The following is a 230,483-nucleotide window of genomic DNA, read 5'->3' as shown; positions in this document are numbered from 1 at the left end:
GCAAACTATTATAATTTATAGTAGCAATATATATACATATTAGCTGTTTTTTTTACATCTATAGACGTTTACGCTTAAACTTTATATGGACTGCTAAGCGTCAAACTTTAAATTCACCTCTGAAATTGCTGCGCATAAAATTTGTACTACTAATGCTGTGTGCGAGTTGACCTAAATTTCTACCTAAATAGAGAAAAAACCTAAATCACTGGAAAATGTCGGTAAGGCAGTGCAAAATAAAAATTTAGAATTTTATGAGCATACTTTTCAACCTAAATTCAAATGTCAAATTTCAAAAACAAAAATATTGATTTTTTAACATTGTATATGCAAATATGTAAATGGCTCTTGTTCATTCAATTTAAGTAAATCATAGATCATAGAGCGATGATCCCTGCTGCGATTAAGGCCCGAGCGGTTGTACGTGATGGTGACCTCAAATTTATTCAAGCTGATGTTGGCGACACAAGAATGGAATCCTTCTCAAATATGGATCACATTCTGAACATATTTGGCAACCAAGTTGACTAATTGGCCTAAAGAAGTTATTGGAGGAGTACCAACATCACAGTATTGAATTCGAAATTGTGGAAAAGGTCATTGTGCATGTGCTCCCATATATCCCGAAATAACACGCGTCAACATTACCAAATTTCCCGTATTGTTATTATTTTCTTAGCAGAAATAAACAATTTAGGTTTTCAAATCGACTCGCACAGTTTTGACAGCTTTTTCCTAAATTATTGCAGTGCTGTAAAATTCCAGTGGAATATAGTTGAGGTACCCAAAATTTAGGCGAACTCCCACCCACCCTAAATTTCAATAAGCATTATACTCCGATGTAACCGACATATGTGCCTATGTTTCACCTCTACACTAATTCTATGTATCATCTCTTAAAATGGTGCGTGCCCACTATTCATCGCAACTGATTCAGCTATATGTTATACATTATACCAGAGGTTTGTGTCCCCGATTTTAGGTACACCTTGATCTGTGGCTAGTTATTTAACCACTGTCGCTAGATGGGTCTCCTGTGCATTATCTAAGCGAGGATAAGCGTTTTTTTACGCGCAAACGTAAACGTATACGCTTGTAAAAAAAACACGGCTATTATGGTATAAAATATATAGTCAGACAGGGACAATTTCAGTTACCCCATATGAATCCGGTTCATTCCAGTCTGATGGTCCCGTCAAAACTACCTGTTCTCCAAAAATTTTTAAACTAAACAGTGTCAGCTAACGTAAAAGAAATAGAAGACCAATAGTGGGAGGCTTGTCGAAGCTCTCTTGCAGAATCTTTTCGCAGTACCTGCAATAATCCTTTGCAGAATATTTTTCCAGTATACGTGGGTGTCTTGAGATACTACCGCCACTGTAGATTAGTTCACCACAAATCACCTAACCAGATTGCGCATTTACGAGTTCAAAATTGCTTCGTTCTGCGCATCTACGCCATAGTTGACTCTTGCACGAATAAGAAAAAGAGCAAGAAAAAAAAGAGCAAATATAAAACGACGAAATTTGTGCAAGTGAAAATTTTGACATACACGGCTCAAAAACATTGCGCAATATTCATTTTTAAAGTAGCGCAACAAATGAAACATGTATTTTAATTGTATAAAAAAGGCACTAATTGTATAAAAAATCACTATTTTCCACAGTGCTGGTAATTCACGTGCACAGAAGCGTTTATTTTCCATTGTATTTATAAAATATATATTTTAATTGCAAGCCCAGCTCAACTCATTGCAGCACTGCGCAATATTCATTTTTCAACTAGCGCAACAAATGAAACATGTGTTCTAATTGTATAAAAAATTATTATTTATTATTGAATTTATGTGAATTCCTGTTACAAGCTAGAGATGGTCCTTGCGCCTTCGGTATTAACATTTTTAAGCAATAATTACTGATGTTATATTATCAGGAACCACAGGTAAACTGTGTAAGATTCACCACACACGAAGAAAAAAGCATGTCCAATATTTGCAGACATGTGTAAATATCAAAATCGTTTTGATTTTAGCGCAGTTCTCTGCGCAAATCGCGCAACCAGTGCACGCACCGGGCAAATCCTTGTGCAAATTGGTAATTGGCACAAGGATACTTGAGCCGTGTAATTGGGGTATAAAGGAAAATGAGCAATTCATACGTCATAAAAAACAGTTTAGACTCCATTACTGATACTTAGCATAGACTTGACTTGGCGTAAACTTCGCAACTTAGCCAGAATTATACTCCACTTAGCGCATACAATCTGGCATCATAATCAATAAATGTCAATTTGTATGACAAAATGTCAAAATGAAATGGAAACAAGCAAATGGCATCTCAAAATACAAACGTCACTTAGAACTTACATAAGCTGTATTTCTTTGCTAGCTATTACAATTAAAACACTAGCTAGCTTACCGAATTGCATGGAAAGCAACATTAAAAAGTAATCGAGTTGAGTTGGCTAAGCGGTTTCAACTGAAACCGCTTAGGTAATTGTCGAACTGATTGATAGTGTTGTATAGTGATACATATTCAAAAATAGGGCACTACTGTGAACGAGCGAATGAAATGAACATACGAATGTGCAGATAAACAAAAATAACAGCGTAGCGACAGGGTGACATACATTCAAACAAACACACGCATTTCATGTATTTTGTTTTTGTAATTCTCTGGTTGAGTATCAAAAACATACTGCACTAGAAGTAGAAATGTCATAGCAGCTAAAAAAAGTAACATTTAGCTGATAAACTTTCACCATCTGTATGGTTTTGCCATAATGAAACTGTTTAGCTAGTTGAAGCGTTTTTTCAAGCTCGTTTGGAAAAAAAAAACAACTATAGAAAATAAAAATTCAACAGACTTCTAAGTCAAGTTAAGTGTTGTTAAGTTTTGAGTAATCAGTAACATGCAATGTCATTTAACAGAACTGTAAGTGACAGTTCTCAAGTCAAGTCAAGCCTATGCTAAGTATAAGTAATGGAGCCTTTTATCTAATGTTTACATGCGCATTGCGCAATCTTCTAGAGTGATTTGTGGTAAATATATGTATATATGATAAGCCAAAATAAAAATAAGAACACTGACCAGGATTTATAAAAAATCATTGTACTGTTTTGGGTGACACCGGCCGGTCTTGCATTGAGGAAAGAACATAGCATTTGCTTTTTTGGCATTTTCGAGAGGCAACATCTGGCAACGCCGCTAATGTTATCATTTGATTGTGTGCAAGCACCTGGTTATTGCCACCACTATTACAATTTTCGGCACTGAATGTTTACGATTTAGATTTATCCTGGCAGGTATTTATTCAACAAATAGATGGTAAGTCATGCCAAAGGCGAAAAAATCACGAAGAAATGAAACCAGTGATGACGAAAGTCAATCAGAGAAGAACGACAAATTCATTCATGATTCTGAGTCTGTATCTAGGGGCCGCAAGCACAAAAAAATAAAAAATAAGGCATCGAAGCATACAAGCAAAAAAAATCGATCCACAAGGGATTCGTCCCAAGACGACTCCAATAGCAGTGGCACTACATCAACTTCTGCAAGTGACTCATCAGAGTCAGAAAATGAAAGGCATCACGTATCACAACGGCATGAAAAGCGTAGGTCAAAAAAATCTCAACATAAAAGGCAGTCAGATGAACATGGCAGACGCCACCGAAAGCAAAGTCGGGAGCGTAAAGATTCAAGTAGCGGTGATGGACCGAATGTATCCAAATGGGACAGTCCCGAGCGAAGAACGCGACATCATAGCAGGAGCAGAAGTCGTCAACGGCATAAGCACGCTAAAGAACATGATAAAAGTGAAGAGCGAGACATAGAACCAACGCGTGGTGAGCGTCATGAACGTGGAAATAGAGCACGTAATAATTACACGGACCGTAATAACTGGCAGGACAGACGAGATAATCGTGATCGTCATTTTGATAATAGAAATCGCGCTAACGAGCGATGGAATCGTGATAGAGGGAACGATCGCTACAATGAACGCAGAGAGTAAATTCATTTTAATATATCAACGTTATTTATTGCAGTAATTAATTTCATTTTAGGCACAGCCGCAGCCCCCGCCAAATGGGCAACCAAGGTAATAGTGAGAGTTTTAAGCGCGAACCAAGAGAACATAATAGATCACCAAACAGACGTGCGAATCGTTTGAATCGGAGGGGCTCACGTAATGACGATCGAAAAAACTATGAGTGGGGTGGTAAAGGTAGCTGTGACAAACAAGATGCGCATGAAACAAAAGGGGAACCCGTTGAAAAAGAAAAACCGAATTTTGGTTTGAGTGGAGCTTTATTAGAAGATACAAATAAAGTGAATGGTGTTATCATAAAATATTCCGAGCCGCCAGAGGCGCGAAAACCAAAACGACGTTGGCGTTTATATCCATTTAAAGGTGAAACAGCACTACCAACATTGCATATACATAGACAAAGCTGCTTTTTGGTTGGACGTGATCGTAAAGTAGCTGATTTAGCTGTAGATCATCCCAGTTGTTCCAAACAACATGCCGCATTACAATATCGTCTAGTATCTTTCGATCGTGAAGATGGCACACAAGGTAAACGTGTACGCTTATACCTAATCGATTTAGAATCGGCTAATGGAACATTCTTGAATAATAAGAAAATTGAAGCACGTAAATATTATGAACTTATTGAGAAAGATGTTATTAAATTTGGATTTAGTACACGTGAGTACGTACTGCTGCATGAGAATAGTAAAGAAGATCAAGAAGATGATGATGTTATTATTAAACCCGAAGCTGAAGATATACCAGATGGACCGAATCCTTAAATGAAGTTGCTCCATTAACGAAGTGCATACGTAAATACAAGATAATGAGAGTAAAAATATTCATTTGCGTACAATTTTCAAGTGGTCAATCTATTTTTAAGTATTGGTTATTATTATTTAGTTACAATCCGCACTATTGTCTATTGTAGGTATCCCAATCGGAACATCAAAAAAACTGTAAGGAAATATATATGTTTCGAACGAAAACTAATTTTAATAGTTTTTGTTTTGATGGCGATAAGAAAATTTTAAGCACTTCTTAGAAAGATGGTTAGCACTATGGACATATTCACTCTATGCGAGGTCTTTATTGATCGGCCAATTCAACCTAATCTAGAAAGATGCTTGACATACATTTGTTTGGCGACCACCAAATGCTCTCAATGCACTCTGTGCTGAAAATTCGGTCTAATTTTTTCTAAACCGAATCACAATTGTGAAAAGAAGATAGATAAGGTTTATTAGAGGAAGCGTAGTTGCAAAAACTAGAGAGACCTTTAGATTTTCTACGTTTATTTTACATAAAAAAATTACGACTGATAATTTAAAAAAAGTCGACAAAAGTCTCCAACAAATTCCATAACGGTTTGATAAGTCCCCAGTGGATTAGGGGGCTTACCGCGGCAGGTATGCCTGTCGTAAGACGCGACTATAATACCCCAAAATCTTGGGTGTGACGTTTGCTCAGGATCTACATTTTGGTGAGCATGCAGCCGCAATTGTACCGGAAATTCAGAGCCGTAATAAAATCCTCAAATCTCTTGCTGGCAGTACTTGGGGAAAAGATAAAGAAAAGCTCATTACCACTTACAAAGCAATTGGCCAGCCGATTACATGCTACGCGTCCCCGATATGGTCGCCAAGCCTAAAGACTATTCACTACAAGCCTACCAAAATACTGCCCTCAGAACCGCCACGGGTTGTCTTCTTATGTACCCAGAACACGATCTACATAATGAGGCGAGAATACTCCCAATTAGAGAGAGAAATGAAATGCTAACCAAACAGTTCCTGTTGAATAGCCAGAATAAGGTAACGTTTTACAAGACGGCGCACCACCTAATTTTTATCAAAAATTATCAAAAGAAATCAAAAACTTTATTTCTGTCGAAAGTTATTCCCAAAAAACCGTAAAATAACCTCGAGAGTGACCGAAATATGGGGCTCGATCCATAGTTTTGTTCAGGCATGCTTAACGAACGAAACGATATCATTTCGTTACGATAATCAACGTTAATAAACGAAACGAAGTCATTTCGTTTCGTTTATTAACGTTAAGAACGCCAAATTAACGTTAATTTGACGATCTTAACGTTAATAAACGAAACGAAGTGACTTCGTTTCGTTTATTAACGTTGCTTATCGTAACGAAATGATATCGTTTCGTTCGTTAAGCATGCCTGGTTTTGTTGCATAGAACTCCTTTCTGCGTTGGCGGCCTTCGGCCGCGCTTATAAAAAATTACCTTGGGTGGGTCCGACACCGGTTTGGGGATCAAAACTAAGTGTGCGCAGAACACCTTTCTGCATTAGTGTGTGTGTGTGTACAACAAATCTGGCAAAAAACAACAACCACATGAAAATTTTAACCGATTTTTTCTTTAAATTATATTTTCATCATATCTGTCAGGAATTCCATTCCAATGTACTTTGCTATCGATTGACACAGGCCTATCGTTGTAAATCTACCAGAAAATTTGTTTCGTACGTGGCAACCCTGTTCTATTGCTGTCAATTTTGGATAATTTTCCGACATTGTGTTTTCCGATTCGAGCAAGCGCCTGAGATTTGCTAATTAATTTTGCATTTTAAAGTGGAATAAATCCCTTGCCCAATTGTAGTTCAAGCTGAAAGTAACTAAAAAGTGGAGATAAGGAAAGTACCAAATCCACTTCCTTAAGGTTAATTCGTTATATTTTCATAAATTAAGCTTTCGGATTTACAGTTTTTCGATAACTTCCTATGTGGCGACTTTAGGTAATCCGTAATACACAACTCATTTTAGGACAGAAAAATTCATAAAAATGCCGAAAAAACAAAAATTGAATGGTTTTATGTTGTTCACTATGGAATGGAAGAATAAACAGAAGAAAAGCTATAGTTTGTCTGAGGCTACAGAAGAAACTGGGAAGTTATGGGGAGTAAGTGCTAATGTACACATGCATACATACACACCTGTGTAGTATATGTTTGTGAAGAGAAAGCGCCAAATTCATTTCATTTATTAACGTTAAAATAATTTGTTAGTCAATGACGGCGGAAGAACGTGAACCTTACAATGACCGCGCCAAATCAGTGAGAAATTTGCCAGGCAGTGGTCCCAGCAAACAACCAGTCAAATTAGCCTGCACAGGTAAACCCATTGAACAAGTTGAAAGGGAGCAACAAAATGCTGAACAGCGTGAACGTCAAATGAAGCGCGACGTGGAGACTGTTGTGCGTAACAGTGTGAAGAATGACCGTATGGATATAAAACTTTTTTTCTAAACCTTTCAATATACACGTAATATTATTAATTTCAATTTATAGAATTGGAAACTCAGTCGTACTTCTTTATAATGGCAAATTATTTTATGAAAACGCCAAAGCAGAGCTATTTGCCCGCTGAGATTTCAGTTGCTGAATACTCATTGAAGGATGGCGTCTTCCGAAAATATCATAGTTTTATTAATCCAGGTAATTAATGATAAATCCAGTTATGAGCCCTAGTAATTATAATTTTGGAGTTGCATTGAGACACTACGTCGGGTGTCAACCGATACTCTAAAAACTAAAAATTGAGCGGTACGTAGCATTGTTAAAACAACAACTACAACCAGGTCCTATTTACACCGATGCGCTTCCCAAGGCAGTCGGTTCTATGTACCGGAGCGACTCGGGATTTTTCCCGACCAAGGACTGTCATTTCAGTGTGACCCCATTTAATTTGTTTCGTCCCTCCCACAAATTGTCATCCTCCCAGCAGCTCCTTGCAGCAGGACTGCTACATATTCTCTTACTCCGGGAAGGTATCGAACCCAATCCGGGTCCGTCTCCTGACCCCGGTCCTGAGAAATGGTTTTGCTGCATTTGCCAGAAAAGAATCTTTTTAGGACGGTCATACTCTGTTCAGTGTGTCTCGTGCAAGGGATGGTTGCATCGGACAGGTTGGTCTGGGCTTGATCCCAAAACCCGACGTCCACGTAACTTTTATAAATCTTTTGTGGCTCCTTGCTGCTCACGCCCAAGGGCGTCCCGTAGTCTACGCCTAAGCGTATTCCCACTACCTTCCTGCAGCTTCGCTGCTCAGCAAGCCACAACAAGTACCCGCTGCTGCTCGCGCCCCACGGCGCCAACAACTCAAACAGCTGATACCATTCATAACTACTACCTTCGTAGTAGAGCTGGTAGCAATGCTGAGCATCAGCCCCTGCCCCCGTCTTCTTCTCCCCCCCCCCCCCCCCCCCCCCTCTTTTCTGGCAGCAATCGTGCAGGTCAGGGAAACAGACACTTAGTCCCTGCCTCCGTTTGCACCGTCTGCCAGCAGAGAATATATAGGTTTGCGACATCCGCTCAATGCAGCTCCTGCCTTGGCTGGTGCCACTTTCCTAGATGTTCTGGTCTCCGTGACGGCAACCCCTCGACGGGTTTCATCGCGCCATGTTGCCAGGTCGCAAACCCAAATCATCCGGGTACCCCAATGCTTGCCCAAGGGCGCCCAGTCCCAAGGCCACAACAGCAATTGCGTCCTGGCCTTCCACAACCTAGGCGTAGTCACCCCTCACTTACCCCTAGAGTGGCGGCGTCACCCCTCATGCACTTCAGAATTCTGCAGTTCAACTGTAATGGACTAACTGGGAAGATTACGGAGATAGTCGATGTCATGAAGCGGCACAACATCCGCATTGCTGCGATTCAAGAGACTAAACTCACAGCAAGATCTGCATTGCAGACCTGCTCTGGTTATAATGTCCACAGTAAAGACCGCGAGAGCGGAAATGGAGGCGGCCTCGCGTTTATTATACACCACTCTGTGCAATATCATATATTTGATCCTAGCATCGACCGCAGTGACAATGTCTTAGAACGTCAAGGCCTATCTGTCCGGTCAGGCGATGCAAATCTAGAAATCATCAACATCTACATCCCTCCTGTCACCTGTTGCCCCAGTGGATACCACCCTAATATCGAGGCCTTACTCACTGGCAACAATCGCATTATCTTAGGCGATTTCAATGCCCATCACGACCTATGGCATTCAAACTTGCGGGCGGACAGTAGGGGTGAGATGTTGGCGGATCAAATAGACGAAACGACGTTCTGCACAATAAACGGAGACGCCCCCACACGTATGGTAGGAAGCTGTCATAGCTCGCCAGATATCTCAATCGTGAGCGCAGAACTCGTAAACTGCGTCAACTGGCAGCCGATGGTAACATTGCCCATTACCTGCCCATACTTATTTCGTTCGAGCGTACCGCCGACTTCATCGTCACCGAAAAACGCACTTTCATAAACTTCAAAAAAGGAAAGTGGGAAGAATATAAATCTGCAACAGACAGCAGCTTTGCTGCCCTCCCTATCCCGACTGATGCCCGCCAAGGGGAGCGTGCCTTCCGTAAAGTCATTGAATCCGCCTCGGCACATTTCATTCCCGCCGGGAGAATTCCCGAAATCCGGCCCCACTTCCCGGCGGAGGCCGCGAGCTTAGCGAGGGAACGCGACCTTATAAGACAGCTTGATCCAGGCGACCCCCAAATAAGGGATATAAACCAACGCATCAGATTGCTTGTGGACGAACACAAGCGGGCGAAATGGGAAGAGCACCTAAGAGGTTGTAACCTCTCTACCGGTGTAAGTAAACTTTGGTCCACCGTAAAGTCCCTATCGAATCCGACTAAGCACAAAGACAAAGTTTCCATCGCCTTTGGCGATAAGGTGCTGTCGGATGCGAAAAAATGCGCGAGCGCTTTCTGCCGACAATATATAATGCATCCTATGGTCGACAAAGATAGACGGAGAGCCAATAGACGCGCACATAAACACAAACTCAGCGCGTCACCAATTACCATCACCGCTAGAGAGGTTGAGGACGCCATTGGTCTCGCTAAACCATCCAAAGCAGTGGGCCCAGACGGCATAGCCATGCCGATGCTTAAAAACCTAGGGAAAGAGGGTTTCAAATATTTAGCGCATGTCTTCAACCTGTCTCTTTCCGCCTTTGTCATACCCGAGAAATGGAAAATGGCCAAGGTGGTCCCGCTACTAAAGCCTGGGAAACCAGTTAACGTAGGTGAGTCATATCGTCCGATATCTCTCCTATCGCCAGTGGCAAAGACGCTTGAAGCCATTTTGCTCCCTTATTTCCAAGCACATTTGCAGCTAGCCCCTCAACAGCATGGCTTCAGAAAACTCCATAGCACTACCTCCGCGCTAAATGTCATTAGCACCCAGATAAATTGCGGTTTGAATCAATATCCCCACCATAGAACAGTACTCGTAGCGTTAGACCTATCAAAAGCTTTTGATACGGTCAACCATGGCTCGTTACTGCAAGACCTGGAAGGGTCTACCCTTCCCCCATGTCTTAAAAGGTGGACCGCAAATTATCTGGGTGGTCGGCAGGCATCGGTGCAATTCAGAAACCAAACATCAAAACAAAGGAGAATTAAACAAGGGGTGCCACAGGGTGGTGTCCTATCCCCGCTTTTGTTTAATTTCTACATATCTAAGCTACCTTCACCACCGGAAGGAGTCACAATCGTTTCCTACGCCGATGACTGCACAATAATGGCCACAGGCCCAGGCCCAAAGATCGATGAGCTATGCAATAAAATAAACGGCTATCTCCCTGATCTCTCCAGTTTTTTCGCCTCGCGAAACCTGTAATTGTTACCGACTAAATCTTCCGCGACCTTATTTACAACATGGACACCCCAAATGTCGACCATATTGAACATCCACGTCGATGGCACTACGCTACCGACTGTCCTACACCCCAAAATCTTGGGTGTGACGTTTGATCAGGATCTACATTTTGGTGCGCACGCAACCGCAATTGTTCCAAGAATTCAGAGCCGTAATAAAATCCTCAAATCCCTTGCTGGCAGTACCTGGGGAAAAGATAAAGAAACGCTCTTGACCACATACAAAGCAATTAGCCAGCCGATTACGTGCTACGCGTCACCCATATGGTCGCCAAGCCTAAAAACCACCCACTGGAAGAAACTACAGGCCTGCCAAAATACTGCTTCAGAATCGCCACGGGCTGTCTTCTTATGTCCCCAGAACACCATCTGCATAATGAGGCGAGAATACTCCCCATCAGGGAGCGAAATGAGATGCTGACCAAACAGTTTCTGTTGAATACCCAGAAACCTGGGCATCCCAACAGACATCTGATTGACGAACCAGCACCGCCTAGGGGCCTAAGGAGTCATCTCCGTAAGCATTTTGAGGAAATACGGCACCTGAGAACCCAGCCGTATGAAGCGGAAAAACACAAGCAGGCCCTTGGTGAACTCCATAGACAGGCGTCGGACCTTTATGTCGGGAATTGCCCGGTGAATCCAGTACTTGAAGAAAAATATCCAGAACTCGCAGAAGAGGAACGCATACTCCCCAGGGAAACGCGTGTCACTCTTGCTCAACTTCGTTCTGGATACTGTAACAGGTTAAACTCTTACCTATCCAGAATCAACCCCGACATACAAAATGTATGCCCTGCTTGCAATGTGTCCCCACATGACACCAACCATCTCTTTAATTGTAATGTGGAACCAACGCCTCTAACACCCCTTTCCTTATGGTCCACCCCTGTTGAAACGGCAAGTTTCCTTGGACTCCCGTTAGAGGATATTGATGACAATTTGTGATCGGTCGCGGCTATTAGGTGGGGCGAGCATTGCTACAACAACAACAACAACAAAGAGGGGTTAAATGTCTAGCGCATGTTTTAAACCTATCTTTGTCGACCTTCGTCATACCCGAATAATGGAAAATGGCCAGGGTGGTACTGGCGCGCCTTGTTGGACGGCCATAACCGTTTAAACTGCTAAGCGCCAATTAAGTAAGTAATTATGTAAGGTACCGCTACTAAAGCATGGGAAGCCAGCCAACATAGGATCATTTTATCTTCCGAAATCTCCTATCGGCAGTAGCAAAGCTACTTGAAGCCATTCTGCTTCCATATTTCACTGCAAACTTGCATCTACCAATCATAAGCATGGCTTTCGACTACATAGCACTACCACCGCGCTAAACGCCATCAGCACGCAGACAAATTGCGGATTGAATGAAAAATGCCACCCCAGTCAACCACGGCATGTTATTGCAAAACTTGGAAAGGTCCTTCTTGCAAATCTCAAAATATGGACCGCAAATTATCTGTCTGGTCGACAGGCATCGGTGCAATTCAGAACCTTAACATCGAAACCCAGAAGAGGTAAACAAGCGTTGTGTACCAAAGGGTGGTGTCCTGCCCCCGCTTATTTATCCTGTACATATCGGAGCTCCCTTCGGCGCCAGAAGGAGTCAGCATTGTATCATACGCCGATGACTGCACGATTATGACTACAGGTCCCAGCCCATCCATCGATGAGCTATGTAATAAAATGACTGCTCTCCAGTTTTTTCGCCTCGCGAAACTTAGCAATATCACCGACCAAATCATCGGCGACCTTAGTTACAAGAAGGACATGGCAAATGTCGACCATATGCGACATCCACGTCATCTACACATTGGGACGAGAGAAATGAAATGCTGAACAAATCGCTTCTGTTGAATACCCGGTAACCTGGACATCCCAACAGACATCTGATTAAAGAGGCCCCACTTCCCAGGGGCTTAAGAAGTCATCTCCGCAAGCATTTTGAGGAGATATGGCACCTGACAACACAGCGATGTGTAGAAGAAAACAAGTTCTTACTGATATCCCCATTTTTAAAGATAAATATACCGAACTAGCAGAAGAGGAAAGCATTCTCCCGAGCGTCACTCCAGCTAAACTTCAATCGGGATTCTGTAACAGGTTAAACTCTTACCTATCCAGAATCGACCCCGACATACATAATGATGTCCTGGTTGCAACCTGTTCCCACATTACACCAACCATCTTTTTAATTGCAATGTGGAATCAAGGCCTCTAGTACCTCTCCATCCCTGTAGAAACGGCAAGGATATTGATGATAATTTGTGAGTGGTCGCAACTATTGGATGGGGCTAAGCACTGCTATAACAACAACCAGGTCCTCGTACGATTCTTGAGCCGATAGCCATTACAAGTAAAAAAAAATTTTCCGCATTGCGGTGTTTAGTAAATTTTACGAATATTTATTTTGCCCATAAAACATCTCGTATACTCTACAAGCTCGGTATGAGAATGTAGCTCCCGAAAAATTTAAGAAAGAGCAGCAATGAGTAGAGCTTTATCCTAAAAAGGCTGCTATTTCATCTGTCAAGTTTTTGTTGTAAAAGTTGCCTACCTTCAAATTTTTAACAACTTTACTAATTTTTTTCCATTTGCCTTTTTCTGCAAAGGTCATAGTACGTACGGACGGGAGCATGATGCAAATGAACACTCTGAGAAAACACATAAACTACCACCGCCACCCAATGCTAAAGGAGAAACTAATTTAGGTTTAATTTATAATCACATACTGGATTTTACGCGCGATCCAAATACCGGAGAATATCCACCAGTGTATACACATTACGATACTATTCCAATTGTTGAGTCTGTGTTGGATTATTTGAAAACGGAATGCGGAAATAATATTGAATTGAAGGTGTCATCGATACAATACCTATTCTATATACTCAAGGAAGCCACTTGTGAAATGGGAGAAGTGGAAAAGCCTACATCTCATTACATAACTGATGCATATTTTGAACGAGATTTCTTTGAATATCAAACGGGCATTGCCTGTACTGTAAGTTCATGTATACTATTTTCTAGATGCAATTTCCCAAAAATGTTTTTTTTTTCTTTTATACTTTTTAGTATCATGAAGAAATTGATAAAAGCAAATATTGTACACAATCCTGTGTAACACGCTGGGGCTTTATGTTCTCTGATTATATGTGTCGTGATATTGCTATTGATTTGATACCTGGACGTCATGTACCAGAATCAACTAATTTGGCAGCTATTATAAATCCAGCACCGAGCACTTATGGCGGCGATACTGAATCACATATTTCTGTTAATAGCGAAAGCACATACGCAACTAAGCCAATCTCTGAAAATAAGCTGTATTATGATAATCAAAAAACATATTTATCAGCACGCTCAAATACTACGGCAGGATCTTTAACTAATTATAATAACGCAGATGATTTTCCAAAACTTAGTAGTAGTGCTGCATCGCGTAAAAAACCGACACCACTATATGATTCACGTGTACCACCAAAGACAACGCGTTTGAATACCGGTTATGATAGGACAATGGATGAGGATGATGGTGGTGACTCTGACTTGAATCCTTGGTCATTCCGTTCACGTAACGTGCCACGCGAACCTGATACTTCATTTTTTGATATAAATTATACACGTGAAGAAAGATCTGATCGAGATTCGTCGGTTGTTGGTTATGGAAGAGGGCGACCACGTATGAATCAATCAATTGGTAGCAATACAACAGCTGGTTCGGGGCGTGGTAATCTCTTGCGCCATATGGACTAAGTAAAAAAATATTCATGGGAAGACAAATATGTATTACAAATTAAAAATTACAAGTTTTATGCCATTAATAGGTGTATATAAATATGCAGAGCAAATAATACTTCTTAAATAATTTTACGAAATGCAAACAAATTGTTGGCTAAGTTACTTCTACTTAACATTTTTCTTGAAAATTTTCTTCAACGAATTTTCGAAAAGTAAACAAAAGTTTGTACAAAATTCGAAGCTGCTACGCAATGTTAAGTATGTGTAACTCAGGCTTTAGTGGTAATTGAATTTTTTTCTTTTTTTCGAATATAAAAATCTATTTCCATTTGAAGCCAGTTGAATAATAATGTAAAGTGTGTACTTTGTCGTACTGTTTACCTTTAAAGCCTATGATAAATAATTTTTTTCAAAAACCAACTCCCTTGAGAGTTTGTAAATTCAATATTTTCGAGGATCAAAGTTTTATTATAAAAATCCCTTCTTAATAATTTTTTGGAGATTTTTATATATCTTTTAATAGAAGAAGATTCTGTACAAATTATATTCCTGTATTTATAAGCAATGGAAGTGGGTAGGTTTTCGTTGAAATGGGAAGGGATAGGTGGATGAATACTTGATCTACCTTGGTTGTTGTTGTTGCTGTTGTAGCGATAAGAATACTACCCGAAGGCCTTGGGGAGTTTTATGTTGTTGTTGTAGTGATAAGATTGCTCCCCGAAGGCTTTGGGGAGTGTTATCGATGTGATGGACCTTTGCCGGATACAGATCCTGAACGCTCCGGTAACAGCACCATTAAGGCCTAGCCCCACCATTCCGGGAACGATTTATGTGGCCACATTAAACCTTCAGTCCATCCCTGCCAGAGCCCCGTCTGTTAATGAAACACGATTCGCCGCGGATAGGTGAGGTTGTCAACTGGGTTTGGAAAAGCTATATATTGCGCTGGCAACCTGAAGGCCGCCTTTTACGACAGGCGCAGCTACCGCAGGTATATTCTGACCCCCTAACACGCTGGGAGTGATATCGATATTGTTGGCTCTTTTCCGGATGCAGATCCGGTACGTTCCGGTAATGAAGCTCCATTAAGACACCAGCCCGACCATCTCGGGAACGATCTAGTATGACCACATGGACCCTTCAAGGCCATAGCGCTCTCCCACCCCCTAGATCCGTGAGGAACTTGGGGTCGCCAGGTCCTCGGCTGTTAAAGTAACAGGATTCGCCACGGGTAGGTGAGGTTGACATTTGGGTTGGAGAAGCTATATTTTGCGCTAGCAACACCTTGAAATGGTTGCCCTACACAATCCCTTGAATCAATTTGATATTTTAGTCGCCTCTTGCGACAGGCATACTTGGCGCGGGTATATTCCAAGCCCCCTGACCCGCTGGGGGATCTACCATGGAGCTGTTGTTGTTGTATCGATAAGTATACTCCCCGAAGGCCTTGGGGATAAAGCCACCGAAGGTTTTTGGAGAGTGTTATTGATGTTATAGATAGATATAGATCCGGTATGTTCCGGTACCAAGCACCATTAAGGTACTGGCCCGACCATTTCGGGAACGATTTAAAAGGAGACCACATTGAACCATCTATCTGCTGATTTTGAGGCGGAGGAGTGACGTACGTGCGGTTTTTTGATTCTGGATGTTATATCGGCCTGTTTCCTTTCCATTTACTTGAGGGGGATTGCTCCATCGTACTCGCAAGGTTCTCCTTCTAGTAATAGGAAAATCTTTCCAAACCTCCTCGCCGGGTTTTTTCAACATCGGCATGGAAATTCTGTCTGGGCTAATAGACTAGGAGAGCATGACTTATTTGATGGCTTCAGTAACATCTATGGTAATCGGTAATAATTGATCGCGCTGTGGGAAAGTGAGAAAAATAATTTGACTTCCAAAGTGCGAAAGCACTCAGCCAAAACGAATATTGAATTTTCCTTTTTAGTATTTAAATGTAGCGAAAGTTGAAAATTGCCAAATTTTGTATGTCAGACACTATCGCCGCTCGATCTGCTGTTTTCTATTAAATTACATGCATTCTACTCATCTGTAATCGGACGATACTGCATCAAATGTGTCGGAACTATAAGCTGCTTGCTATCGACTTTCGATAAATATTACACTTATTGCCGATTTGTCACCACTTATCTGTTAATATTGAATTTGTATTTTGACGGTTGTGCTTTTCTTAATTTTAGTTTACTACTCAAAGTGCGTGGAAAAGTGCAGATACAAAATTTTCTTGAATTAAATAAATTTCTTGTGTGTGTTGTTGTAAGTTTTTGCATTCGTGCTGCCATCATTATCTGCTTATTCAGAAGTTGCTCTCCAGCGTTCACTTGTGATTGTTGTTTTAGTTAATGGCGGATTAAAAGTCACATTAAAATATAATGTAAGTACATATTTCATTTTCACGGTCTTAAATGTGAGTTAAACAAGTACATATGTATAGCGATAGCAAAGTAATAAAGAAGAGCAACAACGGGGTGCATCGTCCTGTTAGAGTATCTTATGGCGAGTACTTTACCAATAAAGTCAACAATTTTACGCTTCAATGCACCCAGGTGAATAAATGGTACAGCAGATTGTTAGACAGATGAGGGTGTATGGAAGTGCATGCCGGCAGGCTGAGGAGCTAAATGAAATTTATTACAAACTAAACTGAGACGCGAAGCTTCAGTTAGCAAAGAGAAAAGGAAAATTTCGATAACTTATAGATGAGTGATTGACTAAAGATGGCGAAAACGGCTCTTAGAGCTTTACTTATATGTAACATTAACAGCTGAAGTCTAGAACAGGGTTCGACTGCTAATACGCATCGGGAGAGGTGTCAGAAGATGCGTATTGACCTCGACAATAATCCGAAGGCGGAACAGAAAAATTGTATCTCTGTCCCGAGATATTTTCAGTTAAAGTTGGCAATTTTCATGGGGTTGTAATGTTGTTATGCACTGAAAAAAGTTTTGTATACACGTTTGCCCGTTTGATACCACTCCCAATATTTTTGGACGCGTATTAGCAGTCGACCCTTCTGGACTTTTAACCAGTTCTGAGACAATTCCCTATTCTGCAAGCTGCCTCGAGTCACCAGTCTAACAAAACCAGTCACTAATTTTTGAGCTGGGGCGGGGCAGATTTCCCATATATGTTTTTCCCTTTGATAATACGTAATTATGAATAAATTTTAGAGATGGTGACTTTTTTCCTACTCCTAGAACCATCTCTAGGGCGTCATCTAATGGAAGCACAAAATAAAAGGAAACCGTAAAAAATTTACAGCTAAAGCTTTAGTTACCCACGAACGTACGTACAAAAAACGTGTGAGCTGACACGACCTATCATGAATGTGCAATGTAAACGAAAACTCACCGACATTCAACGCACGTACGTACGTAGCCCGGAACGAAGATATCAAAACAATTTTGATTTTTTCCGTAAGAAAGTGTCAGCTGATCGCTCTCTCACTAGACAGAGTTGCCTAGTAAACTTTTGTGCGCTAATTTTTGACCGTTTGCAGTTTTATGCAAAAACAATTAAAGTTTGAAAAATTGTGAAAATAATTCGAAATAATAATTATATAATCTATTTGTACTTATTTAATATTAATTCCAGCCTTTTACAACACCAAAAATTAAAATAGAAAAAGTTGATGTTTCCATAAGCATGCCTTCAAACAGGTCAATGGCAACAATTTTTTCTTTGACATTATGGGCGTAAATTTCGCTCAAATGTGTGTACGTACGGCATACGTATACGTACGTTATACACGTCGGTGGGTAACTACGACTTAATAGTCTAACTCCTAAGGATGAGATAAAAAAGGAAAAAAACTCAACAAAATTCACCAAAAAGACAACTTACTCATACATTGAACAAATCATATAACACTGCATTTATGCAAATTAACGTATGGAAAGGCCCAAAGTGCGTAGGTTCGAATCTCAGTGGCGGCACATTGAATTCGATTTTTTGTTTTTTAATTTTTTCTTTGTTGGTTTTAAATTCAAGAAATGAAACAATCTTTACAGCTTTTTTGGCAAATAATTTGCTGAAATTTTCATGTTTTGTGATCTGCGAAGGCCTTTTGTGAGCCTGGAGACTCGAGACAGCTTACAGGCCAGCAAATTGTCTCCAAACTGATTTTCACCCCCAATAATCTCTTATAAAGACTAGAGACGGCTTAATGAATTCAACTGATAGTAAAAGAAAGGAAATAGATATCGCAAAAGCCGGTTATTGAGATGAATATTTGAATTTAAAGATACGAAACTGCGAAATAAATTTATTTTAACTAAAAAAAGTTTATAACAAACGTTAACTTTCAAGAGATAGCGATAATTTTTAGTCGCAAGCAAGTTAAAAATCACATTTCATTATAGGCCATTATGGCGTTTTCGTGCGAGCTCCTCGACTTCGATAATTATCTTTCAAATTCCAATAACTTCTATAGGACTGCGTAGAAATCACAAAATTATATGGAAATTATCGCATTTCGGAAGCCTTGTAGAATAAATAACTACTATTGATAAAATATATAAATACAACTTTATCCTTTAAACTTAATTACCAACAACAAACTGAAAATATCACTAGCCTACAAATCAAACCAAACATTATCAACGATATTCACAAGAACAAAAAGCCCTATTGAAAAACTACAGCAAAGCAATGTAATCTACGAAATAACATGCAAAGGCAATGAAAACGAAGACTGCAACAAAATATACATCGGTCAGACGAAACGGGCGTTACAAGTTCGACCATTGTAAATTTTACCAAGTAGCGCAACTAACAGCTGATCGGTGAAAATTCGCACATTCACACGAACAGTTCTCGACTCAATTTCAAAACAAAACTTTAGATTATTTAATTCAAATTTTAAAGTGAGATAATCCTTACAAATTTATGTATACAGAATATATATGGCGTTTTTGTTGTTATTAAAACAATAGTTTTATTTATATTAAAGCCTTTATCATTTTTTTTTTTTAACTTTGAAAAATCTCCGAACACCATTCCTTCATTATATGACATTCGACTGCCTAGTCCACTGCCTTCCACTCTATTCGCAACATAACCTCTACTTAAGCTGCCAAACTATATAGTAAACAATGAGTTCGACTAACCGAACATACAACTGATATAAAGAAAAAGAAGCAAAGCACAGCATTATCACAGCACACAACAGAAAACGACCATACAGCTGATTTAGCGAATATACGGATACTTGATAAAAACAAACAAGGAAAAAACAGACTAACATTGGAAAGCTTAAGAATTTTACAAAATAGAGACAAAACAATAAATAAAAAGGAAGATACCGATGACGTCGCCGCTGCCTACACTTTATGTCTATAGTCAAATTTATTAGTTTAGTATGACAAGGATACCACTAAAGAATGGTACAAATAATATTTTTTAGAATAATTTAATATTTAAAACAATATAAATATTTAAGTGTGATAAATGTTTTATTAGGGTGTTACGTGTTTATTTGTGATTTGTGATATTTATCATGTATTCATGTGTATATAAAAATGTGATGTAATATTAGTTTTCATTTCGGTTTTTACCACATGCTTTAATGTTTTTGTTGTTTTTCCTAAATAAACAGATATCCCCCTGAAGAAGCTAGAGAGACTAGCGAAACGTCGGGTAGAAAGATGAAATAAAGTTTTTATTTTGCATCTAAAATACATTGGTCAAAAAAGCCTAACCAAAATTTAATTCTATAAATAAATTGACCGGAAAAAGTCATTATTACTTAATTAATCACTTTTGCAAATAAAAACTACTTATTAACTATAAGTTTAAAATGCATAAATTGTCTAATAAATAATAGGTACATACACACAAATTACATATATAGATGTTAAAATTCAAACAGTTACAAAATATAAAAATTAAATAACAAAAAAATCCGTTTTGTATAATTTTCATCTCGGTTTCATAGTTTACTATGTAAACACGATTATATATTTACGCGTGTGCAACATTTTTGTTTAAACTCTTAAATTCTTAGTAATAACGATGTTTAAAATTTACTTTTAGTAATGGGTGTCAAATTACCAAATCGTAAAAAATTAAATAAAACATTTATTTGTACAATTAAATTTTTTTTACTTGCAAGAACATGCATTCCTAGACATTGCGAACATTTCTTTGCACACGAAAAGGCCACTCGGACCACTCGACACTAGTTAAGGGTTAAGTAATAAGAGCACAATGGATGTATTTTATAGAAAAAAACTACATTACTATGTAAGGTATGCATTTAAAAAAAGCAAAAATTTTTGCTTACAATGTTAGATTTATTTTTATTTTCACCGCCGGTATACAGTGAGGAAACAGAGAATCACTTTGCTTTGGCTGGCGTAAGAGCACGCTTATCTTAAGATGGATTCATCGTTTTTGTCCGACACATATCTTGTTTACATTTTACTCCTATTTTACTTCTATTTTCCAAATCTTCTCAGAAAGAATGGGCATTGGAACTTTTTAAAACGCCCTCTTTCGTAAGTCGATTGAAGAATGTATAATCTTTGAACTTGTTAAAAAAAACGTCTTGTGTGAGTTGAAAACTTATTGACTTTGAAATACGGCGTTTTCGCAACAAATTCTGAGTAAGAGCGTTCCTTAAGCAAGGATATCGGCATCTGTTTCGAAAACGCCATATCTTAGAAAACGTTTGAATTAAGCCCTATTTCAGAATTTGTTTCAAAAAAGCCCCATTTGGGAATTCGGTTGTAGAATGCCCTATCTCAGAGTTTATTTCATAAACACTCCTAATGTCAAAATGTATGAAATTTTAAACAAAATCTGAGATAGGGCGTTACTTTTGTGAGATAGGGGGTTTTCGAAACAGCAGCCGAGGTAGGGTGATTATCTACTCAGCAGTCGATATGTAATATGATAGGATTATCTTTTTAATTCGAATTTACTGAAAAGCTTAGTATTTTTAATTTTACCAATAATTTTGTTTTTTGTACAAATTCCAGTTATGTGAAACTATTTTTCAGCGTTTTTATTTTTCGTTCCACGCCAATTGCGTTTTAGAGAACGAGTCCGCCAAGCGAACGCTTCACAGGGCGAAGCTCGTTGTTCAACGCGATTGCATTTCGGTTATAATTTGTATTGTTCGCGCGTTCTATCTCGTTTCTTTATTTGCAAGCGCACTATGCTTGGCGCTGCTTTTGTGTTTCTCGTGCGCCGACAATGCAATGTCACTCTCTTCGGACTGCCTTACGGAATCTGACGCTTCTACATCTGCTACTGCAGTAGTGGGTGCTGTCGCATGTGTCGTCGTATGCTTTAAAGACTTGCTAGCAGTTGCTGTGGTAACGCCATTATTCACGCTGCCACGGCTTAAGCTTGAATGCGTTCTGGTACCAACGTTTGTACTGCTGCTGGTAGACGTCGTTGTTGTCGTCGACGATCTCAATGGCTTTTGACTTTTGACCGTCTTGTAACGCGCCAAAACTTCCGCAGATGTTTGCTTAAAGGTTAATGTCATTTGTCGATGTACATATTCCATAAGTTCGGGTATATCATCTTTTGTTAGATTTGTTGTGCTAATTGGCGGTAATGTGGTTATGATTATATTACCCGCATTTAGGATTTTCATTTTATCATTAAGAAAACTACAATACGAACTGAAAACTACTGGTAATATGGGTATTTGCTCATCTATGGCCATGTGAAAGGCGCCTTTTTTGAAGCGATGAATTTCGCCAGTGTTGCGCCGAGTACCCTCTGGGAATATCCACAATTTGACTTTTTCGGCCTTGACACGTGTATTTACTTCGTTCAGTATGTTGCGCGCCTTTTCGCCGCGTACGCGATCGATGAAAATGAGACCGGCAAGCCAGGCTGCCAAGCCGAACGGCCAAGCGTAGAAGAGTTCTCGTTTAGCTACCACAGTACATTTGTTCATAACATGCCAGATTTCGAACATGCCTAAAGAGTGAATTTAGATAAATGAATTTAGTCGTGTACCAAAAACTGCGTGTAGCAACAATATCTTATAGCGCGTCTTACCCAGTATATCCAATGAACTCTGATGATTCGCTACAATTATGCATGCTTGATCCTTTTCGAGATGTTCTTTGCCGCGTAGCTCCCATCGTAGACCGATCAAGGTAGATATGCGATGGCAAAAAGTACTAGCCCATCTATGAAGAAGAAAGCGATATCAGATATTAGAAAATCAAATACTTTAGTAATATCTAGGGCTTAATTACATATGTATGTAAATATACTCGAGAGAACTTTCTTTTTGAAAAAATTGTGTGTTTTGACAGCTCTCAAATCGCATTTCCTTTCGAATCGAGCTACAGGAATAAAGCCCCTGTGGAACCTAGAGTATAGGTAATAATAATACGCAGAAGAACCTAGAGCGTTAATTTTCTTGCTGTAACGGCAAATCACTCAACTAAGATTTTTGGGACTGTAACTTAAAGAAATCCAGCTATAACATACGGTGTGATCGAAATATGGACTGAGTAACGTGCTACTCGATAAATGATATAACAATATGATGGCTTTCATCACCCAAAAATTGTCCTACTTTCTTTTATGTTAGGGTGACATTGTTATCTCCATACACCCCGAAGGCTTGAGGGTCAAACAAATTGTTTGTGCAGTAACTGGGCTAGCACCACAAGGTGCTGGTATCGGGGAGTGCCAAATTCGTATCCCACAAAGAACTGTCCACATCAACAAATTTTAACACTCCTCTAGAACTCCGATTAGTTTTTCGCCGTTACAAAAACAACTTTGAAACTTGTCTTCGTGATGACTATTTGACCATCTCTCAACTGATCCCATTTCGCACAACTGGTTGTAGTGCATGTTTATCGATAACTGATACTTATGAGAATCGTTTAAGAAATCTTTTCGTACTCGACACAGAATGCGGTATGAAATGAAGATTTCCAGGAGCTTTATTTTTTTGGGAATGGTTCGTAATTTTACTGTAAAGATAATGCTCAATTTTGAAACACACAATAAGCATCAATCAAATGTAAAAACAGTGCAGAAAAATTGGGAAAAAGGTTTAATGATTACCTTCGTACTAGTCGGATGCAGAGCGGTACAGTTGGTAGCCACACGTACCAATAGCGCTGAAGTGTGAACTATATGTATTTAAATCAAAGGTTTCGACTATTTCAATACTACATACAAGTGAACCAGTCAAGGAGCGTTCAGAAGGCTTGCAAGGGAATTAAAAGTGTGTGTTAAAACCTTTGTAAGTGGACAGAGTTACAACTAGTACCCTCGCCTAATATGATAGTTCTGGGATAGTTTGGAACTACTACGATTCGCTGCAGGGTAGAAAGCCAATAATGTTAAGCAATGAAAGCTTTTCTGATTCAAATACATCGGGGGATTACTACACAAAAGTTAAGCCCGCTATTTGAAATTTAAATTTTTAATGTGCCATACAACCCATTGAGTGTTTAACAGTTTAACGACAACTTTGTTTTTGATTTTTTTTTTTACCGTAAATTTTTATGGGGATCAGGATCACTGTCCATTGGAACGCGAGGATTTTCAAATGCTTCCTCATTGTTCACACTACACATAAATATCTACCATATGAAATTTGAATAATTAACCACTTACTAGCTAGTACATTAAATAATTTTTACTTACAGTAAATTTCGCACATCGAAGGGTCGCAGCAGAAAAGCCGGTATCAATATAATTGAATTGAACGAAACAATACCATAATAGATAAAAAACTTGAAGTAATACCGAAAATTAGGACTATTCTCGTAGATTAATGGAAATGGCAGCATCAGCAGCATAACCAAAACAAACAATTCAATGTAAGTGGCCATTGTGGAATTGTTAGTGCGATGGCCAAGTAAAAAATTAAAATTTGCGCACGCACTACTGGTGCTTGAGAAAATTTTCTGCTAGATGATGGGTTGATGCGGCGGAAATTAAGTAAATATACAATTTGGTAGTTTCAAATTATTATTGTTTGTAAGCTCCTATCACTGCCGCTTGGAGTTATTATGTACGATATATGTTTGTGCTTACAGCAAATTTTTACTTAAGAAGTTTCAACTTGTGCTTAGTTTTGTTTTTATTTTGTGCTAACATTTTACTTTTATTTATAATTTGTTTATTTAATGTTTGTGCAGTTTGTTTTAACTGATTCGATTTTCATATTTCATCGTATTTCATCATATTTTAAATAAGTTACACTTTTTTAAATAATTTGTGCGCACTACATTTTTAAAACCACATCGATATATTGTGAAATTGTGTGCAAACAAAGCATTCACACTACCACACTTATTTTGCTGTGATTTTTCTTTAATGATTTGCGCCACATTTAATTTGTTGCCTTTATTTTCACTATGTGTAACGCAATTGTATTTTCATTTCCAATTTTGCATTCTTATTTGTTTATTATTGTCCTTTGCTGCATTTAGTGTATAAAATCGATTTTAATGCAACTCCCTTAGAATTGGTTGTTACATGAAAATGCATTTGTTGCCGCAATTTGTTTGCGCTTCAGTGTTTTCTTTGACAACCTGTCGGTGGAGTGGGAAAATTGTAGAAGGTGTGTAAATTATCTTTCATTTCATTTCTTTTTATTTTGTTTCATTTTTTTTTAAATTATTATTGGCCTTTAATCTTTAAATTTATTAAATAATTTTATAAGCTCGAGGCCTTATCCAAACAAAACACAGTGTTATACTTTATATTTGTATTTTCAATATTTCGACTTCAGTCTGAAATCATCATCAGGACTTTAAAACAAAAACAATAATTATAACATTTTCAAAAAATCCAGCATAAAACAAATACCACTTACACAACTGAGTACGTGTGAAAATGAAGAATGTTGTAGACAAATAATCATACAAAAATATGAACAATATTTTAAAGCACCGTAAATGTAAACAACATTTTTGCAAAAACAAAAGTACATCGAGTGGCTAAAAGTACGACATACAAGCATACATCAGGCATGCTTAACCAACGAACCTATATCATTTCGTTACGATAATTAACGTTAATAAACGAAACAAAGTCATTTCGTTTCGTTTATTAACGTTAAGGACGTCAAATTAACGAAATGATTTTGCTTCGTTTTCTGCCACATCAAAACGAAATCAAATCGTTTATGTTGATTCATTAATTTCAAACTATGCTGGCAAAGCTGATTGATGGCGGAGTAATTAAAGGTGAAAGCATTAGCCAAGTTGATTACAACTTTTCTCACGAATTTTGACAGTACGAACATTTCTCAGAGTATTTTTGACATTACCACCAACGAATTACACAAACAAATTACATGGAGTTTGTGTGTGTATGTCCGCTCGCTGTTGCCACCTTACGGCTTCACCGTGGCTATAGCATTGCCAGCACAATTCAAACATAAAGTATCACGTTTTTGTTAACGTTTTTAACGTTAACGAAAGCTTTTCGTTTCGGTTAAAAACGAGATAAAATTTATCTTGATAATTTCTTTATCGATAATATTTCCAAGTGTTTCAACGGAAACGGTGGAAATTTTTTGATAAACGATTAGCTTAACGTTAAGGTGCATCCCTGGCATACATATATACATATATATATCATCTCATTTCCTTATTGTTGTGGGAGAGATCTTTCTACCGTGCAATGTTGTTGCCTTAAAACTAAGTTCCGATACACATGTGCACAGTGTCTGCTTAAAAATTCATCCTAGTACTATTAGGGGTGTTCTCTATATGAAGCATTTCCAAAGTAAATCGTTTATTATAATTTCTCTCCTCATGTAAAATAGCTACATTATCGAAGTCTGGATAATGCCCCGTATCTTTACGGGCCGTCTTATTTTCCGAATAATTGTTTCTTAATATTAGATCTGTGAGCGGAAATCCTTGTCTTGAGTTTTAATTTTGTTGTCCCCACATATACCTTGTCGCATACGTGGCACCCGTCACCATTACATGGAATTCTATAAACCACGTCGGATTTCTCATGCTTTGGTATTTTATCTTTTGTACTGCTGTAGATCTATCTAAGAGTGTGATTATATGTCGATGCTATCTGGCACTTTTCCCGATTGTAAAGATTTGAGTATTTTATTCGATTCGTTACGCCCGGGACATGTACTACTGATTTATATATTTTATCTCCCGAAGTTTGTCTAGTTCTCTCATTGTTCAACCTGATCACGCAATCTCTGAGCCATTTGTTGATTAACTTTATGGGGAATTCATTATTTTTCAGAGTTTCTTTGATTATGTCGATATTTTTCTGAAAAATCTTGTCACTTATTGAGAGAGCTCTTCTTATAAAGTTACTCGCCGTATTTATAATCGTCTTATTTTCGTGTTTAGAGTTAAAGTTGATGAGTCTTCCTCATGCGGTCGGCTTTTTATACCAGTCAATAAGTAGCTTGTTATTCTTCCTTATAACAAGGGTATCCAAGAATGGTATTTGTCCATCCTTTTCTAATTCTATTGTAAATTTGATAGATTTGTTGTAGCTATTAAGATTATTAAGCATCTTTTCCACATCCTCCCTTTTAACAACCGCAAACAAGTCATCCGCTACTTAGTTAGTAATTCACCAATAAATGCCTGTTTCAACACATAATTTACTTGTTCTGAACACAAAGACCTAAACTCAAAGACATTAGGGATGATGATAAAAACAAAAAATTCGAAGACATGAACTTTATTGCTTTCAAGGAAAGGCACAATATTCTAATTTTATACTACTAGCAATAAACCAGTTCTTAGAATTTTTATATTTTATCATCATCCCTAATGTCTTTGAGTTCAGGTAGACGTACGAAAGAGTATAAAAGAAGTTGTAGTTTCGTAAACCAAATCAGTCAAAGTTTAGACAGCGAAGAGTAAAATCGTGTGTGATAGAAACAAAAATATAAATATGGCAGATGCAAGTAATTTGGACGTTGCTGAAACGGTTGTACGCCGTAGTAGACGTTACCAGCAAATGACTGCGGATGAAAGGCGTGCAGTTGATAATAGATTTGCTGATTTTATGGATGAAGAAATTGATATTGCTGCAATTGATAATTATGAAGCTGAGGATGATGAAGATCGCACATACCAACCTGCTGAAGAGTCAGATGCCGAAACTGAAGGATACGTCGAGCTAAATGAAGATACTGATGACGACGATGATGAAGAGGAAGAAAATGTGGACAGGAAACGAATGAAAGTTACTATATTGGGTAAAGATGGCACCCAATGGAGTAAAAAAGCACCACCAACATCACGCACTCGTAATCATAACGTGGTCGACTTCACAAGAAAAAAACCAGGACCAACAGGAAATATACACGACCCCTATACAATAATGCGTTCAATCATTACACAGGAAATAATACACTTAGTGCTACGTTAAACAAATCGTAAAGGCAGGGAGGTTACAGCTGCATGGAATTTGGCGAATCGCACGAAGAAAAAGGAGTGGAAGCCAGTGACAGTGAAGGAGTTTGACGCCTTTGTAGCTATTCTTTTGTATGCTGGACTCACAATATCAAACCATGAACCAGCTATGGAATTATGGGGCGCGACGCGTTGCCCAATATACAAAGCTGCGTTGTCGTACGATCGCTTCATGTGTATTGAGCAATTTATTCGATTCGACAATGGAAATACTCGACAACAGCGAGTCATCAACAGCAAAACTGCGGCTATTGACGATATTTGGCAAATGTTGCAACATAACTTGGCAGAAGCTTACACTCCTCATGAAGCACTAACAGTTGATGAGCAGTTGTTCCCTTACAGAGGCCGCACCCGCTTCACACAATATATTCCGTCAAAGCCAGCTAAGTATGGTTTGAAAGTATGGTGGTTATGCGACTCACAGAGTTATTATCCTGTGAAAGAAATGATATATTCTGAAAAATTGCTAAACCAACAACGGGAGATAAACCAAGGGCAGAACGTAGTGCAGGATCTTGTGGAAAAATATTTAGATGCTGGCCGTACTATATACGCGGATAATTTCTTTACCACTCTTGACTTGGCACGTATTTTGATGAGGAGGAAGACCGCATATGTTGGTACAGTGCGCTACAATAAAACATTCATTCCACAGGAGTTCAAGAAGAACCCGAAGCGCACCATCAATAGTACATTATTTGGGTTCAACGAAGGGGATATAGCGTTATGCTCATACGTGCCGAAAAAAAATAAAGTGGTGAACGTTCTCTCCACAATGCACTACACCTGCCGCGTTGACGAGCAAACCGAGAATCGGAAGCCCTATGCCATATTAGATTACAACGCCAACAAATGCGGCGTTGATACCATGGATCAAATGCTAGGCACTTACAGCTGCAAAAGAGCAACGCAACAATGGCCGTTGGCCATGTTTTATAATATGCTGGACGTCGCTGCATTGGCTGCTTTTACGATTTACAACGAAATGAAGCCTATAAACAGAGTGACAGACGGCGGTCGTTCTTGTTACTGCTAATTGAAAAAATTATTTTTGTATGTAGAATTTAGTTATAAACAATAAAAAAAATCAAAAAAAAATTTTTTATATGAAAAAAACATGATTTACAAAAAAAGGTCCGTAGGAACCTTTTCACACGGCCGTGAAGTTCAGAACTGTCACTCATCGGAGGGTTAAGTATGTTTACTAAATATTTGCATAAATTGTAGGAGAAATTATGGACAAACAAATCGGTCGGAGAGGCACCCCTTCCTTATAGATTTTTGACAAACCGTATATTCGTGGTGGGTTTGCACTTTTACAGACGAGATGATTCTTTTCCTTTAAATCGATTATATTCAGATTGAACATTTTTTGGACTAACTCGTTATTCTTTTCTTGTAGTTTGCTAGTAGGATCATTATTTTATTTCATGCATGACGATTTGCATTCGTTATTCATTCTTGCATTTGTTATTTGGTTTCCAATTTTCGTGCCAAATTTCCAAAATTCTTTCTAGAACCTGAGAACCTCATTTGAAGGTAATTCGCTGTAAATGATGTCGTGAATTACGCTAAAATTTATGACTTATTAAATGTTAATCGGAAGTTTATCGACATCATACTTGAATGCCAAGCAATACAAACTAAAACCAGGTTTACATATAATGATATTATTTTCGTTTTCATACTCAACGTTGAACTGGCAACTAAAGTTTCCCTTATAAAATTTCGTTTTCGATAATCTGCAAGTTTGAATAAATTCTACATAGTCTATGTTTACATATGCCTTAATCTACAATAAATCGACAAAATTTAATCTACGAGTTTACATATGTTCCATCCCTGGGAACTAGATTATTTTCTGTAAAATTTTCCCGTTTTTTATTTTTATTTTAAGCTTCCAATTAGAGACTACACTCTAGAGGTGGAACTTTTTCTATGAAAAGAAATCCGCATCTCTAAACTTTGTTCATAATTACCGATTATATGGGAAATCTAGTTATATAATTAAAGATTAGGAGTTAAGTACGAAAATTGAGATAATCTCGTTATATGTAAACTAGGTATAAAACCGATACTGTTTTCGTTACATATCTATATAGTCACTTTTATATCGCTCTAGAAATATGAAGTAAAGGGGAAAACTTTGGGCCCCTTTGCAGAACGCTGTAGCTTGGAAATATTTTAATACGAAATATCAGCATAGAAAAGGTTTTTAATAAGTTTCTCGAGCTCCCGAAATTATTTTGGTGGAAGAAACAGGGATCGAAGTATGCAAATCAAGGGAATATAGACCGTAGGTTTGCTCAGAACATACACGTTTGCCAATTGCTTGCTCAAAGGAGGTCTTTATAAACCGACACCGCAATTTCTAGATAAATTGGCTACAGGTCCACATTTTATATTTTTTTAGTTATTGTATAATTCAAGCGTTGCGCTTTAGGAGGGAATTGTTAAACAATTTTTCAGGGAGAACATTACCCTGTAGCTCTCCAGGTTAGCCACTAGTTATGAGAGTGTTTGTGCCCGTTGTACCAGTGGTCATCTTCGGGCAGCCCCGCCTATACACATTCTGTGCCGTTTTAGCATTGGAGGTACACTTTTTCTCAACATGCCTTAAGAAATATTCACTGGGAGCATGATAATGGGCTATGCTAGAAAAACAGGATTTTTCGTGTATTTTTTTTCGGTCTAGGGGTCAAGCTGGCATAAAGATATGAGTCATTAACCAATGCATGAGTCATTATCCACTATTTTTCAATAAAATTGCATGTTTTAATGCAGAGCCGGCCACACAAATACTAAAAGAATTGCATAAGTGTGTGTAAAAATTGAGTGACAACTCCCCCACAGTGTGCTAAAAGAAAATGTGGACTGTGAAGTTCGAAATTAAAAAGGACTCTGGTTATTTGATTTCAAGCTAATCCTAACAATATTTACTTATATTCATATAACTAAGAACTCGGAGGTCGAGCTAGTCAGATAAAACTTTTTTATAAAAGAAGGTATGGTGTTTCTTCAATGCAAAATTTACTTAAAAAAATCACTTTTTCATTAAGAAAGAACTATAAACCAAAGTAAATGTAAAGATAGAAATATATATTTTCAAAAGTTATTCAATAAAAAAAAATGTATAAAAATTAATAAAACTAAGTAGAACGTATAAAAAGTTACTTATATTAAATTGTCAATATTTATTAATAATTAATTAATTATTATATTTCAATTGTCAATATTAATATGTATGTTCAAATGAACTTAATAATACTAACTAAAACCTATTAAAGGTCACTTTAACATTGCAGCATATTGTTTTTATTATGTGCCCAAAAAGTAGCATGGACTTTTCCTTTTGCATTCACTGTTGATTTTAGTGAGTGACAAGCGAAAGCAAACGATCGTGATCGCACATCGTTAGTGTCTGTGTGAAAATACGAACTCAAATTGCACAATGTGCAACTTTTGGCCGGCTCTGATATTATTATTGTCTCAGATGACCATTGCGTTTTCATCCTAAAGGAAACTCCCATCCGGAAAAGCCACAATTTCGCCTTAAACAGTAACGGTATGGCAACGCTTCTGGCAAAACAACAAACATTATGAAACTTCAAAAATCACCAAATACGTCAAAAAATTTTGAGTGGAACTACCTTCTTTTTTGTGTCATGGTATTTCTTTGATATTACATTTCCATATTAAAACAAAAATACAGAACATTGCCAATGACATGACAACGTGTGGAAATTTTTTAAAATTCTCCACAGGTCACACAATGCTTAGTATTTTGGAGACTTCTAGAATCGAATGACAAGATAATTTAAATGAAAAGGAAAACAAAATAAGAAATTGATAAACAAAATAAGCAATTACACTGTGCAACAGCCGGCTGGATATTGGACCAAACCCACTTTTTTGTAGAGATCGAGGCTTATGTAGACAAAGTACTGTGTCCGTTTTTCGAAGTTAGCCTCCTCAAAATAGATATCGGCTTTCGAAGTTCGAAATTCTACATTTCAAAATTTTATTTGTTCTTTGTTAACGAGTTCAGCAAATTAAACAAGTAAAAATGTGGGCCGCCTTTTTCTTTTATTTGAAAGGCTGAATTCTTTTTTTGAAAAATTACAGTGCGAGCAATTCCAGTGCAGACTTGAAAATAGTAACCACTATCATGGGACTATCTGACTTTTCACCTCGTATAACAGTGTTATACTAAATTTCTCAAAAAAGAATTAAACCCTTCAAATAAGGGAAAAGAGCGGACCACGACCACATTTTTACTTTTTTAATTTGCTGAACGGGTTAACAAAAAAATAATAAAATTTCGAAATGTAGAATTCCGAACTTCGAAAGCCGATATCTATTTTTTGGAGGCTAACTTCGAAAAACGGAGATAGTACTTTTTATTCCTAAGCCTCAACCTCCTCAAAAAAGTTGGTTTGGTCCAATACCCAGAAAAAAAGTTGATTTTGTCGCATAGTGTTATCGTCAATGAAAGTTCTGAACCAAAGCAGAAATGACCAGCAAGATTTTGGGTGGTACTGAAAGGGAGTACATACATATATATATATATACATACATATATTATGCCTGCTACATGTTTGTACAACTGTTAGTTTATAGAACATTGTTGACATGTATGGAAAAGGGGATATAATCGTAAGGGAAGGGAAAATTTAATTGTAACACCAATGTCTACCGCCAAATAGGAGGTTGCGCACATGCTACACATGGGTACAGCCCGCACTCGATAAAAGCAACCTGCTAATAAATTGCCAATTACGGCAAAAACTGAGTTAAACCTAGGCCCGTATTACTCTTTACGATCCGTGATTAAAACTAATTTTTTAAATCACAATAGCTCTGAAATGTTCATTCGAATTGATGACATATGTAAACTAGCGACAAATAGTACCCGTTAGATCTATAATTTTTGGTAATATTTAGAAATAAGTTGACTGTTGCCATAGTTATTGTATGAGTGGCAATGTTTTTCAGTCACTGATCGTAAAACGTAATAGGCGTTCTAGTTTACATATAACGAGATTATTCCCATTTTCGTACTGAACTCCTAATCGGTATATAAATAACAAGATTTCTTATACGACATAGACCATTTTTAGACTAAGAACCATCTTTAGAGTTTCATCTTCAAATGGAAGCACGAGATAAAAAAGAAACGTTAAAATATTACAGCTAATCATTTAAATTCTAGGGATGGGACATGTGAACGCCTAGATTAACTATCGTGGATTTATTGTAGATTAATGCATGTGTAAACGTGGTCTTAGTTTATCGAGGGCATACTGTATGTTGAGTTGTATATGTATGTAAACGCATGTTAAGTTCATAGCCACAACAAATACAAATTAGGTACACAATTAATTTGTGCCGCTTTTCAACTGTCGTAAGTAAGAACTTTAACTAAGTACGAAAATATTTAAATTTATTTTTTTTAATTTACTAGCGCTATTTATTGATTATGTACATTTCTTTTTTATTTGTTAAACTTTAAGCCGATTTACGTGCAATTATTTTGAATTTTTATAGATAAGCAGCATCCGCAATTTGTATCGATTTTTCACATAACACAATAGGTACACGTAAAAATATCATTGAATTTCCAACAATTGGTGTATACATTAACATTTAACACTAATTAAGAGCATACGATATATTTCGCAGTTCTAATTGAATTGTTATTTTTTAAATGTTTATTACTTTTTAATAATACTGAGTGTCTAATTACTACGAAGTTACAGCTGTTAAAAACCAACCTCTATTTTCGTTTGTTTTCACTCAACTGTTTTGGGCATTGTGAATGATAACTAAGTGTGTTATCTTATCTGTCAACTGCCTGACAGGATGTTCAATATGGCTACTTTTTAGAGTTTTGACAGGGTGTTCAATATGGCGGCGCCTATCTTCAGCGGGTGATAGAAAGAGATACAGAATGAGACAGCGATAGTCAATTACAAATCAGGTGATCCAATCACTTTGGAATTTTGACGTCTATGCAGAAGATATCACACTTTGTTATCATTCACAATGGTTTTGGGCACTAATGCGTGCCGCAATACATAATTAAATGGCATTTTATCAGAGAGCGCAGAATATACAAGGAGTCGTTGAATTGAGAGAATTTAGGAAAATGTAGGTTTGTAACCCTGTAAAAATTATACCGTTTCCTGTCAATTCGATAACTATATATGACTTAACCGGATATTCCGATTGTAAATGAGTTTCTTATCGGGTGTTCTTGTTTGCAACCTTCACACAAACTCCAACAAACTCCATCGCAAAAAATATCTAAAACAGTATCAAGTGCACAGAAAAGTATGCGACAGATATGGCGACAAGGAATAACAGCCTAAAGGGCCCATTACTGATACTTAGACTTGGCGTAAACTTGGCAACTTAAGGGCCCATTACTGATACTTAGCATAGATTGACTTGACTTGGCGTAAACTGGGGAACTTAGACACGATTATACTCCACTTAGCGCATACAATTTGGCATCAAAATCAATAAATGTCAATTTGTATGACAAAATGTCAAAGTGAAAGAGAAACAAACAAATGGCATCTCAAAATGCAAACGTCACTTCGAACTTACATAGAAAATCAAAATTCAACAGACTTCTAAGTCAAGTTAAGTGTTGCTAAGTTTTGAGTAATCAGTAACTTGCAATGTTGATTTAACATAACTGTAAGTCAAGTCTATGCTAAGTATCAGCAGATATTTTTTTTTACTCTTATTTTTACGTAGGATTTAGACGGTCAATCCTTGCTTTTCTGCGCACTTCATACTTTTTAGATTTTTGGCGATGCAGTTTTAGCGTTAGCGAATGTTGGAATTTGGGGGCTGATGACCGATTCTTTTGTGACCCGAAAAAAATAAAATAAAAATAAAACATGGAGGTGAAATTTCCTTAGGTAGTTGCTATTTTCTCATGTGAATTGACATTTCGTGGTCAAAAGGGAAGGTAAAAGCATTGACAACCCATTTTGATGGAAATGACGCTTCAACGCTGTACCTCAACGAGAAATTAATTAGTTTTACTATGTTGTAATAGATCTTTTGATAAAAAATCTGCTTTGGGAAGTTTTTCAATAAAATCTCTAAAAAATCTGGATAGATGCCGACATGTGATTACCCTGGAACTAAGTTTGCCAGATTTTTTCCACAAAGTTCCGTACCTTCGGCATTTCCAAAGCCCAAAATCAGTAGATTTCAGTACAATTTTGTTAAACGCAAAAAATCACAAGAAAAACTGCAAAAATGTGAAGACCTAGTTTACATATAACGAGATTATCTTCACCCCTAATCGGTAATTAAATAACTAGATTACCCATACACATTTTTCGCATCGATAATCGGTAATTATTAAAAAATTTTAAAGGAAAGAGAAACGTGACAATTTGACAGCTAATAATCTAGTTCCTAGCCATGTAACATATGTGAACGGCTAGATTAACTATTGTGGATTTATTGTAGATTAGTGCTTGTGTAAACGTGATATAGGGCCGAGTTTTCCTACCATTTGGTGGTGTGCCGCTTTTCAATTTTTTCCTAAAAATCGACTAAGACAGGTGATTGTGTGAAGAGGCTTTTTCATGACAGAAATACACTCGAAGGGCGTTGCTAAACCACTGTCGCGAGGCGACCACGTTTTTAAAAATTTCTAGAATATTTTGACATTACTTGACCTGCCCAGTGACACTACACCACGACTGCCGTTCACAATTGAATGCAGATTTTTTTATTTTTTTTTTTAATATTTTATTAAATTTATTTTTTCAAATACAAGACAATTTCCATACAAGTTTTTATGGTTTATTTTTTTTTTGTGAACATTTAAATAATTTTTTTTGCAATGATGTTGTTTATTGTTAAGGACATAAGTGTCACGTTTTCATATTGTAGTTAAATTTTTGTTTGTTCCAGACATTTACAAAACTACACGAATTCTAGTTACAATTAAGAAATATTTATTTTTTATGTTTCTTGATGATAAATTTATATTTGTGTGGTTGGTTCCTTTTATGTATAATCAGCGTGATAAAGAAAGCTACGCATTTGTTTTTATTAATGTATACGCCTAGACAGATGTTATGTCAATCTGAATTAACTAGTTGATGTGGATTGATTTGAAATTTAATGGTATTATTAGTACTGTCATCCAATTTTGGGTCAGCAGCAAAACTTTATCTGCCTTTTTTTTTTAGCTTTTTTGATTAATTCAGTGCCTCATTTTTTATTAAAACATTATTTGTTTTTTCGGTTTTTTGACTAACTTATTAGCGGATCAGGGTTGAATTTGAATCGGATGAAACGCTGAGTTAATTAGGATTAGCTTGTCTGTCTCCTTCTATGTAATGTGTACATTATTGGTTATGGTTTTATTTTATGATTTTACTATTTTTTCTATATACCTAGTTGGTCTTGTTACATCTTAGTGGAAAATATTTTTTTTAAGCAAATTGTAACTAAACATGTAGCTCCCCTGCAGGGAACGTAGCTACCTACTAGTGAATTATGTCTAAAGTAGAGCTTACGATTTCTGGAACATGTTCGAGAAGAGATTTCTTGCGAGTCTCGCCTTCTCGCGAGATTCTCGAATCTCGAATTACTCGTAAGGCTCGTGAGACTCGAATATCGAATTACTCGTAATTCTCGCGAGCTTCTCGACATTCAACTTAATCGATTCTTTGTTGTTTTATATAGAGCTTACTATTTCTTCTGGAGCACAAGCCAAAATGTCCGCAAAACCACAAGTAAAACACCCCTAAATGTATAGAATATTGCCAATGCAGCGAGCTTCGAGAATCTTGCGAGAAGCTGTGTTCTTGATGTCTCGTTGAAGAATAAAAAATAGCGAACAAAATTATATGTATAATAAATATGTTTTGAGTTAAATGTCATTGAAGGAATATAATCAACAAAAAAGTCAGAAATAAAAAAAAAACAACTGTATAAATACTGTCCATACAGTGATTAAGTAAGAATGTTGAGAAGCTCGCAAGTTTTACGAGGACTTCGAGACACGGGAATCTCGCGAGAAGTCGAGTTCTCTATATTTTTCGAAATGGTTCACAGTTAACATAGGTTGGCCAGTTATTTTGAAGCAATTTTTTTTTGTGTTTTACATTTTAAGCAGCTTTATTGTTTACTTGTATTGTAGTTTTATGAGTTTGCTTCGTTGCCTCCTGCAAATTATTTTAATTGAAATATGTTTTTCGGTTCTAGCTACCCTATTTCTTATTTTGTGTGCAATATTTTTCACATCTCTGTCAAATAAAACGCAATTTAGGCCGCATTTATATGGAATTCTTGTCACGTTGCTTCGCTTTAACGCTTTGATAGCGCAATAATGGGCGATACGCAATGAAGTGTTTCATATAGATGCGTTCGACGCAATCTCATGCATGCCAGTAACATCGCCACAATCACGCAAAATGTTGCGTTTGTAAATATATAGAAACATTAGACTTGGCAATTGAAGTTTATTTCGTCTCGCCCATTCACATACAAAATTTCGCAAAGCACTTTTATAAACATTCTCACTATACAAGAGAAATACTTGAAAACATATTTTGTGTCCTATTCACTTGTTAAATTGCAGTTTTTAACTGTAAAAAATGTTGGAAAAGTACTAGCAAGTGGGAAAAATAATTTCACTTGCGAAGTGTGAATGCGCCCTTAGCCAAAGCAAATGTCTAATTCTTCTTCTTATGCTTTGCTTGCAACAAAAGTTGGAAGTGGTCTACTTTTTCAAATCAGATGCTGCCAGTGTCGCTTAATCTCCTTAAAAATACGTGCAATCTGCTTATAATACATAAGATTGTGTTAAACGTATCTAAATGAAAAACTGCTTATTTGACGGGGCTTTAAAGCCCCGCTATAATGCAGCTATAATTTCGAAAATATCATTGTTTTTTTCTTAAAAAAAAGCATGTGGGGATTGTGGTTCTAGTTAAAAATTATACTATTATTTATTTTTTCTATTATGGAAGTGCTAATAGGAATATAAATTACGAATATAAACGTTTATGCAGTGTTAGTCATAATAAAATATTGTTCCACATTAAAAAATCTTAGATTTGATTTGAATAATTATCCATTAGGTGTTTCGTTTTTGGCAAATTTTTTTTTAATAAAAAATAAATACAGCTTCAAGACATATTTTGTTGGATTTAACGTTTAAATAATAAATTTTTTTTTGTTTTATTTTATTTCAGTATTTTTCTTATTTTATAATCTGTTATTTAATTATTATTTTGGTATTTAGATTTTTTTGTAAATTCTTTCTTTAGTACATACATATGTATGTACTTAAGTAAAAGAGTTTGAGGTAGTTAATTTATTTCATTCTTAATAATTCTATTAAGTCTTAGCTTGATACCTTGAAGTTAGAAACATTTATTTCCTTTACTTTTAATTATTATTTTTTAATTGGTTGGTTTTTTTTACGTTTTTCTTTTTCAAGAATTTTTTTTGTTTTTTTTTTTTGTTGAAAATTATGATCTAAGCCGTAAATGTTTCGTATAAATGTATCTAAATTTTATTCATTCTTTTCACGCTTTATTGTATATAAACATCTATATGTATGGGTTAAACGTTTTTGTGATTTGGCTGCAATTTTATTGTTTTATCTATCACTAAAATTAAATGGATTGGTTATATAAATTATATCGGAACGATTTTCCGGTATCGCATGTCAATTTCAATTTGATATACATACACAAAAAAGCATTATCGATAACAGTATTCAAGTGCTGTTGTCGGTTGAGAATAATTTCACATCCACCTTAACAATCGCTCTTGTTTACAGGGTGGTTGTTTGAGGGGTTAAATGGTCGAAAATAAGCAGTGTCACATTTTTTAATATACTTACTTTTCGAATTTACAGAAATAAACGAATATAATTTTTTGTATTAGTTTTTTATTTTTAGTTTTTATTCCAATATTCGATGCTCAAAACTGCACATGCGTGGCAAAGTCTCACTGTCACTACGAATCCAATACCGAAACTGTGTTTGTCGGTCCATTAATATCACATGTTTTACTGGTATTTTTCCACATTCCATCCATTACATATCTTAGTTGCCGCTGATTTTAGCTCTTTTCTTTACGAAAACATCAACCAGCGGTGCAGTGACACCATCGTCCCCAAAAAGGGTTTGGACATTCCAGGTGTAGGCAAAAAAATATTTGCAAAAGTCGTCATCAGACTTATTACTCAACATAAATGTTTGCTAAATGCATCAACTAACCGTTAAGAGCGTTTTCAAACTAAAATGCATAATTTGAGAAATTCTCTACCACTACTCAAACATAATCGGGACGAAGTGAAATCCATAAAGAGAATATAAATAATAAAGTAAGTGACAGTTGAGTAAGTAAAAACAGAAATCTCGCGAAATAAACTTTTTAAATATAGCAAAAATCGCGAAATATTTAAGTCAATTTACGAGAACTTTGTAACGCCAGCGGTACTATGGGTCTTGCCATCGGTACTTTGGGCCTTGCATTTAAAACTCAGGGAAGCGTTCATGTTATTATTTTTAAACTACCGCGGGAGGTTGTGCGAAACAACGCTTTACAAATATTCCGTACCGGTTGCATGAATACTGAAATGGAAAAGAGCATTCTGTCGTTTCAGAATAAATAAGCAAATACACTCATGGCCGCGTCAAAATAAATTTTCTCATGTTCATGAGTATTAATGTAGAAGCGAACATCGTTACAATCACACAAGTTGTTGCGTTTGTAAATATGAACAGAACTTCAGACTTAGCAGTTGAAGCTAATTTCTGCTTGCACCTTTTACATAAAAAATTACGCGAATCACTGCTTTAAACATTCTCACACAAGAAAAATACTTGCTTACATATTTTATTTCCTATTTGTTAAAAGGCAATTTTTAATTGTGAAAAATATTAGAAAAGTACCAACGAGTGGAAAAAATAATTGCACTTGCAAAGTCTGAAAGCGCTCATACAAATACTCATCTGTCAGCGCACAATGCTGTATAAAAAATCTTATGTGACGGGCCTAAAAGTATATGTTTGTGTTACGGCGCTTATCAAGCTAATACATATTTGCAGTGGTTCTGCATGCAGCGCCAGACATAAATGTGTGCAACACAGCTGCGCAGATAAATTTTAGTTAGTAGTAATTATTTAACTCAATAGTATATAGAACAAAGTGCTGATAGTTTAAAAATAAAATATGAAACTAAAAATAGCTAAAAAGTTTATAAAAAATAATACTTGCCTGGGCGCGCACAAAAAGAAAAAACTAAACCAAAAAAAGAAATAAAAAACACATAAATTTTCGTTTTTTTCTTATATTTTTTAGCCACAAAAAATATATAAGATTTTTATACAAAAGAAATCTTTGAATTTTGCAGTTTTTAGTGTTTTACGATTTTTTTGTAATTTTTTTTGCTTTTAAACAGCATAACTAAAATAGTGTAAGTTTAGTTCTCTTCGTTTCTTTAAATATTATAATCATCATAAAAAATAATATATTAATAATAATCATAATATATTAATTTTTTGCGTATTTATATTTTACTTTCCCGCTACTTCTTGAATTTAATACAATTTACAACTAATTTAATAAGTTTTTTTTTTTATTAAAATTGTACGCTGCTCTTAATTACCTAGCGCGCGCAACGTACGATAACTAATTAAATTTTAGCACAAGAAAATAAATCTGATATAAAAACGATTTTAAAACTTTTTTTTAATTTATTTACTTTACGGTAATACATTTTAGAGTCTCGCAAATAAAGAAAATTAAAATGCAAGTTGCGAAAAAAAGAACAGTTTAATAAATTCTACAGTTTAATATTTTTTTTTGTGAAAAAGTAGTTTTTTTTCCTATAAAATGCAAGTAGATTTTTATGTGCAAAAAAAAAACACACGTATTAACATTTTTTCCTTTAAAATAATAAGTATATATGTAAATATGTAAATAAAAAGTAGCGCAAATTTTTTTACTTGTTTATTATTTAAAAAGAAATTAACATAATATTATTAATTTGTATAAATTTAATATATATGTATGTATACGTATAATTAATGTACCGCATTGCAAACGCCTACGCACATCTACTAACGGTCTAAATTAAAAACTACTATCACACAGAGAAACCGTTAGTCGACATTACGTTACGTTACAATACGACAGTGGAGTTGTATAAAGAAACCAACAAAACCAAATTTAAACAAGGCACACATGCCAAGTTAACGCACGTTTTTTTATGCAACGTAGTACCTACGCAACAAACGTAACATTTACACGCACGCGGTATTCACGCGGCGTTAAAACGCATAAACCAGCGAACATGAAGTTGCTACGAAGAAAAACGAAAGTGCATATTTTATTGTATATTTGTTACAAAACTTTGGTTTAGACTTTCTTAGCTCCACTTTAACCCCCCAATGCCTATTTTATTTTGCTATTCGTATTGTTATTACATATTTCATAGTATTTTAATGCTTGATTATATAGTTACATAGTTTTTTTTCTTGTTTTGCTTAATTTTTTATTTGCTAAACGTTTTGAATATATGTATGTAAAGAATTTTTTTTCGTAATTGTTATATAGTATGTGTATAGTATATTGTATATGTATGTATATTGTATTTTTGTAGAATTTCAATATTTTATTTTTAGTTGCGTAAATTGTTTGTAAATGCAAAATACGTTGTTTTATTTATAAAATTATAAAGTTCATGTTTTTTTAATTAAACATTATAAAAAAGTAGTGTCGTAATCGTAGTCAAAATTAAGCAGAAATTAAAATTTAGTTTCAGCTTTTTTTGCCAGATGAACCATTGAGAAAATTGACATTTCTTTAACTAAATTTAAGTAACTTCTCAATTACGATTATGAACATGTCAATTAAATTTTGTGAATATTCAGAATATATCAGAATTATAATATTTCAAATCAAAGTTATTTACGAAAGTGGTAAAAGCAAATAAACAGCTGCTTACAATTTTTTTATTGTTAAATGTCAACTAAACTATGCAGCTGTTAACTGTCAAACTAAACAGCTGCTTGCTACTAGTTAAATCGTAATGGCCAGTAATAAACTTGTTAATAAAATTGTATTTTCTAAAATGTACCCTCTTTTTTTTTGAAACCCACATTTGTATGAAAGAAAAGTTACAATTTTAAAAATCCTATAAGTACGTAGTCACTTCAATATTCTTTTCAATAACTATTGTGTGTACCTGATTATCCGAGAAAACATATAGAAAAGTCTCAGTTGGTTTTGATTTCACCACATTTTGTAAACTTTTGTAGTTGAAGATTTGCGATTTTAAAGCTGAACTTCATAGCTAGCCATTCGGATGTTTCAGCCATGTACTTCATCTTGTTTTTCAGCTGTCATTTACTAAGCTGAAAAGCGACGGTCATGGAATTGTAGCTTTAAAGCGCTGCGTCAAGTGATTGCAGTGAAATATCTTTTAATTATGGGCGCGTCCCAAAGGAATTTCTCATGAATCATGAGTTTTGATGCAAAAGCGAACATCGTCACAATCGCGTTTGTAAAAGAACGCCAGACTTGGCAGTTGAAACTTATTTCGGCATGCCCATTCACAAAAAAATTTCGCGAATCACTGTTATAAACATTTTCACTATAAAAACAAAATACTTGTTAACATATTTTGTCTCCTAATCATTTGTTGAAATGCAGTTTTTAAATGTGCAAAATGTTACAAAAGTACCAACGAGTGCGAAAAATAACTAAACTTGCCAAGTCTGAAAGCACTAATAGCCAAAACACATGTCAAATTCTTCATCTTATGCTTTGCTTGCAACAATAGTTGAAAGTTGACTACTTTTTCATGTCAGATGGCGTTGCTGATTTGTTATTTTTCGCTCTCCATGTAAATACTCATTCGTCAGCGCACGCATTTATGTGACGTGGCTTTAACACAGGTGTACAGCTTAGTCAAAGTCGCATAGACGTCGAAGTCTGTAAGGACGCTCATGGAACTGTAGCTTTAGCGCCTTGTCTAAAGTGATTGTAGTTTACTATGGTGAAATATCTATTGATTGTGATAAAAAATGCAAGTACAATTTTTGTCATCTCTAGTTTAAACTACATATACTGGCCAATTTGAATACTCATTGTTCTGCTGCTATTTGTTGAGCCTTTTTTCGTATATTTTTTTCATTTTAAGAATTTTAAAGTGATTTCTCGTTCAAAATAAGAAAAATTTATGTATATGTTTGGTTTATTATAAATCTATTTAGTATATATGTGTAAATTACATGTAACCATAGTTGTATATATGTATAGTAGCGTTGACAATTTACAGATTGTTACCAAAAAAGTAGTATATTTCCCTTGATTTTCTATAAAATGTTTGTAAACTTTTTTTATTATTATGTTAGGGGGACTCATGAAAGCATATAAACTTATAACGTGTAAAATTATATCCATTTACACACGCTGTTATATGAACGCACCTAGAAATGCTCTTGATAAACTTGATTGTTTATCAGCTGTATTATTGCCAAACAAACATTTTTTGATTGTTATACAAATTAAAAAATACCAAGATTAAGTTAAAAATCAAAACTAAAACGCCTTTACTTGCTGATGTTGGAGATTTTTGATGAAAATGCCGTCTGTAATGTCTGCAAGGTTGCATTCCTTTGAGTTTACCGCGTTTACACAATGAAATGTGCGCGTAAATTTATACAAATTGTGTAAATGATTTTTCATACAAAATTTGACAGCTCGTGCGTAAACCAGATAAATTTATACGTTTACACACTTTATAAGGCATTTATACGGTTACATGAGTCCCCCTGTTATAATAGAAAGTAAATAAAAACATACAAAATAAAGAAGAATTTTATTTTTTTAACATATATATATATAAATATATATATTGTTTATGCGTGTATCTATATAAGCAGTAGTTGTATATTGATTTCTGTTTTTTTTTTTGTATAAATTATGCATTTTATTTTTGCGTTCATACATATTGAATTATGCAATTTTTTATTTATATTAAAAATTATAATTAAATATGCGTTAGTTTATATTTACGTTTGTTGTTTATTATACTACAGCTGTGTATTGTTTTGTTGTTCTATTTGATACGAAATTTCATGCAAAATATTATGTACGTTAATTAAATAAAATGTAGTTCAGTCTCCAGGCAATCAACGTTATAACATTTTACACAAAATTTCGTATATTTTCATGGTAACTGTTTTTTACATACATTTTTTACAAAAAAAAAAAAAAAAATAAGATAAAATAGCAGAAGTTTTGTAAAATATTTTCATAAGTATATGTATGTTGTTTTGTTAGTATTTTGTTTATGCTGTTTTAGCGCCAGTTTTTGTATTTATTAATAGTTTTCTTCTGCAATTTTTATTTGCTATTTTACCCATGTTCACTGTAAATTTTTTGTTTGTGTTTAACCTAATAACTTTGAAATTTTTCATTAATTTTGTTTGTAATTTTTTTTTCCAAAATTGTAAATACTATGCAGTATTTGCTTAAGTTGTAAGTTTACATATACTTACTTATGGTTTTAAATTATGCTTCATTTATCATTATTAGTATGGTTGTTGTAAGCATTCCAACTAATTCCAGTTTATTATTTTTAAAACATCATTTTTTTTGTAGTTTTCTTATGCGGGAATTATTTATTGCTTAGAAGCTAAAACATTAAAATTTAATTTTTTTGTTTCAAAATATTCACGAATTTTTTTGAAATTTTTGTTTGTCTAAATTTTATTTCATTACTTGCTTTTCTTGTTAGTTGTTTGCTTTTTTATTGACATTTAATATTTACTACTTTTCACAAACGTTATTAGCAAATTAAGCATATTTTTTGTGATTTACTTTCAAACAAAATTTAATTTTTATTTTATTGTGGTTGCAATTTAACTGTTTTGGGAATTTTCCATCGTATCGATTTTATTTTTATTTGCTTTTGACGCTTATAGTGCTTTATTTTTTGTGTATTTTACTATTTTTAATTATATATTATTAAAATTAAATTTGAAGTAAGTTCTTGATCTTCAGCAGTGTGTAAAATAAAAGTTATATTATTTTTTATTTATTTGTTTGCCAAATATTACACTCAAACTGCATGAATTCACAGCTGAGCTGTGTGTTTTTAAGCTTGGTATTCCGCTGTTAAGAATAGCCGTAAGTATATATGATGAAGTCATATTTTTCTACTACGTTTTTAGTTTACTTTATTTTAAATTATATAAAGCGTTTCTGATTTCATCAAAACATACCATGCTTCCTGGCCTCCAAGCTCTTGCGCATTTACTTGAGAACTGGATACTAAGCTTTAATTACTTCTTTATTTGCATTTCATATTTATATATTTCATTTATAATGCTTTTACGTTTGCGTTCATTTTACTTATTTTTTATTGTTCACCTTTAGTGTTGCTTCTACAAGCAACACTGGTGCTTGTTTGAACCCCGTGTCGTCGTGGAATTGCAGTTTTTGTCAATTTTGGATCATTATTTATGGTGCAGTAACTATAACTGTTTTAGGTCCACTTGCGGAGCGGCAAGTTTTTTTTTTAGAGTTAACTTCAAAAATTTGTGAAAAATGTATGAGTTTAATCCCTCATGTTAGGTTAACTCTTTAAAAATTTAACTTGCCGTTCTGCAAGTGTGCCTTAGTTTCTACGCTTGTTATCATTGCGAGTTTGAATTTAGGTCTGTTTGAAAAAATTTTTTTTTGTGCCTTTTTTTAATTCTTTCTGCTGTTTTTGCTTGTCAAATTTTTTGTAGGTTGTTTTTTGTTTTTTTTTTTTAGCGTATGCGCTTGTATCGTAAGACTGTGATATTTAAGTATTTACTTTTTTGGAAATTTAGCTAATAATTTTTCGAATATACCGTGTTGTTTTACTTAATTGCAGTTGCATTTATTTCATTTCATCTGCTAAGCGGCTGATTTTATAGAAAATGTTTTAGTATTTTTTCTACTTGAAGTGTGACTCATTTCTGCATTTGCTTTTTAAAATTTTTATTACTTTTTTGTTTTAAATTGTTTTCACTTTAACTCAAATGTAACAAAAGTGTATACTTTTTTCAAATTCACTAAAAATTATTTTTTCTAATGATTTTATATTTTCTTAAAGAAGCAATTAAAAATCGTTTGTATTTTTTTGAACAATAACATTTTTTGTACTCATTTTTGTACGTTTTGATTGAAAATTCCTAAACATTTGTTTAAAGTATATGAGTACGTTTAATCTTTTTTTAAAATGGCAATTTCACTTTAAAAATTAACATCGAAATTTGACACTTTGCACAAGTCATCAGCAAATCAGCTGTTTGCACGATTTAACACTGTGGTCCCTGCTTTATGTTTATTAGTGATGCATTTGAATTTTACCGAAACGTATATCGTATGTATATCGAATTCGGCATTGTTATGCTGTTGTGGATAATTTCTCATTTTGCAATTGTCTGGAAAGGCTTTGTTTGGAATTTTTACTGTGAATATGTCAAATGCATTTCATGAAGCTTATTTATGTATGGAAATTATGACTTTATTTATTTAAAAATTTTAAGTAAAAAAGTAGTTTATAGAAAAAAGTATTCAATAACTTGTGTGTATACCGCTTCTGTGTTGATTTTAGTGCATTTGTTATTGTTCCTAAAACACATTTTATTTTGTAGAAAAACGATATAAATATAGCCTCTAAATACTAATAAATAAATATTTATCTTTTATCCTCAATATGCCGGCCAGGCTTACGCTTTAAGCTTTCTTACAGTATTTTTTTTTTATTTGATAATTACTTTTTAGTTAGTGCGCTTCACGCATTCACATAACCTTATTTTTTGGTAATAGTATCCATTAGACGACTTTTTTTTTTTTGAAAAAATTTAAATTTTTTCTTTAATTCCAAAGTATCTTTGTAAATATGTACGTAAAACAATTTTTTTTTTTTCAAATCTCATTTGAATTTTATTTGTAAATTTTGTTTGTATTTTTTTATAACTTTTATGAAATTGTAAGATTTGGACAAAATTAGTTTGGACATTTGTATTTAGCGCTTCATTTTGAGGCTTTTGTATTTCAATTTTTGTGGGGTTACGCTGTAGTTCCATGCAAAGAACGATGAGATTAGTAAGTTAACACTTAACCAAGTCTGTCTGTTCAAATGCGAATACTGTCGAAAATTGGCTAAGCTTCCCTTATATTAGTTGTTTTCGAGCCCGATTTTTTAGCGTTTCATCGGAATTACAAAGCAAAGTGATGGTTAAAAGTCGACAAATCAAGCGATTACAATTTAAGTGCTGCATTTCCAGAAGCTTTGAAGCGAAGTAGACGTTTCCTGCTGCTTGCCTATACAAGTATATCGAAAGTGTGAGCGTTTATTCAATTGTCATCCAAGTATTGATTGACCTTGTGAATCAAGTAATGTAAATACAGCCAAAGCAATCATTATATTTACTACTTTAGTTACATTGCACTACAGAGTAACCCGTTTGTTGGTGTTTGTCGCTTTCCATTGAACAGGTGGCTCAACTCATTGCATTTGCATGCTAAACTGTTTTCAGGATCCATATAACCGTTCATTGGAACACGACAGTTGACACTATCGTGATGAGTATGCGTGGGCGCTGCAGTTGATCACAAATCACACTCGAAGATTGCGCATTGCGCATGTAAACATTAGTGCAGCTGTTTTTTATGAGCAATTCATACGTCATTTTTCTTTAGCTCTTGTTTTTTTTTCTCTTTCTTTCATTCACCCAAGCAGTCAATTGTGACGTAGAAGCGCAGAACGAAGCAATTTTGAACTCGTGAATACGCAATATTCTGTGTGTGATTTGTGGCAGTTGATAGCACTACAATCGATTCATCATAGAGATGTGTTGTTTAGAGTGCGTTTGCAGCACACGCTTTCAATGTAATTTATTATATTCTGTTTTCGATTTTTGTTTACTGTTTATTGGTTTTCTTACATGTAAGCTGCATGTACATAGTTTTTTGTTTAAATTTTTGTTCACTGCCCACGTTTTTGCTCTGCTGGTTTTCCCTATTGAAATCTTTCGTTAAATATTCTGTTAATAATTTTCGCTTTCTTAACATATATAATATATTAAAGAAAATATATCCTACATAAATATATGTATGTATAAATACTACCCGTACTTTTTCCGCTTATAGACAATTTAATTTCAAAACTTACTCAAATTTCCTCAGCTCATGCATTTACTTGTTTGTTTTAGTTTTTTTGTTTGTTTTCTTAGTTTAATGAGCGAAAAAAATTAAAACAATTTCAACAAAATATTATATATATTTATCGTAAATTTTATAAATATATATATTTTTTTAAAATATATATATAAAAAGGTATGCTTACAAAATATTATATACACACATTCTACTCAATTTGAATTCCTATAAAATTGACGAATTCTCAAAATAACACTTATTTTACTGTAGTATATTTTATTGTTGTTCTTACTACTTTGTGCCTTTTTCTGTTTTTTTTTTTCACTTAGGATTCGTTTGATCACAGCGTTTATACACTCTAATGCTTGTTATCAACACGTTCCACCCATAAAGCAATACTATATTATTTAGTTAAAATAAGTGTTTATCTTTCCTCATGCAAAAAAAATCTCCCTCTAAATTCTTTAAAAATAAAAAAAATCTTTAGTATGAGAACACTAAATATTTTTGGTATATTCGATTTTTTGCTTTTAAATTAAATTTGAATTATGTAGTTCAGAAGCGGATAAACGGTTTATTATATGTGACCTGGTGTATGAAAATGTGGCTTATAACTCAAAAAAGAAATTGCGAGAAACAGCTGTTAAAGATACACAATGCATTTCTTCAGTTTCTTAGTAGTAGTAATTTTTTTTTGAGTCATAAGCCACCTTTTTCATAGACCGGGTCACATATATTGTGTATAATATATGTGGAACGGGCGACGATGAGATAATCTAGGCAAAAATAGAACATTTGTAGGTAAAATTCGACAAATCATATTTATTGCAATTTGTTTTTTTTTGCCTGATAGTTCGAAAGTCGAATATTTTGATTGCTCAATATCGCCCTACATCAGCAAACCTTTGAAAAACGTCTTATATTTAAATTTGCTGAAAGAACACCCACCCTCAATATCTGTTTTAAAAATGCTCTACCTTAACAAGAATTCAATTTTGAGCTCAAATAGGCCGCTCTTTTACCGAGTCATGCGATTCGACTTTTTTGAAACAATATCTAAGAGTGTTCTTCAAACAAATTCTGAATGAGGCTGGTTTCTAACTAACAGCCGAGATAGGGTGATATTCCATCTAAACGTCGACACCCAGGTGAAATGAAAGTGTTGAGTATAAACAATAAGAAATTACTTTAATTGGCAATTTAGTAATCGAAAAAGAGCACTAATAATAACTTAGTCACTAACTTGTAAATCCATAAGAAATTCATAAAAATTTCAGGTTCAAAGAAAATTTACGTTTTTAACTAAACTGCCAAGGATAACCATATCTGAAACTTGACGGTATTTATAATAGAAGGACATGTTTCTAACCTCTTTTGCTCCATATGCCTTTTTCATCAATCTCTATCTCTCTTGAAACTGCCACTAGTTTTTTAAGCTAACTATATTCTTTCGCGCCATTCCACTTTTTTTTGCATTTCAGTGTATATTGTAGTTTTCGTTTCTTTCTTATAAACAAGCTTTGCTATTGTGAATATCCAGCAAGGCTTGTCACAGTTGTTTTGCGTTTGCAATTACTTTTATGTGGATTAATGTTTCTCACATGTTTTTGATAATCTGTTTTGGTCCTTATCCTGGCTTATGTCATTGCCCATGTTCCAATGAACAGTGATCCAAATCACGACAATGTGATCCACATGAATCAATTTTTTGTTGCATTTGCATGTTGAATTTTGATCGGGATCTGAATCACTGTCCTTAGGAACGTGGGGATTGTTTGTCTTTTTATTGCGCTATTTGTTGTCTGCACTATTTCTTTGTACATCCCTTTTCAAGCGTAAAACTAGACTGATATGCGCGTTTTGTTTTTCAAAAGTTTATTAAATTACTTACATAAGTCAAGTAATTATTTTTTCACAAAAATGTATTGTAGATCTGAAACTGTTTATTCGCAACATTATTATATTTGGTAATCAATGAAAACTAAGGCCGGATTAACATAGAACTTTTGCGGTGCTGTTTCGCTTCGACAGCGCCATAAATTAAGAATGGATTAACTTTCCGACTTCTTTACATTCCAAAAAACTTTGTGTAGCAAGCCCACATATGTATGTACATGTGCGGTAATGCATTGAACTTATCTGTCAGGCGTAGCAACGTTCTATGTAAATCTGGCATAACATTTTGTGTGCTCTATTTTATCGATAATTTTAGTGCGAATTTTCAGTGTTGTATATCCGGTAGTGTTTGAAAACGTATGTTATACTCCTTTTTAATTTGTATGCCAATTTTGCTTTATGTTATTATTTATGCTGTATGCTTATGTTTTTTTCTCTGCGCATCATGTGTTTTTTTTCGAAATTATTTTCCAATATTTTAAAAATTTTTCCAAATATTAATTATTATGTAGTTGTCTCTCCTTATTTGTTTTCTTAACCCAAATATTTTTTTTTGAAGTTGCATTTTTTTAAATTATTTTTCATAGTTTATTTTATAGCTTTTTGCATTTCATTTTTAATTAATTTTTTTTACTTTTATTTTGATTTATTTTTTTGTTTAATAAGAAGATAATGCACTTATATTGAGGTATTCAATTACATTCATATAATCATCGACTTTTTTTAGTTTAACATCAATATCTTTTTTGTTTTTGCTTTTACAACAACATTTTTGCAACGATACACATCTTTCTTCAATTTTACATAGCTTTTTTTTTGCTTAAACAAGTTAAATGCGCTATAATTTTTTTTGTTAAAAGAATTTTGTATCCTTATGAATTTTCTTATTTTAAAATTTCATATTATGTAAATTTTGCAATCTTTTTTAGTGAAAACCAAAATTTGTTTTGCAGTGTGTTCCCGAACTGTTGTTTTTTAACTTTATTTTATGCGTTTTGCTTAAAGATTTTTTTGTAAATTGTAAATTCAATGCAGGATTTGAAAAATTTTGAAATTCGGTTTTGCCAGAAGCTGATGTGAAATATTGCAAACGAAATTTCTACTGTTAAGGAAATTCAAAAAATAAATTACGTTAGCTATTTCCACTATGAGTTTCGGCGTCTTATTTTTGTTAAACAAATTTGCTTGCTAAGAAAAAAATAATTTTAAAGACTATTTTTATATATTTAATTCAAGTATTTCTTTTTAATTTAATATTTTTATAGACATTTTAGGAAACTATTTCGACTTAAAAAGTAGTTAATGTAATTGGGTACAAAGACTAACAATAATAGAGGCGTATTCAGCGGAATACAGACGTATACAATAATTTTATAAAAAAAATTCAAAACCGCAACACAGAAACTACTTTTTATTAATAAAAGATATTTATATTATAGAATGAAAAAATATGCTTATTAACTGCTATAGTTTATATATGTATATATATTTTTAACTGGTTTTATGTGTATGTGTGAATATATTTTATACTAAGCTATTGCTTTTATTGCTTGGTGTTTAAATTTATATATGTTTATATGTATGTATGTATGTATGCATGTAAATGAGTTCATAGAGAGAAATATTATTTTTTATTTATATAAAACTGCCTATAACGATGGAGCGCAAAAAACAGAAAGCAAAGATTTTCAAAATATTAAGAGTTTGTCAGCTAGAAATTTCAACTTTCTATTTGCAAATATTTTTAAATTTACATATTTATATGATTTTACTTTGAAATATTTTCCAATTTTTTAAAATAAAATTTCCACTTACGAAATAAATCTTTTGAAAAATATTAAAAAGGTTTATTAACTAAAAATTCCATCAATAACATAAAAAAAAAATAAAAATCATTTCTTGCATATGCTCCACGCTAGTAAACATGGCTATTAATTATTATTTATTTATAACTATTAAAAACAGATCAGCTTGGCTATTTAGTTAGTTAAGGTACTATTTAGGTTTTGATTACTATTGTTTTTGCAGTATTTGGGTTATTTTTAAGACACCATTGCAATGGCTGATACTTTTGTATTTTGTTTAGCAGAGATGCATAACTGAATTTTTTTTTTAAATAGCTGTCTTTTATTGTTTCCTAAAAAGTTTGATTTTCCGAGCGCTTATTCATTTTGGACTAATTGTATCTACATTGTATAGGCTTACAAATACGATATGTAACACACTGTCGTTTGACACTGACCGAAGTTTGAAGCCAGTGTGGAACGAGGGTTTGAATAGCCTCCACAAAAAAGGAATTAGAACAAGCATTATGATGAGGTGAGCATAGCTGTGAACGGACAGCTGATACATATCTTATTTGTAAACCTTATCACTGCTTTTTTCAGCAACATAGTATCTAGTAACTATCGATATAAGAGCTTCCATTCGCCGTGTTCTAATGGAAAGTGACCCAGATTCCAATAAAAATTCAGTACGCGAATGCGCAACAGCAAATTGATGCACATGGATTTTTGTTGAATTTGCATGTTAATTTTTATGGGATCTGAATCACAGTCCAATGGAAAGCGTTATTCTCGGCCATAAATGCTCTTTTTCCTAGTCTATCTATATTTAGCCAAAGAAAGCACTATCGATTCTTTTTGACCACTAAGGTCCGTTTTCACCACCTGCAGTTAAGTCAGATTCTACCTGGAGGATAGCAACCTATCAGATAGCTTCATTTGATATTTTCGTTTTTACCAACACAGTGTGACGAACCCCCATTTCAAATCGATAATGGCGAATATTTTTAGAACAAATCACAAAAATCTATTGTGAATACACGAAAGCAAGCCAAACAGCTGACTTTTGTTTACACTTTTTCCTTCGACTTAATTGAGACGCGAAGCTTCAGTTAGCATGGCGAATATGAAATTTTCGATAACTTCTAGAGAAGTGACTAACTGAAGATGATAAAAAACGGCCCTGAAAGCTATAAAAATCAACTTTTTTTTATTAAGACATATTTTTTAAATGCATTTTTTAAAACTATTGGTTTGTTTGGCATGCAAGTTGGCTTGATTGTTTATTTGATTGTTTGCTGCTCATTATACACTTAAATTTACTAATTGTTAGAGACATGATTCGATTATTATTTTATATTAAAAACAAACTAATTGCTTACATTTTTGATGTTTGAAAGTTTTTTTTTTCAATATGACAATATTTTGATATAAGGTACGCTATGATGCTGCAAGCTTTGTTAAACAATATTAAAAAAAAAACGTTTTTAAAGGCGCTTAATATTTTTTTATTTATTTACTATTTTCTTTATAAATTGTTATTTTTTAAATGCAAGTTTTTTGTAAGCAATTAGCGCATCAAAATACAACTTTTAAAAATATTTACTATGTTTGTCAGTATATAAAATTAATTTTAATTTGCAGGTCATCATATTAATCGAAAAGAAATATTTACTTTAAATATTAATTATTTGAAAATCTTTTATTTATTAGTTATATTTTACACCGCAATTAAAGAAAAAATATTTCAGCACCGTTTTAAGGCAAACGCAATAAAAATTTCTTATTAGACGCAAAATTTTAAAATAGAAACTTGTAATGGAACTAGTTGTTCAAGTAGTTACTTTTGGAGTAGTAGTGCAACGAATGATTAAATATTTAAGTGCTTTAAATAGATTTTGCTGTATATAGTAATGGTATTGACATTATTAGAGTGTTATTAAAAACAGTTGTTTTCGTAAGCCATGGAAGCGTGCGAACGTGCGACAGTGGTGAGTTTTAGCAAGTAATTCACCACATTACACTAGAAATTTATGTACAAAAAATAAAATTGTGTGGTCAAACAAATATTGAACTTTTTACACTTAATTAAAAATTTAAATGCTTTTTATGCAGCTAACATAGTGAAATCGTATTTTGCCCCTGCTGGTTACTGCAAAAATTCACCATTGTCGCATTCTTGCTTTTAACTTACCCGGCTAAAGTTTTTCATAGTGATACAAATTATCGTTTCACCAAAACCGTTTAAATTCAAAATGTTTTATGTATATACACATAAATATTTCATTTTTAAACATGTAAATTAATATTAAACTGTTTTGTTGTTGTATTAGTATATTTTATTTACATTTTGCCATACAATATTTGCAACGTCTAAGAGGTGACTAAGACCGTGCTCAATTTTTTTTTTTTTTTTTTTTTTTATAAAACCAATATAATATGCGTAGGATTTGACGTTAAATCGCACGAAAAATCAAAAACAAAAACAGTGAGGCTATGCAAAGCTATAGAGATCGCAAAAAGTTATTGGTTGTTGGTATGTATGGTGAATTAATTATGCGTACTCCCCATAGTAGCATGCAATCTCACTGATATTCACTGCAAAGCGAGCACACAATGAAAAAGCGCCAGCAAGTTTCTATCAAGCAATAGGCCTGATTACATTGATCGCGGCGGCTACAAACCACAGCCATAAAAAAGCAAAACTCGACAACAACCGCAGCCAAGCATTGGTTACTAGATTACTTTGAACGCGGCAGCCACAGTTATAAGTTATAGCAAAAGTTAGAAAAAAATATTAATTATGTCAAAAAAAATGCACGAATAATGCTTTTAACTTATATTATCTGTTACTTCTATTTTAGTTTTAATTGGCAACATAAAAAGCACGCGACTCTCTGTCGCTTGGCAAAACTAGAATTAGGTTTAATCTGGCGGCAACGGTATTCGTGATTGATTGTCGTGCGCCAAAAATAACGACACTCATAAGATGTGTAAAAATAATTTGACAGTTGTCGCTTTGTAGCCGCCATCGTGTATGTAATCAGACCTTATGTTGCCCTGAGCAATTCACCAATTCAAAACTTGTTTTCCGTGGTGAGTAACTTTAAATGCTCTGGCAATGCGTTTTGCAATCTTGCTGAAATTTCAAAATTTTCCACGCTCTTTTTTATCCATATATTATACATATTTTTGCTCATGTAAGATGTGGTGAATTACTTATATATTTTAAATTTATTGATACTCGTTACAGGTTTATTTAAACATCTTTTTATTGCATACAGTATTTTCAACAAACATGGCTATTTCCATATTATTATTCATAAACTTCGATTTGAAATGTATGTAGTTTAGTGGCAAACATTCACATCATATTTTTAGGCCATATTTTCCTATTTGTTATTTTAGTTTAATTTTGTCGATGTTTTTATTTATTGATTTTTCTTTAATTTCGTAATTTTTATTGAGTTATTTTGAAACCGTTTAATCATTGTTTTACAATTTGCCTTCGTTTTGGTGAACTTCATATTTTTATTTATTTTTTTTACTGGTGTTATGTTTAACGATCACACGAAATGAAAAGTTTCCCACAATAAACGCTCGAGAAAAATTTCGTTATTCAAGTAGTATCCACCTCTCAAGAAAGCTCATACGGTTTCTGCTACCTTTATATAAAGATTTTTTTAGCAAACGTGCACAAAGGAGCCCTGGTTTTGCCAAGAAATTGGTGTGTGGCTCATTCCCCATGTTCCAATAAACAATGATCCAAATCGCGATAAGAATTTAACATGCAAATGCAACAATAGCCGTGTTTTTTTACACGTAAACGTCTATACGCTTAAACTTTATATGGACTGCTAATCGTCAAACTTTAAATACACCTCTGAAATTGCTGCGCATAAAATGTGTACTACTTAAGCTGGAGACATTGGTGCTTTATCGGTAACCGTATCGGTAACCTTATAACAGCTGATTCGACCAACCTTATGAGAATCAATGCAATCGATTATTGGTGCCGCTAAGGTCGTAACCGTATCGTAGCCAACAAATTGGGTTTTGGTTCACCGTCGTAACGATAAACAGCTGATTACGTTAGGGATACGGATACAGCGATACGACATACGGCACCAATGACTCCAGCTTAAATTTCAATACGCATTATACTCAGATGTAACTGAAATATGTGTTTTTGTTTCACCCTCTACACTAATTCTATGTATTCTATGTGTGTCCACAATTCATCGCAACTGATTTAGCTATATGTTATACCCTAGGCCATCAGAGGGTTGTGTCTCCGCTTTTCGGTACACCCTGTGGCTGTAGCTAGTTATTTAACCACTGTCGCTAGATGGGTCTCTAAGCATTATCCAAGCGAGGATTAGCGTTTTTTTCACGCGCAAACGTAAGCGTATACGCGTGCATAAAAAACACGGCTAATAATGTGATTCATATCAATTTGTTACTGCATATGCATGTTTACTTTTATCGGGATCTGGATCACTGTCTATTGGAACGTGATAACAGTGACTGAGTTCATGAGTTTTTTGAATGGAATTTGCTTTTCTGCTTTTTTCTCTTGTGTATTCTCTTAAACTTAAGTGCATTTCCAAAAGCAATATGTTTCTTTACAAGTATTTTTTTCTAAAGCATTGCTGTATTTGACTTTCGTCTCTTGCAGGGAAGTGACGACGCCGATGCTTAGAGAAAATAGTGTTGAAAGAAACGACGCTTCATAGAGAAAAAGGAGTTAAAGGAAATGTCAAAATTACTTGGCTGCTACTAATTTTGACAATAAATTTAGACGAAATTTTCTTGAGCGGGGAATTGTGGAGAATTTGTTTACAAAACAAGAAAACGGTTAGAAAGTTGTTTAGACTGATAACACGTGTGTTTACCAATGCTAGCGGATATCTACTTCCAAAAACGAAAATGATATCTTTTTTTCTTGAATTATGAACCGTTTTCTATAAATCTGGCCAAGCTGTAAATACGATAATTTCTGAGCGTATATATTTTGATTAATATTGTATGTATGTATATCGAAAATTCCTACGATTAAATACATTTTGTATATCTTTTATGAAAACTAAATTTGGTTGTTTCCATATTTTTGCTTTTGTTACTTTTCCGATAAATTTCATTTGTCGTTAGATTTATCGTTTTTTGTAATTTTAAACCTATATTGTTGGTATTTTCTAGTTTTGCTTGTCACATACCAATGATAAATTATTTCAAATCGATAAATTTATCGATCACTGTAAGTTTAGCAAATTTTCAGGAAATTAAAATTTTTTCTATTTTTTATGCATTTTTGTTTTTTCTTACAATTTTATTTAGATTTTGGAGTTTTCGCTTATTTAAAAATTTTAGTTTCAGCGATTTTTTTATTAGCTCTTAATTAGTATGTAAATATTTGCCTTTATCAAAATATGCAGTATGGATGATGCACTTTTTTGTTTGTCCTTCGTTTTGGTGGGTTACATTTTTTTGCGCAGTCACATATCTAAATTTTTATGTATTTATGCTAACATATGTATGTATGCAGATTTCAACCTGACACAATCTAATTTTGATTAGTATGTTTCTTCAATTTTTTTTTTTTGATTTTTTATTGCAAAATCTCAAAATTTTTATTTTTCGAAAAATAAAATTTTTCAAGCATTTTTTCGCTTAAAATATTTGTATATATTTTTGCCGGCTCGAGGTCAATTAAAAAATAAACACAAGTTTTCTTTAACAAACTCCACGCCTAAGCAAGAGGACGTGTAAATTAATATTTTGCAGTTTATATCCCTGAGGACGGTTACCGCGGAGTAACCGAAATATATCGGATTTTTAAAGAAAACTTGTGTTTATTTTTTAATTGACCTCGAGCCGGCAAAAATATATATTAAATATGAAAGGTCGCCAAACAATTTACTCTTAAAATATTTTGTTTCACACGTACGCCTGTTTTAATTTGTTATTTAGCAAACAAAATTTTCCCATTTTTTTTTCTTGTAGTATTTTTTTCTTTTTACTAGTTGAAGTTTGTTGTTCGGCAAATGTAAAATTTTTTTTTCAATTTTATAACGGAATTATTCGGAATACGCTGTTTTTAGCTGTTTGTACAGATTTTTGTTTGCAAGTCTGTTTCAAATTTTTTGAATTTTCATTAACCAAAAATTTTTCAGTAAGCTAATCATTTTCTGAATTTTTAATTTTTGGATACATATTTGTGTGCGTAAAAAATAAATTTATTTTTTTTTGCATTTTCCGATTTGTTATTTCTTTTGCTCGAAAACTTTGATTTCAGTTTTTTTTTTTGTAGTGTACTTAGTAAGTTTTATTCTGAAACAAATGAGTGAGTTTTTGATTTTTGTTTTTTCATGTCTGTACGTAAAATTTTAGTTTGTTTGTTGGGCCAGGATTGCAATTTTTTTTTGTGTAACCTCTCGCTGTTTTGGTTTTTTACTTATATACTGTGCTTTAATTTCTGCTTTTCTCTAATTTGTTTTGATTAACTGTTTTGGTTTTATACTTTTTTTTGTTTTGATGTATGTTGTGAATTAATTTGCAAAAAAACATTCGTGTTTTACTTTTGTTTTTGTTAGATTTTTTTGCGCATTTTTGATTCTTATACTTGATTTTTTCAGTAGAATAATTGTGAGCCCAAAATTTTATTTTCAATGAAGATTTATGTTTTTCCGTGTAATATGTGTGTAATCTTATTTTAGGTTGTTTCTGCCAGTGTAATTTGTAATTTTTTTCCGTAAACTACAAAAACTGAGTTTTTATGCATTTCATGAGTTTTTTTTTTCAAAAATTTTAGTTTTTAATATTTGGGTGTTTTTCTTTTAAGGGTAATATTTTGTTTTTCTGCTTGGTTAAAATTAAATTTTTGTCGGTGTAATTTTCTTTTAAGGGTTTTATTTTGTATTTCTGCTTGTTTCAATATTTTTTTTCAGTGTAATTTGTGTGTGCCCAATTTGAAATTTTTGCTGCTTCGGTGTTTAGTTCGCTGCTGCTCGAAAAGTTGGGTTATAATTTTGTTGCTCACAAGTTTTGGTACCTAAATTTTTGCAGTGTATTTTGTTTTTGTAATAGTAATGACAAAACGTGTTTTGTCATTACTGTTTTGCATCAAATTTTTTTTATTTTGCGCCCCAAAAGTTTTATTTTGAAAAGTTAGATTTTGTGTTCCTCTTTAACCTCATTCTTTATATTTTGTGTATTTTGTTGTTATTTCTTCTTTTTTTCTTTTATGTATTTTGTTGTTCTTTCTTATAATAATTTACTTCTCTTTACAAATTTCTTTGTTGTTGTTGCTGCTATTTTTGTTGTTGTAAATAATGCGTATATCTTCTAAATGCTTTTAAAATTTTCTTTCCTTTAATTTTTAGTAGAAAAAAAAATATTTTTATAATATTTTAAATAGTTTTTTCGCAAAAATCCTCATTATCTTCATTTTAATCCTCATTCCCTTCATTGTTATACTCATATTTTTCATTTCCCTTGAAGAAAATTATGAATATTATTATTTTTTTTTTCAAAAAAGAAATATTTTTAATAATTATGTTTATAGTATATTAGAAAACCTAAATACATCATACACATTTCTCTGCATTTAATTTAAAAAAATAATAATAAAAAATAAAATATGTAATAATAAAAAAATGCTTCAACAAAACAAATTGAAACGCTTATATTTTTATTTTTTTTTTCAACTTTGCTTACTGACTTGACGCAGATGGCTGCTGCTGTTGTTGCTGCGGCGGCAGTTGTTGTTGTTGCTGCTGATGTTGTTGTTGCTGTTGTTGTGTCATCGGCTGCTGCTGCTGCAATTGCTGAGTCCCACTGCCAGCGGCGCCAGCAGCTGCTGCAGCGGCGGCGGCGGCGGACTGTTCTTTGGCAGCTTTTTGCTTTTTGGTCACCGGTGGCGGATTCGTCGACATCATCATAGCACGTATGCGACGTTGAGCAGACTATGTTGATGCAGTATTGTGCGAGAGAATGAGATAGAAACCACCAGTAAAAAATATGCAATAAATACAAAAAACAAAAACAAACAAAATGGATAGCTCGTACTGTTTTTACATTCAATTAAGTCGAAACTTATGCTTGATTTTCATTAGGTCAAAGTGACTGACATCAAAAGCTGCCTAAAGCTGACCCGCTGGCCAGTTGGAGCCCAAAGTGTCCATTATGTCACATTACTGACTCGAAGCATAGTGTACCTATACAAGTGTGTCAGCTAAGCGATAAACATCAAAACTACAAACAGCCTCGCTCATCTGATGCAAATCTCAGGTCTAGAGTTGCATTTTTGGTACGCAAAAGTACTTCAAGCTGAGTTGCATTTGATAGTTTAATAAAACTTTGTAGTATTTACAGATGAAATAGTTGAATATATTTCCGCGGAAATAAGAATACTGGAAGATTTGTAGCCTGCAACAATGCGGAAACATACGGAAAGCAAAATTTATTTAAATTAGAGTCAAAATATAAAGCGCCACACGTGTAACATGGAATAATTTCACTTCTAAGGCTGTTTACACAAATGCATAAGGGAAAAAATTAAATAAACGCTTTGGTCGCTTCAAAGCAAAGATAACGTACGGCGTTTCATTGTTTTTCGTCTGGCGTTGTCAAAGCGTAGGCACGCAACCAAAGCATTTATGTAAATTTTTCGATACTTCGCCCGACAGATGAATTAATGAATGCAACATAACCAAAGTGTTTGTGTAAATCCGCCTTAATTTTTGTAGCTGTAAAAATCTCCTGCAAATAAAATGTTGCTGTAAGTGCAAACAAATCAAACTCCTATATGACACTACTTTATTTTATATGTATTTTTCTTGTATTTTCTCTTATATTTTTTGTCGAGGGAGCCAATAAGGTTTCAGTACTGGTGTAAGTGTGTGAACTATATTTAAAAAACTAACGAAATACAAGAAAAATACAACGTAGTTCATTAAAAACAAAGAAGCCAGTTTGTATTTCAATAGGGTTTTTTTGACATTAGGCTCTTTTTTCTTTATTTTTTCTGACAAATGAAAATTTTGTTTTTAGTTTCAAAATTTTGTGCATAAAACACAACTAAATTCAAATAAGTGCAAATAAGTTTTCAATAAGTGTACATTTTTCAGTTCTTCATAGTTAAGGAATTGACCTCCAGATTCTTGTGTTACACAAATAATAATAATTTGAAAAACTACGTTTTCTCTGCTTTTTACACTTAAAGGAGTAACCCTCCGTATGACTACATAAACCCTGTTTCAATCTTTTGCGTCTCTGCACAGAACTCTAATTGACCGTTTTCAACCGAAACAACAATGGCAACCCAGATGTTCCCGTTATGCTCATTTAAGCGAGTGCCTGTCCGAAAGAAGTCAACACACTTGTACTTATACACTATGACTCGAAGTCGATAAAGCAGTGCCTGGTCAAAACTCACGCTAAAAGTTCGTGTTCATTTATTTCATAACGGGCAGCAAACGCATTTGACGTTGCATGACAGTCCGTTTTCATTGATATTGCCAAGTTTGTGGTCGAATTCAACCTGGAAACCAAGCATTAGTTACGAAACATTTTTCCGTCTGCCAAACGAACACAACTATTGTTTGGGCCATTGAAATATATTCAGTTCCGGTTTAAATTTGCCAAGTCTGTTATTCGATAGTTCTCTAAAAAAAATGCACTTCCCCCACTCACCTGCACGCTATAGAATTGACCGATAATATGCACAGGGGTCTCCTCATCGCCACCCGATGCTGGCGCCGCCGCATGTTCTGGCAGCTTAATAACACTGCCGGTGACGTGTTGTAAATCACGCACATTTTGTCCGCCCTTACCAATAATTCGACCCACCTGTAAATAAACAAAAAGGGAGCGCTGCTTAGTGATTTCTCGCCAAACACTATTTTTTCACGATTGAACTTACCTGCGAACTGGCCACCATTATTTCGACTGTTAGTCGTACATCTTCGGTTCCGCACATAAAACCCTCTTCACGCATCTTTTCGAAAATCATATACTGCGCTTTCCATTGTCCTTCAGGCGTACCCACAATTGTCACTTTACGTTCGGTTTGCTGTTCGGCCGGCTTATCATTATCGATTGGTGCTATCTTGAGCGAGGCATTCGAGAAACGCATTATACTGCGTATATGTGAGCCTTTGGTGCCGATAATTGCACCCACCGCATTATTCGGTATGTAGAGGTATGTGGTCTCTTGCATATCGTTGGGGAAGACGGGTGGCACCACCTGAGCCGGTGTCTTGGACATCGGGTAGCCCGGGCATGATTGATATGGCATTCTAGGATTGAAGACCATACCATTGCCGGGTGTTGACATCATGGCCATCGGATGTAGACCGGGGAACATGAGACTTTGTGGTGCCATTGCTTGCAAATCGTTCTCATAACTTTGGCGCAATTTAGAGCTTATCTGCGCTTCAGCGCGTGACATATTATCGATTTGGCCCTTTACGGTTATGATACGTTCCAAATTAAAGCTGCTAATGTCATTGATCGAGCTAACGGTGATTTTGGTATCTGTTTCTTGCATGATGCGTTTGATGGTGTTGCCATTTTTGCCAATTATGCGGCCGATTAAGTTGTTATGAGCGAGAATTTTTAAGCAAATGTCACTGCGGGTGGAGGAAATGAAGAAAGACTAATGAAGTAGAGATCTTTGTAGGGATAAAGATAAACATGTATAGGTAGGGATTCATGCAGGATTGAAGAGTAGAGTGGTTGAGGTGTAGATATAGGGATAGAGAGGAATAATGATAGGGATAGGGTTGGGCATAGGGATAGGGATAGGGTTAGGGATAGAGACAGGAATAGGGTAGGGATAGAGAAAGGGATAGGTATTGGGATAATGTTAGGGACAGGGGTGGGGATAGGTTAGGGTTGGGAATTGGGATAGCGATAGGGATAGGGTACAAATTGGGATAGGTATATGTATGCCAATCGGCAGTTCACTACGCACAATCTTCTACTCACCCTTTATTCGTTGAAATGGCCTCCTGTTGCATTACCTCCAAAATCCTTTTGCATGCATTCGTACAATTCTCGGGATTACCATAAATAGTGATTGCCTTCTCTAACGAACCGACATTCTCTTTTCGATGTACATCGACACGGGCGCGACTCTGTTGTGTTATCGTACGTATGGTGCTACCTTGACGGCCAATTATGGCACCAACCATTTCACTTTGCACAAGAATGCGCAATGGGAAATCAGCTTGACGTCCTGGACCTGGCATACCGGGATATGGATTGCGTTGATTACGATTGGTGCGACGTTGATTTTTATCCAATGGTTCGGCGTGCAATTTGTTGCCCTCGAATTCGACACCGTTTAATCCGCCAGCAGCTCTATAAGTAGATGAAGAATGTGGGTAAGGTTAGAAAGATGTTTGTTGTTTAAATCGTAAGATTTTTTATAACTTAAAACTTAATAAAAGATTTTATAAAAATATTCATTTATTAGTACAAGACGCTAACATAGAACAAGGGATCATTAAAACTTATCTGTAACGAAATGTAGTAGCCTGCTTTCATGAGGGGAAGGTCTAGAAATATCTTTCAAATTGTGTCCCAACAATATTCTGGGCAGAGCCGTAAGAGTGACTTTTCAGTAAATGGTAAGGCGCACGGATATCAAAAATTTATAAAAGAGAGATAGAGATTACATTTTCGATTTATGCATCTCTTTATTCTTCCCAAGCCATTAATCCATCCTTTAGATGTTAAATTCGTTTCCCGATATAATATAATTGAATTCATCTATAAAATATCCCAATAAGACGGTTATTATTTAAAACCATAAAAATATCGTCCCTTCATCCAATTGATCATTAAATATTGCCCCTATTCGCTTTTATTCATCGTTCAGTTCATCTACATACATTTATTCATCCGCAACTTCTATATTTTCGCTCATTCATTCACAAGTTCATTTAAAAGTGGCATCAGGCATTTACTGAGCGCTGCGAGCCTCACCCTTTCAGTCGTCCACCCTTTCGTAATTTTTTTTGGGATTTTCATTCATCACATCATCTATATATTCATCCATTCATCTATTCATCGATCGGTTCATCTACAAACATTTATTCAACCGCTATTTTTATATTTTCGCTTATTCATTCACAAGTTCATTTAAAATTGGTATCAGGCATTTACTGAGTGAGCGCTGCGAGCCTCACCGTTTCAGTCGTCCATCCTTTCATCTTTGTTTTGAGATTTTTATTCACCACATCATCTACATATTCATCCATTCATCTATTCGTTCCTTATTCATCCACTCATTCGGGACTCCCTTACAAATAGAACCCACAGATCTAAGAACGCTTGGTTTAGTAAATAACTTTGGTTTCTGAAGATCTTTCGAAATTATTCGTGTTATCGATTCTTGAAACAACTTCATTCATTAAAAAGTTATTCCTTAATTCCACGAAATTCTCAACTTATGCTCGAGGACGAAGAATCTCTTTAGGTACTGAGACAACTCAGCAGAAAAGTTCATGACAGAGGTGTATAAAAAAAGCTCATACATCGAAGAGACAAAAGATAAAGTTGACTACAGCCAAAGGCGACTAAGAAGAGAGTTGATACAGCGACTTGGACTCTATAAGATAAGTCAAGGATTTCAGTATGTTTGTTCCAAGATGGGATCGAATTTAAGTCATTTTATATCCGCAGGGAAAACTTGTTTTCTAAGTCTTTGGGTGACATTTTGAAAGTGGTTAAGTTATATTCAGTAAAAACAACTGACTTCAGCTATTCGATACTCATATTTTGAACTCGATATGGGAATCATTTGTAAAAGAAAGTTTTCAAAATCTTCGGACTTTTACTGGAAATCTTAAAACATTACTAAGAACAAGAACTTGAGTAATAGTGTCGTAAGTAAAGCGAGGGAAAAGCGGGGGATACAGCTTAATAAGAAAGAGAGAGCTTCTGATCTTTCAGAGTTGAGATAACACCTTCTGAATTCCAAGTCCCTTAAAACAAAAATAGTAAATAGTAAATAAAAATGAAAAAATAAAATTAACAAATTACAACAAAACAAAAAAATAAATGAAATGTAAATAAAAAAGCGAAAAAAAATGTAATACCTTTGAGCCTGATCGAGATTATCGAATGTTATATGTACAGTCTGAGTATTGGGGTCCTTACTAGAGACAGCCTCACACTGTTTGACGATGCCGTACGGCTTCAATAGAGGTTCGATGTCTTCGAAACGTGTTTGAAGCGGTATGCCGCTAATAAGAATTTTCGATGTTGAAATGCTGTGAACAAAGAAGAAATAGAAAATAACAAAATAGAAGTAGCAAAAAACAAGAATGAAAACAAAGACACAAAACAACAACAAGAACGCATAAGTGAACTGAAGCGTGCGTATGGGAGTATTGAATGTCGAATAGGCGGTGAGAAGAAATAAGAGAGGGAGAGAGAAAAACGTATCTAAACGAGTACTTAAGTGAGAGAGTGAGCAGTAAAGTGAAAGAGCGTGCCGCCTACGTATGGTGAAAGTCGCTAAGTCTAAAACGCGATTACGCTAAAAAAAAAAAAAACAATAAATAAAATGTGTCTCAATTTATGCAGTGATATAGCCGACATCGTATAAAATATGGCGTGCTTCTTGTATTATTTTTAAAGATTTTTTAGTGAAAGTGTTTTAACGTGAGCGACTTATAGAATCAGCGAACAATAACGCTAAGTTAAGGATATGTATGAAAGCTGTTTATGCGTTGTGTTGAGTATGCGCGCGCCTAAAAGTATACTATGTTAGCGCTACAAAGCTTTTTTTCTACTTTGGCTGTTGAGGGGCTCAAAAGAGTTCTTAATTAAGTACCTAATGCAACTCATGCAGAAGTGGCTGCATTTTGAAAGCTACGCGCTTATATTAAACATAAATTCCGCATCGTTAACTAAGCATAGTTTCGAAGCATACTCTAAGGCGCAAAAAAGTACAAATCAATGAAAAGGTCTCATTTTACATATAAAACCATATAAACAAAGCATAATATAATAACTAAACGTAGTAATAGACATTAAATGCAAATTAAACATACTCTCACACACAAGTACACATGTACACTCATTAACCCCCACAACACCCATGTTGCCTTATAAGGCAGACATACCTCATCATGATTGTATCCAGATTTTCACAACTATTACTTGATGGCAGAGGACTTCTTGCTGCTTTCATGTTGGACATAGAAAATGATATGAATTTTCTCGCTTGCTTTTTCAAAATTTTCGCTAATTATTGTTTTTATTGGTTGGTGTATTGCTGTACTATTTACGTAACCAAATGTAGCACGCGGTAAAATTCCGCCAAAAATTTAATGAGGCTCGTAAAGTTTTTGTTATTGTAGACGAAAAGTTTCCACAAAAAATATGCAAAAGCAACAACAACTTTTCCTTCACACACCACACAAAAATACGCACTGCAAATTTTGCTCTTCTAGCATACTCACGCACGCCGGCACGCGTCAACAAATTTAGATGATGTCGGACGTGTGTTAAAATGGTAAATTGGCGCTTGCGTCATACAATGTTCGTTCGATTTGGGTGTTCGCAGAAAATTTTGTTCCGTTTTTGTTACTGCGCACGATTTGTTGAAAATTTTGTACGGCCAAATATATTTGTTGATTAATTTTCGAATACGAAATACGAAAAATCAAAACGTTGAATTTGTGACAAAAACGAAACGAGAAAAACTAAACTATTGCAAAAATCCACAGAAATTTATGACTGAAAACTGATTTGATTTTGAAAACAACAAACAGTTCAAAGAAAATTGAATTTAATTTCTATGTAAAATTTTTTAACAGAAAATGCTCTACAAATCGATGCACATTGCGATTGGAGATTTTGGATATTGTGAAAGTTGTGAAAATTTGTGCAAATGCGCAAGCGCGAAAGAATTTAAAACACTGTGGATTAGTAAACACTTACTAACTAAAGTAAGTTCGTTGTTTTAATAAATATCAAACAATTACACGCAGCCACATCCGTAATACTTGAAAAGACGGGTACCCGTGCGTATACGTAACATTTTTTTGTTATTTGCTATACAAAACATAGGAGCTACCTGGAGAAAACACTGTGAAAGGATTAATGATCTTCCAACAGCGGTGCGACTCCAAAAAGTCCCGGAAATAGTCTAGAACAGGGGTAGACTGCTAATACGCGTCCAAAAATGACGGGAGAGGTGTCAAACGACGCGTCTTAACATCAGTATTAATAATCCGAAGGCGGAAAATGAAAATTTCAAGTCGTTTAAAAGATATTAACGAATAACCGAAAAATTACCCCGGATCCCTCCGAAACCGGCGGTGGAATTCATAGTATTTTTGCGCAGAACGCCTTTCTGCGTTGGTGGCCTTCGGCCGCGCTTATAAGAAATTACCCTGGCCGGTCCACCAATGGGGTGGGATCAAAATTAAATGCATGCAAAATCCCTTTGTACGCAAAATTTATTTCAGTGCACAACAACATTACAACAACCACATGAAAATTGCTTTAACTGCAAATATCTCCGGACAGAGATAAATTCTAAACGTGCAAATGTGGGTTGGTTCCATGGCTGTGTTCTCAGGTGCTGTACTTCCTCATAATACGTACGGAGATGACCTCTTAAGCTACTGGGAGGTGTGGCCTCTTCAATCAGATGTCTGTTGGGATGCCAAGGTTTGTTCAGCATTGCATTTCTTTCCTTAATGGGGAGTACTCTCGCCTCATTGTGTAGGTGGTGTTCTGGGGACATTAGAAGACAGCCCGTATCGGTTCTGAGGGTAGTGTTTTGGCAGTGCTACAAGAGTGTAACCGTCCTAAAAAGTTTCTTTTCCTGCAAACGCAGCAAAACCAGTTCTCTGTACCGGGATCAGGTACAGGCCCCGGATTGTGTTCAATACCTTCCCGGAGCAGGAGAATATGGTGCAGTCCCGCTGCAAGGATTTGCTGGAAGGAGGACAATTTGTGTTACACTGAAATAACAGCTCTTGGTTGGGAAAAATCCCCAGTCGCTCCGGTACATAGAAACGGCTGCCTTGCGCAGCGAATAATAAAACCCTTCCATAAAGATCTCTACAAACTTGGTCTGAATTTTCTTTGCTTCACTTGACTTAGAGCCAAATTTAATAACGTCTTTCGAGTTTCGAGATTGGCAATCGCTTCACTGACACAGGCACCCAATGTCAGCTGGAAATTGGACACGGTTTTTTTTTTAAACTGTGCTCTAATGTGTTGCGCCAAACTCAAATGACAATTGCGCGAAACTGAATCGAACAAAATAAAAAAAGGCAAATTAGAAATAAATATAAGATATTTTTGAAAACCCATGAGCTTGATGAGGGCCATGAGTAGCTTCATATGGCGCTCCCAAACAAAATAAAAAAAAAACTGAAAATTAAGCGGCTTTGCCATCACGTAAAACTCCTTTTTCCCCGACATCGCAAAGATGAATGAGCGACCGTAACCCAAAGGAACAAAACACCGCCGCAAATTTCTTGGAAATCAGTTATTTTATTATTCAGCCTTTTTAGACTCTTTTGGGATGCGCTTATTTTTATTATTTCATTTTGGCGCTTTTTTAATTAAGAATGTTGCGCGCACATACACTCATAAGCCAAGCACACAGGCGCAACCATAATTTGTTGGTAGCCGTGAGCTGAGGCGCAAAGCACAGTGGGACAGTACGAGAAAGCTTTGCTAAAAATTAATTATGTCGATACAGCTAACAGCTAGGTATGTACATATCGTCGCACGCTAGCCAGAAGCATGAATGTGCAATTTTTCCGATTTTGTGTTAGAGGCCTCTTTGGATTACCCTTCAGATTCTCTAGGTTCTACTTAAATCTAGAGCTTCCTACGCACATGGAAACCCCTATAATTTGCAATGCCATTTTCACGAATGTAAAATTGAATCACACAAAGTTGAGCCAGAAAAATGAATGTGGCACATTGTATGACGCATTCGTTGATATGGCTAAACAATTTTTACAATTTTTGAAAAAAATAAGAACAGCACATATTCGTATGTTCCATCGTTCGGGTATACGTGCCTGGTATTCTTCAACAAAATTACACCGATGAAGAATTTTTAATAGCTTAATATCATAAAAAAAAAGTTGTTTAAATGAAGGCAAACCGGTTTATTCGAAGCCGTTGCCTCTTCCCGAATCAAAAATAAAATACTTGGATAAATTGTGTGAAAAACTGGTTATACCAAATTAATATCACTCTTCTTATAAAAATCTTGAGGGCAACGCTTTTCCCGAACCCAACATTTCTACTAGTTCTATGTTTGCAATAATATCTTAAATAAAAACACATTAGTGTATATGAAATTGAATGGAATGTGTAACTTTTCCATTTACACACATACTTTCGATAAGTCAAAGCCGCGGATGTTTTCCCAAGTACTGTGATCCTCCGAATACCAGTCCGCCAACGGAATTGGCCTAGCAAGTCTTGGCTTGGCCCTAACGTTGTTTAAAAAAGAATTTGTAGTGATTTTTTTACGTCTTTTTAGGTTAAGGGCAAACCATGACCAGTTGGGCCAATTCTTATAGCTTATTCGGATTCAGCGCATCAAAATGCATAGAAAGCATGAGGAGATTAACTTGATTCTTTTAATTCTGTTGTATAGATGTGTTAAAAAAAATATATCAGCTTTTTAAATTTTTGTTGTGCCAGAAAAATGAATATGCTAAATCTCGGAGAATAGAAGGGATTAGAGCAGAACAATTATCTCAGTTGAGTATAATATATAAATACATTTTTACACTAGAAACTAATTCTTCTAATTTTGAGAGAGCAATAAACTTTGAAACTCGATTTCCCAACATTTTCATTTTGGCACATTCATGTTTCTGGCAACGGGCGACGATATATCAAAATCTTTGTTAAGTTGGTGACAAATTGCGTTAAAAAATCTAAATTGGTTATCAAAAAATTTGAGATGCTTAAAGCGAATTAGCAAATAATTTTAATTTTTAAAAAACTGCAATGAATTCTTCAAAAATTTTCAAAAAGAAGCATCATAAGTATTTAACTTTTTTTTACAGGAAAGACTAGTGAACCCGGCAGACTTTACTGCATTCAAGAAGCAAGCTCCGCTTCCACTCTTCTCTCCCTATACAATTTTCGTCTACTTTATTCTCCATTCTTCTTCTAATTTTTGTGCATCCCTTATTTCTCCCACTCCCATTCCAACTCTCACTCCCACTTCCACTCCAACTCTCACTCCCACCCCAACTCCAACTCTCAATTCTACTCCCACTGTTACTCCCAATCCCACACCAACTCCCAATCTCACGGCAAGTCCACCCATACATGGAATCTTTTAAATAATTGCGGAGAAAAAGCGAATTTAAACCCTTCATAATAGGGGGCACGGCACCGCCGACTTTTTCTAAAAAAATTTTCTAAACCATTCTAGAGCCATAACGAAAGGTTGAAAAACTAGTTATTATTTAAAAAAAAATTTAAGAAAAACTAATGAATTTTATAACTGAAACTCTACAAACAAAACTCAAATACGTTTTCGAAAATTTTGAATTTTTTATTTGGAGTTCTATGCATTTTTTTAATATGCAGTTTTGTAGCCCGACCAAGTAATAGATCTCTCAAAATTCTCATTGATTTTTGAAAACTTTTTTTCGGAGTGTTTTAAATTTGTGCAACAAAGTATACAATTTTTTTTTATATGAACGAAAATAAGAATAAAATTTGATAAATTTTCCACTGCTATTTCTCTGTACGCTGCTATACATATGAACATGAGCGCATTTTTGTAGATTTGTCTGATTTTGAAGAGAAATTTCTGAAAATAACCCATGGTGCAACGTGTCGCACGACCAACGCGCAGCAGCTTTAATTGCCAAAATGTGATTTTCCTTCTTGTTTTTACTTTAATGCTCAGCATCGCTACTGCTTTCTCGATTGCTTGATTTTATGCTTAGCAAAATTTGCTTGGAATTTTTTTTTGTAATTTATCGTTTTGGTTTCTGTGTTTTTGCAAAAAATTTAGCACAAAACTTTAAAAGTCCAGTTTATTATTTTAACGCTCTTTTTCTCAACCTATGACAAATTTCTCTTTTTTGTTGTTGCTTAGTTTTGCTCTCTTTTAGTCTGTTTTTTTTTATAGATGCTGCATTCCACAGCCAACATCACCAACTTTGACTGTGAACCGAGTCCATTCACATTGCGGCTGAACTTTCCTCTACACAAACGTAGATGTTGCAACTAGTTGTTGCGCTGCTTGGCCTAAATGTTGTTGCTATTGTTTTTTTTAGTTCTATATGTTAACTCTTCCTGTTATATTTTTTTTTACGCTTGTTGTTGTCTAGTCTGGGAATGTTGCTGTCGTATCAATGCTTCAAACACATGCAATTTGTTGTTGTGACATTGGCATGCAGCCAGTACTAACCAGTTACCCCATCCTCCCGCCTACGGAGTAGCACACACAACTAGTCAACAAACCAACCAGCCAAACAACCAGCACCCAGTCCGACCTCTCTTCTTTAAAGAACAGCTATACCAGTGTCCGGTTAGTCAGTTGGCCAAAGCAACCAGTCGACATTCCTGAGCGCTTGGATTCTTTTGTGCAAAACAAGTAATACAACAAAAAATGTTGGTGGGTATTTATGTGTCTGGTTGTATGCATCCGCGCATCCAGTTACATTTTGCCATAACGCCACAGAAGTACTATGCTATCGCACAAGCCAAGAAAGAAAAACAAAAACAAAGAAATTCCAAAGGAATGCGCTTTTAGCCACCACAGCCTTGCACCGTGCAACACTATTATGCAACTCCCAATGCAGCGGTCACCAAACGTCTCCTTCACTGCGCTCGCGCGATCACTTGCCTATCCAATATAGCCGCCAATCAATCGGCCAAGTCATGGGAAGCAATCAACATTCTTTAACTTGTCATTTTGTTTGTTTCTATTTCTTTTTTGTATGATATGGGGGTTCGTGTTGTTGTTTTGTTGCTTTTCTATTTGATTGCATATTTTTACTGTTGTTGTTGCTATTCAACGCATTCTACAGCCCACTGTGATTCAGTTGCACGACGTTTACGAAATGGTTTGTTGTTGTGGGGCATTTTTGCATAAGCTTGAACTGCACTCGGCGCTACGAACACACATACATTTGTAACTTGTGCTCTCAGAGTGAATATTAATGATGCCAGATTTCTACATTATGTGAAATTGTAGTGGTTTCTTAGAGCCTCCTGCGATTTACAACCAGATTGACTGAATTTTTGTATGTGTGCGTGTCGGGTATTTGACGCTTGCCCCGCGACTATCAAATAAAAAGCCATCAATCAACATTTGCATTGAGAAACCGTAGCGTTCGGACGTGAATATGTCGTCATCGGATGATGACTTTTTTTACTTGCAACTACAGCAGTTTTATTAAATAATAAAAAAATTAATAAGAATTTTATTAAATAATAATAAAAGCTTTACATTCCATAAAGCTGGTAAACATTTATAATTTTCAATAAATTTTAATATGAATTGCTGTTCTTCCGCGCACTTGTTCATTTTGAATGTCGACACAAACTAAATACAACACTGCTGTTTTGTCAATCACACCCCGCGACTGTCAAATAAGCAAGCGTCAAATGAAAAAATCAAAAATTTTTGATTTTCATCAACGTGTAGCCGACAACAAATACGTGTGTCACGAAGCCACCAGACTGCACTAACACACACAAAATTCAGTCAATCTGGTTGTAAATCGCAGGAGGCTCTTACATCGAAGCCGGTCTCACACAGTTCAAATTAAGGACTTTCGCGTACCGGATGGTTTTTAATTTCTGCGAATCAATAAGCAAGGTTTCCTCAGTCACAGGATCGCAGAAAGAAAGAGAACTATACTTACGTCGAAAATAAATAAACTTAAGAACGAAAAAATGAAGAAGCTTAAAATAACAACAAACGATAACTGGTTCGTAAATAAAACAACGATTGATTTCCCTAACGAAGTTAAATGGATATTGTCACTTGGTAAAAAATTCACAGTACCAACAACAAAATCAAATTTTTCACCTATACACATCATAGCTGAAATTGAACAAATTATACAAACATTAGAAAACGAAAAGGATAAGGAAATTGCGCGTAACAAAGTGAGCAATAGAATTCTTCAATTTAAGCGTAACATTAAGCATAATGAAGACCAAAAATTTATATTAGCGGCATTTTATAAGGCGAAAGCGTTCGTCGGCAAATACAAGAACGAAATTGTTTTAACAGAGGCAGACAAGGGAAAGAAAACAGTAGCAATGTATAAAACTGAGTATATAGAGAAAATGAGTAAGCTAATCGAAGACAAAAGCACTTATAAAGCAACAAGAACTGACCCTACAAATACTTTACAAAAGAAAAACAACAGAATAGTGGACGAGCTTTACAAAAACAAACATATCAATTATAGAGAGAAATAACAACTCACTTGCTCTGCGGCTTTGGCACCTAGAATATATGGATTGCCAAAAATACATAAGCCTGAAATGCCTTTACGTCCTATTGTTTCTTCAGTTATGGTCCCCTGCTACAAATTGTCAAATTACGTTGGAGATATTCTACAAGCTTTAATATCGGAAAAATACAATGTTAAGAATTCGTTCAACCTAAAAGATAGATTAGCCAATATAAGGTTATGTGATGATGAAGTTCTAGTGTCCTTTGATGTCGTTTCATTGTTCACTAACATACAAACAATGTTAGCCTCGAAAATAATTCTAGGAAAATGGAACCAAATAAAAGAAAAAACCAATATTCCAAACCCGAAATTCCAGGAGATACTAGATTTCTGCCTTAAAGATAATAACTATTTTATGTTTGATAATAAGCTTTATACGCAAACGTTTGGAATGCCTATGGGCAATCCAATTTCACCTACAATAGCTGACATTGTTATGGATAACTTACTTGACAATGCTATTTTGGAACTTAAGAAACGATTTGATATAGACATAAAATTTATATGTAAATATGTAGACGATCTCTTGGCGATAATTAAACGTAACGACGCGAACATTATTCTAGATGTTCTGAATAAATATCACAAAAAACTGCAATTTACAATGGAAATAGAATCCAACTCCAAAATACCCTTTCTTGATGTCTGCATCCACAGGGAGAAACACAACCTTTTTCTTGACTGGTATTCAAAACCTACCTCTTCAGGACGCCTAATAAACTACTTTTCCTCGCAGCCGACCAAATATAAGATTAATACAGCAAAAAATTTCATACATAAAATTTTGACCTTAAGCCACAAAACTTTTCATAATACCAATATACAAAAAATTTATAATATTTTACGCAGCAACAATTATCCTAATAATTTAATGCGAGAGCTAATAAACCAAGAAATCATGAAATCCAGCAACCAACCTAACATAAGAACAAATTTAGAAACGAAAGCAGGGAAAAAGTTTTACAGCGTCACATACATACCCTAGCTTACCGAAAATATTGATCACAGCATAATAAAAACAACTAACACAACACTTGCCTATAAGTCAAACCGCACTTTGTCAACGATATTTACAAGAACAAAGTGTCCTGTAGATCTCCATCAACAAAACAACGTCATTTACGAAATTACTTGTAAAGGAAAACCAAACGAAGAATGCGGAAAAATATATATTGGCACAACAAAGCGTCCCTTAGGTGTTAGACTGGGCGAACATGAAACGGATATAAGAAAACAAAAGAACAGTACAGCGTTATCACAACACATAATATCAAGTGGACACTCAGCTGACTTTACTAATGCGAAGATTATTGACAGGGAACGGAAAGAAACAACAAGATATACTTTAGAAAGCCTGAGAATCATGGAAAGAAGAGAAAAGACGATTAACAAGAAAGAAGATACAGACAATATAGCATCTGCTTACATTACGTGTATAGGAAAATAGTTTTTAGTATTGACGAGATTACCATAGCGTTAAGTTGGTATTGATTTACTGTCCATAAATGTTCAATGTTTTTATGTTTTTCAAAAGTGTTGTATGTTCAAAGACAATAGTTTTAAATAATTTCAAAAGAAGAAAACCCCTCGGCAAGGTGCAATATTGTAAGTTGGTTTTTCATGTATTATTATCTGTTTTTAGTTGACTTTTCATACGGATTTATCAAACTCAATAGAATTGTATGTAATTTAACATTTTTGTATTTTGTTGTTTGTAACAGATTTAACAAATAAACACATACCCCTGATGATGCTAAAAAGTTATTAGCGAAACGTTGGGTTAGAAAAGTGGAATAATTTAATTTTATTTCGCACTTAAAAAAAAAAAACTTAGACCGGAAAAGCCTAATAATATACCTTCAGATTCAATAAGAACTGGTCGGAAATACATAATAGGTAGTGGGACTTTCTTGCTCATCAAATTTCTGGCCTAACACAATGTCGTAGCAAAGTGTTCTACCTAGCCTTCCTTGTATCCTTTTTTCGACAGGCTCAATTCCATTTTCATTGCTTCTCGCCAAACCCTTGAAACGAAACTTTCACCTCGTTTTTCAGCTGAAAAGCCAGGTAAAATTCCAAAAAGCCTGAAGCGCTCCAAAAGCTTGTTATGGGTTTCAGCCTTAAGTATGAAATACACCAATCCTTTTGCGCCTTCGTTACTTTGACCCAAACGTTATATGCAAATCCGACATTAAGGCTTTTAATGGTACCTCCTCGTGAAAATATGAGGGGGTTGGCAATTGGTTTTACTTCTAGACTGTTGATAGTGCAAATGGCAAGCAACGTATAAAACGGGCATAGTTAAAGATATTAAAGGTATTTTAACGTCATGAGATTCAGCCAAAGCTATTGAAAATTTCTGTTGAAAATTCTATGTAAGAAAAGAAGGCTTACAATACGGCCCTGCAAAAAAGAACGTGTGGTATGACAGGATGTGTTGAAAAATCGTTTCAGAATATCTTTTTTAAAGTCAATTTTAAGGGTTAAAGCGAAAAATTATAAAAAATTGGAACATCAAATTAAATAATTCGACCTCCGGTCGTATAGTACAGATTCAAATGGAATATATCTGTTATAGAGCAACAGTCCATTTATGACAGGTTTAGTTAGTGAGTTAATCCTTTCTTGAAATATTTAGGAGTAAACATTGACTCAAAACTAACTTCTAAGGAGCACTCAGGGTGGTGGCAGAGAAATTTTCTATAGTCGAGCCCTAACGCGAATAATGCCCAACATTGGGGGCCCAGGCGAAGCGACCCGTCAGCTGTTTTCCAAACCTCCCCCGACCGTGAAGTTATGCTAAACGGCGATGCCTCGGGGTGTTTGTACATGCACAAGTTTAGCCTGGTTTCATTGGGTCACTTGAGGGCAGTGCGCTGCCCCCAACCTTCAAGGAAAAAAAAATGTCAAGTTCATTGCCCTTCGTGCCACATAAGTAGGAAGTCGAAAATATAATTATTAGTGTATTTGAACGCCTTTTGTAATTCGCATTCATTCAGACGGTGGAATCTGAGAAGGACTACTAAGAATGTGCATAAATTTCATGATTTCGTCTTTCTCGGACAGACAACAAGTTCGAAAGTCCTATACAAGCGTTTTTACGAATAGATAGTATGAGATATAGAAACTGGGCTTATTCCAGCCTTTAATCAAAGCTGCTATAAGGTTTATTGATTCGACCTAACAACCCTACTCTAAACTACGTTGGATCTGCGTTAACAGTACACCTCAATTGAGCATTTCAAGAGTTATTTCATGCGCTCTGAGCTACTTAAAGCAACTAATACTTTGAACTTTGAAACACATGATTTTATTTTTCACCGACTTCAAAATTCACTACCAAATAAATTAATTTTCAGTCTGGCCACTCTTTAGCATAAAACCTTTCGGTTCTATTATCAAATCACTAACTGCCACTGCACTGATTTACTTCTCTTCAACTTTGCCACATTTGCTTAAACATATATTCTTTTAGCATTACCTGTCTCCTTACCTTACTCTCTTTACGCGCAACTTTTTTATTGGCAACTTTGCGACTTTTGTTGTTGACCGCATTCGCAGCATAAAAATAAAAAAAAAACACGTCGTCGTCAATAACATCAGCCACTGTGGTCGTGTCGCAGCAACATGAGTGTGGTGAACCTAATACCCAATGATTGACTCGGACGCATTTTTTGCTGTAACGGCGCAGAGCGTCGGCATTGTTGTTTCTGCTTTTCCTTTTTTGTTGATATTGCACTTCGAGTTGTAACAAATAGCAAAAAATAAAAGTAGCACACGCACACCAGCCTATATGGAATTTATAAATGTGCGTATGTATGTATTAGAGATATACGCCGCCGATAACTGCCGCCGCCGCCGCCGATTTTGGTCGTTTTTCGCACGCCGCCGCCCAATGTCAAAAATATCGGCGTGGCGGCGCGGCGTCCGGCGCGTTACTATATTTTCTACTCGTTTAAGACTGTTTAGGCCATTTATTGTTCATGTCGAAATTGGTCGGATATGGTCGAAAGTGGTATCAACGGATGCGCATCACTGCCAGTTATAAGAAACTAATTGCGAAATTTAACTCTTTATAACTATTCAAATGTTATTTAAAATAACAGGCGCTTTCGATGTCAGCTTATCACGGACTTTCCATCATCCAATTCAGCAAGTTATTAAAACAAAATACTAAAAGAAAAGTTATATAATAAATTCATATGCTCACTTTACATTTTTGAAAAAATTAATAATGAACAATTAATTGAAATAAAATGACCCAAGGCGAACATGTTTTTAAACTGTCCTCAAGAATAAGTGAAATCAGTGATGCAAAATCCTTTAGTAGGTTCTAGGGGCATAAACACTCCTTTGAAATTATTCTTACCTCATACTTAAGCTGAGGATGGGCTTACATTCAAACATCTGTTGTTTATTTGCGAAACTATAAAATAGCGTCTGAAATGTTAATTCTGATTTTCACACTTCATCCTTCAATACCCAAGTCTCCCGGTTTGACGTTTCCTAAAGTTGGCGGCCCTATCCAAAACTAGTCCCTTGGAGTGAATCACATTGATTATAGCCTAAAATATCACCTACACGTTACGGCTCCTTTTACAATTGTGAATACGTAGGCACATATATCTACCAGGTGAGGCTTTGTCTTCACTCAAAGTGGTGAAGCAAAAGCTTTCCCAAGACAGTGGAACTAATGACCGCGTGTGATACTACCCTAACGTAGTGGACAGTCGAACTTGTCTGAAAACTGAAGCTACGCGATCATCTATAATGAGCTCCTATATCGCAAGGCCGGAAAACAGTAGTTAACAACTTTCAACTTAAAATCCGTCGACTTTCATTCTAAATTTGATTTAACGAAGACTATTGAAATCAATGTTGTGAACACACACGTCTGCAATCTTTGGTCTACATTTTAAAAATTTTATCCGGGGTCCTTGTAAAAGTTTAATTATGTAGATGCGCCGAGGATTATACGGATTTTCACCCATGACGCAATGACACCCACTTAGACTGCTTATGATTTCGAGGGCGGCATCTTTGGCCGAATAGTCACTCCCTAACGTTTCAAAGTGTAGCTCGGCAGCATAGCGCAACAAAAGTATCCGTTGGAAAGTTTTCGGAGCTACACCTAGAGCTTCTAGGAAAGTGACGTTGACGAAGGTATGAGTTCGAAGTCGCAGTCGTATAGCTTCTGTACTGGCATATGGTGTGAGGCTCAGGAGGCGTGGTAGCGACTGGTGGTAGGGATTCCTACTGTTCGCACATCGGAAATTTTAGCTCTTAAAAACAGCCGAAAAAACTGGAGGCGCCCTGTGCCACGATACTCATAAGTATTAATAGACCATTCATAGCAACCCTAAGTCGCCTTTATGCGTGACCGCCAAGGAGCGACAAATGATTTAAAGAAATTGTGTTCGCGTCGATTATTAAGAGTTAACCCTAGGTGAAACTACGCTTTGCACGAGATATACAGGCAAAAGTGTGACTATTTTATGTATCTCTATTTCTTTTCAGCAGACGCAGCAGTACCATTTCCAAAGACCGGGGTTAGGTTCGAAGCCTCTCTGGAGCATGCGAACGAGGGACAATCCCTTCGCAAGGAGCTACTCCTGAAAATTTTAGAACGGTCTGCGAGATTTTGATGCAAAAACCCCGGATCTTTCCGAAATGGCCAACACGTTGATTTTATTAAATACATATAAACAAAAACTTTCCTAAATATTATTTTTTCAAATAGAAAAATCAAGCTTTTAAAGTAAGAACACCGGCGGAAAAGTGATCGGCGTAAACCTCTAGTATGTATGGATAATGCACAAATAATCCACAATGAAAAGAAGAGAACGCCTGCGTAGACGAATATGCCGTATGCGGCATGGCTGGACTCGTTGCGGTCGGTCGCCGGACGCTAATGCCTGCTCCACCGCATTTTTTTTTTGCTGTTGTGCGCGACGTACTTCCAGGAATTGTTTATCGAAAAAATGAATTATTTTTCGGTTACTGTTGCAATATTTGCATTTTCGTGTCGGCTTTCATACACGTAGGTATTCAGACATACAGGGTAGCACAAAAGTAGTGTTTTTATGTGATGATTGATGATGTTGCGAAATGTATTGTGTTTCAAAATATATAGAATGAGCTACCAGCTAATGTGGACTAGAAGTGATCTCAGCGCGTGATATCCACAGTGTGATTTCTGTAGGTGGGAGTCGAGGAGACGTGAGTTGTCATAAACTCAGACTTCTACGGATCGGCTACTCTTTGTTACTCTATTAACAAATCGATCACGTTAGACAAGTCTTACGAACTTTGGCACAAACAGAGTATAATTTTTTATCTGATTTGATTTGACATCTCGCCATCGATGATTCAGTCACGGGAAAAATTTTTGAATGTTGAATGCAGCGCTGAGTTCATCTTCAAAGAGATGTATGATTTCCGGCCCTCACCTGTATGGTTCCGCCAAGATTTGCCTGAAGTAATCTAGCATATGATGCTTTCAGCAGAGTTGAACCTTGCGCAGGAATATTTCACATGAATAGTAAAACATAATCAGACCAATTCTAAATACCTATTCTCGCGGATTTTTTTATGCCCGCGTAAAAATTCCTCCAATTCTTTTCTCCTAGGGAGAAGAATAATTGGGGAATAGGAATTTCGAATTTTCGAAGTCGGCTGTTTTGTCAATTGAAATTTCGTTGCGCATTTCTTATTTTGTTTAAAAAATTTAAAAGTTTAATTATTTATTGTTGCCAATTTGTTTGAAATTAAGAAATAACGTATAAACAATGCACATTACTGCATTTCATGTGTTATTCACTGAAATGAGTAATGAATTGGTGCCACAGCAACATCAACAGAGGAGCATAAGAACAAGACGGCGGGATAACACAAATCCGCCGGAGTTGCCTGCTTTCATTCTGCAAAGCAATTTTCAGGCGGCCAAGTCGAATTGAGCTCGCCTTTCGCCATATGCCAGTCTATTTAAGCCTTCTTAAAAAACCCTTGCGCAATTTCTGGATGGCTGCATCAAATATACCAAGAGCTCTTCCGTGGCTTATGATATACTTTTCGACTTAAAATAAAGAATATTGTGGTTGTTGTTGTATTAACAGTGAGAATATTGTGGTAGAATGTAAATACATATTTTAGCACAAATTTGTACAAATAAGTGTTCTTTCTTAAAAGAACCAATTTCCTTTAACTATTTTGATGCATTCCCTTTAATTTAACTAGTGAAAAAACTCCTATGAAATGGCAGAGAAATCTCCCTCTACCTCACATTCATAATACCTACTTTTCTCCCATAACCGGTTTCCGCTTTTTCGAACATTGTTCAGAATAGGAGGAGAGGGAGAAGTGAAAAAAACCACAAGGAATTTTTATTTAGAATACGAGGAATGGGAGAAAGGAGAAAACTTGCACGGAATTTTCGTTTAGAATTGGGCTGAATAAGAAGTCAATTGACTAAGATGACTGACAATTGCCTTCCACCCACTAGTTCCATGAGGAGCTTGGAGTTGGGGAACAGAATTCACCACGGCTGGGTGAGGTTGACATTTGAGTTGAATAAGCTATAAATTGCACTGGGATCACCTTCAAAGGATTGCGCTACACAACCCCTTGAATCATTTGGGTATTTTAGTCGCCTCTTACGACATGCATATCTGCCGCAGGTATATTCTAAGCCCCCTTTCATTTTCCTATTGTATGAAACTGCAAGCGTAGACAGACACCTCGCATGCATGCCTGCTTGGAAAGTGTCCTATAAAAACCACAACGACACCCGCGGATGACAGTTAGGTGGGAAAAAATTAAAAGGCTCTCCGAGCTAGAAGAGAGGAGCTTAGGTTAGGTGGAACTGGCTGGTCAATAAAGAACTCACTTAGAGTGAATATGTCCGAAGTGTTACCAGAGTTTTTTTTGACGACCAAAATGGCAAAAACCCCAATTAGGCACCAAAACCTATGTTATAGAATAACTCTGTTCGCTTGGCAAATACTTGAAGTTTTCTAGGAGTTAATTTAATTGTTGCCTCGAGATCGGGGAACTCTGCCGCCGTTGGTAGCTTGAGCCTTAACCTCGTGAGCGCAGGACATGAACACGGAACGTGCTCAACCTACAGCTGCTTTTACTGGCGAGGCCTAACTTATAGGAATGTGACGACAGGAGACAGTGTCCCGTTAATAGGCCCATTGTGAGCCTTAAGTCTTGTCTCTTTAAAGATAAGAGGAGGAATTTTATACTATTTTGTAGGATATCTTCCGAACTATTTAGATTTGTCTAAATTTGCATAGGTAGAAATTGAGGAGATATATATTTTGTGACACCTTGTATATGTCCAATTTGTGCTCATGGGTCCATTTGTTGTTGTATTTTGATACGGCTGCTGGCGCGCTTTTAGCATCAGCATACATTTTTTAAACAACAACAGAAAAAGTGAATGAAAAAAATGACGCGAAAATATTTGCACTTCTTGGTATTTTGCCAGGCGGTTAAGTCCAGTCTAGTGCTGTCCAATACAGCGCATCCGCCTTCCGCGCGCTTACACCAACTCGAACTGAGTTTGCATTTTTTAATTTCCCTTGTTTTGTTTTTTTTTTGGTTCACAAGCAAACTATATATTATTTTGCGCCATTTCAGACAATTTCATGTTAATGAGAATGGGAATTTATTTGACCTGAGCCAGCGTTTATTAAGAAATTAACTCAAACGACACCGCAGAGGTAAGTGGATAGCAACAACAACAATCACGCCGGCATTTAAGTCGGTAGTGCAGCGCGGAGCTTAAATTTGAGATTTGGTTTTCTGCATTTTTGATTGAGACGGAATGCGCATAGGAGCAACTTATTTTAGTTGTTGTTGTTTTTGGCATATGTGATTTATAAAAGTGCACAGAGTTGCAATTTTATTGTATACACATTTTTCTGTTTGTTGTTGTCTGAGTAGGCGGCGCGCCGTTGATGAGTCAACAATAATGTAGAGCAACTTCAAGAGCCCCAGAATGATTTACAAAAACAATAATGAAAAAGGTAAAGTGTTGTTGTTGTTGCGTTTTTGTTTTGCTTTAGCATGGCTTCTCCGACTTCTGAGAAATATTTAATTTTAACTTTTAGCATTAAGTGCAATGATATATTGGAAACCGTTAAAAGGTTTATTTCAGTTCTTGAATGACGTGCACATTTATGCTTTGGACAGGAAATGTGCTGATGAGGTCATAAAAAATTAAGTCATTGCAGTAATGAAAGCTTTCGAGAATGCTAAACCTTTAAAATCGATGTGGGTTGTTGTTGGTTTGCTTCAAAATTGAGTGCAGTGAGCGCAAAGTCTGTCTGATATGCTGAAATGAGCTGCATGCCGATGCTCATATACAGTCTCGGGGATAATGGGAAAACTACTACAGGAAATGTGGGGCATCCTAAGGAGAAACGCCTAACTTTGACTTAAAAACGGGGGTTTACAGGATCCTGCTCTATTTTTTTTTTGAAGCGCTTAGGGTGACTAAAATATGGGAGTCAGCAACAACAGCAAGAACAATGTCAGCTTAGATATCAAACGCAGAATCTTTCTTGTCAACAAGTACTACTTTTGACTGAGTAAGCAATTGAAAAGTAACGGCCTCGCTCAACGAACAAAAATCACGCTCTACAAGTCCCTGCACATATTTTCCCTAAAGTATCGTTTGGAACCGTGGACGGTGTCCAGAGAAGATGTGATTGAAATTGGAGTATTCTAGAGAAAATATTCAAGTGGGTGATGACCATGGTTTATTAATTATGAGCTGTATGAACTTTGTGTAAACATGAGCATAATACGTCGCATAAATGCCCAAAAACATGAGAAGCTAGTGGATGTTATGACAACGGAAGAGAGCGCACCGGTTCAGAGAGTATTCCTGTCGGTACCCGCATTTGTAAGCAGCAGAAGAGGGAGACCCCCAATGAGTTGGGAGGGACAGATAAAAGATGACTTGTCCCCAATTTGGTGCCAAGTATCGCGGATCAATGATAACTGACTTAGCTTTGCAAAGGCCAAAATCGCTTGGACGGTTAAGCCACACTTAATGATGACTACTGTTCTACATATTCCATGTAACTACGACAAAGGGTTCGTTAAAGTCTGAGTCGCATCGAGTAAGTGAAGTTTGAAGCACCTCAGCAGTGCAGCTAAACTTCCAACGTTACCGTTTGTGCAAATAGAGCCCTTTATCATATCTAATGCTTTCAGTACTAGGCCAGGACCCAACACTCCAAAATTATGTTGCGGAGTTCTAGAGTCCCTGCGGTTTGAATCTGCCATACGCTTGCCTTTTCAATGACCGTAATTATTGATTGGAAAATGCAAATGAATGTCTTTCTCTATACGGAATGACATTAACGAACATACTGTCACGGATATTAGCATCACTAAGGCGATGCTAAGGCCATGCTAAGCGGTGTTTACGTCAATAATCAAATCATGTATACACATATATAAGGCAGCCGAGAGATGTCACACACAGATGCAATTACTTATACGCCTATGTGTGTGCGAGAGACTGTAAACTACAAACTCACATACATCTGAGAGACGCTGAAAAGTAGAAAATTGTAAACAAGTAGAAACTATATGAGAACTATAAACACTCGAAATAGTTGGTAAGTTCTGGAAATAGAAGAGCCTAGATGTATGCAGCGTAAACTATAAAAGCGGCACAAGCGAGTAAAAAGTAATTCAGTTTGATTTGCGATTTCGATTAAGACGCTATCTAGCGAGCAAGAGCAGTATTATTTTGAATAGTAGAGTTTCTTTTGAGCTATCAATCAGTTTGGTTATTAAGCAAGCTATTCGTTGCAAAGTATAAGTGTTATTGTGAAGTACTTTAATAAAGGCCATTTTTCCATTATTCAATATTGGAGTTATTTATTCAACAGTTTAGCGATACGAACGTTGGCAGAAGATTGCAAATAAGGGGAATTGCAGTAAATTCGTTACAATACTTTACAGAGCCTGCTTAAGCGAATAATGCATTGCCAGTCATGATCGGAATTGACCTTCAACTAAATTCTAGAGCAAATAGCGCAATGTGCCTCTGAGATTTATCAGAGCTGCCACCACGGTAACAAGGTCATCGATCGCATAAGTGCGATCAGTGCTAGAATCGGTATAATCCGTTGTTTCCAGGAAATAGCAGCCGCTGTACCTTTCTCATATTTCTTTTTACCACGAGGGAGCTCTTGAATGTCACGTAAAGATAAATATCTATTATTAACCAAATAATTCGGTAGATCATCATTACGATATTGCATCACCGTTCTGCTTTTCTGTGATCTGGCATCATCACTTGTTTGGAACACTTGCCCCGAATTAAAGCAACGATTAGCGGCGACAGAACCAAGGGACCCCTACAAGGTTGCTGTTGTTGTAGCGATAAGGTTGCTCACCGAAAGTTTTAGGCAGTGTTATCGATGTGATGGTCCTTTGCCGGATACAGACCCGGTACGCTCCGGTAACACAGCTCCGTTAAGGTGCTAGCCCGACCATCTCGGGAACGATTTATATGGCCACATTAAACCTTCAGGCCATCACTCCCTCCCCACCCCAAGTTTCATGAGGAGCTTGGGGACGCCAGAGCCCTGTCTGTTAGTGAAACGGGATTCACCGCTCGAAGGTGAGGTGGACAATTGGGTTTGGATAAGCTATATATTGCGCTGGCAACCTGAAAAGGTTGCGCTACACAACCCCTTGAATCTGGTATTTCAGTCGCATCTTACGACAGGCATACCTTCCGCGGGTATATTCTAACCCCCTAACCCGCTGGGGGTACCCCCACTAAGTAGCTGACGTCGGTGCGATTAACATTTTCGAATTCTCTGCTTTGCTTTCATATTTAATTTTTGGTTTGCTACAAGGATTCGCGTTTTCCCGAGAGACCGAGCAGCTTGGTCTCAGTTCACCCAGTTCACTTCGTATGGCAGTTGGAAACACCGATAGAACTCTGCATGGTAAGAAGGACGATGAGTTGGAATTATTCAAATGTCACATAAACCCGTTTATCGCGAAACAGCTTGAAGTTGGATGTATAAGCACCGCTAGACAATTCGTGCAAGATGTGCTGGCGGATCGGGGAGTCTTACTGTATGACCACCGCCAAGGTATCAATAAGAAGGAGTAATGTTATTTCTTAACGGACGCCAATCAACTGTTTATTACTTGTTAAGGCAATTTTCCGTAACTGTACTTATGAGAAATAAGGGCAGCAAAAAACGAACGCAGAATCGCGCCGCTGTCGCTTCGTGTCGCGTTGCTAAATTAGTACGCATCTTAATACCCTAAAACACATACTACTTCGGCAAAGTCAATGCAAGTCGAATCCATATGTAATACGTGATTGTTTACAATATGAGCCCTATTTTTGTTGATGATCTTTTTTTTTTATTTATATCTCTTCATAACAGTGTTGCCATTGGCATAGTAAGCGTTCTTTTTTCTAAAGCTTCAACATTTTTTCTGCCCGCTTAGAAAATAATTTCAATTGAAAAGCAAAAACAAGTTAAACAACTCGCTTAATGTATTTTATTTTCCAATTGAATTTTTTTTCTAGCGAGCAGAAAAGCTTTTGAAGTTTAAGAAAAAAAAAAAACCCAGTTCGCATTTTTTTTCTTTAAAAATGGAACTTTACTATATGTACGGTCTGGTAAAGCCGAATTTACATAGAACGCTTTGCCAAAGTCTTGACTATGACTGATGAGATTTGCCTGTGGTTTAAATGCAGACTTTGCTACACAGAGTTTGTGCAACGTAAAGCGCAGCAAAACATTGAAGTATTCTTCACACATAATGAGCTCATCAGTCAAAGTCAAAGTCTGCTTCTATGGGGATACATGCTCAAAATAGAAGTTTTGCAAAAGAGAGATTTTAAATAAACTGGTTTGCATTGCACAAAACACATGCGGCGCTGCATGCGGCATCTCTGCACATCTATTTCTACCTTAGACAGTTTTTCGATGTTATTATTTAGGTGAGTTCCTTTAAGAGTCGCAAATTGCTCAGCAAAATACAAAAACTACTGCAATAAAACTATCAAATTTGGTAAAATTTTTCCACAATGGCAAAACAGCTTGAAATGCAGCTACACACAGTCATACATAAATAAACATGCAAATTGTGGTGGTGCCGAATGCAATCGAGACTGCATACACTCAAATGCTTTTAACTGTGGGCGGTGCGCAAAGTGCGTCTGCTGAGGCGGGAAGGTGGATGAAAACCCAAAAGAGGGTGAGTGTTAAATACGAGTAAAAAGTCGATAGAGGCATGTAGTTGTTATCAGAGTCTATGTTGTTGTTATTGTGCGCTACTCATTCACAAAATAATTGTGATATGTTGTTTGTACGCGCCTGTCGACGATGGCAACAACGACACCCTGCCACGAATACGTGAGAGTACAAAGTGCAAGCAGTACACACACACGCGCACACATATAATTGTCATTTGCGTATTTGTTTTGCATGCAAATTGGAGAAAATTCATCGCTGACAAGTGCCGATGCGGATGCAGCTGCATACATATTCATGTGTGAAGCTCGCTGCAGTGTGCAAGATGGTGGTGGCGATGTCGTCGAGTGCATTTCATTGCATTTTATTGTTCTCTTTATTTGCTGTCTATATGCATGGCACAATACACGCCTACCATTGACTAATAAGGGCATATGTTCATACAACAACAACATCAAAAAAATTGAAGCACGAAGATTAATGGTGCTCCAAATTCTCGTGCACCACTGGCAGCCCAAAAGGGTGGTTCAGTTGGTAAGACTGGGTGGAAGCTGCCACTGAGAAGACAATCTCGCCTATTCCCTCTAACGATCCGCTCTGATGCCACATTTTGTAACGGTGACACTAGTTCTCAATTACTTAGTTAAAGCTTTCACAGATATGGTTCTTGATAAGACTGTGTTCGACTTGTGTAAGAACTAAAGATCTGCGTTCCAGTTTGTAGAGTAAATTGAGGTGAAATGCATCCGGAAAAATGACATAGCCACTTACCTTAACAAATTCTGTATTTATCCAGTATTACATACCTCATGGACTAAAGAACTGTCTACAAAAAAACAAACTGCAACTGGCCAGCGGAGCTCTGAAGTCTGAAATCCGGTTCAGATGTGCCAAGAGAGCCATGAAGATGATAAATTTAAAAAGATTTGCTTGCCTTTGGACTGGCGGAATACATATCAAACTTCTCAGCCATGAGATCAATTGAATTTTATGCCAACCTCTGGTTCTTAACAGAACACAAATGCCTCTAAAAATCTGCCTGTAATCAATATGGAGGTGACGACAGTTAAAGATGTGACTGCTACCGCTGGCCGATGCTTGAAAGCACTTGACGCTGCTCATCGGTCACAAATCTTGGTGAATAGTAGGCCGCAGCTATTGTAATGTAGCTGCAGAATAGTAAAAGCAGTGGCAGAAGAGAAATTGTTTGAAAATATTTAGCAAAAGGCACCGGCCAAAACTGAAAACGCTTGCCAGACGGAAGTCATTTGTGATAACTGCAATGGAACTAAGATCACTATATCGCAAATGTAGCTTTTGCGCCTATAATGAGCAGCCGGAGAATTAGCAATGTGCTGCTGGAAACGAGTGCTTAGAGACGTCTCTTACTGTCTTTGCCAACGCAATCATAGAGACTATTGCGTGGATTACAATGCGAAAGAGAAGGCAATTAGCTAGAAGGCGATGGTGGTGAAAGTTAAGAAGCATTGGAACAAGGAGCTAAATAACCATAGCTACCCTAATTCATGTTGTAGTTCATATATAAACAAACCTAAGGAATCCATGCACTCGTTTCACGGAGTGAGTTGTTTAAATGCATTTAAGATTCCTAAATATGACTACCGCTATCTCATGTACGTACACACTCTTGCAGAGTGGACGGCAAATGTTGGGTGGCGTCAAGCTAGCAACTGCGACAAGGGAAGACATTTCGCGCCTACTACGAAAGTTTTGCACCAACTTGGGTGGAGCTGCAAGTCATCCTGCTACACCGAAAAAATTCGCACATTGTAACCGAGATTGTAAACCGCTTCAAGTGCGGAATCCCGATATAAGCACACAGGATTTGATCCTGCTGACAAAGAGAAAGGCAGACGACGTACTTTAACCAAGATTAGGGATACTCTCATGGGTCACGCATACCGACCAACTTCGCAAAAAAACGACACAGCTTGCTCGTAACTAAGTAAATAAAGATTGGTCTGAAGACAATCTATGTATAGTGCTCTGAGCTTACAGCGCCCAATGTTAGAGATTGCAAAGAATATTTAAGAACATAATAAGAATATTTTACCGCGTAGTGTAGAGCAGGTCAGTGTGTCCCTAGCTGTCGAGTATTTGTTTACAGTCAACGTCAACCTCGGCGTCGACTGTGCAGCTAAGACTCTCCTGGAACAAATATTGATGGAAGAGTAAAGATGTTGCATGCGCGAACTTCAGTGGAAAGCAGTGGAGCTTCACAAAATTCTAGTTGGTCACTTCCACCACACCACAAACTTTCACACAAGTTTTAACATAATTTAAGCACACAAAATACCCTGAATGTAGTTTTAGAGTGTAAAAATGTAAATTCTGAACAGATTAGCTGAATAAAAAGTGTACAAATAATTGTTAAATAAAAAATACAGACAGTGGTAGTTTAACAAATTCTGCTGTGGTAAGTGGTGAATGTGACCTACTAGAATTTTGTGAAGCTTGCTTCACAGTATTTTTCGTTCCTGCAACATCTTTACTCTTCGATCAATCTGTGCCTGGAATGCACTTTAAAGGTCAGAAACCGCAAAGAGACCAAACACACAATCACATAAAAACACGACGGTACGAGCACATAATTGTAAATGTGAGGTGTTGCACCAGTGATGGAATGTAGACACTACCGACTGGGTGGTTAAGCCGATGGCGGTACACACAGACAGTGGGAAAAACGAAGCTATATTTACGAGGATAATACTTTTACTGTCCTTCAAAGAACGTGTGCTGAGAGGTGGCGTGCACGCTTTTGTTGTAAAATACATAATTGCATTGCCGTAAGCAAGTGGCGGCTTTTCGCTGATTGATTGACAGCAGCAGCGCCTTAAATGTGTGAGAATCAAGAGATAAGCAAGCAACAAAACGACGAATATAACGGAGAATAAATGCAGTGCGCAGATAGCATGCGCATGTATATTAAAGCTAAAGAGAGAGAGAGATATATAGCTGATGGGGTAAATGTGTAAAAGTATTTAGTCGACAAAAACAAAACAAAGTGCATTGAAAAAGTGAACAACAGCAAGCGCATCAAACACTTTATTGTATGCTACTGCTGCTGTTGAATTTGCGTGACTTTTGATGCAGCAGCGCAACACCACTCGCTGCTGTTGTTGTAGTCGCATTAAAAAACAACACTCATATTGATGCTGCTGTAATAGTGTTTGTGTAGTGCTGCATGTTCGGCTTATGTTCGCTCGTCGTTTTTTCAATCGTACGAAATTTTCATTCATAAAAATTTTACACCAAAACCATACTCACACACACATACACAATATTTAGAGCAACAAAAAATGGAATCACGTTAACAACAGCAATAACAAGCGCCACAGGGAAAGCATGCATGCGAATTTGTTCCACAAAAATAACAAAGTGCACGACAGCGCATGTCAGGGCAATGTGCTGGCATTCGGGTTGCCAGCTCGTTTGTTCTCATACACATACGCAGTCGCATATGCAAAATAAGGGCAAAACTAAGCATTTTTTTCAATGCAGATACATACAAATATGAAAAAAAATAACAAAGTTGAATTTATGTATATATGTATGTTAGGGTGGGTCGGTTTGTATGGACGAAAGTTAACCGATATCGCGCCACCGATTTTTCGATAGGATTTGGGCAGAGGAAAAAAAATTCCACTACGCATAACCAAAAAAAAATTTTCGAGCCTGCCAAATTTCATTTTTTTAACTTTCTTTCGACTATGATTTTTAAGGTTTTTTTTCATGACACTAAAAAAATTTTCATATGACCCAAAAATGTCCGCTAAAAACGGTGACGATAAGAGTTAAAAAAAAAAAATTTATTTAAATGTATACCCTACATGAAAATTTTACAATCAAATGAACATTTTTTTAGTAGTTCATGAAAAAAAACCTTAAAAATCAAAGTCGAAAAAAAGTCAAAAAAATTAAATTTCGCAGGCACGAAAATTATTTTTTTGGGTATGCGTAGTGGAACTTTATTTCGTGAGCCCAAATCCTATCGAAAAATCGATGGCGCGATATCGATTAATAAATCGACCCAGTCTAATGTATGCAGTTGTAAGCTTGCATGCCCTGCAGTGTTGTGTTGTGTATTTCTACTGTTGCGCTGCTGCATGTTCTCTGCGCTTTAGATGTCGGTTGGCGCTTTTGTTTTTTTAGATACTATTTTTTTTGGGCAAATTAAAGTATACATACATACATCCATATGTTTATAACTACAATACAAAAAAACTATATGTATGCTTGCAGGTCACAGATTTGGGTGATGTAGCTAAGATTCAGGGAAGAAAATAAATAAAAAGTATGTAAAGAAATAGAAATAAATCGCAATATTACCGACAAATAGCGCAGATAGAGATTAACAAGCAGGACATTTTGCCGGAGTATGCGTTTATATGTACATATATCCTAATTTACTTATTACATTACATATTTAATAGCAACGATGTGAACAAGGCATAAAATAAGCATCAAACAGCAGTTATCGATATTCGATACAATTTGCACACACACACGCACTTGTAACTGTCAACACAATTTTCTTCTACTAAACAAAGTCGCTTAATATCTTCATCGTTGGGTGAATTCAATACAATCTTTGAGTGAATTCAATACAATATTACAATAAATTGATGTATGTAAGTACTTCTAACTTTATTATTTATATACTAGTAGATATGTATGTATGTATGTATACATATGAATATCCATATAAGTAAAAATAATAATAATAGCCGTTGCTGGATGCACGTGGTGGCAAATAAATTTGGTTCTTGTTCAAATTATTCGCAAACAATGCAAAATGCATCAACCGAAATTTGATTCTGCAATTATAACTGTGCAATATTATCCACACGTTGCACCGCACTACACTTCTAACGCCGACCTTTGAAGTCTCATATGCGGAGGAGGCGTTCAATTAAATGTACAATGCAGCGTTGGCATTTAATTTTTCTAGCATACTTCGCATCTCTACGCGATGTTGTTTGAAGTACTTCTAAGGCTCGGTTTTTCGGTGCGAGCTCAAGTGCGAGCTTCAGTTAAAATTGACTAGAGTTTAACCTTGCCACTTTGTACGATAACGTAAAATTTTGCCGCTCCTCTCAGCTTAAACGACGGAAGTGTCAGGGTTAAGCTCTAGTCAACATTAACTCCAATTTAAACTCGCACTGAAAAACCGAGCCTTATTCATATGTGTTATATTTTAGTTTGACATATTCGGTATGTTTCGCTGAAAAATATGACAGAAAGTCCGCGGAATGAAAGTTATAGACTTTGTATATGCTGCAGTTTAAGATGAGCTCAATGCAACATGGCCAAAGTGATTTAAATTAAAATTACATAATTTCTTATTCTTGTTAAAGCCCAAATTAAAGTTGACATAGTCATAACGCCATAGTCATAACCATATTTTTACTTATCCATATCAAATTGGCATCAGTTATTGGTGCCTTAACCTAAAAATCGAGAAAATTTCATAAAAATGAAGAAAGCGCAAAAAATTACAAGTATTATATTGCATTACAAAGATTACATTGATTTCCATAAGGTTGGTTCGATCAGCTGTTTTATCTGGTTATGGTTAAGTCACCATTAACTGGCCCTTAAAGCGCCCAATGTGGCCGGTTTAAACTCTTGCTAGCTTAAACTCTCATTGAAAAACCGGGCCTAATTTATCAATAGCTAAGCCATGATCATTCTTTTCATTCTTGTGTCGTTGGTTGGGCTTTGGAGCAGCTCGATATAATGCGCTTTCAGGAAATACAACTGTTGATCAGTCGTTGAGTGATAAATTTCTGAACGCACCGTTGAGTTTTTTTTTGGTCCACTCAACGGTTGGGACGCCAAATTGCTGAGCACAGTTTTTTTTCGCTATATTCACTCAACGCCTGTATGGCGGCTGTATGGCAGTTCTTTGATATTTCAAGGTGTTAATTATGAATACATATCTTTTCCCTGTAAAATTATGGTGAAGTGTGAAATATAGTTTAAGAAATCGTTTTCCTTGAAATTTAAGGATAATGTTTTCAATTGGCTCAACTCGCCGTTCATAAAACAAATTTTCTAATGGCGTTTTCTTTTCTGAAAATAATGTCACCCTGTTGGTTCTTCTCAGCTCTCTCGTAAGTTTGTGTGCTACTCTTAAGCCCCCATTACTGATACTTAGCATAGACTTGACTTGACTTGGCGTAAACTTGGCAACTTAGCCACGATTACACTCCACTTGGCGCATACAATCTGGCATCATAATCAGCGTTGAAATTTATTTTTAAATAAATGTCAATTTGTATGACAAAATGTCAAAATGAAATGGAAACAAACAAATGGCATCTCAAAATGTAAACGTCACTTAGAATTTACATAGAAAATCAAAATTCAACAGACTTCTAAGTCGAGTTAAGTGTTGCCAAGTTTTGAGTAATCAGTAACATGCAATGTTAATTTCTCAAGTCAAGTCAAGTCTATGCTAAGTATCAGTAATGGAGCCTTTATAAAATATTTGTCAGTAACAAGGAAAGAGGTACCGTTACCTACAAATCAAGCCGGTTTCAGAGTGTCAAGTGACCTAATTCAAAAGTTAGAATCTAAAAGTGCAACATGCAAACAGACTGCTGATGATTACTCTACTCGGCTCTCAAACCTGCTCTCTGAGAGCAATCTTCGACCTGACGATGTGAGCGAGCAGTGGAAGAATGTTTGTCTCATTACGTATCGCCGCTGCTGACACAATAGAGGTTTACGCCGATCACTTTATCGGCGGCGGCGGCGTAGGCTCTATTATATACCGGTGGCGGCGCGCCGGTGTACGTCGGTGTTCTTACTTTAAAAAGCTTGATTTTTCTTGTATGTAGGTTTTGTTTGTATGTAGTTAAAAAATCAACGTTTTGGCCATTTCGGAAATATACGGGTTTTTTGCCTCAAAATCTCGCAGATCGTTCAACAATTTTCAGGAGTAGCTCCTTGCGGAGGGATTGTCCCTTGTTCACTTACTCCAGAGAGGCCTCGAACCTAACCCGGTCTTTGGATTGGAGATACATAAAATGGTCACACTTTTGTAAAGCGTAGTTTCACCTGGGGTTAACTCCTAATAATCGTAGCAAACACAATTTCTTTAAATCATTTGTGGCCCCTTACAGTCACGCACAAAGGCGACTTGCGGTTGTTATTAATGGTCTATTAATACTCATGCCTCTCGTGGCACAGGGCGCCTCCAGTTTTTTCGGCTCTTTTTAGAAGCTACAATTCCCGATGTGCGAACAGTAGCAATCCCGACCACCAGTCGCTACCACGCCTCCTGACCCTCACACCATATGCCAGCACAGAAGCTGTAGGAGTGCGACTTCGAACTCATACCTTCGTCGACGTCACTTTCCTAGAAGCTCTAGGTGTAGCTCCGAAGATTTTCTAACGGATGCTTTTGTCGCGCTATGCTGCCGAGCTATACCAGAGAAACACCTTGAAACGTTAGGGTGAGACTATTCGGCCAAGGATGCCGCCCTCGAAATCATAAGCAGTCTAAGTGGATGTCATTGCGTCATGGGTGAAAATCCGTATAATCCTCGGCGCATCTACATAATTAAAATTTTACTAGCAAATTTTTAAAATGTATACCAAAGTTTGCAGACGCTTGTGTTCACAACATAGATTTCAATAGTTTTCGTTAAATCAAAACGATATTTTAGAATGAAAGTCGACCGATTTTAAGTTGAAAGATGTTAACTGCTGTTTTCCGGCCTTATGATATAAGAGCTCATTATGGATGGACTAGTTCAACTGTCCACTACGTTAGGGTAGTAGCACACGCGATCATTAGATCGACTGTCTCGGGAAAGCTTTTGCTTCACCTTTTTGAGTGTTCTTGCGAAGAAAAAAGCCTCACCTGGTAGATATATATACCTACGTATTCACATTTGTAAAAGGAGCCGTAACGTGTAGGTGATATTTAAAATTGGTTTTGATAGGCTATAATCAATGTGATTCACCGCTGCCAACTTTAGGAAATGTCAAACCGGGAGACTTGGCCATTGAAGGACGAAGTGTGAAAATCAAAATTAACATATCAGTCGCTATTGTATAGTTTCGCAAATAAACAACAGATGGTTGAATGTAAGACCAAGTGATCTTTCAAACCCTTCTCATACGTACATATATCTTCAACTTAAGTATGAGGTAAGAATCATTCCAAAGGAGTGTTTATGCGCCTAGAACCGACTAAAGAATTTTGCATCACTGATTTCGCAAATTCTTTCAACCAATCGCAATATAAAATTCTTTAAAAAATCGGCACCTTTTTTGGGTAATTTGCTTTTTTAACAACTTGTTTTCAAATTGTAAAACATGTTCGCCTTGGGCCATTATATTTGAATTCATTGTTCATTATTAATTTTTTGAAAAAAATATGCAAAGTGAGCATATAAATTTATTATATAACTTTTCTTTTAGTATTTTGTTTTAATAACTTGGTGAAGTGCGTGATGCAAAGTCCGTGTTAAGCGGACGGCTGTTTTTTTAAATAACTTTTGAACAGTTAGAAAAAGTTAAATTTCGCAATTAGTTTCTTACAACCGGCAGTGATGCGCATCCGTTGATAAATTTTCGACATGAACAATAAATGACGTAAACAGTCATATACTATTTTCACACACACGGCTTATTGAATAATAAAAGCATTTTTCTACATTAAGACGCTTATTGAGCTCAATCTTCCATACAAGATTCGAATCTATAATTATTTCATTAGTGACTAATCGAATGCCTAATGAAATTAAAAGCCCAATGCAACTCTGTCGGGAGCGTTCAGTTTCTTAGTTTTTGTTGTGTTCAGTGCTTAAAAATGTCATTTGTCAAAGTAAATGTCATTGTCTGTCATATAGCATTGTCATTTTATTCACTTGACATTTCATCCTTCATACTAATCGAGCAGCTACTTATGTGTGAAAGCAAAAAATTTACGATTTCATTAGAAGGTGAAATGAGATCATTAAGTTTCTGTGTGAAATCAGTATTAAACGAGTAGAAAATATAGTAACGCGCCGGTCGCCGCCGCCGCACCGAAATTTTTGACAATCGGCGGCGGCGGCGGCGTTTATCGGCGGCGTATATCTCTATGACACAATACTTGCAATGAACGATGAGGAATGTCGCGATGCCTCCAACAAAAAGGACGCTGCCTATAAGGCCACGCTACGTACGAAGCGATAACGCGCGTTATATTGGAGCTTTATCGTGACGCAATAAAGGAAGAGATACGACTATTTAGAAGGAATGCAAGAATGATAATGGCTACCTGTTAACTGACGCACAGTAGAAAAGTGTGCTAAATTGAAAACCGGCGCGATACCGTAATCGTCCATGACGGAAAAGACATTCCGGCACCCGACAATGGCGAAGTGAGAATAACAATCTCCCGCCTAAAGCGTAACAAGGCGCCAGATAATGACGACTTTCCACGTAGCTGTTCAAACACAGAGGCGAATGAGCGCAGGCCTCTGGATTGGAACTTAAGTTTGCTTTGCCCAATCCACAAGAAAGTCGGTTCCTCCGAGGCTTCAGGCAAGGTGAGCCCTTTTCTTTAACCTATTGCTGGAAAGATAGTTCTAGCAGCAGAACAAAACTGTGATGACGCTGCCAAATTGACGCAAAGGGCAGTTAATATACAATTATTTCACTATACCTTATTTTTACTCACCGATGATGATAATTAAACATTTTTTTATTTGTTTTTATTTTTTATGTTGTAAAAGTACTGTATTGTTTATTTTTTATATTAACTTTTCGCCACGCCTTCTGTCTTTGATATTTTTTTATTGCACACACTAAATTTTCAAATTTATGTATTTACACGATTTTTTACTTATATTTCGTTAAATGCAAATTTGAAAAAATTTTTATAGTTTGTTTTTTTATAAGTTATACTTTTGTATTATTTTTCCAGATTTTTTTAGTATTTAGCAATTTTTAAGCACTCAGACAAAGTTTTCCAAAAAAAGTATGCGCTGTTTTGGAGGAAGGGTTGCAGTTTATTTTTGTTTATACTACTTTTATTTAGTGGATACAATGTTTTTTTTTTGTTTTCTTTTTTAGTGTTTCTATTTATTATAATTTTTTATTTTCCTTACAATTTGTAAAATTGTGCTGTTTTCTAAGAAAACAGTTCTATTTGTAGTACCAATCTTTCTTTTTTCGACAGTTTTTAAGAATTCTCGATTAATTTTTATAAGTTTATTCATTTCAAAATTATTAAACGGAGATTTCCACTATTTCAACTTTTGAGGTTTAAATCCTTTTAATGTTTGTAAAAAATGTTATATAAACCTTTTGAAAATTTTTTTAAAGTTTACATTAAGGAAAATAGAACGTTTAGCTCAAAAAATTTAAATTAATTGTTTTTTTTGTAATGTAATGTAATGCAAATCATTGTCTTTCGACATTTTTGGCAATGATTAATTTTATTTAAAAATTTTTGAAAAAATATTACAACAGTATGAAAAAAAAATAGAAATTGTTAATTAAGAAAAAAAAAATGAGAACCTTAGACTTGAAATTCAATTTAATCTTTGTTTTTGCGAATTTCCACAATTCCAGTTTTGAAATTTTTTTAAGGTTTGTAAAAAAATGTAATACTGAAATTTTATTTTTCGACATATTTCAACAGTTCGTAATTTATTTATACATTTGTGGAAATTTCATTCTTCAAAAATTAAAATTTTTCAATATACTAATTAATATATAATAAAATTTTTAGGACCTTGAACTTAAAATAAGTTTGAAAATTTAACTTCTGATGCAATTTTACATAATTTTTAATTTTTCTTTCAATCTAATTTCTAAGCAGTTTAACGAATGACTTCAGCGCGAATTCCAAGAATTTCAATTCTGCGTATCTTTTCACTATTTTGCATATGCCTTGGCAACATAGAAGAGCACACATACACACACAAAGCCCAATGTTGCAACTTATTAGATGAGTAATAGTGATATGTATATATGTATGTTAACTTGTTTGCCTAACAGTTTCTCATGTTTTTGTTTTGCCTTCCCCCTATTACATTTTCTTCTACGAAGCGCAACCGACAGATGCAATAAAAATAATTAGCGGCTGGCAATTAGTTGATAACTCAAACCAACATATTACACACACAGACATATGTATAATGCACAATCATTTCAAGAATTTGCAACAACAAAATAAACAAAAAATTTATACAAATTAGTTTGTAGTGAAAAAAATAAAATTATTCCCAATTATGTTAGACGCCACTGTGCAAATCGTTGTGGAGAAAATCCATAGCAGTATAAATTAAAATGGCTATATAAGAGAGACGAAATATAAAGCAAGATCATAAAAGAGCGCATTACAATTAATAGTTTTTTAATAGCAGCGCAAACGTTTGGGTGACAGGGGCGTATGAGTAACCTCAACGACAGTGGGTGTAAAATAATTGAGCCAGCTGTTCGTATGTGAAGTATTAGAACCCAACAGAGAGAGGCGAAGCGAAATACAAATTGAGTTGATAGAGCGTGAGAGAAAACTAGTTAGTTAAAAAAAATATTTTGTTAGTAAAAGTACCACTATTTCCTACTAATACCACTACTTCCACTACCATTGCCTACTACAATTGTTAAAATGCCTCTCTGCTCCACCATCACACTATATAAGTGAGCTCCACGCAAATACAAGCGCCAGCTTCGCTTTGTGTGTCGTTGACGTCGCACTATAGGGCATTTTGTAGAAATTTGTGGAGTAAATAAAATAACTCAGTAACGAGCAGAGTAAGAATAGCTAAACAAACCGTTTAAAGCGAATGTGAGAGAAATGGGTTGGGAAATAAAACAATTAAGAGGAGTAAAGGGCCCATTACTGATACTTAGCATATACTTGACTTGACTTGAGAACTGTCACTTACAGTTCTGTTAAATGATCATTGTATGTTACTGATTACTCAAAATTTAGCAACACTTAACTTGACTTAGAAGTCTGTTGAATTTTGATTTTATATTTAATTTCTAAGTGACGTTTACATATTGAGATGTCATTTGGTTGTTTCCATTTCATTTTGACATTTTGTCTTACAAATTGACATTTATTGACTATGATGCCAGATTGTAAGCGTTAAGTGGAGTATAATCGTGGCTAAGTTGCCAAGTTTACGCCAAGTCAAGTCAAGTATATGCTAATATCAGTAATGGGCCCTTTAATATTTCTAAACGTACCTACAAAGAGAGCTGAGAGCGTCCTAAAAAGAAAGAACAAACCTTCTTGCGGGACTCAGGCACTTTACGAGTTTCGAACAGTCGTGCACAATGCCAGCAGAGCTTCGAATACAAACACAACTCTTTTTGAAGTAGTATGTGTTTATATAGATAATTTTTGAGCGTAGAATTCACACATGAGATGCTTACTGTTTGAGCTACAAGATAAAACTAATTCGCCTGCTTGTTTTACTGAATCGCTGTCGCTGCGCTCACACCACATGTACGTGAACGCCGAGTAGTTTTCCGAAGCGCTCGAGTACCCGGCTGGTTTTATTAACTAGGGGCAATGAGTTACCCACGGAAAGCGAGCTCTACAAATAAGAAACAAAAACAACTAATGGAATAGCTACTCCTTATTTTTGGAAGGGTATCGCGAGAGCCTTTACATTCCATCGGCGTACTTGAAGGCCTAAGAAATTCTTGTAGGTCTTCATGCATACTTATAAACGTGAAGTGCTTGGTGCGTAGGAAGCCTTTCTGCCATTATTGACGTTTATTGGTCTAGAGAGCAAGTTGTAGTTCTTCGAAGATCTGCAGGGCTTCTGCTCGGACGGTGAGCTCACTCTAACGTTCACTGGTTGTGCAGGTAGACTGGATATAACATTTTGGTACAGCTAGTTTTACTTCTAATAAGACCTAACGGGCTCCTGTTCGGATGGGGTATTCGCTGCGCAACTACATATGTACATACATATATGTTTGAAGAGCGCCAACCATTGATGGACGCTAAGTTATAATAAAAATGGCCAGAGCATCTCACGGCTCTGTAAATATTTTAAAACCATAAGTCACGCCTTGGCGCTTTAAAAATTTTGGAGATTCGATTGTAAAAAAGGCAAGTGAATGCGGCCAAACTTATCTTAACAAGCTGATACACTTCTCATAATTCCTGGATGTCGAAAGTGACTTCTTGCCCTATACTGCTCTCGATGGAGTAGAGGTAGGCGCTGACGTTTCCGGAAATGCTTAATAAGATCACTGTACAAAGCGGATTTACTTTTACTTTCTGTATTATCAACAATCCGCGGGTGTTATTAGGAGTTCAAGTAAATATTCTTAACCAATTAGGGATAAAATTTAAAGGTCCTGAACCGGAAATGTGCCGTTTTGGAAAACTTCTAAGCAAATAACCATCTGCCCTGGGATATAGCGTCAGAGTACTGCTTGGATGTTACATCATTATTTTTTAGGACAGGCATTTATTTCACTTAATCCGTTTTGAAAAAGAAAAGAGATTTCAGGTATTGTAATGGTTAACTGAGACAATAAAGTAAGCTATTAACATCTGTTGTTGTTGTTGTAGCGATAAGGTTGCTCCCCGAAGGCTTTGGGGAGTGTTATCGATGTGATGGTCCTTTGCCAGATATAGATCCGGTACGCTCCGGTAACACAGCACCATTAAGGTGCTAGCCCGACCATCACGGGAACGATTTATGTGGCCACATTAAACCTTCAGGCCATCCCTCCTCCCCACCCCCAAGTTCCATGAGGAGTTTGGGGTCGCCAGAGCCTCCTCTGTTAGTGAAACAGGATTCGCCGCGGATTACGACAGGCATACCTACCGCGGGTATATTCTGACCCCCTAACCCGCTGGGGGTGCTATTAACATCTCGATGATCGTAGCACTGGTAATCCTTTAGAGATTTGCAACACTTTTGGCCGGGGATTTGTATTGTGTCAAGAGAGGCAACAAAGCAAATCACACTAACTTAGAAGTCCTCTATTCTAAATACTGTGATAGGACAGCCAGTTTCAATAAAATCCATCTTGAACCGTAGTCATTGCTTGAAAAAGTGCAACTTTACGCATTTTTAATATTCTCCATCAATACCATTGTGCCACTTTTTTATGTACTGCATTCATATCGTCGCGGCCTCACCCGCAAGCTTACCACCAATCCGCGTCTTAACTATACCAAGAATGCCGCAAACAATGCGAACACGAGCGTCAGCATTGCAACTAACTAACACTATTAGCACGCCGATATAAGCAATATTAGCAAAAAGTAGGTCAGTGACTAGGTGGTGGATTGTCAATGTCTACAAATGCTGAGACAGAGTATGTAGGTGCGGCTAGACAGGTACAGATATACAGATATATGTATATATATATATATATATATATGTACAACGTGCAAGGCAGCAGTTATAGCTATGGCAGTGATGATGAGGACGAGTACGAGAAGTACGACCAAAGTCATTCACAGCGTTGTTGAATATGGAGACGCTCTCGATAGCGGTGGAGCAGCGGACGGTAGAGCCGCTGACGGTGGTGGTTAGACGACTTAATGCCCACGCGCAAATAAAATGCAAACATACATACATATATTCGTATCTACATTTATTATTGTATTAAATTTTATGCTACAAACTGTTGCATATAACACGAATAAGGGTAGCGACGATGACGGTGGATGGGGTTACATATCGAAGCTCCCTTCACCAACAGAAGGAGCCACTATCGTTTCCTACGCCGATGACTGCACAATAATGGCCACATGCCCAGACATCGATGAGCTTTGTAATAAAATAAACAGCTATCTCCTTGATCACTCCAGTTTCTTCGCCTCGCCAAACCTGAAATTGTCACCGACCAAATCATTGGCCACCTTATATACAACACGGACGCGCCAAATGTCGACCATATTGAACATCCACGTCCATGGCATTACGCTACCGACTATCTTACATTTTGGAGAGCATACAAACGCAATTGTTCCTAAAATCCAGAGTCGTAATAAAATCCTCAAATCTTTTGCCGGCAGCACTTGCGGTAAAGACAAAGAAACGCTCATTACCACTTACAAAGCAATTGGCCGGCCGATTGCATGCTACGCGTCCCCGATATTGTCGCCAAGCCTAAAGGTTATTCACTGGAAGAAAATGCCTGCCAAAATACTGCCCTGAGAACCGCTACGGCCTGTCTTCTTATGTCCGCAGAAAACCACGTACACAATGAGGCGAGAATACTCCCCATTAGGAAGAGAAATGAAATGCTGAACAAACAGTTTCTGCTGAATACCCAGAAAGCTTGGCATCCCAACAGACATCTGATTAATGAGGCTACACCTCGCAGGGGTTTAAGGGGTCATCTCCGGAAGCATTATAAGGAAATACGGCAGCTGAGAACACAAGCATGCGTCGGACCTCTATGTCAGGAATTGCCCGGCGAATCAAGTTCCTAAAAAAATACCCAAAACTTGCAGAAGAGGAACGTACTCTCCCTAGGAAACCGCGCGTCACTCTAGCAGAACTTCGATCTGGATACTGTAACAGGTTAAACTCTTACCTATCCAGAATCAACCCCGACATACAAAAAGTTATGTCCTGCTTACAATGTCTCCCCGCATGATACCAACCATCTCTTCAATTGTAATGTGGATCCAACCTCTAACGCCCCTATTACTATGGTCCACCCCTGTTGAAACTGCAAATTTCTTTGGACTACCGTTAGAGGACACTGATGACAATTTGTGATCGGTCGCACCTATTGGAAGAGGCGAATCACTGCTACAACAACAACAACAACATGGCGATTGATTGTGCGCGAAGGTAGCGCTAACGCATGAGCTTCAGCTTGTGTGTGGGCAGTCCAAACGGTCGGTGGGCGATTAGTGTGATGAGTTTGGCGTATTTTCAGTTAGCGCTTCAGTATGTGTGTTTGAAAGTGTGCATTTGGTGTGTGGGTATCGTGTAGTGGGTGCGGGAACTCGTGGAGATATGTATTTAGTGTTTTTGTTCCTTCTTTTTTACTAAAATCAGCGGTTACAGATTCCGGGAAATGGTAATTGTCTAATGCACAAGGCAGTGTTTTCATAGATTTCGGTCACGCATTTGCTAAAAGCCACCCCATAAGCTAAGTAACCATGCCAAAAGTCGGAAAGAGATAGTGAGATCAAATTTAAATTAAGCAAAGTTAATATGGGCGCTCTGAATGAGTGAAGGGATGAGATCCTGCAATACGTTAGATAGAATTTTGCGTCGCACACAGACTGTTACCGAAAGTATGTCAAGTCCTTTGCCCATTTTTGTCGTCCAAAAGCTTGTTTATGTTCTCCAGCAAAATAACGTCAGATGTCTTTGGAGCAACGCTGGATATCGGGATCTTTTAACAAGTTGAACTCTGTTGAGCTGTATGAACATCTTGAGCTGAAGGAATACTATGTTGCCGAATGGGAGAATCTTTAGCTTTAGATGTTAAAAAACAGACTACTTCTACTGCAACTCGTTTCTTTTAGGCTAGGGCGAAGTGAAAGAGATCGGAAGCCGAGGCTGTGCACGTCCCCTTTTATTCTGTAAACTCTCTCATATATCTTTAGACCTTCTAGCGACATATGTATTTCCAGTAAACGTTTTTCTTGTATGGGCACAGTAAAGGAGAACATCTTGAGATTTCGAGCAAAACGCTATAGAGGTAACTAAGTTTCGTAGTATGTCAGTTTGCAAAGTAAATTCTCTTTGGAAAGAGTTAGCGCTAGGAAGAAAAGTTTGCACTTCATGCCAGTTAGAGTTTATGTAGTCAAGGGGGAACACGATGTGTAAAAATACCACTTCACAACAACAATGCAACTGTGATTAATTTAAATATATACTTGGATTCCAGAGATTATATGAATGAACTCAACGTTTACAGGCAGCTAAAAACGTAAATAAACAACTAATAAGGAAGCAAAAAAAAAAACGTAAAATCTAAAAGAAATAGCCTAGACTGCACACGATGCAAACGGCTGATCAACAAAAAAATATACACATATTTCTGTTTCTTATTTTAATTTGTGACACTGAATGGACATACAAAATACCACTGATTATGAGTAATATTTTAAAGTGAGAAAATTACCGCATTAAAAAAGTGTAGTGCAGCAGGAGCGCGGTGTAGCTGAGGAAGTGATAGCGTGGGAAGTAGCTGTAGATTTGAGGTAGATGCATTAATGTGTATGCTGAATTCATGACGACCGCTAACTAAATGACGTTAAAATGTAATTGCCAGCGCGAAACAAGAACAACAACTTTGATTATATTCGCTGTTATAAAAATGCAAGCGGTGAGAGTGTTAGATGCTGACAATCACCATTTGCATTTCGCAAAATTCAGCAGTGGAATATTATTTGTTATTAATTAATATAAAAGATTTACTGAAACGCTTCATTCAAACACCACAAAAACCTCTAAAGACGAGTTTAAAGAAGTATGTAAAGTACATGTACATATATCTTCCAATTGTAAATTGCAAAAGAAACACATATGTAAATTAATGAGGCGCAAAAAAACGCCGGCAGCGTGCCACTGCTCTACCATGCCGGTATCAACGAAAAAAAAATTGTGGCACACTATTTCTTGAACAAGCAAATTAAGTAAATGAATAAACGCCGCTGATAAGCATTAAATATACTCGTGTACACAACGACATGCATGCTATGTACTCTCGCTAACGGTACTAAGGGTGTTGTTGACATTTTTGCGACGCTAAGCAGCGCTGCTTTAGTTGCAACATAAGTCGTTCGTCGGCGCGTTGATATGCACGTTTCCGCTGAAGTTGACATTATAGTCGCCAGTTTTTTTAAATTGATCGAAATTATGAGAGCTGATAGCTTAAATTCTCTGATAGTATTTGAAAATTTTTGTTAGTTTGTTTTCTATTTGTTTAACAACTTCGTTGTTGCAAACCATATACGGCTGCTTAACCGTTGTCCTGTCAAAATTAATTTTCTGATTGACTAACTGGCCCATAAGAACGTTACATACACTTAATGTGTTCAAAATATTATCAGAAGTTTGCAAGAACCAGCACTTTTGTTTAAACCTAAGTTCGCCCTCTTGACAAATAGTAGACGTTTACTAGAACCCACCCTAACTGTTGCTTCCAGATCTAACAGGCATATCGGCAACGTGACACACGAGCATAATATAGGCTCAACCACAACAGATGCTCCCACATATGTATGTTGTGACAGACGAAACCTCCGTTATACGGTGTCCTATAAGTACGCTCATCATAGTAAGAGTACGGAAGACCTGCCCACGATCTTACCACATTGCAGCTCCATATTTGATTCCACGCTTACTTCTTGGTTGGTTGATCATGTGTAGCTATATATGTGTACTATACCTATATGCTTTAACAGTTGTACCCTCCTTAACCGACTCATTTGCATTTTGACTACCAACTACTCCTATATAACCGGGGACGCTGTTGTAAGATTCTCCCTATATAAATCCTTTTTACTTCTTGTTTGCAGATCAAGGTTTCTACTTCCGCTTGAACAATACTACATTGATTTGGCAACGTGGGCGACATTGCATACCCAATGAGAAGGTTATTTATTTCATAATTTTTAGGATTTTTTGATACGTGGTTTTTTTCTTTGGAAAAACTAATTTCATTAATTTTATTTCATATTTTTTATTGTTAATTTTAGTAAATACGTTTTTCGTGTTTTAACCGGTTTGGTTAGATTGAACTCTCCGATTACCACACATACACTTAATGAGTTCATAGTGTTGCCAGAAGTTTGCTCAACGACCAAACTGAAAAAACCTATCAGAAACCAGTACATTTGTTATAAAATAACTCCGTCTTAGTGGCAAATACTAGAAGCTTTCTAGGACCTACGCTACTTACTGCTTCTAGATCTGATAACTGTGCCACTCCTAATTGCTGGAATGTTAGCCTAGCGTGATCGATCATTTCCTCCACCAACCCACACTTCCTATATCTCCTATCACTGACAAGGCCTAAACTAAAAGCATGTGACGTGAGAAAAGAAGTGTTCAGTTAGAATAACCATTATGTCCCAACATTCCCCTCTTTTTAATGATAAGAGTAAGTTTGTTAGTCTAAGATTGTAAGTCCTGCACATGATCTTCGACACTTTGCAGCCCTGCGCCTTGTTCTAAGCCTTTGCTGCTTGGGCGATCATATACAACTCTCGTATTTTTTTAATCTCGCTCAATCTGACTGGGACGTCTACGGTACAAGCTGCGAGGGATGCGCCCTATTTTGTTAGGACATCCGCTTTTTCCTTTCCATCTATTCATATATACATATGTAGATGCATATTCCCTTTCCCGTTTCTTTCACGGGATTTTTTACACAGTTTAAGATGTTGTGAAATGAGAAATTATTGACTTATTTGCTGCTTGGCTGTACATTTAGGCGATTGCAGTTTAAGCTCTTTTCCTCCAGTATTTCTACTGCTTTAGTCACGGCCACTACTTCCGCCTGAAAAATAAAACTACAGTGATCTGTCAGCTTGTAGTTTCTGTTTATTTCCGAATCAGCGCAGTATACTGCAGACTTTACATCTGGTATTATTTTGGAATCGGCGTACAAGGATATCGCCTCGTCAGGCATTTGAGCGCTCTTGCGCCAAACTTCCACCTCTATTGTTGCTCTAAGAAACCCATCGAAGTGCAGTCAGGAAACAAGAAAATATTGAGAAACTAAAAAAAATTATTTCTTAAAAAAAAAAAAAAAAAAACAATGCAAATAGGCACAACAGCCAAAAAAAAATTGTAAAAAGTGTAGGAAAAAAATTATTGCGAATTTAAGCAGCAAAATTTGTTATATAAATTTTTTAGGCGAAGTGCCGCTAAAAAAATCTATGTCTAATAAAAATGCAATGTAAGCAATAAAAATATTGTAATTTTTTTTTGGAATAATAAATATAAGATAACTAACTCTTTTTTATATTTTTGCAGTGAATGCTTTGTACTTTTTTTTTAATTGCAAAAAAAAAAAAAAAAATAACATTCCATCCTAACACAATTTTTGCCTAATTTTTTTTTTTAATCGCTGCCACTGTCGCTGCCTTTGCTAATGTTACGCCGCTGTTGCGGCTTAGCCAGCGTCGCTGTTCAATTGTCTGCTTCTATCACTTCCTCTTGCTACTTATTATAATTCGCTGCCACGATTTGCAATATTGTATATGCGCGCTTGTGTGTGTATGTAATTTTTTTTTTTCATTTTATTATCTTTTATCTCTTTATTTTTTCATATTCTTAGTTGCATAGCAGCGGCTTTAACTAATTCGCGCTGCCGGTATGTGCATGATAAAAAAAGGAATTTAAAAAAAATTAAATTTTTTATTATTTAATAATTTGCTTCACACGCAGGCAATATAGTTAATTTACTGCCAAAAAAAATGTACCACAAACTCCAATTTCAACACACCTTTTATGCAATATTTGTTACAGTTACAATCTGTTTCTTTTTTGTTTTTGCAATTGCAATTATCGCTGATAAAATGCTTTTTGTTTTTCGCTTCACGGCACAATTAGTACAAATTTTTTCTTCTAACAGCGCGCGGCGCAAGCTTTACAGTAATTTTCTTTTCTAAATTCGTTATTTTCACACTTGCACTTTTTATTTAAACTTGTATGCTTTTTAAAAGAAATTTTTTTTCATTATTATATGCAGCTGTTTAAGTGTTAGTTGCTGTTGTTGTTGGCAAATTGTTTTAGCTTTTAATTTTCTTTGCCTCACTCAATATTGCTTGCTGCTGTGTTTTCTTATTATTTTTTTACAACACTCTTATATTAGTATTTGAATATGCTGTTGTTGTTTTGTGTGTAGGCAATACAAATTGTCTTCTTCTTTGCTAGGTATTAAAGAAGTTTACGTTCTTCCGCGACTATCGACCGCAAAATGTGACGTACTAAACTAAACTGAAAGTCAACCGCTCGCTCGCTCGCGTCCGGCAAACGTGCACTCGCTGAGAAACGTTGGCGGTGTCGATTTGTTGTTTTAATTTTTTTCTGTGTTGGCGGCGCCAACCAAAGCGCGCGCACACATCGTCGATATCAGCCTACTGATTTGCCTGCTTGTCGCCAATATTTTTGCACACTGACGCGTCCGTAGGTGCTGTCAGCGTCAGTGCCGCACTCAATGTTTGCACCTTTTTTTATCTTCACATTCAGCCGCTACTTGCATATGAGACCGCAAAACCCTCATAGCCTCCAACAGTTACGTTATTGACTCGTCACACTTAAACAAAACAAAAAAGTCAGCTCACTTCGCACAGTGTAGCGGCGCGCACTCGTCACAGGTACTAGAAATTGTTTTGAAAAAAATAAGAAAAAAATAAAAAATGTGTGGGAAGCATAACAGCAAAAATAGGTCATTGGTCTGTGTTCTATTTAGTTGTGTAACTTTTCCGTGTTAAAGCAGCTCTGTTGTTTATTGTTTTTATTGCTTTTAAATGAAACTATTTGTTATTAACGGAAGTGAATTTTTATTTCTCAGAGCGCCAGTGGCAAAGAGTAACAATGGCAAGCTTGCCGCTAGTTTTGCATTAATAAAACTAAATGTTTATAGTTTTTGGAATTATCTTCCCTAGTCTTCTATGTATAGCAGTTTCTGACTGTGTCTCACAAAGAACGCCAGGCATTTCGTCTTCGTGTTATTTGATAGATACACCAAGGCGGTCCAAGTCGTTCTCGATCAGATTTTTCCAAAAGGGTGAAGCATCCCATTTCGTTGTTGTAGTAGCGTTGAACACTCTCCCCAAAGGTATTACAGAGTGGGATTAATGCTTTAGGTCTTCGCCGAAAATTAATCCGACACGCACCTTAAGATACCAGCCTGTCTATCTCGGGAATGATTTCACATAATCGTGTCATCCCACGCCCTCCTTTTGCAAGGAAATTTCTATTATTTCTTATTGAAGCGGCTGAGTAAGCTGCAATACGTTCTGAACAAACGTAACCGTTGAATTTTTATTCGCCGTGCTGTCGATACATAGAGGTCGCAACCTTCTCTTTAATATTCCCTGTCAGCAATGAGCATCTGGTATATTATGTAAGGTATGTGCCAGACTTATAGAGCGCCATCTTTGTTCGTAGAGAGAGGACTTCATTATTGTTGCATACTCAGCTCAAAATATAGCATGACTTAGCTGTCGTCGCTTTTGATCGCCACGCTTAAAGAAACCCTGACGTTCCAGAAGTAGAAACCAAATCAAATAAGAGTTTGTCGGCTCGGGCCAAAGTCGAGCAGCTTAGTGCTCAAAAAATACGAGTCTCTGTTAGCACACAGCTGCACTCCTTCAAATTCGCGCGTCAGTGTAGGTGCGGTGAGTTAGCCTTCGACATTGAAGGTGCATGTATTCAATTTAAAGGTGGTTCCAGACTGAAGCACCGTTTATATAGCGGTCCGTTTGCAGCTTAGACTCTGAACCTTTTCTGGGCATATGATTTCTGAATTCAGGCGTGGCCTCAAGCAGAGTATATATTTGAGTAAGCTGAATGAATTTCTCTTTATTTTTTTTTTTATGCTTTTCCAGGTGTTCGGTGGCGATTAGTTCAACCTAAGTCGAGTACAACACTAAGTCGATTTGCTATTGCCGGTCGTATGCTACCAAAATCTACAAATTAGTAGTTCCCCTTACGTTCGTATCTTGCACCGGCAGGACCTACTTAACAATAATAGCGTTTAATTTAATTTCAACCAAATTTTCAACATATTTGTTCCAACAGTTTCGTATGTATACAATTTTCAAAACTTGTACTAAGTATTTACACCACAGTGCAAGGCGCAGCAGCGACGACAAAAAAATTCGCAAATCGGGTCAGTTTCTGCTCGCTGTCGCTACCAACGACGTAAAAACAGCTGCGGTGCTGCACCATTGGACGATCGCGTACGTTGGCGCACTTGCTCACTTGCTCACTGATACAATAAAATTTCTTTAGCGCTCTCAACCGGTAGCGCTCATATTTGGTAGGTAGATTTCTCAGCGCCTACATGCTTTCATTATCTCATGGCGGAACGATACAAGGTGGCAGCATGGGACAGCTGATTATAAACTTTTTTTATTTGATTTGATACATCAACTTCCTGCGCAGTACAATTTTGACATTTGTCCATCGAATTTACAAAAACAAAGTACATGGAATTTTTATTTATGTTTGTAGGTATGTTACCATGCTGCCACCTTGTATCGTTCCGCCATGCATTATCTTTTGTCATTTGGCAATTTAATTTTGCTATTGCAATTTGTTGTTGCTATTTGCGCATTAGAATAGAGAATTTGTTTATTGAATAGTGAGATTATGAGAGTGGGAGTAAAGATCACTTGAAAAGTAAAGAGAGGCTGTAAAACTCTTGATTCAGCGTCACATATTTCTCCTACAAAATAAGGGGGAAACTCTTATACGTTACACTCTTACTAAGAACTCTTTATTTAGCTAAGGGGCGCTGCGATCGTGTCAGATTTCCCCAGCTGGGGAGTGTGCGCTGTTTGAACGTAGAGCTTACGAGGGAGTGCTTGCATTCGTGTTTTTATTTTTTTGTTATAAATGTTTATTTTTATTTTTGCAAATGTTCACACGCACAGCTGGCTGGTTAGATAGCCGGCCGGTATTTTGGATTGCATTTGCGTTGCTGTCAAGCGGATTAGCCGTGAGAAGGCGTAGAGAAGAGCTTTTTTTAGTTTTGAATTTTATTGCTTGTGTTGATTTTTTTTAGGTTATATGACAAATTTTGATGAAGCTTGAACTTTTTATGGTGCCCAGTATGTATTTGTGGGCTATTGAAATTTCGTACGATTGTTGTTGTTTGCACTTGCGTTGAATATGTTGTAATAACTAGCGCAGTTTTGATAAATTTACAAAGCTTATGGAATGTAGCACTGCCGTTGGTCATTAGGGTAGGGGTCCTAAAATATAGCCTTAGCCAGTCAGCTTAACGCTGAAACGGATACCAAGTATACCCTCATGAATTGAAGTCCACACGTCGGTGTCCTATCCCGCTGGGATGATCTCTATATTGCAAAAGTTTGCCTAGCATACAACGTGGCATCTTAGGCCAGGCCTCGCAGCATGGATTTATAAGGCGCTTATTCGATCGATCCTAACTCACGAAGCATTGGTGTATGGAAGGCAATTGAGATGAGCTAAGTGAATAACATGCTTCGTTAAGTTCATTGATTTGCCTGCCATTTTAATGTGATAAGCAACATGCCAGCAACTCTTCTAAATGTTTTCCAAAATGCTATCAAGCTGCAGGAGCTGGAACATTGGAAATAGTTTGTCATTGCCTCCAGAAAAAGGTTGTGATAGCCGGACGGTGCTTTGGAATTTGTGCTCAGCAGCAATAATACAAAGTCAGATTAGTCAGTGTGTCGTATCGATGCTATATGGGGCAGAAGCATGGACCATGACAACAGCAGATGAAGCGGCTTTGGGAGTGTTCGAGAGAAAAGTTCTTCGAAAGATTTATGGACCTATACGCGTTGGCGATGGCGAGTACCGAAGAATATATAATGATGAGCTGTACGAGCTATACGCAGACATCAACATAGTCCAGCGAATTAAAACGCAGCGGCTGCGCTGGCTAGGCCATGTTATGCGAATGAATGATGATGCTCCGGCCAAGAAAGTGTTTCTATCGGAACCCGCCTATGGAAGCAGAGGTAGAGGGCCCCCACTCCGTTGGAAGGACCAGGTGGAAAACGATTTAAACTCCCTTGGTGTGACCAATTGGCGCCGGTTGGCGGAGCGACGGAGCGACTGACGCGCCTTGTTGGACGGCCATAACCGTTTACGCGGTTAAGCGCCAATTAAGTAAGTAAGTAAGTCGTATCGACAAAATATTTCTGTAGTTTGGGTGTCAGACCTTAATGATGTATAGGAAAACGAGATGGGCAATGAGCGAGCACAGCGTTAGTCGACTTTTGATGTTGAAGTAGCGAAGGAGGCCGTTGCAGAGCTAGAACTAGTTAAGTAGGGCTTACAATATATGGCTGCAGTTCTGTAGAGCTCCTAGAAGTATATGGTATGGCTTTTGACGACATTCCGGTTCTGCGAATAGTTTGTATATAGTAATCGCTATTGCCTTCTCCCGACGTATGGTTGAATATGTTCTTGGGAAGACCGAATACTCCACAATTGTAGACCCCGACAAACTAACAATGCTAACTCTGACTTGCGGTAAACACACAGAGGGAATGTGTCCAACACTGAACTCATTTTGGTGCATTTTTTTATTGCGCGGAGTCTGCCAATTTCCATAAGCAGGTGCATAGGTAAGGGATTAGTTCTACGTTCATTGATCTTGCATGAGATCGGTCTAGTCAGCGGCTGTTGAGCTCCGAAGCCAAAATGGCTCCGATATTTTATTTCTATGGCTTGCTAGAAGTTTCGGTAACTTTATACAGAGGCAAATGGAGGCTCCTCTAAGTGGCTGTCACTTTTAATCTTAATTCCAACTCAAAACCGCCGTAGGCCCATTGAAAACCTTGGGCGCAATTTATGATCATCATGCCCTTACACAATCAGCCTAAATCACACAAGCAGCTCTCCCGCTCTTTTCCGAATGGGACTCGATATTAGTGTAGTGCCCTCTGCTGCTTTTGTCACCTACAACTTCATTTATACCGCAATCCGTTCCCGTTCTCTATTCAAGACTTTCTTGGCAAAGGTTTATATCGCACCAAGTCAGCTAAGCCGGGTTTAATGCACTGTTATGGCCACAGCAGTACAGTTAGTTACCATAATTTGAAAAATATACCATCCTGCGTTTAGTTATTTTCTCTCCCCCAGTGGCAGCAAAAATGGAAAGAAAGAAAATGACAGCTGCTTGAAAGAAATGGGAACACCTAAATTCAATTTTCGGCAATTTAGCCAAAATTCCCCTGAGTTCGCAAATTTTACATTTGGCTTTACGCAGCAGCTACCCTTTAGCGGCATTGATAAAGAAAGGAAAGGAAAAAGTAAGGGTGAAAGCATTTCGTTGATAAAAATGTAGTAACAGCAGGAAAATGTAACAGGAATTAAGGGGTCATATGCAGAATGTTGATGATGATGATGTGGCCGAAAAGGCGTAAAGCAAATAGTGGCGGACGTAATTTGAATTGTGCTTGATATCGAAAGATCGATTACTGATTATAGCGAGTGCTACCGGTTGGGTGTTGTTTTGTTGTTGTTCTTGCTGCTTATGGGTTAGGAATTCTAGTTAAAAGAGCGCGCGCATAAGTCGGCCGGAAAAAGAATTAACAGTTGCACCGGCTTAGTCGTTGGCTATTATGTGTTCTAATTTTTGTTGTTCTCTTTAGCTTATTGGGTGATTCTGTTGGCCGTACAATGGAAGTGCAACGTCTTTTTGCCGTACGCTTGTTTCGCTTTCCGCAAAGCGCGGTTAATGCACCCACCGGGCGACGACGCACAGTGGGCCCTTAGGCAGTAAAAATGTTGCTTGCGATGTCACGATTTTTATACTCAGTTGAGCAGAGCTCACAGAGTATATTAACTTTGATTGGGTAATGGTTGGTTGTACAGGTATAAAGGAATCGAGATAGATATAGACTTCCATATATCAAAATCACTAACTAAGGATCACTCCCTTTTAAAATACTCATTAACACCTTTCATTTGATACCCATATCGTACAAACCAATTCTAGAGTCAACCCTCATCCACCTTAATGGCGATATCCCTAAAAGGCGTTCACCTATAGATCTATGGTCCACTCCCTCATAAAATACTTTTTAATACCTTTCATTTGATACACATGCCATACAAACACATTCCAGGGTTACCCTCGCTTTATTTTCCTACATGGTTATTTTCACTTATGTTGTCACCATAGCTCTCAACTGAGTATGTAATGTTCGGTTACACCCGAACTTAACCTTCCTTACTTGTTTATAATCGGTTAGGTTAGTTTAGAGTTGAGAGGGCATGCATGGAAGTTTTTCTCAGTAGGTGTGGGATGGCGGCACATTCGTTCAACCAGAAAACTTCCTATATCTCTGATGAACTTAAGTAGGAGTGAAAGATGCACCTTTCCAACTTACAGAAGAACCATGTGCCAAGAAATCTGATTGGTCTTGTTTGTAGTCCTGGATACCGGCAGAGAAAGCGATCGATTGACCCCTCTTCCTTCTCATGCTGACAGCTTCTGCAGAGGAAGCTTTTGTTGGTTTTGCACCACTGTCAAAGCATTGGTGCAATAGCGCAGTGACCTGTGATGACACCCGTAAGTAACCTGCAGTTTTGTTTAGCTTAAGAATAAAGGTAGTTGCTTTGCTATCCACATATGGCTATAAGGACCTTGAGACATCACAATCATGCCGGTTGGTTTACAGCAAGTCCGTTGCCCTAATCTCATATTCTTTGATTTTCCTCAGGATATTATCCAGCGGTGGTAGTACGTAGCTGCCCGTCTTGCTTATGTCCATTTCGGAACCTTTCCTGGCCCTCTCATCTGCAAATTCATTCTCTTCAATATCGCCGTGCCCTGGGACCAAGCAATGTACCTGGGATTATTTGATTATTGTTGCGACTTTTCCATCAAAAAATTTTCAGCTGTCATAAAAAAAATTTTCATAAAATAAAAAAGATTTTAAAAGTTTTGAGAAATGTGTAGGCAATTCACAATTTTATATTTGAAACCATAGAAATAACTCAAATGTTAAAATAAATTTTCTAAATTTTTAAACATTTCGAAAAAGAAATCGAATCATGTAATTTCTTCATGATTTTGAGATTCAAGCAAAAAAATTGAATATATATTTGAATTTTTTTGAAATTGTTTCCGAAAATTTCATCAAATATCTCGGCAGTATATAAAAAAGCTCAAAGCTCATAAAAAGCAAAAACCGAGTATTGAATACGCATTAAAAAATTGTTAAAATCAAAATATTTTTAAATTCGTTTTCAGTGTTTTCAATTTTTTTTTAATTTTGTATGACACTTTTTTCTTTTCCAATTGTTTTATAAATTTCTTTAAATTTTGCTTTTAATTTTTTTATTTTTATTTGAACGCGTAGAAAATATTTAATAAATTTTTTTGTTTTTAAAAATTTTTCGCTAAATTTTTCAAGAATTTACCAAGTTTCTTTAAAAAATATGTTTTATTATTTCATAACATCAAAAACTGCATCAAAGTACAAAAGCAAATTTTATTGTTTGAGAAATTAATTTGAAAAACAGGATCAAAATTTTTTGAAAAGCTTTTTTAATTTTATATATATATTTTTTATCTAAATATTCTCCAAAACAAGTTTTTTTTAATTTTCTTAACAATATTTACTTTCGACTGCAAATTTAAAAAAAAATTTATGTTTTTGGGAAGTTTTTTTCAATAATTTTTTATATATTTTTTTAATGATTTTTTCTAATATATTTTATATATATATACAATTTTTTATTTACTTTCGAGTGCAATTTTGAAAAAGTTGTTGCTTTTGGAAAGTTTTTCCAATAATTTTTTAGATATTTTTTTAATGATTTGTTCTAATATATTTTTTTTTAATTACACCAACAACTTGTTTTATATTTTTATTTTTAATTTTCGACTGCAACTTTCTCAAAAATTGTTTCTACATATTATTTAAAAAAATTAAAAAAAGCGTGTGCAAACTTTTTAAATAATTTTTTTATATATTTTTAAAATAATTGAGCATTATTTTTTAACATTTTTTTGTAATCTCCTCTACAACTTGCTTTGTGTGCAAATTTGAAAAAAAAATTTTTTTTAAGTTTTTGGAAAATTTTTCAATAACTTTGCCATTAATTTTTTAAATAATTTTTTGAGCCTTTCATCCAATATTTTCTTACTGGTTTTAGTCTTTTTATATATTTTTTTTTACTTTCGAGACAAAATTCAAAATCAAAAATATGTTTGGAAAACTTTCAGATATTTTTTTAATTTAAATAAATTAAAATTAAATAAAGAAAAACTATTAAAAAAATGTTTTCACACATTAAAAGCAATAAAGGGCACTTATCGCTTAGTAAAATAAATGTTTGAAAATTAAATAAAATTGAAAATTCTTGCCAATATCTTTTTTCATTCCCAAGCATTTTTATTTCAACATTTTTTTTTTACCAGTTTTAGCAGTTTTAATGTTATAGAGTGCAACTTTAAATTTTTTGTTCTGAATTTGTTTTATTTTCTCCAAAATTTTTTTTTTTGGAAGTTTTTTGGAGAAACTTGCCAAAAACACACTGTGCGTCGTTGCCGTTTAATTATGTTGAGCAGCGGTCAGGTCAGTGCTTGCCAACTTGAGACAGTTGGCCGTAAACGAAGTACGTCTGTCTGTTAAACCGACCGAACCGAATTATACTGACCGGCTGATGACGCTGCGAACGCTCTATCAGAACAACCAAATCGCCACTTTAACGAGGAGGCCAATGAACTTTTCCAAAACAACAACAAAAACAAATGGTAAAAGTGAAGAAAGCACATACGCAGAAAGCAGTTCAAAAATACGTATGGGCTTTTGCCTTATATTTGTTTTTGTTGCTACTATTATTGTGGTTGTCTCTTGTTCTTCTTATTATTAGTTTACTTTGCGGGTCTCGTACATACGCGCACTCGTCTCTCCTTGGTTACAGTTGCTGTATTGACCATGGCCATTCCGTTTGTATGTTCAACTACTTTTTGGTAATTTTTGGCATTACCTGCCAGCCGGTCGTTCTGAATACAAAGTAGCTCACATGGCTCGATTTATCTTTTATTTGTATTCGCATTCCCTTTTCAAATTTGTTTACGACTTTTGCACAATGCTTCATTTGTATATAAATATTTTTTTTGCTCATTTTTCGCATTTCTCTTAACAAGTTTTAGTAAGTTTTTGGTTACCGTTTTACTACCGGCATCTGCTTTTACAATTCGTTTAAATCGGCTTTGCTGTTCTTGGACATTTGTTTGTTGTGCGCACACGCACGTGCACTTTGAATTGTAATACGTTGTTGTTGTTGGAAGGATTATACAGACAGGCTGAATGTTTGGTAGGCGATCGGCTTTTTCTCGTATTCTAATCCGCCAGCTGTATTTCTTTCGCTTGGGTAAGTCAAGAGTTTGTGCGGGACCTCATTACAAAAATCTTAACGCCAATGCGAGTTGAAGTGACACATCTAAGTGAGCTCTCATCTCACACGTTTACTGAGTTTTTAGGCTTTGAGGTGCTGAGTTCCTAACATACACTTGCAAGGAAACATCTTAGCACCTGAGTGCAAGTCCGAAGTTGCCACTACTTAAACCGATTGCGCTGTAACGGCGCTCTCATAAAGCCTTTAGACCACTTATATTCAAGGGGTTGTGTAGCGCAACTCTTTCAATGGGTTGCCAGGGCAATATATAGCTTCTCCAACCCAATTGTCAAACTCACCTACCCGTGGCGAATCCTATTTCTTTAACAGCCGAGGATCTGGCGACCCCAAGTTCCTTATGTATCTAGGGGGTGGGAGGGCGGTATGGCCTAGAAGATTTCATGTGCTCATACGAAATCGTTCCCGAGATGGTCGGGCTAGTACCTTAATGGTGCTTGTTACCGGAACGTACCGGATCTGCATCCAGCAAAGGACCATCAACATCGATAACACTCCCCAAGGCTTTCGGGGAGTATGCTTATCGCTACAACAACAACAACCTTCACTAATCTTATAAAACTCCGTACACAAAAGTACATCTTAAGGTAGTCATTTCTGAGTGATTTTGTAATTAATTTTCGTACAGTAGTAAACTTTGAAAGAGGCTGAAGTGACAAGGCTGTACGGCAGGGTTAATGGGGTCGTGCAGCGTAATTTACAGCTTCTTCAACACATTTTCCAATCTCACCAATATATTTAGCTAGCGAGGCTCTGGCAACCCCAAGGTCCTCACGATGTCACTTGATTTTTAATGACCACCATTTATCAAGTCCCAAAACCCTATCGGTTTCTTAAAAATTAAGATTTGAGCCAGGCGGATCGTCGGTTGGTTACTTTCAGTGATTTCGAAAAGCTTTCTACATTGTAGCTGTTATATGCTGCTGAGTATGGCTGTTTAATGGTAGACTCCTGCCACTTAGTGAATCAAGATGTGATATCTGGATTCATACTTCGCAAAGATCTAACTTAACCTACAAATATTCGATCCCACACATGTAAGCGCAAAGCATACTCTCATCGATACACACATCAAGATATTCGCGCGCCGAGCTGTGTTTATATTTAGCCGATTCCTGTAAACTCAGTACAGTAACTTAATGAAATCAAGTCCCGTTTAGAGAAATGCAGCTGGACGGCATAATGATAATGGCGAGTTTACCGACATGCACTACACTTACATATGCACACGTACACGTTTACTGAAGACCTTACGTCATGTATGTATGTAGGTATGTATTTAGGTCGATTTACGGCTGTGCGTGTATAAGTATTTATTTAGGACATGGGGATTTCTTGGAAATTTCTAATGAACTAACAAACAGCACACAAATTGATATACATAATTGTAAACAGTTACTCATAGTCTCAATGAGACAGTCTACTAAATAATAGCATATAACGAAGGTCAACTTAAACAAACTCCCTCTGTGTAGGACGGAATTTGCCTTTAGTCAGGAAAATCTAGACGGAAAAAGAAACACCATTCTTGAGCTGGGTTGGGCAACTGAGTTGATTGCGGCCACCAGCGGATGCTCTCAAGGTAGTGTACTTTCTCCTCTCATGTGGACCCTAATCATAGATGACATCCTTCAGTTACTGAAATCCAATGGATTTGACAATGAAGCGAATGCAGATGACTTAGTTATCTGCATCTCAGGTATGCACGAGGAAACAATATTCCATCGCAAGCAACAAGCTCTGTGTATCATAGAAAGTTGGTGTGATACCAGAGTATTGTTTATCAACCCTCACAAAACTGTCCTTGTGTCTTTTACCCGAAGAAGAAAACTATCCATGCCATCCCCGATTTTCAATGGAAGCAAAACACACAGAACCCTCACGTGGAATGCTCATCTATACGCTGCCTTAGACAAAGCAACAAGAGCTTTCATCGCCTGCACTCGACTCCATGGCAAAACATGTGACTATCTTCACAAATGGTATACAGGACATTTAATACTGTTGTGAATTCAATAGTCACTTATGGCTCCTTGGTTTGTGGAAATACCTTTCCCTATTAAAATAGAAGAAGAGGCAACATTTGCTGTACGAAGGCTTCTTCCAACTAAAGAGCGGAGACATAACAGCATATAAGAAAACTCAAAAGAAATCCAGCATTGCAACTACGTGATGCATTGGCTTCTGCGCTCAGAACCTCGGAATTTTGAGGTGTCCATTGAGAACAGAACTCTTTGGGAAACAGGGAGTCCATCTACTGACCCGACTCAGAGTTCTGATTCACAAATAGATCAAAATTCGGTGACAGAAAAACGGGCCGAGCTGCAAGAAATTAGTGCCAATGAAATGCCCCACTATTTTTCAGGTAGAAATCCGTCCAATAGAAGTTTTCGGTAGAGAAACTGTACTAAGAGGTTAATCTCGAGAAGTATCCGCGCTATGTCAGGCGGCCAGGCAGCCTTACGTACCTTGTAGTCTTACACAATTACTTGTTGTTGTTGTAGCGATAAGGAGACTCCCCGAAGGTTTTGGGGAGTGTTATCGATGTTGATGGTCCTTTGCCGGATGTTACGTTCCGGTAACAAGCACCATTAAAGTATTAGTACGACAATCACGGGAACGACTTAGTACGACCACATGAAACCTTCTAGGCCATAACGCCCTTCCACCCCTAGACCCATGAGAAACTTGGGGTCTCCAGAGACTCGGCTGTTAAAGAAACATGATTCGCCACGGTTAGGGGAGGTTGACAATTGGGTTGAAGAAGGTATAAATTGCGTTGGCAACCCCTTGAATGCGGTGCGCTGCACAATGCCTTGAATCAATTTGATATTTTAGTCCCCTCTTACGACAGGCATACCTGTAACGGGTATATTCTAAGCCCACTAACCCGCAGGGGTTTACTTCTAAGCTAGTGGATGAATGCATTGGAGTCCAAAAGGATCTAGGAGCCAAAAGCAAGGCTTTATTAGGGTGGGTTCCCAGGTATCAGGGACATGAAGGTAAGCAGGCAGACTACCTAGCCTTCTGTGGACTTACAAAGGCACACACTAGGAAAACCATAACCAGACAATACTGGATTGCATGCCCAGGGCAAAGGCAGGCCAAATTGTTTATACTCCTAGCGACGAGAATATTAACCAAGCTCATTAATGTAAGCAGAGAGCACCTAAGAACTCTCATTGCATACTATACGGGACACTGTAGTCTACGATATAACCGAAATAAGTTAAATCTATTCGATACACAAATCTGTCGCTTTTGTGAACTGGTGAATGAAACGCCGGTGAATGAAACGATATTCTCTGCGAATTTGCCACTCTGGCAAGGTAGAGATTCTACCATCTAGGTGGCGTGACTCTTAATCCCTACGTGATATGGAGTAAAAAGCCTGAAGATGGGCTTATTTTTTCAGTTTTTCTAAATTTTATTGAAAATGTTTGTTGATTTAACGATGATCAAGGATTTTGCTAAATAATATTTTTTCCTTGTCAAATTTCGTTCTCCAAAAATTTACACTGATGATGGCACAACGCCGAAACCGGTTTGTCTCTAAACCAAATTTGACAAGGGATGACTTAAAATCGTTTCAATATACATCAATTATAAGCAATCAGTGCATGAGTGTACAACAACCAAGCGTCATAAAAACTAACGAATATGAGAATTTTTGTGTATCGAAAAAAAAAACGAATAAAATGGGACCAAAAAAATTTATTTAGAATTCATAACAAGAATTCAGGCTCAAAACCATCAACAACAAAAACAACATTCCAAACTGTTTTAGGTATGTATGTTGTTGTTGCTTGCGCAAAGGTGTCCAAACAGCAGTCAAATACGCGACGTACACACACGGTGGCGGCGGCGGCGGCGCTCAAAAATTTTTAACGTAACGATAACAGCAAACGAATATTGCTTGGCGGCAAAAAAGGATCATGCTGCATAGGAATTCATACAATATGCACACATATATACATTCAAAGATATGTACTAATATGTGTATGCATGTATGGACATTCGCATTTGGGATGGGATGCTGCTGGTGGTAGCCTCCAGTACCGGCGTGTGTGTGTGAGTGCAGCAGCAAATAATTCAAGGTTAAATGTTTGTACCTTTTCAAATTGTTGTGCTGGTATTTTTAGTTTTAATATGTTTTGTTGTTGTTGTTGTATTTTTCTCGTTCATAATTCGGCAATAGAAGTTTCAAAGAAACAAAAGATCCATACTACACATACGCAAATGCTCGTAGAAATAATAAAAGCGGAGACGCATATGCGGGGAATACACTAACACTGACGTAGAGCGTAACACAAACTCAGCAGTGAAACACTCAACTGGTCAAAAGTGACTAGTTGAGAATTGGTGAGTTTTATCGATCTTGATGGTCTTTTGCGTGATACAGATCCGGTATATACAGGAAAATCGCGGTATTAAGATACTAGCCCGACCACCTTGGGAACGATTGGTATGACCACGTGAGGAACTTGGGGTCACGAGATCTTCGCCTGCTAAATAAACAGGATTCGCCACGGGTTCTATTTAAAAAAAAATATCGCTTGACAAAGCCGAATTACTGCTTCAGAAGAAGAGAGCTCTCTTCGATCTTAGCCATCTGAAATATGTCCTACATGATATCACGTTCCTTGAAAAAAAGCGGCATCGCCTTCAGAAAGCTATCAGCTGTGAGAGCAGTCATAAATGAAATTAAGCTTCAGGGCTCGTACTTTAATGTTACAAACTTCTGCCACTTCAGAATTCATGCCACCTTCGTAGTCATTCCTAGCAAAATAAGATGCAGCGCGACGGCTACTTAGTTATTTAATTGGCTTTCAACAAGGCGCGCCAGTCGCTTCTCTCTGCCAACTGGCGCCAATTGGTCACACCAAGGGAGTTTAAATCGTTTTCCACCTGGTCCTTCAAGCGGAGTGGGGACCGCCCTCTTTCTCTGCTTCCATAGGCGGGTTCCGATAGAAACACTTTCTTAGCCGAAACGTCATCTTTAATTCGCATAACATGGCCTAGCCAGCGCAGCCGCTGCGTTTTAATATGCTGGACTATGTTGATGTCTGCGTAAAGCTCGTACAGCTCATCGTTAAATCTTCTTCGGTACTTCGCGACAGTTACTGTTCCATTTATTGACTACACCACACATTTGTATACTTTTCAGGTAGGGATGAGGTGAATTGCAATATTGAGTTAAGGATTGTAGATGCCTTCAAGTTGGACGAAAGGTTGAGGCGTTTTTTGCCAAGAACTCGGCCTTATGTTTTCTTTTGCGTCTTTCAGTAGAAGATCGCCACTGCGCCGGGATACAACCTGGTTGGCGTAGCTCGTCAGCAAGGTTCTAGGCGTTTCGATACATTGCCGTTAAAAAAAAATACATTTCACAACTGTTGGCCAGTACTCTGACGACGGCCGATTTCGAAACTGTCTCCAATGTAATTACCAATAGAGTGTGTGCGGTTTTTCGAGCTTGTAGAATATGTAATCATAACTCCGTAATGTACGATGATGGTCTTGTTGATCGCTCCAGATATTTGGAGTGCAGCAGATTTAGCAGCCCTTAGTGCGGCTGGTCGGATTCCAAGTGAATGCTTCGCACTCTTTCGATAAGCTAAAGTATACTTATTCAATATTTTTGAATACCGACTATCAAAGAGATTTTAAGATAGGCGGTTCTGAGTTGTCTTGTGGCAAAAACTCTCAAAAATTTTCTTGATTTACTTCATAACCCCATGCCACCGGTGCATATGTACATTTATCGCGTTGTCGCTCATCTATCTTGGACGATATCCCTAAGCCAAAAATACTGGTAGCTTGCATTGTAAAGAGGCATGTTGGGTAGTTGATCTTGCTGGTCAGACTAGTTGTGAGCACGCTTAGATGTTATTGATGCCACTACCGGGTATACAGATACATATCCACGTACATACATACATACAAATACTATGAGTATAATGAAGGCGTGTTAGCGATTGCTGGCGATTTTATGTTTTATTACTCAGGTAGCGAGGATATCTGTCGTAGCAGTGACTTAGCTTAGATTTGTTTTGTAGAGGACTAGGAAGTAGAGGGATATACAGAATACTGTTATAAGTAAGCAGTGCTACGAAGTCATTAGGGGTATATGGAAATCTCTTGCAGGGGACACCTGCAACCTGCGTCATAAGGCATATATGGAAGCCTCTTGAAAGCAATGCATCTTTTCCAGGGCTTTATAGAAGGCATTGAAAGACGCTGTGTCCACAAAGTGAGTTCATCAAAGCTATTACCACAATGCGTTATGGAAGTGAAAGAACCAATTGCTGCTAGTTAAGGGACATTGGGAAGCAGACGATCGAAGATAAGTAAGCTGTGCTGAAGATGAAGTCGTTTAAGCATCGCTAAGTTAGGGAATGAAATCGGAAAAAGCCACTTCCTTCTCGTTTCCAAAGAATTCTCATGTGCCGCTGGTGTCTCTGGCGCCGTGTAGTTATCTGAAGTAAATACAGATCTGGTTGACATTGCTTTACGTGCGCCTATAAAATTACTCCTTATAAAAACGTCAACAGGAAAGTGATAGAATGAACAACAATGTATGAACCAACCGACCCCGTAAAAAGGTGTTCCTACAGCAGTGGTAAGTAAGCACAGGAAAGATCTCAATCCTGTCCTACCAAGAACTGTCACAGTTACAAAATTACGATGAGTTACGGACTCAAGTAATTCTCAAAACAAGAATAACTAAAATGACTATGAAAATGTTACCGACTATTCCACACTTTCGGCAAAGAAAGGGTTCAGTGAAAGAGAGGAGCTGAATTTAAAAGATCACAAGACTGCACTGTCGCATATAAGGGGCCGGTGTAGATTAAGGGTCTACGAAAGCGTATAGGAAAGGAAATCACTTTAAATTTTTGGAGAAAGAAATTCAAAATTTTGGAGCAGCATTGCTCCTGCAAGCGTCCATTGTGCGGCAGACTTCATTACTGACACGAGACCTCTACCACTCGATACCTTTGGGGACGTGACGCCACTGTCGTTAAGGTAGTGTTATATTTAAGTACTTCGAAATTGGTGTTGCTAAGTGAAGGTAGCAGATGTAGCGTTTGTAGTCAAAAAAGCAGGAGCATAACAAAATGCGTGAATTGGACGCCAAGTGTGAGTCAAAGAGCATAAGTAGAATGAAATGAGATTTGTAAGTTGACGAAGCGCAATGTGCAAAAAGAAGAAATCAAATATGAATAAAAATAACAAATATGTAGGTATTTAGGTAAGGGCAACGATGATTGAAAACAGATTTGTTGTTAAGTTAGGTTGTTGTTAACGTTGCACACAGAACACAAAGTTGGACACATTTTTTTTCGGTGTGGCGCAAACAACAAAATCATGTCCGATGAATGAATGAAAGCGATAAAGCAAGTGAAAAAGATTCATTGAATGTCACAGTAAAGGGAGGGCAGAGGAACTGCTGATTTCAATGGCTTATAGAAGATAGAATTGTTCGGAAAGGGTAACCAACGAAAATGTGTAGCTTGGAAATTGGTCTTATGGAAATTAAGCCCATGGATAATGATCTCTCAAAAACTTTTCCTATGTTTTCGTCTCTCCTGGACGTATAGTGACTGTCCGCTTGCGAACTTAGAAATTTGTCTCGGAATACTCGTTTCTTGGAAACGCTTATCTCGAAAATTGTCTCTCTTAAGCTCCCTTTTTCGGAAGCTTTTTTGATGAGAACGTGCTTTTGTCTCTCGAAAACCAGTCTTTGGAAAATTTTTCTAATGGAAAGTAATCTGTTGATTGTCGTATATCAGGAACTTGCCATTCGGAAATCTGTCTCCTGAAAACTTTGCTCGCATCACTAAAAACTCCTCTGTCAGCGAATCGCCTTCCTTAAACTCATATCTCTGAAACTTGCCTCTCGTAAACTTGCCTCTCGAAAAATAGTTCAATAAAACCTCTTTTTGGAGACCCATAACCGCGATAACTCATATCTTGGTACCTGACTCTCGGTGACAAGCCTATTAGAAGCATGTATTTTGGAAACTCTTTTCTCGAAAAATATTCTTATAGATACCCATACCCCGATACTTGTTCTGCACTATTAAGCGAACTAACGTACCATATACTAACATAGACCAATGTGAAGTCCAAGGGTAATAAATTAAGATAAGTACACAACAGTTAAATAAGGAATCTTACGAACGTCTTCACTGTTCACTTTGCTGTTGAGCCAATGGTACGCAGATAGATGCTCTTTCTCAAGAAGCTGTAAAATGGGATCTGTCTCCTTCTCAGTTCAACAGTCTTTTCATCTTCATCTTCAATACAAAGGTAAAACATACTGTCTCAAAAGTCTCTCGGTGATAAAGGCTGGTATTCGGGCGTTGAAGCCGGAAAGCCTGAAGCTTCTGTCACTTTGTAAACGCTTTTTTGTTTTGGCGATTCACTGTCTATCAAAACGAACTTTCCTTTTGTTTGTTGCTCGCTGCGTGGTTTTTCGAGTCGCGTCAGCAGTTGAAAACCTGGTGAGTGCTGACGTGTTTTTAGCTCAAAAAGCTTTTGCATTTTAATTTTGGTCAAAAAAATTTCTTTGTTTCATTTGTTTTATGTTATCGTTTCTTTTATTTATCTTCTTTTATTTCTAAAATTCCACTGAACTTTTTGCATATTTGCTGCGCTTATTTTGTTTAGCTCTGCTTTGGCAGTTATGCGCATGTGTAGAGTTTAGAGCGCAGCTTTTGGAATGCGCTTAGTTTTTTTTTAAATTTTACAAAATTATACGAATGTCTTATTTTATTATTATTAATTTTGTTAATAGCGTGTCGCATCAATTGTTGGGCGAAAAAATCAAGTCGAATTAATTTGCATTATTTAGATTAAGTAACAGCTGTTTATTTGCGTACAAAGTCAAATGACGTAATGAAAATTGAAACGAAGTCCTTAAATAGCAGTTTGTCCCTTATCCGGCTATGCAAAGATGTTATCCGCATACTTAAGATTAAAAAATTGATATCCAAATAGTTATTTACTTTTTATCCAGTGGTTCAATTCTTTATCCGTGTTGCAGCAATATCAAAACGAAACTTTAATACCTGCAACTAGCTATACTAAATTATAATCCAGCTGTGGATTGCGTTGCCTACATACAAAAAAGAAATATAATTCCAACCTAATTTAGCTCGATTTTCAAATAAAGTAGGGTCTTTAAGATACCTTATCTAACGATAAAATGGCTTACTTAACTGTAAAAAGTGTTATCCAAGAGCTTAAATTTTAATTAAACTCATATTTAGCTACTTCAATGCTTTCTAATAAGCAAAGATTTTATGCGCTGCATTATTACTTTAAACGGATCAAATAAACGTTGTGAAAAGTCTTTGATATTCATTAACTAACGGAAAAACAACTTATCTGGCTACATATAGTGTTATCCAAGCGCAAAAATGTAAACTAAATCCAAATATAGCTATATAAAAGTTTTCTAGGAATTGAATATGTTCTCTTCTGTAATTTGTCTTCATTATACAAAAAGTAATACGAGTTATATTTTTTTGTATTAAACTTAACTTGGCGGCCACCATACCGTATGCCCGGGCAAAGCAACATCAAAATTTTAGAAATAAGGTTTTTCAATTAGAAGAAAATTTTTCTAAGCGGGTTCGCCCCTCGGCACTGTGGCAAACTCTCCGGGTGAAAAGCTCACAGTGAAAACTAATCTGCCTTACACATGCCGTTCGGAGTCGGCATAAAACATGTAGGTCCCGTCCGGCCAATTTGTAAGGAAAATCAAGAGGAGCACGACGCAAATTGTAAGAGAAGCTCGGCCTTAGATCTCTTCGGAGGTTATCGCGCCTTACATTTATTAATTTTTTTTTTAACTTAAAAAACTGTTATCCGACTTAAGCGTTTTATCTGGATGCAAAATTTGTTTTTCTCATACTTTAGACGGAAAAATTTAATTGAAATTAATTGTAAAAAAGCGATTTAAACAGTTGGCTTTTATCAAATATCTTATCCGAGCATTAAAATATTTATCCGGGCTGCATATAATAATAGCCCCGAACTGAAAGCTTTATCAGAATACAGAAAATTTTGAATTGTGATATGGCATTCATAAATGTTGCTAAGAAATGTTATACGGCCAGAAAACTTTTATACGCATGTAAAAATTGTTTTTCTCATACTTTAAATGAAGTTTTGTATGAGCAACTCAAAATAAGTACAATTTTGAAAAAAAAAAAAAAAATGCAAGTACTTGGCTGCCGAGTATTCAGAAATTTATCCGGGCTGCGCATGATAAAAACACGGAAGTTCATGATTTGCACAAAGCCTTTGAATTGTTTATCCAATACTGAAAGCATTTATCCGAGCACAGAAAAATTGTAAATTGTGATAAGACATACATAAATTTTACTCAATGTTGACTATAAAAAAGATTTAGACTCTGTAGAAAGTTATTAAACTCAGCAATAAACGTAGTACTGTAAAATTAAATTAAAAAAATGCTTACAAATTTTGAAATAAGCAACTCTAGCATTTAATACGTTCCAAATATTTTAGCCGAGCTTTACATACTTCGTCTATTTTGTCCAAATTAACAGCTCAGGGCTCTACGGTTTGAAGTAAACTCCTAAATTCGGCTATCTATTGGATATGCACACTTAAAACAGCGTTTTAGAACTTGTATCCGGGTATTTAACATACGTAGACATCACGCCTATCCATCATAGTTTGACACGAGTATTAGGCATTTTAACGCATGTATAAACAAAAATTACAGCGCAAAAAAGGAAAACATTTTGATTTCGTTACCTCTAACCTACCAAATATTTTATTCTAGCTTCACAAATTTATCCGAGCTACACAAACTAACAACTTAGAGCACCACTGTTTCATATAAATTGCTTTACAGTTTATCCAGCTATGAAAACATTTATCCGGCATTTACAACTTTTATCCGCATAATTATAAAACATTATTATTGTATTGGAAGCGTTGCTTATCCATGATGTTTTGACCCGTAAAATAGCCACTTAATTGCATCATTAAATACGAACCTATTAAATAGCTGTGAAATTTCGTTAAAGGAGTGCGTACAATTAATTAAAACTAATTCAATAGCACATTTTTTCGTAAGCTTTTATGTACGGTTGAGTAGACTGGTCCTTGACATTTCATTGCAATTTAATGCATGCAACAGTTGCAATCTCAATGAATTAATTTCGAGTGCGGAAAAAAACCTTTTTTTTTTTGTGACCTTTGGTTGAATTTGTTTAACTGCAATTTAAGCATTAAAAAACATAATTTTTGCTTTGTTTGAATTATGCAGGCGCTAAAAGCGCATACAAAAACAATAACAAAGAACTGTTGCATGAATTCTGAAATTTTATGTAGCATGGTTATTAGCACTTCATCTTGCGTTTTTTTTTAATTTTTGCTATTTATTTGCCAATGTGAAGTGAGCGCATCGCAAGGTAGGCGCTTGAGTTTGTTATTGATTATTTTTTGTGGACTTAAACAATTTTTTTAGAATTTTTTTTCATGTTTTCGCTTCAACTAATTTGGCTGTCAATCAAAAGTGCAACGCACACAGCTAATTTTTTAGCATTACATAATCGATGGGAATCAGATGATGCGAACGAGCAAAGGGCGAGCGCGGAGTGTAGTGTAAAACAGAAAAACAATGCGCCCCAAAATATATTGAGGAAGGGGAAAAGAAATGAAACGTAAAAAAAATGAATGTTTTTATTGTGCTGAGAGAAATCTTTATCTGAAGTGAAGTGATAGAATAACCCTTACTAACAAGGCGACTCTAAGCAAAAAACAAGCGGTGCTAAAAAAATTTTTAAAAATTATAAAAAAAGTGAAACAACCAAGCATGCGAACAAGCGAGCTTCCTTTTTTATTCGAACTGTGCAGAAGCTAAGGAGCAATGGATAAAAAGTACCTGAATGCTATGTGACATGTGAAGCGCAACTGTAACTCATTTGCACAAAATAAACGCACAACATGACTGGTGTCAAAGTAGCAAATAGCAACAAATACAACATCTAAAACAAGCAGAAGGATAAAACTATTTGAGGCAAGGTAAGCAGCAGCAACTGAAAGCCAAAGGCATTTTTACTGAAGATGAGTTGAGCAGGAAGCTGGTTACGCAAACGCACGTGTAAAAAAAAACTAAAATATTTTAAAAAGAAAACAACAACACAATTTAAAGGACAACAGCAACAAATAAGGAACGATCTTTAGCTTTACGCTGCGCCTTAGGCAACAGAGACTTAGACGAAGACACGTTGTGGTATGCGTTAAACTTCTAAATTCATCTAAAAATTTGTGTATTGGCGGCGAGGTGAAGTGCAAGAGCGGAAAGGATATATAGTCACTACCACTGACATTGCTAATGTTGACCAAACTATGAGACACAAATTGCTAGTAAACCAAGCCGTCGAGATGTGATAAGGGGCAAGCGAAATATTATAAGAATAGGAGGAAAAAGTAGAAGAAAAAAATCGAATAAAAACCAGGGCTGAGAAAAAGTATTTTTTATACCCTTCACAAGCGTGTTATCTCTGAGACCAGTTAGCTTATCAACTTAGGGTACCGAAGGTAATTACGAAAATTTAGTAAAAAAATTGAAAAAAAAAAATTATCCGCGTTAGCCAAACTAACATTTGAGCGTATAACTATTTGATATAAGCTTTAAAATCGTTTATCCAGTCATGCATTCCTTTATCCGTGCTTTAAAAACTTTTATCCGGGCACTGTAAATGTATCTTCTATGGTATAATCGTACAAAATAAGAAGAAAAGACTATAAAACAACTGCGTAATTTAAATAAAGGCTGCAAATTAAAAAAAAAAAAAAACAAATTATTAAAAAAATTATTTTTGTATTTAATGTTCATTACATGTTTTATTAGAGTATACGAAATGTATCCGCGTTGCGAAAACGAACATCGAAGAGTACCTATGTTTGAAATAAGCTTTTAAATCGTTTATCCGTTTATGCCCTCTTTTATCCGTGCTTTGAAATTTATTATCTGGGTACTAAAAATCTTCTTCTTTATAGGGTATTAATGAAAAATATGTAGAAAAAACTATAAAAGTACCTCGGAATTTAAATAAATGCTGTGAATTTTTAAGAAAAAAAAACATAGAGAAAGACTATTCAAGAAGTTAGTTTTGTACTTTCGTTCATGTTTTATTAGCGCGCGAATGAACGGCTCAGAGTACTTTTGTTTGAAATAAGCTTTTAAATCGTTTATCCCGATTATACCTTTATTTATCCGGACTTTGAAAATTTTTATCCGGGTAATAAAAAATCGTTCTTTATAATATATTACTGAAAATTATGATGAAATATGCCTTATTCATTGAGTTTTAGCAGAAGTTTGGCAATTAAACCGCACTTAAATCTAAATTGTCTGCACGATAAATCTGACTGCTTGTGAACCCAAATAACTGCTTTCCGCGTGGACAAATTTGACAAATCCCTAATGGCTTTAATGCTATCTGCACCAGAATTTGAATCTGGGATACTCAGGATGGTACCGTTCATAACAAGGCGCCCGACGTTGGGCCTAAATGCCTGAGTATGCACGCAGACTTTTCTGTCTATAGTTCCATAAGTTCGCGGATGTATTGTAGCCTTCTACTTACTATCCTGCAACTGACAAAATGGATTGTATTGCTTAGATTGAAAGTTTAAAGTAAAGAGTTATGATCAGACTAATGAACAATAAATTTTGCGACAAATACTTTTGTGCTATAACTTTTCTACTTCTTTTCATAAAAGGTATGAAACTTTTTGTGTAGTCGAAGAACACATCTTTCTTCTCCCTTGTTTTCTTACTCCCCAATGACAATCACCATCCATTCATGCAAGCAGCTAAGCGAGCTAATGAGTGAAGTGCTTCCAGCAGAGGTGTTAGGTAGAAGAGGCGTGCGCGGTGGGATGACAGGAAGCGCCACATGAAGATACTTGCGAGTAGCGTTGAAGATCATGCTGGTAAACGAAATTTTATATCTGAGATTGTGTTAAAGTTTGCTGCTTTTAAAAGGAATGCGGATTTATTGTTGTGGTGTGTAAAAGATGTCGGTGGTGGTAAGGGAGAGAATCAGCATAGAAATGAGCAAAGATACGCAAGTTTGTTAAGTCTTTGTACGTGAGCTTGTTAGTGCATATGCGCGCCAAGTGAACTACAACAACAATAAGAACCACAAAAACACCACCAGCAAAATTTGTAGAACATATTTTGGGTATTCAAAAGATTTTTAAGGATATGTATATTTGAAAAAAAAAATAAAATAAATAAATAAATTAAAAAAAAATTAAAAAAATTGTCGCTACAACAACAACACAGCAGGATAACATGGGAAACTAGTTCACAAGCAAAACCTTACATAACAAACACTCAAGGCATACAAAAAAAACTCAAAGGAACTGCGCGCACATCTTAGATAGTAATTCAAATACTTCCCTTCGTACTTTGCCTGCTTTTTTTTTGGCCGTAAAAAATAAAACCAAGAAATTTTATATAGAATATTAAATAATTCATAAAATGTGGACACACACACGCGTGCAATATAAGCAAATGTTTTTGCGTTTTCTAATCAAGCTTGAAAATCTCTCAGGTTCAACGCCGCCAAAGCAGTGCACATTTTTTTTCTACAACTCACATTTTCCTCAAACTTCAATCAATTTTTGGTAAATCCTGTCGCCTGCTCTTATTTACACTGACATTATTTGCACATTTGTGGTTGTGACAGGGTTGTAAAAAAAATGTCGTTTGACGAAATGCCAACACAATTTATTACTTTTTTTGGTATGTTCTACTTTCTCAACCCTTCTTTGCTGATTATCTAAAGCTGCTAACATTTGATAACATTCTTCGTGAAATAAATACTTTTTGCTTTGCTCGAGGCTGTTGAGCGCATCTTTGTTTTGCTTTTTGTTGCCGTTAAAGTGTAATTGTACACTTCTTTGACATTTTTTCTATGAAAATTTATTTTTTCTTCTTCCTTAAGCAAGTCTTAAGTTTATTGTCTCGCTTTCAAGTATTTGGGAGCTTGCATTTGTCGTAGGATTATTATATATCACATTTGTGTTTAATAATAGGCAAATTTCATAGTTGTTGTGAGTATCATGAAGCATTAAATGTTATCCGTCACTTCAAATAGCCTTGCTGAATGAAAAGAGTTTTTATATTACGTATTCGAAGCATTATTATGTCATAAAACACTTTATCCGAATAATCTTTTCATCCGTATTATTAAAATTATCTTTATTTAGTAAAAGTGCTTCTGCTGAATCAAGAAAACCATTATCCGAGCCCCAAAGATTTTATACGGATACATTTTTTTATTCAAGTGCTCGATTTGAAGTAGGTCTGTATCTGAGAATCCTTTGTCTGAATGAATTTTTTAATCCAGATCAACATAACCATTTATTTCGTAAGAGGGATCTAAATAAAATAAGAAAATTTTCTCTGTTCCTCGTTGAACGAAAGAGTGCTTAAAACTAACTGGAATTACTTTCATCACATAAATCCTGTATCAGAATAGAAAGTATTATCCAAATGAATAGAATCACATTTGTTAATTAAATTTCTCGTTCTTAGGCAAGGAAAGTATTATCCAAACTTTAATCTGTATACAAATCTTGTATCCAAGTGTGCGAAATATCTTCATGATTTGAAGTATTATAGTCCTTTATTCTAAAATAATGTTTCTATACGAATGCATAAAGTTATTGGTTGGATGGTAAGATAAATTATGTATATACCAGTTTAAGTGCTTACCGATTACTGGTAATTTAAATGTATTTCACTTTAATCACTTTCACTCACCAAACTTCTTATCCAAATAAACCATCATGTTCTTATAGAGCGGAAAACTTTTTTTTCTTAAATTTTTAATTGAAAAGTAGTTTCATCTGTTTCGAAATAAAGTGGCTGTAATGAAAACTGCAGCAACAGTGCCTCTTTTAAAATACAAAATAGTTTATCATTCTTAAGACCGATAAAATTTATTTACTTTTGTAAAGCAACATTAGCCGATGTAAAACTATTTAATCCCTGATTTTCGCATTTTTTAAGTGCAAAAAACGTCCTAAAAGGTATTACGAGCACACGACTGTCTTATACGAAGCATAAAATGTATTGCCATGTATAAAAATATATTATCCGGAGTGAAAATGTTTTATCCGAATGCATAATTTGTCCGGAAAACAGCTTTTCAAATCATTATCTAAGTTTTAGGGTCCAAACAACTTTATCCGAAAGCACAGAAACTTTATCCGGTGATGAAAAAGGTACTGAAAACATATGCATGTTTATAAAGAAATGTAGTATCCGTATGCATAATTTGTGTGGCAAATGGCTTCTAAAATCACTTTGGTAGTTTTTAAGTACAGAAAACTTTATCCACATGCACAAAAACTTTATCCGGTGATGCTAACGTTACTGAAAACATACGCTTGTCTTAGAAAGATATAATATGTGTTATACACTGTGCAAATATTTTATGCGCATGCGCAGTAAGTTGAAAACCTACTTATTTCCTTCCTTACTTAAGCTGTTTATCCGAGAGCATAAGAATTTTATACGATTGCAACAAGTCTTCTACCGCTAAATTTGTGCAATTTTCATTGCAAACGCTCGAAAGTCCATCTCTATGAGACAATTCTAACTTGCTAACTGTACTTCTAATGTTTGCAGCCTCACGCCTTACACGCACGTGTTTTCTATTCTATTGTTGAAGGGGTGAATTTTTTCTTGTTTTTTTTTTTTCTTCTTTCCTTCCCAACTCATTTTTTTGTTGTTCCCTCTACAAGCGCCTCTTATTTGCTGTCTATGGCTTAAATAGTTGTTGTAAACATATTTTACTTTATAGCTTCACAGCGTCATTATGATAAATTGATGAGCTTACATTTTTATGTGTACGTGGTTTTTGCATACATGTGTGGGCATGGCTTTTGTGTATTTTGATATGCTTAATTTATTTGTGGCGGAAATTAGCTGGTATTTAGTAGAATCTGGTCTACCTTTCGCTTGCTACACGAATTTGTGTTTTTTTTTTTTGTTTAATTTAAACTCATTGTTATTTTATCCTTCGACAACCCTCATTTCTAAACAATCAACAAGAAAAAAAAAATTAAGAAAAAATGTTGCTTTGTAGTCTACATCCGTTCGTGATTCGTTATCCTGTGACTATTCACAATTTGTATAATTTCATATTTAAACAAATATTTTTTGGAAGAAATTTTTTGGTGAGAAATTTCGTTGCATTGCCGCTAATGCATCAAAATTTAATGTTTTCATTTTATCGCAACACTCAAGCACTCATCAAAAATTTAACAGAAAAAATAACAAAAGGAATACATAGCTTATCAAAAAACATACATACAAATTAAGTAAAAAAAAAAAACATTCCAAAATTTTGTTTGGTTAGTGGCAACTACTTCTAAATGTTTTTGTTGGTTAGTAAGCAACAAAATACTTTTTTCAAATTTTTTAACTACTATTTTTTAATAATAATATTTTAATAAAAAAGTGTTTCAAAAAAGTTTTGCAAATACCTTGAGGTGCCTGCACCTTCCAACGGTTGTCGATCCAAAGGCGGATCAAATATTTGTTCACGATCTTCCTTTGACAATTCCAAGTCAGCAAATTGATCCAATTCTGATGCCATTTTTTTAAATTTATTTTCTTTTTTTGCGCTCGCGTAACTTTAAAATTTCTATGCAGCTAAAATATTGATTTTTTTTGTTTTGGCGGGAAATGTTTGGAATGTTGTTTATCTTAGTGATTTTTCTTTTAAGTGCAACAATTTCTTAAGTCAACTTTTTTATAAATTATCCAAAAAATTAAAAATTTTAAACTCGAAAAAAATTATGCAAAAAATTGTGTTTAATTTTGAACTGTCAACTTGCTGCTATAATTTGGCCATATAGCAATTTTGTTTGATTTTGTAAATATTTTTGATGTTTTGTATCCAATTGTTTTAAAATTCAATGTTAAATGTCAATAATTTGCCAAAAACCTACAACGAAGAAAAAAAGCAAAAATTAAAATTAAATGTTTAATAAATAAAAAGGAGAAGTATAAAAAAATTTCATATGCAATACATAAGTTCGTTATAAAAAAATTTTCGCACTAAACAAATTCATGGCAGAGTTTAGCCCAGTAAAATCAACATTTGAACGTCAAGTTTTGACCGCGCGCGGTACGCAGGGAAAATGCAAACCTCAAGATAGCCATGAAGTCTAGCAGAATTTGTTCGTTCATTTGCCTCTTATTAACAACATAATGAAAGTTTGTTAATGCACGCTTTGTTTTTTAATTTTTCGGTAATAAATTATCTATCGAAACAGGTTGACAGCAAAACAAAGCTGATAATTAAATTTGTAAAATCTTTGGAATTCGCTCATCCTCCATTTCTTTAGAATTGATTGGGTGCCAGCGTATGCGCATTCAAGTCAGCTTACAGCTTAGAAATGACATACATACATATTTAAAATATCAAATTGATGACTGTTTTTCATTACAAATTTTTATCGAGCTGTGCTGCATAGACGTAGCATGAAACGAGGATAGGGATTATGCTTTAAAACTCATTTAATGCATTATCCGTATTATCCGTATTTTATCCGAACATTATCCGTAATACTAATATGCCATTATAAAGCTTAAAAAGAAAGACTTAATGCTTCTAATTCAGTTGAAGTATTTTTTTCGTGCAAAACTGTTGTCGGAAATAGAAAATGCAAATTATGCAATTCAAGGCATTGCAAAATGTTAGCTCTCAGTGAACTTTGTTTGCAGTTAATTTTTATCCACTAGCCATTATGTTTTTCCTATGATGAGAGATTTTTGCATAATCATACTCGAAAATCTGTTGTCAGTTTTATCCCGGCTTATTTGAAGTATGTTAAAGTAATTTTGCACGCTTTTTTAGGAGTTTTAAAGTAGCAGCCAACTTATCCATGGTTATTACTCTTATCCGCAATATAATTCTGTAAAATAAGTTTTTAATATACCGTGGTGGCTGCAAATTTAAAATATGTTCAGCAAAGAGCTAACAGTATTTCGTTGTTTCAAGGTTAGGTTAGGTTGAACTCGCCGGTCGATGAGGACCTCACAGAGACTGATTGAGTCCGTAGTGTTACAACAAGTTTGTTTTAACGACCAAACTGTAAAACCTATCAAAACCAGGACCTATGTTATAAAATAACTCCGGGGTCTTGGCAAATACTAGAAGCTTCCTAGGACTTAAGCCACTTGCTGCTTCTGGATCTGACAGCTGTATCACTCCTGATAGCTGGAGCAGGGTACGAGCACAGAACGTGCTCGATCGTTTCCTCCTCCAACCTGCACTTCCTACATCTGCTATCACTGACCAAGCCTAATTTAAAGGCATGTGACGCCAGAAGGCAGTGTCCAGTCAGAATACCCGTCATGAGTCTACAGTCCTCACTTTTTAATGATAGAAGCAACTTTGTTAGTCTAAGGTTGTAAGACCTGCACATAATCTTCGACACTTTACAGCCTCGCGCTTGAACCCACGCCTTTCCCGCTTGGTCGATCTTGTGCACCTCTCGCCTTCGCTTAATCTCGCCCAGTCTAATTGGGACGTCTACAAGCTTCAAGGGATGCACCCTTTTTAGCTAGTTCGTCCGCTTTTTCGTTCCCATCTATTCCCATATGCCCTGGAACCCAATATAGATATATGCTTCTCCCTGTCCCGATTCTCTCTGCTTACACTCTAACACGCATTTAGATGCTATGCTATGCGAGATTATTGCTTTAATTGCTGCTTAACTGTCAATACAAAAGTTAACACGGTTTCAGTTTAAGCTATTCTCTTCCAGGGTTTCTAATGCTTTGGTTACGGCTAATATTTCCGTTTGGAAAACGCTACAGTAATCCGGCAGCCTGTAGGATCTGTTTATTTCCGCATCAGCACAGTATACCGCAGACCCTACTCCTTCCACTACTTTGGAACCATCTGTGTACACATGTATCGCCTCGTCAGCCATTTGCGCACCCTTGCGCCAACCGTCCACCTCTACTGTGGCCTTAAGATCTCCCTCTAAGCGCAGATAGGTAATCAGGTAGTCTGTTCGTCTTGTGATTGATGACGCTATACTACTATTGCGGTATGGTCGGCGCTCAAGCTGCTCCTAAGCTCCGAGCCTGGTTGCAGTTTTAATGATATGTTCTCTGCTACCAGGTCTACAGGTGGAATGTGCAGAATGTCATACAGTGCAGCCGTCGGGGTTGTTTTCCGGGCTCCCGTAATGCTAAGCATCGATAGTCTGCATACCCCCTCTAATTTTTTGAGGTATGTTGTTATACTCAGTTGAGCAGAGCTCACAGAGTATATTAAGTTTGATTGGATAACGGTTGGTTGTACATATAAAGGAATCGAGATAGATATAGACTTCCATATATCAAAATAATCAGGATCGAAAAAAAATTTGATTGAGCCATGTCCGTCCGTCTGTCCGTCCGTCCGTCCGTCCGTCCGTCCGTTACCACGATAACTTGAGTAAATTTTGAGGTATCTTGATGAAATTTGGTATGTATGTTCCTGAGCACTCATCTCAGATCGCTATTTAAAATGAACGATATCGGACTATAACCACGCCCACTTTTTCGATATCGAAAATTTCGAAAAACCGAAAAAGTGCGATAATTCATTACAAAAGAGCTAAAGCGACGAAACTTGGTACATGAGTTGAACTTATGACGCAGAATAGAAAATTAGTAAAATTTTGGACAATGGGCGTGGCACCGCCCACTTTTAAAAGAAGGTAATTTAAAAGTTTTGTAATTTGGCAGTTGTTGAAGATATCATGATAAAATTTGGCAGGAACGTTACTCCTATTACTATATGTATGCTTCATAAAAATTAGCAAAATCGGAGAAGGACCACGCCCACTTTTAAAAAAAATTTTTTTAAAGTAAAATTTTAACAAAAAATTTAATATCTTTACAGTATATAAGTAAATTATGTCAACATTCAACTCCAGTAATGATATGGTGCAACAAAATACAAAAATAGAAAAAAATTTCAAAATGGGCGTGGCTCCGCCCTTTTTCATTTAATTTGTCTAGGATACTTTTAACGCCATAAGTCGAACAAAAATCAACCAATCCTTTTGAAATTTGGTAGGGGCATAGATTTTATGACGTTAACTGTTTTCTGTGAAAATGGGCGAAATCGGTTGATGCCACGCCCAGTTTTTATACACAGTCGTCCGTCTGTCCTCCGCATGGCCGTTAACACGATAACTTGAGCAAAAATCGACATATCTTTAATGAACTTAGTTCACGTGCTTACTTGAACTCACTTTATCTTGGTATGAAAAATGAACGAAATCCGACTATGACCACGCCCACTTTTCGATATCGAAAATTACGAAAAATGAAAAAATGCCATAATTCTATACCAAATACGAAAAAAGGGATGAAACATGGTAAGGTAATTGGATTGTTTTATTGACGCGAAATATAAATTTAGAAAAAAACTTTATAAAATGGTTGTGACACCTACCATATTAAGTAGAAGAAAATGAAAAAGTTCTGCAGGGCGAAATAAAAAACCCTTAAAATCTTGGCAGGTATTACATATATAAATAAATAAGCGGTATCCAACAGATGATGTTCTGGGTCACCCTGGTCCACATTTTGGTCGATATCTGGAAAACGGCTTCACACCACCCCCTTTTAAAACTCTCATTAATACCTTTAATTTGATACCCATATCGTACAAACTCATTCTAGAGTCACCCCTGGTCCACCTTTATGCCGATATCTCGAAAAGGCGTCCACCTATAGAACTAAGCCCCAACGCCCTTTTAAAATACTCATTAACACCTTTCATTTAATACCCATATCGTACAAACATATTCTAAAGTCACCCCTGGTCCACCTTTATGGCGATATCTCGAAAAGGCGAACACCTATAGAACGAAGGCCCACTCCCTTTTAAAAATACTCATTAACACCTTTCATTTGATACCCATATCGTACAAACAAAGTGTAGAGTCACCCCTGGTGCACCTTTATTGCGGTACCTCGAAAAGGCGTCCACCTATAGAACTAAGGCCCACTCCCTTTTGAAATACTCATTAACTCCTTTCGTTTGATACCCATATTGCACAAACGAATTCTAGAGTCACCCCTGGCCCACCTTTATGGCTATATCTCGAAACGGCGTCCACCTATGGAACTAAGGATTACTCCCTTTTAAAATACTCATTAACACCTTTCTTTTGATACCCATATTGTACAAACAAATTCTAGGGTCCCCCCCTGGTCCACCGTTATGGCGATATCTCGAAAATGCGACCACCACTCCCTTTTAAAACCCTCATTAATACCTTTAATTTGATACCCATATCGTTCAAACACATTCTAGAGTCACCCCTGGTCCACCTTTATGGCGATATTTCGAAACGGCATCCACCTATAGAACTAAGGCCCACTCCCTTTTAAAATACTCATTAACACCTTTCGTTTGATGCCCATATTGTACAAACAAATTCTAGGGTCACTCCTGGTCCACCTTTATGGCGATATCTCGAAACGGCGTCCACCTATGGAACTAAGGATTACTCCCTTTTAAAATACTCATTAGCACCTTTCGTTTGATACCCATATCGTACAAACACATTCTAGAGTCACCCCTCGTCCACCTTTATGGTGATATTTCGAAACGGCATCCACCTATAGAACTAAGGCCCACTCCCTTTTAAAATACTAATTAACACCTTTCGTTTGATGCCCATATTGTACAAACAAATTCTAGGGTCACTCCTCGTCCACCTTTATGGCGATATCTCGAAACGGCGTCCACCTATGGAACTAAGGATTACTCCCTTTTAAAATACTCATTAGCACCTTTCGTTTGATACCCATATCGTACAAACACATTCTAGAGTCACCCCTCGTCCACCTTTATGGTGATATTTCGAAACGGCATCCACCTATAGAACTAAGGCCCACTCCCTTTTAAAATACTAATTAACACCTTTCGTTTGATGCCCATATTGTACAAACAAATTCTAGGGTCACTCCTCGTCCACCTTTATGGCGATATCTCGAAACGGCGTCCACCTATGGAACTAAGGATTACTCCCTTTTAAAATACTCATTAGCACCTTTCGTTTGATACCCATATCGTACAAACACATTCTAGAGTCACCCCTCGTCCACCTTTATGGTGATATTTCGAAACGGCATCCACCTATAGAACTAAGGCCCACTCCCTTTTAAAATACTCATTAACACCTTTCGTTTGATGCCCATATTGTACAAACAAATTCTAGGGTCACTCCTGGTCCACCTTTATGGCGATATCTCGAAACGGCGTCCATCTATGGAACTAAGGATTACTCCCTTTTAAAATACTCATTAACACCTTTCGTTTGATACCCATATCGTACAAACACATTCTAGAGTCACCCCTCGTCCACCTTTATGGCGATATTTCGAAACGGCATCCACCTATAGAACTAAGGCCCACTTACTTTTAAAATACTCATTAACACCTTTCGTTTGATGCCCATATTGTACAAACAAATTCTAGGGTCACTCCTCGTCCACCTTTATGGCGATATCTCGAAACGGCGTCCATCTATGGAACTAAGGATTACTCCCTTTTAAAATACTCATTAACACCTTTCGTTTGATGCCCATATTGTACAAACAAATTCTAGGGTCACTCCTGGTCCACCTTTATGGCGATATTTCGAAACGGCATCCACCTATAGAACTAAGGCCCACTCCCTTTTAAAATACTCATTAACACCTTTCGTTTGATGCCCATATTGTACAAACACATTCTAGAGTCACCCCTCGTCCACCTTTATGGCGATATTTCGAAACGGCATCCACCTATAGAACTAAGGCCCACTTACTTTTAAAATACTCATTAACACCTTTCGTTTGATGCCCATATTGTACAAACAAATTCTAGGGTCACTCCTCGTCCACCTTTATGGCGATATCTCGAAACGGCGTCCATCTATGGAACTAAGGATTACTCCCTTTTAAAATACTCATTAACACCTTTCGTTTGATACCCATATCGTACAAACACATTCTAGAGTCACCCCTCGTCCACCTTTATGGCGATATTTCGAAACGGCATCCACCTATAGAACTAAGGCCCACTTACTTTTAAAATACTCATTAACACCTTTCGTTTGATGCCCATATTGTACAAACAAATTCTAGGGTCACTCCTCGTCCACCTTTATGGCGATATCTCGAAACGGCGTCCATCTATGGAACTAAGGATTACTCCCTTTTAAAATACTCATTAACACCTTTCGTTTGATACCCATATCGTACAAACACATTCTAGAGTCACCCCTCGTCCACCTTTATGGCGATATTTCGAAACGGCATCCACCTATAGAACTAAGGCCCACTTACTTTTAAAATACTCATTAACACCTTTCGTTTGATGCCCATATTGTACAAACAAATTCTAGGGTCACTCCTCGTCCACCTTTATGGCGATATCTCGAAACGGCGTCCATCTATGGAACTAAGGAGTACTCCCTTTTAAAATACTCATTAACACCTTTCGTTTGATGCCCATATTGTACAAACAAATTCTAGGGTCACTCCTGGTCCACCTTTATGGCGATATTTCGAAACGGCATCCACCTATAGAACTAAGGCCCACTCCCTTTTAAAATACTCATTAACACCTTTCGTTTGATGCCCATATTGTACAAACAAATTCTAGGGTCACTCCTGGTCCACCTTTATGGCGATATCTCGAAACGGCGTCCACCTATGGAACTAAGGATTACTCCCTTTTAAAATACTCATTAACACCTTTCTTTTGATACCCATATTGTACAAACAAATTCTAGGGTCACCCCTGGTCCACCTTTGTGGCGATATCTCGAAACGGCGTCCACCTATGGAACTAAGGATTACTCCCTTTTAAAATACTCATTAAAACCTTTCATTTGATACCCATATCGTACAAACGCATTCTAGAGTCAACCCTGATCCACCTTTATGGCTATATCCCTAAATGGCGTCCACCTATAGAACTATGGCCCACTCCCTCATAAAATACTCTTCAATGCCTTTCATTTGATACACATTCCAGGGTTTCCCTCGGTTCATTTTCCTACATGGTTATTTTCCCTTATGTTGTCACCATAGCTCTCAACTGAGTATGTAATGTTCGGTTACACCCGAACTTAACCTTCCTTACTTGTTTTTTGTGTGGATTTCCACCAAACAAGAACTCCATAGTATAGAATAGGGCTTACAATCGCTGTAAAAACCCAATGAGAAAGAGAGGGCGATAAGCCCCACGTACACCCCAGCATTCTTTTACATGCATATAGTGCCGTTGAGGCCTTCTTCAGCCTCTCCTGCACGTTGAGCTTCCATGTCAGCTTACTGTCTAGGATGATTCCTAGATATTTTGTGCAAGGCTTCTCCTGTAAGGTCACCCTCCTGACTTAGGCCTGATCCAATTTGGGACCTTGTACCTCTTTGTAAACAAGACCATATCCGTCTTCTCCGCATTGACTTTCAACCCGACATTAGATGCCCAGGTATGAATATCCCGAAGCGCCCGATCACTCAAAGAACTAATCGTTGGAAGGCACTTTCCATTTATGACATTTGCAACGTCATCTGCGTAAGCTGTAAGTTTTACGGGTCCCTCATCGAATCGCCTGAGCAGTTGGTTGATGACCAGCATCCACAGCAGAGGTGATAGCACCCCTCCCTGCGGTGTGCCCCTGTCCACTGATTTCGTGGCCTCGTACAATGCCCATTGTGATGTAATCTTCCTGCAATTTAACATGCAGCCGATCCATCTGATTAAGGCGGGATGTACTTTAATGTAACTGAGACCATCCAAAATCGCCCATTTAGAAACATTATTGAAAGCCCCGGCAATGTCCAAGAAGACTCCTAGAGCATACTCCTTATATTCCAGGGATTTCTCTATGCTAATTACCACCCTATGCGATGCGGTGTCTACCGACTTGCCTTTGGTGTACGCATGCTGTGTTGTGGAGAGCAGCTTTTCATCCACGTTGGACTTTATGTACACATCTATCAGCCTCTCAAAGGTTTTGAGCAGAAATAATGTTAAGCTAATGGGTCTATAGTTTCTGGGATACACGTGACAGATCTTGCCCGCCTTTGGTTTGTTTCAAGGATTTCAACATGAATGTTTAAACTTAATGTTATCCGCTTTATCCAAGCAGCTTTGTAGTTTGTAAGAGCAAGTTCGGAGCTAGGTTTTGAAAGTTTGGAAGCATTCTCGAGAAGAGTGAATAAGAAAATATTATCCATTTATTATGTTCAGCACATGAGATGGATAAAAAAGTTCATATGCTATTTAGAGACTTAGTGTTAGTTGAATTCCTCTTGTTGATAACAATGTGTTATCCGTTTTTTTGTGGCTGCTTTTAAATTCGGAAAGAGATAAGATGTATGAGTTATTGCACTTGTAAATAAAATATTAAAATTTTTATCCGTGACGCTTTGAGTTTGTAAAAGGCCTGGTTTAGAATTTGGATAACAGTTTTAGATCACATAGAGGTAAAAATATATGTTTAGCACAGTTAGCTAATGTAAAATTTTTTTATCATGAAGCATAATTCGTAAGAAAAGACAATTTTAAGCTTTCTTAAATATTTTTGAAGTGCGAAAACTCAATCCGAAAGCATATCATACGGCAGTGCAAAAGGTGCTACGAGCACACGATTGTCTTTTAAGACGCATAAAATATATTATCCGGAGCAAAAATATTTTATCAGAATGCGTTGTGTGGAAAATGGCTCGAATCACTTTGTAGTTTCAAATTTCGAAAAACTTTATCAGAAGGCTCAGGAACTTTATGCGTTGATGAAAAGGGTACTGAAAACGTACGCTTGTCTTACAAGGATATGTTTTATCCGATGTGAAAATATTTTATATCAGTTAGTGTGAAAACCTACTTATGGTCAATATATGTACGACTCGCATAATGATGAAGCTATTGATTGCCGTTTAAAAAGTAAGGAATTTGAAAATGAAGATCCGAATACATAAAAACAAATAAAAAATAAATGGAAAATATTTACTTGAAAAATAAATAGAGATGGGCGAAATGAGCATCTTCTGATATATACATATAATACTTTTAGATCCTCGATATCTATTGAATTTGAACAATTGAAGGAACCTTAGTTTGCGTGTTTCATCCATTAAAGTGAATCCAGTAAAGTGATCAGAACCGTTATGGTTTCGCTGATTAAGTAATTACTCGGAGTCTTACCTAACCATGAAAAAGTTTTATTGACCAATTACGAAATTCACGACAAACTTTAACTCCCATAACTAGAAATATATGAAATTGATAGGCTTTGGCTTGTGAAGCGCCCCGCCCACTTTAAGCCATATTTAAGATCGTTGTCCGGTTTATCCGAATGTTATCCATATATTATCCGGTATGATATGATGCTATCGGTGACTCAAAATAGGTATAGCGAATACTTCTAATGCAAATCAACTTGATTTTTCATTATAATGAAGTCCAGGATAAGATATTACTTATGTAGAGATTGGTCTAAGTACAAATTATTTAAAAGCTGCATTTAATTAGAAGCTGCGAGTTTAAATATGAAAAAGTTTGTCTGAAAAATTTTAGTGATGAACTTTTTCACGTTTTAATCCAGATTTCTAGGTCGGCCGTACATTTATTCATAAAATTAGGGATCCTTGCCATTAACGAAGAAAGCAATTTCGCCGAAAGGAGGATACATCGAAGTACCGCTGGCCACTTGCAATCTGCTCATGCGCAGGTGGACGTCGGGTCAGCTAAATAAGCGTTGGGCTGAAAACTGCGCATACACGGTGGCCAGAACTATCTGGTCAAGCTGACTCCAAGAGCCTTCTTTGGTCAACTAAGGCATATTTTCACGGAACCGATCGGTAGCAGTGGTTACGGTCTCATTATTTTTCCGTTCGGGTTTAAAACAATGAAATGGTTTGAAACGTTATGCTCTCAATTTCCTGATATACGGCATGGTTCTAACGAGGTGTCAGTTCTAGCTTTGAAAATAGAAGGGTTTCAAATGATTATGATCTGTGTTTTGAAAATCAAGTGTATTTGAAACATGAAAATTTTGAAATATGAAATTTTCCAAGCGGGTGGGGTTAACGTTTCAGATTTGAAAACCGAAACGGACTTAAACAGTCAAGGATGCAGTTTCGGTTTTAAAGAAATATCGTGTTTTAAGAGATAAAGTTTAAAGCTTCAGTTTCGTTCGCTCGTCGATACGGTGATAGCTTCCAAAATGGAGGCGGTTTCAAACATCTTTCGGTTTTGAAATATGCAAATTTTTTAAGTGGTTAAGGTTAAAGTTTCGTATTTGGCTGATGACACGACGGTTAGGGTTACGGTTTCGGTTTTGAATGGTAACCCTTGTCTATGGTTAAAGTTCGAAAAATGATACGGACTTGAAACGGTTAATATTACGGTTTTCGGTTTGAAAAATAAACTTTGTTTAAGAGGTATAGGTTTAGTTTCAGTTGCGTTCGTTTGTTGTTTCGGTTTCGGCCTCGAAAAATGTAACGGTTATGACTTCGATTAAGAAAATTTCAATAGTTGTTGACGGTTACAATCTGAGTTTTCAAAAGCGAGCCGATTTTAAACGGTTAGAATAACTGTTTTTAGAAAGTAAAACGAGCTTACGCTGGTAAGGTTACGATTTCGGCCTTAAGGAACGAAACGGTTTCAAGCGGTTAATTTAATTGTTTTGGTATTTTAGAATGGAACGGTTTTCATCGGTTACCGTACTGACTTCGGCTTAGGTTTTGACAAATGAAACGGCTTTAAAAGTTTTCGATTTCGGTTTGTAATAGAAAAACCGTTGCGGCTACAATTTCAATTTTGAAAAATGGAACGTACTGAAGCGGTTAATTTAGGGTTTCTGTTGCATTCCATGAAGGAAAATCAACAAACGCACAAGCTGACGTGTCAGCTTACGAGCGAGCTGGCAGGCTGATGAACTAATACTACCACTACCATTACTACGAATTTGCATAAGTATGAGTACATGTGTGTAACTTGAGTGTATTAGGAAGGCGCTAAGCTTTGAGGGCATCAATGTATGGGTGAATGCAAAGGCAATTTGAAGGACAAGGAAATACAATTGTAAAAGAATAAATGTTTTGCTTGGGCGCGTAGACACACACACACTCACATAACGCAATAAAAGCAAACAAATTGGCAATTTTATACAAAAATACGTACAGGTCGTTGCCGTGTTGCTGCTGCTGCTATTGCGGAATTACATACACACATGGATATGCTGCTCTTTCTTGTTCCCCTTGCTGCAATTTCTATACGCCTATGCTACCGTTGCTGCTGTTCTATTGTTGTTGTTGTTGCTATTTGCTTCCTTACTTTTTTGCACTGCAGTCGAAAACTTTCCGTCGTAGGCACTTTCCGTATCACACAAAACTAACAAAAAATTGTTGACCAAAAGCAAAAAAATGTTGGAAATAATATTCACTGCGCAATTTTTTCACACTTTTGATACATTTGTAAACCAATTTTTGTTGTTGTAATCCACACAATTTGTTAAAGCGTTTAATAAATTCAAATTGTCCAAAAAATTTGTGAATATTTCTTGCTACGTTGACTTGTTGTAATTTTTGTGCATCAAAAATGTCACTTGTAAATTTTTTGTAAAATTTTTTTTATTATTTTTTGTTTTTTATTTTGAGCGAAATTAAATATTTTGATTTAGTTTTTTGATTTTTGTCCAAAGTAAAAAAAATTTCTTCCAGGGGGGAAAAATGTTGAGCAAAAATAATTGAAAAGCGGCTATGTAAGTGGAAAAAAAACCGAACAAAATTATTTAAACAAAGAAGTTTGTGCAATTACGTGTGTATTTGTTTATTATCATGTTTTGTTTTGATTTTGTGTTTTTTGTTTTTTCTTTGGAACTTGTTCCGTGTCTGATTATTGGCATATGATGTCAGCCAGCTGAGTTGATTTTTTATCGTGCGCTATTTCTGCGTGTATTTGTTTTAGCTGACTAGTTTTTGTTGGCTAAGTTATATAGTTTGGGTGTTAAGCACATATGAAGTTATTGCTGCGCTTTTAGGAAAATAATTTTAATTTTTTTAAACAGAAAAATAATTTTCGAGACAATAATAATTTTTTTTATGTTTGCAAGTGCAAAATAATGTTGCTTGTTTTTTTATCTAAAAATGTTTTCTTTATTTCTTTATTAATAATATTTTGTGCTGCTTTAAAAAAATGTATATAATAAAATTTTGTTTGTTTTAATGTTATTATTATTATTTGGTTATAAAACAAATAAATTTTGAGATTATTAAATAAATTTTTTTTTACTTTTTATAACTTTAAAGTAAGCTTAATAGCTTTTGTTTAAAATAAAGGGACAATTTGTTTATTTGATAAAAAAAAATTTTTAAAAAAGTTTTTTTTAACAATTAAGTTTAATTTGTTCCGTTTAAATATACATTATTTTAACTTTTTGCTAAATTAAATTCATTTTTACAATTAAGTTTTGTGCAGTTAAAATTTATTAATTTTCTAATTTAATTTTAGATTTATTTTTTTTCTTTTCGCAATTAAATTTTTTCCATTTTATTACTTTGTGCTCTTTTTATTAATTTAAAATTTTTGTGTTTTATAATTGAACTTTGTGCCGCTTAACTTGGCCTTGCTTGAATTAGATAAAATATTTATAATATCTGTTATTTTTGTTGAAATTTTTGAAATAAAAAAAAATATTTAGTATTAGGTTTTTTATGCATTTCAACAAACTGGTTTTAGCTGCTTAACAACGCAGATTTCAGCAAAATTAAAATAGAATCAACACATAAAAAAATTTCAAAATTTAATTAATATTCTAATGCTTTTATTGTTTTTTTAACTTTTTTGTTTAACATTTTTTTTAAATATTTTTGAGTAGTTTGATTACTTGTAATTTTCTTTTTTTTAATTTCTTTTATTATTTGCTGGGTATATAACGATTTATTTTTTTCAGCTTTATTTTCATTTTTTTCAGCTTTATTTTCATTTTTTTTTTAACTTTTTGAGGATTTGGAATGTCTTTAATATCTTCTTAGCCTATTTTTCTGTAATTTTATTATTTTTTCTTCAAATTAAATACATTTTTTTTAATATTATGCACATTTATGTTAGAAAAATATATAACAATGCTATTTTTCTTAATTTTTTTATGCACCTTTAATATAGAAAAATATATAACAATGCTATTTTTCTTAATTTTTTCCTATAAAAAATAATAAAAAATTTTTTCCTATGTATTGTAGTTTTTCAGTCTGTTTCCCGTGTGTTGCATAATAAATTTACAACAAAAAAAAAATTTTTAAAACATTTATATATGTGTATAAATCACTAAGTCAATTGTCTTTTAGCTATCCACATACTTTGTCACTTTGGCAAACAATTAATCTACATATGTATGTATGTATGTATTTTTTTGCAAATTTTTTTGCAAAGCTTTTAACAATTTCTCCAAAGTTTGTGCTCTATTTTTGTTTTTTGATTTTTTCTTTTTTTTAACAACAAACAAACTAAAAATAGCGAATCGTATATATTCGCTGTCGTCGTTGCTATTCGTTTTTATAAAAAAATTAACACATACACACGCGTACGTATGAAGGCTTGACTCGACAGCGGCCGTGGGAAGTGAGGTAAGTAACAGAAATAAGAAAAAAAGTGATTAGCTGCCAATGGCTAGATGAGTTGTCCTTGTCTTTGCGGTCATTTTAAGTGACTGTCGATAGAATGATTGACTGGTTGAGTGATTGCCCGACTGACTGGTTGATTGATTGACAGATTAATTGATTAAACTACTAATTGATTGATTAATTGCGTATTTATGCGTTTATCGGTCGGGCCGATTTATAAATTAGTCTAGGTCTTGGTTTTGAGCTGATGTATTTAGTCTCGGTCGTTTGTATTTGCACTGACTTGCACATACCGGGCTAGTCGTATTTTCCGTGTTGCTTACGGTTAGGAACGTTTTCAGACACTGACTGGTAGGTCGTGTTATTTGGCTTTCAGTTGGCCAGCGCGCAGTGGTGTCGAGATCGATGAGAGCGAGAGTTTCCAAAAAATTTATTTGCCGAAAATATGCCAACAACAACAGGTAAGACCAACAACAGCAACATATAAAACATTTAAGCTTTTTAAGAAGTTGGAAGTGGTATGCGTTAATGCACTCAAGCGCTTATTCTGGCATTTGTGTGTGTGTGTATGTGAGTGCCAAAAATATTTCATTTACACTTTATTTAATAAAATTTTGCATGTAGTACATACGTATATGTGTAAGTGGGTTTGTGTGCATGTGTATGTGTGTTAGTGGCACAAATTCCAACATACAATCGCCAAAAAAAAAACGCTTTGGCTGCTCAATGGCGCTCAAAGGCGCTCACTCATACACCTTTGTACACACACACCGAAGAAGTTTAGCAGCTGCTTGTAAGTACAAAAGCGAGCACACTAAGAAAAAACAACAAAATAGAAAAAAAAGTTGCCAAATATTATTTGAGTGCAATTTTGTGCTTTGAGTTTATTAATTTTTTGCAAATTTTACACTCAACAAAAAAAAAAAATAAATAAAATGTTACTCGCTACAAAAGTATAAATGTGCTTGTGGTGCATTGAGGTATTAGCATGGAATATTTCACATTAGTTAAGTTGGTTCTCCCACCAAACAGCGTACAGAGTTTCGTAATGCTTAAGGTTCTTTGATAATCCTTCACAACTCGAGAGAGGGGATCTTGCAGAATTTAAGCTCTCCAAAGGCTTGAAGTGTAGGCTTATAGTTGTAAACTCGAAATATCAACATCGACTGTCGAAAGGGTTTAAATATGTAAAAGATTTCATACACTCAGAAGAAGCTTACTTCCTTGTGGGCACCACATCCACGGACGACATGGCGCAGCTCGAAGGGCCGAGTGTATAAAATGTATATTCAACTGGTTGCCTACATATAGGCTAGGGGTTAGAATATTCCCGAAGTAGGTATACCGGTCGGCGAGCAAAATATACTGGGAGTAGTAGGTAGGTGAAATGGCTGCGACCCTGGTCGCCCAAGTAGCTATTTAAAGCCGTTTTGATGCCATGTAACCTGGGAGTAATATCTCGAAAAGGGGCAATGCGGGCACGTGTATCGCTTGCGCGACCTTATCATGTACGATAAAAACTGTACCTGGGGAGCAGGAATAGCCAGTGATCTGATATAATATATCGCTTGATATTTGTATAAACGTCTCATCTTCTGTTCTAGAGGTCGGCGCTCTCGTGGGAGATTCACGGTACGCTGTGGTTTCATCTAACATGATTGTTTTTTTCCTTACATGCATGGGAGTTCACTTTTCGGGAAGTTGACAATAAAGCATACTTAACGTAGCAGTATCTTCTCCGTTGAAGTAGGCAATTAAGTATTCCCTTCGGAGTAATGCGGTCTATTCAGCTTTCGAAGTAAACAATACAGCGATTTCTACGGAGTAATGCGGTCTTCTTTGTTGGAAAGTTAGCAATAAAGTTTTCCATTGGTAAGGGTAAAGCAGCCTCTTTACCTATTCTAACCAAAGCGTACGTTTGCAAAGATTCTTCTGCGGAAGGTCACATTCATAAATTATGCGGTGTATTCTGGATGTAAATAGTAACATAGCATACGACTATCGTTTTGTGGATAACAGTTGAGAGTTAGAGTGGGTTTGTGCTCACTATTCTTTTTGAAATGTTTTGAAACTGCGATAGGCTATGTTGAACTGTTGCTAGCGGATCTAGCGTAAATGTGACTAATAGCTGGGGAGTTCCCATATCCTACAGCGAACGCACATTTCAATTCGATCTGAACATAGAAGCGAGAGTATCTGCCTTGCCAGTGCGAGGCATTCGCAGAGAATGTGAACCGGCGTTTCGACCTCCAGCTCACAGTATCGGATAGGTGCAATCGTAGCCTTAAGTATCTCGTTTAGTATCGAGTGAGAGTTCGTACTTCCTCTCTGCTTAGATTAATAAATTTGGCTGATACTCTCTTTGCTGGGAGTATAAACAAGTTGGCCTGTCTTTGCCCTGTATTGTATTGTGTTGCCTGAACTGCTTTGTTTCCCAATTATTTTAGCTTTCCCTGGTGTGTATCTTTGTGTGCCTACGAAAGGTCTCTGGACCATGAATGCTGCTAAAGCACGCTGCTTAGCTTATTAGGCTGCCTGTTCATTGCGTTCATTCGCTTGATGCCTGGGAACCCTTACCAACAAAATCTTGTTTTTGGTTCGCAGTTCTTGTAGGTCTTCAATGCTTTCATACATTAGCTTATGAGTAGTTGTGTAAGATTGCAGCGCACGCAAGGCTATAATCCTCGAGGATAAGTTTCTCCATAAACATTCTCTACCGTAAACTTCTATTGCATGTATTCTGCCTGAAAAATAGTGGGGTAGCATCCAATTGCTGGCGATTTCTTGAACTTCGGTCCATAGATGCCAGCTCCCGTTCTTTTGGCATCAAATTTCGATTCAGGTAACAATTCCCACGAAGGCACAACCGGCATCAACAGCGAACGTTTTCATCGCACCCGTTATGCCAATAAAAAAACAGCCTTGATTTTATTATTGCTGTGCTTTGCGTGGTCTTGGTAACGCCTAGGTATTTGTCTTCCAATTAAAATAGAATTTTGGCGCCACTTAAGGATGGTTCTGACATGGATAGTTTTCTTCTCTAGGTAAACGGCAAGGGACGGTTTTGTTAGCATTGATAGGCAATCCTTCGAAATCAGGCCTTTCTAAGATACGCAGGGCTTGTTGCATGCGACTGGATATTATTTCCTCGTGCATCCCTGTGATGCAAATTACTCAGTCAAGTGCATTCTCCTGTGTGCCAAATCCATTGGTTGTCAGTACCTAAAGGAGGTCATCTATGTTTAGGGATCAGAAGAGAGGACTGCCCCATGAGGGCATCGCCTATTGGCTGCAATTGACTTAATTGTTTGATACAATCTGACCTTACACATTTAATCAGTCGGAATCAAAATCGAAGTACAAATTAATTGCAAGGTCCGACATATTGGGTTCGAAATCGCAGCGCTTTAACATCACTATTCGACACCAAGACGAATTCAATAAGGTGTTGTTATCCCATCAGCTGATTGCTTCTTCTTGATAATTTTCCATACAAAGCCTTGTACAACAAAATGTCAGTTAATCGAAATCTATGAAAATTTTCTTTTGACTTGACATTCATCTGCACGGCGAATTGATGGAATTCGCTTTGCCACCACCTAGTATAGATTCGCCTTGAAAAAAAAAAAAAATGCGGAAATTGTTTACTTTCACCTTCATTGCGAGCGTTAACATTTTGTGAAAATGGAGTTGCTGCAGAAAAGGCGTACAATACATCCGTTTCCGTCAAATGCACGCCTAATAAGCGAATCTTTTGTCTAATACAATTTTTTTGCAACGCTCCCTTTCACACAAGCGCACACACACACACACATATATGTATGTATGCACATGTGCGTCTAGCGCTCCAAATGTTCCGCAATGACAACAATTCACGCTCTTGGCGCTTTTGCTCGAAAGCTTAAGATGCACACGCATACACACATACATATAAACGAAATAAATACAATTATTTTTGTTGCTTGCGGTCGCACGCTCTCCCTCTCTCTCACTCTCTTTGCCAATTGTTTTTGCATAGCAATTTCGCGTTTATGCCGGCCGCTAGTTTTGAGAGTTGATTACTTTGACCCCTCCATCCCCTTCCAATCAATTCAAACAACTAATGATTTCTCTATTTGTTGCTTAAATTTAATTTGTTTTTTGTTGTTTTAGTTTATTGTAGCTTTTGTCAACTCATCATAACGAGCCAATGCGAGCGTGGCGCTGCTTCTCTTCGCGTCGTCACCTACAATTTGTTTGTGGTCACACAATCGATTGCCCGCCAGCCATTTGCCTTTTTATCGTATTGACTCATCGCCTACGAGCAAAATCGTCAATAAGTAGTTCATTGCCATATTGGGTTGTGAATTTTTGTGCAATTTTTGATTTTGGAATTTTTGACTTTGCAAAATTTATTTTGTAAAACAAAAAAAAATTAAAACTTTTTTACAAAGCTTTCAAGAAGCGATCGTGCTCGATGATGTCATTTTTCTAACAGAGGTGAATGCGCTGACAAGTCCTTGAGAGTTTCAAGTGCAAATCTTTACTTTGCCAAATTCATTCATATCCGAGAAAAGTAAAAAAAATAATAGCAATCGAAATTTCAAAGTTAAGCTTAGACTAAGCAACAGTAGAGCGAAGCTTTCCTCACGAGAGGACGTGGTAGTGCAGTGCATTTCCGATCCACGGATATCTCAGCTTTCAGCATCAATCTGCTGATTTTCATTCACGATGGATGCCACAAAAAATCAAGACGATACGATCCAAAAGATTTGGCATGCTTAGATCAAATGGTCCGCACTGCAATCCTGCTAGTACCTCAGCATATCGAACTGATATTCGGCAAAACACGGCCACTCTGGGTGTCCCCTAAAAATCTATTGGGCGTTTTTTTATCGCTATCACAACAACGGTCCTACCAACGAAACTCAGCTTGTATTAAGCAAAAACGAGCTCAGTCATTGTCATTCGAAACCATAAGGAAAAGGAAGCGAGACTACAACTATGTATCTACTTTGGTACACAATGAAATCCGCGAATCAGTAGTCGAAAACACTTGAATGGGCACCAGGATTGGCGGGAACCCTTATTTATACTTAGTAGCGACTGGGTTTTTTCTGGCCGTGACTTCAATTTAGACTCTATCCGGATTTTAGTTGCGTTACCTTTATTTCCTCTTCACTTCAAAAGCACATCCCTCATCGTTTGAGCGCACTTTCCTGGCAGACGTATGTAGTAGACAAAATAATTGGGACCTTCCAATTGTTATCTCACAGTCAAATTAAAGAGAGAACTCATTGATAGGCCGCTTCAAATTATTGGTTCGGATGTTGTTGTTGTTGTTGTAGCGATAAGGACACTCCCTGAAGGCCTTGGGGAATGTTATCGATGTTGATGGTCCTTTGCCGGATGCAAATCTGGTACGTTCCGGTAACAAGCACTATATAGGTACTAGCGCTCCCCTCATCAATTCTTTGCTGTAATTGAAATAATAGTAATAAAGACTTAACGCGAACTATCTCCTAGAATATTTAAGCCGAGCTTCTCCTGCAATTCTCGTCCACAAATTGGCGGAACGGCCCATATATACTTAATGCCGACTCCGAACGGCAGCTGCAAGACATGTGAACATTCCCCGAGAAGCTTTTCATGGCAGAAATACAGCCGGAGTATTTGCCAAATCATTGCCGGGATACGATCCCGCTTAGACAAGCTTTTTCATTACCTCAACACCCCGTTGGACGCCAATTGGGAAACTCCAAGAAAATCTAATTACTTCTCCAACTGGTTCTCCTCATTTAGTTGGGGTAGGAAAGGAACCCCTGCATTGGAGCTTATGGTCTTATAATAAAAAGAAAAAGATAAGTTCAAAATAAGAACAAGTAAATGAAAAGGGAACTTGACTTACGGAAGGGTTGGACATTCTCTAGTTAGATACTTAAGATCACCAGATCATAAAGAATGAGCTGAATTTACAAAAATATAGAGTTTCAAGGCAATTCAATGGGTGTTTGTCTTCAGATCGGAGTTGTTTAGAAAAAACAGAAAATTTGTTACGTTACGAGTTAGTTTAAACTGAGTACCTCACATAGACTGAATCAGCCCAAAGTGCTGCAATTATCAAATGAAATAAGAAATTCTAACTCAATTCCTGATGGTTGAATGGCGGTGAAGTTCAATTTCGAAGTTCCCTTGTGATAATACTGACTTCAATAAGTCAATTGAAGTCCCTGAGATTTACTTCAAGGACAGATGCCCCTAAGAAGCTTTCACGCGCGTTATGGAATCAAATGAGTGGCCGCTAGTTCAAAAACTCCCTATCCCTCAATTTAGTTGAGAAGCACGATATGTAAAAATTGCATTCGAGAAACGTCCTACCTCAACATTTAATTTCTGGGTTGGTCTAGTATTTCGATTCACAACTAAAGAAGACTTTTTCAGCTTCATTTAGAGTATCATTATATCGATCTGCATGCCTCAAATTGTTCTAAGTAAGCAAAGTATTGAGGCGAAGCATTGCAGCATTTTTAGGCTGGTTATGTGTGAAAGATGTCAGAGAACTTTGTTGTTGGATTCAGGTCGAAATCTTGGTTTAGGAAAACATCGATTTCTTATGTGTTAGAACCTCTTCAACTTAAGTTAAATAAAAAATAAATGTAAGGTGCGATAACCTCCGAAGAAATTTTAGGCCGAGCTTCTCTTCCAATTTGCTTCGTCTCTTGATTTTACCTACAAATTGGCGGTAGGGGACCTACTTGTTTTATGCCGACTCGGAACGGTATCTGCAAGGCAGATGAATTTGCACTGAGAGCTTTTCATGGCAGAAATACACTCGGAGTGCTTGCCAAACACTGCCCAGGGGCGACCCCGATTAAAAAAATTTGTTACTAAAATTTTTTGATGTTGCTTTGCCCGTGGCGTAAACCCAGGATCTTCGGTGTGGATGGCGGAGCACGCTACCATCACACCACGGCGGCCGCCAACTAGATATTTAGAAGGTTTTACAAAATTGGATCTCTCCATAAAATCTACGATCTCTTCGATCACACACGACCATAGCTGAGCATTAGAGCTCCGATAGCAATTTTTAATAGTAAAGAATATTTTTGCTTTTAAAGAAGTACATTTTTAATCAAATAGCATTCTTGTAAAGGTACAATTAAAGTGGCAATCTCAGTTCATGTACAAAGAACGATCAATCGACGATTGCCACGATCAACGCGATCAGACACTCAATGAAGCAACACCAATTTCCGCACTTATCTCTCTAATGAAATCAGTCAATTGTCTGTTAATAAGCTTTTAAGCGCAAGAAAGAAACTCAAGAGGTGATGATCAGCTTGAGAAACACCCTTAAGTGGTACGTCATAGGCGAGATCCTTGAAGCGCGCACGAAACAAAAGCTTAAAGTAAAATTTATATAACGACGTGCATGAGGAGCGATAAAATCTAAAGGCTGTTGCTTGCCAGCAAAAAAATTTACATATTTTACGGTAAAATAGAAGAAACAAGTAATCTAGGAATCTAGGAATGCATAGAGAGAAGGCTTGTAAGGATGAGACCAGCTAAAGCAGACGATGTGCTGTGCAAGCAGCACAAAGGGTTGAAAAACAGCGAAAGGATTAATCAGACTTTTTCTCGCGCGATTTGTTTTCTTTGCAGCGAACTTTGAGTGAAACTTTGAGTGCTTATAAATTTTACTAATTTTTTTTCTTTTACTTATTTGTGTATGTGTGCGAGTAAGGATATGCGTTGAAAGTAATTTTTTGATGACGTCGACGCTAACGTAGCCAAAAAATTTTGTACATCTGAGCTGTGTGAGAGCGGGTGCATATTCAATAAAGAAGCTCTGAATAAGTAAGAAGAAGAACAAGAGCAAATAACGATTATTTTTCAAGGAAGTGAGCATTCACAAAGGGTGTTTCATTGAGTCGTATTTTTTCGTTCAAACTAAAAACAAAAATTATATTTTTTTTCCAGCTAAAAACTGTAATATTATTGCGAACATGTTGGTTCAAGACGGCTCACTTAGGCGAGTTCGTGTTGCTATTTAAAAGCGGTTCGGTATGGTATCGAGTGCTCTTTTGCAACTCGTTTACAATATATTACGCCTTTTTATGAGTTAAGTTCAACAAATGGTTCCATTATTCATAGAGTAAGATAGCATCGGCTACCTCGCCTATGAACCGAGTTTGCCAAGATCTTTATGACGGCATCTGGTTCTGTCTCAGCTATTAGTCTTCAACCTTTAAATTGCACATAAGTCAATTGAGGTTTTTAGTCAGTCTGATCTACCGTGATCGAGTTCGCGTTATCCAGTGTCGGCTTGAACTCAATCTCTACTCACTTCTCTTGAATCGTTGCTGACGAACGGTTATTTTTATTTACCAGCTGACAGCTGGCAATATCGTTGGTTTGCTCTGATCTGTGTGCTCGGTCGCTACTTATCTACATAAGTTGATTTGGCCCACGCTTTTGTAGTATTTCCGATTTGCTAGCACCGATTGCGTTATGATCATTGTTAGGCTTTCCTGGCTTATACAGCGCTATCACCAGTATATATGTGCTTCGTGGAATCTGTCCTCTGTTGTGGATGTGGATGTTTGTCCCTGTTATCGGTATACAAAAGTCGATACTAGCAGCACCAGCGCATTTTACAGCTTCTCCAAACCTATATTAAACCTCACCTACTCTTTACCCAGCCTTTATATTTAGCAGGCAAGTCTCTGGCGTTCCAAAGCTCCTCACCGGTTGGATGGACTAGAAGGTTCAACGTGGTTATTTTGAATCGTTTCCGAGATGGTAGAACGAGTACTTTGGTGGTGCTATTTTCCGGAATGTACCGTATCAATATCCGGCAAAGGACCATCAACATCGATAAAACTCCACAGAATGTCCGTGCCCAGCACCTCGCAAATAGTTACCTCACTGAAGGCTTACAGTTTATCCTCTTTGTCCCACTACACATGCACCGACACGAGTCTTCCAAAACTCGTAGTCCAAAATAAAAATAAATCGAAAAAATAAAAACACACAAAAGATCACCCTGCATGCAGTAGATATGACTGCTCTACATGGTATGCAATATAGCCTTCAGCGTTCTTTAGAATTGCCCAAAATTTAGTTTACTTCTTGCTCTCCAAACGTTTAACCATCGCTTGCGCATGTGTTCGTTTGGTAGTTGGGTTCCTACTATGACGTCGTCCGCGCGAAAACGTCTTCGTTATTTGCGTTCGCCTTCGCCTTGGACTTGAATTTGTTTAGCATTGTTTGCTCTTCATGTTCTTTACTGCTACGCTGCTGCTTGGAAGATTAGTTTGGTATCCTTATTCTTGGAAAGTTTCCTGTGAGCAAATGTACACACACACACACACTGACATACAAACATACATCCATACACTTTTCAAGACCTATGTAAACATGTGTTCAAGAATGTTGACTTCACGTTGTTGTTTTTGTTGTTGCAGAAGTATTGTGCCGCTTCCTGTAGCTCGGCACTTCTTCGTTTAGTTGATTAGAGTTTTTTCTCCCTCGATTTCCTTTTGTATTAGTATCTTCCGAATTTTTTTTTTTTTGTACAGAGGAATAATTTGTTGTTTGTGAAAGAAATATTTTTTGTCTTTTTTATTTCCATTTTCTAATGCTTCATAAATTTTTTTGGTAGAGTTTCGCATCGAAATACAAGGGTGTGTGATTAGGGTGGCTCTTATTGAAGAGAAGAATATGTGCAATATTTTGTGCTATTTTTGCTTTTTATTATGGGAGGAAACTTTGTACCTCTCCTTGCTAGCGAGAAGCTGGACCCCTGTTAACCAACAGGAACTGTGTCGAATATTTGAGTGAGCTTATGGTTCCTTCGAAACTTCTTGGTTGAGAAGTTCCATTGAACACTTTCCTTCTACATATCATACGGAATTGCGCTTCGGTGTCGCTTTCCAAGGGAGAGGACCGCATAGCGTGGTAGCGAGGCTGATTTCTCAACCCAGCAAGCTCCAATGCTTCAACTTTAACATTTCACTGAGGAGATACAGATCTGTTTACCTTCAGATTTTTTAGACTGCTCTTCGGAACTCTGTTAAAAGGGAGAACTCACCGAGGAGCTATATATCAATCTGCTTATAGTAGTGTCTGACTTTCTTTTATTTTGGACGGTCCTAAGCTTGACAACTCAATATTTACGTCAGTGAAGATCACTCAAATAATCTAATCATATTTTCCTCTTGCAACCAAAACAAGAAGGTAAGCCTTCTTATGGAACATGTCCTATGGGTCAAAAGCAAGGAACGAATAGCTCTCAAAAGAATATAGGAGATGCGACCAGGCGTAAGTTTTATTAGCTTTTATGTTCTACGTGCTTTGGGTATATCAAGCGGATACCTGAACAAGTAAAGGTAAGACGACATAGCCAGCGAGGCCAATTATCTTATGGTGCCGCAAATAGCAAAGACGTGCTAGTCTATGACTCATCTACGGCTAAGACATCTATCGCCTATAAATCTGGGGCGCCTGCTTCCTCAATATAACGTTTGTATACCAGATAAGTTGAGACAACCCAAAGTTCGACGAGGTCAAACAAATCATTCCTGCCGCGATTAGGCGTTACTAGAAGGTGCTGGTGGAGAAGCGTATTGTACACTTCATAGAGTATATTAGCAGCTTCGATATAACTCCAGTTGATGCTACGTTCAAAAATCGACTGGCAAATATCATCTAAGGAATCTGCAGTTGACCAAAAGTGTATGCCTCTACACTAATTCGAGAGACAGTGACAGTGACAGTCTCCCTACTATCACCTAGGCTATAGCACCCGAAGCGAAGTTGTGCAAGGGTCAATGAAAGACTGACAAAGAACTGACTGGCTATTTTCTGTAGCAGGAGAGAATATACCCTCTCTCCCCTCAAGTATGACACAGGATTAGTGGACATTGATGGCTGCCCAGCTCAGCATATGCATCAATGCAATGGCCTCTGGCAAGAAGTCTAAGATTTCATAGGCAGATAAAAGAATTGCATAGAGCCAGTGCTGCCAGCAAGGATATTTTCGCAAGGATATTACGCGCATACTGTACAGACTGTTTGTTGTATAAGATCGTGAGCCACGCGTGTGTTGGAAGGAATATTAAGGGAGACCAGCGAGTGTCTTCTTAAAAACGATGGCGAACGCTAGCAGTAAGCCATTAGATATACATTTCCTAGGAGCAGAGTTAATATTCTATAGTTAGGACCCGAAAGGAACTGGAGATTGAAAAACAACACTGCAGCTTTAAAACTCGAATAGAGCTAAACAAGGTTTGATAAAAGGTCAACACCTTCCTTGGTGAAACCACACCTTAGCTAAAAGGTATAATGTGTCTGTAGTGGGAAATTAGTCCGACAGTCGAAAAGTTTCGCTTACACAATAGTACTAGCGGCAATGAGCTGAAGTTAAAGAGCTTCATCGGGACGCCAATAATATGACTCGGGCGTCATCTCCAGACTAGGCAGCTAGATTAATTAAAGCTTCAGAATGCGCCCGCCCTTTAACAAGTTTCAGTTGGAATCATTTTCTCATCATAGATCAACTATCGTGTAAGCCATGCGCTCCTGCCCTGTGGGGGTTAGTTTAACTAACTGGTCGGCAAGGACATCACCTGAGCTCCGTAGAGTCATCCGTATCTATTAACTTTCCCTGTTGTCTTCTTATATAATCTCATTGGCGCCCAAAAAAGTATTCGTTTGTCAACAGCGTCCATCCGAATTTCAAAAATAAAAGGAAATTATAGCCGAAAGGTGTCTTGGTAGGCGTCCAAATGCATTCTAATTGCCACATTGGCCCATTTACAAAATGAAACAAAGCGCCAATTGCAACATATTTAGCCACACCCACTCGGCACAAAATTGTGTGCATTGCAAAACCACTAAAGTTAGCAGCTAAACGAAGGGTAGTTAGCTGAGCTCAAGTCGATGGAGGAAGTTAAAGCGTGAAAAATTGCTGTTGGTTGAATGTACAAAGTCGTCCATGCCACTTGTTGCCACGTAAAGTAAGCGCCGCCAAACAAATGGTGGGCAAAGCACAGAAACCGCAATGCTCAAATGAAAGGCGAGCTAATGAAATTCCAAATAAGAAACCGTTGCAACAATGTTGAAGAAACTCAGCCCTGCATCCTTTGCTAGTGTCCTCTCCCCAATGCGCTAATTAGGCAGAAATGTAATGAAAACTTGTGCAACCGTCAATGGCAGCAGGAACTAGGGGTAGTTAGTTAACTTGGAAAGGGTTTGAGCCACGTGTTCATTGTTGTTTTAAACGCAACCGACAATCGATGCAGGTATAAAGCAGTTTAGGGATATATGCAATCACTACGCTCCGTCACTATCATTTGCTGGTACTAGCCCAAATGCACCGCGAACGATTTCTTTTACGGCTCAAAGCTTTGGGGCTGCGGTTTTTGCTCGTCTACGAGATCAACGTATTTCCTTGCAAATAAAACAAATGTATTGTTGCAAACACGGATCTTCTGTTTTGCACTTCGTCAATGTTTGCTGGAGAATTTGAACCTTTTACTTTCGCTACGTAGCGTGCTTGACGAATTTGTGGTCGAACTGAAACACTAAAAAGAACAGAATTTGGTCCCAAGAAGGGCTTGGTCTTCTCTCAGACTCAGCTCGCGAAGGAGCAGAAGTGAAAGGTGCTATTTCAGTGAATCGTGTTGGGAGCACTTTTCTCTCAAACCGGCATGGAGTACCTCAAACCATTTAATGTGATTGCTTTATTTTGTATCGTAGGGAGTAACACAACCCATTTGGGCTTATCTCTATATAAGTACTTGTCTCATTTCAAGCCATTATTTTCTGAGTCTTTTAAGCATTAACCCATTCGAGATAACTCTTTACTGAATCTTATGGGGAGCACATCAGAAACTCGGGCCATTTGAAACTCGGTAGTCTTGCAAATGATTAAATCTATGTTAACGCCAAGCATCAGAAAACTCGATGTGGAATGGGAGCGGCTAGCTGTTCGATCAAGCTTGTCTCTGTAGGCATGGTCAGCTTGTTTATGCTCAGCAAGTGAGAAGTCGAAGTGATAAGATGTTTTCAGTTAGCTACCATGGCAGATAGTAGATGGTGGAAGATGCATGAAACATTTGTCTTTAGGCGAGGACCCATATTTTCATTCCTCATTCATTAGTTGGCGATTTAAGCATTCTCATAGCAAAGAAAGTGATTTCTGTTTCGTCATAACTGTCACCAATTGGGAGAGCACTAAGGAAGATCAACACTTTCTTAAGCAACTTTTCGCAAAGCATAGAAGGTCTCCATTACGGCTGTCAAATTTTGGTTTGGATAACAATATTTTCTGCCTGAATTAGCAGCCAAGACTTTGAGCTTTTATTGTACATAATCTATAATATAAAAATAAGTCGGGTTTTCCTTCCTGACGCTATAACTCCAGAACGCACGAACCGATTTCCACGGTTTTGTATTCGTTGGAAAGGTCTCGGGCTCTGTGAGGTTTATAGCAAAGAAAATTCAGGATCGATTTACAGGGTCTAGAGATATAGGCTAAAACATGGACCCGGATACCCCTAGAATGTGTGTGTATTATGGATATCAAATGAAAGCTGTTTCTGAGAGCTTTAAAGTAATTTTCATTGTGATACTGGCAAACAACTGGATAAATATGCATGCGAAGCCGAAATAAAGACATGAATTAATAATACCCACATACCTATTTACATACGTCCTATTCGATTTGCCTGCAATTTGGTATATAAATTTGCCTATATTGGTATTTACGATGCTTTTTTCCGGGAAGTGGACCAGAGACGGACTGGGACTGGGGTTAGGACTAGGAATGGGACTGAGACTGAGACCGAGACTCGGAGTGGGACTAGGGCTGAGACTCGGAATGGGACTGGAAGAAAATACATACCACCCTCTGGGACTGGCAATAATATATGAAGAAGAATAAGAAAAACTTGAGAGAAAGGAAAAGAGAGAAGGAGACTAAGAAAGAGATAGAATGAGATGAAGATGGAGATAGATGAAGCGAAAAATACTGAGGGAGGAGTGAATACAAAGATTAGGAAAAAGTGTAGAGGGGCGAGGGCAGAGTTAGACAGAAAAAGCTTATTAAAATGTATGCAGATAGACCAAATTGAGGGCAGAACAACGTCTGCCGGGTCTGCTAGTATTCTATATAATATGGCTCTAGCTGTCGCCGTTGGTATCTCAGGAAGGAACATAAATTTTCGGTATTGTATTCTTGCAAGGCCCACTACATCTTTTTTCGACAACGTCCTTGATTCCCAGCCATCCACCAAAACAGGTGTGGTGACAGACTTAAATATAAAGATTTGTGTTCTTCGGGACAGGACTTTACCCATATATTTTAGACTCTGAAATTTAGAGCCTGAGATACTGACAGATGGCTACCTCATGTCCTTTATAGCTTAATACGAGCTAAGGCTAGTCTGGCTAGAGTTCATGTTCAAAGGGATAATGCTTTTAGGGTACATTGGTGCATCTATTACAGAAAACAGGTATGTCAAATTGAGTTGAGGCCAGAGGAATGAAATCTGCATGGAAATGATACACATTGAAACTCCATTTTTTCTCCTACCTAGAGGCTAAAGCACTAAAAATCGCTTAACGCTATTCGCCTATTCAATCACGGCAGTCGCCCTAATTGAAAATGGCGCCTACAACAATGTTGCACTTATGTACTACCATTATAAAAAGGTTGTTTTGCTGCAACAGGCGTGCGCGTAGGCACATGTGCAATATGTGTCCATATGCAACATAAATACAAGCATATAAGTATGTACATTAGGGTGGCCCTAATTTCTGAGGAAGAACACATTGTATGCACCACAAGTTAAAATTTTCCTCGGAAAGGTTTGTGCCAGCTGGGGGCCTTGATAGCCATACAGCTGACACCTTGATAGCCGTACAGATTCTTACTTTCGGGATGACGTCATGGCATTATTGACTCATCTGCAGACTTTATGGATGTTTGCAGCTCAACATATTCTACCAACCACGCGAAAATGAGGACTTAAGCAAGATATCGTCCATTTTGATGTTGCTGGCCTTCTAACGCAGGCGTACGCATATTCGCATATTTGATCCTTGCTTATGCAGCGGGTACGATGCTTTAAAATTGCCAAACCTTACGTTGACTTAGAGCCTCTTACCTGTCCTCAGTGAAAGTAGCCCAGATGGATTTAAAATGCTCCGCCGACTTAACCTCTTTTAGGCAGGACGGTACAGCGAACACTTGCACTTCTGGCCCAAAATCACATACTCCACAGATGAAGAAGTGCATTAAATGGACAGAACTTGCTACCAGTTGTGCATTCGACCGTGCTCCGGTCTAAATAATTAAAAACCATTTCACAGTACGCCTTTGAATGACCAAACTAAGAATTCTTAGGTTAGGTTGAACTGGCCGGTCAATAAAGACCTCACATAGACTGAATGTGTCCATAGTGTTACCAGAATTTGTTTGACGACCAAACGGAAGAACCCCAAACAAGTACCAGTACCTATGTTATGGAATTACTCCGTCCTCTTGGCAAATAGTAGAAGTTTTCTAGGACACAGCTTAATTGCTGCCTGAGGTGTGGCAACTCTGCCACCTCTAATAGCATGAGGCTTGACCTGGCGAGCGCAAGACCCGAACACAGAACGTGCTCAAGCGTTTTTTCTGCTGCTCACACTTCCTCCACTTGCTGTTAGTGACGAGTCCTAACCTATAAGCATGTGACGCCAGAAGGCAGTGTCGAGTCAGTATGCCCATCGTGAGCCTTAAGCCTTCTCTCTTCAGACATATGAGCCACTTTGTGAGTATAATATCGTAGGCTTTGCACATAATCTTAGAAATTTTGCACCCCGCGTTTTTCCTGCTTGATGGATCATATGCAACTCCTGTCTCTTTTTGATTCTTCCCAAACAGTTTGGGACGTCTATCTTCGACTCAGCGAGTGTTGCACCCTCCTTTGCCAACTCATTGGCCTTTTCGTTATCTTCTATCCCTTTATGACCTAGTCTTACTTTGTACAAATAAATGGCGAAAATAAGGGGCACCATAATGTAGGTATATACACTCAAGCCTTTATTGAGCTGGTAATAGTGAAATGCATACAAACTTCGTATAGCTTTGATAGTCCTTTTTCAGTTTATTTTGATTGTCCACGCAGCCAAGCCTTCATCCAACGCTATAAAAAACGCAATAAAATTGCAATGGCGCCACCAAGCACAGAAAAAAAAATAGCACTCAACCAATGCAGCGATAAAAGTTAGCAAATCAAAGTGTTGAAAAAAATAATAACAACAACGAGGAGAAAAACAAATAAAATACAAACACAAAACCTTGCAACAACAAACATTGAGCTCAATATTACCTACATCATGCATGCATCTAAATGGTGGTGCACACGCAGTGCAAACAACAAGTTGCAGATTACAATAACAAAAAAAAAATAACAATTGCATTTCATTGCAAAAAATAAAACAACAAGAACAACAGCATGCATGCGCACTACTAGCGAGCTCGAGTGGTGAGTGTGCCCTATGCCAGTATGACGAGATTCTCTTAATCTTTTTTAGACGAGTAGGCTTACATGGCCATGTGCACTCAGTGCATACACCTCACAAGACACCACTCATATATTAACGTAGATGAGTAAAGTATATGAAAAGTGGGCATCTGCAATGTGCGCTTTGGTATATTTGCTCTGTATGGAAGTAGGTGGCTGCTGACCATGTCAATAGTTGATTGGTTGCAGCTTGGCTTAAGGAGTTTGGGTCAATGAAATGTCCTTCCCACATTAACGTCCGTTGCACAAAAGCATTGCAGCATTTGAAATGAGTATCAGCCATAAGCTTTTGAGAAAATTAAAAGGAAAACTAAAAGGAACCGATTCCAATAACAAGGCCACCAAACCATATTCTCTTCGACTTTGTATGAGACTTTCACTACGGAGAACTTCAATTGTTGATACCTTCGTCCCCTAAAGTAAGCTTTTTTAGACAAATAAAATCACTTTCTGTTACAAAGTGCTTGGAGCCGTATTGGATCCAGCTCTTGGACAACCTCCTAGTCAAAGAAGTTAGTCTGACCTAAATCTTAAAACATTTTATTGAGCTCCTGATTTCGTAGAAGGAGTGAACTATGGTGAACATTTCCTGACTGTCACGCACAAGAGGAAGCCTTAAGCTCGCGTATAGACGAATAAACTCACTTTCTATTACAAATGTTTGGAGCCGTATTGGGTCCAGCTCTTGGACAACCTCCTAGTCAAAGAAGTTAGTCTGACCTAAATCTTAAAACATTTTATTGAGCTCCTGATTTCCTGACTGTGACGCAATAATGGAGGCCTTAAGCTGGTGTATGGATAAAAGAAAGCCTAAAGAGTATATTGACTAACGACCTGAGTGGAATATCACCCCAACTGTGCTCTCTGTTTGAAAACGCGCTATTTCAGAACTTGATTAAGTAACGCATATCTCAGAAATCGGTCAAATATGTTTATTTATAATCCGAATTTAAAATATATTATTTTTTGCGTTTTTGAAATGAAGGCTGATACTCTACTGAACAGTGGACACCTTTTTCATTTCATACCTCTCAAAGTCAACCAGTTAAAGCAAGATACCTTATCTTACACCGCCACATACCTAAGGTGCTCTAAAAATTTAAAAGCTACCGTTCGTTCGATTCCTGCTTAGTCGTTTTATAAGTTAGGCCTCGTCAAAAACAGCAGTTGCTCATATTTCTCAAGAGAAAAGTGAAAGTCTTAGGGCTTATGATGGTAACTGAACACCGCCTTCTGGCGTCAAATTCTTATACATTAGGCTTCGTCAGTAACAGCAGATGTAGGAAGTGCGGGCTGCAGGAAGGAATGGGTTGGCACGTTCTGTATTCATGTCCCGCGCTCGCCAGGTCAGGGCTCTAGCACTTAGCGGTGGCAGAACTGCCAGATCTCGTGGCAGCGATTAAGCTAGGTCCTAGAAAACTTCTAGAATTTGCCAAGAGAACGGAGTAATTCCATAACATAAGTATTGGCACCTGATTGGTGTTCCTCGTTTGGTCGTCAAACAAATTCTGGTAACACTATGGACACATGAAGTCTATGTGAATTCTTTATTGACCAGCCAATTCAACCTAACCTAATCTGCTTAGTCGTGGTCTATTGCAAAAACATATTCTTAATCGGATTTTCCATCCTCTGGAGATTGCAGCTCTGCTATGAAAATCTATGTGCTTCCACAGCGGTTTAAATAGCTGAGAATATTGACGCAGTAGGAATACATGACGTAAGATTCGGCTAAAATCCATAGACTCGATGACCCGAGAGCAAACAAAAATCAGATTAAATGCGTCATAGGGAGGTAAATAAGTTCGACTGAGCGGCTGCGCCAATACTTAGAAGAAGCAGTTCCCTTTTAAGAAAAAAACTAGCTGAATCTAAAGTTTTTATCAGTACAAAAGTTTAGCTGAATCCGGAATTTCTGCAGTTTCTCCCATTTAAGAGGCTAAGGAAAGTGAGGTCGCTGTGGTAGTTCGAATTTTGCTCAAGGCTTGAAAAATCTGCATTCTTCTCCTTGTAGCGATAAAGATACTTCCCCGCGGTTTTGCGGAATGTTATCTATGTTGTTTTTCCACTGCTGGATATTGATCTGGTATGGAACCTTGCACTATGAAGGTGCTAGCCTGACCATCTCGGGCATGATTTGATATGTCCACGTCGTACCTTCTATGTCATTCTACCTCTTCTTTCATGAGGGTCCTGGGGTTCGCCAGGACCTCGCCTGCTAAATGTGATTGATACATTCACATTTGCAACAGGATTCGTCATACGTGAGATGGGTTTGACAATTGCTATAAATTAAAGTTGAAGCTATCATGTATGCAAAGGATCCGTAGCATGCAAGTCTCGAAGCCTATTCATTGTATGGGGGGTGGGACAATTTTGCATAGAATCTTCATCTAGTTCATATTCCTATATAGGCTCTGTCCACAATTTCAGCTCTATTAGTCTAAAGGCCCTCTAAGGTGCAGTAATAATACGAATTTCATCTTTTTCAATATTTTTATGTTTATTCTCTAAATTTATTTTCACTTAATTTCAATAACTGTCAAATTTCCACGCAAGGAGTAAAGGTCCTTTCTCACAAAGCCAAGTATGTACGTTGACAGTTATGTCCTCCACCAAAAAAGACACGTCAATCATAAGTCAAAGACAGCAATAAATGTCCGCAATATGTTTGTGCAATACTCTAACAAAAACAACAACAACGAGTGCAGTCACACCAAGCAATGACATCTGCTCGTTAAGAAAAAAATTGATGAAAGCCGAAGACGCCTGAAACCAAAAGGATGGATGGATGGATGAGTGATGCGCCAAAATATAAAAAATTTTAAAAAAAAATTTCAGATAAGAATTAATGCAAAAAAGGCCACAAATTGCCAAATCAACGCCAGCAACACGTAAGCCGCACAACAACAGCAACACACACAATAGCATTGGATAAGAGCAAACAGCACCGACAACAGCAGCAAGGATATGCCTACACATATGAATGCTTATATGCATGTTTGTACGTATGTATGTATGTGTAATAGTACGTGGCACCTTAGGCAGCTGCGAGGTCGGTCGCTTGGTTGTACGAACGAGTAATCAAGAAAACTTGGCTGACAGCAGGAATCTGCATTCATGCAATATGCGTACGCGCGCCACAATCACATTGAAAAGTTTTTGACTTGAACGCCAAAGTTAATGCAACGGATTGAGTATGAAGAAGAAGAAGTAGAAAAAAACTCAAAGGAGTTTGCAGGCAGGTAGCGAACTCCGAATTCAAAGACAAATGAAAGGATCCATTAGCAGCAACAACAACGGAAAAAAATATGAAAAACTTGCATCCGAAATCAAAAAAAGACTTTGGGGTGCAACAGCGCACTATCCTACTCAATTGACTGGGCATGGGTGCGTGCGTGTGTGTGTGTGTATGTGTCTGTGTGTAACAATAACGTAGCAGCCACTTGATGCAACCCTTTCGATTGCACGCCAACGAACGACCTTTGTCTCACAAGTTGTTGCTATATCGCTGACCGGTGCAATATAGCACAGGTGCATTTGGGGTGTGCGGTGGGTGTGTGCAAGTGCCATTTGATGAGTGTGTGTGTGCGCGAGAGAGAGCAAGTGCAAATAAGTGTGCAGAAAAATTGTAGGCATATCAGTGAGGGAGAATGAAAAATAGAGAGCGCGCATATGTGAAGGCATGCAAATATGTAATTATACCCAATGGTACCCTACCAGTAAATTTCCCACACTAAAAATGTATCTAAAACTTCTCAGAACCGAAGTCGATAAAGTGTACTATATTATATCTGAAAAGTATACCGATTTCACTCTGAAGTCATAAATATGGCTGAATCGCTATATTCCTTAAGGCGGTTGAAGATCATTGGTGGGGAGCTTCGGCAAGGAGTTTTTGTAGTATGAATGGAACTGTGTACCCTAGTCGTATGTACGGTGACGGAAACGTCATTGTTTTTAATCAAAGATTTTGGGGAATGTTGACAAACTGGACAGTCTTTTGCTGGATATAAACCCGGTACATGCCGCATTTTCAAATCCTCCAGCAGTATAAAAGTAGTTGGAGGGCATAAAAAAAATAAGGATTTGATTAACAGATAATGCTAAATGCACGGGGACCAAACAAATACGGCAAGAATTAGTTCCAGACGATGTATGATGTCAAATACTCTACGGTGAACCTCATTGAAACCAGTTCATATATGTTTATGTCGTACTGTGAAGTGGTAATATTAGCGCACCGTTTATGAGCTCTTCAAGAATGCAGATACTAGTTATCAAACCTTCTGACAGAATACCTGACTGTAGTGCCAGCAGGATTTCTACTTGGACATTATAAGGTATAGTTTAGTTTAAGTTGAAGACGGCAATTGGCATTACGCATGATATGCTATTATCCTTAGAGAGCATAATCAAGCTCCGACTCATTTGTTTCTTAGCTGTATATTGCTTGTTACACTGATCGATCAAAAGATTGTGAAGTAACCTTGGAGATATTTTTGACTTGCAGTGCGGTACAATAAATGACAGGGTTAGGTCAGGTTGAACTGGCCCGCCAATAAGACCTCAAATATACTGAATGTTTCCATAGTGTTACCAGAATTTGTTTTACGACCAAACGTAAGAACCCTAATCAGGTGCCAGGACTTTTGTTATAGAATAACTCCGTTCTCTTGGCAAATACCAGAAGTTTTTTAGTACCTGGCCTAATTGTTGCCTCGAGCTCCGGCAACTCTGCCGCCCGTAAAAGCTGGAACCTTGACTGGCAAGCGCAGGATACGAACACAGAACGCGGTCAACACTTTCTTCTTGCAGCTCGATTTTATAATTTATAAGCATGTGACGCCAGAAGGCAGTGTACAGTTATTATGCTCATCGTGAGCCTTAAGTCTCCTCTCTTCAAAGATATGAGCCACTTCGTGAGTCTAATATCGTGGGATTTGTACATGGCCTTAGAAATTTTGCAGCCCCGCGCTTCTGTCCACGCTTTTCCTGCTTGATGAATCAAATGCACCTCCTGTCTGGCCTGAGCGAAGTTTGTCCAATGCCTCTTTGCATTCTAGGACACTTCTTGATGAAGTACTGTTTGAGATTATTGTCCTAATCGCCGCCTAATTATCAATATATATGTATATTGACGCGACTGTAGCTTAAGCTTGCTTCCTCCAGAATTTCTGCTGGTCTTTCCGCCTGAAAGACGCTGCAGTAATCTGTAGGATCTACTTATTTTTGGATCGCCGTAGTAAACAGCAGACCCCACCCCTTCCGTTAATTTGGAACTATCGGTATACACGTGTATAGTATGTTCTGCAACAAATTACAAAGTTTAGTTCCGAGTTAAAATCGATCAGGCTCTTACTGTTGGGATTTGTTCCATAAGAATAGCTGGCAATTCCATAAAGACCGTATATCCTCATTTTGAATAGTGTTGTGAATTATTAAGACTTTGGTTTACCTGCTAAAGCGGAGTCTTTGCACTTCATAGGCGGTCGCGTCTGTGGTGCACTTATGCTGTTCCATCAGTCTTCTGAATTCGAGATTGAAGTCCCTAGTTCATTGATATCTGCGGCCAGTGGATCCCACCCTAACTGCCACTATCTCTACAGCAGATTCCATTCCTTTTTCGAGCCGCCGAAAGCTGCATTGAAGTTCATATAAATATGTATGCATCATAGGGTTTCTCCAAGGTTTTGTGATAAGTGAAGCTCTGATGGATAGTAGACTTATCAAATTTGGTTAAACTCACTCAAGGTTAAACTCACCACTGAGTATATAATGCGCGCTTTCTCTTCTATTAAGCCTGCCTCTTTTGTCTTTTTTGTTAGTGTTATATCTATGCGTGCAAATATGATTAAAAATGGGTATGAATGTACGGGTGTGTGTGCGTGCGAGAGTGTTCGGGTGCGTCAATGCAATATGAAGTGCAATGAGTGTGAGACTTTAACGGCTGAAATGACTGGAAGTGCAGACAGGTTGACATAGCAGTTGGGGTGGAGAGGATATAAGCATGTGTGTGGCCACCTAGGTATAGTGAGCAGGCACTCACTTTTAGCTTTGCTATACAACAGCAACAATGCAACAATACTGTGTGGCGTTGTGAAAAAGTGCACATGAGGAGGGTGTACGCCTACAACGACATTTGTTATTGTTGCTTTAGTTGTGTCTGCATGATTTTTGCGCTTCTATTGCAATTTTTGTTATGGTCGGCAAAATGATGGCTTGTTGGAATAACATGCAACATACACCCAAAGTTGTTTTAGGTTGCATGAAGATATTGATATGAGCATGCTGTATATAAAAATATGTACATATGTACATTAGGCCGTATTGAAAATGTATTTCTTACGTTCGCTATTTTTTGTATGCACATCACATCCAAACTACTGAGCCGACTCCATCAGTATAGGGTTCTGTTCCTTTAAGGGTATTTAAGCTACAGTTTGAGAAGACGTCAGCAGTGAACAATTGGAACTCTAAAGATAAAGTTGCTGCACTGTTAGTGGCATTGAAACGGCCTGTTGCTGAAATCTTGCAGACGATTCTCGAAGGAAAACAGACAAATTATGAAGCACTGTTGACCGCAGTTGAAAGACGCTATAGAAATGAGCATAAGAAGTAGACATATCATAAGGAATTGCTTAACTGCGAGTTTGATGAAACATTGAGAGATTTCGCGGCGGACATTGAAAGATTGGCTCAACTTGCGAATGCGAACTCAACTGTGGAATACCCTGAGAGAGGTAAAAGTCAAATCTTGAGAAATGGAACCCGCAATTTCGAAACAAAGCGAGCTGCATACGAAAACCCAAAACTCACATTCGCTGATTCAGGAAACAGCCTCGCTTTTGTTTATTTCAGCCAGAGTGGACGCATTGTTGGAAGCACTAAAGAGATCGCAACAGCGAAGTGACAGGGTAATCAAATGCTTCAAGTAGGGGAAGTCTGTTTACATTGCACCACATAGCGGTCTCGACCCTAGTGGTCCCAACAACATAGGTGGTCTTAAAGCAAAGTCGAGGGAGATGAGCTGGAGTGCGAAATGCCCCATTATCTTTGTATCACAAATCGGTAGAAAGTCGAGCAGTCCTACTGTCGGCGGGTATGTGGGTGGAACGGAGAGGTTATTGACTGTAGGCACGTGTGCATCTCATTCGATAATCCGATCGGATTTAGTCGAAAAAAAGATAAGAAAATTGCATGGGTGCACGATTGCGCGCAAGTCCAGGGTGGAGTTGTAATTGGGAAGGTCGTGACTCTACACAAGTCATATTGGCAGTAGACTTCTTAGTTGACCATGGCATCAAGATCGACATGCAAATATGGATTATGCGATATAAAAACAAAGATGTGCCACTCAACTTGGGCTATGTTAAGGAATTCAGCAGTAAATGAGTAGTAGTGTAGAAGAGTCGACAAAGATTACCAAAGCCAAAGGCAGTAGGCCGGACAAAAATTGATGCAACAAATGACACTAACAAATGATAACCGAATACATGTATCTGCTGAAAAAAAAAATATTCATTCACAAACCCAAATGAATGCATCGTAAAGAAGCAAAGAATTTCGCAAAAAGAATGCAAAGATGGTTCCAAGTCAAAAAGCACTGCTGTTATGAAACTTCAAATCGACACTAATGATGCAAATACAATACGTCAAGCTCTTTCAAGTGTTCCATTGGCCAAACGATAGAGTATGAGACAACCCACCAATATCATTTGTAGTAAGATGAAAGACAGGTACGATATGGACTAGGGTTGCCAAATTTTTATTTCGGGTTCCCGGGACAAACCTCAAATTTGAGCCAAATTCCCGGAATTTTTTTCCCGGGACGTTTGAAAAATAAGAAGCATCTATGGGTTGCCCATTTGGCGAAATAATTTTTAGATAGAATTAAACTTTTTAAACTCTTTTATTTATAACAAAAATTTTTATGAAACAGTCTAAAACTTAGTACGTTTACTGTGTTTAATGTGAATTCAATATTCTATGGATTAATTTTCCAAGCGTTATTTTAAAACACGACATTTGCCTTGCAAATTAAAGGAGTGCGAAATGTCAGAACCACAGTAGGGATGAATTTTTCTTCTTTACACAGTTGACTGCAATATGCAAATGAGCTGAATACAACCGAAGCCGCAAATATGGGCATGTTTCGTAGCAGATTATAATTTATTAATTTTGATATTGTGAAAATGCCGGGACATATCATTTCCGGGCGGGACACTTTAAAATTTGTGAAAAATACGGGATTTCCCGGCCAATACGGGACATTTGGCAACGCTAATAAGGACACAAAATCTTGATTTATATACTTAAATACATATAGCGCAGACTTAAGCGTTGTTGGTAGAAGTGTGGTTGCCAACTGCTGTCCCGGCTGTCAAACTTTTAATTAAAAAAAATTCGTTGGTGATGTCGGACTAGCATACGTATATTTAAGCGTGTAGTGCACTAACATACTTTCTAAGAGCAATGCCTTGCAAACTTCTTTAGAAAAATGGGATTTGGAAAATTTGTGTTTTTCGATACGGTCTAATGTACATATACATATATAGGTACATATGTGTTTATATTTCCATTCGCCGCACATAGGCCGCAAAATTTGCCAAAGCTTTTGTGTTTTTTCTTGCGGTCCGTCTGTCTTTCCCTCATATTGCAACCAATGCAAGTGTTGCATGCAAGCACACACTTTTTCATACATACATACATATGTACAAACTCGAAAGGTATATATGTAAATTTGCATGCAGTAGCAATGGCAGCATAAGTATGTATGTACATTTGTGAATGTGAATGTTTGTATTGCACATGCATTCTTCATATTGAATTTCCCCTTACCGAAAGCCCATAATATCGACGCCTTCTTATTGCCTATGACATTTGGAAAAAGCATTTTATATACTCGTAAGGGTTCTTGGTTGGTTAATTAGTCAAGTGATTGTGAATTGAGTTTTATAGGTACATACATATGTATGTATGGTTGTATGTATATGTAATTACATATTTAGTAATGTAGTGCTTGGTTTTCAGGTGGTTTTGATAAAATTGATAATTTTGTCACATATGAATGCAAATAATTTTATGAGGTGCCATTTTCAAATTGCATTTAATACAGAGACTAAGTGAATGCGGGTGGTTTCATGAATCTTGATAATATTTTTTTTTTCATTTTTCAACTAAGAAAAAATTTATCATAATAATAATAATGATATACAAAATTTTTTGTTAAGCCTCGAGCTCGATTCAAACCGATATTGAAAGTCAATAGGCCGATAAAAAACAACATTTTTTTTTTTTTTCATTTGATAATTTAGAAAAAATTTAAACAACGCGACATCAGGACGTCCAAAGCGACAGCTGTTTCGATTATAAATCTCTTCAAAACCTTTTCTCCAGGGAATGGGATTTGCACCCGCACTCCAACGATGGTTGAAGTGTTTTTTTTTTCATTCTAATCGAAATTGCGCTCTTAAAATCACATTCCAAGTACCTACTTGGCTCTTGGGCGAACGTTTTTTCATATCGCTAGTTATCGATTAATAAAAGCAACGATACATATCGATAACAAATTAAGCGCTTAGAAAAACTATCTTACTGGCCTTTAGTAAAATGTTTCGAAAAAGTTATCGATCGCTTTGGGAAAATGAAAATATTTATATATTTTTTAAACAACAAAAACTTCGATAGTTATCGATAAATAATATACCAATATTTAACGATATATAACTTTTCTCCCGATTTATTGATAGAAAACCTACTAAAACAACTTTTTTTGAAAGTTTTCGATGCAGATTTTATCGATATAAAGTGAAAAATTGTATATCGCTAGTTGTTGGTGGATAGATTATCGATAAATTCTTATAACATGAATTAAATAATTCTTATAAATCTTAGTTGTAGCTACGGCCTGCAATCGTTTTACGAACAAAACTCAAAAAGTCAAAAAAAATTTTAAATTTTGCTGAGAATATTTAAATTTTTATTTTCGATTTAAAAAAAATTTTGAAAAATTAATTCGAGTTGAAAAAACCATCCATCTTTAATTCATGGCTTTAAAAAATAAAACTCCTGCTATAACTTTTATTTTCGGAATAAAAAACTTAGCAAATTAAATTTGATTTCTTTTCACATACATAAATTTAATGTATGAAAAATACTTGCAAACTCAAAAATTGTTTAGAAAATTTTGATAAAGAATGCAACATTTTTATGAAAATATTTAGTTTTTTTTTTCAGATAAAAATAAATCTGTTGAACAAATTTTTGAAAATTTATTTCAAAACTGCATGCATTTTCATCGAAAAAATTCAAATTCTTCTTAAAAATTATTTAGTTTTTTATTTGAATTTCAAATCAAATTTTACTTCGAAAATTTCTAAAAAACACAATGGGCATATTCATAGCCCTGAGTTAGAGTATGCTTCACTTGGTGCGGCACTAAAAAGATAGAGTACATTTCATTTCTAAGTATATCAGTCAGTTTAGTGGCATGCTGTAACGAGAGCCTACTTTAGGCAAAATTCTATTACATAAAAAAAAACTATTACGCAATGTTGTCAAATCACTCGTCTTGACGTTTGCTTGTTGTTATTCATTTCTTACGCCTGATTGCTAAAAATTCAAAAAGTAAGCAATTTGTTAATAAAAAATGTATTTTAACCTCGTTAATTAATTAAAATTTGTATTTATTACTAAAGAAGAATAAAAGAGAACAAAACTGCCACATAGAAAATTCACGAAATTTAATAAAAATTGCACTGCTATTTTTCCGTTCGCTGCTTTATATGTATATATACGTATATCTGCTTGGAAGAATGATTCCATTTAAGTATTTTGTAGTGATTAGTTTTATTATTTATTTTATACACAAATCCAGATATAAATACAATAAGAAGTGGTTAGCACCAAATGATAGAACGGTGTTAACATGTAGTATATTTGAAATATTTAGATTGAATTACGTTTGTTATTCATATTTGAGAGATGGTTACAAGGACTTTATTCTGAATTTCACTTCGTCATCAGCTTGTTTTTCAAATGCAGGTACTTGAGTTCGAAGCTCGCCATCCGATGAAGAAGTGAAATTCAGAAACATGCCCCAGTAACCATCGACGTGTGCACTTTTTGTCTAATATCAAAAAGAATACAAATTGTATTAAATAATGAGCTTTGCTCCCAAAACGAATTATGTTTTTTTTAGTATTTAAAGAAACCTTGTACCCTAAAACAAATGGATCAAATCGTTCTTTATATATTTTTGGCTTTCTCATTAATCGCGAATCGTCAATAATTTCAAATTTCAATAATAATTTCTCTTTCTATTTCCTCAAAGTAAGATATTTTCACTCTTCTTGAATCAAAAATACAGCTTAAATTACTGAATACACACGTAAATTGAAATTTCATTTCATTTGACAGATTTTAGTAATAGCTTTAGTGACAGCTTTTCGCCTCTCTAACTTTAGCGATGGCTCTAATCCGGCTTTTTTGCGACTATGATAAAGATAAAGTATACTTTTTATTGAAATATGCTCTAACTTTTGTAGCGCATACTTTAACTTGACTATGAATATGCCCCAATGATTTTAAAACTGCACGCTTAAAAACTTTCCAAAATTTCTTTAAAATATTGGGTTTTCTTTTGAATTTCAAAACAGTAAGATTTAGAAAATTTGTAAAAAAAATATTTCAAAACTGCGCGCTTAAAACTTTCAAAAAATTTATTGTAAAATGTCAAATGTTTCTTTTAAAATGTTCAATTTTTTATTTGAATTTCAAATCAAGTTTTATTTCGAAAATTTCTAAAAAAAAAAATGATTTCAAAACTGAACGCTTAAAAATTTTCCAAAGTTCTTATTTAAAACGTCACATTTTTCTTACAAAATATTTACTTTTTATTTGAGTTTCAAGAACTGCACGCTTAAAAACTTTCAAGAATTTCTTTAAAATATTTAGTTTTTTTTCTTTTAATTTCAAAACGATAAAATTTGGAAAATTTCTCAAAAGAAAAAAATATTTCAAAACTGCGCGCTTAAAACTTTCAAAAATTTTTATTGAAAAATTTCAAAGTTTTCTTCAAAAATGTTAATTTTTTGTTTTTTTTTTTTGAATTTCAGATCAAATTTTCCTTCGAAAAATTCTAAAAAAACTTAGTACAAATTATTTCGAAACTGCACGCTTTCCAAAATTTTTATTCTAAAATGTCAATTTTTTTTTAAATATTGAATTTCAAAAAACCGCGATTTCAAAAATTTTTTGGAAAGAGCGACTGTACTTTTGAAGAAAAATTTGCTGGCACCAAATTTAGTCACTTAGCAGTTTGTTTACTATTGGTTTAAGACTTTTCTTTTATTTTGGTCCAAAACAGTTATATTTGTAGCTAAAAATTAAAACTCATGATTTGATGCAATAAATCATGGCAAAATACTTTTCATGGTTTTAAAAGTTGCAACTGCACCCTCACACTTTTGCAAGCGCTGTAAACATATTTTTGCTTCTACAGCTCATTCCAAATATTCAAACTTTTGTGCAATGGCATTACTGTACCTCTGTTGAAGTGCGATTAAACGTTTTCATTGCTCTTGTGCCTGTTGCTATGTCTCGAAACTCATACGTACTTAACATACGAAGTTTTAGTTTTTTTTAACTTCTTGTTGTTGTCTAACAAAGGATCTACGCTTACTTCAGAGTACACGCCACAACAACTGGCCTCAGTTTCCTTAGAAAAATAAATAGCAACAAAACAATTAAAAAATAACAAAACGTAACGAGCTTTTGTAGTTGCACCAGTTCTCATTAGAAGCTGAGAATTGTATTTGGTACCTTCGTCCTATTGCTTAGCCTATCCCAGCTGCTGCTGGATACTACAATACGCGTACATAGACAAGTCAAGCAATTTTTTTCTTCTGGCTGCATTTCTTGTTTTCTATTTTAATTCAAACTCAATTGTCGTTAAGAAAAAATTTCACAGAGTTTGTATGTTTCAGCGTAACGTCCTGCGTGTGTCTGTTCTGTGCGTCCTGTGCGTGTTTGTAGTATTGTTTTGTTGTAGTTCAGCGTCTGGTTGCTTGATACCTTCCTTATCCATATTGCGTGTGTGACTTAAAATCCCTACATTGTCACACATTCCCTTATTCCCTTACAAGCTCCTCTACACCCCACACTACAGTGCTCATATCAGCTTGGTCCTGCAACTTTCTATGTCGTCTGTAGACAATAGGCTGTATCGGCATATCCTGCGTAAGCTTTTTAGCATCATATAGTACTTCTTCTGCTGGATGCTGGTTTTACTTGATTGCCGCTTTTGTTGTGCTTTTTTCTTAAAATTTTTTTTCTTTCTTGCTGCTTTAGTCATAGAAAGAGAAAAGACAATGCATTGAATTAAAGTTTGACGCGAATTTTAGCGTGGCAATTTTCTTTCTTCAATTGTCTGCAAATTTGGCTGGGAATCATTTTGGGCTGCATCCTTTGTATTCGGATTGTCCTCTTGCAGATGGGTGATTCCTCTGCCAAACTATTGTTTGTTACGAACCTGAATTTTGTTTTCAGTGATTTATTTAGTGTTTTATTAAAAAATTTTAATTGGAATTTTCAGCGTATGTGGAGAGTCACATGCACCTCCTTAGCACCAGTTATGAGTCAGCATGGGATATATCTTAAAATTTGCCGTTATTTTTAGTATAAACTAACAGACCTGGCAGATATCGTCCTGCCAGGAAATTTGCTTGCCACATTTGACATGTCTCCCTTCAGCTTCCTGTTCTCGCATTTTTTCTTCTTCCTCTTCTTCTTCTTCGTCTCGTTCTTGCTTACTCTTTCCATCTCCCTCTCCTTTTTCGCTTAAGCTGCCTTCTTACTATTGCTAATCCTCTTCCTATTCGTGTTCACTTCTCTATACATGCCCCTTTTCCTCTTTCTTTCCCTTTTCTTCGTGCTCTTCCTTTACACCTTCCTCGTCCTTTTTATTTTTGCTAAAAGTGGGCATGGTACGCCTACTTTTTCAAAATTTCCCTCAAACTGTACCAAGTATAGTCGGGATTAACCCAGTTTAAAATTTATTAAAGTTTAGCCAAGCTCCAGTAAACGGTATGACGTTCTTGTTCTAACATTCCATGTGTACTGGCTAGAGGGAATTTTCACCACTTTCTATCTCTTCCTCGTCCCAAGAACTCCGGCAGCTACCTTGCGCGGTTACCTTGCGTTCACCGTGTACTCTCATTAAACTTTGGTATGTGGCCTAAGAAGACACGATTAAGATTAATAAGCAATATTGTTCAGTTTTCGTTTATTAAAGGCCATAACTTCTAGACACCTCACATGTGGGCTCCAGTGTCCATTTGACATTTCTCGATGAAAACAGGCACTAGCCAATATTTCCACCCAGTAAGAAGAGGAGTGATGTTACTTCATTGGTTTGGTTTGACCGGTTTGCTCAACAGCCTTAATCACGAGTTCATCGGCAGAGCAGTTCGCAGTGACATCACTATGGCTATTGCCTGGGACCGACATCACTTTGGGCTGGAACTGACATCAGCGGTGCGCCGAGAGGCTAGATTGTTAAGCGACTGCACTGAAAGGGTTTGATACCAGCTTATCCATGGATGTAAAATTCAAAGGGCATCCCTATGGCTATTAGTTCTACCTAAAAAACGCTGCAATGACGCAGCAGCCTTATACTTAAGAAGAGGGTAAGAGGTCTCCCAAATCCACGTTGCCATCAATTTTGCCCCCATCGGTGAAAATAGCCGTCCACCCCCTCTGCTGTTCTATGAACTTATTGTGTTGAGGGAGTGTCTTATTATTGTGACCTCACAAGTCTAGTAGAAAAGTTCATAAATATCGGCTGAGCATTTTCCAACCCATCAAATAGCACATGCACTAGATTTGCTGCTAGTCTCAAGCTATTGGAGTTCGCCTGTCTAATTCGCTCATTGATAGTAAAGTTCACAAATCCACTAGCCTCACGGTTGGAATGGGTCATGGTGAAGGTAATTTCCAAAATTTTATGGGATAGGCAATATGGTTTCAGAAAAACACGAAATGTTGTTAATGCTGGGATTTATTTATAATGCTTTAAGTTATTCAGAGCGGTGAATCAAAATGTTCTACGTAAGTGCATTGATTTCAATTTGATTATCTGCGTTGGAAGTGAAATATTGAGCATTTGTACGAGCTTGGTTACATGGGCTGAGGTTATTTTTCGCACAGAGATATTCGATTTTTAATTTAATTGAAAGTGACTCCCTGGTTTAGAGCTCTATCTATTACACATATATGATACACACATAGTTCAGGTAGTTGCTCGAACAGTCAAATCAGTGCCTCATATTGTTTGTGGATTTGATTTTTGGTTATCAAATGAATTGATGCGAACGAACATCTCAGTGCGTGGCTTTTAGCGATGCAAATGATAGAGGATAATCTATTTTTTTTCTTATATAATCCAAAGTAGTCTTACAGTTTTCTTGGGAAATTCCTGATAATTATACACCTTCTGCTAACGTTCGAATCGTTGAACTGCCAAATAAATAACTCCAGTATTCAGTATTGCAAAATGGGCTACTTTGGGAGTAGTACTTCACAATTATACTTCACTTCACAACTAATACCGTGTTTAAATCAAACTAATTCCTCAGCTTGCGATGCATTTATACTCTGCTGCCTCGTTCGTATATTTCTCCAAAGGTCTAGACTTTTCACGAACATGGAAGAGTTGTATCGCATACTTGGTTATTTAGCTATATGCGTGGATATGTGTGAGTAACAACTTCTGCTTTGAGCTGCTGACTACATGTGTGTATGTCAAATATCTCTTCACTTCGAGCTGCTGGTTATGTGTGTGGAATATTCTTCGTTGCCTTGTACATAAGCGTGGCTGCTTGCTTTAGTTTGTACAGGTACATAAGTATGGCTGCTTGCTGTTTTTTTGTTGTGATTATTTACTAACAGCATAGTGATGCTAATATTCGTCACAATATAGTTCTGTTGAGGGTCTATAAACAAGGCTAAGAGAGTCCCAAAGAAATAGTTTGTGCAGACATCGAATGATCCAGCGAAAAACTAGGTTGAGGAAAGTCCTTTCGATAGTTGAATCATTACAACGACTGATAAAGCAGGGAAAAGTGGGGCTGGTAAAGTAGTATTGTAGAATTCCTCGCGGAGTGACCAGAAGAGTATCTTGGAGCGCACCCTCCGCCGGCTTCCTACCTAAAGCACGGAAGATCAGTCATATGAACCTCAGAGGCGATAGTTTCATTTGACTACCATCTTTAATTAACTAGCAACTAGAAGATTGAATGGTCTTTCAAGTTCTGCAAATTTTCAGAAAATCTACGCTACCTTGTCAGTAAGAGTTCATTTGCACAATTTGTGCTACATTACTAGCGGTATCGGGTTGGGGATTGAACTGGTCGATCAATAATCACGTAGACTAAACGTGTCCATATTCGTCAAACAAATTCAAGCAGTCTTTCCCCACAAACTCATTCATGAAACACCTACAGCAGACACAACTCACGGCATGTGGTAAAGTTGCTTGCAATAATGAAGAAAATTCAATGAATACCAAAGAGATGATCAACTCTGTTGCCAGACGTTGTGGTCTACAAAACATTTTACGCGTTTGTCAACGACGACTCTAGAAGACAGCGGAAAAGGCAAGAAGCGTTTACGCGCAATCGTGCTAAATTTAGCAACACAACAACTGCATCCGCTCTTCCTAGTCAATCGTTTCAACTGTGTATATTTCTCCAAAGTCTTGAAAGCACATATTTAGTAGCTGTTTAGAGGTGGCAACTTAATTGCCAACAAATTGTAACTGACGAACAGGCGCTTGATGAAAAAGGGAACTATTTTTTCGCTTCACACTCGCTGATGAACGAACTGTCAGGCGATAAGTTGCCGTGTCTAAACACCATCATAGACGCATTTGCTATTTTTGTAGTGTTTCTATTCAGTATTGTTGTTGTTATTTCTGTAGTAAAGTTCAACAGCCGTGGCGTGACGCAGCATCAAATGCACTTATGTTGTTGTTCTACGTTCTGTGCTCTGAGAAAAAAAAAATATCTGTGCTAAAAATGCTATTACGAATTTATTACTATCGCTTGTGGGCTCATTGGCGGCGTTGTGTGCGCTTAGCTATGTACATATGGGGGGCATGGGCAACTATGAACGTCTGCTAGTCTCAGACACGGAAGTGGGAAAATTCTTGTATGTCTGTGTTGCAATATCGAATACTTTTCTTTATTTTTATAGAAATCTATTTTTATGCTCTTTCGGTTGAGAGTAGCTGAGGGTCCCCCAATTTGAAAGTAAAGCAAGCAAGATCTTAGAGACATACATACATAAAATGTCAAAGCAATGCGTTGATCTGTTTTGTATGCCATAAAGTGGAACTGAATGCGGAAATGTCTGGCTGTGTATTTTTGGAAGCAAGAGGAAGTGACTGTTGCTGTTTCTTGAACTCTGTTAGCCGACAGACTGAGCTAGCTAAGCGTCCAGCAATAAAATGTTGGATATTGCTTTTGTTACCGATAATTTTTCCATATCTATTTTTGATATCGATTATTTTTTTGAACTCAGCCAGCAAACAATTTTAAAGCTAAGCATGTATCAAGAAAACGATAGATTGTTTTGTTATCGATAATTCGTCACGCCTTGGATATCGATATTGCTTTTATATCGATTATTATCCCCAAGTCTGTCAGCTATCAACAATTTGGTCGGTTATCTATAATTTTATGTATCGATTATTTTTCATTATTTGGTTATCGATAATGTTTACATATCGATATTTAATATCGACTAGGTTCTTGAACTTCCCTGGCCGACACAGCTTTAAAGGTGGATCGCTTAGAAAGAAAATGATTGATTTTTATTTGGTTGTCGATATTTTTCTACATCTCCGTCTTTAATATCGAGAACTATTTGGTTTTCATAACTTTTATCGATATTATCGAGCCAAAATAAATTTTTGTTAAGTTATCCATTGTTCCAACCCATACTCAGCTAAAACAGAGTATCAGGAAAAATTTTTTTGAATTCCAGTTATTTTATTTTGTTAAGGTTAGTACGCGAGGGCGTGGATGGAAATTCGCCACAGTTCCACGCGGAAACATTTTTGTTCATTGTGAGCGCGTTCAGTAAGTGCCAGATGACGGCACATTCCTCCAACAAGATTACCTTCCAATAATCCTCTGAGGAACTTTAGTAAGAGTGAGAGATTCACCTTCCCAGCCTCAACCGTGCGTCCAGAAATTTGAGTCGTCTTGTTTGCAGTCCGTTGTTGTAGCGATAAAGACACTCCCCGACGGTTTTGGGGAATGTTATCGACGTTGATAATCGCCAGAGCCTCGCTTACTAAAGAAACTGGATTCGCCACGCATATGTGTGGTTGACAATTGTTTTGGAGAAGCTATAAATTGCGCTACACAACCCCTTAAAGTCTAGTGTGCAGTCCTGGACGTCGGCATAGAAATTGATGAATCGACTCCTCTTCCTCCTAATGCTGACAGCTTCTGCATAGGGAATTTGTTGACCTGTGATGACACCCGTAAGTACCCTTACTGCAGATTTGTTTAGGTTGAGAAGAAAGCTAGTTTTCCTCCTATCCAAAACATGGCCACAAGGGCTTTGAGATCTCTGCCCTAATCTCATATTCCTTGATTTTCCTCAGGAAAAAATCCAGCGATGGTCGTATGGGCTGCCCGCCTCGCTTATGTTCAAAATTTCGAACATATACCATCTTCTATCTTCCTTATATATAAAAATCACGTGTCACTATGTTTGTCCGCGATGGACTCCTAAACTACTGAACCGATTTTGAATTTGTTTTGCACCCCATGTGTAGTTTTATCTAGCTTGAAATATAGGATAGGTTATATCTCAGTTTATATTTGCAATATTATTTTATTGCAATTTTTTTAAATGTTTATATTTAATAATAAAATCTTACGTATACGCAGCGGCACTCATATTTTCAGGTGGTGCGGATATACTTCCGTGTAATTGCTTGGTGTTTAATTAAACAACTAATAACTAGCTTATCAATAAAAAATATTATAGCGAATGATATCAAGTATAGCACATCACTAGGCCATTCGAGAGGGGGGGGGGCATTACCCCCGGACCCGGGGTTTCTGATGGGGCCCGCGATTTAGAAGTACTAAGGCATTTTTTTTTAATTTGTAGAGTCTTTAGTTGTTCCATGTGCAATTTTTAATGTGAAAATCTATATATATAAAAGGAAAGGCTAAAATGTGTGTTAGTTTAAAGAGATGAGTCATTCGATTTTGATTTAGTCGCCACAACCTGGCTTACTTACTTACTTAATTGGCGCTTAACCGTCTAAACGGCAAACTGATAAATATGCATGCGAAGCCGAAATAGAGACATGAATTAGTAATACCCACATACCTATTTACATACGTCCTATTCGATTTGCTTGAAATTTGGTATATAAATTTGCCTATATTAGTGTTAACGATCCTTTTTTCCGACCAGAGACGGACTGGGACTGGGATTAGGACTAGGACTGGGACTGAGACTGGGACTGGAACAAAAGAGAGAGAGAGAGATAGAATGAGACGAATATGGAGATAGATGAAGCGAAAAAGACGGAGGAAGGAGTGAATAAAAGGATTAGGAAAAAGTGAAGAGGGGGGAGGGCAAAGTTAGACGGAAAAACCTTTTTTAAATGTATGCAGGTAGGCCATATTTAGGGCAGAACAACGTTTGCCGGGTCTGCTAGTATATATATATATATATATATATATTTCAAAGTCTGAAGTTAGAGGCTAAATCCCATTTTTTGAGTTTTTTGTTCTACCTCCCTCTCGCTCATTCTTGAATTAAGACGCTTCATCTGTCTTTTTGCGGCGCTATGAAAGAACGTTACTATCTCACGAGCGTCAACAGTTGTTCAACGCCTAAAAGCATACCGCACAAATATAATTGAAAACATATGCTTGCGAAATCCTTATCCAACAACTATGAGTGAGAGTAAATGGCTGGAAATGACGTAGATTATGTAAATATGTATCTATTATAACTATTTTTAGCAGAAATGCGTAAGTGCTCTATTTTTAGCAGCTGTGAGTAGGTAGCGGTTGGTAACAAAATAATTGCAAATATTCTCAATAAAAGATTTTGTGCTTTAAAAGGCAAGACTTTCGCTGGCCTATTGAACGAATTTAATATGCGCCTGAATGTAGGTAATATTTGCTTACATATCTTTTATAAAGAATTAATGCTACGAGGCAGGGGTATTGTTAAGTTTTGCATGATTTTAGGCTCATACAATATTTATAATGCGGTTTTTAATAATGTGTGTTCCAAAGTATAGCCGATGCGAAGTTTGCCGTGTTCATCCGCGATTGCCCAAATCATGTTCCTTGTATTAAACAAAAAAGTATTACCGAATTTGTGCTTGCACGTTGACAGTCTTGGGCTAGACCAAGAAGAGTTTCAATAACAATGAACGTCTAGAAAATCATGGTTACCTCATTTCAGGTTCAGAGAACAGGCATATTGCTCTACTTAATAAAACGACAAATGAAATTAATGATACTTAGATTCTTGGATAGGAGGTCTTGGAAGTCATTCTGTCATGGGATAGGTACTAGAGGTTTACGCCAATCGCTTTATCGGCGGCGGCGGCGTAGGCGGCGCGTCGGCGTACGCCGGTGTTCTTACTTTAAAAAGCTTGATTTTTCTATTTAAAAAAATAATATTTAGGAAAGGTTTTGTTTGTATGTATTTAAGGAAATCAACGTGTTGGCCATTTCGGAAAGATCCGGGGTTTTTGCCTCAAGATCTCGCAGACCGTTCAAAAATTTTCAGGAGTAGCTCCATGCGGGGGGATTGTCCCTCGTTCACTTACTCCAGAGAGGCTTCGAACCTAACCCCGGTCTTTGGAATTGGTACTGCTGCGTCTGCTGAAAAGTAAAAGAGATACATAAAATAGCCACATTTTTGTCTGCATATCTCATACAAAGCGTAGCTTCACCTAGGGTTAACTCCTAATAATCATCACGAACACAATTTCTTTAAATCATTTGTGGCTCCTTGGCGGTCACGCACAAAGGCGACTTACGGTTGCTATTAATGGTCTATTAATACTCATGACGCTCGTAGCACAGGGCGCCTCCAGTGTTTTCGGCTGTTTTTAAGAGCTACAATTCCCGACGTACGAACAGTAGCTATCCCTACAACCAGTCGCTACCACGCCTCCTGACCCTCACACCATATGCCAGTACAGAAGCTATAGGACTACGACTTCGAACTCATACCTTCGATGACTTCACTTTCCTAGAAGCTCTAGGTGTAGCCCCGAAGACTTTCCAACGGATGCTTTTGTCGCGCTATGCTGCCGAGCTACACCAGAGAAACGCCATGAAACGTTAGGGAGTGACTATTCGGCCAAGGATGCCGCCTTGGAAATCATAAGCAATCTAAGTGGAAGTCATTGCGTAATGGGTGAAAATCGTATAGTCCTCGGCGCATCTGCATGATTAAAATTTTACAAGGACCCTGGATAAAATTTTTAAAATGTAGACCAAAGTTGGCAGTCGTTTGTGTTCACAACATTGATTTCAATAGTCTTCCTTAAATCAAAACGATATTTTAGAATGAGAGTCGACCGATTTTAAGTTGAAAATGTTTACTGCCGTTTTCCGGCCTTATAATATAAGAGCTCATTATGGATGACCGCGTAGCTTCATTTGTTCGAATGTCCACTACGTTAGGGTAGTAGCACACACGGTCATTAGTTCGACTGTCTTCGGAAAGCTTTTGCTTCACCACTTCGAGTGTTCTTGCGAAGGACAAAGCCTCAACTGGTAAATATATGTGCCTACGTATTCGCATTTGTAAAAGGAGCCGTAACGTGTAGTTGATATTTAAACTTAGTTAATAGGCTATAATCAATGTAATTCACTCCAAAGGACTAGTTTTGGATAGGACCGCCAACTTTAGGAAATGTCAAACCGGGAGCCTTGGGTGTTGAAGGATGAAGTGTGAAAATCAAAATTAAAATTTCAGACGCTATTGTATAATTTTGCAAATAAACAACAGATGGTTGAATGTAAGCCCAAGCGATTTTTCAAACCCTTCTCATACATACATATATCAACTTAAGTATGAGGTAAGAATCATTTCAATGGACTGTTTATGCCCCTAGAACCTGGCAAAGGATTTTGCATCACTGATTTCGATTATTCTTTCAGCCAATCGCAATATAATATTTTAAAAAAAAATCGGCACCTTTTTTGGGTATTTTGGTTTTTTTTACAACTTGAGGACAATTTGAAAACAATTTGAAACGCCTTGGGTCATTTTATTTGAATTCATTGTTCATTATTAATTTTTTGAAAAAAAAAAATATGCAAAGTGAGCACGAGTGAGAACAAGTTAAATTTCGCAATTAGTTTCTTATAACTGGCAGTTATGCGCATCCGTTGATACCACATTCGACCATATCGGACCAATTTTCGACATGAACAATAAATGGAATAAACAGTCTTAAACGAGTAGAAAATATAGTAACGCGCCGGACGCCGCCGCCTTCGCGCCGATATTTTTAACTTTCGGCTGCGGCGTGCGAAAAACGACCCTAATCAGCGGCGTATATCTCTAATAGGTACCGAAATTTAGGTTCATTGTGATATCGATGTTATCGATAACTTTGAAAATTTGCCGTTACTTTTTTAATCGTTAGTTTTGTAATTAGCTTTCGAATGATGATGAGAGACCTTGCGCTTGTTGCGTATCAAGTTAGAAGGAAAAATAAGAAAACATTTATGAGATTCGCCTAAAATACTCAGAAGATTATCTGGCGATTGAAAAGTTCAGACTACTTTCCCAGATTCCGAGTTCCTAAACCCACATTTCTCGCGATGATATCTAAGCTAAAGTGCTAAAAATTTTACGAGCCTGCGCTATGTGGAATAGGTGAGGACCGTACAATCCTTTCCTTGAGTGGCGCCCAACATTGGGCTGGCCTTAAATCAGATATATCTCGGATATTTCGCCGTAGGGGCTTCAGTAAGAAGTAATCTCCCGTTTAAATCTCATTAGTGACTTATATGGAATAGGTACCACTGCAACGTGCGTTTCCTTTGCGGGCCTAGGCCGCACTATGAGGAATAGGTGAAGATGACAAAATGCTCAGATGGTCTATAGCAGAACTTTATGACTGAAACTTCCAGAAGGTTTTATGCTATTTTAACTCAATTATCAAAAAAAACTCGATGGTACAGAAATTGGTATACTCAAAAAACTTTATTTCACAAAATGAGAAAGATTTTTCGCCTGTTGATGCACTTAGCGCCTTAGTGGGAATGTCTCCCTTCCCCATTTTAATGGAGAAAGAGCCAATCCTAAGACTTCAAAATATTCCTGAGCTAAAGGTCGAAAACATGACGGAGACTATGAAGGTTATAAGAAAATTCATTTAAAATTAAGGCCAAAAGAGTACAGTAAACTGTTGCTTAAAAAATAATAAATTGTTGGTTACCGTGGTTATAGGTTAGGTTAGGTTAGGTAGAAGTGGCTGCCCGGGGCACACTTAGGCCAGTGATATAAAGCCCGTAGTGATACCACAAAAATACACCATTATCTTTCCTCTTCGAACCATTTTGAGGACCTGATGAAAGCTACTAGGTCCTTGACGTCATGCTGCACAACCTGGCTCAGAATATCTAGAAATGGAGCACCAGAAAGCGCTGCTGTGCGCCACTTAGTGCCGAGCAGTTCGAGATGAGGTGAATCACCGTTTCCTCCTCCCCTCTTCATCCTTTACAACTCTTACAGCATCGACTATAAGGCGCTCCTAACCTTTCTGCATGCCTACTTATAAGGCAATGCCCGGTTAGTGCCCCCACAAGTGTGGAAATCGTATCCCTACATAGGTTGTACACGTGACGGGATCCTTTAGGATTCCATTTTGGTCAGGTTTCCTTCGATGTCCGACATCAATCGTAGGGTTTGTAGCCATCTTTCCTCGGCTTGACGTTGGATGTGTTCTTTTAGCATTAGCTTGCATGTGGCCAGGGGCATACCTAAGCGTACTTGGCCGGGGGGAATATACCTAGCGAGCTCAGTTGCAATGCAGTTTCCCTCGATGTGCCTATGTCCAGAGTTCGATGTGAGGTGCACACGGTTCTGTTGAATTGAACGAGTAGGAGCGAAGAGATTTTATGGCAGCCTGGATGTCGCTGAAAACAAAGATTTCTTTGCCGACATTGTGTGTCCCTAACCTAACTGCGGCATACATGATGGCTGAAACTTCTGCCTGTAATACCCCGCAGTGGTCGGGTAGTCTGAAGTAGAGCTGGAGGTCAAACTCCCTTGATTATGCTCCACCTCCCACTCTACCGTTTAGCTTAGAGCCGTCCGTCCGTAAACCACGTAAACTTAACAAAATGTTTGTTGATTTTCCGACAGGGTGGATAAATGATGTATATTGGAACGATTTTCCGTCAACACTTGTCAAATTTGGTTTCGAGACAAACAGGTTTCACTGCTGAATGCACAACGCCGAAACCGGTTTGTCTCGAAACAAAATTTTAAAAGGGATGACGGAAAATCTTTCTAATATACATCAACAAAATTAATATTTAATTTTTTCTAAATAAATACTTACGTAGAATCGCCTTGATGCTGTTGTTGTATTGATTCCTGTGTTAGTTGTTGTTGTTTTGTTTGATTACAGGTGGTGGGCATACTTTGTATAAGCCTGGATTTACTTATATTTCGAATTCTTTTCAAATACTTTTTTTTTTATTTTTATTTTTTTTACGCTGCAAGAAAATTTTTTTGTCGTAATTTAACTTTTTTCTCGCAATGAAATATACATATACCCTTTCTTTGGATTAACACTAGTTTGAAATTTATTTTCTCACTTTAAAATTTTTGTGTTTTTTTTTTATTGTTGTACACTGGAAATTCATGCACTCTAAATTTCTGTAAAGAAAATTCAAGCCTAATTATTGATTTTTTGTTTGTTTTATTTATAGCCACAAACTGGTGTCTGTATTTGTATTTATGTGTATAAGTAAATAAATAGGATTCCTATCTTTAAAGGTCATATACATTTACATATTTTATAAATTTCTAGGAATGTCCGTTTGTTACACGTTTTCCAGCTGTTTATTAACGCAATGGAATAGAGAAAATTGTATAGAGGTGCGTGTGTGTGTGTGCGTAAATAGGGAGTAACGAAAGAACGTCAGTTTGACATCACTAGACTAATAAGAATACAATACATTGACTCCCAAAAGTATTAGGTCGAAACTTTCTCAAAAACTGGAAGGACCTATAAATTTTATTTATTGCTTTCCAGAGGCTACTCTTCGCAGTAATTCCTTCAGATACCTTCCAGATCACTCTAAATGCAGTTCACTGTTGAAATAAACTTTTGTAAGAAGTTTAATCTTTTTCCCGGGTCTCGAATATTGGATCTGTATCTGCATCTTTAGATTGTAGCTTGCTTCGATTACGTTGCGTTCACGATCAGAAGCAAGTATGCACAGCTTTAGACCGCCTTGACGCTGAACTCACTTAGGAAAGTACGCATTTGAATTTCTCACAACGTTCGCAGCATCAAATTTCATAAAGTCCGCATGCATACTAAAGTAGTTTTGCTTGCAGCTTGGTAAGTCCAGTTTAATAAGGTTGTATAATTCCTCAATGCAAATTTCCCAAAGCAGTATTGTTTTGCTGGCAGAAATGATTGCTTTAGTCGAAGCTGCGGCTAAACTATGGGAAAATATACCTTCATCTTTGGTGATAGCCAGGTTGTCTTGAGATTACTGGAGACTTTTTACGTTTACAGCGCTACAGCGCTTTTTTGTGCAATGGTAACTTTTCTACAACAGATCGATAACCTATCAACAACTTTTCGTTAAAAAATCGAAAAGTTTTCGAAAATTGATCGATAACTTTTCGTTAAAAAACCGATAAATCGTCGATAGAAAATCGATAACTCGTGTATACCGCATCGATAACACACCTATAACAAACCTCTCCTTGACTTTTCTCTTCTTTCCTATAATTCACGCATCAAACACCTATCAACAACTTTTCGATAAAAAAATCGATAAATTTTGGAAAATTTTTCGATAACTTTTCGATAACAAACCGATAACCCGTCGATACAAAATCGATAACTCGCATCGCAGGAGCTGAACTCCATGCGAACCGATTGAATGTCTGAGAAAATTCATACCGCGCTCCCTCTCATCGAGTTCTCGAATAGAATCTACAGGCCCTCTCCATACCCAAAACTTCTGCTGTAAAGACACTAGCCAAATGAGTAAGACCAACTGAAAACGAAATCTTAAACTGCTGATTACTTGATTGGATCTCTTAAACAGCAAAGATGGCTTTGAAAAGAAGTAAGGGCTTAAAAAACTGTATGAACCTTTATGATCCTAAGCTTTAAATTTCTTAAAATGCGGACCTATTCAATACAAGCTTTAACTATGAATGCCAGTGAAACGAGATTGTATATGTAAAAATCAAGAACATGCGTTTTCTGTTACTCCACCCAGATGGTTAAGTGGTTCAGGATAAGCCTCAACAATCAGATTAGGAAGGTATCTTTAGAGCAAATTATACCCTTTACTTGAGGAAATTAGCGCAGATACGTACCCCCATCGGGTTAGGGGGTTAGAATATACCCGCTCTAGGTATGCCTGTCGTAAGAGGCGGCTAAAATACCAAATAGATTCAAAGCGTTGTGCAGCGCAATCCTTTCAAGGGGTTGTCAACGCAATATATAGCTTTTCCAACCCAATTGTCAACCTCACCTATCCGTGGCGAATTCTGTTTCATTAACAGCCGATGCTCTGGCGACGCCGAACTCCTCATGGATCCAGGGGATGGGAGGGCGATATAGCCTAGAAGGTTGCATGTGGTCATAACAAATCATTCCCGAGATGGTAGGACTTTGGTACCGGAACGTACCGGATCTGCTTCCGGCAAAGAACCATCAACATCGATAGCGCTCCGCAAGGTCTGCGGGGAGTATCCTTATCGCTACAACAACAACAGCACAGATACGTCCAACTCGGTTTTATTCACTTATGGGAATGAGGGTGAAGGAATAGAAGTTACAAGTTTCTAGTGTCTTTCTGAAGACTTGGCTAAAGTTCTATCTAATTCTAATCCTAGAAAGTGCGGGTTTCAGGAGGAAACTATCGCTTGCATATTGTGTTCGTTTCATACGCTAGTCAGGTTAAGACTCCAGTTGTTATAGGTAAACCAGCTATCAGATCAAGAACCAGCAAGTAGCAAAGGTCCGGGAAAGCTTCTAGTGTTTATCAAGAGTACGGGGTTATTTTGAAACATGGTTTTCGGTAGAGTTTTTCAGTTTGTGCGTTGAGCGAACATTTGGTAATACTATGAACTCATTCAGTCTATACGAGGGCCTCGCGTACCGGTCGCTTCAACCTTACCTTACCTGGCTAAAATTTGTACTTATTTGAAACTCGAACTGCCTTATGCGTTATGAAGATAATTAGTGAGCTCAATTTGAGATGGTATCACCCCAATGCAAACTACAACGCAACGTTGCGAGAAACGTGTTTAAAACATAAATGATAACTATTTATCTCAAACCTATGGAATGTCAACTATTCGCTGCCCATACCTCCCACAATACCTTTTATTTCCAGTAAAAGTAAACGCACGGGAGGACGTAACCAAAGAGGCTGTGGGAATTCTGGCTCAAACATACGGACCAACTAACAGACTGCAGACTGCAATGAGAACCGATTGGAAAGCGGGATGAACGAAGATAAAAAATAGAAGTAATAACAAGAAGAAAATTAATGAAGGGAAAAGTACATAACTAAGTGGGTACATAAGCCACAGCAGCTGAGCAGCAGGTAGAGGAAAACTCAAGCGCGAGAGCAAAGAAAACTCCGGTCCGTAGGGTTGCAGCTGCAAAGTTGTAAGCAAGCCAACAAAAAATTAAGTAAAAGGCAGCAATTGAATAAAACCGAATGCAGCGAGCCAAAAATCAAACAAAAAAGATGAATGCAAAGAAAATGAGAAAATTGTGATAAACGCGCCGAAGGCAAAAAAAAATGTTTGCGGAACATATTTGTTGGATGATGTGCATGAATGTGTTGAAGATGTTGGTGCAGATGGTGCATGGGGGTATGAGGTTGTAGGGATTTTCGTTGCGCTACTAAGCCTATTCGTTAGGTTAGGTTTGTTACCTTTTTTGTTTCCTTTTGCTACGTTTTTCTTTCTTGCTACGCTTTGTTTTTTGCCTTTTTCATTTCGCGCTGTGCTAATTTTTCTACAAGTGGATTTTTTTAAGGCAATAAAAAGTTGCAGTTACTAGCGAATGTAAAAAAGTACTTGTAGTGAAATAAAAAAAGGAGCAAAAAATAAATAAATGTGTACTATAAAAAAGGGTGAGTAAAATGTTAAGCGTAAATAGTATCGTAGTAAAATTACTCAATAGTAAAATATATGTATTGCGCAGGACGAGTTAACATCTAAGGCGTCTAGAGGGCAATTGTGATGTTATTTGTCAAACCTAATAGTTGCAAGCTGAATCCAAAACACCATGAATCCCAAGCCAACTCTTTTACCAACTGTCCCATTTTCCATGTATATAAGGAACTGCTTCCATATTTAGAAGGAATGCGGACAGCAGTATACCAGGCTCAAACTAGTTAAAATTTCGACCAAAAAGGTCTAGTTGGAACCTAGTATTTTTTCTTACTTTATTACAAAAATAACAGTTAAGATCGAAAATAACAGTTAAGTCAGTAATTTTATTTTTTCAGTCCGAACATAACAGTTAAATCAGAAGTTTTATTTTTTCAATCTAAAAGTAAGGGTTTCTCTCAATTAAGTGGCGGTCGATTTCTTCTTTTGCCCTCAAATTCGGGAGATGCTTAAAATATTCTGAAGGTCGTGACATTTTCATTCATTCGCGCAATATGGACTAGCCAACGCAAAGGCTTTTGATGAAGTTTACTTGAATTGACTCGTGAGCATCACGAGAAATACCATAAATCAAGCGAAGAGTTTTTATTTGACAAATTCAAAAGCAATCCCGCAATTTTTCGGATTGGCCTATGATTCCAAGCTATATAGAGCGTGATTTTTGATCGTCGAGTACTCTACTTTTCAATTGCCCACCTAGTCCAAAGCAGCATGAATGGGCAACAGTGATTCCCAAATTAAATGTCAGGAATGACATTGTTTTCGTTGTCAATGCTGGCTGGCACAGATGAAGGCTTTCACAGTTTCTAAATTATATACGTCAAGAGTTACGTGGCTGACATCAAGTACTTCGACTTGCCCTCGTTCACAGCAAGACACACATTTCAACCTCTTTATGCAACCACAGAAGGCAGAACTTACATTACGTGCATACGTATGGCGACTTCATCACAAGAAAAGAGTCATTGGAAAAATTTAACATCTCTCAACAGGTTGAGGCTGATTGTTTAAGCCGCGTCTCGAAATATGGTCGGCTGTAGTACCAAGTTTCAATATTAAAAAAACAAACCAAGCTATTCAGCGATCTCCTGATCAATAAACACGAAACCTTATCGACGGTAGGCGTATCACCTTTGGTGTAGTTCGTGCACGTAGGTACGCTACGAGGTTCAAATATCAAATCGAACAATTTTCTTGTGTCAGAAGATACATCCCCGCCCTCTACAAAGGTGCTCATGATACAGACAGCTGATGATTACTCCGCTTACTACGAGCCATCTTCGATCCAACCACCAACATGCCAAATTCTTGCATCAATGATAATCACGATCTGGTAACTGTATAGTTTTATCGACTTTAAAGCAGCTTACACTGAAAGGAATGGTGGTAGTAAAATCAACAAATCTGTTCTGTTGTTCTTGAGTTAACGGAGATTCGGTGAAATTGATCGAATTACGGTTAATTCGACCGAGTTCTTTGTCAAGCGAACAAATTAATTTAGTCATTTCAACAGAACAGAAATTGTCGCTCTTAAGTTAACAAAATTCTGTAAAATTGACAGATTCCTAATCAATCTAACTGATTTTTTTGTTAAAACAACTGATCTCACTGGTCATTTCAACAGCGGTCAACAGTCAATACATGAGCAAATTTCAAAGAGAATTTTACGCTCACTGCGCTCTCTACTTCGTACTCATGACGATGGTGCCACTTGTTTAAAAAAAATACCAAAATAAGAAAACCACTAAATCGAAAAAACACACAAAATGGGAAAACAACAAAAAACTAGTTTTTCAGTTATCAATACAAAAACTTATTTACTGTGCAAAAAATTATGAGATACTGGGACACCTATTTATCGGGTACAATTTTGCAACTTCTCCAAGCGAAATGCAAAATTGCGCCCTCTTGTTGCAACGGATTTGTTTGAACGAACAGGATTTTTCCAAAGTTTGTAAGATTTTGTTCAAGTTTTTTCGAATTTTCACTCACGCGAACGAATCTAAGATAATAAAAAACATCATTTTTAATGTTGATGTTTCCAACAACATAAAAGTTTGAGTTGTTTTGGAATCGTTTCAACTTAAAGTGTTACGAAAATTAAACTTGCCTAATTACATGTAAATTTACACCTGTGGTGAATTACCTTCCCGCGATTTGATTTTTTACTTTTCTATAACTTACAAGTTCTCTATTTAAAATGTTATGTCAAACATTTATACTACAAGTTTTGTTCGAAACAATCAAGTGTGGCAACTACATGCGAGAGAAGAAATTGAGAATGAGCTGAGCTGCAACTGAAAGAATTGAGAAACAGTTTTGCGACTACTATTTTCATTTCTATTTGCATAGCGAAGTTCAAAACTATAAATTAAATAAATTATAAAATATAAAATTTGGTGAAAGTGTAATAAAACAAAATAATAAGGTGTATAATGTTTAATGTGTGCCAGCATATTTGATGTGCGCCCAATTGAAGTTCGGTTAGTAAGTGCCACCGTGGTGTGATGGTAGCGTGCTCCGCCTACCACACCGAATGCCCTGGGTTCACACCCCGGGAAAAGCAACATCAAAATTTTAGAAATAAGGTTTTTCAATTAGAAGAAAATTTGTCTAAGCGGAGTCGCCCCTCGGCAGTGTTTGACAAGCACCCCGAGTGTATTTCTGCCATGAAAAGCTCTCAGTGAAAACTCGTCTGCTTGCAGATGCCGCTCGGAGACGGCATAAAACAAGTAGGTCCTGTCCCGCCAATTTGTAGCAAATATTAAAAAGGAGCACGACGCACATTGGAAGAGGAGCTCGGCCTTAGATCTCTTCGGAGGTTATCACGCCTTACATTTATTTTTTTTTTTGTCGCAACAACTTTTTTTGTTCATTTGACTACTAACGTAACGAGCAGTAACAAGGCAAAAGAGATTGTAATATATTGTTCCCGAAATGGTCGTGCTAGTACTTTAATGGTGCTACTTTCCACAACGTACCAGAGCAATATCCGGCAAGGGGCCTTTTTCTTGATAATACCACTTTTATCACCATAATTCTCCTGCCAGTTGTAATTAAGTTTTAAGCAGGAGGGCTCGAAGGGATGAGTAGGTGAAAGCTAAAGCTTCAGCCAAATAGCACGTAATTGAAGCACGCTTACAAAAGAAATTATTGTAACAATAAAAATTCGCTTCGAAGTTGAATGTAGAACTGAAACGCTCTGGTGCTTAGACCATACAGTTGTAACCCGCGCCGGTATCTCCTTTCTCCACATTTTTTTCAAATTCACTCAAAAAAATTTTCAATTAAGGCGAATTCAATACAAAGTGAAGGCATACCATCAGCCGAAAATCCGGTACTATACCGGATGTCAGTAAAACGAAACAATGCAAATGTTTCTTTGATTTGACATTTTGTGGCACGGCGAATTGGGGCGAATTCGCCTTACTATCACTTTGCGTATATTTGCTTTGGTTTGAGTAAATTTGTTCGTTTTTTGTATTAGCAGCGCGAATTCAGTGCAAGGTAGTCTTATGACAAGCTGAATTTATACAGGTGATGACAAAACGAATTTAACCAATTCGCCGCGCTGAAGGATGGCAAGACAAAAGAAAAATTTCACTGATTTCGATTGACTGACAAATTGTTGTACGGTGTTGTATGGACAGCAATCAGCTGGTGGGATAAAAACACTTGATATTGAATTCGCCTTGGTCTTATGCCATCAGCTGTTTGCTGCTTCTTGATATTTTTTACGCAAAGCCTCGATACAGCGAGATGTCAGTTAATCGAAACCAATGCTACTGACGTCAATGCTTTGACTTGACATTCTGCGGCACGGCGAAATGAGTTGATGCGCATTGTTGTATTGTATTAGCGAGATTTTTATAAAAGTTAATATTAGCTTTTGTGTTTTTGGCTTTTTTACTAAACGAAACAATTCATTTTTTTTTTTTTATTTTTATCACCGCTACACACTTTGAGGTTATGTATCCAATAGGTTTTATGCGGTGCTCTGCGCTTTAGCTTTTTCTCAATTTTTTTTTTTTTTGTGTGCTTAGCTCGATCGCAGAACCTCAAATGCCTAAGCGTACTGTACGTTTTCACGCACAGAAAAAATTGTAGGTATGTGCAAATTTTTTGCCAAAAATTCGTCACTTTTCCACGCTTCGAATTGGTATGAATTTCTTTCTTTTTGTTTTAAATACATAAAACCATTAACTTTTAATTCAATTTCCACCTTTTTTTTAATTAATTTTGAAAATTCCGCACGCCAAGAAAATTTTTAGCTCAAACACCGCCGTGAAAAACACCGTAAAACTGAGTTTTTGCCTCTTCCGCTAGACGCAGCTGCTGCTGATTTGTCGTTGCTCACGCGCTGCTATCTACCTCAGCTGGAAAAACACAAAAAGCAAAAGCAATTATCCGCATGTGTGTGTGTATGCAGCGCTGTTGACGTCAATGTTGATGTTGGCTTTGCATTTTTGTTTCCAATTTACTTTGGTTGATATGCCGGAAAAACGAAAATCAAAATGGCCGCTGCTGCCGGTTGTTCGTTAGCTCTCCATGTGTTAGCAATTGGCTGCGAGTGTGTGTGTGTGCACGTGTATGGTTAACAGTACAGCAGCTGCATTGACGCTCATTTAGCATTGTTGAGTTTGGTTCGCTCTTTTGTTTGTTGGCTCGCTGGTTCTTTGGCTTCTTTTGTTACATAGAAATTTTGTCGGCTGCATTCGAACGCGTCGTTGGAAAACTCATTGGATGTGTGTGGCGCACCTCTTTGACAGACAATTTTCCGCGCCTGTACATTTGTTCGGGTGTATGTGTGAACCCAATTTTTATATTGAAGACATTCACTTGTTATAGCGCTATGAGCTGCCGGCACCTACATATGTGTAAATTTGTATTCATATTTCAGTGTTTGACATTACTCACCGATATTAAGCCAAAGAGCTGGTGGTTTACAGTGGGATAGGAAAGGAAAACTGAATACCTACCTTTAAAATAAATTTTAGGAAACTGTAAATATATCCTCCCAGTAGTGGTGCCGTGTTCCGAATACCATACCAAAGGTCCTGGGCTTATGTCCCAGACAAAGCAACTCAGCAATTTAGAAAAAAATGTTCAATAAGAAACAGTAATAAGCGTTATCGCCCCTCGTCAGTGCTGCCGAAACCTATAATCGCAGAAGTTATATGAAGCTTTCACAACTGTTTCAAGAGCTGCTGAGCAGTTTGAGCACAAAATTTAGTAAGGAAGCCTTCAGGACCCTACAAGAGCCTTAAAGTTTTAAATAAGTACGATATCTCTCTTTGGTTGGAAATTCCAAGGGGAACTAGCTATTATTGCACCTGTTTTTCGACCTTTGTGGAGGGGGGGTCTCCTTTAACATGGTCAGAGGTCGATGAGAATGCCCTTTAGGCCGGACCGATTTCATTAATTCGCTGAATATAACCCAGGAAGCGCAGCCTTTGAGCTTTGGCTGCATTATATTCATAACTTAATAAACATCATCTAGGTCATCGCTTAACTCCGAAACCTGCGTTGGGCCACAGAGTAGGGTATGTATAAGACCTTAATTAGTGTTCCCGGAATTCCTTTGACAATCATACGGAGTATTCCAGTTTAAGTCATATGGACATAACAAATCGTTCCCAGATGGTCGGGCAAGTAGCTTAATGGTCGTAGTTAGCGGAAGGTACCGGATCTGCATCCGACAAAGGACCATCAACATCGATAACACCCCCAAGGCCTTCGGGGAGTATCCTTACCGCTACAACAACAACCTAAACATGCTCAAACTTTCCTTTCCACATATGGTGTCACAGAAGAGGCTTAATTAATTGATATATAAGCTAGTGACGCCAGAAGGCAATGTATTGCTAATACGCCCATCATGAGCCCCACGTCTTCTCTCTTAAAAATGTGAGCAACTTTGCTTGTCTAATAACGTCCAAAGTAGCTCTTATTAGCAAGAGTGATTCCTTGTTTGTTTCCAGGCTGACTCTGTTTTCGCAGTTAAAGCTCGTTCTCAAGTGGACAAAGTCCTTCACAGCTTCGAACTTATTGCCGTAAAATTCGCCCATTATTTCTGTTACAACAGCAAGTACATTGCATTGTATTTGTTCATCGAAAGATTCAGTCGGATCTTTATACAGACCAACTTGTTGCTTAATCCAGCAATCGCACCGGTTTGTAATAGGCTTTATCGGTGCGGTATTGCCACTGCTACATATATCTTCTTGCGTTTTAGCTTAAACAAATCGCAAAGTAGAGAGTCGCCTGGTCTGTAGCTTCGTTTTGTTTCGAATAGATAGATAGGAGAAGTTCTCAAATGCAGACATGACTAGGCCATGACACACACAAGTTCCAATCTCGCTCGATGTTATATTTGCTTTACCCAGGACATTGTCATTTCGACATCATCAATTGTTTTTCAGCTCCCTCGGCAATGAAGAAGAGTGTATAACTCAAGAACGCTCTAAACATTATTCGTTATTATTGTTTCAGCAGGAATAATCTGGGGTTTCTCATACATATTTCGAGCATTATTCCCATGGTTCAGCGTATCAAGATCCCCTCCCTTGCTCTAGAATATTCGAAGTCTTCCAAGTCCAATATCGATATTTCATTCACGAAGGTGTTGTCAACGATCGTCTATTGATAACTTGCCGAGGCTGCCCTACTCACATTGTTACAATCATTCCAAAATTAGTTTCCTGCCAACACAGTATTTTTTCGACCATTTTTTCACCAGTTTGTTCCACAGTGCGTGTCATCATACAACGTGTTGTTGACAGCAACTATAAAATACAGCCAAATCCATTTAACAGACAGCAAACTTTAGCGCACTGTTGTTTGGCAGCGGAAAATTCGTTGTGGAAAAATCCTGGAAAGTGTAAAAATTACATACAGAATAGTATTTACACTTGCGTGTGTGTGAGTGATGGAAAACGTTTTCTAGTAGGCGCTGTAAAGGCACTCACACGAACATATGCATACATACATATGTACACTGAAGCACCAAGCAGCGCTGTCGAATAAGTCAGAGTGGGTGTGCTGAGTGAGAGTGATTTAAAGAGTGGGAGAAGCCATTTGGATCCACAAACGTGCATGTGTTTATTACCAACACAAGCTCAATGTTACAACAATTTCTTAGCGCTCGTCAGTGTGTATCGAGTATGGGCTCGCCTAATTTTCTACTCACTCTCTAAGAAAAATAATATTACTACGAGCGCATCATATAAATATGTACATAAATGAGAATGTAGTAGGTGTGCATATTTTGCATACCCAATCAGCACTTCGATGCATAAACGACTCGATGTGGAGTCTTCTTGGCACTAATTTGACTGCCGGTCACTCCGATTTCGAGATGTATGGGGGTAAGCAATTTCATAAGAGGGGGGAGCTCCTTAGTTAGTAGTATCTTTACCACTTCTGTTGAGAACGTGCACTAAAAGAATATCTAGAGTAAGATTTTTCCGTATGTCGTGGTTTAAGCTGGCCCGTATACAGAGGACCGCCTGATTGAGCAGCTCTTCCCACTTCTGTGGTTTAACTACCTTCATGAGATTTTACTTTTGTTATATAAAAAAGCCATAATCTTCGTCCTAATCGTTGCAAAAAGCTCTACACTATATTTGATTGAGGCAACTGTGATTTTTCTACAACTTCGGGTGAGTTTTTAAGCAACTCTCTCGGGTTACGGGATAAGGCAATCATTAGACTGTCAAAAAAGAGCCGAGCATGTTCACAGGTATCAGTACAGGGCGCTGCAGACTTAAAAGCCAGACTGCCGGTTCTGTGATATGGGGTATGGAATTGCAGATCACCTCTTCTCGAATACGGTGCAATCGTTCGGGAAAGAAGAAAGCATCTTGATTCTCTTTGAACATACCCAAGCATATACAACCTCTTAAGTCGAAGAAAATCTTTAATTTTTTGAGAGCTATAGGTCTGTATGAAGTACTGCCGAGATAATTGAGGGTAATAAACGTAATTAGGCAGTGTTATCCTCACAACTCAAATAAATTATTATTATTCATGCCACAAAAATCAGAAAACTTTCGGAAATATGCGCAAAATCTCACAATTTCGGCTGATTCTTGGAAAAATCAGAATCACCATTTAGCACCTGTACCACGGCTCCGGACCTGGAAGAAACTTCACAATCACAATCGAAGATGACCTTACCAGTGTAGAAGAAGAACAGCAAGTTAAGATTAAAACGATGCGACTTATCCTCCACGCAAGCTTAGACATAAAATAATGCTTTCAACAGCAAGAACCTCATCGTCATACATCGATGGCTTTTTGGAACTGACCCATGCAACTAAAAAACTTCTCATATAGAAATCATTAGTAACAGATGCGTAGATGATATTTCCACGACCATGATAACCCGGAATAAAGAAGAGAGCAAGAAATTCAGTTAGTTCATGATACTTACAAAAGAGTAGATAGACTTGCGTGATATCATCGGCCGTAAAAAAGCTTTGGAAGCATAGCCTGAACGAACGCTGTTTAGGCGTACTATTACTGAGGCTTTATACAATAACAAACTAGGTGTAAAATTAAAATGCGAAAGAGAAGGTATTGGACGATCAACAGAAAGCAAATAGGTGGACATTATCCATACCAACGACTAAACGGTTCGGAGCTGCTGTAAATTACTAACATCTGTAGAACCAACCTAAGCTCTGAGATTAACCTACGCTTAGGCCACAGTTTCAGAACCAGCTATACCAGTGAACGACGCACCAAATCCCCATTCATCTAACAGCCCTTGAAATAAAAAGGTCATTGGAATTAAAAGAGCAGTTGAAACAAGAGCGCAATAAAGTCATTTGACTGTGAAAAAAGCGCTGGGGAAATAAATAACGCGATAAATATATAGTGTTAAGAATTTTTGGCATGAAGCTTCTAGTTGAATATTAAAACCCAAAATTTTTTAAAGGCACGAGTTTGTAGACCAAAATAAAACATCATATGGTCGAAATGTAGGCAAGATCGACAACTGTACACGGCAAAATCACGTCCAATAATATTACGGCAAAAATGCTAAGCGGTCTAGAAGAGCAGCACCAAATGAGCAATCTCGTTAAAACAGCACTAAAAAGCAGGCCACTTGGACGCAAGTGCATTAGACATCACCACAAGCTAAAATAAAATAGTCATAAAGTGAGTTTCTTTGACATCGTTGGTTATCACCATGGAAGCCAAGTGTGACACATTGAAACGGTGCTCTTTAGTACTTGAGAAACGAATACAAGCTTCCTCACAGCTAGCACATCACTTATGACCATCCTCAAAGGGGCGAGTTAAGCAAAAATAATCAGCGGGTCTCTAGAATGGCAAACATTACCAAACAGCCTTTTTCAAATGCTCGCTGGGTATGTAAGGTGTGTGTGCGTATGCGTGTGTGTATACATACTTCAAATTACATTTGTGGCAGCTTAAAAGACTATTTGATAAAGTGATTGCAGGCCTCGCGCACATTTTATTCTCAATTAATATTTTCCTTAAACAAGCAGAAGAGGCAAAGGAACGTTGTCTTTGGTAGATACAATACGTCTTCGCTGTGTTCGTTCGGGATCGTCTCGCTCTCACGCATTTTCTTTGAAAATTTATGTTGTATGTGAGTAGAAAAGCCAGACACGTACCTTTGAGTCTATATGCTACGAATTCATTATTTTCAAACCTTTGCAGTCGAGTTTTTCTTTACTAAGATTTCATGTTCGTATCAACCGCCTGTTCTTTTTTGCTTTCTTTTGTTCTTTCTCATGTTGTTTTGCTTTTTTCATTGCATTTGTTTTGGGATCTGTTTCTTGTTGTCGGTAGATAGTTTCTTATTATTTATTTAGTTTATTCCATTCGAAGTGTTAGTTGAATGCGTCCTACTCTAATTTCTTTGCTAGTTCCACGAATAGTCTGACGAAGTAGGCCGCTTGTTGGATAGACAAAAGGGAGTGACGCTCTGAAAACGTCCCCAGCGGGTTAGTGGGCTTAGAATATACCCGCGACAGGTATGCCTGTCGTAAGATGTGACTAAAATGCCAAAATTATTCAAGGGCTTGTGTAGCGCAACCCTTTCAAGGGGTTGCCAGCGCAATATATAGCTTCTCCAACCCAATTGTCAACCTCACCTACCTGTGGCGAATCCTTTTTCTTTAACAGACGTGGCTCTGGCGACCCCGAACTCCTGATGGATCCAGGGGGTGGGAGGGCGGTATGGACTAGAAAGTTTTATGTGGTCATACCAAATCGTTCCCGAGATGGTCGGGCTAGTACCTTAATGGTGGGTACCGGATCTGCATCCGGCAAAGGACCATCAACATCGATAACACTCCCCAAGGCCTTCGGAGAGTGTCCTTATCGCTACAACAACAACGCTCTGAAACATTTATTGGAATGCTAATCTGAAATTATTATCTGAAGTCGCAGACATCCCTTTAAAAATGTTAAAAAAGAGGTTTGAGTTTTGGGTGGTGCCATTCCACAAAACATTGATCTATATGAAACGACTTTAATTGGATAGCTCGAGCTCAGCTGTGTAGGCTGGCTTTTTCAGGATTAGGAACTTCTCTCGTCCACAAGGTGCAGTTCACTCTTCTCTTTACCCGCTCTTGTGTGTACCCATGATCTAACTTCAGTCAAAAATACTGTGGTCAGGAGTCCTGTACGCGCTAACAAGACTTTGCATGTTGCCTTTGCTTCTGCAGTGACCTGTAAGTGTGCTTGTTGTGAGACGCATACTTCTTTCGAAGGCCTATTATGACACCATACCGTGTTGTATTCTCCCAGTACTGCCCCTGACTTTGTTTGATATCAATGCCATCCTCAAAGATGTACATCTTTCTCTCTGGGCACATGTTGTTGTTGTTGTTGTAGCGATAAGGACACTCACCGCAGGCATTGGGGAGTGTTATCGATGTTGATGGTACTTTGCCGGATGCAGATCCGGTACGTTCTGGTAACAAGCACCATAAAGGTACTAGCCAAATCATCTTGGGTCCATCTTTTAATGTGGTGTACTATATATTCAATAACTGTTCAGATCCTATGTGCTTGGTGGAAGGAGCTGCATTCCTCTTAAAACCCAAAAATCCTATTTTGATACTAACCGAAGATATTGCCTTCAGTGCCGCCTTACACTCAGATGTGTGTACTTTATGACGGTATGGAAACTCTAACATTAGAAAATGTCCCTTATGAATTTATTCTCCAACTCTATTTTGGAATCTGCTTTAGTATTTAACTGTCATCTGTAGGAACCTGGATGAGGCGCAGCCGGTCTCTCTTGTTATTTTAGAGAATACCTCAATATTTGGAAGAAGAATGACGGGAAGGTAGGACTGGTCTTTTATTTTCACTTTCAAATCCACAGATGCCCCAATAATCATTCAAAATGCCGACAAGTGTCAGCGATTGGCTCCAGTAAAGCAAACTATATTTTCAACTTTCTTCAAAGTCTAATAATATCGATTCATAAATTATTGCTTTTCTAATTTAAGTCTACTCTTCCAAGCCCGAGGTGCGCCTTCCTTCAGAAGCTGCTGTAAATGTTCCACTGTGTCGTGTCAGTTATCGCTACTGGAATTCTCTCAGCAAGCTTCAACTGAAAGCACTTCATAGCTTCACAGAAGACCTCGCCAGATTGCAAGAACTGCTACCAGTTCACCATATTTCTCAGCTCAGATGAGAAATAACCTCTCACGGACCATATTTTAGTCAAGGCAAGGAAGTTCGATCCCCTACTGTCACTTCAAGTTAAAAAATTTGGCCGAAAGTTACATGGAACTACAATACCTGGTTTATTGTATCCTGAAATAACTCAAAGCAGTCAAGAGCATCACCGTTTAGAACTTTAATCGCCGATCGGTTATCCCTAACAGCAAGAGCACCGGGTAGATTACCAACCAACGCATCCTTAATGATGTTCACATTTACTTGGATGACGCTGCATTGAATGAATTTGCGACTAAACAGAAGTTCATTCTCTAACAGTTTCATCTAGCTTTAAGCCATCCGCAAGCAACCTGCAGCAGATGAGTTCCATTAGATATTTCTCTCTCGTTGGTATGCAGTTGCATAATCTCTAAGATGTCAGTCAACGTTGCACTGTCTGCTGTAAGGTCAGAGATGCTGGTAAGAATTTTGGAGCGCCGTTTTCTCAGAGGCGTAAACTAGCTGCGCAACGTGGGTTAACTACGCTTCACTAGACGCTCCGTAGTAAAGTTTCATTTTGATAAACATTTGCTTGAGCAAGTGGATTACCTTTGGTTGTATGCCGCAGCACTTGCTGATGGACTTTCGACAGCTGCACATGCTCTCCGAAGGTTCATTAGCCTTGACCGCCACATTAAATTTCCATGAAAGCTTCCTCTACAGTTTCATAGCGAAATACTTAGCCCAGTGAGCGAGTATCAGCGGTATTTTTTCTGAACGTGGGTTGAAATCACGAATCATGGAAAGCTTTAGAGCTTTGACTGCCTATTTACCCAACACTACAATAATTTACGGAAACTATTCTCCCCAACCACATTTTGATGGAACTTCTAATATCCCAAAGACATAGTAATCTAGTTGGGAACTCTTGAACATTCGCATTTGGTATTCGTTTCAAAACCAAATTAATTTTAGCCTATCCCAAAAAAACTCACTGTCTTCTAACGTAAATCTTCAAACTGCTTAAAACCAAATGGGGTGCCAACAACCCCTAATTTCCAGGGTAATAAATCAGTAGATGGTAAAAAGTGCGTAAGTACATAAAATGCTGTCCCACACGACGACCGGTGGTAACATACAATTTTCTAAAACTACTTACCTAAATACACGCACACATACACATATCATCATAATAAGGAATACCAGCAGGACATAGCAGGATGCAGGAAGAAACTAAAAACTACAAGCAACTTTCAATTATCCGATACGCAGAAAAGACGAACAGGCGCACAGAATGAAAGTGAGTGAAATTTGAGTAGAAGTAGAAAATGATAGAAAAATACGAATACGAACATACACAATAGCATTGACAGAAATCAGGAAATCAAATCACATTAAAAATATGTAGCAACAACAACTTTTTAAAAATGAACCCTCATTCGTACACGCAAAATATACTAGAATAATTTTTCACGGCCAAGCCCAAGCGCTGGCTATCCCATTGCCAAAAACCACGCACACACGCATACTAGGGTGTTCCTTCACCACCATCGGGTTAGGGGGCCTAGAATATACACGCGGCAGGTATGCCTGTCGTAAGAGGCGACTAAACTACCAAATTGATGCATGAGCTTGTGTAGCGCAACCATTTCAAGGGGTTGGCAGCGCAATATATAGCTTCTCCAACCCAATTTTCAACCTCACCTACCCGTGGCGAATCCTGTTTCTTTAGCAACCGTGGTTGTGGCGACCCCAAGTTCCTCATGGATCTAGGAGGTGGGAAAGCGGGATGGTTAGGTTAGGTTAGAGTGTCCACCGGTGCGAGCGCCAGTGCTCTTAGGCACAAAAAGGTCCCATTGTGATACCACATAGATCTATCCCTACTCAAACCAACGGGTCGATTCAGAAAATGTCAAGAATTTCTTGTTCCCACTTAACCAGATCACAAAGATGGTCAAATAAGGGGGATCCCAGAGATTTCTTCTATCTGTTTCTATCTCCTATGCGGCTTTGCAGCTCCTGCAGTAATCATTATAGTGAGCACCCAGCCCATTGTGCATGCTTCCCGATTGCTATGTGGCCTGTTATAAATCCAACTACCAGAGATATGTCTCCCTTCCAAGAAGACGGAGATTTCTTGTAGTCCCTTTCAGGCTACACGAGCTTAGTGTGGTAGCAGGATTCGAGATTGCCCCATCTCACACCCGCTTCCCTAAGGAAAATCCCTTTCAAAGTGAGCTTACCGGGAGCGAGCGGCATGCTCAATCCCTTCCAGGTCGACGAAAGCGGAACGGATGTGCCCCCTCTTGCAAGTTCGTCAGCCATCTCATTGCCCGGTATATCGGAGTGTCCAAGGACCCATACCACACTGAGGGAAGTTTGCTCAGCGGTCTCGTTAAGAGATTTGCGGAACTTCTCTACTGTCCTGGACTTACATGTGACCGATCCAAGCGCTTTTAGTGAAGCCTGGCTGTCAGAGTAAACACAAATTTGATTATAGCAGTTTGAAGCCGTCAGTATATATCTGCAGCCTATCGCTCAGGTCCGGCGGCCAACCAATAATCCCTATCCGGGATAACAACCTCGTACTTCATATCGATAAATACAGTCGGAGTGCAATTGTCAAACGAATGCGAATCCAGATTCTTAAGGATGGCTGCATGGCCATGATAAGGGTAGAAATCTCCAGCACTGCCATCTAGTGGCAAATTTGTTCTCTGATAGTTTCCTGTTTTATATAGATAAGATTAGGTTTAGAGGTGAGGTCGCGCATGCGATTACACAGCCTTCGACTGGCGGACATTTAAATATATCCTGCAAACACTCAAATAATACCGAGTGTAGGGAGGGGGTGGTCACTTCACTCAACAAGATATTTTCTACTTAATCAGTTATAAGTAAAAGACTTATCTCCCTTAACATCCGCCAGACTAACGACGCAAAATGCTCCTAGAAAATATGCGTTCATTTGTCTGTAGTCCCGAACATCAACAAAGTTCAGACTTAACATCATTCTGCAGCGGAAATTTGCCGCTATACGCAAATTGAAATATTGATATGCAACCTGGGCCTTTACTAAGATCGGTATGTTGAGCGCTGAAACTCTACTACCACTTAACAATCTAGCTGCTCGTTTTATGGCATTAAGCATTGCAGGGCACAAAAGTTCGATAAAACTACCTGAACTGCTAGTACTTCGTGTGTAGCCCTGCCTTAGTGCTTCCTCGACTGGTACTCCATGTCCTTTGCATGGAAGTCAACGACTCTCTTAATATAGTACGTGTTAGATGTCCACGTTTCTAACCTGAAAAAGTGATGTTTGGCACACTTTTAGGTCCATATCCACCAATAGAGCCCTTATTTAGAAAATGGTTAATTATCAGTTAATGAGCTTTCAGCACTTTTAGCAACACGTATACTAAATGAGAGGTTATTCGATCAATAATTGCGGCTTACCAAACATCAAAGCTAACAGCGTCACACATCAGGGAATTTCTTAGTGAATTTTTTGCTGTCATCATCTCCTTTCCCTCGTTTGTTGTTTCGAAAAAGGAGTCCCTTTTCACTAGTAGCTCACACTAGCCTTTCCACATATTTATCGACCACAATACGGCCTCCAAGTACAATTTTCGTAGTTGTGGTAAAATCTAACGTATTCTTGACCAGATCGTTCTCATCAAATTTAGTTGAAGGTCCGCATGATATTTCCGCTGTCTCAAGAAAGTCTGTTCATGAAGATAGCTTTATGTGAGTAGATTTGAGGAAACTCAGGAAAAAGTGATTGTAGTAGTGAGGTGACCGCCTTCGAGCCACTTATTCCCTATATCTGGGTACCATGCACCCTTCACCTTGTAATGCGATGTTGTTATTATATCAGTGGCTTCTTCGAACCATCCGGAATCCTATGATGTTATCAGGTGCAATAATTACTACTTTGGAGATAACCTTCCAAGGCTCGCTTATCTAGTAGCTTTCAGGAAATTCGTTTAGCTTCAATTGAAGAGACCGCCTTTGCCTTTCCTGTCTTAAAATCGCAAAAAAAAGGTTTGATGTCATCATTGGGCAGAAGTAGACATTCGTTCCGTCATCCTTTTTTGAGCGCACCTTATTAGACGGACCAATGTCTAACTTCATCTACGAATTCGTAATCGAACTCAAGCTTGTTTACGTGACCAACCTTGGCAGTGAAGACGCTCTTTTCCAAAAACTAAAACCGTTACTGGTCAGTTCAATAGACGACGCTAGTAAAATTAAGTACTCCGTCTTAAAAGACTAAATGGATATCTCTTTTCCTACCAAATTCTTCATATCACATTCCTGTCAGGAGGTAATACACAGTGCCACTGGAGGGACCGTCCTTGGTCTGATAGTATTCGGGGTCGTCCCGGTGAACTTTCCCGCAACACTCAGGTCTAAAAAAATTTCGTACGCTTCTCTTCTCAGGGGCCGTTGTCTTTAGAAAAATACTAGGGGTACCTTCCCTAATAAATTGTCAGCACGCTTCCAAAGTATGCTCTCAAATCTAAGAATGTTTCACATGGGCGTCATCGAAATATAGTTGTATGATCTGACATTTTATTCTATTTTTAAGTATTTTTGGGAGACGACTTTTTGAAGACGGTTTCCAAACCCAACGGCAAAATCAAGTCAAAGGGGACTGCAGTTATAGCAGAACTCTCATCTGGTTTATCCTACACTTTCTGCAAAAAATATTACAGAGATCATCCACAAAGATAGTTTTGTTCAATAGGACCGAACCTCAGCAACGTTAATGTTAAGAGAGCCTGTTTCGTGTGGCAAGTCTAGAGGTGGTCCACGCCGAGTTGCGATCTTCCACATGCGGGTTTTCACAATTTTCTTCCCTTAATTTTGATTGCAAAATCCAAAAGTTCCTCTTGTTAGCTTATGAGCTATTAGCTTAAATGCTTTACAAAACTACTGCTATGAACTCTGCCAAATGGTTTGGATACTAGTTATTTCGCTTTGGTATGAAAAAGAAAGCACGTGATAAGTGCAGATCACCATATGCTTCCTAGTCTGAGATCCCAAATGGGAATCATTTGAAGGCACACCCTAACCGAAAATATCAAGCGAATAAACTTAGAAGCTGTTTGAACCGGTACATGCCTTAAAAGGGTGGCTGGCGCTAAGCGGTAAAACGCGTAAAAAGAGAAAGGTAAGCAGTCAAGGATAAAAGGAAGGAAGGAAGGATATGCGTACGATTGAAGCTACTTGTTATGTATGTATTTCCAAAGAATTTACCAAACGCCTGCAATTTGGTGGTGGCTAGTACAAGAGCACGTGTAACAGAAGGAATATGAAAATTTGGCTGCTTTTGGGCCACCAACAAAATGCGTTGCTCGGTCGTCCTGACTGCAGTGCGTATCTACTTCGATAGGATAGGCCGATGAGAGCAGGGTGCGTGCAAGCGCAATACATACGCACCGATGGCACATGCACACGCACGTGTATTAGCAACCATGGAAAAGGTGGTTGATTGTGCTTGGCATTGGTAACCCATTCATTACAAGGACATTTGTGCCGGCAACTTAAAACGCGCGCTAGCTCGCTTCTTGTGTAGTAAATAGTTGAAGTTTTTGAACTATTGCTGTCATGGTGGTAGTTCTTGGCATCTGATGCTGATTTAGTTTGACGAACGCATCTCCCTGGCAAAAAAGTTGGTTGCTTGCAATTTTTGAACATTTTTATATAGCCTGTATTGTAGTTGCAAACTTAGCAGCTTTCAATTGATGCATCGCGTAGGCATATGTTTCAGGCTACCCAATGAAGTTTTATGTTACGGAAATTGACACCGTTTGACCTTGAGCGCGAAGTTAAATAAGCATTTCATTGCGGCCCTTGCCAAGACGGCCGATTCTGTCATACGATTCCAAGTACTGTTCAAACCATCTCTGTTCATAATTTTACTGGCCCGAGACTGAGCTCTTCCCACGCCTTATCTACTAACACCAACATCTAAATACATTCCAAGGCTCTAATCGAAATGCTCACTTCAAGATGTAAAAAATTTTAGGTTTCTTACATAAAGTACTTAGAAGAAAAATCTCGCCACTTTATAATGAGTGGTATCAACTCGGGACTCGCTTAGCTTACCCAATGCCCGTCTTCTGAAGAGAAAATAAGGCAAGACGTCAGTTAAACTTCGAAGACCCTCCGCTTGCCATATAAAAGTATGTTATCGAGCCTTGAAAATTATATCTAGACAATCGAAATTTATGACAGACATTTGCAGAGCACGCTCACCCAGTAGAGCTGATGATTATACTGGGTTAATGAAGGCACCCTTTATCCGGGCACCTCGAATGTGCTTGAAGTTAAGTTTTTAAGCGGCCACTGAAATAAAAAAGTTTTAATCCGTCCATGACGTCATCCATCAGCCTTTTGTCCTAAGATACATGCTCACATATATTTGTGTATTAACTTTCATTTTAATAAAGGTAACGTATTGAAATTTGGTACGAAATTTCGTCCTACCACGAATAATATTCCCACTAAATAGCGGCGCAATCCAAATATCACCACGTTTTTCACCTGCTCCTTCCTGCGGAGTCGTGGCCGCCCTCTACCTCTGTTTCCATAAGTGGGTTCCTATAGAAACACTTTCTTGGCCGGATCGTCATCTTTCATTCGCTGAGTTTTAATTCGCTGGACTATGTCGATGTCTGCGTGAGCTCGTACAGCTCATCGTTAAATATCTTTCAGTACTCGCCATCGCCAACGCGTAGAGGTCCATAAATCATTCGAAAAACTTTTCTCTCGAACACTCCCAGAGCCGCTTCATCTGATGTTGTAATGGTCCATGCTTCTGGACCATATATCAGGACGGGTACGATAAGTGACTTGTAGAGTATGATTTTCGTTTGCCGAGAGAGGAGTTTACTTTTCAATTGCCTACCCAGTCCAAAGTAGCATTTATTGGCAAGAGTTGGCAATATCAAAACCTGTTTATTGACTGTTACCAAAAAAAAAAAAAAAATTTATTCTTCAATTTCCAAAAAAAAATATATATATATATATTACAAAAAAGTGGAACACAAAAATAATAGTTTAAAAAAACTAAAAAACACGCTTTCATAGCTAACCGAACTAAAAAATAGAAAATAATTTTCAATTAAAAAGAGTTTATATAACAGTAGTAGAAGGTCAAACAATCATTTATAGTTAATCACCTCAAAATAAAATTATAATAAAATTTAAGTAATTAACAGAATAATTTAATTCAGATTAAAAAGCGTGGGGTGCATTTGACATTTCATATCTTTCCTCTGAGATAGTTGCCAATAGAATGATTGTAACATTCAATATCAAGCACCCCACGCTTTTTACTGTGAATTAAATTATTCTGTTAATAACTTAAATTTTATTATAATTTTATTTTGAGGTGATTAACTATAAATGATTGTTTGACTTTCTACTACTGTTATATAAACTCTTTTTAATTGAAAATTATTTTTTATTTTTTAGTTCGGTTAGCTATGAAAGCGTGTTTTTTTTTTAAACTATTATTTATTTTTAATTTTTTAGTTCAAGGAATTTTAAAAGTTTTAGTCGAGAGTGATGAAACCTCGAAACGCCAGCGGTCCATGGATGAATCCAACCCCACGGCACCGAAAAGGGCAAAGACGCAGGGAGTCTGGACGCGGTCTTTCGCCGAAATTGCCAAGGGTCGGCAGATCATTGGCATTATAGACGAGAGCAGCGAAGATGGCAGGATCCCGAAACCACAGTGGAAGTGGATCGAGGCCGCCCTCGCTACGGTGGCCGTTAAGATTAAGAAAGACAACCTGGTCCACCGCCATCTTACACCGATGCAGGGTGCTTCCAGGGCAACGTCACGCTAATTGCCTGTGACGACGCCAGGTCGGTAACCTTTATAGGGCCGCCGTCACGCTGATAGGGGTGGTATATCCGGGCGCGCGCCTCAAGGTAGTGGAGGCACGTGATATCCCCTCACGACCAAGGGCTAGAGCCTGGGTTCCAGTGACTCCAACGGACCCAGCTGACATCCTGGAGCGCGGGCATGTCTTCAAATATTGTTAGCGGAGGGTCACCCAATGATCAGCTAATAAGCGAAATCACAGATGATAAAAGGATTGATTGGGCTTTACAGTATGCTGCCGAACTTATAAGGCCCTGGATAAAAGGGATGTTTATAGGGTGTCTTAGGCTCAGTTACGTACCAGCATCGTGGAGAGAAGTCAACGTGGTTTTTATCCCCAAGGCAGGGAAAACCTCCCACTCTAAACCAAATGATTATAGGCCTATAAGCTTATCTTCTTTTCTGCTGAAAGCACTCGAAAGACTCCTAGAGGACTACATCAGGAGGAGGATTGAGCCATCGCTTCTTTCGCAAGCTCAACATGCCTATACTAAGGGTAGGTCAACTGACACGGCCTTGCACTTGGCGCTGGCCGATCTGGGGGTTGACGCGTGCCTGGTGGAGTTTATATACAATCTGCTTACGCGTAGGCAGATTAAAACTGAGCTAGGTGGATGCGTGATCCGCATACCCGTCGGCAGAGGCAGGGCGGTGTTCTCCCTCCGCTACTTTAGGTGGTTACCGTCAACCAACTACTACGCCTCATGGAGGCAGAAGGTCACCAAGTGATCGCGTATGCAGATGAAATCTGCGTCACCATGCAGGGGAAATTTCCGCAAACTCTTTACAACCTAATGGAAGGGGCACTATCCAAAATTTCGCACTGGGCCACAGCCTCAGGTTTAGAATTCAACCCAGATAAAATCGAGCTTGTCCTCTTCACGAGGAGGTACAAAGTACCAAATCTTACACCGCCAAGAATTGGGGGTACGTTCTTAGCGTTTAGCGATCAAGTCAAGTATTTGGGAGTCATTCTGGATAGGAAGCTATTATGGAGTGACCATATAGTGGAGCGATCCAAGAAGGCAGCAGCAGAGCTGTTCACCTGCAAGAGTGCAATTGGCACCTCCTGGGGATTCTCCCCTAAGGTGACCTACTGGATTTACCCAGCCCCGATTCTTCTTTATGGTTCCTTGGTCTGGTGGCCTGCACTAGCTAAAAGGTGCAACGGAGTTCGGAGACCTTATGTCACCACACCATCACATTAATGCATTGTCATCGAGCCTTTATACGTGTGCAAAGTTTCAATCAAACTTGGTGCAATTCAAAGTGGTAATAAGGCCAATTGACCTTATGGCCGTTGACCTTATGTCACCACACCATCACATTAATGCATTGTCATCGAGCCTTTATACGTGTGCAAAGTTTCAATCAAACTTATGGCCATTCAAAGTGTTAATGAGGCCAATTGACCTTATGACCGTTGACCTTATGTCACCAAACTATCACATTAATGCATTGTCATCGAGCCCTGACACGCGTGCAAAGTTTCAATCAAACTTATGGCCACTCAAAGTGGTAATAAGGCCAATTGACCTTATGGCCGTTGACCTTATGTCACCACACCATCACATTAATGCATTGTCATCGGTCCTTGATAGGTGTGCAAAGTTTCAAATTAATCAGACTTCTAGAAACCGATGAAAATTAAGCTCAAAGATTCCGTTACATACAGGCCAAGCTAATAAAAGCGTGTTAAAAAGGATATTTCTAACAGATTTGGTTTTCCTAATTACAAAGTAAAAATAGAAAAAAATTTTATTGTCTTAAATACAAAAAAATATCAAAACTTCGTTTCCTCAGTTGCCCGGAAAAATACTTGTTTTCAAAATAAAATAAGAGTATCAAATAGAACGTATTTCTTTAATAACCAAAATAATTTCGTTTTCGTAAAATTTTTGTTTCAAATGCAAAAAAAAAGTATAAGAAATAAAAAAAACCGGTTGAAAAAAATATAAACATATAAAATAAAACAATCTTTTGTTCTTAATTACGAAGAAACAAAATTTAGTTTTCTCTATTACTCAACACAATATTAAAACAAAATTGTTTTCTTATTTCATTTTCTTATTTCAAAATGTTTTTTTTACAATTTGTTTTCTAAATTAACAATAAATATATGAAAAAAATTACAAATAAAAAAATTTGTTTTGCTATTTTGATTTCGTAATTACAGAATTTCTTAAAAAAAATTTTTTTTTTCCAAATTACCATAAAAGCTATGAGAAAGCACGTTTAACTTAATTTTATTACTATTGTTTTCTCGAAAAAATATAACAAAGATTTTATTAGTTTAAAAAATAAAAAGTAAAAATGGTTTATGAAACTAAATAAAATATCAAATTAGGTTCAGGAAAAAAATACCAAACATTTCATTTGCTTAAAAATTAGAAAAAAAATCTATTTTTAAAACACTGAAATGCTGAAATTATACTCGGATTTAAATTACCAAAAAAAAAAAAAAATTTAACTATCAAAAAAAAAAGCATCTAAAAAAATATTTACCATAAAAAAAAAGTAGGTCTATTCCCGCCGCCACGACTATTAATTTATCTGTTTACACATTTTCGGCGTATTGTATTTTGTTTTTGTAATAGGGTAAAAAATAAACCACATAAGCAAATAACTTGATAAGCACGCCATGTGAAGAGCCCATTCGTTCTCTTAATTACAAAAAAACATCTCTCAACAAATATTGATTTTTCTAAAAATGAAAACATATTTTCTTAAAAACAAGCTGTTGTTTTCCAAGTAACTAAAAGTAGTACGAAGAAAAATTAACTTAAAACAAGTAAGGACGGGACTGTCTTCGGCTGTGCCAAAGACTTCATACCTTTCATGAATGGGGCTGAACAATAATCTTATCCCGTTCGTAATATCCAAATAATTGAATGTATAAGATAAGAAATATATAGTGAACAGATGTACATACCTAAACGATTTTTAAGATAAATAGAAAATAAAAAATGACAAAAAACCCCTTCATCTGAACGATCGGGTGTATGGGATATATATTATATAGCTCCCATCGAAATGATTTTTACAGGAAATCTTCTATGATATATTAGAATATATATCACCAAGTTTCACGTTTTTATATTGGAAACTAAGGGAGAAATGGCCAAAAATCTTTCTATCTGAACGGTCGGTTGTATGGGATATATACTATATATAGCTCCGATCAAAGTGATTTTTTCAGAAAATCTTCTATGATATATTAAAATATATATCACCGAGTTTCACGTTTATACTTTCTAAATTAAGGGAGAAATGGCCAAAAATCTTTCTATCTGAACGATCGGTTGTGTGGGATATAACTATATATAGCTTAGTGATTTTTTCAGGATATCTTCTATGATATATTAGAATATATATCACCGAGTTTCACGTTTATACTTTCTTAATTGCGACAGGACTGACCAAAATCGTCTTATCTGAACGATCGGTTGTATGGGAGATATATGTTATAGTGGTCCGATCCTACCGGATCCGACAAATGGCTAATATAATACAAAAATACATCCTTGTGCCAAATTTCATTGAGATATCTCAAAATTTGAGGGACTAGTTTGCGTTCAAACAGACAGACAGACATACAGACGGGCATGGCTATATCAACTCAGTTCGCCGCCCTGATCAATTCGGTATACTTAATGGTGAGTCTATCTTCTATATTTCTCAACGTTACAAACATCGGACTAAAGTTAATATACCATTTCATGTTCATGAAAGGTATAAAAAATTTGTTGATAAAAAAGGGGTTTGTTTTATCTACATCTAAACAACTATAAAAAATTAAATTTTCTTAAAACAAATATCAAAAAAATTAGTTTCCTTCAAAAATATTTATCAAGTTGTAAAAAAATTATATTAGATACGAAAATCTAACAGAGTATCGTTTGCTCGGTCACCAAAAAAAATACAAAAAAAATCTTTAAATACGAATATAATTGGTATTTAAAAAAATTCGATTTCCTTATTATAAAAAAAAAATAATAATAATTTTCTCTATTAGCAAATAAATATTTTTTGATACTTCATAGTTTGAGTATTGTTTTATTAGGAAGAAAAAAAATAAATATTTAAACAGGAAAATATTATATATAAAATATTATTTTGAGAATATACTTACAGCCATTTGAACCAGAAGTAAATACACTGCTACAACAACAACAAGACTTTTGTCACATGTAGCTGCACCCCAATGCGCACTCTTGCCAATTTGGGCTGCTTCAAATAAAAAATGTATTTTGTTATTCCCACAAGTGTTAAAATCATAAACATAATCCGGTGTAAGAAATTTTATATTTTTTTTTTTTTTAATAAAAAGCCTGCCAGAAATTTAAATTGCAGCGCTAAGACAGAGCCTACAGCAAATATCCCATTTGAGCAAAGTTGCAGCTGCCCTCCAAAAAAAAAACTTACAAAAGCAGAAGCAAAAACACAAAGACACTAATACAAATTTAAATTGCAATAAAAGTAAACAGAATGTTGGCAGTAAACATAAATTTATTTTAATTTACTTTATATTAAAATCAGAGAGCGTAAAGATTATGATCATATATGTTATTTCTAATTGCTGTTTTTATGTAAGGGTCCCGTTTTCGCTCTTATTTGGAATCCAAATCTATAAATAAATATTTAGTTGTAAAGATGCAGATTCGGGCTATTAGCGAGCTATGGGCAATTTTGGTCGTAGTGCTTTTGTTTAGCTATATTTTATGCAAATAATTTGTTAAAAATAAACGATTGTTAGCACACAAATAAATCTATTTGTACTGTGGCACTATTGTGAATATTTGCACTGCATTATCAGCAGTTGCTACCATACGCCAGATGGCAGCGCACGTTGTAAGTTTTAATTGATTGATAGAACAGCCGATTTTTGTTGATATTTGATAAGAGACTTTTATATTGGTATAAAAAATATAAAAAAATAAAAAAAAATATAAAATTTGAACCCGATTTTAATTTTCTATCAAAATTATGTTGGTGCACAGTTTTTAAAATATAAAATGTAAGTACTAATTTTTTAACTAACTGAAAAAATAATAATAAAAATAATAAAAAATATATATATAAAAAGCAAGTGGAAAATTGTGCGCCCCCTTTGCGGAAAAATTATAATTCTAAAGTTTAAACAATGCTATAAGTATCGATAGGACTTTCCAAGGAGCAGTGCAGGCCATTAAAAGAGTTAGGTAAAGCGTTAAAATATTAAACTAAGAATGGCACCACTACAAATGCCGAAACGTATTTAAACTATAATAATGTTTACACTCACACTTATGTTGTTGTTTTGAGAAAATCAGATTTGATTTCTACGAGCAAATGAACGAAGAGAATTGTTTTGCTGGAAGTACAGCGCGACAATCAGCAAATGAGTGAATGTGTAATTTTCTTTGCTGATATTTAAAGTGTTTACAAAAACAAATGCGAATATTCAAGTTGGAGTATTTATTCGTTGTGTTGGTTGCAGCAATTTTGTTTACTACTTAGTTACATAAATAAAAAAATATAAAGTAAAGTAAAATAAAATAAATTTAAATTAAATTAAATTAAATTAAAAAAATTAACTTATAAAATTTAATTTAATTAAATAAACACTATGGACAAATTCAGTCGATGTGAGGTCTTTATTGGCCGGCTAGTTCAACCAAAAATAAAATAATATTAAACTTAACTAAATAAAGTAAAGGAAAGCAAATTTAATGAAAGGTATGGAAACTACAGGAAATGAAACGATTGGAAAGGAAAGGAAGAAAAGAAAAGGAAATGAAAGCAAAGCAAGGGAAAGGAGAGAACATTAAGTTAACAGAGAGGTAAAGGATGTAAAGGAAGGGATAGAGAGAAAAATAAAGGAAAAGAAACCAAAGGAAATGAAATGAAAGGAAAGGAAAGAAGGTGAAAGTAAAGAAGGGAAAAAAGTAAATTAAAGTATAGGGATGTCTGTAGTGGTTGAATTTCAATGACTGGACTAACCCTAATTTTAATAATTTTAGAAAAAAAATTCATGACTCCACCCGCAACAACAAATATGTTTCAAAATCAGAAATTGCTTTCTTTAAGTTAAACTACGACGACAACTCTTTTACTCGCTCCCTGACTAAAATTTCACCGATGTGTTATAACCAAAATAGGGAAATTTCGTACTAAATTGAAATAAATTAAAAATTTTGCACATTTTTTAATTACATTCGCAATAAATGCACGCCATAAAAATGCAAACAAGTTTGAAATTTTTATTATATTTTTTTTTTTATAACGCTGCCATTTTTTCAGGTGAGCCTAAATTAGAGTGAATTGCAATTCGGCACACATGCACAAACACACACACATATATATGGAACGATTAATAATATATATTTATATAGGTCTGTCTATCTATATTCAAGAGTTAGATTATCAGTTTGGGTGAAAGGATCACAAGCCGGCGCCGCTACAACGTCAGATGAAGCTAAACCAATAGGGGGCATGCGCTACGTATTAAAGACTTTAGGCGAGAATGAAATTTTATGGTTGAGCGATTCCTTTTTTTCCTTTATTACATTTTTTTTAATTTTTTACACATTTTTGCATATTTAGTTGTATCGCGTGACACGTAGGTGGATGGTTAACGGTTGGTCTTGATCACAATGTATTGCAGGAAAGCGCCGTTTAGGTTAAACTGGTAGGTGAGTTGGTTAAGAAACAGGATCTTGTTCTAACCACAGTGCTGTCATAAATCAAATACTATACAGTCTCGATCTCATTCGCACCACTGTAGCCCGGATGGAATACGTTATCCATGTATGTAGAGTGGCTGTGGATTGAGCTTGAACAATTCCAAAGGGAAACAAACCCCCCATAGTGTTCATGGATGCCATGAGATATACATATGCTAGAATCTAGGGTCCAACAAGCTCTACTAAGCATCTATGCTAGCGTTGTCGCTCCAGCAGAAACTCACCCTAAGATTTTTCCTTAAAAACCCAAAAATCTCCTCCTCGAACTTGCCGAAACTGAACCACGATAGATCCTGCTAAATATCACGGCATAAATGTTAGCATACCTAGGAATAATAGACGCCATCTTGCAATTGGTGAACCTGCATTCGTGTAGTTTGGCCGACAAAATGGCTCATAGATTGAGACAACCCCAAATGTGGACAACGATAATACATGACATGATAAGAGATCGATTAAAAGGTATTAAAACTAAACTAACGTCTGATCCTGACTAAATTTGGGCAGTTGTTAGTTTACAAGCACAGAAAATATATTACCTTATAGGGGAGAAATGGGAGAGGCTGCTTGTAAGGTAATTACAGTCTTCATAGATGGCTCTTAAATAGAAATCGAAACTGGGGCTGGACTGTACCCGAGGTATATGGGTGTTGATCAGTCGCACCGATTTCCTAACTCTTGCCGTGTCTTCGAGGCGGGGCCTACATTATAGAGAGACTATTATAGTCTCAGAAACTAGGCATTATATTATAGCTTGATAAAAACTGATTTGTCAAGCTTCTCTGACGTCCATAGCGCATATTAATGTCTACCTTTCTTAGATCCCCGCGGCCACCGTAGTGTGATGGTATTATGAGGTGGGTTTTGTCGAAGGCTGAGGTAGCACTCAGTCAATCCAGGGTCAAGTAGAGGTCCCACAAACCCCCACTTAATAAGAACACAGTTGTTATGTGTTAATAACGAATACACGCACATACACACGGCTTGACGGGTAGTGAAGGCAGCAGCTTTCCGTGCAAAGATGACGGGGGAGGGAAGCGAGCGGCGGCTAACTGTCGTTGTAATAGCAGAGGGGTCGGTGCGTCGGTCGAACGGCGGGATCAGCACGGCGGCCGTACGGCGGACAGTATTAGCGGACAGATTGGTACAGCGGTATGCAGTGGCGGGATTAGCACGGCGGCTGGACGACGGACAGTATTAGCGGACAGATTGGTACAGCGGTATGCAGTGGCGGGATTAGCACGGCGGCTGGACGGCGGACAGTATTGGCGGACGGATGGATGTAGTGGTATGGACGCAGTGACGGTACCAGCGAGCTGGTTGGACGGTGGTGAGGTAGCAGCGGCTAACGGTCGTCGTAGCAGCAGCGCAACGGCGGTAGGATAGCAGGCGGCCAACGGTAGTCGGAGCAGCGGCGCAACGGCGGTAGGATACGAGCGGCTTACGGTCGTCGTAGCGGCGGCGCAACGGCGTGGGATAGCGACGACAACAATAGGGCAACGGAGCGCGTACCAGTGGCGTGGCCAAGGCGAGGTGTCGGTGCAAACTTTCTGCCTGATTGATTACCTTTTAGGGGGGTGACCAGCAGCGGCGGTTGCGGGTGGCGACTTCCTGCGAGGACGCTGTCTCAGTGGCGGCGGCGGAGGGACCTGCGAGGAATGAATAAAAGAGTTATGGTTAATACCGGTCCGCCAGCTGGACACCACCGCCTCCATGCCCGTACGAATGCAGGGCTGGACGCGGAGTTATACCAGTCGGAATTCCGAAGACCGATCCATGGGCTGAGGGGGAGTGCACCTTACGACACAGCGGTAGCACCTTTAGCTGCTGGACCGGTCGACGGCCGGAGCCGGGCGGAGGGGAAAAGGGCCGGGTGGTCATAAGGCGGCGACCCCCCCCCCCCCCCCCCCCCCCCCCCCCCCCTCCACTTAGCAGGGACACGGGCGAGAAAACCATAAGGCGACAACCCGTTGTCCCCGCAAGAGAGGGTGACCTGTTCCCTGACAGCGCCCCTTTCCACTCCGTGGTGTGGTTGGCTCACTCGCCTCCAGTGCTGGTTCGCTAGCTGGACACCACCGCCTCCACACCGAAGAATCCGGCCAAAGCAACATCAAAATTTTAGAAACAAATTTTTTCAATGGGAAGACAATTTTTCTAAGCGCGGTCGCCCCTCGGCAGCGTTTGACAAGCACTCCAAGTATATTTCTGTCATGAAAAGCTCTCAGTGAAAACTCATCTGCTTTGCAGAAGCCGTGCGGAGTCGGCATCAAACAAGTAGGTCCCGCCCCGCCAATTTGTAGGAAAAATTAAACAAAGGAGGACGACGCAAATGGGAAGAGAAGCTCGGCCTAAAATCTCTTCGTAGGTTATCGCGTCTTACATTTATTAATTTATTTTCTTAGATCCCCGGCCGCTGCAGAACTTAAGCGAATGAGTGTGCTGATTATACGGCCAGGAAAGTTTTCTAAATGGATAAAAAAAGAGTCCAACACTGGGATATTTCCTGCAGTAAATCGAAGAAACTACTATAAGGGAATCGAACTTTCTGAGCACCAACTAAAATTATCGTAAGGTCTCAAAGTTCTTAAGGCCATATTTGAATAGTAATGACGCGAGTTTCCTTCACAAACTAAAGAAATATGCAGTTAGTCAACATAAGTCACTGCGCTATTGCTTTGATGACGGCGCATACGAAACAGCTCCCTCTGCGAAAGCTCTCGTGTTGAGGAGCATGCGGAGTTGATTCGTCAATATTTTTCCAATTGCTAGAATTGTCAATTAATTTGAATAGCGCAGCAACCGTTAGAACGCTGCAACACCAACAAATACCAAATATTAAATATAACACAAGCCACGCCAACGCATTGATCAACCGCAACGGCATTTTGCTGCTTTCCAACTGTACTCAATTATTTTTTTTTTTTCAAAAATTATATTTGTTCGTGTCTTTGTACATTTTGAAACACTTTTTAATTTCCCTTTTTTCCAACAAATTTCTACCGACATTTGCTTGATCCTACGCCTTTTGTGCAAATGTTTGCAAATCTACTTATCCGCGACACATATGCCTTAACATGTTGCATTAAGCTGCGCGCATGCGCAAATTGCCAGACAAAAAATGCAGCAGTAACAATAGCAACAAAGAGCAACAACGGTGCTTTAGTAGATGTTATGCACAACAAAGAAAGAAACAACCGAAAAAAAAATTGAGGACAGGTGCAAAATTTTGGCAAGCCAAAACAAAACAAAAAATTGGAAGGTAGGGCGCAGGCGGTCAATTAAAACAAAAATATAAAAAATAAAATACTAATAATAATTCCTACAAAAGTATAATTCACAAAATAAAGTGTTTGTTGAAATTAAAATTTTGAAAAAAAAAAATAAAAATGTTTAAAAAAAATACAAAAAGCTCTTAGACACGCGCCATTAGCAATGTAGTAATAAATCCAGCTGAGCTCTAGAGGAGTTCAGAATTGTGTTCAAAAAAATAAAAAATTCACATACAAAAAATTATAGCTCGTGCCGCAGTTGTTTTTGTGCTCAACTTCGCAAATACTTGAATACATATGGGTTACTCCATCTCAGAGATGAACCATGATGGGAATCCAGCTTGACAAATTTTATATTACTTCCTATTAGTCTTTAACGTACCACTTGCTTTCTCTGATGAACTTAAGTAGGTGTGAAAAATTCATCTTCCCAACTTCTGCCAGTCTGTCGAAAAACCGCGCGCTCAGAAATCTGAGTCACCTTGTTTTCTGTCCTGAACATTGGCTGAGAAATATCAGTTTGTTAGCGAATATTAACACATATGTACCAGTAGGGTACTTAAGTATTAAATTGATATATTTACTTGAATGCTTATAACTTTTGTATTAGTCCATCGATTTTGTTGAATGAAAGCTTTTTTTTTTATAATAAAACAGAGCTTAGAAAGAAAGAAACAAATCTGCAAAAAAATAAAAAATTTTCGAAATCCTTCCTCGCAAAGTACAATTTTTTTATATTTTTACAAAAAAATGGAAAAAATCCGTAATGATTGTTCGTTATCTTTGAATCTGCAGGGCCTAGCAAAAAGTATTGTATGCACAGTTTATAGCAAATTTTATTAACTTTTAAAAGCTTCAAACCGTTTTGGAGGTGTTCAATTCGTTCGTGAGATATATATGATTAAGTGAACCCAATTTTTTTTTTTTTTTTTGGAAAAACCCGTTTTCGTAAATATCTCAAAAACGTTAGCATAGAATTAAAAATAACCTTGATTTTCGAAATCAGGGGGTAATTTTACATAGGAATTTCATAATGGCGTCTCTGGTGCAGAAAAAAACTGGAATTTGTGACCCAGTGTAATTAAGTAAAATTTTTTTTTTACTTTTTTTTTGTTTTTTATATATTTGACAAAATTTAATTTTTTTTAATTTTCTTCAATTTTTCAAAATTAAATTTTTTTATATATCACTAAATGGCCTCATATTCCAGATTTTATTTTGTTGCCGGAATGTAAAAAAGCTTCTATTTGAAGTTTTTCAGAAAATTTAATTAATTTTTAAATATTTTTTTCTTTATCGAAATCGCTCGATTTAATATGGAATGACCCAAAAAACAGCTAAAAAAATTTACTTTTATTGGCCGCGATTAATTTATGTATAAGCCGCTTTATAATACCATTTTTAAGCGCTGCCCTGTCCGCCTTTCTTCACTTCCCCTTTTTTTTTAGATGTTATTATACTTTTTCTGCTTCTTCCATCACTATATCAGTTTTCGGCCAACTCTTGCGTTGCCACTACACATGTCCTTTTGCACCATTACAATACGTTCGATACCAATTTGAGAGCTAATAGTAGTACAAGACGTACATACATAAAAATTGTGTTTTCCTTTGTATGTAATTTTCGGCAAATTTCATTTGCGTGCTCAGTTTTTTTGCCATAAAAACCAAAAGGTCTCTGATCCCATGCTATCCTGTTGATCCTGCCGCCGTTTCAATGCCTGATTATCCTTTCGATCCCTTCGGCTAAACAGCCGAATTGTAAAAGTTTTGCGTGTTGCCGCTGCATTTGGGGCACAAACTCATATTGTTGTTGTTTAGTGTTTTTTTGTTGTAATATCATGTGTGTTCAATTACGTTCTTACCCTTTTGGGATAATCAAGCTCAGAGGTTCTGCTGCAGAAATCGATGGCGTGGAAACTGTTGGATAATTTGTTGTTGTTTTATGTAGCATAACCAATCTTCAACAATATTCTTTTGTTCTAACAGAAACAAAATATATTCTCCGGCGATGTCTTGAAAAACAGTACTAAAGTAATTTGATCCATTTTAACGAGCCTTCTGCACATGTGGGCCCGGAAGGTGGGTTACACCAATTCGAAAAGTCCAAGCATGAAATACGAGAAGTATCTGAAGCTAGTAATTATGTTTCTGTGATCCCTGAGATTCGTTCTAAGCTGATGAGAATGTGGCCAGATTCATGGGCCTCTGTGTACAAATGGAAGATGCGTCAGAATTGCGAGGGTCCCAGACCATGAATTTGTATATTGTGTGGTAATTGATTTTTGTTGACAAAAATTTGAAAGATGAAGCCAGTAAAGAAAGAATATTAGTCACGATTTTCTGTTTTAGATAGATAGTTACATAGATAGAATAGACCATTGGTCTATTGTGCCTACAGCTCCTTCACAGCACCTTCTCCAAATCGATTTACCTGAGTAAGCCTAGTAGTTCCCTTGGCTTCAGGGTTTGAATGTGATAATGTTCTCGCCAAAGCCAGCTCAAAATCTCAGCCCTACGTCTTGAAACTGTGTCGCATTAAATTTGAGTTTTATTGTTAATCGGAACTTTTATAGTAAACTTAGTTTCTGCAGTAAACTGGAGTATCTGTACCAAGTGGTGTTTCTGCAGTATACTGGATACTCTGAAGCAATAATTGTTTTCTGTATTCAATCGGGGTTTCTCTGGTAAACTGGATGTTCAATAGTAACCTGGAGGTTCTCTGGTAAAGTGTGAGTTGTGTGTAAACTGGGGCTTCTGAAATAAACTGAGGTTTCTGAAGTAAACTGGGATTTCTGAAATAAACTGAAGTTTCTGAAGTAAACTGGGATTTCTGAAATAAACTGGGGTTTCTGAAGTAAACTGGGATTTCTGAAATAAACTGAGGTTTCTGAAGTAAACTGGGATTTCTTAAATAAACTGAAGTTTCTGAAGTAAACTGGGATTTCTGAAATAAACTGGGGTTTCTGAAGTAAAATGGGATTTCTGAAATAAACTGAGATTTCTGAAGTAAACTGGGATTTCTGAAACAAACTAAGGTTTCTGAAGTAAGCTGGGATTTCTGAAATAAACTCAGGTTTCTGAAGTAAGCTGGGATTTCTGAAATAAACTAAGGTTTCTGGAGTAAAATGCTATTTGTGAAATAAACTGAAGTTTCTTAAGTAAATTGGGATTTCTGAAATAAACTAAGGTTTCTGAAGTAAAATGCTATTTGTGAAATAAACTGAGGTTTCTTAAGTAAACTGGGATTTCTGAAATAAACTAAGGTTTCTGAAGTAAAATGCTATTTGTGAAATAAACTGAAGTTTCTTAAGTAAACTGGGATTTCTGAAATAAACTGAGGTTTCTGAAGCAAACTGGAATTTCTGAAATAAACTGAGGTTTCTGAAGTAAACTGGGATTTCTGAAATAAACTAGGGTTTCTGAAGTAAACTGGGATTTCTGAAATAAACTGAGGTTTCTGAAGTAAGCTGGGATTTCTGAAATAAACCGAAGTTTCTGATGTAAACTGGGATTTCTGAAATAAACTGGGGTTTCTGAAATAAACTGAGGTTTCTGAAGTAAACTGGAATTTCTGAAATAAACTGAGGTTTCTGAAGTAAACTGGGATTTCTGAAATAAACTAGGGTTTCTGAAGTAAACTGCGAATTCTGAAATAAACTAGGGTTTCTGAAGTAAACTGGGATTTCTGAAATAAACTGAGGTTTCTGAAGTAAACTGGGGTTTCTGAAATAAACTGAGGTTTCTAAAGTAAACTGCGATTTCTTAAATAAACGGAGGGTTCTGAAGTAAACTGGAATTTCTGAAATAAACAGAGGTTTCTGAAGTAAACTGGAATTTATGAAATAAACTGAGGTTTCTGAAGTAAACTGGTATTTCTGAAATAAACTAAGGTTTCTGAAGTAAACTGGGATTCCTGAAATAAACTGGGGTTTCTGAAGTAAACTGGGGTTTCTGAAATAAACTGAGGTTTCTGAAGTAAACTGCGATTTCTTAAATAAACGGAGGGTTCTGAAGTAAACTGGAATTTCTGAAATAAACTGAGGTTTCTGAAGTAAACTGGTATTTCTGAAATAAACTAAGGTTTCTGAAGTAAACTGGGATTCCTGAAATAAACTGGGGTTTCTGAAGTAAACTGGGGTTTCTGAAATAAACTGAGGTTTCTGAAGTAAACTGCGATTTCTTAAATAAACGGAGGGTTCTGAAGTAAACTGGAATTTCTGAAATAAACAGAGGTTTCTGAAGTAAACTGGAATTTCTGAAATAAACTGAGGTTTCTAAAGTAAACTGGGATTTCTGAAATAAACTAGGATTTCTGAAGTAAACTGGGATTTCTGAAATAAACTGAGGTTTCTGAAGTAAACTCGGGTTTCTGAAAGAAACTGAGGTTTCTGAAGTAAACTGGATTTTCTGAAATAAACTGAGGTTTCTGAAGTAAACTGGGATTTCTGAAATAAACTGGGGTTTCTGAAGTAAACTTGGGTTTCTAAAATAAACTGAGGTTTCTGAAGTAAACTGGGATTTATGAAATAAACTGAGGTTTCTGAAGTAAACTGGGATTTCTGAAATAAACTGAGGTTTCTGAAGTAAACTGGGATTTATGAAATAAACTGAGGTTTCTGAAGTAAACTGGGATTTCTGAAATAAACTGAGGTTTCTGAAGTAAACTGGGATTTATGAAATAAACTGAGGTTTCTGAAGTAAACTGGGATTTCTGAAGTAAAGTGGACTTTGTATAGTTAGCTGCGGTGTATGTGGTAAACCGGAATTTCTCTAGTAACCCGGAGTTTCTCTGGTAAACTGAGAGTTCCATTGTAAACTACAGTTTCTGTGGTAAAATATTCTGTTACTTATTTGTTATTACCTACTGGGCTTGTCAATGAAAAATATTCCACCGAAAACACACAAATAATTAACGTTTTCGGCATGTTGCCTTTGCGCATGCGCGTGCGATCATTGACTTTTGTCAGGCAATCGTTGCTCCCTAATTTTTTTTACGGCATATACCAACTGCAACTGGCTAATTTACCCCCCATCATCCGCAACGTTCGATCCATGTATCGAATATTTGCGTAGCTGTCGATCGTTGATCGTCATTCGTTATATTCCTTTTTGTAGTAGACGCAACAACTAGTTCGTCATGCTTCCAAAAATATGTAGTAAGTCCTATCATACAGACTTACTTCTCGTACTGTAAAATGCGTATAAACTTAAGTATTTTAACTACTTTTTCATAATTGCTCGGAATAGCTGAAACGCGTTTTTATGTAGTGTCTTTAGTCGGGGGTTTTAGTCATGGCTCGTTTTTTTTTTTTGCTCAATAAAAATATCCCTTAGCAATTGCTTCATTTATGACTTCAATGGCTTTTAATTACAGAAATTATTGATTAAGAATTTCAAACTTTATTATCAATTACTGTAAAATAAAATTGCTACTTTAGTAAGCGATTATGTAAACGAAGTATGTAAGTACATTACGTAAATGTAAATGAGGGTTTGCATTGTGGTAGGTATCTGGCATCGAAAGCTAGAAACAGAACCGGAAAAGTTTCTTTTAAAGGATAAACACAACCCATACATGGAGAATTTAAGATCATGGTGGTGCTTTAATGGAGCTACTTGGATTTGATGTGTTTAAGAGTTAACGGTGCTCTTCAACAGTTGCAAATCAGATGGTTAGGACTTAAATTCAAAACACTCAACCCACCCTGTGAATATGACACTGGCCATATTAAATCCCTTTCAAACAAGACCAATATATGCCTGATGGGATCACAGCCTTAGATGAGCTAAGGATTAATGTCTTTCTCAGCCGAAAATATCTCGCACCTTGCAAAGATGAAGGTAAATTCTCTATATTTTCGCAACTATTGGCAGCAGCTGTCAAATATTATAAAAAAGATCCTGTATATGAAGGAGTCGGATTTGGATAGTGAGAGGTAGTGGGAGAGGAGAATCAGGATGACGGCGACGAAAGCGAAAAATAATATAAATGCGGAGGCGATGATCAGCTTAATGAGTAAGCCGACGACGAAGACCAAGACGAAGACGAACAGGAAGGCAAACACAAGGACGAAGACAACAGACAAAGGCAAAGACTTTGTCGAAGGTACAGAAGGAGATAGAGATGAAGGCGACGATAAAGGCGAAGATGAAAATGAAGATGAAAAAGGGTGAAGATAAAGATGATAATATGAAAGACAGAGATGAAGACGAAGATAAATATGAAGTTGGAGATGGAGATGTAGGTGAAGATGAAGGTGAACAAGAGCATGAAGATGAGGGTGAAGATATAGATGAAGATGAGGCGAAGGTGAAAATGAACATGAGCATTATAGTGCAGACGGAGACAGAGAGATAAAAATGATGATAAAAAAAAGGTGAAGATAAATATGATAATATGAAAGATAGAGATAAAGATAAGGTTGGAGATAGAGATGGAGGTGAAGATGAAGATATAGATGAAGATGAAAATAAAAATAAAAACGAAGGCGAAGAAGATTTTTGAGGTTAGACCGAAACCGAAGACCAAGAGCAGGAAAAAGAGAATTTGGTGGAATGAGATGAGGATAAAGAAAAGGAAGAAGACGAAAAAAGCAGAGTAAGATAAGCCGGATCTAGAGGAAGAAGAAGGAACGAGATAGGGATAAAGGAAGACAGGAGAAAGATAAGGATGACTAAAAGTAAGACAATGCGAAAGAAGAATAGGAAAAAGGGAGTTTGTGGAAGATTAAGAGAGAAAGAAAGTGTTGAAGAAAGAGAAAAATGATACATACTGTAAATATTACTCGATGGAGAAGAAAAAACTTAAGGGCGATGGAAGACAGTTTTGCAAAAGCAGGCTGGTAAATATCCCGCCAGGACAAATATCGTATTCCTTATATAAAGAACAAGTGTTAAAGAGTGTATGTAAGGAGTAGTAAGGAATACACATAAAAAGGAAGTGGGAGAGGCAAAGAAAAAAGGCGCATGTCTTAGAGAGTGTAAGAGGGAGTAAGGAATGCACCGGAAGAAGAAGTGGAAGATGCAAAACACAGAGGAATTCAATGAGAAAGCGGGTGGAAAAGTGAGCAACGGTGAGAAATAGGACCAGTAAAAAGCGGCAGTTACCGGCACCTAGTATTTTTCTTGTCTTGAATAAAATTGATATATCACGCGACTTAATAACGTGTAGACGGACCGAAGCAACCTTGTACGCAATAGCCATAGCAAAGTCTACTGCTTTCTGACAGGCATGAAACCCATAGAAAAATATTGGTTTGACTCCCTAATCGTGAGTGCACGAGCCTTGGTGAGATATCCCCCATTCGCAACGGGCATGTCAGGATAATAAGTGTTCATCATTCCATCCCTCATTAACTCTAAAGGGCGAGGATTCCTTGGGCGGTTTCCCCTCTCTTTCCACCCACCTTTTTTCAATATTTCGCTTTCAATCCCTATACATAACAAAGTAATTATTTAAATAAGATTTCAGCGTAAGAAAGTCGTCCAAAATTAGCTGTGGTTGCATGCTACAATATAGGACTTTATGCATGTAGCACGTAAGGAGAAACAAAAATTCAAATT

The 230,483-nt window shown here is 37.1% G+C and overlaps 4 protein-coding genes across 24 annotated transcripts; 2 read left to right on the top strand and 2 right to left on the bottom strand.

Moving 5' to 3' along the window:
- Positions 1 to 3,222: 3,222 nt before the first annotated feature.
- On the top strand, positions 3,223 to 5,016 carry LOC137247638 (uncharacterized). Its single transcript, XM_067778608.1, has 2 exons — positions 3,223 to 4,007; positions 4,064 to 5,016. The coding sequence occupies exons 1-2, from the start codon at positions 3,334 to 3,336 to the stop codon at positions 4,809 to 4,811; spliced, it is 1,422 nt and encodes a 473-aa protein (XP_067634709.1). The 5' UTR covers positions 3,223 to 3,333; the 3' UTR covers positions 4,812 to 5,016.
- Positions 5,017 to 6,535: 1,519 nt separating this feature from the next.
- Positions 6,536 to 14,902, top strand: mael (maelstrom). 5 transcript variants are annotated; one of them, XM_067780207.1, is made up of 6 exons: positions 6,536 to 6,685; positions 6,756 to 6,951; positions 7,058 to 7,271; positions 7,340 to 7,486; positions 13,329 to 13,720; positions 13,792 to 14,902. In XM_067780207.1, exons 2-6 carry the CDS (start codon positions 6,835 to 6,837, stop codon positions 14,470 to 14,472), a joined length of 1,551 nt encoding a protein of 516 aa, XP_067636308.1. In that variant the 5' UTR covers positions 6,536 to 6,685; positions 6,756 to 6,834; the 3' UTR covers positions 14,473 to 14,902. The 5 variants fall into 5 exon arrangements, with proteins under 5 accessions (XP_067636308.1, XP_067636312.1, XP_067636311.1 ...); XM_067780211.1 differs by having other exon boundaries at positions 6,536 to 6,686; positions 6,789 to 6,951; XM_067780210.1 differs by having other exon boundaries at positions 6,536 to 6,687; positions 6,818 to 6,951.
- A 5,022-nt stretch (positions 14,903 to 19,924) lies between these two features.
- Positions 19,925 to 33,691, bottom strand: LOC137249059 (1-acyl-sn-glycerol-3-phosphate acyltransferase alpha-like). Of its 9 annotated transcripts, none has more exons than XM_067780200.1 (4): positions 33,559 to 33,691; positions 24,115 to 25,007; positions 22,498 to 22,631; positions 19,925 to 22,416 (listed from the first exon to the last, which is right to left on the bottom strand). In XM_067780200.1, the coding sequence occupies exons 2-4, from the start codon at positions 24,300 to 24,302 to the stop codon at positions 21,608 to 21,610; spliced, it is 1,131 nt and encodes a 376-aa protein (XP_067636301.1). In that variant the 5' UTR covers positions 24,303 to 25,007; positions 33,559 to 33,691; the 3' UTR covers positions 19,925 to 21,607. The 9 variants fall into 9 exon arrangements, with proteins under 9 accessions (XP_067636301.1, XP_067636302.1, XP_067636298.1 ...); XM_067780201.1 differs by having other exon boundaries at positions 33,665 to 33,691; XM_067780197.1 differs by having other exon boundaries at positions 33,376 to 33,690.
- Positions 33,692 to 48,401: 14,710 nt separating this feature from the next.
- Positions 48,402 to 189,729, bottom strand: Imp (IGF-II mRNA-binding protein). 9 transcript variants are annotated; one of them, XM_067780188.1, is made up of 7 exons: positions 189,549 to 189,729; positions 134,192 to 134,655; positions 64,885 to 65,058; positions 62,768 to 63,142; positions 61,701 to 62,409; positions 61,472 to 61,627; positions 48,402 to 59,742 (listed from the first exon to the last, which is right to left on the bottom strand). In XM_067780188.1, the coding sequence occupies exons 2-7, from the start codon at positions 134,302 to 134,304 to the stop codon at positions 59,491 to 59,493; spliced, it is 1,779 nt and encodes a 592-aa protein (XP_067636289.1). In that variant the 5' UTR covers positions 134,305 to 134,655; positions 189,549 to 189,729; the 3' UTR covers positions 48,402 to 59,490. The 9 variants fall into 9 exon arrangements, with proteins under 9 accessions (XP_067636289.1, XP_067636288.1, XP_067636292.1 ...); XM_067780187.1 differs by lacking the exon at positions 189,549 to 189,729 and adding an exon at positions 145,909 to 146,783; XM_067780191.1 differs by lacking the exons at positions 134,192 to 134,655; positions 189,549 to 189,729 and adding exons at positions 96,235 to 96,722; positions 106,974 to 107,583.
- Between the last annotated feature and the right edge of the window lie 40,754 nt (positions 189,730 to 230,483).

Source organism: Eurosta solidaginis, chromosome 4 (genome assembly GCF_040869045.1).
Source record: "Eurosta solidaginis isolate ZX-2024a chromosome 4, ASM4086904v1, whole genome shotgun sequence".
Lineage (NCBI taxonomy): Eukaryota > Metazoa > Arthropoda > Insecta > Diptera > Tephritidae > Eurosta > Eurosta solidaginis.
The sequence above is the reverse complement of the archived record's forward strand: the minus strand, read 5'-3'. Positions and strand labels throughout refer to the sequence as shown.

Coding starts and splice junctions, on each gene's coding strand:
- LOC137247638 (XM_067778608.1), top strand. CDS start 3,334: ATGCCAAAGGCGAAAAAATCACGAAGAAATGAAACCAGTGATGACGAA. Junction 4,008..4,063: donor CGCTACAATGAACGCAGAGA/GTAAATTCATTT, acceptor ATTTCATTTTAG/GCACAGCCGCAGCCCCCGCC.
- LOC137249059 (XM_067780200.1), bottom strand. CDS start 24,302: ATGGCCACTTACATTGAATTGTTTGTTTTGGTTATGCTGCTGATGCTG. Junction 22,632..24,114: donor TTCGATGTGCGAAATTTACT/GTAAGTAAAAAT, acceptor TCTTCTTCATAG/ATGGGCTAGTACTTTTTGCC. Junction 22,417..22,497: donor GAGTTCATTGGATATACTGG/GTAAGACGCGCT, acceptor TTCACTCTTTAG/GCATGTTCGAAATCTGGCAT.
- mael (XM_067780207.1), top strand. CDS start 6,835: ATGCCGAAAAAACAAAAATTGAATGGTTTTATGTTGTTCACTATGGAA. Junction 7,272..7,339: donor TAACAGTGTGAAGAATGACC/GTATGGATATAA, acceptor TTCAATTTATAG/AATTGGAAACTCAGTCGTAC. Junction 7,487..13,328: donor TCATAGTTTTATTAATCCAG/GTAATTAATGAT, acceptor TTTTCTGCAAAG/GTCATAGTACGTACGGACGG.
- Imp (XM_067780188.1), bottom strand. CDS start 134,304: ATGGCATCAGAATTGGATCAATTTGCTGACTTGGAATTGTCAAAGGAA. Junction 65,059..134,191: donor GAAGGTGCAGGCACCTCAAG/GTATTTGCAAAA, acceptor CTTTGTTCACAG/CATTTCAACATCGAAAATTC. Junction 61,628..61,700: donor TAATGGTGGCCAGTTCGCAG/GTAAGTTCAATC, acceptor GTTTATTTACAG/GTGGGTCGAATTATTGGTAA.